This window comes from Magallana gigas, chromosome 7 (assembly GCF_963853765.1).
Source record: "Magallana gigas chromosome 7, xbMagGiga1.1, whole genome shotgun sequence".
In the NCBI taxonomy this organism is placed as follows: Eukaryota; Metazoa; Mollusca; class Bivalvia; order Ostreida; family Ostreidae; genus Magallana; species Magallana gigas.
In genome coordinates, this window is record NC_088859.1 from 52,277,753 (window position 1) to 52,566,110 (window position 288,358).

General features: G+C 34.0%; 13 protein-coding genes, 5 long non-coding RNA genes and 1 other non-coding gene across 30 annotated transcripts; 10 read left to right on the forward strand and 9 right to left on the reverse strand.

The window, feature by feature from the left end:
* Positions 1–5,580: 5,580 nt before the first annotated feature.
* On the reverse strand, positions 5,581–8,193 carry LOC105342852 (noggin-2). Of its 2 annotated transcripts, none has more exons than XM_011449906.4 (2): positions 7,931–8,193; positions 5,581–7,003 (listed from the first exon to the last, which is right to left on the reverse strand). In XM_011449906.4, exon 2 carries the CDS (start codon positions 6,993–6,995, stop codon positions 6,255–6,257), a length of 741 nt encoding a protein of 246 aa, XP_011448208.1. In that variant the 5' UTR covers positions 6,996–7,003; positions 7,931–8,193; the 3' UTR covers positions 5,581–6,254. The 2 variants fall into 2 exon arrangements, with proteins under 2 accessions (XP_011448208.1, XP_065922796.1); XM_066066724.1 differs by lacking the exon at positions 7,931–8,193 and adding an exon at positions 7,271–7,316.
* A 9,106-nt stretch (positions 8,194–17,299) lies between these two features.
* On the reverse strand, positions 17,300–24,268 carry LOC105342851 (temptin). Its single transcript, XM_034459134.2, has 3 exons — positions 23,862–24,268; positions 18,161–18,302; positions 17,300–17,774 (listed from the first exon to the last, which is right to left on the reverse strand). Exons 1-3 carry the CDS (start codon positions 24,135–24,137, stop codon positions 17,635–17,637), a joined length of 558 nt encoding a protein of 185 aa, XP_034315025.2. The 5' UTR covers positions 24,138–24,268; the 3' UTR covers positions 17,300–17,634.
* Positions 24,269–31,997: 7,729 nt separating this feature from the next.
* Positions 31,998–48,530, forward strand: LOC117684961 (uncharacterized). Of its 4 annotated transcripts, XR_010707407.1 has the most exons (8): positions 31,998–32,268; positions 32,418–32,453; positions 37,990–38,102; positions 38,414–38,491; positions 38,861–38,971; positions 44,483–44,548; positions 44,884–44,963; positions 48,316–48,530. It is a non-coding gene; the product is annotated as an uncharacterized lncRNA (long non-coding RNA). The 4 variants fall into 4 exon arrangements; XR_010707406.1 differs by lacking the exon at positions 32,418–32,453 and having other exon boundaries at positions 32,114–32,268; positions 44,884–44,979; XR_010707404.1 differs by lacking the exon at positions 32,418–32,453 and having other exon boundaries at positions 32,114–32,268.
* Positions 44,637–129,583, reverse strand: LOC117682402 (tripartite motif-containing protein 3-like). 3 transcript variants are annotated; one of them, XM_066065201.1, is made up of 3 exons: positions 129,513–129,583; positions 127,387–129,048; positions 126,399–126,601 (listed from the first exon to the last, which is right to left on the reverse strand). In XM_066065201.1, exons 2-3 carry the CDS (start codon positions 129,041–129,043, stop codon positions 126,489–126,491), a joined length of 1,770 nt encoding a protein of 589 aa, XP_065921273.1. In that variant the 5' UTR covers positions 129,044–129,048; positions 129,513–129,583; the 3' UTR covers positions 126,399–126,488. The 3 variants fall into 3 exon arrangements, with proteins under 3 accessions (XP_065921275.1, XP_065921274.1, XP_065921273.1); XM_066065203.1 differs by lacking the exons at positions 126,399–126,601; positions 127,387–129,048 and adding an exon at positions 44,637–47,765 and having other exon boundaries at positions 129,513–129,538; XM_066065202.1 differs by lacking the exons at positions 126,399–126,601; positions 127,387–129,048; positions 129,513–129,583 and adding exons at positions 44,637–47,765; positions 48,085–48,265.
* LOC105328759 (uncharacterized) lies at positions 60,527–66,647 on the reverse strand. Of its 2 annotated transcripts, XM_066066288.1 has the most exons (7): positions 66,500–66,647; positions 66,198–66,341; positions 65,471–65,574; positions 62,110–62,184; positions 61,797–61,910; positions 61,478–61,609; positions 60,527–61,354 (listed from the first exon to the last, which is right to left on the reverse strand). In XM_066066288.1, exons 2-7 carry the CDS (start codon positions 66,244–66,246, stop codon positions 61,184–61,186), a joined length of 645 nt encoding a protein of 214 aa, XP_065922360.1. In that variant the 5' UTR covers positions 66,247–66,341; positions 66,500–66,647; the 3' UTR covers positions 60,527–61,183. The 2 variants fall into 2 exon arrangements, with proteins under 2 accessions (XP_065922360.1, XP_065922361.1); XM_066066289.1 differs by lacking the exon at positions 66,500–66,647 and having other exon boundaries at positions 66,198–66,480.
* Positions 66,644–69,524, forward strand: LOC117684964 (uncharacterized). Its single transcript, XM_066066290.1, has 4 exons — positions 66,644–66,922; positions 67,195–67,323; positions 67,474–67,602; positions 69,405–69,524. The coding sequence occupies exons 1-4, from the start codon at positions 66,644–66,646 to the stop codon at positions 69,504–69,506; spliced, it is 639 nt and encodes a 212-aa protein (XP_065922362.1). The 3' UTR covers positions 69,507–69,524.
* On the reverse strand, positions 76,782–78,849 carry LOC105325525 (uncharacterized). Its single transcript, XM_066067679.1, has 3 exons — positions 78,174–78,849; positions 77,865–78,074; positions 76,782–77,701 (listed from the first exon to the last, which is right to left on the reverse strand). Exons 1-3 carry the CDS (start codon positions 78,687–78,689, stop codon positions 77,180–77,182), a joined length of 1,248 nt encoding a protein of 415 aa, XP_065923751.1. The 5' UTR covers positions 78,690–78,849; the 3' UTR covers positions 76,782–77,179.
* On the forward strand, positions 87,350–88,065 carry LOC136270122 (uncharacterized). The gene is made up of 3 exons (XR_010707830.1): positions 87,350–87,451; positions 87,569–87,718; positions 87,880–88,065. It is a non-coding gene; the product is annotated as an uncharacterized lncRNA (long non-coding RNA).
* On the forward strand, positions 88,183–102,303 carry LOC117684966 (indoleamine 2,3-dioxygenase 1-like). The gene is made up of 4 exons (XM_066065204.1): positions 88,183–88,232; positions 89,083–89,110; positions 90,114–90,232; positions 102,175–102,303. The coding sequence occupies exons 2-4, from the start codon at positions 89,099–89,101 to the stop codon at positions 102,281–102,283; spliced, it is 240 nt and encodes a 79-aa protein (XP_065921276.1). The 5' UTR covers positions 88,183–88,232; positions 89,083–89,098; the 3' UTR covers positions 102,284–102,303.
* On the forward strand, positions 97,065–98,594 carry LOC136270137 (paraneoplastic antigen Ma3-like). Its single transcript, XM_066066763.1, has one exon. The coding sequence runs from the start codon at positions 97,085–97,087 to the stop codon at positions 98,318–98,320; it is 1,236 nt and encodes a 411-aa protein (XP_065922835.1). The 5' UTR covers positions 97,065–97,084; the 3' UTR covers positions 98,321–98,594.
* Trnat-ggu (transfer RNA threonine (anticodon GGU)) lies at positions 98,812–98,884 on the reverse strand. The gene has a single exon. It is a non-coding gene; the product is annotated as a tRNA-Thr (tRNA).
* LOC136269834 (uncharacterized) lies at positions 105,486–121,916 on the forward strand. The gene is made up of 3 exons (XR_010707408.1): positions 105,486–105,826; positions 106,075–106,167; positions 121,237–121,916. It is a non-coding gene; the product is annotated as an uncharacterized lncRNA (long non-coding RNA).
* Positions 107,792–109,428, forward strand: LOC136270322 (uncharacterized). Its single transcript, XM_066067676.1, has 3 exons — positions 107,792–108,155; positions 108,551–108,773; positions 109,247–109,428. Exons 1-3 carry the CDS (start codon positions 107,904–107,906, stop codon positions 109,426–109,428), a joined length of 657 nt encoding a protein of 218 aa, XP_065923748.1. The 5' UTR covers positions 107,792–107,903.
* LOC117684965 (uncharacterized) lies at positions 109,832–110,577 on the forward strand. Its single transcript, XR_004598698.2, has 3 exons — positions 109,832–110,021; positions 110,105–110,318; positions 110,402–110,577. It is a non-coding gene; the product is annotated as an uncharacterized lncRNA (long non-coding RNA).
* On the reverse strand, positions 111,501–121,112 carry LOC109617622 (tripartite motif-containing protein 3). Of its 2 annotated transcripts, XM_066065199.1 has the most exons (5): positions 120,997–121,112; positions 117,163–118,830; positions 114,424–114,512; positions 112,709–112,768; positions 111,501–111,641 (listed from the first exon to the last, which is right to left on the reverse strand). In XM_066065199.1, exons 2-5 carry the CDS (start codon positions 118,802–118,804, stop codon positions 111,636–111,638), a joined length of 1,797 nt encoding a protein of 598 aa, XP_065921271.1. In that variant the 5' UTR covers positions 118,805–118,830; positions 120,997–121,112; the 3' UTR covers positions 111,501–111,635. The 2 variants fall into 2 exon arrangements, with proteins under 2 accessions (XP_065921271.1, XP_065921272.1); XM_066065200.1 differs by lacking the exons at positions 111,501–111,641; positions 112,709–112,768; positions 114,424–114,512 and adding an exon at positions 114,999–115,584.
* An 8,921-nt stretch (positions 129,584–138,504) lies between the features above and the next one.
* LOC136270191 (uncharacterized) lies at positions 138,505–142,307 on the forward strand. Its single transcript, XR_010707932.1, has 3 exons — positions 138,505–139,070; positions 139,747–139,785; positions 140,563–142,307. It is a non-coding gene; the product is annotated as an uncharacterized lncRNA (long non-coding RNA).
* Positions 142,308–146,505: 4,198 nt separating this feature from the next.
* On the forward strand, positions 146,506–198,575 carry LOC117684968 (low-density lipoprotein receptor-related protein 4). Of its 4 annotated transcripts, XM_066066523.1 has the most exons (22): positions 146,506–146,624; positions 147,692–148,136; positions 148,239–148,491; positions 149,977–150,124; positions 151,994–152,104; positions 156,603–156,857; positions 157,033–157,183; positions 157,743–157,880; positions 166,497–166,602; positions 166,695–166,833; positions 167,274–167,390; positions 174,344–174,571; positions 175,138–175,318; positions 176,101–176,228; positions 185,895–186,051; positions 186,192–186,304; positions 186,402–186,527; positions 186,628–186,798; positions 191,706–191,891; positions 193,054–193,239; positions 193,382–193,526; positions 195,775–198,575. In XM_066066523.1, the coding sequence occupies exons 1-22, from the start codon at positions 146,543–146,545 to the stop codon at positions 195,926–195,928; spliced, it is 3,720 nt and encodes a 1,239-aa protein (XP_065922595.1). In that variant the 5' UTR covers positions 146,506–146,542; the 3' UTR covers positions 195,929–198,575. The 4 variants fall into 4 exon arrangements, with proteins under 4 accessions (XP_065922595.1, XP_065922597.1, XP_065922598.1 ...); XM_066066525.1 differs by lacking the exon at positions 193,054–193,239; XM_066066526.1 differs by lacking the exon at positions 191,706–191,891.
* A 21,869-nt stretch (positions 198,576–220,444) lies between these two features.
* On the reverse strand, positions 220,445–222,227 carry LOC105341017 (temptin). The gene is made up of 3 exons (XM_066066471.1): positions 221,989–222,227; positions 220,956–221,127; positions 220,445–220,622 (listed from the first exon to the last, which is right to left on the reverse strand). The coding sequence occupies exons 1-3, from the start codon at positions 222,187–222,189 to the stop codon at positions 220,531–220,533; spliced, it is 465 nt and encodes a 154-aa protein (XP_065922543.1). The 5' UTR covers positions 222,190–222,227; the 3' UTR covers positions 220,445–220,530.
* A 51,374-nt stretch (positions 222,228–273,601) lies between these two features.
* LOC105341016 (homeobox protein unc-4 homolog) lies at positions 273,602–280,765 on the reverse strand. The gene is made up of 3 exons (XM_011447294.4): positions 280,409–280,765; positions 279,815–279,990; positions 273,602–274,640 (listed from the first exon to the last, which is right to left on the reverse strand). The coding sequence occupies exons 1-3, from the start codon at positions 280,716–280,718 to the stop codon at positions 273,906–273,908; spliced, it is 1,221 nt and encodes a 406-aa protein (XP_011445596.2). The 5' UTR covers positions 280,719–280,765; the 3' UTR covers positions 273,602–273,905.
* Between the last annotated feature and the right edge of the window lie 7,593 nt (positions 280,766–288,358).

Sequence of the window (288,358 nt, forward strand, 5' to 3'; positions counted from 1 at the left end):
GTTAGATGTGTGTATTTCAGAATTAGAGGTTGAGAAAGCTATTTTGAAACTGAAAAGTAACAAGAGTAATGCTGAAGATGGTGTAATTAATGAATTGTTTTCGAAATGTAAAGAGGTTATGATACCTATTTTGTGTAGACTTTTTAATAATATATTCGACTCTGGTTTTTACCCAGACAATTGGTCAAAAGGTTGTATTGTACCAGTTTTTAAAAAAGGTGAAATGCAAGATTTAAACAATTATAGAGGTATCACATTAGTTAGTTGCTTGGGAAAACTATTTACAAGTACTATAAATACTAGATTGTTAGAATGGGACCAGAGATATAATATCATTACTGATGCTCAGTTTGGTTTTAAACCAGGGGTAGGTACAATTGATGCCATATTTGTACTACAGAATCTCATAAGAAGAACTTTAAAAAACAAAAAAAGATTGTACTGTTGTTTTGTGGATTATACAAAGGCCTTTGACTTAATTGATAGATCAAAACTATGGTATAAATTGCAAATGGAGGGTTTTGGAGGAAAATTGTTACGTATTATTAAGTCTCTATATAAGAATGTAAGAGCATGTGTTAAACATAAAGGTACATTTACAGAAACATTTAGAATCTCAGCTGGAGTTCTACAAGGTGAAATATTGTCTCCATTATTATTTTCAATGTACCTTAATGATTTTGAAAGATATTTTATAAATAGTAATTGTACATCAATTGAATTACAAATGATTAATATGTTTTTAATTATGTATGCTGATGATACTGTCCTTTTGGCAGAATCGCCCGAGGGTTTACAGGATATGCTGAACACATTGCACAGATATACTGATGAATGGAACTTATCTGTTAATGTACAAAAAACCAAAATTGTAATTTTTAGAAACGGAAAATGTGTTAAAGACAATGAAAAATGGGAATACAATAGCAAATACGTAGAAGTAGTGAATCAATTTAACTATCTTGGTATGTTGTTTAACTACAGTGGTAAATTTTTATCTACACAAAAGCACTGTGCAGCACAGGGAAATAAAGCAATGTTCAGCATATCTAGTAAAATGAAAGATTTGAATTTTAATGTTGAAACTCAATTGAATGTTTTTGATACTTATGTAAAAAGTGTACTTAGTTATGGTGCTGAAATTTGGGGATTCCATAAAGGTCAAGATGTAGAAAAAGTCCATATAAATTTTTGTAAGAAGGTTTTGGGTGTCAGAAAAAATACTTGCAACAGTGCAGTTTATTATGAAGTAGGCAGATTTCCATTAGAGATTTTCAGGAAACAAAAAATTTTAAAATACTGGTTTAAATTAAGAAACAGTAAAAACTGTATTTTAAAAGCATGCAAAGAAGACATGGTGAAAAATAATGACATATGGATTTCAAATATTAGGAAAGAATTGTCCATCTTAGGCTTAGCCGATTTATATCAAAGTACTATGAAAGAGTCTGTTATTTTAGATATTATATTTAATAGAATGTGTGATGTCTTTAAACAAAAAGTAGTTAACGATATAAGCAATGCATCAAAATGTATATTATATAAACATGTTGTTGATCATTTTTGTTTACAAGTTTACCTAAAGAAACCAATTCATGTAAAATATCGTAAATTAATTACACGCTTACGGTTGTCCTCACATGACTTAAAGATTGAAACAGGGAGGTATGATAATTTAACACGTGATTGTCGAAAATGTGAATCTTGCAACTTAAATGTAATTGAAGATGAGTTCCATTTTTTACTTATTTGTCCATCACTTTGTAGTTTAAGAGATAAGTATATTAAAAAATACTACTCCCGAAAACCAAGTGTCTATAAAGTTATACAGTTATTATCTACCTCTAATACTAAAGAACTGTGTAATTTAGGTAAATATTTATATTATGCAAACAAGCAACGAACTCTCCATGTGAATTATCCAAATTGATTATGTACACTTTGTTTTTCTTACTGTTTATTTAATATGTATATGTTCATATGTATAACCTATGAGACATTTGTCTCTTGGAATAAAGAACTTGAACTTCCCAAGTTATTAAATTATAAACTAGTGTACATTGTAAAACGATTTTTTAAAAGGACGCAGTCATCAAAGGACATTACTTTGAATCAATCAGAGACATACAAGACACGTTGAACAATTCCGTCTATTGATCAACGGGAGATAACTCTTATTGTTCATCTATTTTAAAAGATATATATTTGAAATTACAGGTGAATCTCGATAACTCGAACTTCAAGGGACCATGATTAAATTTCGAGAGATGTATTTACAAAAGCTGCTTTTTATTTTAATGAATATTTTTTTATCAAAATGAAAAAGACGTCTTATTGACATTATTGGACATGTTTCATTAATTTGTTCACAGCAAATTTTAAACTTTACAGTTTGTTATTTGCAACCAAAACAAATTTACCACCCCCCTCTCCCCCAAAATACAAAAAAAAAAAATCGTATAAAACAATCAGGAGCATACGTCTTTCTATGAACGTAATCATGCTTCAGAAATGATACTCTAATATATTTGGTGTAGCATTCACCTTAAAGCACAATCAAATATACGAAGAAGATTGGATGTGTATATAAATTTACGATTATTTGCAAAAAAGTGTAAACTTGGCATTCGCAGATAATTACTGGACTTTTAAATATGAGAACCTGAGTGAAAGGCAGTGATGTTCAGAGACAATTCGGCGGTATGCACATATATAAAAAAGCCAATGGAAGCTATTGTATGATGAGACTTAAAAACTGTGTAATCTTCTACAGAGGAATTCGTACGATGCAAGCCTCGTCAGTCAAACAATGCTGGAATTTTAAGTAAACAAAAACATTACAAAATCACAAAAAACCGAACACATTGTAAATAACTCCAACACAGCGTCAAGCCCTCCTCTTCTAATACATATCAATCCAATACCTCTTCCCCTTCACCTCCCCCGTGAGCACTTACATGCGCGGATCTAGGGGGGGGGGAGGGGGTTGTCAGGGGAGTCCGGCCCCCCTGCAAATTTTTTTTGATCAGTGCATAACTTATTAAACGACGGTTCCATTATTATTACAGTATATCTACAATCTGTTATGTATGTTTTTTGTTTCGTTTATGAGCTGTTAATATTGTTGTTATATATGTTGTCCGATTTTTTTTTTCAAAATTATTCTTTTACATGTAGATGTGTAGCTTTTTGTATATAATTGTTCTTAAAGTTTAAAGAAACATCGCAGATTATTATCCTTGTTTGGATTATTTCTTTTATGAATGAAAAAGAAGATTGATAAAAAAAAATAGATGTTAAATCTAGGCAGAATTTTTGTTGTTGCAAAAATAATCTTGCAATTGAGTCGTAAAAATTTTCCAGAATTAAAAAAAAGTATGCTGACACGGAGTTTGAATTTCTTTAACATCTCGCGATTTTTAAAAACTGCAATAGTGGTATAGTGAAAAATGCACCAGTCTTTATAAGAAATGAATTGCCACAGCTAACATGCTAAGAATTTCGTATTTGTTATCGAGAAAAAATCACGATAAAGCTTTGCTGGGAAATATCTATAGTTACATGTTTTAAAATATAGTCTAAATATAAAATGCTATCAATAGATGGCACTTGTAGATTAAATATCTTTTTCTGTGACAATGTAGTTTGCATTTTGTTTTAGAATTAATTAATACATATAATTATAGAATTTGATAATTGCGTGGACCCTGAGGTCCACGCAGAAAATATATAAGCGAGGTTAAACCGGATGCTATGGGGAAAATTCAGCCTGCGCATGAGCTAGCCTGGTTCCTGTGCGTAATGGAATGAGAGTACCAATGCACCGGATGTTGACATCAGAGAAGTGTTAATACAAGATTGAGCCGAGCAGAAAAAGGTAGGGCTTAGGTGATTGGCTGAATGAGTTGTTGAAATAATGATCATTTTAAGGTAAAATTATCAGTGTTTAAATTAAATGATGAAATGAGGAAGTACTGCAGAGAGTAAAGAAATTAGAGGGGTTAAAGTGGGAGGTGGGTGTCATTTTAGAGACTTGGGTTAATTTGCTGCGGATCACTGTAAGTTGTAAACAAGTTCAATTTTGACCTATAAACGCCATGGGACCATATATATTTCTTGTGATTTTGTGTCAGTGCTTGGAATGAACTTTCAGAATTTACCAAGGATATATCTGTAAGTAATATAGCAAAGTAGCTAGGGGTGTTTAGGTTAACATTGAGTTCTGTCTTTTTCCGGGTAGCTCAGGGAACCAGGCTAGCACACGTTTATCTGAATCGGGGTCGGGATTCCGTGCCATATGCACACATAAGTTCAAAGGCGCTGTAATTGTTAAGTTGTCGGTAAACAGTACAGAAACAAAGTATTCCTTTTAAAGAAATGATTGGCATGTGATATGAACTATCGGTATTATGAAATAAGTTAATGTTATGCCGACAATATGCATCAAATAGCATAATTTGCAATGTTTTGTTGTTTTACGAATACACATGTAACTTACTCTACTTTTATAGTAGGCGAGGCTAGAGAGCTTCCCGATTAAATTTTTTAAGCATTTAAGTATGATTGAATAATTATGTCATTGTATAAAAGTTTAAATCTCAAGAAAAATGCTTCAAAATATGAAATTTTTAATTTACGCAAAGCTGTCACTGCATAGTTAACAAAGTAGTGCGAATCGTAATGTGTGTGCAAATAGTAGAACTCACCAAATGCCTGATATTATACATGCAAGCTTCATTCATAGATAAATCATAATTATTTTAGAAGTATGAATCCTTTAAATTCTGAGATAAAAAGTCAGGGATATACATACATGTATACGTAATGCAACGTACAAATTAAGTGGTTAAAAGCAGAGGGCTAGAGTCGGTGGAATCTCTGATAATCGTAAGGCTTTCACGTTTTCGTGGAAACACATGCAAATGGTCCACGTATTGTAGTCCTTTTTTAAAGGACAGCAACTTGTATTTACCATTCTTGATGATTTCGTTTTTACATGTATTTTGCTTTGTTGTGTACACTTTATCCAGCGGTCTTACTAATTACCTTATAACCAGCGGTCATACTATTTACCTTAATATATCTTCGCGTTTGTATTTTATCTCATTCTTCTATGATACTTTTAAAAACCAGATCTGTCCAAATCCGTAGTCTTCCAACGCTCGGCTTTCTCTCGCTAGAGGTTATGTTGAATTGTTTACGATCTATGCGCATGCGTTGGGGAACTTGAGGCGGAGACAGCAATACATGTATATGTATGCATCTTCAATTGCCACACATAGGATCTAAATTAAGTTGTGATTGCAGTAATTTTTGTCAAACCGACAAAAGTATGAAGTATAGAGGTGATTATATATTTGTAGATATTACAATGCATAATTTTTGCTAAATTATATGCATTGCATTAAATTTTTAATGAAGTTCTGGAAAAATAGTCATTAAATGGTATTTGTGCAAAGCGCAAAAATGGACTGTATATATCTAAATTGAAGGACAACCTACATGTGAATAAACTTTAAAACAACACATGACCAAGCTTTATTTACCTTGGATCTTTTGTACTGAAGTGAAATTTCAAAATCACATTTTATTGAATTTTAATAAATTATTACGAGACAAATAACGACGAAAACATAACAAAAAAAATTAACATATTTCTAGAAGCATCATATAATGTTGAGGACAGTTTAAGGGTTTTCACATCAAAAAAGTAATTCGTAAAAAATATGACTTGTATTACTGTGCATTTAATTTATCTCACAAAAGGAGAATTTGATTTGTTTAATTGTAATTACGCTGAAACTATTTACCAACAATTATCAATATAAGATGTCCTTTTCATGGTACAAGTAACACTGTTTATCTAAGCGCAGAGGAACTCTACTGAAATACTCTCAAAAATCCCAATTATTTGTCTTTCATCCAAATGCACCAAACTTTGGTATGTGGATATCCATGTTTTACAGAAAGTTCAGAAGCTTGAGTCTCTGCAGTATATTACACATACTTTCAGTATAGATACACTGTCATTTAAGTCTGTTTTCTTCTGACACGCCAATCCTGACTTATCTTCCGAGTTCGCCATGTGCTTTGTAGAACACAATTCAATGTATATTTTATTTTCATATTTCTTGCAGCATTCCCGAGGCCTGACAATTGTTAAGAATCGATTAACGCATACCAGACCTCATGCGGCATCCCGCTGGTCGTCAGCACAGGAAGCACTGTTACACAAAACACTGACAGCATCGCCGTCAGCACGTGCAAAGGCACTCAGCTGTGACAGGGAACGGTACCTTCTTCCATCTGCATTTAACGCCAGGAAAACGGTTCTTCTTCTGTCGATCTTCAGGCTTGTTTTTCTTTTTCTGCCGTTTGGATCCTTTCCGTTTCCTCTTGCAGGTCCATTTCAGCAGCTTGATGACTTTACTCTTGGCCGCGGAACAGTACATTCCCGAGGGGAAAGAGCAAGACACCTCAGTATTACAGGAACCTTGCTTCACCCACCGGGGCCAAAACAGAATGCTCAAATCCTCCCACTTATAATTAACCTTGCAAGATCCATAGCTCATCATTTTCCTGAAAAATGAGACAGTTTCGTCCACGATATCAGTCGTGTTTTCAATCTGAAATTTGTAGGACTTGGTAAAGTTCTCGATATCTTGTAATATCTGCAATCTGACATAGTTCGGGCCGATAACACTGATGTCCTCGCTTTCCTCCGCTGGTTCATCAACAGACATCCAGAACTTGTCAAAGTCATTTCCTAGTCTTCTTCTCAACCTCTTTTCCTTTAACTGTTTTCCTTGCGGAACATACTGCATCAATACTGGAAGTCTTCCGAACGGCGGGATCCTAATCACGGGTTTCCCCGTTTTGTTCAGCAGAGACTGTTGAAACTGGAACTTGGAAATTCTAGAAATGAGGTCGGAGTCCCCATTAGATTTCACCGGTATGGAAATCAGCACCAACACCGCAAGGTATATTCCCGCCATTGTCAGTCCTGAAAAAAATCCAGATATTAGACGTGAGTGTTCCGACCCGTCCGTTTATATACAAACACTCGTGTACTAGTGTCTGTCACTATCATTAACTTTCTTATTATCACAGAAAATGACGGCTCATGTATTGCTTTACACGGGCAACACCCGTTATAATTACGATACTAATATTGAAATTCCATCTTCGTTTCCATTATTCAAAAGGAAATATCGGCCCAAAGTTAATCGTTAATAATTGGCTCGCCTTAGAGAAAACAGCCATTCCATACCATTCTGCGCGTGGAAATAAATCGCCTTCATTGTAGAACTCCGGGTCGCTATTTTATATACCCACATCAATTAACATTAATACGCAGATTTTTGCAACGCGCGTGCATGCGATATAATTAGTGCGGCAGATCAAGCAAAGACAGAAACGAACAGCAAAAGAGAATCTATTTTCAGCCTCCTCTGTCGTGTTTTTAACATACTTCCTTCCCTTGTTGAATGTGTTTTTATATATAACTAATAAGCTGGGTATGGAATTCTATTATTCAAACTGCAACGAATGTAAAAAAAAATACATCTGCAAATATCGAAATTGATTTTTTTATCGATCTAAAACATCAAATTTCTAATTTCAGATTTTTCAATTGAACCAAGTTTTTTAAAAGTACACACTAATCCCTTACCTGTTATTTACCTGAGACATATATTTACACTTGAAATTCTATCTAAACGCCTTTAATTTTTTTTCGAATTATAGAAGTCAAATTAAAAGGATACATATCATCAATAGCGAATAATGACGCCCAAAACTCATAAGTCGTGGAAATACTATGGAAAGTTTGATAAATTACGCGTGAGCGGAACAATGCGGCCCCATTGTTTGAACAAATTAGAAAGTCACCCTGGCGTAAGACACAAAGGAATCAAAAGAATATACTCACTTGTTATCCCGACAACTCCGAGACGAGGCTGATGTTTAATGCATACCGCGCTAGGAGTACTGTGACAAAAATGCCCGATTATCCCGTTTCGACAGAGTTTGGCATACTTTGTGATGACTTGCAGGACATCACGTACATTCCTAACAAACGATCAATTACAGCGCGCTCTGATTAAATGTGCAAAGTTTTTCAGCACATAGAGGAACAAAAACATGTATTATGCGTTATCTCCGGCGATTGAAATCAGATTTGCCTAACAGTTACATTGAGCAATCAGTTTGAATTAATATCTGTGGATAAAGTCAGACAATGTCACTGCATCATGGGATGATGAACGCTGTCTGATGACGTCAAAGATAGACGTCAGCCCATTTCACTTAATCCTTTAATTTTACCCATTTCTCTGTTTTGTGAGGTCTTTATTTTGTAGTAAACCCCTGGCAGTTCTGCATTCATTGCTGAATTCCCAAACACCATGTTAATAACATACAGCGTCCTATATGCTGATAACGAGCGAGGTCTTTGACAGCCCTGCCTTCCGTACCTATGTTTTGAGACAACCAAAGTATTTACTATCAAGGCTTATCAATTAAAACTAAACAGATAACGCCACATAGAGTCGTTCTATGAATACAATCATAAACAAAATCTAACTTTGTGTAGAATGACCTTCACCCAGAACGTCAAGATAAGATCAAAATAAAACACACAGAGAGACAACGAGGTTACACTGACTTATCTAATAGGTCAATATTTGATTGGGAATGAACTTGTCATCATGATTGAAACAGACCGGAATTCGAAACTGTGGACAGGTTAGATCGTACTCAGAATTGGTCTACTCATTAAATGACAATGACGTCAAATGACGTTAAATGACGTTTATTGAAGACAACGTTGTGTACATCAGCCTAATATTTTTTTAAATGAAAAAGATGCATAGAAAAACAATACTTATACATTGCTACCGCTCTCGACCGCTAACAACTACAATAGTCTATATTTCTGGAATACGCATGCTCCACTTCACGGCCGGGCATTCTGGAAAAACTACTGTAGATGGACTGTACGATGACAATTTCGTTTTGTCATAAAAAAAAGATATATTTTTCTAATCTACACCTAAGAAGACAATAAAAAACTTAGTCCATATCCGGTATGATGCCAAGTAAATCTAGCTTTCCTAATACCGCCTTCCTATACACACTTCAGAAAAAAAATCTCAGCAACAAAAATAAACAGGATACATTTTCAGAGTATGTCCAAAAGGCAAGAGGCAACACTTACCTCATACACTGCAGTACCACACTGACATTTTTTTTTGACGAAAAAAGTCCAATGTTATAAAATCTTGTTCGCTATTATATAATTTAGGTCTGATTGTAACGCTTCATTTGATTGGCTAAACAATTTCATATATTTACATTCCAAATATTTTTTGAATGTAAAGTGTATGAAAAGCTACTGCAGTTATAAGACTGTAACACACAGGGTACTCGAAGGTTAGAATGACTAGTTTTATTATGGCGTCACAAACGTTGAACGCTGTAAAATGCAACGTCACAAGCGAGAATCAAAGTTCACGCTTGTGGCTGTTACAGTGGCTCTTCCATTAATTTGAACTTACCCTTAGGATAAAACAGAAAGTTTGACGTTTAAATTACATTTGCAGACAAAGCAAAAAGTTTTTAAAAAAATGTAAATATAAGCATTAAATCATTATTTTTTGAAAGATATAGTCTCATAACTGCAGCGGTGTGTGCATACCAATGTTCATAACGCGCTAGCGCGCGTTATTCAATTTGTATACAAACACCGCTGCAGTTATGAGACTATATCTTTCAAAAAATAATGATTCAATGCTTAAGGTCAAGATCTAGTAAATGAAAGGTGCCTACAGGTTTATGATATTCAAGACATAAATTCTTTTAATGATGCTTCATAACAATATCTTTGTTTCAAAGGGTGTACTGGGGCTTAAATTTTTAGTAAACACAATGAAAAATCATGTTTTAAACAACCATTTTCTATGAAATATGAAGGATAAAGTAACAAATCTCGGAGTTTTGTCCTTTTTTTACAAATAGAATATATCTAGATTGCCTACAGTCTCTTCAAAAACGGCATTAAACAAGCTCTTGGCCTACTCTTTAAAATGATGTCAAATTGAATATAGGTACCGGGATTACTTTTCCCGTGATTAAATGTAGAATGTAGAAATATTGTTTTATTTGCTACATAATTCATTTAAAGCCGTAAAATACGGGAAAAGATTCATCTAATCAATTATGACGTCATAATAGTTCTAGCACCAAAAAGACACCACTCTGGAATCATTTACTAGATCTTGACCTTAAATATATATCGTATAACATAACTTTCCTACGTCATACGACGTGCGTGCGATATGTAATATTTACATTCAACTGTGTTTTTCCATTTAATTCTATGGTCTTCAAATGCCTCTAAATGCAACAAGTAGTCAAAGGTCAAATTGACGAATTTTATTATGACGTCACAAACGTTGAACGCTGTAAACTGCAACGTCACAAGCGAAAATCAAAGTTCACGCTTGTGGCTGTTACTGTGGCTCTTCCATTAATATTAACTTACCCTTAGGATAAGATAGGAATTTTAAGGTATGAATCACATTTGCAGACAAGGCAAGAAGTTAAAAAATGTAAATATAAGCATTAAATCATGATTTTTTGAAGTATACACTCTCATAACTGCAGCGGTGTGTGCATACAAATTTTCATAACGCGCTAACGCGCGTTACTCAATTTGTATGCACACACCGCTGCAGTTATGAGAGTGTATACTTCAAACAATCATGATTCAATGCTATAATATTTACATTCTACTGTGTTTTTTCATTAAATGCCGTGATGTTTAAATGCCTCTAAATGCAACAAGTAGTCAAAGGTCAAATTGACGAGTTTTGTTATGACGTCACAAACGTTGAACGCTGTAAACTGCAACGTCACAAGCGAAAATCAAAGTTCACGCTCGTGGCTCTTCCGCGTTACTCAATTTGTATGCACACACCGCTGCAGTTATGAGAGTGTATACTTCAAAAAATCACTATTCAATGCTATATTAATCCGCATGACGTTACGTTTAAATTTTGAACAAATTAACATCTTTTAACTAACTAATGGGCCCTATTTTCTGATTTTAGTAGTAAATAATTAAACTATTAGGAATAAAGTTATGTTATCGTATAACATAGGTAGAAATTAAAGTCATTCCATAAGTAAGCGTGATAAACATTATTTTCTTTTGTTCCTTGTTGTTACTATTATTAATTTTTTCACCTGTTTTATAAATTTTATGTATTATGTGATTTTTTTAAATTTGTTCATTTATGCATGCTATATATAAACGGTTATTTCCCATTTTCTCACTTAACGCTTTCATCATATGCAATTTCTACATATATTTTTTTAATGTTTAATTTTTCTCTCGTTTCCTTTTTTATAAATTTTACAAAATGATGAAATTTTGATAGCAATTATAATTGTTTAACTCAACCTATTCTAACCGAATGCAAAATTAGCTTGGAGCGAAATGATAGGAAGACATAGAACTTGCGTGTACCAGTATTGTATTGTTTATTGGCTAAATTCAAATGAATTATAAGCTGTTGAAACATATGTACATAATTATAAATATATAATGCTACACTCTATCCAATCAAAATCAAACAGTTCGCTATTGACGTTAAACAATATTCAAAAAAAATATTATTCATACATGTACATTCATAGGAGGAGAGACCCTATAAATCAATAAATCAAATGATTATAATAATGATAATAATGATAATAATAGTAATATTAATAATAATAGTGATAATAATAATATACCAGTATATCATCCATTTATCTACTAGGCCAAAATAAGAATTTTTAACAGTAATCAGCTGATATATCACTGTTTACACTGAAATAGCGAGTACTTAATACACGTAACACACAGTAAAGTGATTGGTCCACCTCTAAAATCGCGGGAAATAGCACGCGAGATCACTGTCATCGTGCATTAACTTTCTTTTGCTTTGTTTACGTTTCTCGACACAAAACGAAGAAAGGGAGGCTTGTAGTATATCTTTTGGTTCTCACCAAAGCTTGCACCATATTCGGAATGTTTCTTTAATCTTACGGAGCCGTAAATAACGATTGAAAGATCAGCCATTTTGGCCATTTTTGGCAAAGCCCAACGGGGACCAGTGGAATGCTGGGATACTGCCAAAAATATTTATTGATAAATCTGGTATGCTATATATGTCCCAAAATATTTACGCAGAACATTTTTTGAATTATTCTATATTTATATATACTTCAATTTTCAAATGGTGTCATTCAAAAGTATGAAAAAATCACAGGAGTTATCACAGTGGGTCTGTGATGATGACAGGGTTTCGAACCAATCATTACAAAAATGTAATTTCATATACATATTTTTTTTTTAAAAATAGATGGTGGCTTTTCTTCTGAAGCTATAACTAACAAATAATTATATACAATACTCTCCTGTTTTTCAACCTGCTGTCCGGTCAATTTCTCATCAAAATTAAAGCGATATCGTTTATTTTGTATTTATTTTGTTAGTACTATCTCATTTGTAGACATCCTACATGTACGTAAATATGTATGGGGCAAGATATAACACGTATTCCAAACGAAACAAACGTAGACGTGATATGTATAATTATATCGTATAGTACAATTCAATTTAAGTGAATCAAACTTGGATAATAACTACTACCTACAGGCTATCAGAAATATGATCTGTAAACTTGGTACGTTGACACTATTTCATTCATATCATATCAAGAAAATCTATCTTTAGTACAGTGAGGTCTATAATTTTTTTTATAATTAGTATTGTAGGGTCAATAAGAGAATTTATAGAACGGTCATGTGACAGCAATCAGCCAATCATATGCTTGGAAAAAATACGATATTATAATAACAGGTTTATCCCTATTGCACAATTTGTTAAATAATTTTGGTATGTCAAAAATGTCCCATAGATTTAGTTTGTGGCCCCACAATCTGCAAACATGAAATGCTAATGTTAGCCTTTCAATTTTACGAAACGATATATCAAGTTGATTTGTATACAATAATCAATAATATTTATTCCAACAGTACTTAAGAAATGAAGATAATAATTTTTCTATTGATCGACGTATCAAAGAAAAAATTGACCGGAAAACTTCATCAATGCGCGTAGCGCATTGATGAAAAAGTTTTCCGGTCAATTTTTTCTTTGATACGTCGATCAATAGAAAAATTATTATCTTCATTTCTTATCATTTAATAAAACATTTTCAAAACAAAAAATGTGAAGTGTCATTGATAAAAAATGTAAATAATGTAAATGAAGCGGCGCGTATGAATACAAAATAACAACAGCAACAATATTCAAAATGGATGCGCCTTCAGCTGATGCAGAGCTATTGAACTGAATTTAATGGATTAAACACAAATAGTGAGTTAAAATCTGAACCGGCTGAATTGAAATCGAAAGGAAAATACATGCGATAGCTTGTGATATTATTCACTGTGCAGAAAAATTCGTAATAACACTAGTTTTCATGTGAGATCGATGGAAAATGCAACTGGACGTAACCATCCAACGAGAGGCGATCGTGGACGAAAATAGTTGATATGTCGACAAAGAATAGTATGTATAAGCGACTTTTGTAAACATTGTGGTAACTATATAGCCAGTGATGTACTTAAATGGTATACTATAGTATCTGCCGCTTGGAATTCGCCGAAGGAGTTGATGCATTGTACTCAAAACGATGCTTATTCTGAATTTCTGATGACCGATCATGTAGGGTACTGTGTAAGTTTAAAAATCATCGTTACCAAGTTTGAACAGCAGTGTTACCGTGAAAGTGCATGGGCCTATATGTTCGTTATGATTATTCTGGAAAAGGAACAGCCAGCCTCGCAGTAATGTTGATTGATCTGAAGCAGACGAAATCGTGAGAAGACGCTTAATTTTCTATTTCGTGAATAAGATATTGTGTTTTGTTTATTTTTGAAGGTTAGACTTTCAAGTTTTTATGTTTATAAAGTTGTATTTTGTTTGCTGACAATAAAACAGACACAACTTTACACTTTGTTGACAGTGTTTATTTTGGAAATTCCCGTTCTATAAATAGTGTTAGATCAGAACAGTTGAGAAAAGTAGATCCGGCGAAAATTTTATTGATGCAGGTATCAAAGAAATTTTTCGACCAATCAGAAGCGCCGATATCTCATCAAACGAATAAATATTAAATGATATGTTAATCATCCATATCGTGGCAAAACGACGTGCTATGTTGACAATATCATAATTGTTATATTATGTAGCATTACAGCGGTTCAATTCATTAACAGCTATATTAATGCAATTACAAACATACCATGTGATTGGTATCTCTGTTTTGGCTTTTTTGTAGACACACTAAGCTGATAAGTCTAATTTCGCTCCCATGTTATTGGCAGGTAAACATTAATGTCGATATCTATATCATTTTCTATTTGGTAGATTTGAAGGCAACCCACAGGCATGTTGTCGAGGTATCTTTTTTTTCCATATAATTCGCAGCCGTACATGCGTGTTTATATCTATATGTTTCCTCACATTGTAATTGAATTCATTTTTTTCAAAATATACTATGCTATTAGTACGTATATTTTTGCTGCAAACCATTTGCATGCTATGTTGTTGATATCTTTATCATTTGATATTGTTTATAGACATGCTTTAGTATGCCATAATACACCATTGATATAATAATTTTACATACCAGTAAAATTATAACATTATTTCAAAAAGTTACAATCTTAGTATATTAATCTGATGTTTAAATTAATATAGTTAACGTAAAACCAATGATTATTTTACCAAACTTTCTAGCGCCAATACATGTATATGTTTCCCGGTCTCTTGTCTAATTTACTTGTTTTTAACTAGAATCACAGGGGGGCACCTGCTTGTGAAACATGCTATGTTATTCACTGCGCGAAAGCTTTAAGGTTAATTGTGTATGAATAATTATTGTTAAATAAGTTTATATGCCCATTCTTCTTAGAATTTGAATAATTCATAATTTTACCATGTCTGTAAAAAGAAAGCCTTAAACCCCCTTTCGTTTTTTATCTGTCAACAACGATTTTCTTTAATATTAATTAAATCAAATTGTTTGTCATATGCATACAAAATAGGTAATCATTGAACATTATCTTTTGTAATTTTACAAAAAAAAGTTCTCTTTCTTGTTTTTAACTTTTTTGTTTTTGTTACTTGGCGTCATAAATTTGAAAAATTAATTACATGTTTATGTCACCAGGTAACCTTATTACTCATCGACAAAAAAGATGAAAGAAAGGTAGAAAGGTTCAAGAACAGATTGACAAGTTTGAGGGACAAGTTTATAACAATCTTTGACAATGCTATCAATGATGAAAAAAAGGCGATGTCATTTTTTAAAGAAAATTAAAAAGGCCGTGGACCACATAACTCACCTGAATATCAAAATGTCAACGTTTGACCTCAATAGCCGATTATGCTTACCCCTACCAGACACAAAACAACAAAAACAACTTACAACAAAGACAACATACAACAAAATCAACATACAACAAGAACAACTTATGTCTCGCAAACGTTTTCAGGAGTAACGAATACAAATATTCATGATATTTCCGGTTTCTTCACAATTAATTACGAGTTTACATTTTAACTCGTTTTTTGTAGAAGATTAGTTATGACATACGCGAATCCTTCTGTCCTCCATAGCTCAAGTAAATGTACAATCATTAAACATCTTTTAGAAAAAAACCTTTTTAGGTATTTTTATATTTATAATGAACCCTTTTCCTGCCACCCATGACTTTGAATGTACGCTACCATACCTCTATATGCTTTGTTTCAAGGTCCTGATTTTACCTAAGAATAATAATTATTGTAAATCGCGTGTCTTATTAGTCCCCTACCGGTTTTCACCGGAGGGGACTATAGCTTTCCTCTTCAGTTTTCCACACTTTTTTTCTTTATGCATTTGAGGAATAATATGAAATATGCTGAAAAGCTTCAAAATGTCAAACTACAGATCAAGTTTACACTTTTGTAGCGTCTGGTTGACATATTTTTGAGAAAATTAATTTTTTATATTCCAATTTTTTAATGTTCGGGTTCGATATTCTGCATAACAGTGCATTGTTTTCACAATTTCCACAAACCGGTAGGAGACGTGTATTGCTTATGCAATACTCTCAGAATGCTTGTTTTAATCCATTTTAATCAACCCTATTGATGAAAGGCATGGTCTTTCAGCTTATCTACTCGAGAACCCGTCACACAAGCGCCCCTGCAAATGTGTTCGGATTGCTTTCTTTATCGTTGCTAAGTTTGTAATAAATCCAGAGGACCTAGAATGAAAATTCACGACACTTCTCCGAGATTTTCTCAGTTCCTGTGAAATTCGAGCGGAAGTACATGTATAAGTGTTCGGATAATATTCTCAAAATACGTAAGTACTGGTCTTTTTTTTATATCATATCCTACTTTGATTTATGTTAAAACACGAAAATCTATTAAGATATATCTCTTATTTCATCATCTGGCGGTTATATAAACTAGACGATGATATTCAGAACAGAGTTACCGTTCTTGTTCAACCACTCTACATGTGGTTGAAAATATAAACATTGGGTTGCTTAATAAAATCATAGCCATGTATGATGTGTTTGATGTGCAATGCCATGCTTAACAAAAAGGAATTAGTGTATGTTGTGTTATAAAACTTAGTATATCGAGCGTTAACTTACAATGAAGGAAAATTCAAGGAAAATTCTCCATAAAATAGTATTTTGGTCTGTTTCACTATTGATGATATTAATAGGTCAGGCGCAAAAACTATATTTTCTACAGTCAAATTTATTTCTAGAACTCATTTATCTACAAATTAATTAAGATAAAGTTTAAAATCAATGAACGTCTAGGTTTTATGTTTGAATATAAGTACCTAGATTCTAGAAAATAGACTGTAAACACGAGGCACGGTTTTTTCTGCAAAACTGAAAGGGTAAAAAAAAAACACGTGCACTGTGGTCTAAATTTAAATGACAATAACATTTGCAGGGGTGACAAGGATAACTTTCAAAGTGTTGTTGAAATTGGTTCAGAGTTTCAAGAGATGGAAAGTTGACAGACAGACAGACGTGATATGGTCGTGGTTTTTATACGAATTTGATTAGTGAAAATCTAGAAGAATAATGAATATGAAACATGGAGGCATTGTGAAATTGTGTCATCTGTCAAAAATACCACTGGCCGATAAAATTTAGACACGACACCTTTTAGAATTATCAATAGTTTATGATTAACAATTAAGGTTACTATAAAGCTTAAACGAATACAAAAGAAGCATAAATACAAATCACTTCACAGTAAATATCACAATTACACCCCAGTGTCCGGGCGAGCTTATATTCCACTCAAAGAACACCACAGGTTTTTCTTCAAAGTGACAAATCCGATCCGTCAATTAAATGCATAAATCAAAAATGACGTGACGACGGTTATTAAAATCCTAATCCAACTGTTGAATTCACATCAACGTCACAGTCCTATGCTGTAAAGACTTAGGGGGCCCACCCGTCGGGTCACGTGCTCCTGACCACGGTCACGTGCTATCGTTTGTGGATTAGTCCCTGTCCTATGACGTACCGGGAACACGTGACTCTGTCCGGCGTCTGGCACGCCTCCTCTTGGTCCACTATGACGTAAGTGGAATTACCATTTTCGTCTATTACCACTTCTTCAGCATATCCTAAAATATATGAAACTGCCTGTAATGCGGTTACATTAGATCAACAAAGTACACTTTACATCTCGGGTAATACTATAGCTTAACGTATTTTATTTTTTTTTGTTGAATAAAGAACTAAAACCTTGACATAATTCAAATTAACTTTATTTCCTTAATACATGTATATCCTATCATCTTAATTTGTTGTGTTTAGGGTTCAAAGTAAATAAATATCAAGACCTTAATGAAATTCCATTACCGTATTGCTGTTCATTGTAAGTAGAGATACGATAAGGAATTTTATTGTGTGCCCATTTACTGTCACCAACGATCAGCGGGTCACCCGGATAAGGTCAGTAAGTTATCTCGGGTCAAGGTCATCGTTTGACCTTGAGAGGTGGCGTTACCTGGGTGGCTGACCGCTATCCTGTCGTCCTTGTTTATCCAGTCACAATCCGGGTCCCCCAGCTCCTCCCCATTAGTCCGGTTATCGTTGTCGGAGTCCATTCTACACAACGTGGGCCAGTCGTCCATGTAGATCTTGAAATCCTGGCGGAGAAAACAGAGCTCATGACAGAGTTCAAAGTTCATTATCTCTAGGTACTCTATAGAATGTGTTCTAGTCATCACAATTATAGTTGTTTGATACATACTTAAATGTTTGCATACCTATTGCACCCCGACTGTTTGTGTTTTTAATATACCGGTTGTGTTTATAACTCAATGATAATCATAAACACAATAGCTCCCCAAAAAATAAATAAGTTTGATAATTGACCTTAATATTAACGTGAAACATGTCTGTGATGGTATTATCAACGTACCATTGTTCCCATTCCATTGGAATGACTGATATGAAATGGAACTAAGCGACGCCGCTTTAAGTTATTCAATCTGATACGACATGCATTTGGTGTAAACGTTCTCTAGATATTGATTTATTATCAAAACATTAATTCTCAACAACAGGCCCTCGGGCCTTAAGGGTCACCTAAGTATTCACTCTCATATAAGCCAGCGCAGTCACAATCAATGGAATGACAATTGGAATTTTTTTTTCAAAAAAGCAAAATAAACTTGGGTTAGCTGAAGTTCTTCTCTCATATTTGCAAACAATATAGCAATATAATGAATTACCCTCGCTCTAGTACAACAGCCCTCGCCTTCTGTGTGGCTGTATTGACAATGCTTTTGGTCGAGGCTCTTTTAATGTAATAAAGATGAAATTATCACAGGCGCCCGGCGTTATATATTTTTCTCATAATAAAACGTATACTTTCTACTTAGTGTATTATATTAGACAGAAGGTATATGTTTTCATGGTAATGTGAGTGAAAGGTGACTGAAGGGCTAAAAGCTACCCACTGTATGTCAAACTGAGCACCGCCTGTAACCCAAAGATTATACTAATTTTACATTTTTAAAGTGCAATGATCAGACAAAGAGTTGAGGTAACAATTTGCTAGTGGTTTTTTGTAGTAAATACAAAAAAAAGAATTGCATATTTTTTATATAAAATTGGTGGCTGCATGTCTCCTCCATTTGCCCCTGTTGATAATTGTCTGCAAGATAAAGACACACGCACGGATCCAACTTCTTTTTCAGGGGGAGGGGGTTCGAAGGATAATTTCGTTTTCCAGAGGGGGATCGAGGCCTATTTTCGGGAATATTACAATACGAATTTAAAAAATTTGATATTTCCAGTGCGGATGGGGGGTGTGGGTGGGGTCCAACACCCCAACACCCCCCCCCCCTTTCTAGATCTGCGCACGAGACACCCTTGCTTATCATAGATAATTGCCTTGTTTGTTTGAGTCACACGTAACCATGTTTCCACTTCAAGAGTTTCAGTCGCGAAATATGATCGCTGCGGATCAAAGTTTGTTTATGTAACAGTTCACTGATATACAATACATGTCATCTATTGTAGCAAAGTGTCCGTTCAATTAATGTGTGTAACTCACGCGACCAGGGGCAGTGGCGAAGATAGGTAAAAATAATTGTAAGCAAGGGTCTTGGGCGGTAGCCCACTCCTCCCCCCCTCCGGAAACAAATCACTGTTTTAGAAGTAGTTTTGATCTAGAACATGCAATAGTTTTGTTACCTCTGTCATGATATTTTAATTGTACTTACAGAAAATGCTCCATTAAAAATACACTTTTTTGTTTTTATTTCTTTTGTCTATATCAAATATTGGGGCAAAAAATATGAAATTAAAACACAAAACACGCCTCGACAGATAACAAAGAATCAAGAAAATACCACGACTGACAATGCAACAGAGTGTGACTTCTGACTAGATTTTCTTTTTATAAAATATTATACAACTAGTTGCAGTCTTTCTCAATCAATTTTATACCTGGTATATACGTCTAATAATGGAATGAAAGAAGTAAATTTTTCTGTTTCTATACGATGCAAACATATTTATAGTCTGTTTTTAAATTTCATAGTACTATGGCAATTTACCTTAATCTGAAAAAAATCCGGTATTGCTTCTTTTTCTTTTTTATACGAATTGAAGTGCTGATCACTTTGCAATGAAAAAATGTTTTTAAACATTTTGAGATTCAGAAAAAATTGTAAGCACGTGCTAACGGTGCCTCAATGAAGCTCCGCCACTGAGGGGTACACTGTTGCTCGTTATAACTCGTCAACCATAGCCCTCCACTGACCTATGTCGTGTGAATTAGCACTGTCTTTTTGACGTTTTTATTTCTCAGGGAAATGCGACACCATTTTAATTTCGAATCCCACAGGTGAAAGACAACAAAAGCAGGTCGTGGTTTTTTACCTGTTTTGTTCGAGAATAATGTCAAGATGACATCAGGTACTTATACATCATAAACAAATCATAAACAAAAGATAGATAAATATTTTTCAATGACGAATGTCGCGACCTAATTTCAGTGTACATGTCTTGAGGTCTCTATAGATAAACCACAGCATATTGTTTTTTTTTTCTGATAAGCAAGGCAAACTGATTATTCTACTGCCCAAAGTGTCGCACGTCTGAATGAAAACAGGAGCTAAACGGGTGCCAAGAAATAAATCTTAGTACTTCACGCATACGTTGACCCCTTTAACGCTGTGCGTTTTTATTGATAATTCTTATTATGAGCGACTTTAAAATCAATTTAGACGGAGAGAAATGTCAGAAAATTGAAATGAGAACAATCAAGTATTACAGATATTAAATTAGCTTTTTAAGAATATGAATTAAATTCTCAATTTCCTGACCTGTTTTGTCGTTACATAGAGTGCTCCGGGCTTTTTTTTTTTATATTAACAATTGCACAACTGAATTAATGAATGATTCACTTAGCTCAAGAAAGCATATGATGAGTTGTTCTTTTTTATGATAAACTAGAATATCTTTATTTTTGGTGGCATTATTTCGGTTTTTGGGATGAAAGTTAAATTAAGAAGAAGCATTTTCTTTAAAAACCACGAAGTCGTGCGTGACTACATATCCTGAACCAAAAAGTTTCTCGCGGTTTATAGAAGCATTATTCATATTTTCTGACGAGAGTTGTTAATCTTTAAGTCCATTTGTTAAAGTGTGTGTATATCTACATAAACATCTACATACAGAGGTCTGTATTGTAAACATTCCAACTTACCAGAAAAGGAACTCTCTACCATTCGAACCATATTTTATTAAGGTCTTCCGTTTCCAACGGAAGACCTTATTGTTTTCGTTCTGTTTCTTTTTCTTCGCTATTTTTCTTTTTTTTCCAACAAATTTTGTGCACGCGATTTCTCAAAAATGACTCAACCGATTTTCATCAAACTTTCAGATATGATAGATACGGATCTAAACTTTATACGTAATTTTTTATTTTGATGACGTCATTTCCGTTTTTGATATATTGACGTTTTAGCGATTTTCAGAGGGTCGGCTTGTCCTGGGATCTTCTCCTTAACGATTGAAGATATTGAGTTCAAACTTTCAGGGATTGTAGTCGAAAGATTGTAGATGTGTCTCTAGGTATTCATTTTTGTCTGACTCAAAAGGCGCTGAAGCTCGCCTGGACCCGAAAATTGAGATTAAAAAAACGTCGTTATTTTTTCTGGTTTTCTTTGTTTATCTCTTTTCTGAAAAATATTTTGTTAAGACATGTAATGTAAAAAACGTTTGTATTTACATGACCTTTTCTTTGAAATCAAGAAAAAGGGGCTGGCTCCTCAAATAAGGGGTCAAAAGGGCTCTAAAGTCTTTAATCTGTAGCTCTTTGCTGAGAGATATTTTGTTAAATGTTATAGAAGCAGATATGTTTATCTCACAGTTATGTATCCATGCAATGTAATGATTTTGTCATGTATTACATAACTAGGGGTTTTTAGGGGCCAAAAGTATAAAATTTTGATCACCCATATCTCAGAAAGGAAAAATATTTTGTAATGCAATACAGAAGAAAAGTTGTTCAAAATGATGTTCTTAACGATATGCAACCTTCAAAATTTCGTCGAACGGCCCCTATAAGGGAATAAGGGATCGGCCCCTAAAACCTTCTTTCTCATATATCTCCAGAATGCTAACGAATTTCTAAACACTTGTTGAACAAAATATGTATAGAATTAGATGACCTTTCATATGATATCAAGAAAAAGGGGCTGGCCCCTTAAAAAAGGGAACCAAAGGGCTCTAAAGTCTTTTACATATATCCTTTTACTCAGGGATATTTTGTGAAATGTTATAGAAGCAAATATGTTTATCTTACATTTATGTATCTAAGTAATGTAAGGATTTTATCATGTGTTATGTAATTAGGGGTTTTTAGGGGCCAAAAGTCCGAATATTTGATCACCCATATCTCAGAAAGGAAAAATATTTTGAAATGCAGTATAGAAGAAAAGTTGTTCAAAATAATGTTCTTAACGAAATGCAACCTTCAAAATTTCGTCAAACGGCCCCTATAAGGGGATAAGGGATCGGCCCCTAAAACCTTCTTTCTCATATATCTCCAGAACATTAACGAATTTCTAAACACTTGTTGAATAAAATTGTTTAGAATAAAATGACCTTTCAAATGATATCAAGAAAAAGGGGCTGGCCCCTTAAATAAGGAGACCAAAGGGCTCTAAAGTCTTTTATCTGTAGCCATTTACTGAGAGATATTTTGTGAAATGTTTTAGAAGCAAATATGATTACCTTACAGTTATGTATCCAAGAAATGTAAGGATTTTATCATGTGTTATGAAATTAGGGGTTTTTAGGGGCCAAAGGTCCCAAAATTTGATCAACCAGACCTCAGAAAGGAATTTTTTTTTTAAATGCAGTATAGAAGAAAAGTTGTTCAAAATAATGTTCTTAACGAAATGCAACCTTCAAAATTTCGTCAAACGGCCCCTATAAGGGGATAAGGGATCGGCCCCTAAAACCTTCTTTCTCATATATCTCTAGAACGATACCGAATTTCTAAACACTTGTTGAACAAAATGTGTTTAGAATTAGATGACCTTTCAAATGATATCAAGAAAAAGGGGCTGGCCTCTTAAATTAGGGAACCAAAGGGCTCTAAAGTATTTTACCTATATCCTTTTACTCAGAGCCATTTTGTTAAAGGTTATTAAAGCTAGATTAGGTATAATACGTTAATATATCCTAACAACGTAATGATTTTCTCATCTTTTCTATCTTAATTGGAAGAGTGCAAGTATTTAAAAAAGCAATGTCAGAGAACTTATAAAAAGAGATACCAAAAAAAAAAAACATTAGTACTCCACTCCTTTTTTCATATCATGTTTTCTTGTCGAAAATCAAAGTCAATGACGTCACATATCCTTATAATAATCGTACGGAAGACCTCCTCGTTGCTCGCAACGAGATCGTGTCTAGTTGTTTTGTATGATTTATTCGTACACTTATCTTTAGTATGTTAGAATTATTATAATCATGGGCGTATCCACGGCATGAAGGTGAAAAAAAATGAAGAATAGAGTTAAAATGACATCACAATGAACTACTAGTGTATGTAACTTGTATGAAATACAATTTGTAGCGCGTTTATAGATATAACAACGGATATTTGGGCTAATATTTCAGTAGAATGTCGTTGTTCAAATCGGTAAAAAAAAACCTGGTGGAGAACAAAATAAACTCACTTTTCCGAACTGTGTCATGTTGTCCTTTTTGGTGATGAAGTAATCCTCCCCACACAACCTATGACCCAGCCCGGTCACCATGAACACTGTCTGATTCCGTCCACAGTTCACGGGGACGTTAGATGAGGGAAGTTTATGGGTGGCGTAGAACGGGAAAGCCGCCACCCAACACACACAAGTCACCACGTAACAGAACAGCAGCGCGAGCTTCCCAGGGCAGGGCATGGTCAATGAGTTGTAGCTGGTTCCCGTGATCCAGTTTACGACATGCTCCATATGTCTTATATTTTCGGCACCCTTGTATAATTCTGCCGTGATTGTGACGTAGCGCCGCGGCGTGGTGAGAGTTTGAGATGACAGCCGGTGACAGTTAATGCTGAATTTTAACAAGGAAATTACAAGTCAGGAATCCAAAAAGATCACCACCTTTCTATTCTTGTTAATTATAATCTCTGACTAACCAGCTATCTATCTACGTCATCACTTCTCTTCCTTTTATAGAGAGGAAAGGTCTTGGCATTAAAAGAATATTAATCAAATTAAATCCTCATTTACACTGCATTTATTCCCTCATACAGAACAGGTGTGAAGTAACTGATTTTCTGAAGAATTGCTCCGTGTATTAGGAATACCTGAGATGATCTAGAGCGACGGTGTGGAAAACGAGCTGACCACATAAAGAGGCAGATATAAAAGGTCCCCCAGGGTAAAGGTCGCTGTAATCCCAATGTAGAGGTAGCTGTAATCCCAATGTAGAGGTAGCTGTAATCCCAATGTAGAGGTAGCTGTAATCCCAATGTAGAGGTCGCTGTAACCCCAGGGTAGAGGTCGCTATGATCCCAGGGTAGAGGTCACCGTAATCCCAGGGTAGATGTCGCTGTAATCCCAGAGTAGAGGTCAGTGTGATCCCAGGGTAGAGCTCGAGGTCGCTGTAATCCCGATGTAGAGGTCGCTGTAATTAAGGGGTAGAGGTCGCTGTTATCCAAGGTAATCCTGGGGTTGAGGTCGTTGTACACGGGCTAGAGGTCGCTGTAAGGGTAGAGGTAGCTGAAATTCCGGGGTTGAAGTAATTGTAATCTTAGGTCGCTGTCATTCTAAGGTAGAGGTCGCTGCAATCTAAGGGTAGAGGTTGCGGTAATCTCAGAGTAGAGGTCGCTCTAATCATGGCGTAGAAGTCGCTGTCATCCCGCGTTCCCTGTAATCCCAGGTCAGAGGTCATATATATCTGAAACCAGTTACAAGGGGGTTGAGGCAATGTACGATGTAGTTTTAATTCCAGTAATTTTATGACGGTGAAACGAACACTGACTGAATCGTTAACGGAAGAACCAAATCAAGCTATGTTCTTACGACTTTTAACACAATCATATGTATGATTGAATACCAATTAAGAATGGTATCCACAGTCGTCAATAGGATGTTCTTTCTATGAGACAAGTCTAATCGCAGAGCAGACCGAGGCAATATATATATATATATATATATATATATATATATATATATATATATATATATATATATATATATATATATATATATATATATATATATATATATATATATATATATATATATATATATATATATATATACTTAAATAAATAAAACAGAATGCGACAGTCCAAATTAAATAAATTGTTTGTTGTTTGTGTGTGTATATATATATATATATATATATATATATATATATATATATATATATATATATATATATATATATATATATATATATATATATATATATATATATATATATATCGCATAGCCTCCTAACTCCGTCGTGTGATATACGTCGTATTCAGAGGGCTTATTTGAATAATAATAAAAATATTTTTGTTTATAATTTTATAAATTATAACGTTTTAGGTTATATTTAATGATTCCAAATGATAAAAACCGCAAAAATAATTTACAGAGAAACGCGGAATGTTTTCTGCTTATGGTGACGGATTTGGGTACTCGGGGATATATATCAGTCAATAATCAGTCAATAGGATATTTTCTGGAATTCATATATTTAAAACTAGAACTATTAATAAAACTAAATTAGAATAAGTCTTAATTATTTGTAGCTGTTATGTTAAATGACAATGACAATGAACTTTATTCTCATAACTGAATTTACAGTGTAGAGAAAAATCATATGTACAGTATGTACAAACTACAATATATATAATAAATGAAAATCAATGGTACATGCATGATGAAGGGATAACAGATATAATTTAACCAAGAGAGCTAACTCTCTCAAATATAGTATCTAATAGTTTACAAATATTGGTAAGTTGGTTTATGTTTGTGACATTAAACAGTTTTTCAAATTTTACAACATTTGGATTTGTTATGAAATATTTTGGTAAACATCTAACCCTTGAATTGGATATATACATCAGTACATTTGAAAAGGTAGTGAAATTCATCCCCAATTTCATTGCAGGTACATAGTTTACAAATTCTGTTTTCTCTAGGAATATTAAACCATCTACCTATCTCAATAGGTATAATTTAGCATTACCAGTTCTAAAGTTACAATATTTCTTACATAATTGTGTTGGCAAAATCAATAAATACTTTTCAAAATCCAGTGAGTTTTTAAAAATCCTATAATTTAAACCTTTTGGAGAACTATGTACCTCACTATACCATGATTGCTTAAATTGGTCTAATAAAATATTGTATACTTTAGATTTTAACCAGGGTATGTTTATTGTGTTTTGATACCATATATATGTCAATCCACATTGATTTAAAGTTTTCTTAATGGCTTCGCACCATGGGTTATTAAAATTCTTCAATACATTAAAAAGTTTTGCTGACAATTTTGAGTTCTGGAAATTGACTAATTTACCCCAGAAGGAAATCATTCTAACTTTAACATTAATTGTTAAGGGGTATCTTCCAAGTTCCCCATATACCATAAAGTTTGGAGTTGAGGTTCTCAAGTTCAATATATGTTTACAAAATTTTAAATGTAATTTTTCAAGGAGATTAGTGTTATGAAAACCCCAAACTTCGCATCCATATAATAATATTGGTTTGATAATTTTATCGAACATGTCTACTTTACAATCAATTGTTAGATTATGGGTTCTGCACTTCCCAATAACACCATACATTGCTTTAGTAGCTTTATCAAACAGTTCTTTAACATTAAGATTAAAAGAGTTGCTTTTACAAAAAGTAACACCCAGGTATTTAAAGTTGTTAACAATTTCTAATTGGGAACCTTCAAAAGTAAAACAGTTGGTTTGTTTACCTCTACCAAACATTACAACTTTAGTTTTTTTACTGTTAACCTTAAGACGCCATTCTTTACAATATCTAGAAAAAACATTAAGTAAGTGTTGAAAATCTTCTGGATTTTCTGACAGTAAGATGGTATCATCTGCATACAATAAGACAAAAAGGTTTAAATAAATATTAAGATCTTTCTTAATGTTATCAGACAAGCGTGACAAACCTCTGACATTGTTTGTATAAAGATACTCCTCAAGATCATTTAAATATAGTGAAAATAAAAAAGGCGATAAATTTTCCCCTTGTCGTACTCCAACTGTACATTCAAAAAATTCCGAACTTAATCCATTAACCAGAACTTTTGACTTAATACCTTTGTACATATTAGTAATAATTTTAAAACATTTTCCATCAATATTGTTTGATAATACCTTGTTCCATAAACCAATGTGCCAAACAGAGTCAAATGCTTTCTCAAAATCTATATGTTAAAGAAAGGATACGGAGTATGCGTTAATGAGACAGCATGATAAAACACAACACGAAATCTTGGCAATCGTAACTACTTGGCCATTTCCGCTGGCGAAAACTACCTACACGCTGGCGAAAAATACCTACACGCATGTACTTATCGCCAGCGGAAATGGCGGAGTATCTGTGTGGCCTTCAATTCCAAACAATAGAAACATAGTAAAAAAAATCTTCGAAAATACATAAACTGTCATTACGTTTAAGTAGTGAATATGTAATAGCAATCAGCACATTTCAAATATTCAGGTACAATGTATAAATTAGCAGGGTTTATAGGATCTAGTTTTTATATTTATGGCTTAATTAAGCAATGGTAAATGTGAAAAAAATGAGACTTTTAAACAGAAATGTTGATATTTTTATTTTGATCTTTTATTTATTTATTTTTAGTAAAATTAAGTATGAGGCATTTGTCTTTATGTAGTTAGGACACGGTATCAGATATTTAAAAAGCAAAGAGATACAATTTCATTCGCTGCAGAACTGTAGCACTACGAAAGTCTGGAGTTGACGGACCCTAAATTAGTTTAGTAAGTCCAACACCATGCGCAAATTTTTGTGCACAATAAATATACAGGGTTTTTTTAATGGATGGAACTGTGGCCCCACAGTCGGTCAATCGGCCAACTTTCCCTGAGAAACTACAGTCGCTACATTTTCATAAAATTAAATTTTCTGAGTTGATTAAAAAAAATAATATTTTTTCTTCTGTATTGTAAAAATAAAGATAAGATTGGATAGTTTTAAAGGACCGACCATCATGTGGATAGATATAAGGAATCATTCTTTGAGTATTATGAGGTGATAATTTTGGTCGGGCGTGATCAAATCCAATAAAGCCCGAGGGCTTTATGATAGATTTGATCACGCCCCGACCGAAATTATCACCTCATAATATTCAAAGAATGTTTCCTTATTACTTATATTTATATAATTTTAGGCCACCGTACGATTAAATCTTTAAATATAAATAAGCAAACCCCGCCGGAGCCTCAATTTGGCGTCATTTGTATTATGGGTTATATAGTACAAAATCGATACGTAGTGTTATCACAGACAAAGACACTGGATAATGTAAATATAATGATAACTAGTAAACTTAAGACCATCAGTAACAGTATGTATGAGAAATGCAAACTATATGTACGGTCCCTCTCCCCCTCTTTCATAATGTCGTATAAAGTGGGTATGTTTGTTTGTGTTTTATATTCAAACAATTATTTGCAATTGCATTATCATTAAAGTATACGTACGTGCAGTAAAGAGCACAGTGGAAATTCAAGTTATTAAAAAGTCCGATCGATCCAATATCTTGGATATTCAGGACTTGTGTTTTTAAATGAGTTCATTAAATCAGATATTCCAAACAAATAAGATTTGGAAAGCAATTAATCTATAAAATAATTTGAAAATAAATAACTAAGATCGATATTTTTTCTGGTCAATATACATGCATGTGTTTTTCTGTCAATTTTAAGCTGTCGAAAAGCTCTTCGTAATATGGAAAATATTTTTTTCTTACTTATGTAGCAATATACCTTCATCACCTGCATATGGAGTTTTGTCTCTCAGTTGATTCGATACGCAAGGGCATGGTCTTCGTATGAACAGTTTCCAAAACGAGGCAAGCTACTAACAAACAAGTTGATAAAACAGGACTATCAACAGTCTCGTTTGAAGTCATCTTTTCGTAAGTTCTAAGGTCGATACAACGACCTTGTCAGCAAATACAATTTTTTTTCATACTTATAGTCAGATCATTATTCATCACCGAATTGTCTACGGACTTTTCCGTTTTCCCGATTACGACAAAGAGCACACGGGGGGTGTGACCGGTCAGCAGAGGATGCTCACTCCTCCATGCCACCTGATCCTACCTCTGATTTTTGTACAGGTCCGTGTTTGCTCTGCTCCCGTTTGTATTTTACCTTTGAACTTTTGATTTTGAACACTGTTCGTTATCACCACATTTCATTACTATGAGATGAAATAGAATTATCTTGATATACGTAAAATGAAGGCAAGGTCCGGTATTAGAACCAATTTAACAAGACATTGTACTTTCAGTAGGGCGTAGCTATCTATTCCTTACGTCAAAACAAGTTAAAAATGACGTGGTTTCAATGAAAAATGACAACAACAAACTGTCAACCATCTCAAAAATCCAAAAATAAAGCGAAATATGCCTTAGCTCAAAAGCCAGACAAATCTTGTTGAGTTCAAAGAGCCATGGCTGAGTGGCTTGCAATGAAATAGACAGGCCTACGTCACATTGCTGTTTGACACAACTACCAAAAGTCCAAGCTCTTGATAAAATGGTTTTATTAATTTCTATTTGTGATTTTGTAATAGAGTGAAAAATAACTGTTTTTTGATACATCGCGAATTTCAATTATTGATAACGGATTACTTAGTTAATTCATTTATTGGTTTTCATCAGTTTTATTGATTTCAGAAGAAAAATATTATTTAGTTGGATTTTATATAAAATTTCAATTTATATTGTGCGTTTGTTTTATCTTACTTCATTGGTTACTCCTCTTTGCAATTTACCTGTAGTCACTGTTCTATTTATAGTTGGTCTGGTCATGTGATTTATTTAGGGTTGTTCTCTTGTCAGGGAAGGCTCTTCCATGCTTTTTGGAACTGGCTGTCAGAGTGTATAAAGATGTTATAATTGTCAGTGGTTATTTTTCAGTTTAAGATTTTGAAGTTTTATTCATTTTTGAAGTATTCAACTTGTTTAACAGCAGGTAAGTTTTATCGTTGTGTTATTTTAGGATTCACTATTTATTTAAATGATTGTTGTAAATATTTTTTTTTACATAAATGAAGATGAAACTTGTGCCACAAGGATTCAAGTAAGTTGCATTAAAATGTTTTGCTATCAAATATTGTATGAGATTAAATAAGCATACTCGTTTATAAAGTCGACATGCGGCGCAATGTCAAAAATGAAAAGTTAAAATGAAAACAGAAAAAAAGAAATGAAAATTGCGAGAATGAGAATGAGTACTTTTCGAATAAAAAAAATATCAAATAATGAATGCAATTAGATTTTTTTTTATTAGTTTATTATTTACCCAATAAATAATTTGGTGATAACGAAATCTTTAAAGATTTAATGGCGCGTTTTGTAACAAGTTGAAATCAGTGTTTAGGCGACGCACAGATAATAAATAAAATTTTGTGAAGACCTGTTAAGAAATCTGACGCCGATTTTGAGTAAATAAAATTATCAAAATCGTCTAGAAATTAATTCTGTGAAAAGGTTGTTTAGCAACATAAAAAATGTTCGGACGTCGACGAGTATGATGACATCAAGTGAAAAAGAAACCCTGACCGATAGAAATGGACGACAAAATGCCGAACGACACATTTCGGAAAGACAGACCTTAGACAACAAGTAAAACAGAGCATGATTGGAGTCGGCAGATCGTTGATTCTTAGGGAGAATTTTAAAAACAAAACTAGTCATGCAGCATGCATATGCAGTCAGGCTACATGTTCAAAGAAAATATTATTTTCTAAGACATTTCGGAAAATAAAACATGACTGTTATCGTAAACGAAGTGAAAGGTTCAACAACGACTTTAAGGCTGGCTATTTTGGACGTCGCACTTTGCGCCGCGCAAAACCCGTTGATATAAATATTTAATTATTGTGTTTCTCAAAAAATATATAAAGCAAGCATTTGAGTTTTGGGGTACTGTTTGACAAAGGGTCAATGATCAGAATACAGTTGTCTTGCGTAATTACAGTGAACAGAATTCAAGCATTGCCCCCAGTTTACGCAATTTTGGGACTACCCTGAAAATATTAAAGTATAGTGTCCATATAAAATTCCAGAAAAGAGAGTGTGTGTACACAGAATGCAACTATAAAGTCAAATGAAATAAGGGTAAATATTAAATTATTTGAGGAATGTATTATTATTTGAATTAAGCATTTAGAAATATCACACTACATCACACCAAAACTCTGCATGTTAAATTTAAAAGAAGTTTGACCTTCGCCTCTCATTGGAGGTTTGGTGCATATTGACTTAAAGTTGAAAAATGCATTTTTGAATTTTTAATCTATTCTTGATTCACCTATCTAAGTTGATTAGCGGTTATGTCATAAATGCAGCTAATTATTAATTCTATCCATGTAGTTCTACTGATTTAAATGGTTTAAAAGAATATTGTTCATTTAAATTTGTATTTACATGTACTTTGGGATCTCAAATCTCAAAAAAGACTAACGAATAGTCATCAATGACTATTCGTTATGTTATTTATGTCTCTGATTACATGGTTATGGAAATTTGTTTCAGTTTGATGCCGTGGACATAAACCCACGACCGCACCGGAGACTGTTTTGAGAACCTCGAAAACCGTATTTAATTTACTATATACTTTGTGTGAAATAATCTATGAACTCTTATCCACCAATGATGGAACCACTGCAGACCCCCCCCTTTTTTTATTATCATGGTCGGGTTCGTTCTACAAAAGAAAAGTGTCGTCTGAACTGAGCTCGAGTGACGCCCTGCATTGGCTGCAAGACTTGCGCTGAGATGTCGTCGTCCTGTCGAAATTGTGAAGTTACTTGTATCGTAAGCCAAGGCTCTCCTGAATTACAGAAAGATGTCATGGTAGAGGTTAACTTTGTTTTCACAGCTAAACATTGAATGCTAATTAACTGACTTGGTAATTTGATAAAAATTTGTTTGACAGATGAGTCCAAGGCATATAAATGTAATACGTGTAACTACGTAAGTTTTATGAAGTTTGAATTTTCTAGGTGCGGTCCGGAGCCCATGCCCCCATCTTTATCAGTGTATGTATCCCTACCCCTTAACCATATATATTTTTGTTTCTTGTGTTGATCAATGTACATCAAAGATCGTGACTTATTTAGGACATCCCTATACCCTAATGATGGATTGACTGTTCTCGCATTATAAGTATATGTACATGTAGATGTTTTTCTTGATAAATTAAAATTTACCATATTTTCATTTAAGAAAAAACCAGTTGTATATTCTCATTTTGACTAGTACTATTTGAAGCATGCGGAGGCCGCGGATTAACTGAGAGTAATGTTTCGAATGTCATAACAGAAAGTTGTCAGACATTGTTTTTTAAGGTAAAAATAATGTGAGAAAAATATATTTGTGTGGGATGGTGAAATTCCACCTCGGGGCCAAGATTCACAGTCTAGGACTCGGCAGAGCATCGTCCTAGACCTAGACACTCGTCATAATGAATGATTCTATAATAAAATAGTCTGCTTTGCTAGGGAAACTTAATTGATATTCACTCCAAAAGTAAATATTTATTTTTGTATGGTATTACAGTAATTAAACACATTATATGTGTAAAAAAGTTTTACTAGACTAAGTACTCATTTCATTGTGATATAAAGTGATCATAACATCTTCATGTTGACACCCTACCATTGTTAAACATGTAATTCATAGTGGTTGATTCAAGCAGGTCTACTAACTGCATGTCTATGCAACTACCTTATAGCCTTTAAGGTATACATTTAATTTTGGAGGATATTATTCTGGTGAATCCATTTCCCTTCATTTAAATTCTACTATTAGTTTCTATCTAATAGGTGAGAAGTTAATATATACTTAACGAGGCCGAGTACAGAACGAGTACAAACGCTTTCGCGCAGCGTTTCATTTGTATTGTGACGTCATGTTTTTGCTTTGTTGACGCCATGGCGTGATAGTTTCAACTGCAGATATTCAGCAAAATTTGTTGAAAATAGCTTGTTTGATGTGCAAAATTGATATTATATTGTGGAATAAACATAATTGTCTCGAAGTATAAGCTATATTTGGGCTCGGGTCGAAAACGTGAAGAGGGTTCAGCAAGCTTAACCCTCTGTCACGTTTTCTTAACCCGCCTAAATATCGCTTGATTCATTTATTTCAAGACATTAACCATGTATTTTATATTAATTACCCTTAATATGTGATGTTATATATTTATTTATTACTTAAATATGTCTTAATGTTTTAATAATACAATAAAGATCACCATTTCCGTCTTTGTCAAATAAAAAATAGCCATTATCTGACAAACTGGGAAATTGGGCGTACAAAAAACTACTTTGATAAGACCCCTGGAACAAACCAGGAAGTAAAAGGTTTTTTTTATTTGACCATTTGATGCCTTTTAGCAATAACTTTAATATGTAGAACAGAAAAAGAAATCGCTAGGGCAGAAGTTTAAAAAATGTGCAAATTTGGTACATTTCAGACAAAATCTAATAGGGTCCTATGTTAAAAATTAAGAAACTTTAAGATGACCCCTTAAACAAACGGTGTGGTAAATGTCTTATTTTTTTTTATCTTAAAATAATAATTATATCAGTAGAAATTCTTGAAAAAAATTTCATTAAAAAATCTAGGGCAGAAAAAATTAGACCCGGCCTGTCTGATCCTGGTCTCACACACTTGAATATTTTCAACAGAAATAACTAAATGGTACTTGATATATGCATGAAAAAAAATATACCTCATTAACAATCAAATTTAATTTCATTGTTAACCATAAACCATTTATCAGACAGTTATCTGCACCTGAGTTGATAATGAATCACATGTCTTCTAAAATAACACAAGCCAACACCCCTGTCGATATGGTGTTTAAACAATTAACTTATAATTAGGGCCTGGCTCTGCGGGTGCCCTATTGTGATCAGTCTGTCCATCCGCATGTCTGAGATCACCTGGTGGGGATATCTTCTCTCTCCTTGGCCGAATCTGGCTCATACTTCACCTACAGAGTGCTTTTGGGTAAAGGGTGTTCAGTGACCTTAAACCAGTTTTATAGGTCTAAGCGTAAGGTCATTGCATAAATATCTGAAAAAGCCTTGTCTGGATCATATGTTATCTCCCCTTGTTCTAATCTGGCTCATACTTCACCCACAGAGTGCATTGGTCAGAGGGTGTGCAGTGACCTTGAATAATGTTTCTAGGTCAATGGTCAAGATCATATTGGACCACGCCCAAAAAAAATTTCAGATCATATTTATTTTCTCCTTAGCCTTATCTTGCTCATGCTCCACATAAACAGAGCTTTTTGGTAAAGGATGTCAGTGACTGAAATGCTTTGATTCTTTTTCCATTATATAAGCAAGGGCCTTTGAGATGGTCATCATCTCAATGATATTAGTGTATAGTAATGTTTACTTTTTATTCATTTACATTAGTTTAGTTTTGTATTGATTATGAGTAAATGTACATGTACATTTGTATCTGTGTGTGTGTGTGTATAAAAAGCACTGTGTGCATGTAACTATTGTCCTTTTTTAGCTCACCTGAGCTGAAAGCTCAAGTGAGCTATTCTGATCACATTTTGTCCGTCTGTCTGTCTGTTCGCCTGTCCGTCTGTAAACTTTTTACATTTTGAACTTCTTCTCTAAAACCGCTTATCCAATTTCAACTAAATTTGGCACAAAGCATCCTTATGGGAGGGCGAATATAAATTGCAGAAATAAAAGTCTGATCTGTATTCAAAGCGGAGAAAACCTTGAAACTGTAGAAAAAGGGGGGTGCATTTTTAAAAATCTTCTTCTCAAGAACTACTGAGCCCAATTCAACTTAGTTTTATAGCATAAATTATCCTTATGGGAAGGAAAATATAAATTGCAAAAATTAAGGGATAATTCTGTTTCAAATCTGAGTTATTACGAAAATAAGAATAAAGGAAAGGCATGTTTCAATCAGTTTAATAGTTTCGGGTTCGGCATCCGGTAAAATGGGTAGGCAAGACTTGGCCTGGGCAAAACAAAAGATTGGCAGTTATTAATCTGCCAATCTTATTAAAACTTCAGGATATTTGATGGACCAGTATATTTGTATTCGCTGTAAATATTGCTGCAAAATAACGCGTATTTGGAATTGACGATTGCCAATCTGCCCCGGCTTTTATTTTGCCACGGCCCGGGTTTGCATACCCATTTTACCAAGACTCATATTCCATACTAGGTTCTTTGTTTAAAGCAGCCATGACATTATACGAAAAAGGGTCAATCTGCGTTTGAAGGGAAATTTTTGAAACATGCAAAATATATTGGTGCCGATTTTGTGAAGTAAATTGAGGCTAAATATTTCAATGCGTTGACAGTTTTCACACATGACGTTGGTGTTAGCTTGTTCTGATTTTCATTTCGTTTTCATTATTTATGCTTTGTAACCTGGGAACTATCGTCTGTATTTCGTGATTTTTACGTATCAAATCAAACAGAGACTTCGGTAAATCAAACAGTTAACTGTTTACCTGTGCAAATTAAGCAAAATCTGATGTATCAAAAAAGTACTGAAATACAATTCATTCTATCGGTAATTCGGCATTATCTTTTGCGTAATGCAATAGGTTTTGTTAAGATGCTCGGCATTTTCTCGAGTTTATTCAGTTTAAATAGAGTTTGATACCGCCGACGGAAATATGTAGGTATATATACATGTATATATATGATTCATTTCGAAAAAATAAATTGTGTTCTTTATTTGTTATAGTGCATGTTTCTTGTGTTTAATTGTTTACAATTTCTATTTACTAACCATATTTGAGTGTTAAGCTACGAATTATAAACAAGATACAGAGATTTGCTCACAATTCTACGTTTGTACACAGATCTTAAAAACTAAAGATTAAAAAAGTAAAAAATTTGTCAATATTTTTAAAGAAAATTTTCAAAGTCTGTTCTTCCAGAAACCAACTTTAACAACTTATTGTATTGTAAACTTAACCTTTTTTCGTCATTATTACTCCTACTGTATATGTGATCCTTGACTGTGTTTGTTGTATAAACTGATTTTGAACCTCAAATACCAGTGAACTGGTCTTGAGTGAATAAAAGAATTGAATATCTTAGGCCATTCTTTTTTTCCATTTTAAATGCTGAATAGGAAATACCAAGTTAAAAATCTTAAGCTGAATGTAATAAACTCATGTGAACAAAATATGACTCAAACCTAGGCGAACTGTGAGCTCTGTATCTTGCTTATAATTCTACGATTGACGCTGAAATTTTGGTTGAACATTAGAAATTCTATATGAATTAGAGTATGTTAAATACTTGTACAAACAAAATAAAAGAATGATATTCTGTATATACCTACTCTCTGGGGCCCCCTCTTTATACAATAAATAATGTGAAATCTACATCAATTTTGATAGTTTTTCAGACACGAGTAAATCTGTATCATATCTGTATCTAAATTCTGACACATTTCTGTTGCGGGGATAAAGTAATTATTGCTATTCTTAAGAAAATAAAACAGCGGAAAATTATCCTGGTTTGTACGCGAGGTAAATAACAGTCATTTAATTATAATTGAGAAGACAAATTAAATTTTTGAATGTTTTTAATTTGAGGAATTGAGCACATTGAGGTACAATTTTCTTTTTCACATCTATACATGTAGGATTTTTTAAATAGTCAAAACAATAACTATTATATATATTTTTAAAATACAATAACTAATAAGAAGTTGATGAAAAAATGTACATGCTCTCATATATTTTGATCGTTTACAAAGTGTATGTGTGAAGGGGGGGGGGGGGGGGGTGGGGGGGGGCAGAACGAAAATAGAGGGAATTGGAAGTTAACAACTTAATTAACAGTGTACCCCTACCAAATGTTTAGTTTTATATCTTGGGTAGGATTTTCTTATTCTGGTAAGAAATAGTATTTCATGAAAGTACAATGTCAAAGATTATGTGTATGCAAAAATAAGTGTAAAATTTGAATACTTTACAATATTTATATTTTATTCTACGGAGGGACCTTATGGCACAATATCTTTTGAACGCCCATTGTTGCTCGGGTGAGCGATGTGGCCCCATGGGCTTCTTTTTTATCATGCTCACAGACTTTAAAAAATTGAAAGATATTAAGCTCAAACAATTATATGTTTGTCAACAAAATCTACATAGAAGTACTTAAATTTTGTGAATTTTCAAATATTGCTAAAATGGGTCAAAAATGTATCCCCACAAACCCCCCCCTGAGCTATACATGTACATGTATGTTAAAAGCTTACAGATCACCAATTCGATTTTATATACCTTGATGCAACTAAACATGTTTGATGTCCGACTGACATAATATTTTGCTCAGTGAAATATTAAATCGACCAGTTAAGTATTAACAGTAAACAGTAGTTGATTTTATAAACATTGAAGGGATTAGAACATGTTTGATGTCACTGATAGAATATTAATTATGCACATTGAAGAGATTAAAACATGTTTGATGTCACTGACAGAATATTTCGCTCATATAAGCAGTTATGACATTACCATGCAGTGCTAATTATAAAAAGTTTATTTGCAATTCTCTACAGGTTTGTGCCCATTGAACAGTGGAAGGTCTTTTCTGTACCACCAGTGTCCATCATTTACTGTGACAGGTGTGATCCCAATCTAAAGACCCGTGAACAAGAAGAGAATTAAGCTGGTTTGATTTTAATCAAAAAGTAAAAGCTACTAGAAGAATGAAATTAATCATTATAAATTTTGTACTATAATGTGCAATTGAAAATAGTGGAATGTAGATTTAATTTATTTCCTTTGTATAGATACTTTAAATGTAAGACTTTAAACTAAAGTGGATTTTGTATAGACAAGTATAAGGACCAGAAAGTAGAAATGGATCTAACTGTTTATGGTTTAAATCACATTCATTATCTAACTGTTTTATTTGTCAAGTATAAATTTAAGCAAGTTCTATGGGTTTTCTTATTTTTATATAAAACCCATTTTTTACAGGAAGGAACATTAAATTTTGGTGATGCTGATCTCTTTTGATGGAGTCCATTAATTGATATGAACTGGATTTTAATTCAGGTGAGTCACATTTTCAAGTTTAAATCCTGAATGAGATTATATATACTTAATGCAAATATTGGTTGTAAGTTGGTTATCGCTGATTGAATTTTGTTTCTTAATTAACTTACATCAATATCATTATGATTAACATTTTAAAACTGTTTAGAAGGATCCACTGTTAAGAGAATAAATACAATATTATAGGGTTTATTGCTTCATTTCTGCTGGTAAATGAAAACATTCCTAATACGTTACATTTTTTAACAAGAATTAGGTATAAAGCCTCTTTATGTAATGTTGATATATGTGGGTTTTTTTAACTGTTCACAGGACCAAAAGTGGGGTTCGGAATTCTTCAGTAGAATTTACATGGAAGAATCTTTTTAGGTGATTGAGTAATGAAGACTATGGGCATTTTGTGTTGTTGCTCCCTGAAACCAATCTGCTTTTTCTGACCATCGGGCTCCAAGCTATACCATTAACGGAGAATAGATTTAGGTAAAAAAATGTATTTTGGATTTTTAGCTCACCGAGACGAAGTCAGGGGAGCTTATGCTATACCCTCGGCGTCGGTGTCCGGACCTGGTTAAAGTTTTTGTTGCAGGTCCTGTATCTAAGCTATTACTTGTCCTATCTTCACCAAACTTGCATGGATGATGCATCTTGACCTACATATGGACTTGAAAGACTTGGATGCTGAATCTGAGTCCTAAATTTCAGATGCTGGAGGAGGTTAAGGTTGTTGGACCAGGTTAAAGTTTTTGTTGCAGGTGCCCTTTGATAGCAATATCCAAGTTACTGCAGGTCCGTACTTCACCAAACTTGCATGGATGGTGTGTCTTATGATACTGATGCACCAGACAGGCTTGAGTGCTGAATCTGAGCTATAGGTTTCGGATGCTGGAGGAGGTTAAGGTTTTTGGAGCAGGTTAAAGTTTTTGTTGCAGGTGCCCTTTGATAGCAATATCCAAGTTACTGCAGGTCCGTACTTCACCAAACTTGCATGGATGGTGTGTCTTATGATACTGATACACCCGACAGGCTTGAGTGCTGAATCTGAGCTATAGGTTTCAGATGCTGGAGGAGGTTAAGGTTTTTAGAGCTGGTTAAAGTTTTTGTTGCAGGTGCCCTCTGATGATTATATCTTAGTTACTACTTGTCCTAACTTCACCAGACTTCCATTGGATGGTGCGTCTTATGATACTGATGCACCAGACAGGCTTGAATGCTGAATCTGAGCCATAGGTTTCGGATGCTGGAGGAGGTTAAGGTTTTTAGAGCTGGTTAAAGTTTTTGAAACAGGTGCCCTCTGATGATTATCTTAGTTATTACTTGTCCTAACTTCACCAGACTTCCATGGATGGTGCGTCTTATGACACTGATGCACCTGACAGGCTTGAATGCTGAGTCTGAGCCATAGGTTTCAGATGCTGGATATGGTTAAGTTTTTTGGAACAGGTCACATGTTTAATAGATAATAGTACTATTTCAAACTTGCATAGTTGATTAAACTGTAAAATGAATGAATTACAGAGGAAGCTTCAGATGCAGAGCTTGATCTCCATTATCAAGGATGCTAAAAAATATATCTTAGTTATTACAGGTCCTAACTTCACCAAACTTGAATGGATGGTGTGTCTTATGATACAGATGCACCTGACAGGCATGGATGTTGAATCTGAGCCAAAGGATGCGGATGCTGGAGCAGGTTAAGGTTTTAATTGCTAGTGCCCTCTGATGATGATATCTTAGTTATTACTGGTCTGAACATCACTAAACTTGCATGGAGATGCATCTTATGTATACTGATGCACCTGACAGGCTTGAATGCTGAATCTGAGCCATATGTTTCGGATGCTGGATGAGGTTTATTTTTTTTGGAACAGGTCACATGTTTTATAGATGATCGCTTGCATAGTTGATTTAACTATATTATAAATGAAACGCAGAAGTTGCTTCAGATGCAGAGCCTGATCTCCATTATCAAGGATGCTAAAGAAATCTACTACCTCACTCAAACCTGCTCGATAGAAAGATGTGTTTGTTGATAAATGATATGTCATGATTCCTTTGATATAGTATTGTATGGTATGAAACAATATTGTTTAATATGATACAATATAATATCATATGATAAAGTTATATGATACAATATGATATTGTATCATTTTTTAAAATTTTTTATGTTATGATATTGTATCATGATATCGTTATGTATAGTATTGTATTTTATGATACAATATTGTATAATATTATATTGTATTATTAATTTATTATTTTATCACATGATACTATTACATAAGATATAGCAAAATATAATATTGTATCCTATGATACAATTTTATTGTATATTCTATAATAATGTATCATACGATATTGTATAATATAATATTAGTTTCTGTTATATAGAATTATATCACATGAAATTGTATAATATGATACTGTAATATTATATAATATTGTATCATACGATATTGTATAATATGATATTGGTTTATAATATGATATATTATCACATCACATGAAATTGTATTGTATGGTATTGTAAAATATATAATTGTATCATACGATACAATATGTATATTATAATATTGTATTATATAATATTTTACTTCATCACATAATATTGTATCATTTCATATGATACATTGTTGTATCAAATTTTATTACATACTTACTAATAAATACAGTGTTTTTGCATATGCGATACAGCTAACTTTATAACACCAGTATCAGCCTTCGGGGCTGATACGGATTCTGCAGGGCTGATATCAATCTACAGGGCTGATACGGATCCGTATCGCACCCCTTGCGGAACCACTCTGGTTTTTACTCTTTCAGAAATGGGCCGTATTATAGTTACTCTTTTCGGAACACCTCTGCTTTTTACCGCTTCGACGTTTGTGTACATTTGCAGACGGTTCTCAATGAAAGAACATTCGAATTGTTTGGAAATAGACTTAGTGAATTGGAATACATGCACTGGCGTCGGAAGCAAATTGAAAGTGGAGGGGGGGGGGGGGGGGGCTAGACTTATCCTGCGAGAAAAAGTGGGGGGCTGAACCCTCTATCATGCTATGTTTCTAATGGTTAGGTATAACTTTGCAAAAAAAGTGGGGGGCTAAGCCCCCCCCCCCCCCCCCCCCCCCTAGCCTCCCCGGTTCCGACGCCTATGAGTCATGTGTGGACTCAACGACACTGTAAGTGAAAAAACTGATTATGTTACGCTGGATTTGTTAGATTCAATAACTAAATTGTTAATCTAAATTGTTTTTTTTTTGTTTTCTGTATGTTATTAGTAAGTATGTAATAAATATAATAATACATACCCTTTTCCATATCACACCATGTATCAGCCCTCGACCAATATCAGCCCTCGGGCTGATATTGGAATCTCGGGCTGATACAGGGTGTGATATGGAAAAGGGTATGTAATATTCTCTATATATTGTATCGTATGATACAATATCATATTATGTATCAAAAATGATACAGTATCATACAATATTATACTATATTATACAATATAATATCATATGTTTCAATGTTATGATGTATTATGTAATATGATATTGTAATATAATACTATATTGTTTTATATATTATGATATTGTATTATGTGATCAAATACAATAACGTATAACACAATACAATGTCATATCATACGTTATATCATATCTCATCATTGTTTATTATGGTATTTTTATATTGTATTATACGATATATGTTGTAAATATGATAGGATGCAATATTTAATTTTATATTATTGTATTGATTAACATGAACATATGATTATCATACAATTTTTTAACAGATGATATACAATATTGTGATAAAACAGAATCCATGAATATCCAAGATCATAAAGTATGATTTTCATTTAATATGATAAAGGTGGTCTCATAAAGGTGAAGTCTCATAAGGGTGATGTCTCGTCTCGGTGAGCTTTGTAATCTGTGATTACCTATGTTTTGCTTTACATAATTGATCGATTCATGAATTGTAAACAGTTTCCCATCTGTATATATTTTAAATATACAAACTGAGAGCAAAACTTGCATAAAATTATTTACATTAATTCTTCAAAAGATATCAAAAGTTATAGTTCAAACTTATGTCTATTCTCATTTTATGACCTTGAAGCCTGTTGTCCATTGACTCTGTGACAGTGTCTTGTCTCCTCCAGACCACTGCAGTCCATTTTAACCCAATCTAATTTAAACTGGACTTGATCCCTCCACTATAATAATTAAACAATGCATGATCTACCTGTGCATGAATAAAAATTTTAAAAAATTGGCCCGTCAGATTTAAGCTTCCAAATTCAAGTCAAAAGATAATTCAACAGCTTTCTCTTCCTTGAAGCCTAATGTTCAATGGTCAAATTACCTCAATTCTAAGGGCTTAAATATTTACATTTGCAAAAAAGCTTAAATTCTGTGTGAAATTTTTAATGACATTGCAATGGTTACCGCATGCGCGTTTGACGGTTGCATTATTATAAACATATAAACATATGGTTATGTAAAAAATTCTGAAGGATTTGCCTTTCTCAAAAGTAAATATAAGTAATAAACAGCAATATTAAAATGTTCATTGGGATATGAACTTCGATCGTCACATGATCAAACTTCGTTATTTTTCCTGAAATTTCAGCCTTTTTGATCTTAGAATTTTGGCCCCATGTTGAATAGAGTAATGAACAGTTTGTAAGCAAAATTAACTCCTATAAACCGCTGCATGGAAGTTAATAAATGTTAATAGGAATTTAGGACACAATGTGTAGATGTGCATATTACCAGAAAATTCTGCTTCCATTATTCTTCAGGAAATTTCATCCCTTTTGATCTAACAATTTTGAACCCATGTTGAATAGAGTAATGAAGTTTTTAAGCGCAACCTCTCTTAAACGGCTTCATAAAATTAAGTGAAACTTTGTAGGCATTTAGGACACAATATGCATATTACCGATTACTGATTCCTTTATTTTTCTTGAGATTTAGGCCCTTTTGAACTTAGAATTTTTGTAGTTGTTAAAGACAAAGGAATAGATGTGCATATTTACAGGAAGTTTTTTGCAAGTTATGCCCTATTATATAAATAGTGTCAGTTTGGGAGGGTAACAGTTGAAATTGACACCCCGAGAAAACCATTGTCAACCGACGCGAAGCGGAGGTTGACAATGGTTTTCTCAGGGTGTCAATTTCAATTGTTATCCTCCCAAACAGGCACTATTTGTTTTGTTATACTGAATGTCCTAATTTTTAAGAAAATTTTACTGCTTTTATATAGGAATAACGTGAATTCTACAGCGAACCGTATGCGCATAATTTTCGTGCATGTAACAATTTGTAATGTTACCCGTTGCTAAGTGCGTTGCTAACACTGAGGGTAATAGAACGGATCATGAACTGCGTCTTAACCAATCAGATTTCAGTATTTTACATAAAAGTATAACAAATCAAATTATTTTGTGTATTTAATGCATACCTTGCCATTTATTATGTGTCATTGTCAAGTAATAGAACAGCGTCGGGTAAGTGAGCTTCCTCACTTTTTGTTTCAATCTTTGAATATTATAAGGTGATAAAATATGGTCAAGCGTGATCAAATATATCATGAAGTCCGATAGGATATATTGGATTTGATCACCCTTACCATATTTATCAACTGATCACCTCATAATACCCAAAGAATGATTCCTTAAATCTAATCTTAAAAGCGTAAAGCCAAAAAAAAAACCAAACCTCTTTGCCATGATTTTGTTTACTACATGAGAAGCCTAGGATGTTTAGGATTGCTTATTAAAAAGAAACACTTCTAAACTCCATGTACCAGTAAGGAGTTTGGGAATGGGGATTTCATTTTTTAAATTGTTGTTAAAAATTATGTTTTTAAAACTATTTGACTCTATTGGCTAAGTTTTACAGTGTTGCTCGGGTTAGCGATGAGGCCCAAGGACCTCTTGTGTAATTACTCTCTCTTTTTCATATCTTGCACTATTTTCAGACACTTCAGGAGACAAATAAAATTAAAATATCCTGTGAAACTGATGGAATTAAGAAATTCTACAAGGTAAGATAATCATTAATCTTCCAGGTAAGATAATCATTAATCTTCCAGGGAAGATAATCTAATAACATGTAAAACTCTGTAACATGGATTACCATTAATTGTCTTGTTTTATTTATTTGACAGCAAAGTGATATTCAATGTAAAATACAATATTTTTTTAATATTCATTCATCATGAAATACAATTATTAATAAGAATAGAAGTACAATTTGTATATAAGTAATGTTTGTTTACATGGTACATGTAAATGCAATCAGTCTCTTAATATTAAAATAAAGACAGTTTGTTTATATAAAGAACATTGCTATTTCTCTTGTCATCTGAATCTATTGAAGGATAAAGTGAAGAATTCAGTAGAACTTTCTGAAGGGTCAAGAGGTCAACTGACGGCTTGTCACATGGAGCATATAACCTGGTATGTATGACAGACAGTAAGTCAGGATTTGGAATGATCTCTCATCTCAATGTAAATATGATAATATATTTTAATGTTAAAATGTTCTCTTGGATAAAGTTGGTTGGGACATGATGTAATCTTGTGAGAATTCCTTCAGACTTCACAGGATTTAATCATGTGACCAACAAGTTTATATCCCATAGAACTATTTAACATTTTTATTCTTTCTTAAATAATGAGAGATAAACAATATTATATACATGCAATATAATTATACACAATATACATAACAGTATGTTTATATACACACACAATACATGTACATATAAAATATACCTGTAATTTGTGCACAATCCACAGAAATGTTCCTCTATAGTATTTATACAGAGCCTGTTTAAGTGTTGTATTCACACATACATGTAGTTTGTATTTCATCTATCAATATGTAAACATTTCATATCAATGTAACACCCACAGTTTGTTTATATATGTAGGTATACACACAGTTTGTTTATATATGTAGATATACACACAGTTTGTTTATATATGTAGATATACACACAGTCTGTTTATATATGTAGGTATACACACAGTTTGTTTATATATGTAGATATACACACAGTTTGTTTATATATGTAGATATACACACAGTTTGTTTATATATGTAGGTATACACACAGTCTGTTTATATATGTAGATATACACACAGACTGTTTATATATGTAGATATACACACAGACTGTTTATATATGTAGATATACACACAGACTGTTTATATATGTAGATATACACACAGTTTGTTTATATATGTAGATATACACACAGTTTGTTTATATATGTAGATATACACACAGTTTGTTTATATATGTAGATATACACACAGTTTGTTTATATATGTAGATATACACACAGTTTGTTTATATATGTAGATATACACACAGTTTGTTTATATATGTAGATATACACACAGTTTGTTTATATATGTAGATATACACACAGTTTGTTTATATATGTAGATATACACACAGTTTGTTTATATATGTAGGTATACACACAGTTTGTTTATATATGTAGATATACACACAGTTTGTTTATATATGTAGATATACACACAGTTTGTTTACATGTAATACTGGATTTTCTTCACTTCACCTGTGATCCACTCACCCACAAAGAGGTTGTCTCTGGTGTCCACACATAGACAACATGGTTCCTGTAAATGACAGTTGTCAATGTAGCGGAGGAACTGTCCGTCCTGATCCAGGATGTGGATACGGTCGTTGTCACGGTCTGCTGACAGGATCCGACCCTGGCTGTCTGTTGTGATTCCGTATGGACTAAATGATCCCTTGGTAGTAGAGGGAGGACCAGTGTAGGTAAACCGGAGTTTCCCGGCCTGATTGACCACCACTACTGCACGGGCTATATTGTCTGACACACAGATATCTAGGTTCCTGTTCTCACTGATGTATCCACCAGTTGAATAGAGAGGTTGTCCTTTGTCGTCGTACTGAATACTTTGTTTCTCTGTGGAGCCAGAGTAACACACAACTTTTGTTTGTTTATTGTCATCACTGACCATGACAACCAGGAGGTCACCAGAGGAGGTACTACAGACACCGCGAGGTCTCCACCCCCGTAGTCTGATCACTGCCTGTATCTGTATATTCTTCACTATGTTCACAGTTCTATCTCTGCTATCAGTATAAACTAGATCCCCACGCCTTGTCACTGCTATGTCGCATGGAACGTTCCCTGACTTGGTTTGGACTGACTTCACTAGTTTTCCCTTTAGGTTGTACAGTCTCATCTTGTTGTCCCAACCACACGTCCATAGTTCTTCATCACTCAGACAGGACACACCAAGTAATCTATTAGAGACTCCATACTCGGTGTCTATCTGTGTGATGATCCGTGGTACGTATACATCAATGAGCGGTCTGTCCGGGGGAGAGGACTCAGCACCGGGGGAATCCATGGTGTAGACTTGTTCTTCTGTTTTGATAGATGACGCTGACAGAGAACCAAACTGTTGATAAAGCTGTTCTTTGTTGATCTTCTGAGGGGTAAAACTTGGTAAGGACACGGTGAGTTTAGGAGGCAATCTTCTGAATTCAGCATTTCTTGATTTGTAGGCAGAGACACGGCTGACATCATTGGAGTCCACTAACTTCTTCAGTTCAGTAATGGTCTGTGTGATTTCAGATATGGTGCGTGTGATTTCACCTTCCTGTTTGTCGAGGACGGCCAGGTGTTTGGTGTCCATTTCATTCAGATCAGATTTCAGTTTGTGGATCCTGATGTCTATTTCTCTGTGCAAGGCTTCTCCATGTTTGTCTATTGCTGATGTCAATTTCTGGCTGTTTTTATTCAGAGCAGCTTTCTGAACTGGGATATTAGAGGCAATCTGTTGATATTTAGGATAAATGGATTTCTGTAATTCTTGCATTTCTCTCTGTAAAAGTTCTTTTTTGCTTTCAATATGTTTAACAATGTCGACTGGTTTATGTCCTAAATGTTCTCCAGAAATACAGAGTGTGCAAATAGGAATGTCACATTGTTCACAGTGAAGTTCACATTGTTTTGTGGAATGTTTAGGACACTTAGGGTAATTTGGAGTAGATCCCCGCTGTTCAAATGGCACCACTTTATGTTCTGTGGATTGATCGGAGAGATGTTCCCCCACACAGGCTTTACACAGATGTATGTGACAAATGTCACAGTACATTGGGGGGCCCGGGGTCTCACAGAGACGACACCGTAACACATCCTGGGCCCAAGTCCTAGGGTACATGGTCAGCCAATGAACTTGCGTGAATTCTGAAAAAATACATTTTAATGATTATATCTTAATTTACATATGTTACTGCATGTGCATATTTTAAATCATGAACATGCTCTCTTAATCAGCTGATAATATTCAGTTTGTTTTTGTAGTTTTGAAAATACAATAAAATCATTTCCATGCACATAACATATAACACGGATCTAAAAAAAAATCTGATGATCCATATTTAGATCTACAACCCATAACATTTAATAAATTTTATAATTAAGGAACATAAAATGTGTTGTTGAATACTAGTAACGTTAGAAAATACAGACAGAAGGAACATTTACGATCTCAAACTGTACAAACCTTAAACTTCTATCATGGCGACTCCGGGTAGGCGTTTATTTATACTCTTCCTGGTCTGGTGACCTTTTTTTATCACGTGATTGATTGAATGAATCAAGATAAATTATCTAATTTTGTAATAACCGAATTCTAAGTTTCTGTCGAATAGTTTATTAAAGTCATATTTTATTTTTAAATTATGGACAGTTATTTGGGCAATGTCAAGTTCAATAACTCTGTTTGTTTTTGTAGATCATTAGTTGTCCCACGTTGGATTACCAGGCGTACAGTGTGATATATTGACATCCGTGTCTCTGGCATCTAGAGTCTTCATACTCAGGACCAGGCTGAAGGGGATTGTTCTTAGCTGACCTTTATCAACGGACATATTTGTACACCAAAACAAAGTGAATTTAAAAAGAAATTTAAAAATTTGATTCTCCATAAATGAAAGGAAACCATCATCATCGGACCAAATTTTTTTTTTTCAGAGGAATCTTTATTAAAACAACGTGTTCCCATGACATTTTGCGTGTTAACGAAATACATGTATTACAGGTGACTGTGTAAATATATTATACCTGTCAAATGAGTCACGGATTGATTAAATGTGAAGAGTTTTTAATTTGTATTAACAAATGAATAAAAATTATTTGCTTTTAAAATTGTGTTTATGTAAAATGTATCTCCTTTCTTCGTAGTTGAAGGTGGCGTTAAATGTATAGAATTTACTTTCGGACATCCAAATGAGATGTGTACACTTTTTAATTATTATTAAATGTCAATTCTTTTGATCTACCTCTACAAAGCTTAAGTTTATCACAAGGTCATAAGTGCGTAGTTACGACGTTCACATAGCAAACAAATTAAAAAGAAATAGTTTTTAAAAATAATCTTTTCTTTAAAATTTCTATATATGCTTATTGTCATCGTCTCAAGCCACGGGTTTTGTGTCCATTCTATTGGAAATAGAAATAGAATGGACACAAAACCCGTGGCTTGAGACGATATGGCTTATTGTACTTTCATTACTTTGTTTGATTTCATAAACAGCAATTTTTAAAAAAAGTATATATGCATTGTATTTTACAAGAATGTGCAAAAGTATGCGTCATGAAAACCAAAGCCGACATTCTTAAAAACAAACTCGGAAAGGCTTACTAAGAAGAACTACATTTAGAAATAACAAAACAACCAATATTATGATAGACCGGACGATGATGTTCTGTAAACATGAAGTCATTCCATGACGGGCAGCCTACTGATTAACACACGGACAACGTGGCGTCATCTCTGAGAACTCGGATAAAAATATATTGATGTGTTAACTTGTCACCTTGTTCAAGAAAGTCTAAGCAGAGGATTTTGAAGAAATAAACCATAACCATCTCACTCCCACCTGTCTTTATGTACACACAACACTTGGTGTATATTGAAAATTTTAAGGAGACTAAGAAAAGAAATTAACCAACAATAAAACATACTGAGATGAGGTTAAAGAGAAAAAAAACAGACTTCTAAAATATTGAATTTTAGGCGATATTACAAAATTGTTGAAATATGAAAAAAGTTCGATGCTTGACGTACGAAGAGGGATAACTCTTAAAGTAATTTGATTAAAATTTCATGGGAAACTCGGGTTGACCGCAGTAGTAAAAACAATTAAAAATTGCGACAAAATGAATTTAAAAAAGAAGGGATATTTTTTTATAGTAGGAATGACGAATGTTTAAACTGCAACTCATAGTCATTACATTATTTAAGAGGTTGTATTTGCGACGTTCGAAGTCGATTTCATAGGTAGAGTTGATTACATTTTCTTGAATTTCCATAGAATAAGGCCTATAAAAAATTTGTGTGTTTGGGGTAACACTGATGAAAAAATTAGGTAGGTAGGGATTTTTTTTTATATTTTATCATATTTTTTTTCTGCATGAATCCTAAGAGTGTTTGTTTGTGTCATATTTAAAAACGGATTTTTTAATAGAAATAATATAAAATTCACAATTGCATAAAAACAGACATCTAAAATAGTAGGATCGGGGCATTTTTGTAGGTTAGGTCGGGTTACCTTAAACGCACAACTTTTTTTTAGGCCTAATGAAGATGGCTACTTTTTTTACATACTTAATACATAATCAGTGCATGTCTGTCTATTGTTCTCCATTTAATTGTACATGTAGTTATATATTTATAAAAAGAGTGGCATATTTATTTTAAAAAAATTAAAGTGCATTATGATTTCAAAGTCAGTGATCCCAATACGAAACCCATGAAGCGTTTAAAGCTTTGACCTTATTTTCAAAGTCTGATGCCAATCTCTCCATCTGATAAATGTCTTATTAGCGTTTTATTATATCTCTCTCTCTCTCTCTCTCTCTCTCTCTCTCTCTCTCTCTCTCTCTCTCTCTCTCTCTCTCTCTCTCTCTCTCTCTCTCTCTCCCCCATATAAGAATATAATTTTTTTTTTTTATTTAAACAATATTTTATTATGTAAAAAATATAACATAATAGGATTGGGCAGCAGGCAATCTGCCTATTTGAGTCCTCTCCTTTAACAGTCAATTGCCGGATGCCTCATATGGACACAACAGTGATCGACCGAAGCCGATCACAAAAAATTTGGTAACGGCGGGGCCAGGCCCCGCCGTGATGGACATATTAAATTACTCAACTTAGCCCTAAACTTAAATTCTTTATTGAAAGTTCATAGACTCAGCCTTGCGATTGATTATTGACTGGAGGAAGTTGGTGACGGCAGGGAAAGTTAGAATCCTTGCTGCGGATGATTGAAGTTTTTCACGTTTCGGGCGATTGCTCTGTTGTGTTCCCATTTCGCCTTAACAGTGAAATACAGGTAAACAAGATTTTAAAAAAAAAGTAGCAAGGCGAAATTAATTGGAATAAATTATGTTTGGAAACCATTAGCGGACTCATGGGATCTTGTTCAACAGAAAGTCACCGCCACCTGATCCTTAACTTTTGCTTTGAGAAATAGTACAGAAATATAACAAATGCAGCACTTTCAAATTTTGAGACAGGTTTAATGTTTATAGTTTTAAACTTTTTCAAAATATTATATTATATAAATAGTGCCTGTTTGGGAGGGTAACAGTTGAAATTGACACCCCGAGAAAACCATTGTCAACCGACGCGAAGCGGAGGTTGACAATGGTTTTCGAGGGGTGTCAATTTCAACTGTTATCCTCCCAAACAGGCACTATTTATTTTGTTATACTGAATGTCTTTTTTAAAAATTTTAAGAAAATTTTACTGCTTTTATATAGGAATAACGTGAATTCTACAGCGAACCGTACGCGCATAATTTTCGCGCATGTAACATTTTTTAATGTTACCCGTTGCCAAGTGCGTTGCTAACGCTGAGGGTAATAGTAAATATTATTAACTGCGTCTTAATCAATCAGATTTCAGTATTTAACATGAAAGTATAACAATACAAAATGTATATAAAGAAATTATATAACAAACACATGTAACAATACTATTTTAGCCGGACTCATAGTGTAAACAATGTATACAAGTAAAATGATTCGAGTACAAAATTGTCCAAAAAATGTTTTTCATAACATACATGTACTTGTAAACGAACTGAAAAAAAAAAATTCCCAGGCGAAGTTGAATGAGAAAAGTGGGTGTATACATGTTCAAAAATTGTATGAAAAAAAAAAAAAATAAATAAATAGTGAATGATTGAATAAATAAAATTTTTAAAAAAAATTCACACCAGGAGCCCTTTTTACAAAGTTTTCCGCAAACAAAATTTAAAATGTGCCAAAATTATAAGTAAGGATGTTCCGAAGACTTGTCATAGCTGCATTACAAAACTTTCCTAGCGTTAAATTTTCTAAAAATACATTGTAAGCCATTCGTATATCAAAATTTTTAGGTAATACAAAACAGAAAAACTAAAAGTTTTAATGGTTTAATTTTTTATGAAATTGTGAAATTTAGTTGTTTGGAATGAACTTTACGAATGTGTATATTTAAAACAAATCTGACCTGACAAAATTTGCTCACATCGCCTCAAACTCATACCATTTAAATTCCTTTTAGAAGAGTGTTAAATGAAATAGTCGTTGTTAGAATTTGCTATGCGAATTCATATTATTTTTTTAAGATAATGGATTAAAATCAACTTTCACAAAGTTTTAAGCCATTATTTTGTGTATTTTAGAAAATATTTCAAATAATTTTTTTCATGGGTGTTTTGCACTACCTCAACTATAAATTTATAACCATCAAGTAAATCCTCATCACTTTAACACAAATCTAAACTTTATAAGTGAATGTGAAAATGCCAGGATATACATGTACTGTCTGTATATATGCACTGAAATCTTGTATATTTTATATTTATATGCATGGACGAGCATAAAAAAAATTCTGTGATAAACCCGTATACTTTTTTGAAATCGGTATTCTTATATTTTGATAGAGAATGCATTGACGATAGAAATTTTGTGTTTTCCATACCTATCTCCTTACTTCGAATATTATTTGGATACGATCTTCTGAATCAATTGAAAGCATTGGAAACTGTGAGTTTTTGTTACTTTCTATAAACGAATAATGAGTGGGTTATTGTCTCGTTGGGCAGTGCTAACAAATATAAACATGTGCTACATTTAGAATGTGGTGTAAGCTGTATGAGGAGTGATCCAAACAAGATTCTACATTACAAATCGAAAACAATAGTAACATACAGTGACAGGTCAGGTTTAGAGAGGGAGAACATTTATCAACGTAAACTTTAATGTAAGCGCGTGTTGTTGTTTTTTTTTTTTGTAATGGTTAACCTAAAAGATGGTGAATTATTTTGTAACAAGAAAAATTAAGCAATTTAAAACACTTTAGCTGATAGAGTCAAAGAAGGGAATAATCATATTTTTAATTGAGTTTCTTCCATTAACCACACCCAGACAACCCTCATCCACTCACAAAATAAACTGTCTCGCTAAATTCACATCCTAGGTTAAAATATTGGCTGATCATTAATAATACTTAATCATTATTATATTAAGTACAATGCTATTTTAAGAGGAGAAGTAAATTTTTAAAGAATAATAGCCATGCCACTTTAAGCAATTTTTTTTACATGAACTATTTAAAAATTATTTTCTTCGTAAAGTGTTTTGACTGGTTACTAAAAGCAGGAAGACTCTATATTGTTATCATCTCCTGTTTTCGCACGGTATTCAAAACATAAGCATATGTATAATCACTATTTTTAAACGAATTTAATTTAAATTTAAATTTAATCAAGTTTCTACACTGTTTGCATTGCACAGGGGTGCCTACCCTTTGTTAAAATAATGTTTGCATTGTTTAGTCCGTAATATCTCCGGGTTTCGCTAACAATTAATCAATGAAACTGGTGTTATACCAGAGTAAAGAAAACTAAAGTTATTAAAAAAAAAATTAAAAAACCCAAACAAATTATTGGTTCACAATTAATTGATAATTGAATGTATGATGTGTTTTTTTCGTTGATATGCTTCGCTCTCCCAACAGTATCATCGTAAAAAATATTTAAGAAATTTCGAAACATATTTTAACAACAAAAGGAATTACAAAGTATACACGATTTAAGTACAACCAAACCTTCAAATGATATTTTGGGTATTCACTTTTGATTTAATGAAAAGGAGAATTGTTTTTAATTTTGTTGAAAATGTTCCAGGTAGAAGTTTCCGTATTAAGTTTATCCGCAAAATTATCTTAGTTGTTTTTGTTTAGGGTAGTATGTGACATCTGTCGATATTAATGTAAAATAATTTCACTGGTTCAGAGATTTTAAATTTAACAATATTTAACCAGAAATTAGGTTTTAAAAAAAATTTTGGAAAGGTAAAAACTTTAAAATGTCCAGCGAGATTTGATTTACAGATCCATAGAACACCCTCTAACCCACTGCGGAAAGCTATTAGATGACAATTTTGTGAAAGAATTAAACCATTTATAAAATTATAATTGATTTTATTGTTTATTTCGATAGATGCATGTAATACGTCACAACATTGAGTAGTCCCACACCACTCTAATATACAGAGAGTTGAGTTAATTTCAAGATAAATAACTCTAGATCTCTAATGGTATTAGTAAATTAATTGTTAGGTTGTCTCTCTTTAAATACAAGAAGTGTAGTACGATATGTTGACACCTGTTCCTCTTCTCCCTTAAAAATTATATGTAAGGATGTTTACCCAAACAATGTTGTTCCCTAAAATGTGTACTAGTTTGCATGAAACAGGTGAATTTGGAATATAAATACTCTTATATGAATTAAGAAATAATTAAATTTGCTGAGTTATAGTTAATGTTTTTTAGAAAACTCATATGTATAATGTTTTTGTCCTTCACATTCATGTCTTCAAGTGCCAGCATTTGTTCGTGTAAACGAGCAAATAGCCATTGTTCACATTGTTCCTAGGCATTAGCAGGCATGTTCACGAAGCTATCTTAGGACAATGGTGTGTCATACGTATTTCTTAGGATACATCTTAGTCTTAAGTTTGTTATCAAAGTTCTCCTAAAATTTAGGAACCACCATAACTTTGTCCTAACTTTAGGACATCACTTACCTTGTCCTAAGACCATCATAAGATTGTAAAATCACGTTTTTGGGGATATTGGGAGTGCTGTGAAGGTTTTTCTTAATACCGGTAGAATAAAGCAATATTTTTTTACAATTCTAGCATTTCCGACAAAATCTGGAGGGGGGGGGGGGCATAGTCATTCGTTCCATCATTTTTTTTTCATTTTAATAAAATTATTTTGAGATGGTCTCTGAACTCTCAACACCTTCTCCGTTAAAATAAGCCTGCCTGGAAGCTGATAAATTCAGCATTTTTTTTCGCAAACACTGTCTCTGTTTGGCGAATGAAAATTATTCATTTATTTTTAATATCTTCATTTTACATCAAGCGAGTAACATTCATTGTTTTGAATATTGTATGAAATTTTTCGAATGTCCTGGGGTAAAAAGTAAAGTTACATCGGTTTATATAAGTCAAGCGTGATCATTCTTAATTTCTATTACTTCATTTCGAAAAAAAATCTTTAAAAAAAATTCTTAATTTTTAATTAACTGTATTCATGTATTTTCGAAATAAATTACAACTTATTTCTTATTTTCAAACATGTTCGTGTATTCTATATATTGCGGATTTAAGGAAAATTAATTGGGAAAGGAGAATTTTTTTTTTTTTTGTCTTTGTTTTTTCTTCTTTTTTGTTTTTTTTGTTTTTTTTAAATTGTTTTTGTACAGTGATATAAATATTCGGTAAATGTAATTTCTTTTTAAAAAATGACTACATTAAAATTACTCGTTTTATGCCTATTGTGTTAACAACCAACACGTACAATTTTCTCTGGCAAAATGTTGAATGATTCATCTAAGTTACCGCCGAGCTACATCTTAAGACGTGTCCTAACTTGAACTTAGGAGGTTCCTAATTTTTTCTTAAATCATATCTTAGAAACACACTTAGGTTATAAATTAGGAAAGTTTCGTGAACATGCCTGCTGATCCAAACTCCAATGTGATTGTGGTCTGCTCAAGATTTGTATTTTGACCATCACAAACAAACCATATCATTAACGTTTCGTTTTTTACTTACTCTGACATTTTCCCGATTTTGACATTTACCTCAATCACGACATGCCCAATTGTGATAAAGAGCGCACGGCGGGTGCGACAGGTCAACAATAGGGGAAGCCTACCCCCCTCCCCCCAGGCACCTAATCACACCTCTTTCCTTATAGAGGTCCATGTTGCTCTGCTTTGAATTTGTACTTCGTTTTATGGATTTTTGAGATAGTTGACAGTTTGTTATTGTTATTTTTCATTAAGCAGTGCAAAGATCAAAAGTTCAGATACTTCAAACCATGCAGATGGGATGCTCCTCGACTTCTGTTTAAAACTCGGTTTACGAATTGACTTTTTGTGTTAGTACCATCGTTACTAATGTAGTCATTGCAATGGACTGCAATAAGTTCCGTTTAGTGAATCACACTATCATAAAATGTTTCATATATCAGGATTTTTTTTAAAATACAAAACCAAAGTACGCAGAGTAGAGTAAAAAAGAGATTAAGCTTTATCTTGACTAGCTTTAATAGTGCACAGTACCAGTTTTTGTATATTTGTTTTACAAATTATCGATGAACGACGTTTTCATTACTTACTAACACCAGTGCACACGCTTTTGCGTTTTTTAAAAACCATAACACATTTTCTTTCCAGATTATAATCCAAATATTGTGTTTCAAATAGGTTTTAAGGAGGAAATCTTAACTACATTAAACACTTGTTTTAAATATTATAGTAGATGTATGAGCAGAACTTGTTTCCAAATAAGTGTAAACCACTTGACGTGGGAAATTGACACTTTTCGTCTTTATGAAAAACTTCCCTGTGTTTGTAAATATGCAACACTAAAAGTTAGTCTCATTGCTAATTAAGGTGTAAAATACTTTTGTATTTTGCGCAAAAGTAATGATATATACATTGCATTTTTCATTCATTTCCGTTTAATTCCTAACCGATCGTTTTAGGATGAAAACGTGCTCTTCTCTGGTATGTTTAGATTACTGTTTTGCACGTAAAATAATATAATGAGTTAGGGCAATGCATAGATTATCTGTGTATGTTTTTGTCACTACAATCAGTGATTCACACTTCAAATTCACTTTGAATGACTACCTATTCAACCATTAGGTTATCTAAAACTAAGACTCTTCCGGCTAAAATGAGTAAGTAAATAAATAAACAGTTTTAAAAAATCAGCTTGAAACAGAATAGATTTATATAGTGACGACTCATTCAATTTATTATGAAAATTCTTAAATAGAAATATGCAACAGGCCTAATGATTCAATGTAAAGCCTAAATAGCTGTAGTTGCAAGTCCGATAGCTTACTGTATTTCAACTTCAACTTTCTTTATTGCGTAAGACATACATCTTATTGCATATGAATTTTTTTTATAAATAATATGTGCAGCACATTGTATGGATTTTCTAACAAATGGTAATAGCAATAAATATGTAATACAGTGATGATAACATTGGAGAATGTCAATTCAACACATCAATTTAATTACAATTGTTTTAAAAATAGTATATTAGTCAACATGTAGTTTGAAGGCATGATGCAAGAATTTTCCTAAGTTACAGAGTTCTCTAACATTGTTTACACATAATAGCTGTATAAATTTATACAGTGATGGTTTTTTCCAATAGTAATTTTTTATATATTTGGCTCTTAATTGCTGGTATCGTGGACATATTAAGACAAAGTGATATTCATCTTCAATGTCGGATCTACAAAATTCACATATTCTGTTATTTCGCACAATATTTCTGTGGCGTCCACTTTCTATGGATAAATTATGTGAAGACATTCTGATTTTACTGAGTTGTTTTTTGTAAATACAAGGAATGGGTTTCACCAAATAATATTGCAGTGAAAAATGGTCAATAATATTTTTATATAACATACATCTAGATGAACTATTCATATCTGCAAAAAGAGTTTGTACAAAAGTATCAATTATTCTTTGCTTAATAATTAAAAAATGGCTTTTATAACATATTTTGTGTTGGTCAGCCCAGATGTAGCCTAAACCAATTTCAAACAATTTGTCTTTGATATTTGACACCCAGTTTGATACATTTTTCAATTTGTGTTCACACTCTTCTAACATTTTATCATAACATGACCTCAAAATGCAATTTTTACTTTGTAATAATTTGAACCAAAACTTAAAAATCCGAAAATAGCGTACAATCTTCAAAGGCAACCTGCCAGTTTCAAAATACACCATAGACGTATTTGTATTTTTTCTAACACACAGAACATTTTTTATGAATTCTAAATGTATTTTCTCAATGTCACCCGCACTGTGGTTTCCCCAGACTTCACATCCGTAATTCAATATACTACTTACATAAGTGTCAAAAAGAGAGAACATAGTTTCCACATTTAAATTCAATTGCCTAACCTTAGATCTTAGACAGAACATTGCTTTTCTACCTTGACTGGCTAATTGTTTTTGTGTTACATTAAAATTCCCATTATAGTTCAATAAAACACCAAGGTACATAAATTTATCTACAACTTCTATATGGTCAGTATGTATATGCCATTTTTCGTTTTCATGGATTTTACCTCCATTTCTAAATACTACAACTTTTGTTTTATCTGTATTAATGGCCAAGTCCCATTTTAAAGTGTAATCATATAACGTGTTCAACATTAGTTGAAGTTCATATACAGATTCTGCAAAACACACCATGTCATCAGCATACATTAACGTAAAAAGATTTAACTCTTGTACTTGCAAAGGGACATTACCATTCTTAATGAACTCCATTTCTAAATCATTAACATAAAATGAGAAAAGAATGGGGGACAATACCTCCCCTTGAAGAAGACCAAGTGAGTTTTCAAAAACATCAGATAACATTCTTGGTGTCTTAATACATGATTTCATATTTTCATACATAGAACGTATAACATTTAATAACTTTCCTCTGATACCATACATATCAAGTTTTTGCCAAAGTTTAAGACGCTCTACAGTATCAAATGCTTTTTTGAAGTCGATAAAACAGCAATATAATCTTTTTTTATTTCGTAGAGACATATTAATGATTGAAGACAAACAAAAAATAGCCTCTGCAGTTCCTATGTTGGGTTGAAACCCGAATTGAGCGTCTGTAATAACATTGTATTCATTAGCCCAATTTATAAGCCTGTTATTTAAAATTGAAGTAAAAAGTTTACAAAAACAGCTTATTAGGCTTATACCCCTATAATTATTTGGATCTGTCGAGTCACCTTTCTTAAAAACTGGAACAATTACTGATTTTGCCCACATTTTAGGAAAAATACCAGATTGTAAAATTCTATTTAATAAATTGTGCACAATAGGGAGGAGGTTGTGTTTAAATTCAATGAAATATTCATTAATTAGCAAGTCTGTTCCATGGCTTTTGTCTCTTTTAAGGTTTGATATTGCCGTCTCTATTTCCTTCTCTGTTATTTCCTGGTCAAGTTCATCAAACACAGCCGAATTATCACTCCTAACGTTTTCCGTTGCCGTCGTCATCACGTTTCGATTTAACGATAACTCTTTAAAATGGTTAAAAAATGTACTTGAGTCGACATCCGATTTATGAGATTTCTTATTTTGGAAATATTTATAAAATAACTTGGGATTTTGTCTACGAATTTGATTAAGCATGTTTCCCTCGGCACGCATGTACTGTCGCTTCAGTTTAGCAGCAAGGGTTTTATATTCTTTCTTTGACTGCATCAGATTGCTGTGATTACCGCTCCCTTTATCCCGGTTGAACAAGTTAAGATAATATCTGTATTTGTTGTATTTTTCTTTTAATTGTGGAGTAACCCATGGTTTATCAATTGGCGTTCTGCTTGAGTAAGTTTTTTTACGGTAAGGTGGTTTCAAAGAGTGTTCGACTTCAAATAAAGGCATCATGGCTTTTGTTATCTGTGTTGTAAATAGGTCGACAGACGAGTCAATAGAATCCTGAGTCTCGTGTGTAGGTGTCTTTGTGGCTGACATTAAAGTTTCGTAACATGTAGCTAGTGCAGTTCGCGCTTCATCCAGACACTCTGGTTTCCATTTACTGAAAAACCTTGAAAAATGCTAAATTGAAAGTAAAACAGAACCAACAAGACATTTTTAATTTGAATCAAAATTTCTGACACAATTAGTTTGCAATGTAAACTTTGTAAATATATGAGGAACAACTTTACTTATGAATTGCAAGTATTTTGAAAATAATTCCAATATCCCTTCATGACGTCTTTTATCACTAATACACACTTTATTCCTACAACGCCCCGCTTCGATTTTTCAGATTCAAAAGGAACCGCTATCCCAATATCTAATGTAAACAAAACAACTTCGCCACATATGATCCACATATGATCCACATATGTGGATCATATGATTTGTTTCATATGAGATCATAAAAAAAGGGCATCATATGTGGATCATATGTGGCGAATCATATGATACACATATGATGCACATATGTGGATCATATTTAAATACCTTCATATGATTCATATATGAAAATTTTAAGCCATTTACATATGAGAATCATATGAAAAGGGCATCATATGATTTTCATATGTAAATATTATGTGTGTTTATAGTTATTTTCATATGAGAATCATATGAAAGGGGCATCATATGATTCTCATATAAAACATTTTCTATCAAAATAAATACCACTGCACTAATTAAAAATCAGCTATTTCTCCTTTGGATGAAATTTTATCATACACATTCAAATAGTTTTGCATGTTAAATTTAAAACAAATGTATATCTTCATGCGTGTTAATAAGAAATAACTAATTTAATGCAGGGTATAAACATTAGCAATAAAAAAAACCCAAACAAGTCTGTAGCATTTGTCGATACATATATTCTACTCAATATAAATACACAATACATGTAAATCAAATACTTCAAGCAAAATATATAGCAGTATATTAAGTTTACAAACGGATGGCATATTAATTACATACTACATGTATATATATCTTTTCTATTTTACATATTTATATAATATAAATTAAGTAAAACAAACCCAACTTTACGTTAAATTACATTAATAAATGATGTATGTACTTTACACACTGGGTTCTTCAACATTTTTAATTTACAAATGAATACAAGATTAAAAAATGTCTTGTTCTTTCTTTTTCACACAAAATAATTAAATAAAGAAATTGACGATTCTATAATCAGAATAATATATGAGTATATATACACAAGTATTAGAGGCCTTTGAATGAATGTCAAATTCTTATTACATTAAGAAAAACTATTTGTTAATTAAACCATTTATATTTGGTATATTGTGTACAAAACATAAAAAATGTTATAGGAGGCTGGGTGGCCCATAAATTATCCATTAAATCTACCTTATATAGCTTTTTCTTCCAAAGTCGATCAATACAATCTAAAAATGGGCACAACACCCAGCCCTGTTAAATGATTTAAACATATGTAAATAAATACCTTTTAATTTCAACCCCTCTCCCCCACTCAAAATATAATTAATCAACATATTTCTTTATCCTTTTCTCTTCCTTTTCCATTAGCTTGTCCCATTTATCATCCCTTTGATCATCCATCACTACATTGAAGAAGTCTCTGAATTCGGTCCAGAAGGCAAACCCCTGTGCACCTCCCTTCCTAAACATTTTGTGCGTCGCACAGAAAGATCTCTACAAAGTTATAAAATAAAATATAGCAGCAGAAAATGAAACTAACTAAACATATGATAAGAATTTTTCATTTATGTCAAAAGTTTAGCACTTATAATGTAAATTGTATAACTGTTCACATACTAGCATCAGTGTTAGGTGTTCCCTATTGGGATTTGCCAGGGAGGTGGAGGCTGGAAGGAAACACTTCCATAAGTAATTATGTAGGGACTTGATGGAAAGTCCCTCCACATCCACTTCTTTATTCCCCATCAGCTGAAAAAAAGGTGAAACAATAAGAATTTAATGTATATCAAGACTGCTTGTATGGCTTAATTAATGGTATGCATAATTTAATTTTGACAAGGTGTTAATATTATAACAGCTGTACTGAAGCAATTTAATGAATTTTGACACTACTTGAATGACAAATGACATAAAACCAGCTAGTGTTTGCACGTACCTTTGATCGAATTTGATTGCGATAATATGTGAACTTGGTCGATCCAAAGCTAGATATAACACCCATTGCCTGTCCAGGCCAGCCAGCTTTCCGGGCAAGTTCACCGAGCTTCTCCTGAATGAACAGCAATGCATATATAACTTTACATTGAACTTCATTAAATAAATTAAATATTGTAGTTAATACCATCATTAAATTAAATTTGACAACTATTTGCATGATTAATATATATGTCTCTTAAGGTAATTAAATGCACAATTCTTGTGTTTTATTCACATATCGGTAATCAATATAAAAATAACTAATTTTATACCTGTACTTCTGGCTCCTGAAAGGAAATCCAGGGGTTGACGCTAAATTTCTCCTTAAGCCAGATAACATATTCTCTCTACAAATGTAACAGGGGGTATATTTGTTGAATGTTGAAGAAATCAAACAACGCCTGTTAGGGTTCTGGGCATCTCCAATATTTATTAAGATAGATGGTAAACAAATGAATAGCCTTACAATGAATAACAACAATATAAATATACGGCATAAAAATATTACAATCGGAGCAAGTTGCACTAAAGGGGAACAACTCTTTACATCAATCCATTACACATCTGTATTAATTCATATATACAATGGATATTCATCTGTAATGTCTATAAACAGATAAAGACATCACTATATTATTCTAAATCATAAAACACAGTTAAACATACCATTCTATGGGAATGCGCTCTTGTACAGTATTATAACTCTATGGTATGTACAGTGTACTATCTGGTATGGCAACTACAAATTATTGTAAAGTTTACATTAATAAACTTGTACTTATGTTCACAATATAAAGGGATAAAAACAGTGAACATATTCATGTTATTCTTATCTATTAAAAAGTTGATATCTCACAAAATCATTCACTCTTACTGTGCATGAGCTATTGTTTTAATTTGGCAAAATTATAGAATTCACTGTTAATGAAATGTATAACTATTAATCAAATTATTAGAATTAGTAATGTTAACTTACCAAGAGGTAGAGTTTGTTACGTTTCAAAAGTCAGCTTTTAGATTATGAAAAACCTCCACTCTCTTTGATGTGACAAAGAAATATGACAAACCAGCTCCAAGAATTTGGAGGGAAATATCAACAACCAATAAAATCAAAGAAGACAAAACTAAAAACCAATTGAATACCTAGATACATTATATATTTGGCCAGAACCTTAATTACAACCCTAAGGCAATTTATACTATGGTCAAGATAGCTGCCTGTTCTATTCAATTGACCATGACCAGAATTTTAAGTTTATTAAAGATTTTATTATATACTTTAGTATTAAGTTTTAAGTTTATTTGTACAATAATTAAAACATAATTATATATTAATTTAATTATCAATAAATTAATTACTTTTATTTATAGATTTATTAATTTCATAATTAATAAATCTGTAACTCCTACAAACTCCCCCTCCTTTTAAAATGACTTCCACGTCATTTAAAGGAGACTTACCAATTCTGAGTCTGCAAAAAAAAATAAAATCACATATATAAATCTGAAAACAATACAATCAAAATTTCTTGATAAACATTTTTAAAGACTCTTTTGACATTTCTTTGTCCATTTCTTTCAATTCAGATGCCATTTCCTTAAAGCATAACACTTTCTCTTTCCATTTGGATGGTTGGTATGCTAACTGACTGCATACAAAGTTTTCCATCCATTTTGGCTTTTGTCTAACTCTTGTTGACCTTCTTGGGATATTCTGATCATCATCATCAGTATCATCATCTTCGTGTATTTCATCCTGAGTATCATCAATAACTCCTGAAATACTACTATTGCTACTGCTACTGCTACTGCTGGTATCAGGATCATCAGATGCCTCTGTGTTCTGATTGGTATCGGGTGCGTTCGCCCTATCTACATGTTCGCCTTAGTCCGTTCGCTCTACGTCCGTTCGCTCTTATTACCGTTCGCCCAAATTCTCGTTCGCCTTAAACCTCGTTCGCTCCTTGTTTATAAATAAAGTATATTATAAGTTATTTTATTAACTTTTAACTTAAAACTTGTTAACTTTTATTAATTATTCGTATATTCTATGTTTTTCTTTCATAAAAAAAAAAGACGTAATTGGTATAATTGTTAGATTTATTGCCGTAAATTGTCGATAACCGTCTTCTTGTTTTTATAATGATTCGCTTGGTGTTTTTTTAAACAATTAAAGAATTTGAGACTTTAATTGGGTCATTCAGAAGCTCAGCAGATGATTATCACCTATTCTATCTTTGAAGAATTTACATAAGACAATCCTTTGATTTCTAAATGAGATATATACGGAGATGGAACATGAAACTGTATCAAACTACTGTCAACCATGGCAGAGGTCAACCCCCCGTGCATCTCATGTTGCAGAGAAGTAAGACCTAAACAACATGCTGTGATTTTGCAAACTTGAATTTACACTATCCGAGGATGCCTCTACACAAGTTTAGGCTTTTCTGGCCAAATAGTCTTTAAAAAGAAGATATTAAAGATTTTCTCTATATATTCCTATGTAAAAATTCAACCCCCATTGTGGCCTCACCATACCCCATGACTATTATTTAAACAAACTTGAATCTTTACGATCTTGGGATGCTTCCACTTAAATTTGGGCTTTCCTGGCCTTATAGTTTTGAGAAGAAGATTTTTAAAGATTTTCTCTATATATAAAAATTTATCCCCCATTGTGGCCCCGCCCTACCCCCAGGGACCAGGATTTGAAAAAACTTGAATCTACATTATCTGAGGATGGTTACAATTTGAGCTTTCTTGGCCATAAAGTTTTGAAAAGAAATTTTTTTTAAAGATTTTCTCTATATATTCCTATATAAAAATTTATCCCCTAATTGTGGCCACACCCTACCCCTGGGGACCATGATTTGAACAAACTTGAATCTACACTATCTGAGGATGCTTCCACTCAAATTTAAGCTTTTCTGGCCTTATAGTTTTTGAGAAGAAGATTTAAAAAAAAAATTTCGATATATTCCTATGTAAAACATGACCCCCCTCTTGTGGCCCCACCCTACCCCCGTGGACCATAATTTGAACAAACTTGAATCTACACTACCTGAGGATGCTTCCATTTTAATTTGAGCTTTTCTGGCCTGATAGTTTTTTAGAAGAAGATTTTTAAAGATTTTGTCTATATATTTCTATGTAAAACTTGATCCCCTAATTGTGGCCCCACCCTACCCCTGGGGACCATGATTTGAACAAACTTGAATCTACACTATCTGAGGATGCTTCCACTCAAATTTAAGCTTTTCTGACCTTATAGTTTTTGAGAAGAAGATTTTTTAAAAAAAATTCTGTATATTCCTATGTAAAACATGACCCCCCTCTTGTGGCCCCACCCTACCCCCGGGGACCATAATTTGAACAAACTTGAATCTACACTACCTGAGGATGCTTCCATTTTAATTTGAGCTTTTCTGGCCTGATAGTTTTATAGAAGAAGATTTTTAAAGATTTTGTCTATATATTTCTATGTAAAACTTGATCCCCTAATTGTGGCCCCACCCTAGCCCCGGAGACCAAAAAGATTCCTATGAAGAACTCTTTCTTTCCCTTGATCATCTTCTTCAAATGTATCATAACAATTGTTAAAGTAACAGACAGTGCATGTTTAAATTATACCTCAATTGGGGATCCTTCAATTGAAATGTTCTTGGACACATTTTTCTGCTGTCCTTGTCCAGTCAATTTCTTCACCTCCTCTTTGAGAGCCTTCTGTTCCTTCACTTGATAAAAAAGCAACAGTTTTAAGAATGCATGACGATTAATTGTTCTCTCTCTCTCTCTCTCTCTCTCTCTCTCTCTCTCTCTTAATTATTGTGTTTAGACTTTGTAAAAAGCATTCATTTTTAGTGTATACCTAGATGTCCTTTTTCCTATATTTCCTACATTATTTGCAAGCTAGCTTCAATTTTGTGTTTAGATCACTGTTTTAAAAACGTATGAAGCATTATTTGGGTATAAGTATTGAAGAGAAGAAACCAACTCTAAAAATAGCAAGCGACTTCGTTTTTCATTGGATAAATATCTCCAAGTTAACCAATCAAATGCTTTGAAAAAACAATGTAAACAAAAAAGGGCTAACACCCATTCGGATCACGCTCGCCCTTTTCCGTAACCGGGGCTAATATCTTATAACAACAAGTGACAGCTCTTTAATAATGATTAAGGACGATTTTCAAAATAAAAATGATTATTTAAAACAAACAATAACACAAAAGCATTATAATCACTGTTGTTTCTGTAAATTATATATTATCACATGCGTATTGATAAAAAAAATTGCAACTACGCGTACTGCATGTACGCTTAACGCATTTGAATTAAATATTGAGTATATTTTGCTTACAAATATCTGCCAGCATCAGCATAATTTTTTCACCCTGCGCTTGAGACATTGCCGGTGTTGGTGCTGTAACAGTCAACGGTGGCAGGGGTCAGCGCTTTCTTGTGAACCGACAGGATCAAACAGTTCTTGTGATTGCTGAGAGTCCTACAATAAATATGTTTATACTAAAATCGTTTTAAAATAAATGCATATGTTATGTGTATGTTATATGTGTTGAGCTTAAAATCTTCGCAAAACAAACAATTCAATTTATATGAATATTAACGTTATATCTTATTTTTGGCCGAGGAAACAGAACTTACTGCTAGGAAATCCATTTTGACAGCTGTCAAATATCGTCTGCAGCCGAATAATCTTTGTTACACCAACGTTTATTCCAAAGGTAAAAAATTAAGAGAAGATCAAAGCGTGTCGAAAACATCGACGCACGTGTGTTTACGTTTCTGATGGCGTTTCCCTGTATCGTCTGCGGTGTTTCTTTTGATAAATCAAATCATTTACAAAGACACATCTTAACAAGAAAACATCAAATTAATAACGAATTCCACAGTATGTTGAGAGGGAAAACGAGTGGCGATCAAAAGTTGCAATTCGTTTTGCCAGCAGAGGATACATGTACCCCTGCCGAGACCGAACAAAGTCAGGATCCACCACCCATCGATCATGGGGATGTGCTGTTCTCTGACGGAAAAAAGAACAACGAACTGGAAAGCGACGATATTGAGGTAAATATATAAACATTTATGTCGATGATCACATGATATTACTACTATCAGGACTATAGTATAATACTGCTTATTAAAATCGCGTAATCGAAGTGGCTTTATTTCACAATGGAGAAAGGGGGAAACCAACTCTAAAAATAGCAAGCGACTTCGTTTTTCATTGGCTAAAAATTTCCAAATTAACCAATCAGATGCTTTGTAAAACTTACGTAAACAAAAAAGGGGCCAACTATACTAACTTAACTAGTTGATATGAATAATATTTTCTTCAGAATCACAAAGAACATGTAAATGAGACATGTTTTCCTCCACCAGACAATGATTCGGAGTGGTTTCCATTTCCAGATATAAAGCTGAGTCTTCTTCTGTATGGATTATTACACAGTCCAACACATCATATTGTAAATATTGCAGTTCTTCTTTATATTATCAAATATATAAATTCAGATACATATTTTAATATATATTTTAATTGGTTTTGATCATCATGAATTATCACATTGCATATTACAGATTTTTTAATTATCAAAATGTGTGTAATATAATTTCAGAGTTTGGAAGTAGCTAAGTATGTCTGGTTCATAATTCTCAAAGAAATGGGTGTACCAGACATTCCACCACTAGCCAAGATCCGCAGCATGAAATTTGGTCAATTGGATGTGGAAAATTTGATTTCAAAGGTACATTTTGTAGCATATGTTAATTATAATTTCAGCCTGATTAAAATACTGTGGATCCAATTTAAAGCAAAGAACAGTACTCAGACTGTAACAGAATTGATCGAACTCTGAAATAACTTCTGGACCCATTACAATTATATATTATCTTCATAAATATATGTATATTTGTTTATAGGATTCATAATCTGCATTGATAGTTAAAAACATAATATAGTAGCTAGGTTGGGCTATATATATGGACTGTGGACGATTAGGATATTATCCCAGTGGGCACGCAACGTTGTTTCAACGTTGAGAAATGGTTGAAATCAAGTTGCAACGTTGATCAACCATTATTCAACGTTGAATCAACGTTGAGGTTTAAACGTTGAAACCCAAACCATAATTCAACGTTGATTCCACGTTGAAGACCCAACTTATTTTCAACGTTGAAGACATTAACCACTTTTCAACGTTGAAACAACGTTTTAATATATGAATAAAACTGAACACATATTTTCAAATTTAAACTTCCTTATCATTTGTTTAATTTAGGTTTTACTTATATTTTGTAAAGTGGAAGCATTAAATGACGTGTTTTTACAAATATTAAATGTTAATTTGAATACAATTTTATCTTATATATATTCCAATAAAATTAATATATTTTTGTCTTATCCAATTAAAATATCAATTTTCGTTTAAATGAAAAGTTAAATTAATATTTAACATTACATTTTTATAAAAAAGATTGTTTTCATACAAGAAATTTGAGATTGAGCTGTGCGTACAGCATGTGGCTAATTGCATTTTAACTGGGTCAGAGAGAAGGGGATGCGCGGACCTATCACTACTGCAAGCACTGCTGATTAAGGGAGTTATGCAATTTACCAGGCTGCTTTATGCCAGCTTGACCGATAAAGACGCTATTGGTGAACAAAGAAAGTCAGATCTTAGATACACCTCGTGCAGTAACTACACAGATTTTATTTACAGTAAAATGCCGGGATTTTAGCTTTTGGACGATTAATTTGTGACTATTTTATATTTTACACTGGAGTATCTTGGGAGTTATTTTTTAAATCAGTCTGCAGAATGCAAATGATGAACTGACTATTGTGGATTCTACGTTTTTGTGTTGACATCCTTTGTTTCATGTCATGGAAAACAAGCATTTGGCGGAATGTACGTGGTTTCTCCTACAGCCTTATTTAAAACATTTTGAAATGCCAAGTTCAACTTTATAACGAGGACTTAATACACAAGTTGTTTAGCAAAGGATATACTCAAATACTACTAGGATTTAAATAAAGGCCGATTTTATACATTTGGATTTTTTTAATAAAGTGTCAAAACACATAAAAGAGCACAACGTAATAAAAGACGATATGTTTATAAACAACACTTTACAAAAATCACTTAATTTTAACTTTTTTTTCATTGTCATATCTAAATATTTTAAGCCAGATTTCAACACAATTTCTACGTTGAATCAACGTTGAATTTTGACGTTGAAACAACGTTACATTTTCAACGTTGCCTCAACTTTCATATGCAACCTTATTTCAACGTTGATTCAACGTTGATGCCTGACGTTGAAACAACGTTGTTTCAACGTTGAAATGCCCGCTGGGATGGAGGTAAGTCCATCAGTGGTACGTACAGCTCCTGACTAGAGTAGCAGGGGTCCCAGGTTTGAGTCCCAGTCCAGCCATATATTTTAGCCCATTCCTCATTTCCTTATACTACAACAATTTAATATTAAAGTTTATATCAATGTTAACAATTAAAATTATAATTTGTATGTTGATTGAATATTTCAGGGAGAAGATGACTCTGGGTTGCCCATTTATATTATCAAGCCAAGTGAAATTGCCAAGCTTAATTTGAGCAATCCAACTATTTCACCAAATATTGCAAGGTAAGCTTCTAAATACATAAACAGAATGATTATACATAAAATGAAAATGATATTAAATTGAAAAACAATATTTGTGGGATTTTTTTTATTATTGAGAGTATGTTTTATAACTAAAGAGAATATTTTGGTGATAACTGTGTGGTGTGCGTTTTTGTAATGGAAGTTTTATATCAAGAATGTACATAGTTTATGCACTCAACTTACATGTTGTGAACATTTATGACGTTAAAACTTACCGTACATGTTTATTCTTTAAGATTCTGTATACAATTACTCTCTATAGATCATTATGTAAATTTCTTATGACCACAGTGGGAACTAGTTTTGAAAACTTATTGTGCTGGCTAACTAAAGAACATTCTTCTTATCATTATTACATATTATCATTTTCATTCTGCTAATTTTTTGTAAATCAAATTATAAAAATGTTTTGCAATTTAAGTAGTGTGGCTTAAATTGAATTGTTTGACAAATCATCCCAAAAGCTTTGTAAATAATTGACATTGACTTCATTATATTATATAGAATGAATCAAATTTTCAACTGTGTTAAACTATATTATTAATTTTGGACAGTTTATGCTTTATAAACTTCAAAACTTGTATTTGCGAAATATCTGATATAGTTTTTCAGTTAAATTTACTTATCCTCTTTGCATATACACTGTATAAGATTTCTTAGATAGCAAATTATTATATAATGTACAAATAAATAAATATCAAGTGAATTAACAAAAGTCGTTAGATTTTTTTCATTTGTCATTAATTATTTTGCAAAATATAATATTGGTTAAGGTTCGTTCCGTCTCTTTAGAATGTATGAACATTGATTGATTTTATCATTATCCAACAATCATCAAATTACGAAATGGATAAATTGCATGATTTTCTTTCATATGATACACATATGAAAGTCAATTCATATGATTTACATATGACCACACTCATAATTCACATGTGAATTGTTTTTCATATGTAGATCATATGCATACTGCGTCATATGATCCACATATGAGTGTTCATATGATTCTCATATGAACCTCCACATATGATTTGATCCACATATGATTGTCATATGATCCACATATGAAAGGCAAATCATATGTGGATCATATGTGGCGAAATTGCCTATGTAGAGTGTGATATATTGACATTCGTGTCTCTGACCAGGCTAAAATGGATTGTTCTTAGCTGACTTTTATCAACGGACATATCTGTACGCCAAAACAAAGTGTTAATTTATAAAGAAAATTAATAATTTAATCCATAAATAAAACCCCATCCCAATATTTTAGGAAGGTTCACAAGCATTCGGGGCATGGACAAATCCTACCTATTCAGCTGTTCTGAATAGGAAAAACCCTGAGCTGAGACACACATTTTTCTACTTTAACTATTCTAATATACCTGTACATAATATTTCATTAATAATCTATCTCATTTGTCTCTACGACCTATTTTTAACTGGAAATTTCATTTTTTTTTTGACTGAAAATCTTTATTGAAGAGATGTAAACCTTTATGAATTGATGCTACCGATAAAGAACTTTTATATTTTAGTCATATTTTTAAATTGCATGCATAATAAGTTTTTTTTGCAATGTCGCTTTTTTAGCTTTAAATTAAACACATGAATAAAAAAAACTAGAATTGAAAGGAAACCATCAACATCGGAACAAAAAAATGACATTTTAGAGGAGCCTTTATCGAAACACGTGTTTCCATGACGATGTTTTGGGTGTTAATTAATTAGAGGGAAGGAGGTGACTGTAGCTGTCAGAAAAGTCAAGGATTGATTTAATGTGCAGACTTTTCCATTTGTATCAACATTTAAGACCATAAAAATTAGAATATGTTTGCTTGAAAATTGTATTTATACAATTTTTTCTCTGTTCCTCGTAAGTTAAGATTAAGGTTAAGATAAACAAATTTAAACGTAAATTAAATTTGGAACAGCCTCAAAGGGGCATATATGGTCACGATTTTGGTAAAAAATTATTCCCAAAATCTTAATGTTTGCAATGCTTCACTAAGGCATTTTTAATAGTCATTTAAAATTTGGGTGCCATTCGTTGAGTTATAAGCAAGTTACAGAGCTTCTGTGTTTTATAAACAAAGCTTTTGTTTACGTTTTGAATGTTGAAGTAAAAAATCCAGTTGTAGACCTAAAATGAATCGGTTAAACATTAAGAACTCTTTATTCATGTTTAAAATGAATAAGCAGACAGACAAATTAAGCCTTGTTGACATGACAAGAAATTGTGAGCCCTGTATCATCCTCATAACTCTACAACTGGCCCTCAAATTTCACTTGATCACTAGACATGCATTCCTAAAGCATTATATACAATAAAAACAGAAAAAAAAGAATTTTACAAAAATCGTGACTATACCCCTTAAAGAGATGTGAACATATCCGTCGTATTGTTGTGTAATTATTATAGGATGCACAAATGACACTTTTAGGATTGTTCACGGAAAATCAATGGCGTACTTTAAATTTTTATTTAATGTCAATTCTTTTGACCTACCCCTGCAAAGCCTAAGTATTTATTATCATAACGTCATTAATACAAAATGACGACTCGCACAACTCAGATCGGTACTTTATTTATTGTGTTCGAGTTCATAAATGGAATTTAACGTAAAGTTACGGTATTTTACAAGGTGCAAAAGCATGAGCAATGAAAACCAATATCGACAATCTTGAAAACAAACTCAGAAAGACTTAACTAGAAATAAAACTACATGTAAAAAAAGCGACCAACATTATCAAAAGTCCTACGATGATGTTCTGTCAGTACAGTACGGCCAGCCTACTGATTAACACACGAACAACGTGGCGTCATCTCTGAAAACTCAGATAATAATATATTGATATGTCACCTTATCCAAGAAGATATTTTAAGGTCAGACGACACGTTCCTCAATTTTAGATAACTTTTTCCAGGAATTTGTTAATGGTTTACTACTACTTTGACAAGCTTTCTTGCAAAAAATTAGGGTACCTTACCAGGCATTTCTGCAAAATACTAGAGTATGCAATTTCCTTTATAATCTTCTTGAAAATACACTTGAATTGCTGATGTAAAATAAATACATCTACAGCACAGCAAAATTCACTACAGTAGAACTATATCTCCGCCGGGGCGGGGCTTTGAACTCACGACCTCTAGAATCTTAACGCTTTTTGCAGAGAGCGGCCACGGTTCTAACCACTCGACCATGTACACATATAACCAAAATCAAGTAAATTTTGATCATTTTTAAAGTAATTATGAAATTAATATTTTTATTAGAATTCTTTATTACGAGGAGATACAAAAAAGTTTCTCGAGGAACGTGTCGTCTGACCTTAACAGAGAGCGACGAGATTCTATAACTGTCCCACCCTAACCATCTACAATTGAAATAGGATAGATATAAGTATATTTTTATAGAGAGAAAAAAATTATCCAACATTAAACTATTCGAGATGAGATAAAGAAATAAAACAAACTTGAAAATATGTTATTTTAGGCGAAATAACAAACGAAACTTGAAATGTAATTGTTATGATATGAGTTACGAAAGTTAAAAAAGACGCTTGGCGTAAAAAGAGGAATAACTCTGAAATAAATTTGATCACACACCTCTTTATATTTTTAGTAAGTTGGTCTATTCAGACAGTTTCTTGCTATGCTACAATTTTATTTTTAAGTAAAACGTATAGAAAATTTATTTTCTTTTTAAAATCTAATGAGTCGCCCTTGGCTACAGGAACTTAAACAGCGCAAATGAAACTATGGTAGATTTTCTCAAGTTTTACCGCCTATAGCCAAACGACAGGGGCGTACAAGGCGTTACATATCCCTCACTTGGAGCGATGAAAAAGAACTTATTCGAATGTTGATAAAATATATATTATTGGCTTGTATACATTGTTTATGCTATACATGTCACGATACATGTCAAAAACGTGTTTTCATTATATAAACCCAAGAGGTATAGATTTCCATATTAAGGCACACGACGTTTTGTACCTAAATCTTGACCATTTACTGTGATGAATTGCAAACAGTTTCTTTCTTTCTTATTTTTTTTTGTTAAATAATTTTTTTTGGTACGAATTTATCTAGCCTCCATCTTAAAAGTACTTTCATTAAAAGGATAAGTTTTCATTCTTTTTTATCATTGATTTATTAAAGTAGAGTCTAGACCCATAATGGGTCAAAAATTCGTGGATTTTTCACAAAAACTTAAAAAGTTATTTACAATTGTCAAAAAATAAAAGTAGCTCAGTGTATACGAATTTATCTAGCCTCCATCTTAAAAGTACTTTCATTAAAAGGATAAGTTTTCATTCTTTTTTATCATTGATTTATTAAAGTAGAGTCTAGACCCATAATGGGTCAAAAATTCGTGGATTTTTCACAAAAAATTAAAAAGTTATTTACAATTGTCAAAAAATAAAAGTTGTTCACGCCCACATTGATCTGTGTCAGCGTAGCTCAGTGTGATAGGTGGAGGACTGTAGACAATATCTCTCGGAAGAGAGGGTGTTCGAATCTTAGTGAACTTTTTCTTTTTAGATTTGGCGAATTTGCTTCCAGTTAGGCAAACATTATTTTCGAAATTGTTATACCATAGATCTAGATTAAAAAAAAAACTTAAAAACTCTTCAGATAACGACGGAAATACATGATGATCTTGCCCATTGTAAATAACGTTTAATAAACAATAGCGCTAGCTCAGTCAAAGATTGTTTGATATCACAATGTAATGTTAAGAAAACAATCAGAGAAATGAAAATAATAAGAAAAGTAATAAATATAAATGTATGTTTGTCAATGATCAGGTAATGTAGATACATGCACTGATGCTCACATTCAAGATTTCTTTATATGAGATGCACAAAAGTCCTTTAAATGTCCTGGATGGGGGGATTTGACTGATAATGTACGCTCTTCTTCTTTAATTTAATCAGAACTGTTTATATACACGTACTTTTGTACAATAAATGATTGTACATGTACTTACATTTTTAATAGCAATACACAACCAGTTGTATTTTTTTATTGTAAGATCTTAATAAGTTATTACATTTGGCATTCAAACCATTTTTATATCATGATAGAACTAAAATAGGCTTTATTGAGAGAGAGAGAGAGAGCGAGAGAGAGAGAGAGAGAGAGAGAGAGAGAGAGAGAGAGAGAGAGAGAGAGAGAGAGAGAGTTTGAGAGAGAGTTTTGTTAGATATTCACACCAGAGCACATGCGTTTGCGGTTTTTTTTTTTAAAAACAATAACAAATTTACGCTTCAGAATATAATCCAAAACATTGTGTTCCAATTAGGTTTTAAGAAAGAAATGTTGACTATATTAAACATCTGTTTTATCTATTTTAGTATCTGTCTGACTAGAACTTGTTTCCAAACAAGTGTAAATCACTTGATGAGGGAAATGAACACTTTTTGTCTTTCTGAAAAACTTCCCTGTGTTTGTATATAAACAACCTAGTTAGTACCATTGCTGAGTGAGGTTGAGAATACTTAAACTGCGTTGTGACCTTTGGGGCAAGCTCAGCAGTAATGGCATGTACATTGTATTATTTCATTCAGCTCCCATCCAAAACAAATTAAATAAACCTTAACTCCTAACTAATCCTTTTCCCAGCATGGTATAAGCAACTGATTAAACTTTTTTTTAAACTGATTTTCCTTTTTGCATCATGCGTGATTTTTTTTTGAAGAAGGTACGAGGTATTATCATTTTTACTATGGGTTCTGGCGGTCTATTTAATTTTGGTAATTTGTTAATGTAAATTAATTAAATTTAAATATTCCATTGCCACCTTCTAAATCTATGCATGAGAATATCTAAAAAAAAATATATTTGTTTTATATACAATAACTTCAGTTTTATTTTTCAACAAACGTCTATCTGTACGATGAACACGCTGATGATATTGCCTTTCTGAGAATGTTGTGGATAACGCCAAGTTTTTTTTCCGATTCTAATGTTCTGACTCGGTGTTTAACTAACTAGCAGTTTAACCCTAAACTGATTGGTACTGATGCAAGTGATGTACCACAGTATAATGAAATAATATTTAAAACAACGTTAGAGTGGACAGACTCACTTTTGTGACTGTGTTTAGAGTATTGCTTTGTAATTAAAAAGTTGTTTTCTTCAACCTGACGATGAAGATGAAATGGGGGGGGGGGGGGGGTGTGGCTAGGCCTAAACATCAATTTAAATTAACAATTTATTTTTGTTTCAAAACTTATTTCCCGTGAAATGTATCAAAGAATTTGGGGATGGACCTACCGTTTCCTCTTGTTGACACATTAGATTTTTGTAAATATCACTGTCCGGGTGGGTTCTTATTTCATCTAAATTAACTGTCCGGAATTACTTCTTTCCTTCGTAGTTTCTTTTGTTATGTTCATTTCATTTCTCAGTTTATATTAGTTAGTATATTGTATATTGACATTTTTAGCGAGCGCAGCTCGCCGGCGCGCAGCGCCGGCGCGAAGCGAGATCTACCGGCAAGGCGTGTGTGAATAGAAAATCGGACTAGTTGCACATTCATTCAACGGATTTTTTTGGCGTCAGTAAATCGGACCAGTAATGCATTGTTTTAATCGTCCCAGTAGTTCCCTGTAATCATGGCAATTTTTATCACTTCACACTCTCACGAGAATCAGCAAGACAAAGGACTAAAGCCAGAAACTATGAAAATCGGCCCTGTTCCCATGCAAACTTAGTCATATTTTGTGAGATTAATGGTCACAATATTTGCTTCCTAAAATAATTTACTTTTTGTCGATATCTCTATTCGTTTCATATTTACAAGCCTCTAAACATACCATGGAATTCTGCGCTCTGACGTCGTGACGTCATGGCGACTGTCATAAATATGAACTTGGTTTGGAAGTAGATAAAAACATAAAAGGTTGATTAAATTAGAAAAATCTTTCAAAATAATTTTGTTGAAATTAGATTTGATTTTATTCATAAATACAACAATAACTTTGAAAAATAAAATATTCATGTACATATCAATAATTTTATCTTGTGTGTCATTGGATGTATTATAAATGACGATTATTTACAGATTCTTGTACAGCATATATACCCATTATTATTATCATTATATAAGTTAATTACAATTTAAAAAAAAATGAAATACACAAGAAAACAAATCTAAATCCAATTATCATAAGATAAATATTTTCGATTCAATTAATAAATATATCAAGAATAATTTTTCTAAAGAAAAGACATATGAGTAGTAAATAAGTTATGTATTTTAAAAGTTATGTACTAGATAAAAATTTAAAACTCTTAAATCTAATGAAAAAGAGAGCAGGAACAATTTCAATTAATAATAAATATATACATCTAGACACAAAATACAGTACTTTATATTTATCATTGGATACATTTCATTGCCCCCCTCTCTCTCTCTCTCTCTATCTCTCTCTCTCTCTCTCAAATTCATCACACTACTACATGTACCGCATTTCAATACAATGAAATTCTAAACATTATATAATTAATATCCTCAAAACAACAACAAAAACTCAAGTAAATAAAAAAACTGTCGGTAACTTAACAGTTTCATCTTATATATACAGAGCAATAGTAATATGGCTAAGACAATTATGATATTCATTACCACAAACAGTAACTTTTCATTCCTCGGGTACACTGTCACAACTGCTTGCATCACTGTCAGACTCATCAACGGGAGGTGGAATGTCTGCTGCATCAAGAACATGCTCACCCCAATCACGCACACCGTACTTCCCTCCCTCATGTCTTCCTTTTGACAGGTACCAAATGATGGCCGCTATATGGGAGCACATACCCACTACTCTGGCACCTCCCCTGCATGTACAGTACCATGCATCTACCGAACAGTCAGAGAACTCAATCCAGACCAAGTACTGTTTTGATGATGTGTGGCGACTCTGAATCTTTACCCGCAGTAGCCTGTCATTATCCTTATGGTACCAAATGTCACAGTCCCCATCAATATGCTCTTGGATATAGCTGCGAGAAAGCTTCAGTTGATAGGTCCCGCAAGTCAAGTTTCGTAACTGCTCCTCGTCCAGGGTGGGGAAGTTCTCTATTCCACACTCGGGGACTGGCTGCCACTGAGTTGGCCTTCTGTTTAGACCATTATCTTCAACCAATCGTTGGAGATAATTTACCTGTTAAAAACACAATTAAGCAATCCATTAAATTTTACATTTCATATTAAATTCACATATCTTATTTTATTTACTTATGTGGGATAAGCTCGGTAAAATGTTAAACGATTTATAAAATATGTCTCCTTTTTCAGTGTTGATTAAGTACCCGGATTAGTCGTACCTGTTTAGACAGATAAAGCATTTTTGCTGCGTCTGCCTCGTCTTCCTCTATACTGGGACTTTTGCTCAGAGGTGGGAAGAACTTATTTGACAGGGCGCATACAATTCTGACATAATCTCCAACGAAAGGGATCTGATTTGTAGGGAGGGTACGGTCCAAATATCGCCACCTTTTGATTCTGGCATTGGATGACTCAACTACCCATCTTATCTGTTCAAGGATAAAATCAGAGATACAATTTTTGTCAGTAGTTGTATATACCGGTAAAACATGGTGCATTGATAATACTTCTTTTTTCAGATTTCTTACCTTTGTAACAAGTCTGCTCTTATTGGCATCACTAGTGCTCATCTGTTTTTGTCCCTTCTCTAAAAATCGAGGCATTTCTGCTTGAATGCCTAAATCTACAAGCAGGGGCAAAGCATCCCTAAATCCTCTGTCAACGATGAAAATGTCGTCTTCACCCAGCCAATTCTTGATGTCCTCTGCATTTGTTTTCATGATATTTTCAAGGATTGACGCATCGTTGTTTTTATGGTCTGCTAGGTATGGTCCTTGAATCGAGACAAAATAGCCTGTGGTTGTCACGATTACCATGGGCTTGATGAGCGACCTTCCTTTGTGGATGCTGTAAGAGCGGCGTTGATATCTGAAGTTGTTGCTCTTGGCGGTGTATATATAGGTTCCATCTAAAACCAGTATGGCCTGACTCTTGTCTTTGTCGCCGAACAATGTTTGGGCTAGATGGCGTGTGTGGTCGTTGATTACATCTTCTCTTGTGATGTTTTCAAATCCAAGATTATATGGGACAAAACAAGTCATCATCGCATGTCTAACAGCACTGATTGCTCTTCTTAAACTGGATTTTGAAGTACGAAATAAAGTTGACAGTATTTGATTTGATAATCCAGATTTCAACTTGCATAGAAATATAGCTGTAGATTTTCGTAAACTTCTAGATGGTGTCTGTTTAACATGATCTTTCAAACAATCACATAGAGTTTGGAAATTGTCCATACTAAGTCCAAGCAGAGATAGACAATCAGAATCTGTAAGAGTTTGTAGGTCATCAAAGTCAAGATGGGTTTGTTCATTTCTTCGGCATAGAACGCGCATGTGCTGCAGTAAACTAAGGATGGCGGTTCTGTTGACAAATGCACGATCTGTTGTTGGAAGTTGTTCTATGGCTGCACTTGTTAAAAGTCCATCTTTCACATGTGCGGGACAGCATCTATTTCCAGATGGAATCAAAACATTGTGTCGAATAAACACGGCTGTGCGACACTCTGCGGATAGAACAACAAGTTTTGGTCCAGGCTTTTTACAAACGATGCAATATGCATGAGTCTTTGCTGTGGAAAGAAGTTGCAAGGATACTGAAGGTGGACTAGATAACTGTCTTCTGTCACTTGTTTGAGAAGATGAACTCACAGATTGTTGAGTTTCAGTGGGTTTATGGCATGACTTTTCTCTGTAATATATGTTCCTACACTTACTGCAGATGACTGAATTTTCTTTTCCTTCCAACAGAAATTTTTTCTTCAGATATTTTCTTATGCTTTTGTCGATGCGGCGTCTTTCCTTAGGTTTTGTTCGTTTTGAACACAAAACACAATTGAAGTACTCTGTTTTGTGTCCTGGCATTATCTGTAAAATAATAACAAAATGGGTACCAGGTAACTCAATTATAAGTTATATTTGATAATATTTTCTACAGTGATGTTGCGTTTATAAATTGGCTTTAGATCATGTGCATTTAATATTAGAATTATTCTGGAGCTAAATAGTTATAATTGTTCTACAGTATGTCGTATAGACAATTTAAATCACATCAAGCTGAACTTAAAAAAAAACCCCAAAACATTTATCTTTTATAATTTCAGTTACAGTAAGTGCAATGCGATATGCACATATTCATTGGGGAAATCTTAATTTAATAATTAATTTATATTCAATCTTTAACATTTATTTGTGATGATCTCACAAAGCATTATTTACTATCAGTTTATGAATTACATTTTCTCTTAAATATCTAATCTGTTATTGGTCTCTAGTGTAATAGTTTAATGTAATATACATATATACACTGTGTGCTTAAAATGCATTAGTTTTAAACCAGGATCTTCTTCTGAATGAACTTTGAATTGCTTACAAGCAGGACATTTCGATTTTGATATCACTGCTTAATTTTGCTTTATAACACCCCTTTAGATCCACCTCTGGGTATTTATCATTTGTTTGATCAGAAAAATACTAACTTGGAAATATTATAATATGCAATTTAGATATAAACCGTATTCAGATTTCCCCATACTTAATTATATTATAATGTGTATGAATAACAAATTATTTTGTTAATTTGTTTTATTGATTATCAATTTTTTGAAGGTGATAAGAAATGCTGAAAATAGATATAAAAAATCATCGCAAAAAAGTTTATTTCCAAGAAAGGTAACTCTCAAAATTAGGGGCTGTCAACATTCCACAACAATATTATTATGTAATTTCCCATATTTATATAACAATTAATTTGTTAGCCTTAAAGGCAGTTATTATGCAGATTCATATCATCTGAACTTTTAAAATATGTTACATGCCATCCATAATATGTCCTTGTGAGAAAGGCTTCATACAATAGCAAATCCGGGTGCTGATGTTTGAGTTGGGGCTCAGTAAAAATCAAAAGCAACAACTTTGATTAAATAAGTCAATATTAACTAGGTACTAGTTTGATTCGATCTTCTAAATTGTGTATTGCATTTGACGCTTCGTGATATAGCAGACACACATGCAGAAGAAACCGCGCCGCAGACGACAGCAGCAGTATTTAAATTTCACTTAAAATATTGCTATAGCAATAGTTTTCCTCTATTTTTAATAAAAAGAAACAAATTCTTACCACGCTTATATCTCATAATTTCACATCTTGTTTTCAGGGGGTAATAGGTTGTTGGTTTGACAGATCCATCGTTGTGTTGACAGTGAATATTGTAGTGTAAACGCATTGTATTATTGTATGTTCATTGTTATGCATGACCTCTGAACCTGGTCCACCCCAACCTTACCTGGTCCAACCTACTGGAGCTCCAGTTCTGATCCTGCCGTATACCGCACCACACCTGTTACCCTGTTTTTCCTTATATATTTTTACCATTGTCTGTTGTCTGCCGCATATTGTCAGGTAAGACACCAGATATTTGAACTATATGTTTTGTAGTTTCTCGGCTACACAACATTGGCGTCGCCGGTAGGATATGTTTTGTAGTTTCTCGGCTACACAACATTGGCGTCGCCGGTAAACTTTTATCGTATTTTTTGTGTATTTTTGGATATTTTTGTCCACACGGCGATACACATATCGCCGGTTGGATTTTCTCGGTCAAATTCGTTTTTGAGCAATATATTTTTTTTGTATTTTGCATTGGACGTTTATTATAAGCGTCAGGTGCGTTATTCCTGCAATTTGACCGGTAATTTGATGTTTTCATAGTGTTTTTTGTCACGGCGTGCTGACAGTTAGCACGTGCGGCGTCGTGATATTTTCATATCGGAACTCAATATTGTCATTATTTTTTTCTGTTGTGTATTGTCGTTTACTTGCATTTTCATAAGCGTACTTAGAGCGAAATTTAGTATAATTCGTCTTGTATTTTTATCACTCGTGTTTCTGTAAACACGTGGGTGACCGTTTCTCATGCATGATAAGCGTGAATTGTAAATATAAAATTTTCGTAGTTTTTCAATTATTTTTCGTATTTATGTAGTATATTGTCACACTCAAGTGTTTATCTGACTTTGAGAGTCATGCTTGTGGTTATTATTGCCTAGAAAAGGTTTTTCTTATTTTTGACGTTTTGTTTACTGTTTCGGTCGTCTTGTCTGTCGCCATTTTTACATTTTTAGCGCCAAATCGACTGTGACGTTTTAAAGTGAAAGTAACTTTCACTTTCGATTTCGCTTTTCTGAAAACGTGTTTGTTAACATTAGACTAGTTAGTAGTTTATAGAATATATTTTCAAGCTTTAGTTAATAGTTTTAAGTAAGGTTATTGTATTGTTTACATAAACATTTACTTTATTCATTAGGAGAAGTAATATTTTGAAATATTTTCTTTAACTGTTGTGGGCAGCATTATTTGATAAGTTCACGTTAAGGTCTTTTCACATCTGTTGACAATTAAATTGTATTAAATTAGTTGAACATATCATAAGTTCAAGTAGTTTGGGCTGTTATATTTGTAAATTTTTCAGATTTTTTAAAATTACACTTAAGGGGAAAAATTGTTTAAGAAAAAAAAAAGGAGAATATTTGGGGTTTTTTTCTAAATTTTTCAAATTGTTTTTTCACTGAACTAGGTTATTACTGTTCAGTCTCTGTTTTAAAACAAGTTTTTGAATTAGAGATATTTCATTTATTTGTCAAAATTAGTTCAGGCTTTGAAATTACTAAAGTTAGAACTGATTACCGGTACTTGTGATCACCAGCATGCAGTCAACCATGCAGTCAATAATGGACAAATCATTGACTTACCATCAATATGATCAACAAGATGTATTCTAATCCAATCAACGTTGGATATATTAGTGAGGGGGTGAGTGCACAGAGTGCATTTCAGCAACCATTAGTAGGCCCAGTGTCTACAGGCCAACTTTCCGTGCAGACAGGTACAGTGCTACATGGTCATAATGCCCCTCCAGGATTCAACCAACATTACAGTGGAATCCGTGCACCATATGGAACACAATATTCAGCTCAATACCTGCCACAGAGTGCTATTCCAAATCCATGGGGGGTAATGCCTGGTGTTTCAATCGGACCAGAAAATAACAACACAAATATGTCAGTTGGATGTTCTTCCATGACATTAGGAGGTTATTTACCGTCAAATGCCTATGGAGTGATGCCAACTGCATATACCGTTTCAAGGGCCACTGGAACAAGTTACACTGGTACATTTTCCCAGGCACAGGGTGGTTCGACTGGTTCCATACCGCCAAGTGTTCAGGGGTTAATGATGCCATACCAAACAACATCAAGTCTAAGTGGATTTCCTTCCCAGGCACCAAGCAATTTCCAGTCATCGGTTTCTCAGGCATCAGTACTACCGACCACCAGTGTACCCATACCACAAAGCGGCAATATACCATTCAATGGTCAGGGTACTATTGTCAACATAGTACCATCTACCACCAATATACCTATACAACAGGGTAGTTATGTACCATTTAATGGTCTGGAAACCAATGTCAATATAGTACCATCTACTACCAATGTACGCATACAACAGGGTAGTTATGTACCATTTAATGGTCTGGAAACCAATGTCAATAATGTACCACCTACAAACAATGCATCCATACCACAGGGTGGTTACGTACCAATAAGTGGTCAAGATACAAGTGTCAATAATGTACCATTTACCAACGGCGTACCAATACCACAGGGCATCTATATACCGATGAGTAGTCATAGTACGAATCTCAACATGGTACCAGGTACATTTACCAACAGTACTCCAATACCACAGGGCGGTTACTTACCGATTAGTGGTCAGGGTACAAACGTCAATAATGTACCACCTACAAACAATGCATCCATACCACAGGGTGGTTACGTACCAATTAGTGATCATGGTACAAATGTCAACATCGCACCACTTACCAACATTGCACCTGTACCACATGGCGGTGTCATACCATTCAGTGGTCAAGGTACAAACTCAAACCTGGTAACAGCCACTACACCACAAGCGGGTTACATTCCATGTGCTGGTCAAGGTGTTGATCTCAAGGTTATGTCACAAACATTGTACCCACCAGTTCAATCAACACAGAACTCAAATACTTCCAACCAGTATGTGCCATGTACACCAAACCAGGCTATGCTAAACAGCACTAAACAACAGGTACTGACACACAATCATATTCAACCACCACCAGGATTCCAACAACTACAGTCACAACAGGTTTCACAACAGAGATATGCTCCGACATTGACAACACAAAATCAGATGACACAACAGGTTTACACTCAAGCATTACCAACACCAGTCAGCATTCAGCAGCAACAACAACACAACTTACAGACACTACTCAATCAGAAGACCACTCCAACAAAGCAGTACACCATTCAACAATTGCAAAATGCAAATCAGCTTGTTCAAGTACATCAACAAACTCAATTGCGAGATGTACCATGTCAAAATACATGTATGGCACCAGCTCTGATGCAGCATCTGACCCCAGGCCTAACGGATCAAGTCAGTCCGACTCTGTTAAATGGCAGTGACATACCTCCCCCTGGAGCAGGTTTGACAGTTACGGGTAGCATTCAGTACCAAGTCAATCCGGCAAAGTTGCAAGGTGGTTATGAACCACTAATGGCTTCAGCCAGTACTGAATCTATTCCTGGAAATATGGAGAAGAGTTCCAATATGCAGATGTTTTGCTACAATTCTGAGTCGGTCCAGACAGTGGGCGCTTTAAAACCGCTAACTGTTGAGGTATCTGACCAGGGTTCTTCTTCATTGTCTGGCAATATCCTTTTAACAGCTAAAGCAAGTGTTTGTTCTGACCATGCACGGAACACACAACCCCATGGATCTAAGCAAACACTCATGTTATTGCAGCAGTGCCAACAACCACATTTGCAAGGTGTACTTGCGCCTTTCCTAGCACTTCAGTTGCCTCCTGAACAATACATGGCACAACCTCAACATCAGCCAATCATGTCGCTCTCACCACACCAACAGTTTGTAGAATGTTCACAAGAGCAGCAGATGACACTGACCACTATCGAGCAGCAATCTGCAACAATGCTTCCAAAGCAACACTTGTCAACCCTGCCATCATCCCCAGATCACGCTAACACAAAAAGTGGTAACATACACAGTGATTGTGGTGAAGATGATAGGCAAGATGTTTGCAATGAACATGAAATGTCAGACCTTGCTCAGGCACTGACTGATGGAAGAGAGCAGCCAGAGGTGTTTGATACACATGAACAAGACACTTTGCTGCGGACAGTCAACAGACACTATGTTGAGGTCTATCAACGGCTGTCCACCCTGAAGAATCATGTCGACTCTTTGGTCACAGACATGCAGACCATCACAAAGGGAATGGAAGCAATTGATCTTGAGCAGAATCATCTGAAATATGACTGCTAGTGAGAAATAACTGTAAACTTGTTAATAACTTATTATGATTCATTAAGCAGAATGTTACATGTATCAAGACATTTGCAGCTGCTGATAAATTTATGTTATTGACAAACCAGTATGAACAACAATTAAATCCTATACAGTTGTAAGAGTAACTTAAATATATAGATCTGACAATCATTATTTTTTAGTAAACATTGTTTTCAAGTCAATTTTCCGATTAGAAATTTGTAATAATTAGTTATGTAGTATTTGCTAGTAGTTTTCGTACATTAATATAAACAAAATACTGGTACAATGTGCATTTGTTTCAATATATGCATTATGTTCTGAACAAGTCAGTAGAATGTTATATGCTTGTCATTTGCTCTACTGAAGTTCAATATACTTAGATTATCATAGTACAATGTACCTGTATGTTATTCATGTACCTTGTATTTCAGTCGATGAAGAAGTTGAGTTCCAAAACCAGGGTCACGTCAAATTTATAGTTTATTATTACCAATAACAGTATACTTAGTCAATATGTGTCATGTAACTTTTTATAGTTAATATATTCCCCGTCCATGTTTTCATATTTTTGGTTGTTCATATTTTGATACAGTGTGTAGTTGAAAGAAGCATTCCTTTTCATGTAAAACTAGTTTGTTTTGTTATTTATTATACAAGAAATAATTTGTTAGTCAAGAAAGGATGATTGGATTTGTCATAATTAGATTTACTTAGTAATCCATTTTGTGCTTTCAATTGAACAATTGGTATTTGATAGCTCTCCGTTGCTGTTAAGTTGGTTAATCTACCGATATATATAGGAAACATGCATCAGCTACTGCTTCAACATCCTCAAAGGCTTCTATAGACATACATACAAACAATTATGGATTCTGACATAATGCAACAGAAGACCATTTCCAAGTTACAGAATGGTCAGCTAGATCAACAGGACTTTTCCGAAGTTCATGACGGAGCAGAATGTTCTACGGATCATGAGACGGCGGACTAAGAATGTTGCATCTTAAACTCAGCTGTAGATTTTACCATATGGATCAGAGCCTTTTTCCACATAGGCCCACATTAGTTATTGTTTATCTTGGTATATACCTACCTTCACTTCACCAGAATAAAGCTGCATTTAGACAATAATTTGTCGGTATATAATTGTACATACCGTACAAGTGTTTGTTAGTGACCGTACAAGTGTTTGTTAGTGGACTCTGATCACTCCATTACATAGAGGCCTTACCTTGCTCAGCATTGTCTGTACCCTAACTGTGAAAGGAGGGGAGGATCACCTTCAGCACCAGCACATCCTCAAGATATTTAGAAATATACGTACCGTTTACTTAATTGACGAGACTGCATGCGATGAGCCAACTCCAGTACTCAAAATACATATCTTTGATAATAGGTGCCTTAGGACGCTGATGTCCACAGTGCCATCACATTGTAATGTTCCTGCTAAATTTAGGGCTAGATATTGTTCTGCCCAATTCAAGTAGGATTTGTACTTATTCTCGTTGTATTTTCATAAGGTAGTTTTAATAACTCCTCCAAAACTCGTTTAGAGAAATGTTAGCATATTTTTCAGTATCTTGTATTGTCAACCTTTTTAAAAAAGGGATTACCTACTGTAGTATGTATACATTCATCTTTTTATTATAAAACGGGGAGGAGTGTAGTGTAAACGCATTGCATTATTGTATGTTCATTGTTATGCATGACCTCTGAACCTGGTCCACCCCAACCTTACCTAGTCCAACCTACTGGAGCTCCAGTTCTGATCCTGCCGTATACCGCACCACACCTGTTACCCTGTTTTTCCTTATATATTTTTACCATTGTCTGTTGTCTGCCGCATATTGTCAGGTAAGACACCAGATATTTGAACTATATGTTTTGTAGTTTCTCGGCTACACAACAATATCTATTTTTAGCTTACTGGAAAATCCCTATTTAATGTGGTAACTCGTTCGTCGAAATTAATGCGAATAAGAGATTCGAATTTTTATTTTTACGTAAAAACACAAGAATTCTCCGATATCCAAGAGTTTAACTATTTGAAATTGGGGATAAATTCAATTAATATTGTCTAAACAATTATAAAACGCAAATCCGGATTGCGTCAAGGTATTCAAAAATAGTTTAATAAAGTATGGCGCCACACTTAAACCAACACAAAACCGATTATTTATTATTCGATTTTCATTAATGTATCTCTATGTAAAATTTTATTTTGGTTTAAGGTTGGCGCCCATATGAAATCAATAAAAATAACTGAGCGTATCTGTAAAAAATGACTGAATTTACCATACCGTGTCCGGTTTTAGCTCGTATAAAAGCGTCCGTGGTGTTTCCCGAAAAATTTTCGAGGCGGAAATGTAAAGACAAATGTGTCATGAGTAACTGACAACAAATTGGCTTCAAAGTAATGAAGTTTGATTTTTACAGATATACAGGGCCAAAATCATACATATTTGGCTTTAGTTCTTTTGTATACTATTGTAATATTTTTGTTCTCTCTGTGTATGTTCTATATTTTTAGGTTTATGAAAACCTATTACTGTCACCTGGAAAGAATACACAACTGTTTCTTGCATGTGCTGCAAACAAACGTGCATATAACAAGAACATCAAATCCAGCATTGCATACAAGAAACGCCGCTATGAACTCAAGTCTTTAACGACAAAACAGGTGAACACTTTGACTGATTTGCAGGTACTTGTATAAAGTTTGCATCAGTGATATTGATATATAATAAAACACAATTTTAAAAAATATACATAATGTCTTTACCTAAAGACATGTGCATACATTAAATTATCCATGTTTACCAATTATTTCTATCATAACAGGAGTCAACAGCTGAAATAAAGGAAGGGACAACGTATCAATCTGGTGTTGACTTAAATCCTTATGCTACATCTTCATACATCTTCAGCATCCACAGAGGAAATACCAGATACAGTTGTACGACCAACACCAACAGTGATGGACAAAGGAAATCATACATTCATCTATTTTGACTTGGAGACCACTGGCTTGGGTAGATAACATTAATGTTTTTATGTAATCAAATATGAATATTCATTGCAATTTTTATCACAACATTGAAAGTAAATATAATGTAATAAGATATTTGATTTTATTTGACTTCCTGTGATATAATTCAGTTGGCATGTGTGGCTGGAGAAGACAGTTTTAATAGGTATGTTTTTCCTAAGTCACCAATCACAGCCGGTGCAACAGCTGTAACTGGATTATATGTTGCAAATGGGGAGATGTATTTTCACAAGAATAATGTTGATAGTGTTTCTGTTGAAAGGTGTTTAGAAGATTTTACTCAGTAGTTAAAACAGTATAGCAAACCATTACTAGTTTGTCATAATGGTCGAGCATTTGATTCTATTATTTTATTGAAAACTTGTCAAAATAATTCTTTTTCATTACCAATTGAAGGTTTTGGTGATAGTTCATATGTATTTAGAGAAGCTTTACCAGACAGGAAATGCTACAAACTTGAAGCCTTGATTAAAGACTGTATGTTCATGTCCTTTAAAGCCCATTCAGCCCTTGAAGATGTAAAGGCATTGCATTCATTGGTTTTGCATTGTAAAATAAGTTGTGATGTGTTATTGAAACATAGTTTTAGCGTAGAGTATGTAACATCTTCCATAGACTATAAATCAAAGACAGATGAATGCTTAAGGTCTCTACAACCACTGTCAAATTGTCTTTCAAAATATATGTTAAAAAATATAGCACAATCTGGTTTGTCATACCAACACCTAAAGATGGCGTATGAAAGAGGAGGACCAGAGGGTTTAGAGAATATCCTAAGTGAGACAAACTCTGACGGTATTGTAAGGGTTACCAAAACACGGTCCATTTTTTCCAAGATCATAAATCATTTTCAAATTAAAATAATATTTATCACAACCAGGAATTTTAATCTGCTGGGGTTTTTCCTCTTTGCAAATGTGTAATGTATTATTTCTTTTTTTGCGTTGTTGTTGTTAAATGCAGTTGTAATTTATTTATAATATATATTGAAACAGGGGTATCATAAAAGGTATGGCAGGCAATGTAAGTATGATTCCATTTCTCTTGGAGATGTTTGTAGAGATTGAAAGGTAACTATATATATAAACTCATTTCTTATAAAATATAACTGCTTTCTTTAAAGAATGTTCATGTGCCGTGTGATTTAAATGTTTGTGTTGTGTGCGTCTTTGTGTACATGTCTTAACTGTGCTTTGTTATGTCTCCTTTATGTGTATGCCCTAAATGTGCCTCATTCCTGCTTTATGTACATGCATGTGTCCTAAAATTGCCTTAATTGTTTTTATCTATGCAAATTATATTTTAATTAATTTTTGCACACACATGCACAAATATATGTATGTCATTTTGGTTTTCTGATTTTTCTGTGTATCTTGCTTACATTATTATTCATGGTATTCTTTACTATAAATTTCCTTATACCTACATATTTGCCATTAACTTATTTTTTAATAATCTTTTTTGTGATTATTATAAGTTTTATAAGAAATTGACACCAAGTTATTTGAGACCAGGTAAATTAAGGAAAGATAACTCTTAAATAGGATCTTTCATACCATGATTTTTGTAATAATTAAGTATTTCTTTGGATTTTTCAATTTCATTCAATTTCTTTTTTTTTCATCTTATTAACCTATAAATATTCTTTATATTTGTAGATTTTTGTGGCATTTCATCCAGCAGTTTTCTTAAAATCTTTTTTATATGTTTAAATATCATTTTTTCGTAGATTTAGATCAAAATTATACTGTGTTTTCTGGAAATTGAATTATATAGTTAATTTAAAAAAAAGTGTTATACTTTGGGGTCTTATATTGTTGGATACTGGGTCTACTGTTAGCAACAAATGCATGCAGCAAAAATCTCTTGCACTTATTTGGTGTAGAGATCCACCTTAAATGCAGTGCCTAAAGTTTTCGAATGTATATTCCTGATATATTCTATACATTGTGTCAGATGTTAAACCAAGCATTTTAATTGCCTTTTCCATTGCACATTCATGATATATTCTGTTTTATTGTATCAGGCATTACCCCGGGCCCTGGCAGTGCCTTGGTGTGCGGTGTCTAAACGTCTTGGTCTCCAACCAGTTATTTGCCATCCCGAACTTTGTCTCGCTAACGTCAAAATCAAAGACCCAAACAGGTTAACTCACCACAGTCTGTCATATGTTCCTGTGCATTGTATACGAAAAGTCACACCAACAAAATGCATAAAAGCTTATTAAACTCTCATTTTACAGGCCTGTTGATTTATCATAAGTTCCTTGCTTCATTTCAAAGTCTCTGAGGTGATATTTTTTTAACACGAACCACAGTTCATTTGTTATGTTGTTTGTGATTGGAGCACGTCTGTCTGTCCGTGTAACAGGAACCTCAGCTGTCTGTATCATGTCGTTCCGGGGGGTAGGCAGGCCGAATGGTTCATCAAAGTCACAGCCATCATAGAATACAAATTCGCTCTCGCCATTATGGGTTATTTGTTTGTATTTCTTATGTTAAACAGGTCTAGGCAACCTCCGTTTTTGGAGGATAGATTTTATCCTCCAAAATTGGAGGATAGATGTTTGCGCCCCCCTGGTGGATCTTTTCAGGTGAAGGGCAATTAACTCTGTTTTTACAAAGGGAGTTAACTATGAATGAAATATAATTATTAGACAATAAAAATATCACCTTATTTAGCTATTAGTAATTATATTTATTGATAATATTTAATAAATATTTAAGTTTAAATAATTGCAGGGCTGATTTTAAAGAAAAATTATTTATGTGAAGACTTCAATATTCAGGATAATTGATATCTATACATGGTATCATTTTGATTAATAAAATTTAACAATTAATAACCGCTCGATGGTGAAATAAGACACATCTTAAAAGGTTTTCATGTTTTAACATAAATTCAAGTAGGATATGATATAAAAACGACCAGTACTTACGTATTTTGAGAATATTATACGAACACTTATACTTCCGCTCGAAATTTCACAGGAACTGAACTTATCTCGCTGAAGTCTCGTGAACTTTCATTCGAGCACCTCTGGATTTATTACATACTTAGCAACGATAAAAAAACCTTCCGAACAAATTCGAAGGGGTGTACTGACGCCAAAAAAATCTGTTGAATGAATGTGCAACTAGTCCGAATTTTTTATTCACACACGCCTTGCCGGTAGAGCTCGCTTCGCGCCGGCGCTCGCTATAATAATGTGATTCGTTGTGCGAATTTTTTTATTGTTTGTGCGAATAAACACTACTTAGCCTCCATGAATTGTAATTTGAACAACCGTGAAAAGGAGACAGATTTTATTAAATGGTCGTGTTCGTTCTGCAAAATAAATGCAAGACTGTCGTCTGAACTGAGTTCGAGTAAGTGAGGAAGCCTTACAAAGCTGAAATGTCGTCCTGTTAGAATTGTGAAGAAACTTGTGAATTACGAAAACATTTCATGGTAGAGGCAAATGGTGTCTTGACAACCAAACATTGAATGCTGATCACTATGTCAGTCTGTGAGTTTGCTGGGACTAGGGACGTATGTTAGTATATATGTCCCTGCTGGGACTATTTTTAGTGATTTCACCTAGACAAAAACGCATGAACTGTATAACGTTAGGGTGGAATTTTTTTAGAGCCATTTTAACAAGACCTTGGACTTTTGGTTGGACGTAGCTATCTATTCCTTGCGTCAAAACAAGTTTGAAATGACGCAGTTTCAAGCGAAATATGTACCGATTGCGTAGTCTTAGCTCAAAAGCCAGACATATCTTGCTGATTTCAAAGAGCCATGGCTGAGTAGCCAGCAATGAAATAGACAGGACTACGTCACATTTCTGTTTGACACAACTAACCAAAGCCCAAGCTCTTGTTAAAATGGTTCTATATGTAACGTGTTATAAGGACGTTTTTTGATGAAGGACTAGCAAAACTGACCCCTATAAAAATAAATTGCAAAAATATGTTACATAAATATCTATATATCAATAGAAAGTTAAAATTGTGAATGTCGTAAATATTTAAGAATAATGCTTATGTAACTTAATGCTAGAATTTATTTGGCACTCAAAACATGAGGAAAATAGACAAAAGGATGCCTCTAAATGCAGTACACCCATGCATTTTAGGCTCCCCCTGAAAACATGAGAATGGAAATAAATCAGCCATTTTTATTTCTGTGCATTTTCAAGAGCATTTAGTCCTTATAGGCATTGTTTTATAGTATTTTCAGGGCACATTCGTCAGCTCTTCAAAGAGCTATATTACCCGCTAAAAAATTGATGAGATTCTGCAGACGTAAAATCTGGATGTTTTTGGAGTTACCTCCCTTTATTTTAGAGTCTCACAAAATTAATTTTTGTAAAGAAAGTGAGCGCACAAGATTGTAAAGATTGTAAGTTTGCAGGAATCCTCGACACGAATCAATTAGGATTTAAATGTCTATAACCTCAAATGGCTATGTACAGGTTTCAACAAAATATATTATGTTGAGAGTCGAAGTCTATGGCTATTCCTGTTATTTAAAATCTCACAAAGCTTTCAAAAAATGGCAATGAGAGGTAAACCGATAACTAGATGGAAATGTTAATGCAAACATGTTTTAATGAAGTTATATTGTGTATATCCTAAAAAACTAGTAATATTTAAGAAAGGCATTTTTTTATAATGCAGATCTAGAAATCAATAACAACAAATAAAAATATACCGGTATATTATAATTCAACATCATGTTATAATAACAAACATTTAAAACCAAAAAGTTTAATTTTTTTAAAAAGACCACCACTTGGATTTGAACCCAAAACACTGAATGTATGTATTCACTAATCCAGGACGAAACCACTGAGCCATGCGAGACTTGTCAATATATGCTCCATAAAGTACTGTTTGAAAGAACACTGTCATATCAATGGACTTTTTTATCCTTAAAAAAATAATTTGAAAAAGTACATAATTAGTCATCTCTGGGTCATCTCTCCATCTTTTTTTAAAAAGCGACATTTTCAATGTTGAAATATGTTATCTTTACACGTTTCAAATTTGTGGAGAGAAGACCCAGAGACAACAAAATCATTTAAAAACAGTTGTAAATAAGTAGGATTTTGCATGAATTGCATCGTGTTGCTATATTTATGTAACCCAGGCAGTAGTCAGAACACCAGTGAGGGTCATACAATGTATTTATTCAATATATACGAAAAACCTGAAACATACAACATTGACTCATTTGACAATTATCTCAGAATACGGTACAATAACTTGGATAAAGATTATTTAATATATAGCATGGAATTGTTAAATTATAAACATAGAATATATTTATAAGTAATAAATTACACAAGAATTACCAGACACCGGCAGCTAATCGCAGACAAAGCTTGCGCTTAATCTTCATACAGGTCTGTCCCCTCTCAAGGCAAGACGAAGTGTGCGCGGGCCTGGTTAGTTAGGCGGGAATATTGGTTAGTAGAAGTTAAATTTAGAATGTTGTCAGACAGGTCAAACGGGTAGTCGAATGGTCAAATAAAAATAAACAATTACACGTGGACATTCTCACCTGGATATGTAAATAAAACACACACACATGCACACAGACACAATTACGTTTACAAATAGACAAACATTATATATTAATTACTTACACTCGTTACATATTCCCCCCTTTTGTTTAAATGGCTCCTGACATGGTCTGAAATAAATAATTTATTGATTAATAAAATTCTATTGATCACCAAGCAATCATAACCACCATAGCACAAACACTAAATATCAGGGAACTTCACTCAAGATAACCACCAGCTTGATATATAAAACCCATCATCAGAACAAATAATCACTATTTACAAACATATACATAAACCTTAATCCAAACCAATTCCTCTAACTGAGACTTTCCCCAGATGACCAACATCCATGATCAACAACAAATGGATCAAGAAATGCACAATGCACCCATGACAACTTTACATTTGAAACCGATCAATTCTCACATCAACAGCAATTTTCAAATAGCATTACTGCCTAAGGTTGCTTAATTTGCATATTATATATTGGGGATTCAGTTAAACAACATTCAGTATGGATTAGGTACAAATTCCGTTTATTACCCTCAATTATAAACACAACTATATGACAACAATTATGACAATTAATATAAAAGATGGTTAAAATAACAAATCATTCACTTTCACTTTGTCTTTTCCACATAAAAACATTCTATTCACTACTTGTCTGTCCAATTCCCATACCAATCTGGTCTCCTCTTTTCTCTGCCTGATCGTCTAAGAGGCGGATTCTTTTCCCTTGTAGTTTTCGTCTCTTCATTCTCTTCGTTTTCTTCCTTAGCCATGTCCTTCAATTCTGTCAAATCCATATGGGTTGGAAGGCTAAAATTCTGTTCTGCTATCTTATTTGCTTCCATAGGATCGATGGAGGCTGGATGACTAAAATTCTGTTCAGCAAACTCATCCACTTCTGTAAGATCACTCGGATGTGACTGGTTAACATTCTGTAAAGGAAAAGATATATTTTTGGTTAAAGAACTTTCTTCCTCAGAAAAAATTGAACCCACATCCTCTGAATCATTGTTCCTATCAGTCGTACAAGTAACATATCTCATAATAGCCACATCAGAATCAGAATCTGATGAATTAGAAGACATCCGCTCTTCAATCACTGAACCACCAGATGTGCCTTTAGATCTCACTCTGTCATGCTTTTCTTTAGGCTGGGGCTTCTTCCCCTCTGAAAGATTGGGACAGGGTAACAACATGTTCCTATGCAATGTCCGCATTCTACTGCCCTCTGTTTTTACTTTATAAACTGGCAAATCAGGAATTTTCTCTTTCACAATATAAATTGGTTCATCCCACTTATCAGCCAATTTATTTTTTCCTTTTAACCCCACATTTCTGGTCAACACTTTGTCTCCCACTTCTAACCTTGCTTCACGTATCTTAGCATCATACCTCTCCTTGTTCTTCTCTGCAGACTTCTTTGCTTCAGATGCTGCTATGTTGAAAGCTGTTTCCATTCTCATCTGTAACTTACCAACATAGTCGCTGTGATTCTTATGTTCCTCCTCATCAGGATTGATACCTAAAAAAGAATCAATAGGAAGCCGTGGGTGCCACCCAAACATTAAAAAGTGTGGAGAATAACCTGTCGCGTCACTCTTTGTTGCATTGTTCGCTTGGACTAAAGGAGCTACATGTGATTTCCAATCTGCTTTCTGTTCATGTTCCAATGTACCTAACATTTTTAGGAGGGTCTGGTTGAATCTTTCAGCTGATCCGTTACCCATTGGATGATACGGAGTGGTGCGAGTCTTTTTGATGCCTAACATTTTACACAGTTCCTTGATAACCTTAGACTCAAAGTTCCTGCCTTGATCACTATGCAGTTTTTCTGGAAAACCATAGTGCAGGAAAAAATTTTCATATAATGCCTTTGCTGTGACCGTGGCTCCTAGGTTGCGGCAAGGTATGGCCTGCGCAAAGCGTGTAAAATGATCAGTTATGATCAATATATCCTCTGTTCCCCCTTTGCTTTTCTCAAGACTTAAAAAGTCAATGCACACTAATTCCATAGGGTGTGTACTTTCAATTGGGACCAACAGAGCAAAAGGCTTTGCTGGGGTTTTGCGCCTTATACATCTAGGGCAATCGTCTACCTTCTGACTAGTTTCCCTTTCCAAACCTGGCCAAAAATACCTATGCTTAGCTAACCAAAGAGTCTTGTCCTTACCTGGATGACCGGTATCTCTATGGATTCCCTGAAAAACTACTTCTCTGTACACCTCTGGGATAACTAACTGATTCACCTCTCTGTCCTCAATTTTCGCGTTCCTGTATAAAATCCCATCTTTAAGATGAAGTTTCCTCCATTCCCTACAAAATCTCTGGACGGGAAAAATCTCTCTCTTCACATTATTGGTAAATCTGTTGGGATAAAATCCTTGTTCAATAAGTCCTATCACTCTTGCTATCACCTTGTCCTTCCTCTGTTCTATTCTCCAATCTATATCACTTATGTGTTGAACATCTCCAGACTCCTCATAATTAGCTACAGAGTCAGCTCCTATACTATGACAGTATGGTACAGCACATAACACAGACTGGCAAATGGCCTTGACAGCATCGGAGAACAGCTCTGGCTGTCTGGACAATCCATCCGCATCAGCATTCTGCCGACCGGGCCTGTAGGTTAAAGTAAAGTTATAACTTGCCAATGCAGCTACCCACCTGTGTGAATTTAATTTAGCTAATACTGTGTTTCATGTAGTTAGTTTGAGTAGTTAAGGTAGTTCAAGTTAGCTAAGGTATTTTTTTTTGGTGCACCAGGTTCAATTTTTTTTAAACTGTTTATAAAGGGGTCTTAATTGTCAGCTGTTCTGTATTATACAGTCATGTTTATACAGTGATTGTTTCATCACATAGACAACAGCTGATTAGCAAATGTAATTCATGAGACTTGTTTATGTTTAATTAGTTTTATTACAGAGTAGTTATTATAGTTGAAAAGTTAGAGGCAGCAGTTGTAAAAATCCCAACCAGCATGCAGCTCACTAATTACTAACAATTTTCTTACAGTATCAAGAAGACAAGTGGACGTAGACGCTGACTTACTGTACTCTGTACACGAATGAATGAGGTTTGAGTGCATTTTCTCTTAATTTTACTTAGTTTATTGTAAATAGGATTTAGAGGGAAGTTTTATACATACAGGTACTAAAAAAAAAAACAAAAAAAAACAATTAACTGTCAACTTAAGCTCAGGTAAAAATGGTCTTAGACAATTAGAGATCCAGGTTTTATTGATATAAGGTCAGTCTAAACGAGGAGTTGAGATTGAATATTAGAACTGGGTTTGTGTTTTTTTGGGGGGTATTAATTCCTAGTGATTCAAATTTTGATTTGAGGTGTTATTTTTCCTAAAGGTCATTGATTTTGTTACTGGGTATGCTGTTTTGAAAGTATAGGTGTTTCCTTGGTTCGGTTTGGGGATGTCTAATACATCAATAGCAGATAAGATTAAGTTGTCATTTGAAAATAAGGAGAAAGAAATGGATGAGGAATTGAAACTTAACTTTGCAGGTGTTTCAGATGAGGATGGGTTTGATTTTGCTGGTCTACCAAATGTTAGTACACCTAAGGGTCAGTTGAATGAGGGTGAAAATAAAGAGCAAAAACCTTATGTTCCTAAAGAAATTCAACATGAATTTAACTTGCCTTTAAAACCAGAAGTTATGAAACAAAAAGGTGCTATCCCGAAAATGCCCAATAAAACAGGTATTAAAGATAGTAATCCAGGTTTCAATCTTGGGAACAATACTTCCACTCAGGTTTATGAAGTCACTAATAATGTCACTAGAATTCCACAGTTCTCAGGTGATGAACCTCCTCAGAAGGGGGATGTGTCTTACAAAGAATGGCGTTTTGAGGTGCAATGTTTAGTAAGTGACCCTGACATAAAACCAAACTTGTTGATACAAAGTATAAGAAGGTCATTGAGAGGTACTGCTAAAACTATGCTCATACCGTTGGGGGAAAGAGCAACTGTTAAACAAATTCTGTCAAAACTTGATGTTTTGTTTGGTGAGATTTCAACCAACGGTATGATTATGCAAGAATTTTTTAATGCTTTCCAATTACCTGGTGAGTGTGTCACAACATTTGGTTGCAGACTTGAAACCATGCTTCAGACTGCAATTGATAATGGTTATTTAGAAAGAACTGCAAAGAATGATTTGCTTAGACACAAGTTCTGGACATCGCTCAGTTCAGAGAATTTAAAAGGTCAAACAAGGCACAAATATGATTCCATAAAAAATTATGACAAGCTTTTATTAGAAATAAGAAGGGTAGAGAGAGAGATTTTTATTTCAAACTCTAAGGACAGAAAACCAGTTCATCAATATGGGATGTCAGTAGATGAGGATGACTTGGAAGAGAAGTTGAACAAGAAAATAGGTGAATTAGAACAAAGATTAGAAGGTAAGATGGATGACAAATTCAACAAAATCTTAGAGAAGCTAGATGGAAGACCAGGAACCCAGTATAACAGGTATGAACAGGGAGAGAGGACAAATTACCACAGAGGTTCCAGAGGGAGAGGGTACCAAAGAGGTAATTTCAGAGGAAATTTCAGAGGAAATTATTCTGATAAGAGAAATTATCAAGTTCAGGATCAGGGGCAAAGAGGATACCAAGCTACAAAGTCGAGTAACCCAAACGCTTGAAGGTCTCTGATAAGGGCCGACCAGGGACCGAAGACAATTTTCATGGCCAATCATACAAGTGTGAGTTAATAGGTGAGTCTAATGAAATAGAGATAGTTGTTGAAGGTGAAAATGTAAATGCACTTATTGACAGCGGGTCAATGATTACTACTTTGTCAAAAACAGGTTATAATTCATTGAAAAACCAACCTGAAATGAGAAATTTAACAAGCTTGGGTTTAGAAGTCTCTATTGCAGATGGTTCATTGTTGAAGTACATGGGCTATATAGAGTGCTGTATAACAATTCCATGCTATATATTAAATAATCTTTATCCAAGTTATTGTACCGTATTCTGAGATAATTGTCAAATGAGTCAATGTTGTATGTTTCAGGTTTTTCGTATATATTGAATAAATACATTGTATGACCCTCACTGGTATTCTGACTACTGCCTGGGTTACAAATGGCGCCCACGTTGGGACCCAAATGTCACAGGTGGTGAAAAGTCAAGTCTCAACCGGGACTCGAACCCAGGGCCTCTGGCGTACCGTGCCAGCGCTCTAACCACTGAGCTATTGAGACCCGATATATTGACTGACAGTCACACACCTGTGAACCCGGTGACATATTCCTGAGGAGAATCGAACCCAGATCCCTCCGAATAACCGTCGAAGTTCTTTATATTCCTGGAGACCATTCTCACGTCGCGCCTGGACGCATACTCACATTCCCCGGGGGGCAGCGCCGCCTCTTGTGGAAAGGAGAACACTTGACGTTCCTGAGGAGAATCGAACCCAAGACCCTCAGATTATTTAATATATATTGCATGGAATTGTTAAATTATAAACATAGAATATATTTATAAGTAATAAATTACACAAGAATTACCAGACACCGGCAGCTAATCGCAGACAAAGCTTGCGCTTAATCTTCATACAGGTCTGTCCCCTCTCAAGGCAAGACAAAGTGTGCGCGGGCCTGGTTAGTTAGGCGGGAATATTGGTTAGTAGAAGTTAAATTTAGAATGTTGTCAGACAGGTCAAACGGGTAGTCGAATGGTCAAATAAAAATAAACAATTACACGTGGACATTCTCACCTGGAGATGTAAATAAAACACACACACATGCACACAGAAACAATTACGTTTACAAATAGACAAACATTATATATTAATTACTTACACTCGTTACATTTAGACTCATATTATAATAAAAACTTTTGCATTTCAAATATTTTTTCACTCATTCCACATCCAACAGAAACCAAATAACGGATATAATTCGAAAAATATTCAAAATTAATTGATGAAATTTTCACTCTCCTTGTGCGCCCAGATTCCTGCCGAATCTACATCTTAAGCGCCCACATTCTTTTTCTACATACGTTTTGCATGTATTTTGAAAAGTAAACCTCTCTATTATGCAAATGGGAATTTAAGAATCTATTTTTCCTGAATACTGCATAAAAATAGCAGGAAAAGCCCTACCCATCATAAGCTCTTTCCCAGAGAAAATTTTAGTAAACTCCTGGATTTTGTACGAAACAGTGTTTAATAGCTACCATATATAATGTGATTATATACTCTCCTAGACATAAATACAATCAAGTGCCAAAAGTATGTCGGTTTATTCTTTTTTCTCTGTGTACCATGTACAGATATTTCATGACAATATGATTGAAATCAGTCCCCAGATGCATCCGTTTATATGATGTGTCGCTATGAGCAACAAACTGATAAACAGGACCATAGAGGGCCGGCTGATTTTAATCAGATTGGTTAATTGTTTAATAGCTAATATCTGTTGCATTTCAAAGCACATCAAAATATTGTTTTTGAGCTGTATCGATATGTGTAAAATGTAAGCCAGGAAATCTTACATTGGATTGTTAACACTGGGCCAGATATCCCTTACATGCGCATGGGTCATGTAAAAGGACTCATTCCTAATTGAAAACTGACCGTTTTCTCCCAAAATCTAATTGAAAAATTTCCAAAATAATTGTGTCAAGTTTTGTTGTTAAAGATAGGATGATGAATTTGTAACTATACTGAGTGAGATATCCTTATATATGTCAATTAAAATCTCTGAGTGTTCTGTTAAGTGTGGTTTAACTATGATTAAAACATTAATTTAATGATTATATGTGAAATATGCAAATGAAAAACAAGAAAACTATATAGAATTTTTGTTTTTCGCTAGCTTGCATTGAGCCATATATTTTTAATACTGTACAAGCATGTATTTCCCCCCAAAACAATTTTTACGAAAAATTCCAAATTGAAAGGGCACAGGACCCTGCACCAAAAATGGTCAATGAAGCACTTGATTAACTTATCAAATCTCAGGAATGGACAGCTAGCTGTTGGAAAAATAATTTATCATTATGCCAAAAAAAGCTAGAGAAATTCTGAATTCATCAATACAAATCTTTTCTAGATTAATTTATGGCTTACTTTTTAACAATTCTTTTAAAAATGTCGGCTTTTCAATGAAATATAGAGTGAAATAAAAAATTGACATACCGTTAGCGCCTGTGTGTTGTTTGGAAACTTTTAATCACTTTTCATCCTTTCTCACCCATGGACTTGTATGGAGGATACAGTACATGTACTGTGTCTCAATGTAATTATGGAAAGCTGTATTCCATACACCATACCCCACATTAATTTTGTACAGTTATGGGTTTAAAATGTTTACTGCCGGTATTTATTGTGGGTCAAAGGGGTAAGATATCAAAATTTGAAACTAAATGTTCTTTTAGCCTGAAAATATTAGAATATAAAATCATACATACAACCAACAGTCATTTTACATCTTAAACTTTTTTGAAGAGTTATCTTTCCTTGATTAAAAGAACAAACTTTTAATTTTGTCAAAATACCTGTGGTAAATGATTCAATTTATTCATATTTAAAAGAGAAAGTTTATGCATATATTTACCTAGAGATGTATGAATTAAATTACTTTTTAAAATATTTGAATAAAACATGCGTTGCCCAGAGAGTTTATTCAAATTGTTATATTCAACTGGTGCAATATTCTTTTTGGTGGAGACTGAGTATTTTTATTTGATAACATGAAATGGCATCATGATTAAAATTAATAGGTAGAAAATGTGGTCGATATACATCGAAAACCTTCAATGTAAAAAATAGTTTAACTAGTGATCATTTCTAGCACTTTTCATGCTGAAATTTTTTTTACGGAAACGTTATTTTCTAATGAAATGACAAAAAAATACAATGGATTTTTAATTTGTGTTAGCCTTATTTTTGTGGGAAAAGCCAATTTTGCTTCAATTAAGCCTTAATTGAAGCAAAATTGAATTTTTGTCGTCCTGTACAAAAAAAAAGAACTGCTATATATTCTTTAGAAGCTAAATTTTTCTTCTGACAAAAATTGATGTTTTTTTTTCAAATCTTATCTATCATTATAGTTTAAGTTACATGCAGATTTATCATACTAGCAGGTTTTTGCAGCAAAATAAAATTCTAGAAAATACAGCTCATATTGCTTTAATTGATTTAAATTATGTATAATCATTACAGCTTCATGTTGACATCCTGCCATTGTTTTTAAACATTTTAATCATCGGGGTTGATTCAAGCTGGTCTACTAAACTGTGTGAGCACCTTTTATACACATTGGAGGGATTAAAATATGTTTCATGTCTGACTGACAGACTATTTTGCTCAGTGAAATATTAAATGAATCAGTTCAGTGTGTACGGTAAACAATAGTTGATTTTATAAACATTGAAGGGATTAAAATATGTTTGATGTTACTGACAGAATATCTAGCTCATATTAGTAGTTATGACATTACCATGCAGTGCTAATTATAAAAAGTTTATTCGAATGTTTGAACAGGTTTGTGCCCATTGAACAGTGGAAGGTCTTTTCTGTACCACCAGTGTCCATCATTTACTGTGACAGGTGTGATCCCAATCTGAAGACCCGCGAACAAGAAGAGAATTAAGCTGGTTTAAATTTAATCAAAAAGAATAAAAAAAGGTATAGAAAAATGAAATTAATCATTATGATTTTTGTAATAAAAAAAGTTGCATGTATTATTTTCTCTGTAAAAAACTTATCCAAGCTAAAGTGGATTTTGCATAGACAAGTAAGGATCAGAAAGTAGAGATGGATTTAACTGTTAATGGCTTAACACATTCATGATTTGTTTTATTTGCCAAATATAAAAGTCAGTGCTCTGTTATTTTTTATTTAAAAAACCTCTATTGTTACAGGAAGTAACACTTGGTGATGCTCTCTTTTGACGGAGTCGATTGATATGATTTGGAATTGAATTCAGGTGAGTCCGTGACATTTATAATTACCTGAACGAAGATACATAATGCAAATACTGTTTGTAATATAAATTCCATTTCATTTTTTTTCATTTATAGTTGATTGATGTTTCAATGACAATGATAATGAACTTTATTCTCAATAAACTGTTTTTACAGTGTAGAGAAAATATATACAAATTACATTGTGAAGAAGGATTAGTACATTAACCAAGAGAGCTAACTATCTTACAATTTAATTAAAATTAGACTTGTAATTCCGCTCCTCTACGATACGCTATACAAGTATACAGCGTACTTGTATAGCGTATCGTAGAGGAGCGGAATTACAAGTCTAGTTTTAATTAGATTGACTATCTCAATAATTGTATTTATATAAGGAATCATTCTTTGAGTATTATGAGGTGATAATTTCGGTCGGGGCGTGATCAAATCCAATTAAGCCCGAAGGGCTTTATGATAGATTTGATCACGCCCCGCCCGAAATTATCACCTCATAATATTCAAAGAATGATGCCTTATTACATTTATTTATATTTATATGATTTTAAGCCATTGTACGATTAAATATCTAAATATAAATAAGGAAACCCCGCTGGCGCCCCAATTTGATGTTATGGGTTATATAGTACAAAATCGATACATAGTGTTATCACAGGCAAAGACACTGGAAAATGTAAATATAAATTTACAAATCTTGATAAGTTGCTTTTTGTTTGATACATCAAGGCTAATAATATGAAGTTGACAATTAGTTTTATTTAATAAAACAAAGATCCTATACCTATATCAAGTTCATTAAATCTTAGAATTGTATAGAAAAATCCACACTTTAGAGAATTATTTTTTAATTTATTGCTTCACCTTTGCTGGTACAATGAAATGTTATTCAACAAGAAGGTATAGAGCTTCTTTATACATGTATAATATGTTGATTTACGTATTTTGTAAACTAATCATGGGACCAAATGTGGACTTCCAAGTTCTTTTTTGAAATTTACAGGGAAGAATATTTTCAGGTGACGGAGCAATGAATACTGTGAGCGTTTTTTTAAGCTTTCTGAACCAAAGAAGTTTTCTGATCACTGGGCTCCAAGAACATTAACTGAAAATAGACTTACATGTAGGTCATCAATTTTTTTTTTTGGGGGGGGGGGGATTTTTTGCTTTCAAATACATGATCAAGCAATGAATTGCAAACATTTTCCCATCAGTATGTATATATTTTTGATAAACAGACTGAAATCAAAACTTACATAATTTTTTTTTACATACATATAATTATCTTCAAAAGATATCTCAGATTACAATTTAAACTTATGCCTATTCTCAGTTTATGACCTTGAAGCCTGTTCTCCATCGACTATTTTCTGTCTTATTTCCTCAAGACCACTGCAGTCCATTTTAACCCAATCTAATTTTAAATTGAACTGGACTTGTTAAATCACTCAACTTTGATAAGCTCATGCTTGCCAACCTCCAACATGTCAAAATCTGGTCATGACCAAATTTGGAAAGAAAAAAATCTGGTCATAGCGCGTAACGACATTCACGACATATTTACCATGCATTTCATAAGTATATACAATACAAATATGTGTTAAAAACTTATGTGTAATACTTTACTGCAAAGAAGCATTGTAACTAACAGTTGCTGATTTTAAATTTTGTAAAGTGATCTGACACAGAAAATGGTAGGTTGTGTTCAGCTAAAAAAAATACAAAAAGAGCCTCTGCTACATTAACCTTGCTTTTGAACTCTGTAAATGATGGCATGAAAGTTATAAGTGACTTGGAAGAGTTTTGTGTATTAAAAAGCATTTTATACATTACATGAAAAAAGTTATTTGAATAATTCTGAAAGATCGCCGTTTTTAACCCTGTTTTAACCTGTAAAAAGAACTCTTTTAAGTGTACAGTCCTTCGTCGCTGCGCGCATTTACAGAGTTCGACAAAACTCGGCCAACCGAGGGATGAACTGTATTGGAAGAAGAAGAAGAAGATTTGCCTGTCTGCTCTTTCTGAAACGTAAATCAAAGTAATAAACATATAATTACATGTATGTTAAAAAGTTCACCGGGATATAGAAACTTGGTTGGTCACGTCCACTTCATCAAGCTTCAGGCTTCACAGAATTAGATCACATGACCTACCAAATTCTTCTTTAAACATTTTTTAACAATGCTGTTTATTTCTTAAATAAAATGTTTTCTATCAGTCATTCTTACCTTATGAGCATAAAGCCAGTAAAAAATACTCTTTGTAATGATTTTGTTTTATACATGAGACCCAAAGGGTGTTTAAGATTGGCTATTTAAAAGAATCTTGTCTGCACCTGCAGGATTTTTGCATTTGAGATTTCATTGACCAATCAAAGGTCTCTTAAAGGTGATTCCTTTAGATTTTGTAGACCTGCTATAGTGTATCACAGAGAAACAGTTAAAAAATATACAATCTGATTTTGATTAGACTCATTTCAACCAAATTTAAAAAAAAACTTTCATTAAAGGTTCTGTTTTTATATGAAATGGTGAAGAAATTCTTCTGAATAAATTGGAGGTTATATTTGGTGAAAGTACTTAAATTTTACAGTGTTGCTCAGGTAAGCAATTAGGCCTATGGGTCTCTCTGTAATTACTCTTCCTTTTTTATATCTTGCACTATTTTCAGACACTTCAGGACACAAATAGCTTTAAAACATTTTGTGACACTGATGGAATTTTGAAAATCTACAAGGTAAGAATTGTACATTTATTGGTGAGGGAAATATGAATATATATTCCTCTAAGAAAATCATATTTTCCGGGGGCTTTGAATATTTCATGCAATAAAAGTACAGTATTATTATACCGAACAACATGATTATACAAAATACGTCAAATTCTAATAAGTTTTCGACTTGTCAAATGCAATAATGTCGTGATTGTGTGGAGTTTTATTCTTATTGTCTCTCTTTTCTTTCATAGATTTGAATCAAATGTAGTAAAATTGGGTTTTTTGTGGCATAAAGAGAATTTTAATAATTTTGATTTAATCATATTTGTCAACATCATATTGGCTTTTTATACCTTTGGAATGAAAAATCCAAAGATTTCTGAAGAGGTAAGACATGAAATTGATTTATTTCCAGGGAGATACCACATTTTGTTCGCCCTATCACGTGACTCTCTAGACCAATCAGATGACGCGTTATATAGAATAATCATTTTGAGGTATAATAAAACCATTTATGTTACATGTAAAGCTCTGTAACACGTCCCACTGTTAATTATGCTTTAAATTTGACAAAAACTCAGGTTTAATCTCTTTTTATTAATTATTTAACATGAAATAAACAATTAATGAGAAAACATACATTTTGAAGATAAGTATTGGTAGTTAACATGTTATGTGTAAATGCAGTCAGTTTGTTTACACTAGGTAAGACAATATATTAACACAAAATACACTGATATTTTAGTTATTGAAGAGCGACTTCAGTGATAAATTCAGTGGAACTTTCTGAAGGGTCAAGGGGTCAACTGACGGCTTGTCGCATGGAACTTTTAACCTGGTATGTATGACAGACAGTAAGTCATGATTTCAAATGATTTCTCTTTCTTTATGTAAATATGATAATTATTATATTTTAATGTTAAAATGTTCTCTGGGATAATGTTGGTTGGAACATGATGTAAACTTCTGAGAATTCCCTCAGGCTTCACAGGATTAATCACGTGACCAACAAGTTAATTTCCCATAGAACTATTTCACATTTTTAGGTCACCAGAGTCGCTTAGGTGACCTATTGCAATTGGTTTTCATCTGTCGTTGTGGTGTGTTAACAATCCAATATTTTTAACTTCTTCATGAAAACTACATGTCCAGTTGTTTTTTGTTTTTTTTTCAAATTTGGTATGATGCATACTTGAGGCAAGGAAAACACCCATTTTACCAAAAATATAAATTTCATGACTCTTGCTTTACATGGGCCCTAAGGACAGGGCCAAAATCGTCAAAATTTATCCATTTATCAAAGATCTGTCTAAATTCACTTTTGCACTTTTGAAAGAATATCTTAATTCATAGTTACGTAGCCCAGGAAGCCCTCTACTAAACTTGTATATTTCATGTCCCCAGTGGTGGGGATTTTAATTCTAGGGTGGGGCCAAAATGGTCATATAGTGATAATGAATAGATAATGTTTAAAAATCTTCTTATTTACTTCTGCTGATACTAAATAGAATCTGACTGCATATTTGGAAAGACTAGAAAGCCTTCTACCAAAATTATAAAATTTATGTTCCCCAGGATATGGGTTTTTAATTCTGCAGGGTATGTGTGGCCAAAATTGTCATATAGTGTTAATGTATATATAATATTTAAAAATCTTTACTTCTATTGACTCTAAAAAGAAACTGATTGCATATATAGATAATCTTAAAGCTGTTTTCATAAATTTAAATATCTTCACACCTAAATCAGGGATTCTACCTCATTGGGGGGGGAGGTGGTGTTAGTATATTACATTTCAAAATCATAGGTTTTTTCTGCTGTTCAATGGAAGAGATTGATTAGATATATTAAACTCTCTTGGTAAATATTTACAAAAGGCGTTGCCTTAATTTGTATTTCCTAGTCAAATATTGGTTTTTAACTTTTCAATCATATGATAAACTATTTCAGATTTGTATGTACATTTGTATTTTGACATATTTATGTATGATGTTTAACATATAGAAGACACTGTATTGTATACATGTATATAGAAACACACACACACACACACACACCCACCCACCCACCCACCCACCCACACATACATACACACATATATATATATATATATATAGATAAATCCAAGAAAAACCTCAGTGGTCGGTGAAATATATATAAAACTTAAAAAAATGAAAACACAAAGATCGAGTAAAACATAAGCGCTTTCATTTTCTTCAGATGTTTTACAATACTAACATGGTAACGTTTGTTATGACGTCATAATAGTTTAACGGCGTCTTCAAGTCTCTGAATGACGTCATATTTTCCCGTATTTTTAGATATCACAATATTAATAATAACAGATTATATAACACGGTTAAAACCGTTTTTAACCGTGTTATATAATCTGTTATTATTATTTAACCGTGTTATATAATCTGTTATTATTAATATTGTGATATCTAAAAATACGGGAAAATATGACGTCATTCAGAGACTTGGGGCGCTTTCCATTAACGTTGCCTCGCCGGCGACGTCATCGGGAAACGGTGACGTTAATGGAACGGTTGGCAACGTCACAATAATTCCAAAATGGACGATTGTAGCTTGAAACGTAATTCGCGCATATGCAAAACGTTTTTATTGAACGTATTTGAGGACGATGAGGCCAATGATTATGACGATGACGTTGTGATGGAAGTTGTCCATCATTTGCTGAGAGGAAAAAAGAGACGGCAGCGTATTGCGGATTATTTTGGTGCAACAGTGCCTGCATACGCTCCTGAGGAGTTCTCATCCCATTTCAGAATGCGAAGAGAGACTTTTGAAGAAGTCTGTAGACAGGTATTGTTTCAAAAATGATCATTTCATATGTATCCCTACTGCATCGCTAGCGGTTTGTGGGTGGATTATGTACATATTCGATGGATCGACATTATGACACATTTTACGGTACCCATAAATCAATGAAATCGTTAATGAACTTTAACGATTATAATATATAAAACACAGTATTGAATATATTTTATTAAAAACCTGTTAATTTACTTTCAATAAATTTAATGAATATACAGTATATGATAAAAAAAAAAACATGCGCATGATAACGGATGGCTGCGCTTTAAAAATAATTCTAAAAAATCTTCTACTACTAATATAAGGTAACAACTTATATGCACTGACATCAACTCATTAGATCGTTGTAAAACTGTACATTCTGAATATTATTTGACCAACAGATAGTGTCAACAGGCCACATTCCACAAGAGCAGATGCGTGGCAGGGAAATTATTGAACCCTCGAAACAGATAATGATCTCCATATGGATGTTGGCCAACATGGAAGGATACAGACAAATATCTGACAGATTTAACGTTGCGTATTCATCCGTGTATCGTTGCTTCATGCGCACATGCAGAGCTCTTCAATGCCTGTCTGCTGAAAAAATCAAGTGGCCCACTGGTAATTTTGTTAAGATAAAAGCTTTGATTGTTACTAGTATTACCTATACGACCTATATCTGTAATTTTAAGGGGAAAAGATATTAATATTTCATTTTTTAAGGGCATCTAGAATGGTTGTTGTTTTTTAAAATTGGGATATTTACACACACAATTAAAAGAGAAAAAAGAAAAAGAAAAATATGTTCATAAAGGTCAAAATCCCTCAAGATAATGTTTTAAATATACAACTTTTTCTACTTTTGATATTTGCATGCCTTTCAAAATTCCATGAAATAAAAAAAAAGGAAGAAACAGTTTACTTAAAAATGCTTTTTTTGCGTAAATTTTAGTTTAATAAAGGTATGTTTAGTTTGATGAAGGTGTGTGTTTGCAAAAACGAGCACCCTACCTTCGCTGTTACGTCGCGCTTGCATCTCAATTAAGTCAATTATTTATTAAATCAATTTTACAACTGAATTTTTAATGTTTCAGGAGCATGGGCAAACGAGGTCATGCAAGGCTTCGAGAAGATCAAAGGGTTCCCTAGAGTTTTAGGAGCCGTCGATGGATGCCATATTGAAATTAAAGCACCCCAGGAAAAATACCATCCATTGTCCTACCTCAACAGGGAAAGGGACTACATGTACTCTGTTATATTACAGGTGAATATATAATTCAATCCATTAGCAAAAACACTTCCATCAATCGAATTCATTCAAATATACATTTAAATCATTTTAAATAAAGAATAAAGAATCATTCTTTAAGCATTATGAGGTGATAATTTCGGTCGGGGCGTGATCAAATCCAATAAAGCCCGAAGGGCTTTATGATAGATTTGATCACGCCCCGACCGAAATTATCACCTCATAATAATCAAAGAATGATTCCTTATTACTTATATTTATATAATTTTAAACCATCTTATAATGAAATATTTAAAATATAAATAAGCAAACCCCGCTGGCGCCTCAATTTGGCTTCATTTGAAGTTACGGCTTTTATAGTACAAAATCGATACGTAGTGTTATCACAGGCAAAGGCACTTGAAAATGTAAATGTCAATACATATATATATATAAAAGTAATTATTACTTTTTCAGGCTGTATGTGACCATACATTGCGTTTTACGGACATTGTATCAGGATGGCCAGGTTCCGTACATGACGCCAGGGTATTTAGAAACTCTCCCCTTTACGAGGCCAGTGAAATCCTCTTCGATGTGGATTCTCACATTCTCGGAGATGCAGCATACCCCCTGCATAGGTATTTATTGAGACAGTTTATACCATCTGAAAACCATGTGCGTTTTGCAAATGTATGTACACTTAGTATATTTTCAATTTTAGGTGGATTTTAACTCCATACAAGGATAATGGAAACCTGACCGAGAGACATAAAAAGTAAAACTTCGTACATTCCAACACTCGTCAGACCATTGAGCGTGCCTTTGGTCTGCTTAAAGGAAAGTGGAGGAGGCTTAGGTTTCTGGATAACACGAAGCTAGAGGATATACCAACAGTTATAACGGCGGCCTGTACACTTCATAACATGTGCATAGAGGTGAGTTTTGTACTGCTGTCAACTTTCAAATATGTAAACTGGGTTTATTCTTTTTAAACATTTTCAAAATTTTTTTTTTACAGAACAATGAAGCTGACATGGACATCTGTGATGATGTTTATCCTGATGCTCCGGCTTCCAATGAGCCTGTAAACCAGAGTGCATCCATTAAAAGAAATGCACTAGCTCAGTATTTCTGGGTTAACAGCCAGTGAATTAAATTTTACAAGAGAAATAAAACATGTTTTTTTAAGTTTAAAACAGTCTTACTTTTTATTACAATGTTATTAAATTGAATGTGTAACACTAAACAAGTACAAATTAATTAACACGATTTCCATATTTCCTTTACTAAAGAACACAAACTGATACCTTGATAATAATCTTAAATTTTGAAATATCAAAATAAGACATTCTGGTTAAGGTGGTATGGGACACCATACTGTGACGAAATGTTTGTCGAAATAAACAATAAAATCAAGTGTAATTTTATAAACAGTGTACTCTTTCTCGAAATAGAACATTAAGCGTAACGCAGTTGGTTAGAGGATATGCTTTAAAACTGTAAGTCATGAGTTCGAATCCAGCTGGGGTCTTTAAACCTTTTACCTTTCCAAAAATTATCAAGACATATTTTTTGGCAAAATATTGTAAAATTCTAAACTGTTGAAAGCATTTTAATTTTAATGTACTTTAATCTACATTGATATCGACTAATGTCCCATACCACCTTAAGGAAATGCAAAATAACATCTATCTATCTATCAAACAGAGAAACCAACCTCTCCATTATTTCAAGCTTTCTTTCATTCATTCTTACCTGCTCCTCTTGAAACCTTCTCCTATCATCCCTCACCTCCGTCAACAACTCAAACAACTCATCTTCTCTCTTCCGCTTGCTCGCTTTCTTCTCTCTCTCACCCCTTGCTTTGACAATCTCACACCCCTTCTCACTATCATCTTTCTCACCACAAACAACATTCACACCCTTTCCCACACCTACAGACACTGTCTTTAGAGGGGTTATTTTTGGGTCATCCCCCATAACTTCCATCATTTCAGAATGGAATTCCATAGACCTCCGCTTTTCACCCGATTTTCTGTTGGCATCTTTAACAGCTTTATACTTTGCAGTTAGCTTTTTAAATTTGGATTGGCACTGGAACCAATCACCAGTAAAGTTGTGGATCTCCTTTAGTTTAACTGATATTTCTTTCCATAGTGCCTTGTGAGTCTTCTTCTTTGAAGCAAATTCTGAATCCATCTCACCTCTCAGACTTATCAAGCCTTTTGTTAGACAATTCGTCCAAGTCTGCTTTATGTCTAAAATTAGATTTTTAAAGAATCTATAAATATTAGGTAGGAATAACAAGATATCTGTGAGCCAATGCTCACTAGTGATACCCCCGCTCTGATGTGAATATGTAAATTATCAGTCGACATTTAACAGAAAGCTGGCATCCGATTGGTACAGAAATATATCCCACAATATGGCATGCCTAAACAAATAGTGTTTTAAAATTTAAAGCATCTGCGATAAATAGCTGCTGAGAAATCTTTGAGGAAAATTTGTTTGAAAATTTTGGCTAAAAATAAACAAAGAACTCATTAAACAGGAAGTTGACGTCTGATTGGTACTGGTACAAAAATACATCCCACGATATGGCATGCCTTAACAAACACTGTGTAAAAATTTCAAGCATCTGCGATAAATAGTTGCTGAGATAAATGCGACAGAAATTTTTGTTACGGACCGACGGACAGACAGACAGATGGACGGACAGACAGACCCACAAGAGTAAAACAGTATACCCCTCTCTTTCGGAGCGGGGGTATAATTAAATAACATTTGTAGTAAAGATATAGAGAGGATATTCTGTAACTCTATAAGGCCCTTATTATGTGATAAAGTCCTGTATAAAATTTTCTCCAGATATTCTTATGTTAAACATTGAGTCCCTTTTGTAAGAAGATTATTTTAAAGTCATATTACACATTGCTTAAATAACTGTATATTATATATAAACTTATAAAACATTGAAGCCCATGCTGAACCCAAGAATTGTCTAGGGACCCCAGTCTAAACAACTGAGAATCAACAATATGTCAAAGTACTTGCATACAAGTACTACTTATAATTCCATAATTATAACATTTGAGATTTTGAGAATATTTAAAAAAAAATCCTATGTAAAATTCAAAATACCACCTTAAATTTAAAAAATAACTTAAATTCCCTTTAGCTAATGATGTTTTGTACCACATTTGGTTGAAAGTGGCCACACGGTTCTGTATACAAAGTCCAAATATTACAGACAGACACATGCCAGACAAAATGTGATCATAAAAGTTCACTTAAGCTTTTACCTCGGGTGACCTCAAAAACGTACCTGGCAAAGGTGTGGGAGTTGAATATTCTGTGAAGCCATCTTGAAATTCATTTTGTTCATCTATAAATACAAACATTTTAAGCTTTAAAAGTTTGTTGTTTTACAAACATGTTTTGCATTTCAAACATTTATTTGCACCTCTCATATTTTTGTTACTTAGAGATTAATTTATTGTTATATCAATATATGTATTTATTACCTAATCAAAGGGATTTTGCTGTTTTATTACCAATTAAATATTTGCATCTATTTTGAACTGCCGGCCAATAGACTGCGATCTATTAGACCGCTGGTCAATAGACTGCAATCTATTGGACCGGCAACGTATTTCAGAACGCAGGTATGTTAATGTTACATCTATTCGATAGTTCTCAGGGAATGTATATTCCTTTACATAGACGTTGTTTTTAGTACTTGGTGAAACCAAATTCAGTGTTATCAAAATGGAGTATCAAATAATCAACAGCTTTAAAGCCTCAAATAAGGTAAAAGACTTTTTAAAATCTAATGGGTTTAAGCCCCCTTTCTTTTGTTTAAACTACTATTAAATTGAGATGTTGTAATGCATGCAACAGGTTCTGTGCATGTAAAAGATGAAAAAAAATATCTTGGTAATTTGCATAATGGCACGAAAACCATCTGCAATATGCAAATTGTAAACCCCGAAAACTAAAAAAAGGAATTAGGTAATAAAACAATTATTTAATGCTTGAACAGTCAATAGACCAGAATTTTTTCCCCTTGGTGCAGGGAACAGCTCAGTATGATCTATTGCCCTCGGCCGTTGGCCTCGGGCAATAGATTATACTGAGCTGTTCCCTGCACCTCGGGAAAAATATTCTGGTCTATTGACTGCTCAAGCATTAAATAATTGTATAATAATACATATTTTTTCTTATAGTGTGTGTTGTGTGTGTGACCAGTTCTCACCAACTACCATTGCTTGCCAGTGAATTATATTTTTGTATCTAATGAATAGTCCGAAATATCTTACGTTTTTCTGGCTTTTTTAACGATTTTGATATTTTCTTGCCAAGAAAACGTCAGAACTGGAGGCGGCGTTCTCGGCCCGATTTTAAATACTTGCGAATTGTATCAAATATTTAACTCACAACTTAGCAATAAAAATACTCATATCGCTCAAAATTAAATATGACTCCGTATTTTGATAATAGAAGCACACAATTACAGTCAACCGTATTTTCGCTGTCTTTTGAGATAACGAGTCACGTGACTCAAATCTCGCCGGACAGTTCGATAAAAATGTGTTGAACAGACGGTTTGTAGAGTAAACAAACCCATTAAAGCGACATGAGTGAGTAGTAAAGTCATTTTTTTTATTGTTAAGTTGTGAGTTAAATATTTGATACAATTCGCAAGTATTTAAAATCGGGCCGAGAACGCCGCCTCCAGTTGGAGGCGGCAAAATTTCCAGTTTTCGTAATGGCGCCGGTTCTGACGTTTTCCTGGCAAGTAAATATCAAAATCGTTAAAAAAGCCAGAAAAACGTCAGATATTTCGGACTATCTAATGAAATGTGTTGAAAAAAGACGTAACAATGCACTGGCCAGAAATGGTACTCAGTAAGAACTGGTCGCATGCCAGTATAGTCTAATGCAGTCTACAATAGGATTCAAAATCTATTTCCCTTGTAAAAACAACCCAGTCTGGGCCAATATCCGTAATCATTTTACAAAAAAAATACATAGACTTACTTTCTTCCATTGATGCAGTGGTACATGTATATGTTGAGTTACTGGTCGACTGACAAGCAGCTCCCTAGCCATGTTGTGGTTCTTCTTCCCTGAAAATATCATGATAGGTTTGAACATTCTACATTCTTGGAATAAGTTGGTATCTTTAGACTTATTTATCACCTGGTCTAGACATTCCCTGGATAATTCAAAGTATCTTAAACTACTGTACATGAACTGTAACTAGTTGATGAAGAAAATATATATCAAACATATGCATCAGACCACCTCCCATCCCCCATGCAAATTTTATCTCAGATAGGCCTACAATATTTGGAGAAAAACATTCTGGATCCACATACACATGTACATGAATGGTTTATTTTTCAACTTATGTTAGAATTTTTTAAAAATCAGTAGTAAAATTTGTGATTTAGGACATATTTTGTTTGAATAGGCTGATCAGTTATATCAGAGACATAAATCTCTGGTTATACGATAGAAAAATAATGTCACTTTACCTGTACACTGTGGTCATATTATCCTTTAGGATAAGAGGCTGTACGGGAGAGTTAGTATTGCATTTATGCTGGTTGAAATGGTTCATAGAAAAAAATAATGAGTTACATGACGGACAGTGATAAAGTTCCACGGAAGCCATCGTTAGATAAGAAACGACAGGTGATATGACGCAATGAACTGTCAAAATGACGTAAAACAGCGGGAATACTTACCAAGCGTTTCGATTTTTGAAACAAACATTCTGACCATGTGTAGACAAAATTCGGGTTATATACTACACAACAAGAAATTCAAAATTCTTCAAAAAAAAGCAATACAACTGATACTTATCTTGAATTTTGGTTGTAAGTGGTCTCCATGCGACCAGTTTATTGCAATTATCCAGGATTTCAAGGTTATTAAACAAATTTGAGCAGTAAATCCCCGTTTTTTGGATTGTGAAAACATCTTCTTCCCAAATAGACGCCATATTGTTTCCTAGTCGGCAACAGAAAATTGCGTGGCCGCAATCGCTCGCCGGCCACGCGCGTTCCAGCAATCGGCGACGAAGGCAACACCGGCAAATCCGGCGATGCCGGTTAAATGGAAAGCACCCTTGAAGACGCCGTTAAACTATTATGACGTCATAACAAACGTTACCATGTTAGTATTGTAAAACATCTGAAGAAAATGAAAGCGCTTATGTTTTACTCGATCTTTGTGTTTTCATTTATTTAAGTTTTATATATATATATATTTATATATATATATATATATATATATATATATATATATATATATATATATATATATATATATATATATATATATATATATATATATATTAATTAAATGTTCATGTCTGTCCTAGCTTTTTCAATCATCAAACTCTTTCCCTCTTGTATATGTTTATTGAATGTTTTCCATACATTGGATGTTGGATGTACAGTCTTCATGTTGCCCCTTGGGGGCCTTTAATTGGTTAATAAAGAAATTGAAATTGTTATTTGGGGAGTGGGGGGTTTCTTTAAATATGCCGAACAAGGGCTAAATTCTGTTTTGTATATATATGCTGACATAAGAATGAATGGAATTTAAGTGAAAAATTAGGCAGTCTACCAATTTTTCCCCTTAAATACCCTAGGGAAGAATATCTGTCTGGCCCCAGGGAATGGGGTGTTTAGCTTAAACATGTATACTAGCCATATTTATTTTTTTTAATTAATGAAAACATAACTGTATATGTAAAAGGTATCTTGACAGTGAACAAATTATGAGAAAAACATTTCCTATTGTGAGAGTCTTGCACCTTTTTGATATCCGGTCATGCACTCTTATTATCATGATTTTTTTAAACCAAAAATCAAAATTTTATAGTCCTTGTTGTAAGATTTTAGGTAGAAGAGGGGGTAGGATGTTAACTATTGCAATATTTATATTTTGTTTACTCCAGAATAAAGCTACTTATATATTTTAAAGGGGCATGATCACGATTTTGGTCAAAAATTATTTTTTTCGATTTAAAGGTTTACAATGCTTTAGTATGACATTTTTATAAGGCAAACAAAACTTGAGTGTCATTCGTTGATTTCTAAACGAGTTACAGAACTTAAATTCTTTGCTATGTAAACAAAGCTTTCATTTACTATATTACTATGGCTCCAATTTTCAATATCACTATTAATATTTCAATCTTTTTAATGTCAATTTTAAAACAATTTTATTTGCTATGAGAAAAAGTGGGGGGGGGGCTCCCTGATGCTATGTTCCTAATGGTTAATTAGGTCTAACTTTGCAAAAAAGTGGGGGGGGGGGGGTGCGCTAATCTCCCCCTCGTCCCCCCCCCCCCCCCCTTACCGGTTCCAACGCCTATGTACTAAGTAGTATACATAGTTTACATTTAGTTTCTTTATATTTCATCAAAACTATCAACATAGTTGTTTTTACACATATGTCTATATGAAGTAACACACAGTTTTTTGTTTGTTTTTTACATTTTTTATGTATATTCAGTTTGTATACATTACACACATATATAAACAATTCATATCAATGTAACACCCCAGTTTGTTTGTATATGTTTATATATATTCACTTTGTATACACATGATACATGTTATAACACATATATAATTAGTACATATGTCAATGTAACACCCACATTTTATATGTAGGTATACACACAGTTTGTTTATACATGTAGTATACACACAGTTGTTGTTTTTTTTTACACGTAATACTGGATTCTCTTCACTTTACCTGTTCTGGGATCATCCACAATAAAGAGGTTGTCTCTTGTGTCCACACATAAACCCCATGGATACTGTAAATGACAGTTGTCAATGTAGCGGAGGAACTGTCCGTCCTGATCCAGGATGTGGATACGGTTGTTGTACCAGTCTGCTGTCAGGATCCGACCCTGGCTGTCTGTTGTGACGCCGACTGGATTAAATGATCCCTTGGAAGAAGAGGGAGGACCAGTGTAGGTAAATCGGAGTTTCCCGGCCTGATTGACCACCACTACTGCACGAGCTACATAGTCTGACACACAGATATCTAGGTTCCTGTTCTCACTGATGTATTTAATGCCACCAGATGAATAGAGAGGTTGTCCTTTGTTGTCGTACTGAATACTTTGTTTCTCTGTGGAGCCAGAGTAACACACAACTATTGTTTGTTTATTATCATCACTGACCACGACAACCAGGAGGTCACCAGAGGAGGTACTACAGACACCGAGAGGTCTCCACCCCTGTAGTCTGATCACTGTCTTTATCTTTTTATTCTTCACTATGTTCACAGTTCTATCTTTGTAATCAGTATAAACTAGATCCCCACTCCTTGTAACTGCTATGTCCCATGGAAGGTTCCCTGACTTGGTTTGGACTGACTTCACTAGTTCTCCCTTTAGGTTGTACAGTCTCATCTTGTTGTCCTGACCACGCGTCCATAGTTCTTCATCCTTTAGACAGGACACACTGACTAATCCATTAGAGTATCCATACATGGTGTTTATCTGTGTGATGATCCGTGGTACATCAATGAGCGGTCTGTCCGGGGGAGAGGACTCAGCACCTGGGGAATCCATGGTGTAGATTTGCTCTTCTGTTTTTATAGATGACGCTGACAGAGAACCAAACTGTTGATAAAGCTGTTCTTTGTTGATCTTCTGAGGGGTAAAACTTGGTAAGGACACTGTGAACTTAGGAGGCAGTCTTCTGAATTCAGCATTCCTGGATTTGTAGGCGGAGACAAGGCTGACATCATTGGAGTCCGCTAACTTCTTCATATCAGCAATGCTCTGTGTGATTTTAGATATGGTGCGTGTGATTTCATCTTCTTGTTTGTTGAGGATGGCCAGGTGTTTGGTGTCCATTTCATTGAGATCAGATTTCAGATTGTGGATCATGGTGTCTATTTCTCTGTGCAAGGCTTCTCCATGTTTGTCTATTGCTGTTGTCAACTTCTGGCTGTTTTCATTCAGAGCAGCTTTCTGAACTGGGATATTAGCGGCAATCTGTTGATATTTAGGATAAATGGATTTCACTAACTCTTGCATTTCTCTCTGTAAAAGTCGTTTTTTGCTTTCACTATGTTTAACAATGTCGACTGGTTTATGTCCTAAATGTTCTCCAGAAATACAGAGTGCACAAATAGGAATGTCACATTGTTCACAGTGAAGTTCACATTGTTTTGTGGAATGTTTAGGACACTTAGGGTAATTTGGAGTAGATCCCCTCTTTTTAAGTGGCACTACTTTGTGTTCTGTTGATTCATCAGAGAGATGTTCCCCCACACAGGCTTTACACAGATGTATGTGACAAATGTCACAGTACATAGGGGGGCCCGGGGTCTCACAGATACGACACCGTAACATATCCTGGGCCCAACGCTCGTCCATGGTCAGGCAATGAACTTGCGTGGAATCTGAAAAAAAAATATTTAAATGATTATATCTTAATTTATATATTAGTTCATATTTTAAATCACTGACAATTATTTGTGTTCACACATGAAATTGCTCTCTCAAGGTGTAATATCCCTCTGCTATTAATTTTACCATATCTTTTTTATAAAAATTGATATTGATTTTCATGAAAGTCAATATCAATAGATTCAGATGAAACAAAGTTGAAGTGATGAAGCGCTGCTAGATTTTTTTAAAAAATTGATAATGTGTCTAATCATTTTATGAAGAAAACTAGACATAGTGAATAGAAAAAGCAAAATTATATATGGAAGTAGAGAAGAAGATTTTCTAAGATTTAATACATTTTTACTATATGGCCATATTGGCCCCACCCTAAAGCATGAACCCCTGACCCAGGGGCCGTGAATTTTACAATTTTGGTAGAGGGCCTCATGGACATCATTATCATGCATTTAAGTTTTAACAAATATATATAGGAGAAGAGAGGAAGATTTTGTAAGATTTAATACATTTTAAGTATATGGCCATATTGGCCCCACCCTAGAGCCTGAACCCATGACCCAGAGGTCATAAATTTCACAGTTTTGGTAGAGGGCCTCATGGACAGCATAACCTTGCATTCAGTTTTTTCCTCACATGTGTGGAAGTAGAGAAGAAGATTTTTGAAAATTGGCTTTTTTGCATATTTGGCCCCGCCCGTGGCACCCCAGGGGTGGTAGAGCCATGAATTTAACAAATTAGATTCTTCTTACATAGAGATACCTTGCATCAAAAATGTTAACGATTGGCCTGGTAGTTTTCAAGTTAAGAATGTAAAATTGTTAACGGACGAAGACCAATTGCAATAGGTCACTCAGGTGACCTAAAAATATTAAATGTATATGAAAATAATATAGAGTTATATACATTGCCAATTCATATTAGAAAACATAATGAAGCGGTGCTTTTAGTGCAGAATAGGTTTCATAGGTTTGTAACAAAAATTGCTTCAATTAGCAAGAGTTATCTTTCTTTATCATAGACTATTGAAGGTTTTACATACATATTTCACATACAGTACTTGATAAATTGCCATAGTTTCTAATTAATCGGAAATATTTTCTGTTTTTAAATTTGGATAAGATAATAGTTCAGGTGAATGGATCCATATGTTTTAGAAATGCTAAAAATGTAAACAAGTCGTGAGAGCATTTTGTTATAACACTAAAAGGGGATCAAATGAATGATCTTCCAGTAATTGGTATGATCTCAATATAGGGATATATTGTCTTGAATAAAATGTTATATTATTGTATTTGTTAAATTTTGTTGTCCCATATCTGCTTTCTCAGATAAGAAATCCCATATTCAATTTTAAACATGTTTCAAACGATGATAATTAAGTCTAGAGTTTGCAATTGTCTTGGTCACGTTTTTCTCAATTATAATTCATTCACCTTTGTGAACGAGCTATAAATAGGGGAGAGAGAGAGAGAGAGAGAGAGAGAGAGAGAGAGAGAGAGAGAGAGAGAGAGAGAGAGCAAAATTTCATCCAAAATTCTCTGGCCTAAAACATCAAACACGTACTGTTCATGTACTGAACTAGTACATAAAATTTAGTAATATTTCAACAAAAAAAAATCCATTCGGGGAGGGGAAGGGGTATACATGTAGACACTGCCTCATTAAAATTTTGATAAATATAATTCGCTTCGTACATTTTTTTGTGAAAGTTTTCTTTACTTTTTTTCACTTGCCAAAAGTTTGGGTTTAGTTCGTTTGGTTCAATTTTTTCATTGAATAATAATTGAATATTAAAAAAATATCGCCTTCCAACATAAATTGGGGCCCAGCACTGCTTCCCTTATTGCTACATGCCTTAGTAATTGTGAGTTAACAGAAACAAAGTGAGATTATTTTATCTCTCTTATCAGAGGGATATTCCACCTTAATCATCTATTAATATTCAGTTCGTTTTTTGTAGTTTTGAAAATACAATAAAATCATTTCCATGCTCATAATATATAACACGTATCTAAAAATATCTGATGATCCATATTTAGATGTTCAACCCTTAACATTTAATAAATTTTATAATTAAGGAACGTAAATGTGTTGTTGAATACTAGTAACGTTGGAAAATACAGACAGAAGGAACATTTACGATCTCAAACTGTACAAACCTTAAACTTCTATCATGGCGACTCCGGGTAGGCGTTTATTTATACTCTTCCTGGTCTGGTGACCTTTTTATCACGTGATTGATTGAATGACTCGAGAAAATTTATCTTATTTTAACATTGTAGTAACCGAATTCTAAGTTTCTGTTAAATAGATTATCAAAATCATTAAATTTTATTTTTAGATTATTGACAGTTATTTGGGTAATGCCAAGTTCAATAACTCTTTATGTTTTCTTTTAGCTCAGCTCATCGGTTGTCCCTCGTTGGAATACAAGGCGTAGAGTGTGATATATTGACATTCGTGTCTCTGACCAGGCTAAAATGGATTGTTCTTAGCTGACTTTTATCAACGGACATATCTATACGCCAAAACAAAGTGTTAATTTATAAAGAAAATTAATAACTTAATCCATAAATAAAACCCCATCCCAATATTTTAGGAAGGTTCACAAGCATTCGGGGCATGGACAAATCCTACCTATTCAGCTGTTCTGAATAGGAAAAACCCTGAGCTGAGACACACATTTTTCTACTTTAACTATTCTAATATACCTGTACATAATATTTCATTTATAATGTAGCTCATTTGTCTCTACGACCTTTTTTTAACTGGAAATTTCATTTTTTTTTACTGAAAATCTTTATTGAAGAGGGAGAATGGTGTCTATGCCCCGAGTTCCTGTGGGACGTTTTGGTGAAATATGCGACTTATAGCAATTTAAAAAAAAGAATAATCAGATGTAAACCTTTATGAATTGATGCTACCGATAAGGAACTTTCATATTTTAGTCATATTTTTAAATTGCATGCATAGTAAGTTTTTTTGCAATGTCGCTTTTATAGCTTTAAATTAAACACATGTATAAAAAAACTAGAATTGAAAGAAAACCATCAACATCAGAGCAGAAAAATGACATTTTAGAGGAGCCTTTATCGAAACACGTGTTTCCATGACGATGTTTGGGTGTTAATTAATTAGAGGGAAGCAGGTGACTCTAGCTGTCAGAAAAGTCAAGGATTGATTTAATGTGCAGACTTTTCCATTTGTATCAACATTTAGGACCATAAAAATTAGAATATGTTTGCTTGAAAATTGTATTTATACAATTGTTTTCTCTATTCCTCGTAGGTTAAGATTAAGGTTAAGATAAAATGTGGCGTTGAACGTAAATTAAATTTCGAACAGCCTCAAAAGGGCATATATGGTCACGATTTTGGTAAAAAATTATTCCCAAAATCTTAATGTTTACAATGCTTCACTAAGGCATTTTTAATAGTCATTTAAAATTTGGGTGCCATTCGTTGAGTTATAAGCGAGTTACAGATCTTACAATTCTGTGTTTTGTAAACAAAGCTTTTGTTTACGTTTTGAATGTTGAAGTAAAAAATCCAGTTGTAGACCTAAAATGAATCGGTTAAACATTAAGAACTCTTTATTCATGTTTAAAATGAATAAGCAGACAGACAAATTAAGCCTTGTTGACATGACAAGAAATTGTGAGCCCTGTATCATCCTCATAACTCTACAACTGGCCCTCAAATTTCACTTGATCACTAGACATGCATTCCTAAAGCATTATATCTAATAAAAACAGAAAAAAAAGAATTTTACAAAAATCGTGACTATGCCCCTTAAAGAGATGTGACCATATCTGTCGTATTGCGGTGTAATTATTATAGGATGCACTAATGTCACTTTTAGGATTGTTCACGGAAAATCAATGGCGTACTTTAAATTTTTCTTTAATGTCAATTCTTTTGACCTACCCCTGCAAAGCCTAAGTATTTATTATCATAACGTCATTTATACAAAATGACGACTCGCACAACTCATATCGGTACTTTATTTATAGTGTTCGGGTTCATAAATGGAATTTAACGTAAAGTTACGGTATCTAACAAGGTGCAAAAGCATGGGCAATGAAAACCAATATCGACAATCTTGAAAACAAACTCAGAGAGACTTAACTAGAAATAAAACTACATGTAAAAAAAAGCGACCAACATTATCAAAAGTCCTACGATGATGTTCTGTCAGTACATTGCGGCCAGCCTACTGATTAACACACGAACAACGTGGCGTCATCTCTGAAAACTCAGATAATAATATATTGATATGTCACCTTATCCAAGAAGATATTTTAACAGAGAGCGATGAGATTCTATAACTGTCCCACCCTAACCATCTACAATTGAAATAGGATAGATATAAGTATATTTCTATAGAGAGAAAAAAATTATCCAACATTAAACTATTCGAGATGAGATAAAGAAATAAAACAAACTTGAAAATATGTTATTTTAGGCGAAATAACAAACGAAACTTGAAATGTAATTGTTATGATATGAGTTACGAAAGTTAAAAAAGACGCTTGGCGTAAAAAGAGGAATAACTCTGAAATAAATTTGATCACACACCTCTTTATATTTTTAGTAAGTTGGTCTATTCAGACAGTTTCTTGCTATGCTACAATTTTATTTTTAAGTAAAACGTATAGAAAATTTATTTTCTTTTTAAAATCTAATGAGTCGCCCTTGGCTACAGGAACTTAAACAGCGCAAATGAAACTATGGTAGATTTTCTCAAGTTTTACCGCCTATAGCCAAACGACAGGGGCGTACAAGGCGTTTCCCTCACCTCGAGCGATGAAAAAGAACTTATTCGAATGTTGATAAAATATATATTATTGGCTTGTATACATTGTTTATGCTATAAATGTCACGATACATGTCAAAAACGTGTTTTCATTATATAAACCCAAGAGGTATAAATTTCCATATTAAGGCACACGACGTTTTGTACCTAAATCTTGACCATTTACTGTGATGAATTGCAAACAGTTTCTTTCTTTCTTCTTTTTTTTTTTGTTAAATAATTTTTTTTGGTACGAATTTATCTAGCCTCCATCTTAAAAGTACTTTCATTAAAAGGATAAGTTTTCATTCTTTTTTATCATTGATTTATTAAATTAGAGTCTAGACCCATAATGGGTCAAAAATTCGTGGATTTTTCACAAAAACTTAAAAAGTTATTTACAGTTGTCAAAGTATAAAAGTTATTCACGCCTACATTGATCTGTGTCAGCGTAGCTCAGTGTGATAGGTGGAGGACTGTAGACAATATCTCTCGGAAGAGAGGGTGTTCGAATCTTAGTGAACTTTTTCTTTTTAGATTTGGCGAATTTGCTTCCAGTTAGGTAAACATTATTTTCGAAATTGTTATACCATAGATCTAGGTTAAAAAAACCCACTTTAAAACTCTTCAGATAACGACGGAAATACATGATGATCTTGCCCATTGTAAATAACGTTTAATAAACAATAGCGCTAGCACAGTCAAAGATTGTTTGATATCATAATGTAATGTTAAGAAAACAATCAGAGAAATGAAAATAATAAGAAAAGTAATAAATATAAATGTATGTTTGTCAATGATCAGGTAATGTATATACATGTACTCATGTTCACATTCAAGATTCCTTTATATGAGAGGCACAAAAGTCGTTTAAATGTCCTGGATGCAGGGATTCGACTGGCATTGTACGCTCTTCTTCTTTAATCAGAACTGTTTATATACACGTACTTTTGTACAATTAATGGTTGTACATGTACTTACATTTTTGATAGCAATACACAACCAGTTGTAGTTTTTTATTGTAAGATCTTAATAAGCTGTTTTATTTGGCATTCAAACCATTTGTATATCAAGAGAGAGAGTTTTGTTAGATATTCACACCAGAGCACATGCGTTTGCGTTTAAAAAAAAACCCATAACAAATACGCTTCAGAATATAATCCAAAAAATTGTGTTCCAATTAGGTTTTAAGGAAGAAATGTTGACTATATTAAACATCTGTTTTATCTATCTTAGTATCTGTCTGAGTAGAGCTTGTTTCCAAACAAATGTAAATCACTTGACGAGGGAAATGGACACTTTTCGTCTTTCTGAAAAACTTCCCTGTATTTGTATATTAACAACCTAGTTAGTCTCATTGCTGAGTGAGGTTGAGAATACTTAAATTGCATTGTGACCTTGTGGTGTGCGCAGCAGTAATGGCATGTACATTGTATTATTTCATTCAGCTCCCATCCAAAACAAATTAAAGTAACTTTAACTCCTAACTAATCATTTTCCCAGCCCGGTATAAGCAACTGATAAAACTTTTTTAAACTGATTTTCCTTTTTGCATCATGCCTGATTTTTTTTTGAAGAAGGTACGAGGTATTATCATTTTTACTATGGGGTGTGGCGGTTTATTTAATTTTGGTAATTTGTTAATGTAAATTAATTAAATTTGAATAATCCGCTGCCCCCTTCTAAATTTATGCATGAGAATATCTAAAAGAATATTTTTGTTTTATATACAATAACTTCAGTTTTATTTTTCAACAAACGTTTATCTGCACGATGAAAACGCTGATGATATTGCCTTTCTGAGAATGCTGTGGATAACGCCAAGTTGTTTTCTGATTCTAATGTTCTGACTCGGTGTTTCACTAGCCAGCAGTTTAACCCTAAAGTGATTGGTACTGATGCAAGTGATGCACCACAGTATAATGAATTAACTTTTAAAATCTACGTTCGAGTGGACAGGTTCACTTTTGTGACTGTGTTTAGAGTATTGCTTTGTAATTAAAACGTTGTTTTCTTCAACCTGATGATGAAGATGAATTGGGCCGGGGGGGGGGGGAGGCGGGGGGTGACCTAAATATCAATTTAAATTAACAATTTATTTTTGTTTCAAAAATTATTTCCCGTGAAATGTAACAAAAACATTGAGGATAGACCTACGGTTTCGTCTTGTTGACACATTAGATTTTTGTAAATATCACTGTCCGGAATTATTTCTTTCTTTCGTAGTTTCTATTTTCATGTTCATTTCTAAGTTAATATTAGTTAGTATCTATTCGGCTTTATATTACTAGAGTCCGCCTAATGTCGAGTATATTTGTTGACTTCGCGGAAAATTAAACTCATGATTTTTTTGTGAATATGAGAAGATTACTGTAATTTATTATCACAACCCTTTTTTACGGTCGATTGTGATCATATCTAACATTAAAACCCATGGTTCTCATCTGTAATTAAACGCCCTTTTTCATATTTTTCACTATTTTCAGACACATCAGGACACAAATAAAATAAAAACATTCCGTGAAACTGATGTTATTCAAAAATTCTACAAGGTAAGATAATTATGTATATTACATGTATGTGAAATTCTGTAACATGGTTTACCATTAATTATCTTGTTTTATTTGACAGCAAAATGATATTCAATTTAACGCTCAATCTCTTTTTTATTAATCATTATCTCTTTTTTATTAATCATTCAACATGAAATAGAATTATTAATGAGAGAACGTGTACCCTTTGTCTAGAAATATTACTTATTTACATGTTACGTGTGAATGCAATGAGTTTCTTAACATTTAAATAAGGACAGTTTGTGAATATAAAATACATTGACAGTATATTGACATTTTTCTTTTTATTTCAATCTTTCGAATGACAAAATAAGAAACTGACTGCTTGTCACATTGAACATATAACCTGGTATGTATGAAAGACAGTAAGGTTTATGGATTCGAGTTATCTCTCTTTCTGAAACGTAAAAATAATATATTTTAATGTTAAAATGTTCTCTAGGGTAAATATGGTTAAACATGAAAACATTTTATATCCAAAAAATTTATTTTATAATTGTTTCCCTCTTTTAAATAACAAGAAACAAACAACTTAATATACAGTATTTTTTCATACACAATATATACCAGTATGGTTTCATGCAAACACAATCTATAACCGTATGATTACATATTCACACGACATATGTACATATAAGCAATACATGTTATTTGTGCACAAAACCACAGAAATGTTCCTATATATACATATAGTATTTAAACATAATGTAAAGCCGGTTTTTTGGCGGGACACAAATATGGTGGATTTCGGCCAAGAATAAAGGTAAACCATTAAATTTGGTGGATATAATTTTGGTTAATCCTTGGCCTTCTTTAAAAACTCAACTGGGAGTTTATTTTAATAGCTGAGAAGTTAATACATTTATTTAAAACCATTTGGCACCATTACAAGGTTGTAAAATTTGATGTAAAATTTGATGTCCAACTCTGACTGGTTGTCCCGAAAATTTGAAAATTTCAATTGTTCATGTGTCGTTAGCCACTTTTAGTGCTTTATATATTCAGTTTACTGGAGTAGTAAAGTTTAAATATTACATATGGAAGACGCATATATAAACAGCTTATACAATGTAACAAACCCATAAATTCATATTGTAAATGTAGGAATACACACGGTTTACATGTTTATATAGGTAGATGTACACACTGTTTACATGTAATATTGGATTTTCTTCACTTTACCTGTGAACCACTCAGCCACAAAGAGGTTGTCTCTGGTGTCCACACATAAACCCCATAGATACCGTAAATGACAGTTGTCAATGTAGCGGAGGAACTGTCCGTCCTGATCCAGGATGTGGATACGGTTGTCACAGTCTGCTGTCAGGATCCGACCCTGGCTGTCTGTTGTGATGCCGACTGGACTAAATGATCCCTTGGTAGTAGAGGGAGCACCAGTGTAGGTAAACCTGGATTTTCCGGCCTGATTGACCACCACTACTGCACGGGCTCCATGGTCTGACACACAGATATCTTGGTTCCTGTTCTCACTGATGTATTTAATGTCACCAGATGAATAGAGAGGTTGTCTTTTGTCGTCGTACTGAATACTTTGTTTCTCTGTGGAGCCAGAGTAACACACAACTTTTGATTGTTTATCATCAGTGTCCATGACAACCAGGAGGTCACCAGAGGAGGTACTACAGACACCGAGAGGTCTCCACCCCCTTAGTCTGATCACTGTCTTTATCTTTTTATTTTTCACAATGTTCATAGTTCTATCATTGTAATCAGTATAAACTAGATCCCCACTCCTCGTCACTGCAATGTCGCTTGGTTGGTACCCTGACTTGGTATTGACTGACTTCACTAGTTCTCCCTGCAGGTTGTAAAGACTCATCTTGTTGTCCTGACCACGCGTCCAGAGTTCTTCATCCCTCAGACAGGAAACACTGAATAATCCATTAGACTCTCCATACTCGGTGTTTATCTCTGTGATGATCCGTGGTACATCAATGAGCGGTCTGTCCGGGGGAGAGAACGCAGCATCGGAGGAATCCATGGAGTAGACTTGTTCTTCTGTTTTAATATATGATGCTGATAGAGAAGCAAACAGTTGATCAAGCTGTTCTTTGTTGATCTTCTGAGGGGAGAAACTTGGTAAGGAAACTGTGAGTTTAGGAGGCAATCTTCTGAATTCAGCAATCACTGATTTGTAGGCAGAGACACGGCTGACATCATTGGAGTCCAGTAACTTCTTCATATCAGCAATGCTCTGTGTGATTTTAGAAATGGTGCGTGTAATTTCATTTTCCTGTTTGTTGAGGACGGCCAGGTGTTTGGAGTCTATTTCATTCAGATCAGATTTCAGTTTCTGGAGCATGGTGTCTATATCTCTGTGCAAGGCCTCTCCATGTTTGTCTATTGCTGCTGTCAATTTCTGGCTATTTTCATTCAGAACAGCTTTAAGAACTGGGATATTAGAGACAATCTGTTGATATTTGGGATAAATGGATTTCTCTAATTCTTGCATTTCTCTGTGCAAAAAGTCTTTTTTGCTTTTGCTATGTTTAACAATGTCGACTGGTTTATGTTCTAAGTGTAATTCCTCAGAAATACAGAGTGCGCAAATAGGAATGTCACATTGTTCACAATAAAGTTCACATTGTTTTGTGGAATGTTTAGGACACTTAGGGTAATTTGGAGTAGTTCCCCGCTTTTCAAATGGCAACACTTTGTGTTCTTTGGATTGATCTGCTAGATGTTCCCCCACACAGGCTTTACATAGATGTATGTGACAAATGTCACAGTACATAGGAGGGCCCGGGGTCTTACAGAGACGACACCGTAACACATCCTGGGCCCAACGCTCGTCCATGGTCAGGCAATGACCTTCCATGAATTCTGGGGGGAAAATACAAAGATTGTGTTTATTTGACACATGTTACCATGTTTAAAGATTTAGAAGACATAGAATCATGATAGAAGACATGATATACATTTTGTGTTCATATATAATTGGATTCTGAAAAATTTTTAATGATTATATCTTAATTTGCATATGTTACTGCGTGTACAAATTTTAAATCAGACATTTATTTGTGTTGACACATGAAATTGCTATCTTAATCAGCTGTTAATATTTGGTTCGTTTTTTTATTTGTAGTTTTGAATATACAATAAAATCATGTCCATGCACATAACATTTAACACGGATCTAAAAAAAAATCTGATGATCCATATTTAGATCTACAACTCTTAACATTTAATGAATTTTATAATTATGGAACATAAAATGTGTTGTTGAATACTAGTAACGTTGGAAAATACAGACAGAAGCAACATTTACGATCTTAAACTGTACAAACCTTAAACTTCTATCATGGCGACTCCGAGTAGGCGTTTATTTATACTCTTCCTGGTCTGTTAACCTTTTTTATCACGTGATTGATTGAATGAATCAAGATAAATTATCTAATTTTGTAATAACCGAATTCTAAGTTTCTGTTGAATAGTTTATCAAAGTCATTAATTTATTTTTTTTTTTTTTAGATTATTTACAGTTATTTGGGTAATGTCAAGTTCAATAACTCTGTTTGTTTTTGTAGATCATTAGTTGTCCCTCATTGGAGTACCAGGCGTACAGTGTGATATATTGACATCCGTGTCCTTGGCATCTAGACTCCTCATACTCAGGACCAGGCTGAAGGGGATTGTTCTTAGCTGACTTTTATCAACGGACATATCTATACGCCAAAATAAAGCGTTAATTTATAAAGAAATTTAATAATCTTATCCATAAATAAAACCCCATTCCAATATTTAGGAAGGTTCACAAACATTCGGGGCATGGCAAAAACCTACCTATTCAGCTGTTCTGAATAGGAAAAACCCTGAGCTGAGACACACATTTTTCTACTTTAACTATTCTAATATACTTGTACATAATATTTCATTGATAATGTAGCTCATTCGTATCTACGACCTATTTTCAACTGGAAATTGCATTTTTTTTTTACTGAAAATCTTTATTGAAGAGGGAGAATGGTGTCTATGCCCCGAGTTCCTGTGGGACGTTGGTGAAATATGCGACGTATAGCAATTTAAAAAAAAGAACTAGATGCTGTCATTAGACAGTAATACCCGCACCAAGTGTTTGCCCATAAATAACACTGTTTTGTACCATTTTAATTAAAAAGAAGGCCACATGCAAGCTCCGGTAATACATTTAAATTATAATTTTCATAACTGAAGGATGAGATCCCTTCCCATATGATAATACACATGAGCAGCACTTTATATGCAATTTGGGGTTGAACTGTTTGCAGTGAATTTTCAGTTAATCAATAATCTTAACATTTCATGTCATAGAAAGCATAATGGTCCATATAATTATTACAAACAAAATTAAAAATTAAATTATGCCCCCTCCCCGTGGCGGTTGCCGGTTTCAGATTTGCTTCTGTGTACCTACATGTACATCATCCTGTGCACAGATTTAGAGAAGGGGTGGGAGTGAGGGGTCCAGACCCCCCCCCCCCCCTGAAAATTCATTTATATCAATTGTAAAATTACCAAAAATACACCTTGGACCCCAATGCTCTTACAGACATGTAAACACTCTAAGCCATTGCGCTTCAATGTTAGGTAACATTATTTGGGGGGTAAATATTAAATTGATATTTAATTCCTTTATCTCAATAGGAAGTATACATCACAATATGCAGGTGTCCTGCACAACCTTAAAGCTGTTATTTACCTAATAAAATAGTGCAAGTGGATTTGAAGAATAGGTCATAAAAATACATGCATGTTACAAATAACTGATCTTGTCTGAAGTTACATACACAACACAGGTCTGCAGGTCTCATTACCGGGTACTAGTTTTACCCAGCTCTTCGATTGTATACATACATGTCATTACATACATGTCTGTGTTTTCCATATGCATAAAAGGATTAGTTAAGATCAGCTAAAGGAATTTATTATTGTGTTTTAATTGGATTATCATTATGATGTTGACCAAAATATAGGTAAGCATAATACATGTAGTATTATTACTTATTAGGTTAGTTACTAACTCACTACGGAAATATATTGGGTTGATCAATCTCATAGATTGCGAGGCAAAGCCGAGCCTTCTATGAGATTGATCAACCCAATATATTACCGTAGTGAGTCAGTAACTAACCTAATAAGTGTTTTGTTTTCTCGAGGACTATCAAGCGACATATTTATTCACAAATAGCGATGATCTACGCAAAGCCATGTACAAGATGCCTTACATCTCTTCCAATTTAACTCATTTAAACTCTTCAAAATTTTCATCTCACCTTTCAAATACTCTTTCAAAATCTTTGCTTTACCCATGTTTACTTACTATGTTTTGTTGCTATTCAATTTCAAATGTTTTCTCCCTTTCCTCTGCAGAGATTTGAGCAAATTTCGACGCTGCCATTTTGTTCTGCCCCAGACAAAACAATGTGACGTCAATATTCTAAGGGCAACTACTCTAATTTTAAAGAATTTCAAAGGGCAACAACTCCAAATACTTTAAGAACTTACAGCATGCAGTTTATGTATAAAATACTATGAAATGTCGAAATGAGTAAGCGAAGCGTCGACCAATGACGGCCATATTGCCTAATATTATTTCTCACAGAACAAATATTGAGATATATGAGGCAATCACGTGCTATGTTTAAACCAATGAAAATGTGACATTTCAGTCCAAGGGAAAACAAAATAAGATGCCAGCATACATAAGTTCTACTTTCACTTTCTAAAGGTGATCTCCCTTCGACAGCATACTGTATCAACATTTTTTAATATTTAAATAAGCTTATCATCGTTACCTATCCTATCGCATTTGTAAAGTTTCTGTCATTTTAGTTGCAAAAGTTATTTTTTTTCATTTGTCAGACTTGCACTATTGAGTTGACCCCATATTGACCCTGTATAAACAACTTCTTATTAAATTTGTGTATAACATGTAAGTAAGTGTAGACACTTATCATTTTTATACGAGTTATAATAGGAAGGAAGGAGTATTTCTTTCTTAATGTATTTTAATGCATCAAATACAATGTAGGTCATGACCTTATGGGAATGTTCTGACCCCACGGAAAAATGAATTAAGCAATTTCCAAAATGTTAATGTGCATCAGGAGAGAAAAAGCAATCAACCAATGGTTTAAAATTTGCCACTGTACACATGTAAAAATGTATTAAGAAGACTGAATCTTTAGAACCAGGATAGATGGGGGTGGGGGGGGGGGGGTGGGGGGTTGAATGTGGAGTATAAACATTTATAATTTGAACCATTAATTAATTTATATATAACAGTTTATATTTGAGTTTGTTTGGGGGTGGGGGTTCCAAGTAATATATTTGACAATTTTTTAATGCAATTTAAAATAAGACTAAGCCATACTAAAGTCATGAACATGAATAGTATAGAACAAAACACAAACTAATACATGTATATATATATGGATAGGAAGTATTGCAAAACATAGATGATTGATCTATATCTGGTTTCTTAAATTGAATCATATATCATGTACATATTATATTATTGTTTCTTTGTTTAAGGCATTTCAGATGGTATGTAGGTCATGATCCCAAGTGCTCTTCCTGAAATTATCAAATATCATAAAAACCATTGAGATCCCCACCTTAATCCAAAGATATTATTCCTCCTTAGGTCATGGCGCATCAGATCATTATGGCATGTAAGTCATGACCCTAAGGGGTCATCCTGACCCCCTTAGAATCAGAAATTGTCAATTATCTTTAAATTATTATTATTTATTATATCTCTATTTAATCTTTATTATTAAGTCTCCCGAATGAAATTTGGAGACTTATTGTTTTTGTACAGTTCTTAATACATGTATTATTATTCTTCATCTTCTTCTTTTTCTTCTTTCCCGCTCTGAACTTGTTTCTCAGAGATGGCTGAACAGAATAGTACAAAACTCTAGGATATGATAGGCCTGTATATCTAGTTGTGCACTCTGGTTTGATTTTTTTCATTTTGGGTTAGACAACCACTTTTCGGGGGGGGGGGGGGGGGGGGGTGTCAAAGGGTGTGGGGTCTAACATTGAACCTTGTAGGAAGAATTGTAGACTTTACTGTAAATGGTAGCTTGAAAACGGACAAAGATAATAATATAGGGTTTTCATAATCATATATTGACTGTTACAGGCAATATATAGGGTTTATAAGATCTGACCCCTTGGGTCATCCACACACCCCCCCCCCCCCCCAGGAATTTGAAATTACCATATATCTCAGAAACTGTTATAATAATGACCCCTAAACCATATATATTCATGTCTCTGATGTCAAGGAGCATCAAATTTTATGTACATCATGGGCCCTGTGGGTGGTCCTGACCCCCCTCGAACAGCAAGTCCCTTAATATCTTCAAAACAGTTGAGATCCCCACCCTTAAACCATATATATTCTTGTTCCTTGTGTCAAGGAGCATCAAACGGTATGTAGGTCATGGGCCCCGGGGGTTGGTCATGACCCACCCTCGAACAGGAAGTGCACGAATATCTCAAAAACGGTTGAGATCCCCAGCCCTTAACCATATATATTCTTGATCCTTAAAGGGCATCAAAAGGTATGTAGGTGATGGGCCTGAGGGTTAAATTTATTTTTCAAAATGCACATCTACATTGATCTATGGAACAGTTCCTATCATATCCCAAGATATGATGTGTCTATCCATTAAATCATAAAAGGAGTTCTAGGATCTATGTTTTTTTGAAGTGATAAACGTCAATTTTCTGCTACTTTTTGATTCCCTGGATGAAATTTAAATTTTTTAAACCTTACTGCACATCTATAGAACAATCCCTATCATATCCCAAGATATGATGTGTCTATCCATTAAATCATAAGAGGAGCTCTTGGATGTATGGGTTTTTTTTAAAGTGATAAACGTCAATTTTCTGCTACTTTTTGACTCCCTGGATGAAATTTAAATTTTTAAAACCTTACTGCACATCTATAGAACAGTCCCTATCATGTCCCAAGATATGATGTGTCTATCCATTAAATCATAAGAGGAGCTCTTGGATCTATGTTTTTTTTTTAAGTGATAAATGTCAATTTTCTGCTACTATTTGACTCCCTGGATAAAATTTGAATTTTTAAAACCTTATTGCACATCTATAGGACAGCCCCAATTATATCCCAAGAGATGACGTAGCTACTCCAAAAGTTGTAAGAGAAGTTCTGGGAACCATCCTTTTTTGCGAAAAAAAGTCATTTTTTGTTGCCCACTGATCCCCTTAATAAAACAAATCTGGAACCTGATTACACCTCAATATGACACCCCCAATCATATTCTAGAAGATCATTTGGCTACTGCCAAAAAAATGACGTTTTTGAAACCAGTTTTTTTGTAAAAAAAAAACAAAAAAAACGTCATTTTTCAGCCATTAAATGACCCCCAGGACAAAATGGAAAATTCCGAAACCTTATTGCGCATCTATAGGATACCCTAAAACATATTCCAAAAGATGATTTGTCTACTGTTGAAAATGTAGGAGTTCCAGCAAGAAGGTTTTTTGTGAAAAAACGTCATTTTTTACCAATTATTTGACCCCCAGGACTATCAGAGAATTTTTGAAACCTTTTTACGAAACAAAATGATACCCCAAATCAAACTCCAAGAGTTCAGTTTGCTGGTTTATAAGATGTAAGACCAGTTTGAGAAAGTAAAACGTGACAGACGGACGGACGGAACAGAGTAACAACAATATACCCGAACTTTCTTTAGAAAGTGCGGGTATAATTATCAAATGTAAACCTTTGTGAATTGATGCGACCTGATCAAGACCTTTCATTTTTAGTCATATTTTTAAATTGCATGCATAATAAGTTTTTTATTTGCAATGTCGCTTTTATTGCTGTTAATTAAACACATGTATAAAGAAACAAGGATTGAAAGAAAACCATCACCATCGGAACAGAAAAATGACATTTTAGAGGAGCCTTAATCGAAACAACGTGTTCCCATGACGATATTTTGGGTGTTAATTAATTAGAGGGAAGCAGGTGGCTGTAGCTGTCAGAAAAGTCAAGGATTGATTTAATGTGCAGACTTTTCAATTTATATCAACATTTAAGACAATAAAAATGAATAAAATATATTTGCTTGAGAATTGTATTTATGCAAATTTTATCTCCGTTCCTCGTAGGTTTTTAAGAAAAAATGTGGCGTTGAACGTAAAATTAAATTTTGATGTAAACATATCTGTCGTATTGCGGTGTAATTATTATAGGCAAAATGACACTTTAAGGATTGTTCACGGAAAATCAAAGGCGTACTTTAATTTTTTATTTAATGTCAATTCTTTTGACCTACTCCTACAAAGGCTAAGTATTTATGTATCATTAAGTCATTAATACAAAATGACGACTCTCACACCTCAGGTCGGTACTTTGTTTATTGTGATCGATTTCATCAATGGAATTTAATGTAAATGTACGTATTTTACAAGGTGCAAAAGCATGCGCAATGAAAACCAATATCGGCAATTGTGAAAACAAATTCAGAGAGACTTAACTAGAAAGAAAACTACATGTAACAAAACGACCAACATTATCAAAAGTCCTACGATGATGTTCTGTCAGTGCATGACGGCCAGCATACTGATTAACACACGAACAACGTGGCGTCAGCTCTGAGAAACCAGATAAAAATATATTGATATGTCACAATGTCCAAGAAGATATTTTGACAGAGTGTTGAAATTCTATAACCGTCTCACCCTAACCATTTACAATTGAAATAGGATATATATAATTTTTTATAGAGAGAAAAAAATTATCCAACAATAAACTATTCGAGATGAGATAAAGAAATAAAACAAACTTGAAAATATGTTATTTTAGGCGAAATAACAAAATAAACTTGAAATGTAATTGTTATGGTTTGAGTTACGAAAGTTAAAAAAGACGCTTGGCGTAAAAAGAGGAATAACTCTGAAATAAATTTGATCACACACCTCTTTATATTTTAAGTAAGTTGATCTATTCAAACGGTATCTTGCTATGCTACAATATTATTTTTAAGTAAAAAGTATAGAAAATTTATTTTCTTTTTAAAATTCAATGAGTCGCCCTTGGCTACAGGAACTTGAACAGCGCAAATGAAACTATGGTAGATTTTCTCAAGTTTTACTGCCTAGAGCCAAATGACAGGGGCGTACAAGGCATTACATATCCCTCACTTGGAGCGATGAAAAAGAACTTATTCGAATGTTGATAAAATATATATTATTGGCTTGTATACATTGTTTATGCTATAAATGTCACGATACATGTCAAAAACGTGTTTTCATTATATAAACCCAAGAGGTATAGATTTCCATATTAAGGCACACGACGTTTTGTACCTAAATTTTGACCATTTACTGTGATAAATTGCAAATAGTTTCTTTCTTTCTTTCTTCTTTTTCTTTGTTAAATAATTTTTTTTTTGGTACGAATTTATCTAGCCTCCATCTTAAAAGTACTTTCATTAAAAGGATAAGTTTTCATTCTTGTTTATCATTGATTATTAAAGTAGTCTAGACCCATAATGGGTAAAAAAATTCGTGGATTTTTCACAAAAACTTAAAAAGTTATTTACAGTTGTCAAAAAATAAAAGTTGTTCACGCCCACATTGATCTGTGTCAGCGTAGCTCAGTGTGATAGGTGGAGGACTGTAGACAATATCTCTCGGAAGAGAGGGTGTTCGAATCTTAGTGAACTTTTTCTTTTTAGATTTGGCGTATTTGCTTCCAGGTAGTTAAACATTATTTTCGAAATTGTTATACCATAGATCTAGATTAAAAAAAAAAAAATTAAAAACTCTTCAGATAACGACGGAAATACATGATAATCTTGCCCATTGTAAATAACGTTTAATAAAGAATAGCGCTAACACAGTCAAAGATTGTTTGATATCACAATGTAATGTTAAGAAAACAATCAGAGAAATGAAAATATTAAGAAAAGTAATAAATATAAATGTATGTTTGTCAATGATCAGGTAATGTAGATTTATGTACTGATATTCACCTTCAAGATTCCTTTATATGAGAGGCACAAAAGTCGTTTAAATGTCCTGGATGGGGGGATTCGACTGGCATTGTACGCTCTTCTTCTTTAATCAGAACTGTTTATATACACGTACTTATGTACAATTAATGGTTGTACATGTACTTACATTTTTGATAGCAATACACAACCAGTTGTAATTTTTTTATTGTAAGATCTTAATAAGCTGTTTTATTTGGCATTCAAACCATTTGTATATCATGAGAGAGAGAGTTTTGTTAGATATTCACACCAGAGCACATGCGTTTGCGTTTTTAAAAAAAAAACATAACAAATACGCTTCAGAATATAATCCAAAAAATTGTGTTCCAAGAAGATTTTAGGGAAGAAATGTTGACTATATTAAACATCTGTTTTATCTATCTTAGTATCTGTCTGAGTAGAGCTTGTTTCCAAACAAATGTAAATCACTTGACGTGGGAAATGGACACTTTTCGTCTTTCTGAAAAACTTCCCTGTATTTGTATATAAACAATCTAGTTAGTCTCATTGCTGAGTGAGGTTGAGAATACTTAAATTGCATTGTGACCTTTGGGGGAAGCGCAGCAGTAATGGCATGTACATTGTATTATTTCATTCAGCTCCCATCCAAAACAAATTAAAGTAACTTTAACTCCTAACTAATCCTTTTCCCAGCCCGGTATTTAAAGCAAATGATAAAACTTTTTTTAAACTGATTTTCCTTTTTGCATCATGCGTGATTTTTTTTTTGAAGAAGGTACGAGGTATTATCATTTTTACTATGGGGTGTGGTGGTTTATTTAGTTTTGGAAATTTGTTAATGTAAATTAACTAAATTTGAATAATCCACTGTCCCCTTCTAAATTTATGCATGAGAATATCTAAAAGAATATTTTTTGTTTTATATACAATAACTTCAGTTTTATTTTTCAACAAACGTCTATCTGTACGATGAAAACGCTGATGATATTGCCTTTCTGAGAATGCTGTGGATAACGCCAAGTTGTTTTCTGATTCTAATGTTCTGACTCGGTGCTTCACTAGCCAGCAGTTTAACCCTAAAGTGATTGGTACTGATGCAAGTGATGCACCACAGTATAATGAATTGACGTTTAAAATCTACGTTCGAGTGGACAGGTTCACTTTTGTGACTGTGTTTAGAGTATTGCTTTGTAATTAAAACGTTGTTTTCTTCCACCTGATGATGAAGATGAATTGGGCCGGGGGGGGGGGGGGGGGTTAATATCAATTTAAATTAACAATTTATTTTTGTTTCAAAAATTATTTCCCGTGAAATGTAACAAAAACATTGAGGATAGACCTACGGTTTCGTCTTATTGACACATTAGATTTTTGTAAATATCACTGTCCGGGTGGGTTCTTATTTCATCTAAATTAACTGTCCGGAATTATTTCTTTCCTTCGTAGTTTCTATTTTCATGTTCATTTCTCAGTTAATATTAGTTAGTATCTATTCGGCTGTATATTACTAGAGTCCGCCTAATGTCGAGTATATTTATTAATTGACTTCGCGGAAAATTAAACTCATGATTTTTTTGTTAATATGAGAAGATTACTGTAATTTATTATCACAACCCTTTTTTACGGTCGATTGTGATCATATCTAACATCAAAACCCATGGTTCTCATCTGTAATTAAACGCCCTTTTTCATATTTTTCACTATTTTCAGACACATCAGGACACAAATAAAATAAAAACATCCCATGAAACTGATGTTCATAATTCTATAAGCCTAGGTAGAATAATTATATGTCCTTCATATACAGATAAAATTAAAACATTCCGTGAAACTGATGTAATTCAAAAATTCTACAAGGTAAGATAATTATGTATCTTACATGTATGTGAAATTCTGTAACATGGTTTACCATTAATTATTTTGTTTAATTTGACAGCAAAATGATATTCAATTTAACGCTCAATCTCTTTTTTATTTAAGGAATGAATTCAATATTTATTAGTTTTATACGATATAAAATGGTTTGGGGCAGTTTACGCTTTATAAACCGCGAAGCGGTTTATAAAAAAGCGTAAACTGTTCCAAATCATTTTATATCGTATAAAACTAATAAATATTGAATTCATTCCTTATAATTTAATTTATTTGCTATCAATTGCTGATAAAAACAGTCATTTCATCTATAAAATGACATCAAATTGTACAAAATTCAAACGTAACGTCAGGCGGATTAATACGTTTTTGACGTTAGTCTTACTATGACGTAGGCAACATTCTTTATACGATATAAAATAAATTTTTCGACCAATCGGAAAGCGTGTTACAACCAGAATTAAATTATTAATCATTCAACATGAAATAGAATTATTAATGAGAGAACGTGTACCCTTTGTATAGAAATATTACTTATTTACATGTTACGTGTGAATGCAATGAGTTTCTTAACATTTAAATAAGGACAGTTTGTGAATATAAAATACATTGACAGTATATTGACATTTTTATTTTTATTTCAATCTTTCGAATGACGAAGTAAGAAATTGACGGCTTGTCACATGGAACATATAACCTGGTATGTATGACAGACAGTAAGGTTTATGAATTCGAGTTATCTCTCTTTCTGAAACGTAAAAATGATATATTTTAATGTTAAAATGTTCTCTAGGGTAAAGATAGTTAAACATGAACATATTTCATATCCAAAAAATTTATTTTACAATTGTTTCCCTCTTTTGAATAATAAGAAACAAACAACTTAATATACAGTATTTTTTCCTACACAATATATAACAGTGTGGTTACATATTTACACGACATATGTACATATAAGCAATACATGTTATTTGCGCACAAAACCACAGAAATGTTCCTATATATACACGTAGTATTTAAACAAACTGTAAAGCCGGGTTTTTGGCGGGACACAAATATGGCGGATTTTGGCCAAACAAGGTAAACCATTAATTTTTGCGGATTTAATTTTGGTTAATCCTTGGCATTCTATTAAAAGAATATATTGTGACTTTATTTTAATAGCTGAGAAGTTAATGAAATTAATCGAAAACTATGTGGCACCATTACAAGGCTTAAAATTTGATGTCCGACTCTGGCTTCAAAAGCTTCAAAATTTCAGATAGAAAAACCTATATAGTACTTGATATATGCATGATATGCCTAATTAAAAATCAATTAATTTCGATTTTTAGTGAAGAACTAAATTGTATGACTCGATAAAAATATTTGATTTTTGTAAAAAAAAAATTGTTTTCGGCGAATAATTATCTACATCATTTTAAACTTATGTATAGTTTTTAGATATAAAGTTCAATAACTCTTTTTGTTTTTGTAGATCATTGGTTTTCCATCGGAGTGCAGAATGTGCTGTGTAATATTTTAATATCCGTGCCTCTAGCATCTGGACTCTTCATACTCAGGGCCAGACTAATGGGGTTATTCTTTGCTAACTTTTATCAAAGTACATATGTGAACACTAAAATCAAAAAGGTGGAATTCAATAGAACAAAGTGCACTGTAACTACTCTTAGACAGCAGTCCAAAACAAAATGATGAATTCCGGATGAGTTTTAACGATTTGTAAAATAAATAAATATATAAATATTTACAGTACAGGTCACGAGTATCCCGACAATCACCGTGGAAAAAAACACGGTGGAAAACGGTCTGTGTCACACCGTATACACAGTGTGACACCGTGTTTGTGTATTGGAAAATTCAAGAAAAAGCACCGTGTCGCACCGTGGCCTCCCGTTAACTCCGTAGCCAGTGTGTTACTCTGTGGATATTTTACCTGAGACGTTAAAAATGGCGTATGTTTAGAATGTGATGCCTCTTGACACAAGGAACAAGAATATATATGGTTTAGGGTTGGGGATCTTAACCATTTTTAAGTTATTTGTGCACTTCCTGTTTGAGAGGGGTCATTCATATGACCTTCATACCATTTGATGCCCCTTAACACAAGGAACAAGAATATATATGGTATTGAGGTTGGGATCTCGACCGTTTTCAAGATATTTGGGCACTTCCTGTTTAAGGGGGTTAAGACCACCCCCAGGGCCCATGACCTAGATGCCCTTTGATGCCCATTTACACTTGAAACAAGCATATATAAGGTTTAGGGGTCAGGATTCTAACAGTTTCTGAGATATATGGTCTTTTCAAATTCCTGGGGGTGGGAATGACCCCATGGGTCAGATCTAATAAACCTTATATATTGCCTGTAACAGTTAATATATGATTCTGAAAACTTTATATTATTATCTTTGTCTGTTTTCAAGTTATAATGATTTTCAATAGACTCTACGATTTTTCCCATAAGGTTCAATGTTAGACCCCACGACCTTTTGACCCCCAAAGTGGTTGGCCAACCCCAAATGAGAAAAATCAACCCAGCGTGCGTATCTAGACATGCAGGCCTATCCTATCGTAGAGCTTTGCACAAATCTGTTCAGCCATCTCTGAGAAACGCGACGGACAAGTTCAGAGCGGGAAAGAAGAAGAAGAAGAACCGTACAAAAACAATAAGTCTCCAAACTTCGTTTGGGAGACTTTATTAGTACATTTGTAATTCATTATACATCCTATCAAAATCTGCCAAGAAATGTTTACCTTGCCGGGTAAAATATAATGAATTGTAGTCTATGTCAAGTTTGGCTATGTACAGTTTTATCAGTTTTCATTAAATTCAGCGATTTTAACTCAAACTACTATCTATAAATTGTTAAACATTGGTATCATTTCACTTTACATATCTTAAAATGTGTTAAACACAAGTATTAACCAAGAAATATCGGCAAAACCATGCATCGCATAACCCTGATATTATAACCGATAATGGTAAGATATTCCAGAATGCTCACAATGACGTCATGCGACAATCGAAAGAATTTAATGAAACATTATACTTGCTGACAAGGTCATTGTATCAACCATAGAATTTGCGTAAAGATGATTCTAATCGAGGTTCTTGATATTTTTGTTCCAACAACTTGTTTTTCAGTAGCCTCGCCTCGTTTAAGAGATTGTTTGTATGTAGAGCATTCTCTTGCATAACGAATAAGCTTAGCGACAGAAACCCCATAAGCAGGTGTATTGCTACATAAGTAAAGCAAATTGACAAAATTAAAATTATTACGTTTATCAAATTGATTTGTTGTTAGGTTACCATACGTCTTTTTTCTAATAAATATCCAAATATGAAACAGATATCTCAGAATCGGTGGTGTCTTATTTCAAGCTCACTGGGATATGTTGAGTAAATGTTGTTCATGAAGATCTAAATGTAAAGTTGAAGGCCACATCAGGTGTTTTAATCTTTTTCTTGTACAAGATTTTGAATAAACTTTGCTTCATATGAATATAAAAATAAGTCATACAATAGAGGAGTACAATTTGTGTCAATTAGAATTCCAACTATTTATTGGAAGACCTGTTCTCCAAAATCTACATTGATGTTATCTATCAGAAATTCAAACACCTTTATAATGTCTACTTAAGACTACTTGTGTTGCATTCAGAATGGTTTTATAAGAATATTTACGAGTTCCATTTTTATTGAAGAAAGAACTGTCAGTGATATCAAAAAGCCTAGATTTTAATTTGTCACGGGGATTGGTTGCATAAAGCGTTGAGAAATCGTAGGTTTTGCTGTCATTAATTTTGAGAAGATTTTATTACCTCAGAGTTTCTAATGATTCTTTAGAGGTTTAAGTATCCACATCTGATTCACACCGCTTCTGGAGTATATTGTTGTACAGTACCAATTTGATTTGAATTGAATTAAAATTGAATTGGGCAGGTAGGTAGGTACCGAAAGCATTCTAATGTTACACAGTATTATGTAATACAAATCAATTCATCAGTAAGCACTTCGAAGGCACAGGACACATGTCAATGGTTTCTTACCGTTGACATATAAGTCTCTTTTCTCTTGTCCTTTGTATGAATTCTGACTAATATCAGAAATAAAATTTGAGCTTTGTCATTGCCAAGAACAGATATTCCGCTTTACATATAGATCTTAGGAAATGGAGCAGATCCACGGCTACGGCTACGGTTAATAAAAAAAAGTTCTTCCCGTCTATCAATATATTAAGACGAGTTGCTGTCCTTTAAAATAGAACTGCATGACACGGTCCATATGCATGTGTTTCTGACTGAAACGTGAAGACTTTAACATTATCACCGACTTTTGCTTCTGCTATTGTACAGAGGAGACACCTCAAATTGCAAAAACTGATTTCATATTCTGATATATTTCTCTTGAAATGTAAACTATTGTACAGTGAAATTCTTATTCAACCATGTATTATACAGAATCAAATTATTATTTAATCATGCTTAAATGCTTAAGAATTTTAATCGGGAAGTACACAAGCCCCGTCTACTAAAATTATTGGTAAAACCCCTTTCACAATTGGCGCACGAGAAGAAGCGACTAAATATTCGTGCGACCCAAAAACATTAGATTAAGCCCCTTTCACAATTGGCGCACGACCACTTTACACCACTTTGCGATCGAATTTTTTTAGCTTCGCACGAGCTCTCGCATACGTTGCAAGAGCCCTCGCTTACTTTGCACGAGCTCTCGCATTCGTTGCATACGTTTTACTGGTCGCATCAAGTCTCCTCTGAATAGTGGACATGCACACTATTCAGACGCGACCCAACGCGATTCAAATTATCGCAGTGCAACGCACGAACATTAGTACGAACGTTTTACAACGTTTTGTTTACTCGCAAGATTTATAAAGATCGTAAGATAAATTGCTGGTGTTTATGCGTCTGTTTTGCGACCGTGAGACTGTTGCTCAACGTATCCCATGTAATCTTGCAACGTTTTACTATCAATGCACGACTAATCAGCCTCAATATGCCGTGCTTTGCTATTAGTATATATACCCTGTATAAGTATCTCTGTTTCAGAACAAAATTAACAATATTCATTTATTGCATGATGGTGAGGGAAATACATGTATGAAGATTTATTCCCTCAAGAAAAATCATATTTCTCGAGGGCTTCGCCCGAGAGAAATTTGTTTTTTTCTGGGGAATAAATCCTCATATTCCCTGAACATTAATGCAATAAACGTTTTATTATACCAAGCAACATATGATTACACAAAATACGTTGATTTCTATTAATGTTTTACTTTTCAACAGTTGCAACATTAACGTCGTGATTGTTTGATTTTCCATGCAACTGTCTCACTTTTCTTTCATAAATCATAGATAGTTAAGTTGGTTCTGAGATATAAAGAGAATCATAATGATTAAATATTTTTGATTTAATCATATTTGTCTACATAATATGCTCATATCTGCTTTTTCATTCCGATGATATCTCCCTGTCACATGACTTTCTAGACCAATCAGATATAATAAAATAATCATGTTGAGGTATAATAATAAATGCTGCTGCATATCTGTACCTTCTTGGGCCTCATCTGTTCTCGCTTCAAACTATGTCAACTGAATATGGGCGGTGTACATGCCCCCGCTGACTCGCACGATCATTCGTACCATGGAAGGCATAATCGCACGTCCAATCACATTGGCGCACGTTCAATCGTCCGATCACCTAGTCTCTCGCGCGTTCCTATCGTATTATCTTTCAACGGTTGCTTTCATTGTACAACAGTCGCATATAGACGCAAGATTTATCGCAATATTCGATGCGTTTACATCGCACAACGCTCGTTTAGATCGTGCGAAATTCGTACGAATACTTTTTTCATATGCGATTATTTCGGCAACAATTGGCGATTCATATCTATTTTTTTCGGTCGCACGTATATTTGGTCGCTTCTGCTAGTGCGCCAATTGTGAAAGGGGCTTAAGAATCGTAAACTGTTGCCAAAATAATCACATGAGAAAAAGTACTCATACGAAACTCGCACGATTCAGAGCGACCGTTGTGCGATGTAAATGCATTGAATCTTGCGATATATCTTGCGTCTATATGCGACTGTTGTACATTGAAAATCGAGTGTTGTAAGATAATTCAAGAGAATCGATCGCACAAAAGACCCAATGATCGGACGATTGAAAGTGCGCCAATGCGATGGGAGCTCGTCCGATCATGCGTTTCATTGTACGTAGTAAGAGGGGGTATACATGTATTATAATATACCGCCCGTTTCCGACGTTCTTCTGTCTCATGGCCGCACAACACACGCATAAACAGGTTCGATTTATCTAACGATCTTTAAAAATCTTTAAAAATGCATCACTCTTGCGAGTACAAAAACGCTGTAAAACGTTCGTACTATCGTACCTGCGTTGCATTGCAATAATTTAGATCGCATTCGGTCGCATCCGAATAGCATGCATGTCCACTATTTTGAGGAGACTTGACGCGACCACAAAGACGCATGCAACGAATTCGAGAGCTCGTGCAATGTATACGATAGCTCGGGCAAAGCTAAAAAATTTCGATCGCAAAGTGTTTTAGAGTGCTCGTGTGCCAATTGTGAAAGGGTCTTAAGCTACGAAAACAACAAAACATCGCGATTTATGCTACATACGCATTAACATCAACGTACTATATGATGTCAGTAGATATCACCTACCGATCATTAAGAGAAAAAAAGGATACTTTGTTTCTCCTGTTTACAGACAATTTTACAGTTAAAGCGCCCCTTTGAACATATGTATAAAATCCCTATCCCGATTCAGATAAACGTGTGCTAGCCTTGTTCCCTTAGCTACCCATCATATCGCACAGGAACACGACTAGCCCATGCGCAAGCTGAAGTTTTCCCATAGCACTCGGTCTAACCTCAATTATATATTTTCTGCGTGGACCTCAGGGCTAAAGCAAATATACAACGTATCAGCACGAATCAGCTTTGGATTAGTGGGCGGTTCTCGCGTGGGTTTAGCAAGCGCCTTAACATAGAGCGACATTAAAAAAAATAGTTAAATAAACATTCATAACATGAAATCAATTTTGACACACCCCATGCCTTTTCAAAAATAGTTTTGTTTTTGTTCTGTTTTTGTTTTTGTTTTTGTTTTTTGTTTTTTGTTTGGTTTTTTGGGGTTTTTTTTTTTTCTTTTTTTTTGGCAGCCGCGTATGGAAGTCACTCTAATAAAAACATTGTGGCGATACTTTAATAATCTCCTTTGACAAATTTTGTTCATCTAACTCAATCAACCTGTACATGCACAGCTTAGGTCTATTATATTAGAATGCTTCTCAAATATGCATTCTGAAGTTTAACCATGCATTGAAGCATATTAAACTTCCTAGTAATTTTGTATATATATAGCCAAAGGGACTTTTGGTCTGGAAATTTTGATTCTTGATGTTTGAAGTAAAAGAATCGCAACATTTAATAATGATAATGATCTTTCACATCATTATCTTAGTGGGCATTTTATGCGTCGGTAAGTTTTGAATTAGGCTGTAATGCTGTTTGTAATGATTGCTTCTTTTTTGGTCTTCAAATTAATAAAGTTTATTACTGTATAATGTATATCAGCTATATGGTACATGTACATAAGGAATTATGTCGGAGCTTTGATAGAATGTGAGCATAAATACTTAAGTTTTAATCTATAAAATATATAATTAATGCCCCTAATGCTTTTATCTTATTGCTTTTTCATATTAAATTTGTTATTTTGTGCATTTCTATCATATATATCTTTTATAAAACTCAGAGCATTTGAAGTCGTACTGTTCGCGGATAATCGAAAACACCAGACCTAAATACCCCGTTGATAATACAGTGAATATTTTTTTTTAAGTGATCAGTTGTTAAATATTTTGTCTAAGAGTGTTGACAATTATCTTAAATACAATAGTTAGGTCAAAGTAGGAATGTTTTGAGGGAGAGGGTTGCTCATTAAAATTCACATTTAAGATAATTGATATATGATCAAGCTTCTCCCCCCCCCCCCCCTTAAAAATTGGTAAGAACAGATATACGCATATTTAGTAAAACCTGAATGGATTTGTTACCGCAAGGAATTTAAATCACCATTAAATAGTTATTCTTCTTTGCGGACCATTACTGTTTATCAACAATCACGACAATATACTTTAAGAAAATTAGTATCCATGTGGTAAAATTTTGGATACGTGTCTCTTAAACTTTGCAATCTCAAGATAAGTTGACCATTCACCAAAAAAATTGCTATCACCTGCTTTTTTGAAAATCTTACAAAATTGTTAAAATGATGAAGAGGATAAATAAACAATAAAAAAAGAAAGTAATTGTTAATTGTTTTGAAAGTGGTGTATATTTTAAGATATCATTGGGTTTTTTCGAACCTGGCTTTCTGGAGGTCTCCTTTAAAGTGTATATTAATTTTTCATCGACACAACAGGTTGAACGCTATAGCATCATATTTTTTCATCTTTGTTTAATGTGTAAACTCGAGATTGTCGTTGACATTCTGTTAATGCAAACAATTGTTTTCATTCAATTCCTCATTTCATTTTATTGCAGGAATTCGAGGGGACACAGGGCTGATTATAGGAGAACGGAACCCTGCCTCATTTACAGCTATGACAAATATTCTAAAAGAGTCCTCAATTTCCTTTAGTAATGTCACCTATAAGATCCCCCCTTCAGACTCGCTCATCTTCAGCATGGCATCTGATCCAAAAGAAGGGGTCATTTTTACGGCGATAGGGAATTCTATATATATGTTTCCTAATTTTTCTGTCTGGCAAAATTCATCTGTTAAATTTACAAATCAATTTAAAGGTAAATCTATTGCATTTGGACAAATAGCCTTTGATTTTGTTTCTAAAAATTTGTACTGGTGCGATTCCTTGCTTAATTGGATAGCCGTTAAACCAGCGTACAACTTTAATAACACGATTTATAAAATAGTACTGTATAAAGGTTTAAATCGACCAGAAGGATTGGCTTTGGACCCGGCGGACAGGTACAATGTGTTTGATAGTAACTTTATATGAATCAATCATTTTTTACCGTTATTTGAAATGTTAATGATTCTTTCTATCAATGTTATAAATTCTTTTAACAGATTGCTGTTCTTTTCCAATAATTATCCCATTTCACGAATTGAAAAAGCCTCTTTAGACGGTCAGAACAGAGAGGTTATTATACACAAGGGTCTGTCACGGGTACTCTCCCTTGCCGTGGACACAGCGAATGATAAACTGTACTGGGCTGATTATGGCAGATACACCCTGGAAGGGAGTGATTACGACGGATCAAACAGGAGAGTGATCTTACATAGGAACTTTGTGTCAGTCACAGGCATAGCTTACCACCAGGTAACAAATAACATTTTATATTCACTCAGGGACGACGTATTCTAAAAAAAAAAATCAATTGATGATAATGAGAAACCACCTATTGTATGTATTAGACCTTTGATTGTAACTTTCAAAAAATAGGTCAATGGCCTACTTTTTAAGTAAATGTCCATTGAATATGTTTTGAAAAATCCCATACGATTTTACACTATGATTGAATGTTTCTTAAATGTGAAAATATTACAAATAATTAAACTCTTTTAAAAAATGACCTGCAGTTTATGAATGGCGGTGGCACTAAAAAGATACAAAGCAGCAAGTTTTAGTGACAATTTCAAAAATATTCCATGCAGTCCGAATTTCTTATGTTGACCTTATTCTACTGACATTTTTATGAGGTCAATGATCAGAATTTTGAGATGCGGTGGCTTTTATCATTTTTAAGCATTTTCAGTATTTTTTGCATTGCATACCATTCGATTATCTTCATAATAAAGTAAGATGAAACCAACAGAAAAATTGAAAAAAAAAAAGATGGAGTAAATTATGAAATCTTAACTTTTAATATTATAGTACTGCCAAAAATGTTTACGCGGAAAACAACCTCTAAAAAATGACAAATTCGAATATCCTCTATTTCGCTATAAGTCCATTTTTATTTGAGCCTAAATCCATAATATAGTTAAAGATATTAAATGGTATATCAATAATAATTCATTCTTAAATACTTTTTTGTGTTTAAAACACAAATTTTACTCATGACAATGAACTTTATAACAATCCGAGTTTGAGAACCTAAACCCTGAATAAACAACATCCTTAAGCTGGTACTATCAGATATGAGTGTTCTTAAAGTTTGAGACTTGTCGTTTTTGAGATATCATATTCCTAGCACACACAGATGTGGATTAGTGCATCTTAAAAGTTTCGGTTTCGATTCATAAGGATGAGTTGCAAACCTGTAATAGAATTTGAAACCAGGACACATTTTTCCTAAACAGACAAAACTGCTCTTGCAACTGATAATATTTTTTTCACCGACTGGCGGGCATACAATGTTTATTTTTAAATCGCATTGTTAAAATTCCACGAAGCATGATACCAGTATTCAGACAAGCATAATAGAACAACAGGTTATTTCAAAAATAAAAATAAAATATTCAAGTTCTTCACTATTGGTTAGCATAAAAAGATTGAGAGGAATTTTAAATACTGATATTTTTTTCATGTGAGTTAATGCATTGAAATGTAGTTTCGTTACATTCTTTTCAGATTACAAACGTCTCCTGAACACTCTTGACCTTGTAAAAGCTGATATAGTTCTACAAAAAACATTTTTTTACTTGTGGTTTGCCATCTGTATAAATGATTGAAATTATTCATGAAAAGCTATAATCCATGATTGGTTTTACTTTTCCAGAATAACGTCATTGCAATAATTATAAAGAAAGGGTCGATGTTCGCTGTTGATATTATTTAATTACATATAATTGTACTTTCCAGAATAACCTTCATGCTATAAGTATGAAGGAAGGGTCGATGTTTGCAGTTGATATTACATCTGGTTCGTACATTTACTTCAAGAAATACGATTCCTTCAAACCGTTTGCAATCACAGTGTATGATTCAGAATCAACAGGAACCTTTAATGGTGATGATTTTCAAAATTTGAACTATATACATGTGCTTAAAATATAAATCAGAAGGGAGTGGGGTTAGAAACATTTGTAATTTATATTAAACAAAATTATTGTAAAGATTCTTATTTAAAGAAAGAAAGAAACATATATTTATTCTTTACTCCCTTACTATATTGGATTTAATTAAAAAATGATTGATGAACAGATATAGACCGCAAGTTATACAATTGTTCTATGCACTTTCACTTTACGGAAATATTTTACTTCCCTTGCTTATAAAATAATTTTCTCTCAAAGTATTTGCATGAGAAAGCATTTATATCTTTTATTATACCCCCCGCAAACGAAGTTGGGGGGGGGGGGGTATATAGGAAACACCTTGTCCGTCCGTCCGTCTGTCCGTCCGTCTGTCCGTCTGTCTGTTCAATTCGTGTCCGGTCCATATCTTTCTTATTGAGTGACATTAGAAGTTCTTACTTCACACAAAGATTGCTTATGACCTAAGGGTGTGTCATGGCCTTTACCCAAGGTCATTTGGGCAAGGTCAAGGTCACTGACAGTTAAAGTGCAAATTTCGTGTCCGTGCATATCTTTCTTATGAAGAAACATTGGAAGTTCTTACTTCACACAAAGATTGCTAATGACCTAAGGTTGTGTCATTGACTCAAGGTCTTTTGGGCAAGGTCAAGGTCACTGGCAGAAAAAGTGCAAAATTTGTGTCCGGTCCATATCTTTCTTATGGAGAAACATTGGAAGTTCTCAGTTCACACAAAGATTGCTTATGATGTAAGGGTGTGTCATGACCTTGACCTAAAGTCATTTTGGCAAGCCCAAGGTCACTGGCAGAAAAGTGCAAAATTCATGTCTAGTCCATATCTTTCTAATTGACAAATATTGGAAGTTCTTAATTCACATCAAGATTGCTTATTACCTGAGGGTGAGTCATGACCTTGACCCAAGGTCAATTGAGGAAGTTCAAGGTCATTGTTTTAAAAAAAATCGGGCTCAGTATACCAATAATTCAAAATGTTTATATTAAATGGCTGCTTGACATGTGGATTTTTTTTTTGATTCGAGTCATGTTTGTTAACATAAGGATGCAAATATCCTAATGCATTAACAGATAAATTGAACTAAAATGGAATTTAAAGAATAAAAATTGGTTTGTGTACTCACATTAGCATTAACAGTTTTAAAAAATAGAGCAGTTGTTATTTATAAAAAAATGGACGGTGAAATAGATTCATCCAATATTTTCTATAATAGAAAAAATAAATGAGTTATGATTTTTCCTTAGCGTGGGGTAACAATTGTGAGCTTGCTCACAGTACCTCTAGTTTTATATCACCTAACTGTCCGCATGCTACATTGTTTTTTATTCTCTTGTGAATACATTGAATTTATAAATGAATTATGAATAATAGGTATGCAGTCCAATAATGATGTAATGTGGTTCAACAGAGAATATATCGATAAATTAGTTATAAATGTATAATTAAAATCTGAAATAAATTTCATCTATAACCCATCACTTGTCCTTCCTTTTGTAACACTTTGTTAATTTGTTTGTGGTGTACTTTTTATACATATTATATTACATGTAACTAACTGCTCGTGCAATGGGCTTTACAAGAAACAAAGAGAATTAAATTTTACGTTAGAAGATCAATATATACCTTGTTTAAATAAGACACAGAAAGCTTATTGCAATATACATGTAATAGGCTGAATCTAATGACATTGTCATCTAATTAAACATTTTGATACTCAGACGGACACACTCGCAATTAATTATACTCTAAAAGCTAGTTTACATGAATATAATAAGGTTTTATTTCTTAATTCCTATGAGATTTCGAAGGTTTTGTTTCCATTCACAGATCCTTGTTCAACACTGAATTGCCAACACATGTGTGTCGACACATTATCAGGACCTAAATGTCTGTGTTCTGAGGGATTCGATCTCGATAGCAATGGCAATACATGTACAGGTAACATTTCCTCAGCTCTGTCTGGTTAGTTGTCTACGTAGGACGAATAAGCATTCCTTTCTGATAACTTGACTGAATCAAAGTACTGAGAGTACTAAAAGACGGGGTCTTGAAAGTTTGAATTTATTATTGTCCCCGATTTCTTCGAATGTGATTCCAAAATTAATGAGTTTGAATTAGTTGTTACAATCTATGTTTATTCGTATTTTTTGCAATTGTCTGATACTTTGTCTAAATTTTACTCAATCCCGGCCTTCATAATTGTAGAAAATTGACACAACGGTATATTATGTAAAATAAGACCCAATGGAAAATTTTTAAAAATTACTACTAACCGGGAAAATCAAACAACTATATCAAAGTAGATAATTTTAATTGTTAGATTTATTCAATTTTGTGATCAAAAGGGAAAATCCACAAGTCGGGCGGTATCCGCAATAAAAGTTTTATGAAAACCCCAAAAACTCTTAAACTACTGAATTAAAAAACAAAGTAAACATTTGTATACCGATAACAAACACAGGAATCTCACGTTAGAAATATTTTTTTTACAATAAGATTCCAAGAACTTTGACAATAAAAAAAATGTCACGGTCGCAATTTTGTTTTTTACGACACGATTTTCTTCATTTGCGATTCATGCAAAATTAATAGGTAAAAATAAATCCGTTCGCCACTTACTATTTTTTTGTGTAAACTCGTGCATCACCTACACGAATTACGACACAACCGTTCCTTTCATTAAAAATCATACTCCGAAAGTAAGAGACATAAATAGCAGAGATTGTCAACTCCGCCATTAGCGTGTACATGTTACGAGATCAACCTTACTTTGAGAACTACAAGTGCAACAGCAATCTTGTATAAGTCATTAAATTTGAACCTGATAGTGAACATGAACATGAACCTGTAAATATTTTAAGCATGTTTTATTTATGAAATATTTACAAAAACTCTTTATTTAGTTTTTAAATTACTTTTTTAAAACTTATTGACTTTTCACAAAGTAATGGTAATGCATTACTTTACCCATGTAATGGTAATGTAATGCATTACTTCAAGAAAATTAAGAAATGGTAATGGTTATTTAATGCCCTAATTCAAGAAGTAATGGTAATGTAATGTATTATTTTACAATGTAATTCACCCCAAGCCTGATTCCAACTAAGCCGGAAAACATGAACATTAACATTTAACTTGGTTCTTCATTGGAGAAGATTGTATATATTATATGATGTATAAGTCTTCCAAAATGTATAATCTATTATAGATTTTGCTTACAATGCATTGGTTAAAATTTAAATTCAGTTTAATCAACGAAAGAGCCAACGAACGAGAAGGCAAATTCAGACTTGTTTTTATTTTCTTTGTACAAAATTCCTTTAGAGACGAACAGCAGTTATACCGCAAGTAGACTGGAAGCCAAGGAAACACCTATCTATACTACTATACTAAAATGATAGACTCGAATTATTGGTCTTTAATACCGATATATCGGAAGAATACTGTCTTTTGTTTTATATATTTTTAACATCATTGGTACTTACAGATTACCAATTTGTTTTTTTTTCTCAGTTAAGCTTTGTTAATTAATAATCAACGAAAATTCCTAAAAAAATCCCGGAAATCATCTGGATTTTTTTTTAATTTTACAATCTTGCGCTTGCGCAATACATTCACGCTAACGGGATCTTTAGTTTCTGTTTTCACAATATCATATTTGCATGATTAAACTCAGAGATGATAAATTAATGCAAATACGGGTAAATTTTCATGGGAAATTTGCTATATTTTCTGTTTATATATATTAATATTTTCTTATGAGAGAAAGTATAAAATAACAAATATACATGTACATTTCAACTAAGTACATGTACTTACTTTTGTTATCGTGATGACAAAAAATATTTGATGACATGCAAACAAGTTTACAGTTTTCTTAGGAGAGGAGAGTGAAGATAGAATATGTTTTATCGTAAAAATGAATTATGTACTACGGACCCTGTTTTACGATGGAATGCGTTCTGTGTATTGTCTCTGTAGCAAAGAAATTACGTGTACGTTGGTGAAAAAATTCTTCCATTATATGGATTAACATTTTTAGATGAAAGGTATTTACAGGTTCATAACAGGTTTGTTATGATGAATTTGAGAGTCTTTTTCAAGGCAACTTCATTAATTTTCTCCAAAATCGTTCCGAAGCGATTTTGCAATTTTCTGCTACATTACGGGTATATCAGTGGGAGGCATTCTAACTGTAGTTAGGGCCTTTCCCGAAACACATTATTAAAACTAAAGAAAGTGTAGTGAAATTAATAGCATTATTGTAGGCTTATAGCTTTATTATGTAAATGTCAAAAATACGGTGTGTCGATGTACCTATTTCGTAAATGTCCAATATGCAATGTCAACCCGTGCACACACGGGTCAAAGTCTAGTTTAATTTGTAAAACATCTGCGTATAACCCGTCCCGACTTTAACTTCGGCTTGCGCATGAAGTTTGGTAGTATTAAGGAGAAAGATTGTCAAAATAAAATTCACAACATTTTCAAAAATGGCACATTGCGTTTGGGAACTTTAAGGTCAGACGACACGTTCCTCAAAAATCTTTTTTGTATTAATTATTAATTTCATAATTTCATACAATATATACATGTATATACAAGTAATATCAATTTTAATATCAATTTTATAATTACTTTAAAAATGATAAAAATTTACTTGGATTTGGTGAAATGTTTAGATGGCCGAGCGGTTAGAACCGTGGCCGCTCACTGCCAAAAGCGTATAGGTTCTAGAGGTCGTGAGTTCAAAGCCCCGCCGCGGCAAAGATATTGTACTCATATATTGAATTTCGCTGTGCTGTAGATGTATTTGTCTTTATATCAGCAATTTCAAGTGTATTTTCAAGAAGATTGTATAGGATATTGCATACTCTAGTATTTTGTAGAAATGCCTGGTAAGGTACCCTAATTTTTTGCAAGAAAGCTTGTCAAAGTAGTAGTAAACCATTAACAAATTCCTGGAAAAAGTTATCTAAAATTGAGGAACGTGTCGTCTGACCTTAATATCGATTCCACCATCAACCTCTTCTATTGATTAATGAGCTCGTACATCAACAGAATCGTCAACGGCTCTGTGCATTCAATTACGTAACTCATTCCACATTTGAACCCGAGCAAGAATATTTTGATCAATAAACCTATTTGTTTATTTTCTAAATAGAATTTTGTTTATACACAGAGGACTTAAAAAGACCCTAATGCGTGTTTTTATAATACATATTTACTAAAATGCATAAAAACTTTCTTCACTATTTCTTACGCGTAGACTAAATTCATGTGTTCTACGCGTGTTTTCCGGTTTGAAACTTCGGCTGACAGTAAACCAAAAGACGGGGTCACGTGACCCCGTCTAAAAATGACTGAAAGATTACTTGAAGTGAGACTGAATGACATAGCTCGGCCATTTTGTCAACTTTTTATATTTTTTGAATGGCATTCAGTGGACTGTGTGTTTTTGACTTCTAAGTCAAGCACTTAATAACCAGTTTAGACTTTTATCGATTTATTTCGGCGTGAGGTTTGTTTAGTGAATCAATATGAAGTGTGAAACTTCGGTATTTGTATTATTGTTCAGGATTTGATTTTTTGAATTGAAAATGAATATGTGTTATTATAATTTAAAAATGTCTGTTTATAATTTGGCTTGTGTACAAATACATTTCATAATACATGTATATCATAACCTACACATTTAAATATTATAATATTTTTAAAAAATATAAAAACATGATATAGTTGTGATTAAAATTTTTAAGAAAATTGCCATAATTTTAAAATGGAACAGAACCTAGAGTTTTAAAATAGTAAACTCAAATAGTCAGCGGTTGAAAAAAAAAATGGAAACGTTAAACTACAAGAAAAGATTTGCAAAAAAAAAAAAAGCCAGTGGACATAAAATGATCGAAGTACAATCAACATATTGATGTACTGATAACCAGACCTTTTTAATATGCAGTTGTGCATACTGTTTAGAATCATTAGGTTTAATACTGATCACGAATATATATCGGGTAGATCAATTATGAAGACGGCAAGACGAATTAAGAATGACAAACATCTCTTAAAGTGCGAGTGCAATACATCAATTGCATTTGTTGGCGATGGCAAAGGTCACAAAGTGACTAATTTTTTCAAAGCCGTTCACACATTCTTCTACGCTTTTTAAAGTAGTTAATATTTTTCATGTGCACGGGTTATTTATCTCAAACTGCGGAATTTTGTCATTAAAATATGTAATTAACAAGAAAACTAAATTTCGTTGCAAATTTATTTCTGAACAAAAATCGGGCTTTATGGGATTTTATCACGTGACCAACCCGCATTTATATCCCGATATACATCCAAAAATTATACCTTTTGTTATTTCTTAAATGTTAGTTGTAATGTTATATTTGTTAACTGTGTTATTGTATTGTTTTACGATTTATTTCAGACAAGTCTTGGTTTTTCAAGAAGGGTTTCATAGTAAGCAATACTTCTGTCTTTGCTATGCACGAAGTACATTCCATAAGTGGTGGACCACCTGTTTATTATAACAGGACTTTATCAAACTCTATTATTGAGACCTTTGCTGTGGATGCAAAATCAGACATTATCTATTTCGTGGACAGTGGCAGTAATTCGTTAAAACGACATGACATCATATTACAAAAAACTAGCACTTTAACAACGTTAACAGCTGCCAAAGGTGACTACAGTGAAGATTTCAAAACTTAAACCTCAAGAAATTACTTGGTGTTTTTGTATATCATGCTAAAACTAATCATTCTACATTAACATCAACGGAATCGTTTTAAATGTTCATTATGCCTCTATTGCATTATCAGAACCGAAAAGAAGCTTCCATGTTTTACCTTTTACAGATTTGATTTTTGACTGGATAGCCAATCTTCTTGGATGGATAGAGCCGACTTTGTCCAGTATAAGAACGTTTTCAGTCAACTCACAATCCAATGTTCTAATTTACTCCAATCTTCAACAACCAATGTCTTTAACTGTGGATCCCCACAATGGGTAAGGATAAACAATATGTTCCCTATCGTATCATGTTTAAACACTTATTTAAATGAGCTTGATGTTAACTTAAAACATATCTGTTTTTCCTCGGAAAACAAGCACACATATACGTTCAATAGTATGCTAAATTAATATACTAAACGATTTGAGAGCTAGGGTAAACCTTTATGATTTTTCTTGAGGGGGGGGGGGCGCTTACCTAGTTTTAATTTTAATGTTTGTCGTGCCAAATTTGGCATACAGTGCACTCTGCGTTGAAGTCATTATATACCTATATCTTACATACAAAATACACTACCGTTCCTTTTCATGCACCTTTTTACAACTGTATAGCGCAAGTAAGAAAATATTAACTAGTTAGTTCTTTTTTAAAATTGCATGGCTTAATGTACATATTCTTGTGTCAAATGCATTCCCCATGCAATAGTAACTACCGTTAATGATTACATAATTCGCCATTTAAGAAAGATAAAAAAAACCCTTAAAACCAGTAGTAGAATTCGGAAGCAATTGATCTGAATAGCAAACTAACTTTGCAAAATGATGTATATTACAGGACCCTTTTCTGGATTTCGGGGACATCGGGGAAGTCAATAGTTCGTGGATCGTGGACCAGAGATGTGCCACAAACATTAATATCGTCGGCAAACTTAAACGAACCTAGTTCTCTTCAATATGACGTCACAAGTAACCGGTAAACCAGTTCCACAATATACCTTTCATCATTATTTGCAATTGTATTAACAGTGTTTCCAAAAGCAAATTAAAATTTTATTGATTTTTCTGCTAACTTGAGTTAGGCAATTGATCCAAGCTCTATCTTTTTGGAGGTCCGTGTTGCTCTGCTTTGAATTTCTGTTTCGTTTTATGGATTTTTGAGATGGTTGACGGTTTGTTATAAACTGTCATTTTTCATTCTACAACCATGGTTTGTTAAAACGTTGACAACTGAATATTTGATATTTGGCCCAAGAAGGGATGCTGGTGTAGTGACCTATAAGTCTGCGAGCTCAGCTACAGGCCAATACAGGGCTCGGGAACCACGAGGGATCGATAACCCAGTATCCGGTTGCAAACTCATTTATTGTTAGATCGTACCAAATTGTTTCGTACCACACTCCTCCCCCTCATAATTTTTAAGAGATGTACAGTGCGTATTATATTTATGAAATAGTCAGCTGGGCCAGAAAAATCAAGCCACTTTGACTATATGCAAGTAAAACAGCACAAGAAGGGAATAAAAGTTCATTTGGACCACATCCTGGAAGAAAAAGCATAATTATACAAATATATAAAAAAAACATATAAATTTTACAGAGGGAGGAGTGGATAAGGAGGAAAAGATATTCAAATACATATAATTCGAATGAAAATTTCCAACGGCATAATGATTAATCGTCCAAAAGACAAAAATCCTTCATCCATTTAGGTGCCTGTTGTTTCCGAGCGGGTCTTTGGCGGATCTCCAGATCATCTGATGGTTCATTCTCAGGTCCTTCATTTGTGAGGCCTACGGCATCATCTTCGTAAGAACTGGACTGCGGTAATTCCTCCTGTACTTGATTTTGCAGTTTGGATTCCTTGTCATTGGGTTCTGGGTGAAGAACTGAATGTCGTAGCCTTTTAAGCCATAAGGGTAGATCTCTGTCTTGACAAAGTTTTAATCTGTCATGGTGGACCACCTTGTTTACCTTTTTCCCTTGGATTCTGTATAGCACATGATTAAACTTATAAACAATGACAAAAGGGCCTATCCATGGCTTCCTCAATTTCTTCGATTGGCCTACTTTGGAAGAGGTATCCACCATATATACCACATCACCCACCTCATAGCTTCTTGTGTTTGATTTTATGTCATAGATCCTCTTCTGACGGAGTTGTGCTTCCTCCAAGTTGTCCCTCGCAGCTTGATGACACACTGAAAGAGCCTCCTCCAAATTTTCCACATATCCTGCTGGTTTTTGTCCTGGTATCTTCCTTCCTAACATTATATCTAAAGGTTGAGAGACTTCTCTCCCCAGCATCATTCTGTTTGGTGTGAATCCCGTTTTTCGATTGACAGTGGCACGGATTGCCCCAGCTATTTGTTGGAGGTGTAGGTCCCAATCTTTCTGCTGTGAGATGTTTTCCATATAACATCGGATGGCTTGGAGAACAAGACGATTGTATCTTTCGACCTGTCCATTCGAGCAGGGCCTGTACGGGGTGGTTCTCGTCTTTGTTATCTGGAGTAGTTTACACACGTCCTGAAATAAGCGGCTCTCGAAATTCCTACCCTGGTCAGAGTGAACCTGGAGAGGGCACCCCAATCGAGATACAAAACCTTCCACAAATGAAGTTGCTACTGTTTCCGCTTCTTGATCAGGCAGTGCATAACACTCTAGCCACTTGGTGAATTGGTCGACTATCATTAAAATGTACTTGTTCCCTTTGCTGGACTCCACAACCCATCAGGTCAATATGCACTCTTTCTAAGGGTGCTCCAGCATGGTATTGGCTTGCTTTGGCATGTATATTGGCTTTCTTGTTGACATTACATACTGGGCACGTTCGGACATAAGACTCGCAATCTGAACTCATTCCAAACCAGATATACTTTGATTTCACCTTCTGTAGGGTTTTCTGCTGTCCCATATGGCCTGCTAATTTGTTGTCATGAGATCCTTCCAGAACACAGTTTTGTAGTGACTTTGGGACCACAAGCAAAAGTCGGGACATAGAGCCATCTAACCACTCATAGAAAAGGATACCATTCAAAATTCGTAGTTGCGATGAGCAGTTCCAAAAGTATTTGACAGCTCTACTGGAAAGGGACAGGTCCAGTTCAGTTGGGACATAGTTTTCTGTCTTCCATTTCATTAGGGTCCTTGTGTTTAAATCTTGCATTTGTGCATCTCTGATTTCTTCATCTGGTAAGGCAGAAGCCCAGTTACATGCATCCTTGTCTATGGTGTTAGGTGTTTTCTTTGGTTTATCAGTTTCTTGAAGGGTCCTAACTGCTAGGGGGATTACATCATCAACATCCTCCTGGAAGCGTTCCCATTGAGCATGCATCTGTCGACAGTAACTGCAGCCCCCACAAGGTAGTCTACCGACATCACAACCAGCATTGTAACAGTCACAGGACAGGCCATTTGTTGACATTCTGGAGAGGCCATCAGCGTTCTGGTGTTTCCTTCCACTTCGGTGCTGGATGGTAACATCATATTGTGATAACTCTTCTAGCCAGCGAGCTAGTTGCCCCTCAATATTTTTGAACCCCATTAACCATGCCAGACTGTTGTGGTCTGTCCGCAAAATGAAAGGTCTGCCCAGTAGATAGTATCGGTAGTGACGAGTAAATGCTACAACAGCTAGCAACTCCCTCCTAGTAACGCAGTACTTCCGTTGAGTAGATGTCAAGGTCTTGCTGTTAAAACTCATTAAGACTTCCGTACCACACTGAATTTGGGACAGTTCTGCTCCAATAGTCATGTCCGAAGCATCCGTGTCCAATATGAACATGCCATCATCAGTGGGATATCCCAGAACTGCAGGGTTAGTCATTGCCTCTTTAAGGGAAATAAATGTTGTGTCCTTCTCTTTATTCCAGATAAACTTTGTCTTTGGCCCTGTGAGAGTGTACAGAGGTGCTGCTATCTCCGCAAAACTCTTTATATGCTCTCTATGGTAGTTAACATACCCAAGAAATGCTTCAAGGTCCTTCTTGCATTTGGGTGTCGGCCATTCTGCCATACATTTTACACTCTCGGTAGTGATGCTGACCCCTTTTTCTGTCACCAAGCGACCAAGGAACTGAAGCTCCTTCCTGAAGAGATGACATTTTTTTGGTTTTAGTTTGAGGTTATGGGTCCGAAATCTTTCAAATACCGCTCTTAGATTTATTAAATGTTCCTCAAAATTCTGACCTAAGACTATGACATCGTCTAGGTAAGCAAGGCATTCTTTCCAGTTAAGACCTTGTACAACTAACTGTATCACCCGTTGAAAGGTTGCAGGGCTATTGCATGTTCCAAATGGCATTCGTACAAATTCAAATAGGCCATATTTTGTGATGAATGCCAACATGTGTCCATCATCAGGGTCTACCTCTATCTGATAATATCCCTGTGCCATGTCAAGCGTTCTCATAAAGTTGTTTTTTCCAAGAGTGTCTAGGCATTCCTCCATGTTCGGGAGTGGGAAAGCATCTTTCTTGGTGACTTTATTAACTCCCCTAAAATCAATACAATACCTAACAGTCCCATCTTTTTTCCGCACCAGGACCGGTGCTGATGACCACTCAGAAACTGATGGAACGATGATACCTTTGTCCAGCATACTTTTCAGATGCTCCTCTTCCTCTGATTGGAATCCTAGTGGTGTGCGCCTCAATTTGGATTTCACCGGGTGGGCTTTTCCAGTGTTTATCTTGTGTTGGATCCCCTTAAACAGTCCCAAGTCAAAGTCTCCTTTAGAAAAAATGTCTTGGAATTCCAGAAGAAGGTATTGAACACTTTGACTTTGCTCAGAGGTTAGATCTCTTGTTGATCTATCTGCTAGGTCTATCAAGTGGTCTGGTAATTCGACAGGAAAACGTTCATTTGTCTTGTCGTGGTCTTGTAGTTTTCCACCATTGGCGACTTGGTCCACTTCAGAAACAGTTCCAATCACTACATCTTTCTGAAGTTTAACTGGTCTTGTTAACAAGTTGCGCAAGAGGACTGGCACTTGATCGCTGTTATCAACTAAAGCATGTGGTGAAAGCAATCCCTTAACATTATGACATGGGTTGAAAACCAAGGTACCAGCTATGTGTTGGTCCAAATGGCCAAGAACCTGCACTGATGAAAATGGTTCAACTCTCACTTTTTGACTTAATTTCACTCTAGCTATTTGAACTTGTTTACCTCCTGCATCTAGTAGAGTTGCATTCATCCGTTTGCCACCAAGGACTATCTGTATTTCATTAAGGTCAATGGTAGCGTTTTGTGCCTTAAGGAAATCCAGACCTAAGATGACAGGATCAGATATGTCAGCTATAAGAGCAGTCCAGGTGATGGGGTCTTCTTGTGTATTCCCAATACAAATCTGAATGGTTTTACAGTAGATAGCTTCAATAAAGTCAGAATTTCCTGCACCCTTCATGGTTACTTTTTCTCCACGAACTAAGGGTGGGGTGAAGGTGTTGGCGAAAGCTTGGCTGATAACTGTTATCTGGGCTGCCGTGTCAACAATAGCTTGAACAGGTTTTCCGTTAATAGAGATCCCTAGCATCAAGTTGTATGGATGTGTTTGACTGTTGTCATACATTCGTATGTCATAACTGGTTGGACTAGTCCTGGTTTCTCTCCTCGGTGATCTAGGGGATGGGGAACGGGACCTGTGTGGCCTTTGGCATTCTCTAGCAAAGTGACCTGGTTGTCCACAGTTGAAACACTGCTGCTTTGAGTGGTGAAGAGTTGGAAACAGAACTAGAAGTACTGTCTGTTTTCCGTGGTGGAGATTGTGACCTTGTGGAAAGTTGTTTATTCATTAGGGTGATGATTTTATCCACTTTAGCATTGGTCGCCTCCAGCCCACTTTTGAGTTCAGCTATTTCTTCTGAAAGTTTGTCTACTCTGCTTTGGGGTCGTATTGGTCTAACTTCAAATTCATTCAACAAGCCCAAGTCACTATCTAAGTCATCCTCTTCAAAACGAACCTTCCTCACCTCCGGCTTCTTAGCGCCTAAGATTAATCTCTGATTGTTGAGTGCAGCCTTAACCAGTTGTAAGGCTGTCTCAAGGTCAGGAGGATCTTTGTCCATTGTTGTAAGTGCTGCTCTTTTATTTTCGAGGCCCTTCAGCAAAGTGTCAGTAGCTATCGTTTCTTTTACACAGTCTGGAGCCTGTGGGTAACCTTCACTTACCATCTCCTGGATTTTTTCTGCAAATTCATCAACAGATTGGTGACCTTGCTTGATATCCTGGAGATTCCTCCTAATTGTGTGAGGGAGATCTCGCTGGCCAAATCTTGTTTTCATCTTTGCACAAAGTGATGAGAAACTGCTCTGTACTTGGGCTGAACATGTACAGTAATACTTTAATGCTTTGTCACGCAAAGATTCAACTAGGCGTTCCAGTCGTTGGTCATTGGTCCAGTTATATCTTGTCGCTATCATGTTGAACTGCACAATGTATGTATTCCATTCCGATTTTCCATCGAAGGTAGCCATCTTTGGTGAGGGGGGGGACCCATAGTTTGAATACTGGTCATGAAATTAGGTTTCTGTCCACTTTTCACTTTTTGTGAATTTCCATCTGTGGTTACCTTAGCAGCAGTGTTCCCACTGGTCGGGCCAGACAAAAGCCAGCCACAATTAGCAGTAGCACTGTCACTAGGTAACGAGGTGTTTTCCCTTTTGACGTCCATTTTAGGTTTCATCCATGGATTACCATCACCATAAACACCATGTGGAGCCAAATTACCGACAGCATTTTCATTTATTTTCAACTTTTCTTCATATGTTTTTCTCAGGTTTTCCTCAAACTGTGTTTGCATAAGTTCGTAGTGTTCTTGTGAAGCCTTCATTTGCTCCTTAAAATCGCTCGACATTTTGTCCATTCGGTCATCCCATTCCTTTTTAAGTGCCTGGAGTAACTGTGGTGGTGTGTCTAGAGAAACTTTTTCTTCATCCAATAGAGTTCTTATGGTACTATAGGTGCCCTGTAGGAATTGGCGTAAGTCATCCTCTGTTATAAAGCCCTTTTCCTCCCGTACTTTAAGGATAGCTGTGGCTCTTTGCTGACCAATTCCTTCGAGTTCAGTTAGGTCCTCATAAGACGCAGTATTCAAGTTTATAGCAGGCATTATCCTATTGATTGTAAATCCTCCTCAGGTACATGTATGTCCAAAATGTCTGCTGGCAAAACTCTGAAACAACTTCAGTTAATGTCCTCAGTCAACCTTCTGCTCCAGATCAAGGCCAATTCTGTGCCTGGATGAATGCCGTCGTAAAAAACAGAAAATTTGTAAGAAATCCTTACACCGTTGTTCTTCTTCTTGCGATTGTCTGTGTCCTTGCGTCTGCGTGTTATGTCCTTATTAAATTGCAAAGTAGATTGTCCAATTTCTGAATTTATTGCACGAATATTTGCATTTAGAGCTTCCACTTGCCTGCAAATTTCAACGTCTTGGTTTTTTAATAAGTCTGGATTGGAATGACCTTTGTGCCGATTATATGCCACAATTGAGTAGCACGGTATTTCAATGAATTTCACTTTGATGTCTTGGAACTTGGATACAATTGTTATGGCTCTTCGGTATTGTGCCGTAATGGTATATACGATGGTATTGTCCCAGCAGCGAACTTGAGTAATTTTCCCCTCTTTTCTGGTAATGTCACAAGTCCCAAGCCAAATATAAATCAGTGCCGAACCAAAATCTCTGGATTCCAATCTATGTTCAAGTTGATCTATGGCCTTTTCAGTTTGCAGGCCACTTTGGCACCAAAACTCGACCAATCTCAGGGGGGTCTTATTTTTAAGAGCAAAACCTTTGCTGTCTGACAGAAGAATTGGTGTGTGACACAGTGACCCTTGAGGTGTTGTTGGTGGCTTGCTGAGAAAAGCTTGTATTTTCGGTCCAGACAATGACATGAACAAAATAATATGCAATATGATTATATGAAGATTGAAGGGTTGAATACAAAAATATGACGTATGAAATTAGATATTCAAACAAAAACTCCAAAATAAAATATCTATCGCAATCGAATGATATCGCAACAATTTGTATGTAATGGAAAATAAAATTTCGAATTGTGACAACTATGGGTTTCCGTACCCAAGTTTACAAATTAAAAATCAACACTGGCGCTAAATGGAGAATGAGATAGAATTATAAAATTTTAAAAATTATTGTCAAATAGTAGCGTAGAAATATTGTCACACTTGATAAAATAATTTCTCCTATACTGCGAGAAACCAAGTTTGACAAATCGCGGGAATGTCCGAGTTTCCTCGACACTATTGCCTTACGCTAATCAAAATACAAGGGAAAAAAAAGGATATGTATAATTTTCAACTGGACGTAGATATATTAGATATATTAGAGCTAAAAATTTGTTATCAATTAATGTACAATACAATTATCTATAAATACATATCAAAACGGCCAGATAAACTTTGAAATATTTTTGTAAAAAAAAATATTTATGAAAATGAAAAAAAAAGATATTTTTTAAATCTATGGATTAAAACTGCAGATAAACTGTTACTCGCATTTAACAATTGCTGTACAATCATATTTCAACAAGAAATTGAAACCAAATAGTGAAATTAAAGAAAAAATGGAAAATTTTAAAATCGAACCGATCCCGATTGTAATTAAACTGATCCCGATCGAAATCACATAAAGTTAGAATGAATCAGAATTTTGCAAAAATTTCAGGTTGTTTAGCTGTAAAATGGTTTCGTCATTTACTAACTTTATAATTTATATCAATTACTTAGAAAAAAAACTGCAGTTTATTTGTAAAATTTCAATTTTAAAATAATTCTGATCGGGATCGGGTTTTTTTCAATCGGGATCGGTTCAAATTTGATAAATAGCAATTTTTCCAAAATTTCGCATTTTCATTTCAATTTCTTTGTAAAATATCATTGTTTAGTAAATAGTTTATGTGACTATATGTTATTTTTAAAATTTTATCCATAGATTAAAAAGATATTTAAGAAGTAAAATTTTGATTTTCAGAAATATTTTTTTAATTAAAAAATTAAACACTTGACCAAACGATCTTTTGCATGAATTTATTTATAATTATATTACACATCAATTGACAACAAGTTTTAAGCTCTAATATATTCTGTTTCTCTGCAAAACAGTTTTTCCTATTTCACTGAAAAAATACAAAAAAATTCGTGTAAAATAACTGAAAGCTGATATTGATCTCTGTTTTGTGGAATCATGTTTCAAAAAAGATTCTCTATCGATCCATAAAATAAAATTTTGGTGTGTCGAGGAACCTTAAATTGATCTAACAAATTGTATTTGTTTTATTATTTAATTAGGTCAATGCACACTGGTCTATATTACTTCTGAGGCATACTATAAATATTACAGATAAAATATAGGAAAAAAAATTTAAACTCTATACAAAAAAAAGTTTTGAAAAGCCTTAAGGGAAAACTTTAAATAAATAAATTGACCCCAGGTCTATTCAATATCATAACCAAAAAGTAAAACCAGAATTGTATATAGAAATATTTAAAAAAAAAACAGGAACAAAATTATCAGATCTGTTACTATAATAATTGATGTTAAACAGAGACATTTTCTATTACAGACTCTATTGGATAGACCGCAATGTCATAAAAAGTTCAACGACAAGTGGTATTGATATTAAAAGTCATCTTGACACAAATGGAGCTACAAAGGCATTCGTATATAAGGTTATTTAATCTTATATTGTTTGATTTCATGACTAAAATCACTATTTTAGATATATTTTAGTACTGAATTGCATTTAATAATTTTGTTACAGGGCTTTCTAGGTTGGATAAACAAAACCTCAATTCATTTCGCAAGAATGACAGCTACAAGTGCAGAAGATGTGTTAAACACTCTTCCAAACTGCAAAGATGTGTCCGTGTTCGATTCCTCCTTGCAAGAAGACAAACGGGGTACTTAAAATATATTTTCAGTAATTCAGTGTGAATTTAACATTTTATTGTTAGCTGGTGTGAACAAAGGGATGAGGTACAAGTCCTTAAAACTTACAGCGCCCTCAATCACAGCTTCTCGGGCCTTTCCGGCAGAGCTCGAAAAATACCTCAAATGTATGAACATTACCGGAGGTTAGAATTTTATTCAAAATAGAGTCGCTTCTTTGTGAAAAAAGTACCGGAAAGGCCTGAGAAATTGCAATTGAACACGTTTTTCCCCAACAATAATTTTGTTTTTTATTTTGACCTCTGATTACTACTGTTAAGCTCCAAACTCAGATATTAAAGTTTTCCAATGAATTATATTGTATTGGGATTTTTTCTATATGATGCAAATCAATTTTATTTGACCATGATTTTGTAAAGTGTTTCTTTTGTGTTTTGTTTCATGAATTCAGGTACCTGTGATATTTTAAATGGAGGTTGTGAAGAAATATGTGTTCCAGAAACCATTGGTCGTAGATGTGGATGCGATATCGGTCTGCAACTTCAATCTGATGAATCTTGTGACAGTGGTAGGGACCCAAGTTTTATAGCCATGTAGGCGCACCCATCTCTTTGATTTGTGGCATATGTTTCTGAAATTTTACAGTTTTTGTTAAACATTGTCCTAAATATTAACATGAGTCAATTTACAAAATTACTTAACCATTGCATTTATAAAATAATTCGTTCGTACTTACTTTGATCGATATATTCAATACGATGATTAAGGCAAATATAAAATTCAAATTATTTGCTCGTTTCATAATAGCCTTTGTCAAACTACTTTTGAAACTATCATATGATGTATAATTATGTATCTGGTTACTAAACAATTTCAAATATATGTCAGCAACAGATTGTAATCATCGTAAATATGTTATTATTACCATTATGCATTTAAAAAAAGTTATGCTCCCCGCATACAAAGTTTGAGGGTGTATAAAGGAATCACCTTGTCCGTCTGAGTGTCTGTCCCTCTTGTCTATGCAATCGTATCTGGTTCAAATGTTTCTTATGGAGAAAAAAAGGAAGTTCTAACTTCACTCAAAGATTGCCTATGAACTGTAGAAGTGGCATGATTTCGACACAAGATCGAACATTTGGGCAAGTCCAAGGTCAATGGAAGAGAAAGTGCAAAATTCGTGTCAGGTCTATATCGTTCTTTTAGAGAAACATTGGATGTTCATACCTAACAGAAAAATTGCTTATGACCTGAAAGTGTGCCATGATTTTAACCCAAGGTCATTTGGGCAAGTTCTAGGTCACTGGAAGGAAAAATGAAAAATTCATGTCCAAAAGGAAAATTGCAAAAATTAGTGCTGGGTCAATTATTTTTCTTTTGGAGATATATTGGAAGTACATACTTCGAACAAAGATTTTTTTTTTATTTAAAGTTTGTGATTCAAACTTATTAATGGGTCAATTGCCTTTGCATATATCACAAATATTCAAGGATACAAAAAATGTTATACAGTGCAATGAAACAATTGCGTCAACATTGCATACATATCAGAACACATCTTTTATTGTGTGTGTGTGTGTGTGTGTGTGTGTGTGTGTGTGTGTGTGTGTGTGTGTGGATCTGACAACTTTGGTATAAAATATACAAATACCCTAGCGGTTTTTTTTTAACTTCATACATTTTTATATCATGACAGAGTGGTAGTAAACCTTAGACATTAATTTGTAAACAATGAGCAGATTTGTTAGGCATAAAACAGGAAACTTGAATGAGGGAGGGGGTGATCCTCTTCTCCCCATTTTTAAAAAAGTATCTTTATCTGAAATTAGAACTAAAGAACACAATTTAAAGATACGACGCACCTAATACATCCTAACTGGATTGAAATGAAATACAAATAATTGTTTTTAATTCTACAACAAAAAGAATGCAGACCACGTGCATGTAAATAACATCAATTTCAGTTTAGATATGTTATTCCTGTCCGCTATTCTAAATATCCACCCATGCAGTTAGTTTTTTATTTTGATTTAAAAAATAGGTTAAGAAAGCAATTATGTAAAAATCAGACACAGTAAGTACAACAATCAACAAAAATCAAGGTTCAATATATTAACATTGTATCACATTAATGTGTAAACTGTTAATTCCCGCGATTGCGCCTGATATCATCTGGTTTTTATTATTTGAAATTTAATTGACAATGTTTCTGCACATAATAAAACATATAAGGCGATATTGGAACACTTTGTTTTCAACCCCGTCCAAGTTTTAAAAAGTTTGATAATATACCTGCCTTGAACACACATGACACAGTATTACATTGAAACGTTTTTATCCAGTTACAGATAAATGGGCTAAAATTAAAATAATTGAATACATTATGCATAAATTCCCATAGCTACAGAATGGAAAGGTTTCTCAAATCTATCATAACTAATACCCCTAGAAAATGATTACTTTCCGTATAATTCATCATGGTGTACAAGTTATTCCTTGTTTCTAAGTAGATGATAGTTCTCCTACCTTATTTCCATTATTAAAAAAAAACCTAAAAACAAAGAAACATATTTTATTCCAGAACATTTTTAAAAAATTAACTGTCAACCCATCACTGCCTGGACTTATATTGTTTGACATACCTTTTAATACTAAAGAAGCTTCCTTGTGTGTTATATATCCTTCAATTGATTTTCTTTCCTTGTCAAATAATAGAGGGACAGAATTTTCTTTTAGAATATCTGTACTTCCTGCTATCATCAAATTATTTGCATATAATTTTTTAGTAAAGTTCTCCTTCTCCAGTTCATTTGGAATATCTTCTTGTTTAACTTTTTTTATCTGTTCATTATTTTCTGATAGTATTATTTCGGAATACTTTTACTAGTATAGTGACGATTTTTTAAATTAAGAAAATTATTGGTTTTTCTCCCTCATTCATCCATTTGGAGCATGAACGCACCAAACTAACAATGACCTTATAATATCTTATATTTTGTAATTCCTTTTTCTTTCCATTTATATCGTCTATACTAGACCTAGACCCGTGCGTGCACGGGTTGACATTGCATATCGGACATTTACGAAATAAATACACCGACACACCTTATCATTGACATTTACATTACAAAGCTATAAGCCTACAATGATGCTATTATTTTCACTACAATTTCCTTAGTTTGAATAAACTAACTGTGTCTCGGGAAAGGCCCTCACCACAGTCACATATAGAATGCCTCCCTTATACCCGTAATGTGGAAGAAAATTGCAGAATCGCTTTCGGAACGATTTTAGAGAAAGTTAATGAAGTTGCCTTGAAAATAACAGTCAAATTCATCACAACAAACCTTTTTGAGACTGCAAATACCTTTCAACTAAAAATTTAATACATAGAATGGAAGATTTCAACACCTCGTACACGTATTGTCTTTGTAAAACTGGGTCCGTAGGACATTATTCATTTTTACGATAAAACATATTTTATCTTCACTCTCCTAACAAATATAATGTAACTTTTTTGCATGTCATCAAATATTTTTTGTCATCACGAAAGCAAAAGTAAGTACTTAGTTGAAATGAATATTTGTTATTTTATACTTTCTCTCATAACAAATCATTTATTTAATATATATGAACAGATTATATAGCAAAAGTCTAATGAAAATTTACCCGTATTTGTATTATTATTTCTAAGTTTATTCATGCAAATGTGATATTGTGGAAACATAAACTAAAGATCGCATTAACGTGAATGTATTGCGCAAGCGCAAGATTGTAAAATTCAAAAAATTCGGGTGATTTCCGGGATTTTTTGAGGAATTTTCGTTGATTATTAATTAGCGAAGCTTAACTGAGAAAAAATAAAAACAAATTGGTAATCTTCAAGTACCAATGATGTTTAAAATATATAAAACAAAAGACAGTGTTCTTCCGATTTCTGGGTATTAAAGACCAAAAATTCGAGTCTATTATTTTAATATAGTAGTATAGATGTTTTTCATACTCTAAAAGCTCTTCTAGTAACTCCTTTTTCTTCATTATCCTTTGCTTTTTTAAATAACTTGCATATGAGATTTAGATCTAATTTCCATCAACAGTGTTTCTAGAAAAAGCTGGTCGTTAATTGTAAATTAGATTTCAAAATCTGAATATTCAGAATACACTGGAACTGCATATTGCATTTTAATTTGATTAATATAACAATTAATACTTTGAACATACTTTAAATCTTTCAAAAGGGATTTGTTAAATTTCCAAAGATTCCAAAGATCGTTTATAACCTGAGGATGTGACATGAACTTGACCCAGGGTCATTTTTGCAAGGTTGCATGATTCCTGTCTATGCCATATCTTGTAATGGAAAATGATTAAAAGCAAACAGTTAATTCAAAGATTGCTTGTGACCTGTCAATATGTCCTGACCTTGAGCCTTGGTAATTTTTGCAAGTTCACTATATGAAAAAAGATGCGTTGATTATTTTCCAAGAGAAGAATACTTGAGTTATTATATTTTCTTTTTAATCAAACCAAAAACTTTTTCATAAGCCTTTTGAACATTTTTGTATTTTCTTTGTCTTAGATAATGTCCATTTATGATACTATTTTATCTTAAAACTATGAAATTGATCGATAAACCTACTTTTATGCTATCAAAATTCAAATGTTTCAATATAATTTTCTTTTCCAACAATTTAAAATCTAATAGATAAAAAACATTTTTCTTTGCAAACAAAATGGTCATCAGTTATATAGTTCGATGTAGGAGTTTTAATTCCTTAGAAGACCTCAATTATGGAATAGGGTTCTAGGTTTGATCATTAATTGAATCCACACAATGTCCGAATGCTTGAAGAGTTATATAAGATAGTATACAATACATATCTATAGGAAAATATTTGAGTTACCTTTCCCTATATTGTTCTATGTTAAACTTAATACCTTTAATTGGACCTTAGAATAGCTCTGGGTAGTATAGTTGAATGGTTTAGAAACCAAAATTTATCATAAAGGCAGTATGTTAATATAAGTTTAATATAAATGTATATTACCATTACTGTTCCTTAGAGGAAAAAAATTAAACGTTTATTAAGAGACTATTAAAAAAACTTTATCATTGACCAATATGATGAATGTCTACGTATTTTACATTTCTTCACTTTGGGCAGGTTATGTACTTGTGTTGTTCGATATGTAATGTGTATTGTACAAAAGTATTCGTCTCAACCGTAAAATGAACATTATTTCCTTCACAGTATTCTCCGGGGTTTTAAATACAAATTTCAATCCTAACCCATTTCTCTAAAATTCCTCACGATATGCTGATTTGATGGCTGAAATAAAGGTGAAAAAGAGAAAAGTCCCATAGGACTATGGTGGGTATTGCAAGACAATACCTTCATTGACTTCAAAAAAGGTTTGTCAAGACTTGTAACGACGTTCTGATACATGGAAGAACATTTAGTCTTAGAAAAAGTGGCATGGAGCTATGGTGGATATGGCAAAACAATAACGTTTACCGACTTCAAAAAACCGCTCCACAAGCTTAGATGTATGTGATGGACCATTATCATGAAGTAGACAAACAGATCTAAATCCTGACACAGGGCGTCGTTTATGATAATATTGATTGATCCTTTTAATATAACATCTATGCAATACCGACCTGTGACGCTTTTGCCATTTGTCATGGGGATTTGATCTGCTAAACAATTACATGACAAGAATATGCAATAAAGACCTTCTTTGTTTTTATGGTTAATTTGGACACTACAGGCATTCTACCGTGTTTTTATTTTCACTGGTTTGAAATAGTTAACCAATGTTTTGTCACCAGTTATAATATTTGTAAATTATTTTGGGTGAATCTGGGAAACATGCTTACCGGTTTGTACTCGTATCCGTTTTTGTCATCTGTCAATATATACGGTATTCATCTGACAAAAATCGTTTGTACTTTCAAAATAGGCTTCCAAATCAAATGTTTTGCGATAACATGAAATGGGGTTTTCAAATATCTCTTCTTTATAAGATAAATACAGTCTAAACGTGGTCACGACCATCGGCCCTTTATATAGAGGATATCTATATTGTGTGATTTTATATTTGCTTTATCCAACGAGTTGAAATGGTGTATATATTAACGAGTTGGATAAAGCAAATATAAAATCACACAATTATAGATGTTCTATTTATCTCATACAATTTGATTTATATTATGAAGCTTTTGAGACAGTAGCCTTATGACCCGAAATGATTTTTTATCAAAGATTAAAACCGATGATGCAACGTTGTGTTATCCGGTTTTTGTGACCTTGCGCAACACAATTTAGTACGTCATTTCTGAGATGAATCTAACTGTTTTAATGTAAAGTATCACTGAAATAAACCTTGAAATGATTTTTTAGCTCTAAATAATTTTTCTTAGAGCTTATTCATTTGATTAAATGGAAATACTGATCAGAAGACTTGAATTATCAAGTTTGTTGACATACACAAAGTTGCGAATGCACGTTAGTTTGAATTGACTCGAACAAGGAACAGTTGTCGATGTTTTATAACACAAACACCAGCCTAATGATTAGGGATTGAAAATAGTGAAAAAGGATGCTTACTGGTGGTGGAATCAAAGTCTTATGAAACATTATTTCGGTAAGGTCCTGAATATAAACACAATTTGCACAACCAGTACGCTCTGTTTCCATCGCGTCGTCAGGATGAACTCGTTGATAGTTAACGTATTTTCCAGTTTTATAAACTACACAAAGCAAATTGAAAGTTTGAATGGGGCTAACCTTATCAAAACTCTTGACAAACAAGAAAAAAAGGTCTTTTGGTTACAGTTATGTATAACTTTGTAAAAAGAGTTGGGTGGGGGCTAACCCCCCCCCCCCCCCCCCAACAGCCCGGGTTCCGACGCCTATGCTACGCAGTTATGTGTTTTCCTTCATATTTGTAAGTAATTGAAGTCTTTGACAAAATCCATTTTATATCACTTTTTGTAGTTGATATAGTTATGTTGAAAGTACTAGCAAATCTTCGAAAATAGGTCACTGAAGCGTTGAAGCTGTGTCAAAAGTAGTTCCGTCCGGAAGTATTTGATATAGCATCACCCGTGTGATATAGCAACGGTTTATCACACGGGTAATATACACCACACGTATGAGATAAAAAACAATATTTTCTTTCAAATATAGACGATATCAAGATATGTATAATAACTCTTACTTAAAGGTCTATCTAAATACCTTGTCGCATATCTAGTCCTTTTTGACAATTTTTCTGACAATTTAATATTACTTAATACTTGTATTTAATTCGAGTATGATTCAATGCAAAAAAAAAACAATTCCACGGGCAATTTCCCAATGCCAAAGTGTGTGGAATTAAATTAAATACGTTTTCCCGACCAATTATACATGTACACATAAAAAGTAATGATTTCCACCTTTTTATGACAATTCCGATTGTTAAATAAAAGAGACCCAGTTTATGGGAACAGTTTTGCTTTGGTTTTATTTGCAGATGCGCTCTTGGCAAATTTCATCGTGATGACAGATTATACTCACGGGAGAATATTGCAGATTGATCTTCAGACAGGAGCCTTAGTCAAATTACCTCTTTCACTAAATAGGGTTTTAGGAGTAGCCTTTGATAAAATAACGAAGACGCTTTTTTATTCTGAAACTTCTACGAACACAATCACGTCAACAACGTTGCATGGAGAAAATAGAACATTATTCTACACCACAGGTACAAATAATGTACAGAATTTTATATTTTAACTTTCTCTAGCATGTAAACACCTCCTAATATACTGAAAGAATTATAATTCTGTAGATAGAACTATTACCGTGTATCTGGTATTTTTTGTTCGGGTATCACGAAATTTGCGAAGAAGAATTAAATTACTCATATTTTTTATTTATGTATTTTTTTAGGGGGAGGGTAGTAAAATATAACACCAATGCAAAAAAATTCTTAACTATCATGTGCCGATACATATCTTGTAATTTAATTTCTATCATTCTTATATCATCTTCGATAAATTGCTTACTTGCATTATTTGATTTTTATCGTGAGTTTTATTCAAACTGTTCTGTTAGAAAATTTATCAGGATTTATTCTAAAAGAACACATTCCCCAGTTTAGCATCTGATTATTTATTCATTTTGAATTCATTCATAGTTTTTTTTTATCGTTTGTTTACTTCATTTTTAGTCATCATATAGGATTAGTTTAAGGTTCGCTTAATATGGGTTTCAAAATGAAATAAATGTTCTGACCTAAAGTGATTTGTAAATTAATTCAATTTACAGGTTTTGCCTACGCTAACAGTTTGGCGATTGACTACTCCACCTTCAATCTCTACTACACCGCTGTAGGGTCGTTAATATCACAGAGTATCGTCGGAGTAGTTCACAGATCCAAATTTCTCCACAAAACTCTGATTAAAAACCTCCATAAGCCAAGAGATGTCGCTCTATATCCTTCAAAAGGGTAAAAAAATTGGATTTATAAGATAGTGTTATTGCAATAAGATTTTGTAGGTATCAAAATTTAAGCATAAGTATTTAGATGTTTGTTTTTGAAACAATATTTACACAAAAATATGAGAAAATTTTCAGTATATTATCAATGGGTTTAACTCACCTAAAATGTAAGTTGGCGTTAGCTTTTCGGACCACTTTTTGTCCGACGCCTGTGTCAGTCCTTATATTCATTTATCCGTCAGTAAACTTTTTATATGTGTGACATTTACCCATGCCCACTGAGCCAATTACAAATAAACCATAAAACATCCCCAATTGAAGTAAATTTTGTTCAAATCTCCGTTTAAAAAGTAGACTCTGAGGTGATATATCTCTAATAAATGGTAAATCAAAGATAGTTTATATCATGACCTCAAAGGTTAGATATAAAGGGGCTCAAGAGATGTTTCAGATTCTCAAATGTTTTTGAAATAATCATTATCAGTGAAATAATAATTCAAGCTATTCAAAATATGTCTCAAACGTCCTAATACATGTATGTACAGAGTGAGGCAACAATGGAATCTGGAAATGTTATGAAGGATATGAATAACTGTGTACTAGTAGAAAAAACCTAAGGAAAATATAAACGTGATTGATTTTAGATGGATGAATCAAGGTTTGCATGAAATCTTTACACGGTTCAATCATATTAATTCTGGTAAAGCCAAATAAGCAATGCTTCCGTCTGATGAATAATTGTTTAAATGAGCAACAATGTAATCCATAGGCTTTTTCTTTTAAAATCAGTCTTTTCTTTTGGACGGAAATTGGAAACATAACTGGCATCGGTAAAGCAAATATGGATGGAACATCTAATATCTACATTGTAACAACATCGCTTGGAAGGCCAACTGGACTAACTGTTGATGCATCAGGTAATATCAATTATGCACTAAATATTACAGTTTAACAATAAAAAACAGTAATCATATAATAATTGCTTAATTATTCCTTAGCATATTTTAACACTAGATGATAGCCCGCGTAAGCGCGGGGATTATCACTTTACACATTATTGTTATAATGCTATGGTTTAATGCTTAATATGTTGAACCATTATTTTTTCATTTTGTATATACTTTGTCCGATTTTTTCCTTATCCTATTCTTTCAAATCGAAATAAAAACAAACTGCATTGTTGGATATCTAGATGGGTGGACAGGGATGAAAAATCTAAACTGAAATGGATAATAAATACATGTACGTGGCCTTAATCCTGTTTGTTGCAGCTGACAGAGAAAATAAAACATTTTATTCCAGTGAATGGGTATTTAGTGTCTCTCTCTCTCTTTCTAAATTTGGTTATTTAGTTCAATTTTCAATATAATTTCTATTACTGTCCATTGTGAAATAAGAACTTCAGATAAAACACTGTTTTGAAAAATAATCTGGAGGGGAAGGGGCATTTCCATTAAACTTTCCCATTTCATGCACAGTCACATCATGTATCCATATAGACGTATATTACAATAATCTGTTCATTAATCATTAATGTTTACAAATTAATGTGTAAGGTTTACAACCAATCTGTCGTGGTATAAAAAAGTATGAAATTAAAGAAATTAAAACATGCTAGATTATGCATTATTATCCATTTGCATGCATATTTCAGGCACGTAGCATCGTTTTTGAAAGTGGGGGGGCCAGACCCATCCAAAAAATCTTGACAAGCAAAAAAAAAAAAAACAAAAGGGAAATTTAAAGTTTCCAAAAATCTTCAAAATCCTAATCCGGGGGGGGGGCGGGGGGGGGGGGGGGGGGAGGAACTCAACTATACTTCCAAAAAAATTCCTTCCCTACCAAAAATTTTTTCCCATTTCCTTATTTTCATATCAATTTTTTACTAACTTCAAAAAAAGTGGGGGGGGGGGGGGCCAACTCCATTATAATTCATTTTTTTATATGTAAATTTTTAAAAAAAATTGTTCCTACGAGAAAAAGTGGGGGGGAGGGGGCCAGGCCCCCCTGGCCCCCCTTGATGCTACGTGCCTGTATTTTAAACCAAATTGTCAAATTCAAAGTATCTGCCCGTTGGTTAACTCACCCTACACTTTCCGCCATGGTGTCAATTAGTCAACCTGTTTCTGGACACCCCGTTCTGGAAAGTTCTTTCCATTAAAACAAACATTGCATTCATTGTTTCATTTTATTTATTAAATTTTTGTATTAATCGAAGTCTTATACAAAGTATCTGCCCTCGATGCATGTTCTACACTTCACGTTAATTAGTCAATCCGCGTTCTTTGTTACCCTGTTCTGGAAAGTTCTATCCCATTCTCTCACCAGAGGTCGTGCTTCAAACACAAATGAGTATCAAAACTAAAATCGCCCACTAAAGAAACGAATTGACTCATTTTATTTATTCAACATTTGTCAAATATTTACTTCTATGTATTCTCTAAATAGGCTCACAGTAAATATATTCACTCTTTACGTAATTATTTTATATAATTACATAGCAAGTATATATTTTGATCGAAACTATCCATGACTTGGATCCGCCAAGGCGTGTCAACCACCTTACTCTCATTTCTGCTATTTCGGGCTTGTTTATCGAAAATGAAAGTAGTTTTTTTTATCAATTTCACAATAATAACTCATTACTTAAAATTTGATTATATAACCTACGGACATCATCACATATGTGTTGAAATACCAAAGGTGTAAGCAAGTACACTGGTGCATACATTTTGTAGTTTATTTGCAAAATGCCTTAATTTATAAGTATAGATATACGAGGGCTAATCATTAAATAATGAAACTACATGTACTCCGTTTTAAGTTAGCCCTGATTGAACAGATTATTTCTCGAAATGTTAATTGGACATCAATACAATACTATTGAATCGAAATAACAAAACTTAAACATAGCGATATCCAAAGTAACCACCTCCTCCGAACCCACCCTTAGGCCACTGAGAGTGTGAGGACGGAACATCGTGTCGAGTACTTAATATCGTTATCTAATGATATTTAAAGGAAAAAAATTAATGAACTCCAGCTTATTTTATTGAAACTCTCTTGTATCTTTTCAAAATAGGTTGAGACTCAATTGAAAATAGCAAACGATCTGAAAGGCCAATATCATTATCAATGAGAAATCAATCACATCAGAGATGGAATAGTAACTGAAAACCAGATTACAAAAATAATAAAAATTTCATCGGGTAGCGTTTTAAAAATGTAAAAGAATGTTAAGATGTCAAGAAAGTTTCTGCGAAGTAAATCCCCACATTTTGAATGATGAACAAAATCAAAAGCGATTGCATGGTTCTCAAAAACTACTGAAGGGCTATGAACAGTGTGAAAAGAAATCTACAATTTTTTTTTACATTAAATGAAATTTAGTTGCATTTTAATAAACATGAAAGAATACTGGGAAATAAGATATGGCTCACTAAACAGAGCAAAAGCCTACAATTGCTAAATGCTGTAACACGACAAGGAATGTTATGCATGCGTCTTTAATTTAATTGTAATGGTTCCCAACAAAAAAAGGCGGAAGTGTTACAAGAGATGTTTTATTCATAAAATATCAACTGATATAGAAATTAACATATTACAAGATCGGAAGACTCAAATCATTTAAGGGATTAAACGTTTACATGACAAAACTTCCGAAAACCTTGCCTCACTAAACAATAATATCCATTAAAAGCAAGTAAATGTATCAATTACTTAAAGGATTTAGTTTAAACAATATTTTTATTTAGTGAATTTCATCATACATATTATAATAACAGTACACAGAAGATTGAGAAACAAGCTAAAAGGCTTATGTTAATCTCGCTCTCGTCATTTTACAAATGAGAGGTGGGTAAAATTTTCAATTACAATAACATTGCACGTAAACATTGATTAGGAAAAATGTAGGAGAAAGAAAAAAGAAAATGAAAGGCGAGAAAAGAATAGCTGGAATTGAGTATTGGGACAATTGTATCAAACCAATAGATAATGTCTATACTAATAGACTAAGGTTATTAAAACATGTATTAATATTGAACCATAATGTTGCTTAGTAGCTCTAAATAAGCATTATATATCTGTGAACATACAGGTACATACAAATATGGTATTTAATGTAATACAGTAGTTGTAGTAAAACAACAGGTGAACTCAGAACCTTTTACTTTCAACAAGATATTTCTGGACAAAAAAATATTGTTGTTTTCACTTTCAGATAAATTAGCGTTACCATATAACAATAATAAATATGGAAGTGTCAGGATTGTATTGATCCTAACTCTGGAATATGTATTACAGTGTAATAAAAAATGGTCAGTACTTTCAACTTCGCCGCAAATACAAAGAGGCGAGTACATTCTAGTCTTAGTTTGGAGTGAAGAGTTTGGCCTATTCTGGTACCTAAATAAAAATAATTTGGGATTTTAATCCTACTGATATGTAAGTATGTCTTAAAGCAATGTAATGAAAGATTTGATTGCACATTTTGGGGTAAAGCATTCCATTGTCTTATTGTAGCTGGGAAGAATGAATTAAAATAAAGCTTAGTTCTTGTACTGATTTCTCGCAGTGGGTGCATTGTTCTTGTGTTGTAGTTATGTCCTTGAGTTTTTTGTGATTGGATGATAGAAGATAAGTAATTAGGAGCCATATTGTGAAATATTTGTAAAGTTGAATAAAACGATGATTTTCCCTACGTTTCGATAATGGTTCCCATCCCGTTTCTTTATATAACAGATGTCTGGATGCCAGTCTATTCCCTCCCGTGACTATTCTGGCTGCTTCCAATTGTATACTTTCAATCTTATTGACCAAGTATTCTGGAATGTTGTCCCATATAATGTCTGCATATTCTAAGACTGGTCTTACAAAAGAAAAATACAGTTTTTGCAAAGATTTCCTATCAAGAATATTCTTTAGTCTTCGCATCATACCAAGGCGCGAATATGCTTTTTTAACTGTTTCATCACATGTAAATTCCAAGACAAAATACTACTAAGAATAACTCCTAAGTGTTTATGGGTTTCTACTTCTTTCAGGTGAACATCATTAAAAATTAGAGAGGGATGGAAGGGTTTCTTGACTTTATTAGATATGGTTAGACATTCCGTTTTGGTTGGGTTAAAAGACACAAGCCACTGTTTTGACCATTTATGTATTTTTTCAAGGTCTGTATTTAATAAACATGCTGAAGTATCAGCATTATCAACAACAATATAAAGAGATGTATCGTCAGCAAATAATTTGACCATACATTTAATATTGGTGACCAAGTCATTTATATATATAAGGAAAAGTAAAGGACCAAGTATGCTACCTTGGGGTACAACAGCCTTAATATGGCCAATGTTTGATTTGCTACCATTGATTACGACATACTGTTTTCTATCATGTAAGTAATTTCTAAACCATTCGAGTAATTCTCCTCGAACACCAAATTTTTCAAGCTTGTACAGTAGACCAATGTGCCATACTTTGTCAAAAGCCTTGCTTATATCGAAAAATACAACTCTAACTTCTTTACCCTGATCGACTGCTTTATAAAAATCACTAGTTATACTTAATAACTGATTGACCGTAGAATCATTGGGTCTAAAGCCAGATTGGTGCGGTGTAAGAATATCGTTGGTGAGAATGAAGTTATATAAATGTTTGAAAATACACTTTTCCATACATTTACCAAGAACACTTAATAATGATATCGGCCTATAATTGCTAACGATATTGCTGGCGCCTTTTTTGAATACAGGGATTACGTTTGCAATTTTCCATTGGGTTGGGACTGTAGACTTACGAAGCGATAACTGGCGAAGCTTGTTTTAGTAATGTTGGGTTGATGCAATCCGGCCCGGTAGCCTTGTTCGTGTCTAGTGTTTCTAAGACATCTTTAACGTCTTGTGTTGAGATCACTATGTTCGAAATGGTAAATGTATCACTAAAACTATCGTAGTTTGGTAAATCAGTATTTCCGTCTTTAACTACTGATTGTGAACAGAAGTAATTGTTAAACAAATCTGCTTTGATTTTATTGTCACTTATTGGCAGGCTGTGTTCCTCGCTTATAATTGGAGGATAAGTACTTGAGTTTTTAGAACCGATGATTTTTCTTATTATCATCCAAAATTGTTTAGAGCTTAAGGAAGGAGTCTTTTCTGGTTTTCGACTTGTCAAACGTAAAATTGATTAATTGTTCATTAAATCAAGATGAAAGGAAATTAAAATAGAATATTTTTCTTTCTTTTTTATTATCGTACAACTTGGCATAGAAAAAGTAATCAAAGTTTACAATCTAACAAGGACTATATTTTTGGCATAATATTGGCGTAGGAAAATATCAAATGTTGCGCAATTCAGAATTGCTGCAGATTAATGAGTTTGATTTAGCATTGTAAAAACAATAACATTAATGTTGGATTTTTTCACTAATGTAAACTAATGATATGATACTTGGGTTTCAGAATATGTTTTTAAAATATGATTTTCCTATCAAACTACATTTTTTTAGGCTTTTTAAAGCGCCCATTCTATACTGATAACACTGATTTTTGTGGAAAAAATCAGTTTTTCTCTCTTATTAAACGGTCAATATATTAGCTTTTCTGTCAATTTATATCTTTTTTTAAAGTCTTCATTTTACATAAAAATCGGAAATATTTTATTATTTGAAGCATAAAAAAATTGTAAAAATTTCTTCAAAATTTAAGAAAATTAGAGGAAATGCGGGCTAAGCAATATCAATTTTAGTATAAATATTTATTCCAAATTATTAGTATAAGCTGATAGACATTCTGATATTCTATCATTTCATTGAAGAATAGAATATTCAAATCTTAAACAAATGTCTCAAGAACTACAAAGAGCTACACTTATCTTTATCATCCTTTACGTTGAGGAAAAAGGTAGTGACCTTGACCTGACCTTTATGCAAAAACGAAAAGGTCAAATTTGATAAAACTGATAGAATTATTTGGTAATATGATCCGTTTGACTGTGTCAAAATTTCATGAATTTCTTATTATAAGAAGTATGTTTGATAATGAGAAGACTCCTTCCTTAAGTTACCCGTATTTAATATGTTCGAAATCTTATCGTAATATGTTTGTTTTGCATTCCTTATTTCATTTACACAGACATTTCTTATTTTTCTATATTTTGCCCAGTCATAGGGAAAATTTGTTGTTTTAGCAATAAAATGAAGACATTTTCTAGCTCTAATAGATTTCCTAATATTATTATGCATCCATGGCGGATCATTGGGGCGTAAGGTAATAATTATTTTATTTAGAATTGTTTTTGTGGCTGAGTTAATAATGCAGTTTGTAATACTGTCACAATTTTGGTCAATATCATTACTGTGCAGACTATCCCAGTCTTGATTCTTTATAAGGAATTGATAATCTTGGAAATCGGTATTTGAAAAGGACCAAATTTTTCTCTTATATGTTCTTGTATGGGATTTCGGTAGTTTTAGTACACAAAAGATTGGACAATGGTATCTTATATTGCTCGAAAGAATATTATCTCCAACACATGAGAATTCAATGACGTCTTTATTATTAACAACCAATAGGTCCAGTAGGGTTGCGGAATTTTCAGTAAAATGCGTGCATTCAGATATAAGTTGAGACATACCCTGATCCCATATGATATCAACTAATTTTAAATCGCGTGTATTGTTTAAATTGCAGTTAAAGTCCCCAGTGATGATTATATTATTGATATTCGTGTCTTTGGCTTTTTCCATCGAGTAAGCTATATACTCCTATTTACTAGACTCTGAGTTGGGTGGTCGGTAAAAAGTTCCTATAAGAAATTTTATTTTGTATATAAAACACTCTAGCCAAATGCATTCTATTTGTTGAACTTCTAAATCTTGTCTGCGTTTGCATGAAATATGATTTTTTGCATAGATAATAACGCCACCGTATCTATTTTCCTCCCTGTCACGCCTGAATGGTTCTTGGAAGCCTTGAAGTAGTATGTCTTGGGATGAAGTGTTTTTATCTAACCATGTTTCGTTTAAAGTTATAATATCGAATCCGCCAAGTTCGGCTTGTATAATATCGAGCTTATTGTTTATGCTTTGAACATTAAGGTGAGCAATTGATATTGAGTTCTCTAATATTAAGTCAAGTGAATTAGGAATGCTATCTACCGAATCATCTGAAGTTATAGTGTGCATAAATAAAATCCATAGCAAATACAAAGAAGTTAATGTACATATAAATACAGTGGGATACGTAGTTATTGAATGATTGAGATACTTAATATCGTTCCTATGTTGGGTAAAATTTGTACAATTAATCTTATTTACGGCACTTCTACTGAGTTTAGTCAAAAAGTTATTAAAAATGATCAATACAATAATGGTTAAGGCATTTGTTCCATATGTTACAAGTAAATTTACCATCAATATTTTGTCAATAGATCCAGAGGACAATGTTTTATGGTTTGTGACTTGTCGTAGTATAGACCTGTCATGATTCTGTGTAGGGTGTTACTTACAGGCATTATGTAATTGGTCTATGAAAACAGATATACGATCGGGCAAATACAACAATGATCAGGTACAGAGGCACACATAATAAAACAAAGTCAACTAAGTAAAACACCCCCTCTCTTAGAAGGGACTCAATTCCAGCAAGAAAACCGAATACAACCAACTTTTTTAAAAAAAAAGTAACGTATATACAAGTCTAGCAATCATTGAAAAAATGTTTGAACTTTGTTCAGTGAAAGGTAATGTGAGGATTAAATACTTAATATTACCTTATATACATCTAAGAACATTTATCATTGTATAAATAATATACCGGTTGATTGTAAGAGGGTCTATAGAGGTGTGATTTGGAGCGAAAAAGTAAAATTGGACATGTAATCATTGTAATAACAATAGTTTTGAAAAATGTATATTTATATGAAGTAGACAAATAAATTTCATGTACATGTATAAATCTTGAACCAACAAGGGTTGGTTTTAAATAGGTCGGGATCGGACATTGACTAAGTCAAATCCTAGTCAGGTGTGAGTTTGACCAATTCATGTTATTGCTAGCGCTCTCGAGCGCTAGCAACTACGTTAGTCTTTTTCACTGGAATACGCATGCTCGACTCCATAGTAGGGGATTCTGGGAATACTGTACTACTGTAGATAAACTGTACCATTTGAATTTCGTTTTATATCATCATCACATGAAGTTTTGTGTTTTATTGAAAATGTCAAAAAAGTAATAATAGCTTAGGTCTTGTAATAAAAAGTTATTTTAAATATTTAATAATAAATGGCTAGCTTTATCTTAAATTCATTCAAGCTCGGAAAACAACCTCGGATATGTATTCCGAGCTTGTCGGAAAGGCCCGAGAAGATACGATTGCTACACAACAGTACCAATGGTTCTTGAAAATTTTCACCTCGAAATTGAAACATAATGATTAAGGCACAGTCAATGAGCTATGCCATTGCCGACGTGAAGCCCACTCTAGATTCACAATTCTAAATTGAGACCCCACTCCAGCACAGTTCCAGTACACCACTGTGCCTTCTTATTGTTAATTAATCGATTCATGAATTCAAACCAATGTTTTAGAAATCTGCTTCTATGTTTTAGAATGGCCAAGGCGCTAGCTCACCAATCTTTTTAAAAGATAAGCTTGTAGACAGTAAATGAATAAATATACCCAAGCGTTGGTTTAACATAGATTGTTTATACACGTGGAGTGTTTATACACGTGGATTGTTTATATACACGTGTTGTAAAGAAAACATTAACCCGATTAAGGATTTATTTATTTTCGCTGCTCCACATAAATTCATAAAAGGAAACAACAGATTCAAGAAGTAATAATTTAAGCACACGTATATTATTAAAAAGTAAATCATTTTAGTTTTTCAGAAAATAATCAAAGTATATTGTAAGCATGAAAGTTGAAAACAAGTAAATTTTTAAATATTATTTGTTATATTTAGATTGCAAATCTGTCATTTCCAAGCAAAGGTTTCACAAAATAGGAATAGTTTATTTCAAGCTCCTGTATATTCTTTTATAGGATTGATCCTATTTTGGATTCGTCCACTATATCAGCGCGTAATAATTATGAATGTAACATTATAGCGCAAAGTCATGCTTTACCTATCACCAAAAAGATGAGATCGTCGATGTTTTGAACGAACTCGTCCAGGAATCATTGGGGAGGGGGTTAAGTCATTTTTTGACGTTTGTTCGTCGCAACGATATATATTATACTTAAGAACGAATGTTTCAGAAAAATTCCATCGAATGAACATACACACAAATTGTTACTTTTTTATTTCCTTAAAAAAACCTGAACATTGTTTTTACTCCCGATCTGCAATAGGTTCAGCGGATTTCAGTGTCTGAGGGGTATGCGTCTCTTGAAATACAGAGGGGCATTTCAAAGTTGGAAAAACAGACTTAATAAGTGTGTTGAAGATAAGGATGATTACTTTGGAGGAACGTGAATAAAATTTAAAAAAAAAGAGTACACAAATTTTCCTTTCACAGCAAGGTACATGTATTACTATTTAATGAATAGCCCTCGTCTGTCAACTGTTGTAGCAAACCGATTGTATTGGGGAGATTGGCTTAAAGATCGCATCGAATCCTCTGACCTCAATGGTGGAAATCGCCAGGTTCTGGCGACTGATAGTAATGCTTATATTAGGGATATAATAAACCTTGGACAGTATCTCTTCTACACTGCCTGGAACCGACAGTGAGTTTTAGACATACGATTAAACGTCTTTTTCTTTTTAAAACAGATATCGTTTATAGGATCAGAAAAGTGTTGTAAAGTGACATTGGGATATCATTAGTGCACTGTAAACAGTAAGGTTTACATTTTCTATGTTTCAGACGCGTCACTAAAATAGACAAAAACACTGGATTGAAAGTTGATTTCATGCCCAATCATCCAGAGCTTGGACGACTAGACACCCTAGACATATACGCGGATGATCTTCGTGACGGTAAATTAGATAGATATCAGAATCAAATAATGTCTTGATGTCAAAAAGGCAAATAAACATATTACTTCGTTATGTTTGTGTTAATTTTCTTACATAGTAAGTTCAAGTTGTTCAACTAAAAATGGATTATGCAGTACCTTTTGTTTCCCAACTTCAACTGGAAGGACATGTGGTTGTCAAGACAACGTTAATCTACAATCAGATCAACTAACTTGTCAAGGGGGTTTGTTGTAATTCTAACACTCATTGTTTGATATTTTTAATGATAACATTGTAAAAAATACTTGTAAACGATTTTTCTTTTTTTTCATGTTTGCTGTTAGTATTTCGATGTCCAACTCAGCTACAGCATTTGAACTTTGTCGATTGCGCCCCCTACCCAGGACTGGCGTGTGATTTCAAATGTAAAGCTGGATATCAACCGGTTGCCAACAACACAGCTTTCTGTGATTCCACAGGAAAATGGTTTCCATCCATTGATACACTGTGTATTGGTAAGTAGGAAAAGCAAAGAACTATATAAGATATAAGTCAAATTTGGCCCCCATAATTCGCAATTATTTAAACTGTTTCAGGTACATTTAATTGTTGCGTTATTTTTCAGAACAGTAGATATAAATTATATTTTTGGCCTATGTATTTGATTTATTTGCATTCACTAGCAGAATATGACGTCAGAAGTGACGCTATTTTTATAATTTAATCAAAATCAGTCAAAATTTGACATTTTTCTAATCTTTTTTCGACTGGGAAATATAGAACGACGCTTTGAACAAGAACGAAGTGTTTGTCACTTATAAGTCCTGGATAGATACAACTTTGGTGAAAATACTTTGGTTTTCAATTCAAGCAATCGCTCAATAGTTTCTGAAAGAAAAACTGCTTCAAAACAAGACGTTTTATGCTAAAAATGCAAAAATGTCGGGAAAAGGTTAACTTCATGATGTCATATTTTTTAACTGTGGATAGTTAAATCAAAATGGAAGTTATGAAAAACTTCAAATGTATACCTGTACCAAGAAAACAAAGAATAACAGTAAAATGACGGCCAAACCATATATAGTCCTTTGAAGAAGAGAAGTATACATGGCATGTATAAACATGTTGTAAATTTATTTTAAGCAAAAGGATATGGTTGTCTTTAAGAATTACGTTTCCTCAGGGGTACAAACATCCCACTTGCTGAACCAAATAAAACCACTAATTGTACATTGTGGACCTACTATTAAAATAGCAGGTCTTTTTTTTTACTTTCAAATAACTAGGTCAATGACTTTTTTTTCATGCTAGTGACCTCTAAATGTGTATTGAAAGATCTGTATCTTGATCACAAAACATAAAACAATTTACATTGTGGGATACTGTGAAATATGGCTATTTGTACTAGCTATATATACTTTAAAAAAAAAAGTACCAAAGTTTGAATTTAATTTATTTTGAATTTCCACCGTCGATTTTCTAAATCCTGCCAATCGTTAATCGAGTATTACCAACTATTTATTTAAAGGGTACCTGCAGTCAAGTGTATGTGAAACTTTTGTCATAGAATTTATTTACCAGAAGTTAATGTTAATATTCGCTTCGAAATCGATGCAAAAATAATGGAGTTACGCCGCTTCAAAGTGACTTTTTTTACCCGCTCTATGAATTCTAATCAAGAGAAAAAAATTAGGCGATAACGAGGCTTCGGCGGAGGTAACGTTATGAAGTCAACAGGAGGGAAAATTCCTTTCAAAGCTTTACAAAAAAAATTCAATTTTACTAACAAAATGGTTGATAAAGGTCTGATGTTTAGAAATTTGTATCCGTGTAATTATTTTTTACAGTCAGATTTCTTTTTAAAGGATTCAAAATTTTCTATTCTCGTCGCCTTTTTGCCAATGATTACGATATCATAAAACACTTACGTGGGCAGATTTATGTTCATTATTTTTAAAAGCATTGAATCATTATTTTTTGAAAGATATAGTCTCATAACTGCAGCGGTGTGTGCATACAAATTGAATAACGCGCGCTAGCACGTTATGAAAATTTGTATGCACGCACCGCTGCAGTTATGAGACTATATCTTTCAAAAAATAATGATTTAATGCTTATATTTACATTTTTTTAAACTTCTTACCTTGTCTGCAAATGTGATTTAAATGTCAACATTTCTGTTTAACCTAAGGGTAAGTTCAAATTAATGGAAGAGCCCCTGTAACGGCCACAAGCGTGAACTTTGATTCTCGCTTGTGACGTTGCATTTTACAGCGTTCAACATTTGTGACGTCATAATAAAACTAGTCATTCTAACCTTTGAGTACCCTGTGTGTGTTACAGTCTTATAACTGCAGTAGCTTTTCATACACTTTACATGCAAAAAATATGTGGAATGTAAATATTTGTCTTTTAATTACATAATATATAAATAGTGCCTGTTTGGGAGGGTAACAGTTGAAATTGACACCCCGAGAAAACCATTGTCAACCGACGCGAAGCGGAGGTTGACAATGGTTTTCGAGGGGTGTCAATTTCAACTGTTATCCTCCCAAACAGGCACTATTTATTTTGTTATACTGAATGTCTTTTTTAAAATTTTTAAGAAAATTTTACTGCTTTTAAATAGGAATAACGTGAATTCTACAGCGAACCGTACGCGCATAATTTTCGCGCATGTAACATTTTTTAATGTTACCCGTTGCCAAGTGCGTTGCTAACGCTGAGGGTAATAGTAAATATTATTAACTGCGTCTTAACCAATCAGATTTCAGTATTTAACATGAAAGTATAACAATATTTCTTAACACACGATTTATCCCAGACAATGACACAGGTAACAGGTAAACTAACAAAGTTACTCTCCAGACACATGTGTATTTGGGGTATGTATACACATGATACACGGGTCTGGTGAACAATGGGGGTTTCACACCTCTAGACTGGTAAATTGATTTGTGTATAATTAGCTATTCAATGATTATAAGATAAAACAGAAAAATAAATCAGACTGTGTAAAATCAGGCGTTCATAAGCTAATACAAGTGTCTAGTCCGTCAATCACTGCTTAAATATTCATGCATTAGACTATCAAAAAGTTACTAATGTTTAAAATGATTGCCTTATTTGTTACTTTTTTATCACTTTAAAATGACAAAATTTCAATTCAGCAATTCAAATTGTTTTTTAATGTAATCAAGTAATTATTTCAGAAGTAGTTAGTACGTTGATCATCTATTTGGTCTTTATTAATTATCTTATAAAGTGCAACTTTTTTCCAAACGCTATTGTCTATTTAAATTGTAAAACTGACGCCTAATCATAATGAAATCTGAATGAACTTGGAAATTTTGACAAAGGATGTAAATAAGTGTAAAATAAAAATTCCATTATCGTTTTTTTAAGAATACGAGACAGACTTCATGATGCAGCCATCTTGGACTTACTAAAGAAATACGAATATATGTTTCTTATAACAATAGTGCTTTGATTGATTGTCATTTTGCTACATAGACTGTGAATTTATAGAATATATATGCAAAGTGTGTTTCATACATGTATTTGACTAAATTCATGAAGCAAGCAATTTTCTGAATTCGGTATTTTTGTTCGATAAATACGGGTTAAAACTCAAACAACAGTACATTTAGTCATCAAGGGTTGATAAGGAAATAAAAATACAGATCTAGAAACAACGGTTCATAAATCGATAAAACATTGAAAGGAAACGAACAGTTTTCGTACGATTTTCTTGTTTCTCATAAAGCAGCGTTGACCCCGTGACGTCACAATTCATCTCGCGCCAAATCGGCTTGATTTAAAAATCGTCCAGGTAAGAAAACGGGTTTTCCCCAAATATCTCGAACAGTACTTATGCCATCGCAGTAAAATTTTCAGAAGGATGTTTTTTATACATAGATCTCTATCATGTCAAAAAATGACCGGCACTACAGGTACCCTTTGAATACTTATATTGTTTGTATTAACTTAATATTAAAATCAAACATCGCCTATGATAAATTTGTATTTAGCTCACCGGGATGAAGTCAGGGGAATCTTATGCTATACCCCGGGCGTCGGCGTTCGGACCTGTTTAAAATTTTTGTTGCAGGTCCTGTATCTAAGTTATAACTTGTCCTATCTTCACCAAACTTGCATGTATGATGCACCTGGACCTACTTATGGACTTGAAAGACTTATATGCTGAATCTGACTCCTGAATTTCAGATGCTGGAGGAGGTTAAATTTTTTGGTGCAGGTGCCCTTTGACACCACAAGCGAGAATCAAAGTTACTACTGGTCCTAACTTCACCAAACTTGCATGGATGGTGTGTCTAATGATACTGACGCACCTGATAGGCTTGAATGCGGAATCTGAGCTATAGGTTTCGGATGCTGGATGCCGTTTAGATTTTTGAACAGGTCACATGTTTTATGGATAATAGTTTGCATAGTTGATTAAACTATACTATAAATTATTCGAAGAGATAGCTTCAGATGAAGAGCCTAATCTCCATTATCAAGGATGCTAAAAAAATATCCTTCCTTACTCAAACCTGCTTTATAGATGTGTTTGTTGTTAAATGATATGACAAGATTCCTATGATAAAGTATTGTATGAAATGACACACTTTTGTTAAATATGATACAATATTATATCATGTTATATTGTAAAATGTTATTTGATACGATATGATATTGTATCAATTTTTTTTATATTTTATGATATGATATTCTTTCATGATATTGTTATGTATAGTATTTTATATTATGATAAAATAATGTTTAACACAATACAATGTCATATCATGTGTTACAATATCATAACTTCTCATTATTTATTATGGTATTTCATTGTATGATATGATATATATTGTAAGTATGATAGGATGCAATATTGTATTTTATATTATTGTATAGATAAACATTGTATCTTATAAAATGAACATATGATTATCGTACAATTTTTCGACTGATGATATACGATATTGTGTCAAAACAGAATCCATGAATATCCAAGATCATAAAGTATGATTTTCATATAATATGATAAAGGTGGTCTCATAAAGGTGATGTCTCATAAAGGTGATGCCTCCTCTTGGTGAGCTTTGTAGTCTGTTATTACCTATGTTTATATATGCTAACTAAAAGAGGTTTTATATATTTTTTAGATTTTTTTCCTATTGCGTGTCAGCCAGTAATTTGAAATTATACAAATTATAATACAGCCATTAGAAATGCAAAACGATGCAATAAGTTTTGCGATATTTAACATAAGCGAAATCTCGAACCATGAGTAAACATATTTCTTAGTAGGAGAAATCGCTAATCAAATGTAATTAAAATGATAACAACCATGATATTTTATAAACAAAGCAAAACTGCCCTGTATTAATAATTTCATGTGAATATAAATTTCCAGTGACAAAATGCCCCTTGGACGTTGATAATGCCACTTTATCGCCTACATGTCGGGGTACAATTGGAGAGAAATGTGACGTAATCTGTAATGGTGGCACTTCAGTGAACACAACTCACGTTGTCTGTCTCTCGTCGGGTGTCTGGGACAGGGATACTGCTGTTATGTGTAGTCCAGCAGATAAACCTGGTAATTATTTTCAAGAATCTTCAAATTCATGTACCGATGAATATTAATGAATATTAACTTGTGAAATGTGAAATAATTGATTAAGCTTCTGTAATTTTCTTTAATTTTCAGCTTTATAAAACAATAAGACAATAAACGAACGCTCTCTCTCTCTCTCTCTCTCTCTCTCTCTCTCTCTCTCTCTCTCTCTCTATATATATATATACTAGACTTTGACCCGTGCGTGCACGAGTTGACATTGCATATGATATCGGACATTTACAAAATAGATACACTGACACACCCTATTGTTAACATCTAAATAACCAAGCCTTAGAAGCCTTAAGCATACAATAATGCTATTAATTTCACTACACTCTGCTTAGTAAGAATAATCTTACTGTGTCTCGGGACAAGCTTTCTTTACAGTTAAAATGCCTCTCATACACCCGTAATGTAGCAAAAAAAATTTGCAGAATCGCTACGAAACGATTTTGGAGAAAATTAATGAAGCTACCTTGAAAATAACAGTCACATTATTTATAACAAACCATTTTTAGGCTGTGAAATTAACTTTCATCCAAAAATTTGATTAATATTAATGAAGAATTCAACACTTTTCACCAACGTTTTTTACTCGCTTCGAATTTACATTCGAAACTCTCGGAATTTTTCATATTAAATGCACTGAGTTAAGGTTAGATCTATATCCCGTATTTCCTTTGATGAACAAAATATATGACAAATTTTTAATGAAGATTAACACATATTTGTAATATAGTTTCTGAGTTTATCCATGCAAATGTGATATTGTGGAAACATAAACTACAGAACCTCCCGCGAGTTAGCGTGAATATAATGCGCATGCGCAAGATAGTAAAATCAATATATATATATATATATATATATATATATATATATATATATATATATATATACATTCGTCATTTTTTAAGGACTTAAACAGAGCTCCTATCAATTATTTATTTTTAAATAGTTCACTCTATCATCTATCTATCTATCTATCTATCTATCTATCTATATATCTATCTATCTATCTATCTATCTATAATTCTATCTATAATTCTATCTATTTACAGCTTCTTCCATATCTATCTACAGCTTCCTCCATGCATCCGTTGGCCATCGCATTGCAAATTTATAAGTGTATGTTTACTTCCAGCGACAAAATGCCCCTTGGACGTAGAAAATGCAACTTTATCGCCTACATGTCTGGGTTCAGTTGGAGAGAAATGTGACATAATCTGTAATGGTGGCACCTCAGTGAACACAACTCACGTTGTCTGTCTCTCGTCGGGTGTCTGGGACAGGGATACTGCTGTTATGTGTAGTCCAGAAGATAAACCTGGTAATTTTTCTCCAGTAATAATTTTATTTTTACAAAAATGATTCATGATGTTATTAGATTAATTTAGTCAAAACTTTAAACATTCCGGTTCTCACATTTTGATATGATAACACTTTTTTCATTCTGCTTAACATATTATCAGAGAGATACACTCCCCCTGAGGCCAGCAAGAAGGACATGACGTATATATACACCGGAATCTCAATAGCAGGAGTCGTTGTTGTTGTCATGGTTGTCATTGGAGTGTTTTTCGTCAAGAAGAGACGAGACAACCCAGCTCAGGATCGGTATACTCTTTTATAAGAACACACGGGCAAATGTTATCTATGTAGGCTGGATGGTCGACAAGTTTAACATCAAATATGCCTTAGAATTTAAATACTGTGAAATCTATTAAATTCATGGGGGTCAAATTTCGTGGATTGTAGGTTTTTTGCGTATAAGTGAAAATGTAATTTCATGGATACGCCTTTTTTTAGCTTACCTTAGCTGAAAGCTCAAGTGAGCTTTTCTGATCACTTTTTGTCCGGCGTCCGTCTGTCTGTCCGCCTGTCCGTCCGTAAACATTTTACCTTTTTGACTTCTTCTCCAGAACTACTGGGCTGATTTCAACCAACTTGGCACAAGTTATCCTTAGGTGAGGGGAATTCAAGTTTGTTGAAATGAAGGACCATACCTTCCTTTAAGGGGAGATAGTTTTTAAAAAATGGAAATTTGTTGATATTTTTCAAAATATTCTCATTTAGTCAGAAAAGCTGTAACTTGTATGGAAGCATCCTCGGTTAGTGTAGATTCAAGTTTGTTCAAATCCAGATCCCCGGGGTAGGGTGGGGGAACAATGGGGGGGGGATCAAATATTTACAAAGGAATATATAGTGTAAATCTTTAAAAACTTCTTCTCTGAAACTTATCAGCCAGAAAAGCTGAAACGTGTGGAAGCATCCTCAGGTAGTGTAGATTCAAGTTTGTTCAAATCGAAATCCTCAGGGGTAGGTTTGGGTCACAATAAAGGGTCAAATTTTTACATAGAAATGTATAAAGATCAATCTTTAAAATTCTTTTTAGAAACCGATCGGCCAGAAAAGCTGAGACTTGTGTGAAAGCATCTTCAAAACATCAAAGAATATGCTTTATAGTGTATATAGTTGCTGGATATTCTAGTATACCAACAAAAGTTCTGCATTTGAAAATGTAGTCTTTTATTCATTTCAATGTCTTAAAGTAAATGACTTAAGATAGCAAAGTTCAAAGTTGTTTAAATATGTTCTCAAAAACAAATTAAAAATCTGCAAAATTTAAAATAAAAGATATTTACATGTAGATCTTTCTTTTAAGGTTGTATCATTCACGTGCAAAAGTCAAAAGCAATAAATCGATAGTGAATTCAAGAAATTCAGATATTCACTGTAAATGTATTATATTTGGCATCTACAAGATTTAGCAGAAATCAGTTATCCACAGAATAACGTAGATTTGATTCAATAAAAAAAATACATGGACAACGTTGCTGTCATATAATTTTCATGATAGTGATAACTCACACATTTATTTATCCACCAACATTTCTTTCTTGATATGTGAATTTTCATACCATTTTATGAAGAAGTTTGTTGTTTAAAAACATCTTTTGTCAGTACAAAGCACGGTAACGTCCAAATCAACATCCCAATTTCTTTCTTCTTGTTGCCCTGTAACGTCCGGCGATATCTTTGTTAGTAAAGTTTATATTAATGAGGATGTCTTTACTTACTGATTTCCGTTCAACAAAGTAATATTTCCTGTCATAGTTTGGTTCATAGAATATCATGACAATACCCAATTTGGTATCAATATCATTTAGTTGTAGATCCAGTTTAAGAAACATTACTTTTGACATTATATGGTTTATTGTTTACATGACACAGCATTTTACCGTAACCACATTTATGCAGTTTTCATATACAGTTATTTTAGATACACAGGAATATTTTAAAATTAGTTTTATCAAATTGATTGAAATTATTGCTAAAATATGTTTACCAAATTTTGTGATCATATGTAAATACACTATGGCAAAAGTCGATATTTTTTTTAATTGGCCCTCTTACATTAAAGTACCATTTAAGTTTTTGACAAAATGTTTTCAATCAATTTATAACAACCCATAAATCAAACACGGAAATGACCTCATGTGAAATAAACTAAAAAAAATAAAAAATTAAACAATTCTGTATAACAATTTAATTTTTTTTTTCAATGAGAAACCTATGTTTTTATTTCAGTGGCTATAAAATATTTTTCAATCCATAAAAAGCGATCAAGTTTATTAATCATTATAAAAAAAATATTCACACGATTTAAGACCGAAGAACCAAAATTGTCATTAAAGTAAATAACTTCTCTATGATTTCAGAGAAATTTACTTTAAATTGTATTTCTCTCACATATCTGAATTAACCGCCGAAATGAATAAATACAGCTATATTGTTGGATATTATTGCTTTCCTGTTGTTTCATGTAGTTCATTTAACTATAATCTTCTTTGTTTTATTACAGAAGTCCTATTCAAAATGCCCTGCCAAATGCAAATATGAATGTGTACACTACTACTGTCAATGCTGGATATGATGGACAGCCTGAATCCGATTACTGTGATATAACAAGTTATCTTGATACAAACGTGTATGAAGAGCCTTTGAAAAAGCCGTAATATGTTTTAATGTCTCTCACTAGAGGGCATTTATCTTGTAATATGCCAATATTGACTTAAGGCTTAGGGTAGAATTATCCTACCCCACCGTCAAAGTTTAATTAACATTTTTTCACTAATGACTTTTGACTATATAACTATTTTGTAAACATTACCGAGTACGTAACTGCATAAAACTTAGTGTCATGAATCCCAGAGATAAATAGTCAAGAACGGAGCTTTTTGCTAGCAACTACGTTAGTTCTTTTTTACTGGAATACGCATGCTCGACTTCACAGCAGGGCATTCTTGGAGTGTACCATTTCAATTTCGTTGTGTCATCTACATATGATCTAAAGTTTTGTTTTTTGTTGTCTAACTTGTACAAAAATGCTAAACAGTAAAGTAACTTAGGTCTTATTTAATGCCAAGACGTTAGAGGTCAGTTGTTTCTAAAATTATAATAAATAGCTAACTTTTGTAAACTACCTTCCTGGATCTTTCCGTAAAGCTCGGAAAACAACCTATAATTTCCGACCTTGCCGAAAAGGCTCGAAAAGATACAATTGCTACAAAACAGTACCATTGGTTTTACTGATTTTTAATTTTTCACCTCATAATTAAAACTACAGTAATTACAGAATAATTAAAGCACAGTTTATGAGTTATGCCATTGCCGATGTGAAGTACACTCCAGAATCACCAATCTGAATTGACCCCCCCCCCCAAACACAATTCCACTGCACCACGGTGCCTTCCTATTAATAATGAATCGATTCAAAAAATTAAACCAATGGTTCAAAAATCAATTTCCCACATATTTTTAAAAAAGATTAACTTGTATTGACTTATAGTATTCGCGCCACATGAGCATCAAAAACATTACTATTTTTATCATTTTAGAACAATATTTTGTAAATTTTAAAGGTAAAAAAATTATATTGCCTTATTCTCAAGTTAATTAAAAGATGGGTATGTAGAGAAAACAAATTCGAACTTTTTAAATGCACTTAAAACGTGTATGTATTTACCTGAAAAAGTTATCTTACATGTATTGAAAAACAGATGCTTTAAATGAAAGGTCACCATTTTTCACAAGAGTTCTTTATCACGTAAATAATACTGGGGTTTTTTGTATGTAACAAAAGGTACATTTTCTATAAAATTATCTCTAAAAGACTAAAATCTAGGATAAGGATTTTTTTCTTCTAAATACTGTTTGAATAGCCTTTTTTACTAAACTGTTCTAGCCCACCTTGGCCGAAGGCTCAAGTGAGCTTTTCTGATCAAGATTTGTCCGTTGTCGGTCGATGTCGTTGTTGTCGTCGTCATTGTAAACTTTTCACATTTTCGTCTTCTTCTCCAAAACCACTGGACCGATTTTAACCAAACTTGGTAAAAAGCATGACTGGGTGAAGGGGATTTGTGTTTGTTCAAACGAGAGACCACGCCCTTTTTGAAAGAGGAACAAAATTAGAACTTTTGAAATTGTTTTGGACAGGTTTTTTCGGAAATCTTCTTCTCAAAGTAATTTGTCTAGAAAAGCTCAAATTCGTGTGGAAGCATCCCCAGGTAGTAAAGATTCAAGTTTGTTCAAATCAAATTCCCAGGGGTTAGGGTGGGCAACTATGGGTGGATCAAGTTTTACATAAGAATATATATAGAAAAAAATCTCCTTCTCACAAACTATTATGCAAGAATTCAAGTTTGTTTAAATAATGATCCCCGGAGGTAGGGTTGGACCACAATGGGCGGAGTACGTTTTATATATCAATATATAGAGAAAATCTTCAAAAATCTTTTTCTCAAAAACTAATATGCCAGACATGCTAAAATTTGTGTAGAAGCATCCTCAGTTAGTGTAGGTTCAAGATTGTTCAAATGATGTTCCCCGGGGGTAGGGAGGGGATACAATGGAGGGGTCAAATTTTACAAAGGAATATAAAAATCATCTTCTCAAAAACTATTTGGCAAGGAAAGCTCAAATTTGTGTAGAAGCATCTTCGAGCATTGCAGATTTAAGTTTGTTTAAACCATGTTCCCCAGGAGTAGGTTGAGGCCACAATGGGAGGTCGAGTTTATAGAGGAATTTATAGGGAAAATCTTTAAAAATCTTTTTTTTTCTAAATGTATTATGCCAGACATGCTCAATTTTGTGTAGAGGCATTCTCAGGTTGATTCATGTTTGTTCAAATCATGGTCCCCGGGGGTAGGGTGGGGGCCACAATGGAGTGGGGTCAAGTTTTACATAGAAATATATATATAGAAAATTTTTGAAAATCTTATTCTCAGAATCTTTTTGGCAAGAAAAGCACAAATTTCTGTATAAGCATCCTCGATTATTGTAGATTCAAGTTTGGTCAAATTATGGTCTCCGGGGGCAGGGGTGAAGTTTAACATTGGAATTTTAAAAAGTTCTTCTCAAAAACCATTAGGCCAGAAAAGCTCAAATTTGTGTAGGAGCATCCTGAGGTAGTGTAGATTCAAGTTTGTTCAAATCACGATCCCCCGGTATGATGGGGCAACAATGGCCGGGGGGGGGGGTTAAGTTTTTACCTGGGAATATATAGAGCAAAAGCTTTACAAATCTTCTAAAAAGCAGACAGATAAAAGCTTAAACTTGTGTAAAAGTACAGATAGAAGTTTGATCATGATTTCTTGAAGAAAAGTGGCGCCAAAAAAAGATGGGGTTTTTAAATAGGAATAAAGAAAACTCTATAAAAAAACAATAGGGGTTTCGTAATATGTTGATAAAAATGAATAAATCGACATATTTTTTAACTTTTTGTGTTAGATATACTGTACATTATTGTCGAGATATTTTGAATTCGATACTATTATGCTCATTATTCAGAGTTATGGCTATTTTTGTTCAGGTGAGCGATGTGGCCCCTGGACCTCTTGTTTTCACGTACGCTAGAATGGATACTAAGAAATCAATCGCAAGGGCTTTTAAATTTTTGGGAACAACAAGACCTCGGCTTTAGATAGATTATAATCTTAAATTAAACATTTGCATTTCATATATCTTTTCATTTTATTCATTTTGTATTTTATATTATTTTTACTATAAGTTCGAAATAATACATGTTTTTATCAAACTTAATAAGATTTGTAATATTTGCATATTTTGCTTTGTTAATAAACTTACCAAATATCAAAGGGTTGTCAAGTGTAATATTTATTTTTATCTGAATGTGTCTAATGTTTCCTATTTCGTTGAATTCTTTGTTTTATTCATTTATAATTTAATCCTGGTTGTAACATCTCTTTCGATTGCCAAATCAAATGATTTATATTGATCCTCATCACAACATAATAAAACATTTAAATTTTGTACAAATTAACGTCCTAGTTTCTGACAAAGCGTCTTATCTTATGAACTTATTAGCGGTTTTAAAAAGCGTAAAGATCAGCTAAACTATCAAATACATGTACATGTGAAAGTTGAATATACACACCGTACAACCGCTTTGAATCATTTCATTCAAGTGCAGTATGATACATTCAAAATTATTTGTATACGTGGACAACAGACGTTCACTGAGAAAGGAAATGTTTTTGAATGTATCGTATGGCACTTAAATTATATGATTCAAAACGTGTGATATAGTCAAAATCATAATTAGTGTTTATTGATTTAAGAAGAAGGTCAATAATATATTAAAATTGGGTTTGTTAAAATAGCCTAACTAAGTCTTTAAAGATATACAGGCTATAATTTGCGTCAAATACTAGTATTCCTATTATTGCATAAAGAAGCAGTTTTAGGAAAGAATAGAAGAAATTTATGTTATGAAGGAATTTATTGTTTAATGTATAATAAAGTTTAATATTTAAATTGGTTAAGTAAGAGCGAATTTTAACGACCCTTAGGTGAAAATGTTTCAATAGTTGGAGTAGATGACAACTGCAAAAGATAAACAAGCTCTTTAAAAGGTAATTGGTGAAACAGAAAAGGTTTGTGAAAGTGCATCGTATTCACAAATTCTGAGATACAATCTTTCACAAATTTACCTAATTCACCCCTTTGAAGGTATTCAATTTCGCGGTTAACATAGAATAAAATATTTAGAAACAATAATTCATGAAAAATTCTAAGTGTTATTGCACTGACATATACCTGCCAATAGTGAAGACATGTGCAAGACCCCTGTATTTACTAAGTATTAATCAGTAATAAATTGACATGTTACTTTATATGAATTCAGTGCGAAATTCATTCCTGTATACCTGTAAAAAGGGTCAAGATATCATATATAACGACTTGTCACTGGAGGCATGACCAGAGGCTTATTTAGCACAGTGATCACCTCACATTGAGAAAGGTAAAGATTTTTAAATTAGGTAACTATTTGATACATATACATACAAAATAAAGACATAATTGTAATGAATAGCTTATTATCAGCGTTCTCATATAAACTCGATGAATCACGTTCCACACAGTTGTCGATGTAGCGGAGGAACTTTTCGACTTTATCCAGTATTTGGATGCAGCTATTGATACTTTCCGCCAGTAGCACAGTATGGACCCCTGTCATACAGTCACTGTCAATGGTAACTGAAATGTCTGGAAAGGTGACTGAATGGCAGATCTCTACCATTTACTTATCTCTAAAACTGTCCTTATTGTCATCCTTCATTTGATGCATGGCAGAGTTTCCTCTTGTGCAAGATCCGACTCGGGCTGTCCAATGTGATTCCGCATGGATAGAATTACAATATCTGTCACAAAGATATCTAGGTTCCTGTTTTCATTGATGTATTTACTGGTGTGTCACATGACAAAAAAAAATGTAATGTTCACCTGTTGACTAGAGGAGTTGTCTTTGTGCTGTCATTAGAGAGGTTAAGCATTTAAACGTGTGCGTCTACGGGTACAGTCTGTTTACACGTACACGTGCCAAAATTTGGTCATATAGCTGTAAATGTACGCGTACGTGTAAAATGATAAGATTCCACGTTTTCAACATGTTCAGTTTACTTTCATTGTTTATGAAAGAATTCTATGACTTTGATGAAATCAAAAGCATAGTTGTCCTTAATTCATCGTCTGCTTTACATTACACAACATTTTATATATTCTTAGTCTATATTCTTATCAACAAGTTTTCATCTACTTGTACTTTTGATTCTACACGTTTTGTACAACTTGTAGAATTACGCGGTATAAGTGAATGAAGCGGGCAGCTTACTAATGTATTTTTGGTTAGAGTTATTCCCCTTTGATTTATTGATTTTTGATGATTTAATTAATATTCCTAATAATGACGAATGAGTTTGCTAATTATTTTTATACAATACTAAATATTTAATGTAACTAAGGTGTTGTGCGTATGTAGTTTTGGATTAGAATGGGTTAGTTTGTTTATTTTTGATTTCGCGTTTTTAGATACCACAAATTATTTTAGGCCGGCACATATATACGGACAGTGTCTTTTGCGTTTTAGGAGAACGACTGTTTGGGGTCAAACTTGAACAGGTACGGCGAGATTGAGTGTGTGGACATCCCTGCTTTATCTAATCTTCGTGTGATCTAACCTACGAAACAGTGTGTGCGGTCATCCCTGCTCTGTGTCGCATCAATACAAGTGTGCGGTCATCCCAGCTTGTATTGGTGGTGGTTGCGGCGGAGCACTAGTGTGTGGTCATCCCTGCTGGTGTTCTGGCCGTTCTAGCGCAAGTGTGCGGCACTCCCTGCTTGCGTTAGGTTGCGTTGTTTAGTCCAGTCATTCTAGCCAAAATATGACCAAACCTTAAACTAATTGCAACAGAATGTTCTTCTAGTTTTCCAAGCTGGTTTAGGTGAACTGTTGAACATAATAAAAATCTAGAATGTTTGGATGAAGGGAAATTGTTAATTTTGGGTGAAAACCTTGATTTTTGGTGAAAAATCTCTGAAAACTGGTAATTTGCCGTGACTCAAAAAAACAAAAATAGCAACTTGCATAATTCTTAATGAAGTCAATAGATATTATTACAGTAATGATTTATTTAAACGTTGATGAACTGTAAAGATCAGGAAATTGAAAATTTTGGGTGAAAACCTTGGATTTTGATGAAAAATCGCCGAAAACTGGAAATTTGCCGTGACTAAAAAACAAAAATAGCAACGGACTAAATTTGTAAGAAAGTCAATAGATCTTATTACAGTTATGATTTATTTCAACGTTGATGATCTGCAAAGTTCAGGAAATTGAAAATTTTGGGTGAAAACTTTGGATTTTGATGAAAAATCGCCCAAAAATGGAAATTTGTTGTAACTAAAAAACAAAAATAGCAACGTACATAATTTTTAATCAAGTCAATAGATCTTATAACAATGATAAAAAAATTAAACTATGATGATTTTTGAAGTATAGAAAGTGATAATTTTGGGTGAAAATGTTAGTATTTTTGATAAAAACTGGGAATTTATGTTTTCTTAATAAAAATTAAATTATATCATGAGTCTTCAAATTAATTTTTTATATATGTTAAGTGTTTAGATGGATCAAATAATGACCAATTCGTAAATTCAATAGATCTTATAACAACAATAAATAAGAGGCCCATGGGCCACATCGCTCACCTGACGAACAATAGGTATGATAAAATCAGCTTAATGGAGTCATAATACAAACTATCTGGACAATGTACAATAATACATGTAGATCCTGTATAAATAAAATCCATTTTCCCCCTGGATATTCTTATGTTTCTAATCATTAGTCCCTTTTCTAACAGGATGATTTTATAGTCATATCATATGTTGAGTATTGCAGTTCTCAAAAAGATCCTTAACAATAGTTTATAAATGGGATATAAACCTACAGCAAACTTTAAACCTTCTTGTGAGGCCAAAGAATTGTCCTGGGGCGAAAGTCTTAACAATTATAAAGAATCATCTGCCTGATTAGTTTCTGAGAAGAAGATTTTTAAAGATTTACCCTATATATTCCTTTGTTAAACTTCGACCCCCCATAGTGGCCCAAACCTACCCCCAGGGGTCATGATTTTCACAACTTTGAATCTACACTACCTGAAGATGCTTCCACACAAGTTTCAGCTTTCCTGGCTGATTAGTTTCTGAGAAGAAGATTTTTAAAGATTTACTCTAGATATTCATATGTTAAACTTCAACCCCCAATTGCGGCCCCACCGTACCCCCGGGGGTCATGATTTTCACAACTTTGAATCTACACTACCTGAGGATGCTTCCACACAAGTGTCAGCTTTGCTGGCTGATTAGTTTCTGAGAAGAAGATTTTTAAAGATTTACCCTTTATATTCCTATGTAAAACTTCGACCCCCCCAATTGTGGCCCCACCCTACCCCCGGGGGTCATGATTTTCACAACTTTGAATCTACACTACCTGAGGATGCTTTCACACAAGTGTCAGCTTTTCTGGCTGATTAGTTTCTGAGAAAAGATTTTTAAAGATTTACTCTATATATTCCTATGTAAAACTTCGACCCCCCATTGTGGCCCCATCCTACCCGCGGGGGTCATGTTTTTCACAACTTTGAATCAACACAACCTGAGGATGCTTCCACACAAGTTTCAGCTTTCCTGGTCTTATGGTTCATGAGAAGAAGATTTTTACAGATTTACTCTATATATTCCTATGTAAAATTTCGACCCCCCCCCCATTGTGGCCCCACCCTATCCGCGGGGGTCATGATTTTCACAACTTTGAATCTACACTACCTGAGGATGCTTCCACACAAGATTCAGCTTTCCTGGCATTATGGTTCTTGAGAAGAAGATTTTTGAAAATTTCTCGAAATTTTTCATCAATTTCTAATTATCTCCCCTTGAAAACGCGTGTGACCCTTAATTTTCACAACTTTGAATCCCCTTTGCCTAAGGATGATTTGTGCCAAGTTTGGTTAAAATTGGCCGAGTAGTTCTTGAGAAGATGTTGAAAATGTGAAAAGTTTACGGACGGACAGACGGACGGACGGACAGACAGACAGACAGACGGACAGACAGACGACAGACAAAATGTGATCAGAATAGCTCACTTGAGCTTTCAGCTCAGGTGAGCTAAAACGATTGACCGGTATGATACTTTTTTTTAAACCAAAATATTTACTTTATATGATAACAAAACCTGGAATTGTTTTACCGAAACCCCTGAATTATGCTTATTATGTTTTTGCGTATTCTACATAAATCTTTAGAAGTTGATTGTCACTTAATCGTCCATGTCAACTGTTTTGCTCGAATTTGTACAACCAGTTCCTTTACATTCGCCACAAGCTACTGAACATTCAAGTCCGTTTTTTCTACAAGTACATCTTTTAGAGTCACAGTTTGTCTTACAATTGCATCGAAAAATGTTCAGCAATTTAGAGGGTGCTGCGTCCATTGTACATTAAGTGGAACAAGGTTTCCATTAGCGACTTTCCAACCCCATTCACACGGATTTAGATTGTCCTTGTTCATCCACATTTTCATTTGAAGATAAGCCCTCTGGCTATGAAATGAAGCCGCATTTGATTCTGGCGGCAAAGTATGAATTTGAACGCATGTTTTGTTTGTCAATACTCTTGCAGCAAACTTCCTGTAGCGAAGAACATTCAGTCCTTCATATGGACCACCATTATATAAAGAGGAAATAATGTTTTCACCAGCAGAAATAACATCATCCTTTGCGTTAGCATTGCATAGTAACTGTGCCTGAGTCTTGAGAAAGTCATGTTCTCCAAATTTCTTTAGGGTCGCTGCCTTACTGACACCGAAAATTCTTGAAGTTGTGTCACAACCACTGATAGCATGAATTAAAGGTAACAATGTACATAGCTCCTCACCAAGCAGCAACTTTTGACACATTGCCGGATTTGAATATCAGCGAATTTGATGTAACGTCCGCATGATGAAGGAGTAGTACCAAAAGATCAGTGTCCTCTCCAAGCAAAACAGTTTTGTTTCCGCCGATTCGATGGCAGTAAGGGATATCAATACATCAGCATTGTATCATTTCTGGTTTGGCTGGTCCTATTAACTGTGTTACATCCTTTTTCTCTTAGTTGTGTTATTTCTTCACCATTTTTTAGAGACACCCGACAACAAACACAAGCATCCATCATTACCTAAAAAAAAGAAGATCAAACTGTTAAGATGAGATTCAATTATTTTGATTTTGCTTCGATATTATTTTTATCATATAAGATTTGTTTTGAATACAATATTAAAAAAGATATATATGTTGACTTATAACCAATAAATTATTCCGATGTATTATCTGTTCTCAGTTGAATTGTATAATGGTATTTTTGTTGAATATTAATTTCCCTCTGTTAGTTGTTTAATAATATTCATTTTTTATCATTTTATTTTTTTTGAAATTGTCTCATCCTGTCCTTCCTATTTTTCATTTATTTAAACCTATCCCCATACTAACATGAAAAAATAAATGGTATCTCCATAACACAATTTGTTTGCATCGATTTTGTATTTGATTATCGGTAGAACTTCATTTTTCCATGAATTAAATTTGGTTAGATTGTAACCTTTTTGGCACTATCGGCGTTCCATAGTTTTTTTTTCGTCAGCAACTCCTGGCAATAAGAATAAAATTCCCTTTTTACGGGACTATTTAATGTATGTAATGTATAGACTGTAGTCCAAATATAAAAAACAGAGCTGTTTTGGAAGTGATTTCTGGTTTAGAAACCTCGGCAAACCGAAATGAGCTCATTTCTGCCGCGTACTACATTTTGACGTTTCCCGTGTATCTACGCCTTTTAAAAACATCCAAAATACCTTGCATGGTAGCGTTAACTCTTAAGAATGTTAAATACGTATAAAATTTTTATATATAAGTTTTATATTAACTTACCAGAATGAAAAGGATGGAACCTAGATGCGTCGTCTGCAGTTGACCATTACGAGTTGTCTCCCATATCGTCATTCTTAATCTACGGGCGCCATATCTTTCCATAATATTTGAAGTAAAATCTAGATTTTTTGGGGGCCAAAATTGACGACTTTCCCCTATTTCGATTTTTCTCGATTTTTGATATGTTTTTTATACGTTATATTTCTCACGAATTCCACAAAAAACATTTCTGTTGCAATTAGTTTGAGGTATAACCATAGAATGACTGGACTAGTTGGCGCAAGTGTGCGGTCATCCCTGCTTGCGTTAACGTTGGTACCTGTTCAGTTGCGTAGGTGTGTGGTCATATCTGCCTGCGTAACGTTGAGTCCCTATATATGTGCAGGAGCGGTGAATAAAGTCTGCACTTGTAAATATTGGCAGCAATCAGGGCTATCCGATTCTATCTCGGGTACGGGCCCGCGGGGATCACAGGCAGTGACCCCCTTGCACGTTACATAAAATTTGGTGGCAGCGGTGGGATACCCTGGAATTGCTGCAGAGAGGGAGAATGGACGACATTGACAAAGAGATAACCTTTCTAAGGGAGAAGATTGCGGAGATGCGGGAGCGCAGTGACATGAAGACCCCAGTGTATGAAAGACGCGCTCTGATCAGAGGTTTTGAAGGGAACACTATGCGCAAGGACGAGGAATACCTGTGCGATCATCACTCTGCTAATGAAACATATGCAAACCCGCGCAGCAACGAGATGTTTCCTGACTATTTTGAGCTGTACAGTGCGCCAAATAGGAAGACGAGTCATTTGCCAGAAGAATACAACACTTGGTCTTTGCACAGAGCTGATGCGTTCTGGAAGTCTCGAGAAAGGTTCATAAGCCCCGAGATAAGCAGTACATTGGAAGATGCCTACGAAGCGCAAAATTCCATCACACCAGCTACTTATGATGGCAGAGGTCAATGGATCGATTACCTTGCGCACTTTGAAGCCTGTTCTGAAATAAATGGTTGGAGTTACGCTACCAAAGGTCTCTACCTGGCAGCTTCCCTCCGAGGCAGTGCACAAGGATGTCTTGGCAATATCCCAAAGGGTGAAAAACCAGACTACGAAACACTTGTGTTAGCTTTGGAAGATAGATTTGCTCCACCAAGCCAAGCAGTGCTCAACAGAGTGCAAATGCGAGAGCGTCGTCAGAGAGCCGGTGAAACTTTTTCAGAGCTGGGACAGGCCATCCAGAGACTTGCAAACATGGCATACCCAACTGCCACTTTTGAATTCAGAGATATGTTAGCCAGAGATCACTTTGTGGACGCGCTGGACAAACCTGAGATGCGCATCCATATAAAACAGTTCCGACCGAGAAGCTTGAACGATGCAGTGATACTAGCTGTTGAATTGGAGGCGCACCAAAGAGCTGAGATGAAATGCTATGCACGCCATATCAATGTTGAGCCCTCATCTGATAAGCTAGTGGAACTGGTCAAATCACTGTCTGCTAAGATCGAGTCTCTCCAGACGGATTTGAGGGATTTACAACTTCAACGCAGCAAGGATAATGCACTGGATACTGTCTTATCGTCTAAACGTAGGTTATGCTATTTCTGCAGAAAACCGGGACACCTGCGGAGAGATTGCGTAGTGAGAGAGCAAAGCAAGTCCAAGCAGATAAGAAGGCGGCGTAGAAGAAGAGCAGAAAACCAGACTTGTAAGAGTGATTCCAGTTACAGTGGAAAGAAGGCTGGTCAACATGATGAACCTAAGGACGGAGACTTGCATCGACTTGCTGAAGACTGTTCCAATGGATGCTACCGCGTAGGTACCGTAGAGTCTGTGCCAAACTCCAACGAAAGAAAAATGGTTCAGGACCCAATTCGTTGTGAGAAGATTATTGCAAACAGCTCCAGTGTTACGGTTAGCAGAACCCTCAAGTCAGCTGAAGACAAAGAAAAGTACCCTGAGTGGAAGTTGGCCAGAAGATGCAAGAATGGTCGCAGGCGCAAAGGCATGAAAAGAGGATATCCTGGTATTCGCTTTGGAAGAGGCAAGAAAAGTTCGTTCGAACAGTTGAGACCCCACGGTGTCGTGGCAGATGGCAGCAGGTTGCAGGCATCGGTTAATATGCCTGGTGAAGCCATAATGCTGGGAATTCCTGACTTGAGAGAGAGTCAGATGTTCCACAAGAGGTGGAAGACGTCTAGTGCTAGACGGAAAGTTGAAGTGTTTAGCTAGCGGTGATACAATGCAATTTGTGTCTGTCAGCTGCAGTTGTGCTGTGTGCACGTGGTCCAGGAGAGAAAGGGCCAGCTTTTTTTTCTTATTGTTATTTTTGGGGGGTAATTTTTTTACCTGGGATATCAATTCACCTTTTTGTGAAGTTGGGAGTTTTGATTTTAGTTTTGTGAGGACGCAAAATTCTGAGGTGGGGGTAGTAAAGCGGGCAGCTTAATAATGTATTTTTGGTTAGAGTTATTCCCCTTTGATTTATTGATTTTTGATGATTTAATTAATATTCCTAATAATGACGAATGAGTTTGCTAATTATTTTTATACAATAATAAATATTTAATGTAACTAAGGTGTTGTACATATGTAGTTTTGGATTAGGTTGGGTTAGTTTGTTTATTTTTGATTTCGCGTTTTTAGATACCACAAATTATTTTAGGCCGGCACATATATACTGACAGTGTCTATTGCGTTTTAGGAGAACGACTTTTTGGTGTCAAACTTGAACAGGTACGGCGAGATTGAGTGTGTGGACATCCCTGCTCTATCTAATCTTCTTGTGATCTTAAATACGACACAGAGTGTGCGGTCATCCCTGCTCTGTGTCGCATCAATACAAGTGTGCGGTCATCCCTGCTTGTATTGGTGGTGGTTGCGGCGGAGCACTAGTGTGTGGTCATCCCTGCTGGTGTTCTGGCCTTTCTAGCGCAAGTGTGTGGCATTCCCTGCTTGCGTTAGGTTGCGTTGTTGGTGCAAGTGTGCGGTCATCCCTGCTTGCGTTAACGTTGGTACCTGTTCAGTTGCGTAGGTGTGCAGTCATCCCTGCCTGCGTAACGTTGAGTCCCTATATATGTGCAGGAGCAGTGATTAAAGTCTGCACTTGTAAATATTGGCAGCAATCAGGGCTATCCGATTCTATCTCGGGTACGGGCCCGCGGGGATCACAGGCAGTGACCCCCTTGCACGTTACATGAATACGGAAAATGTGACGTAATACACATACAATTAGGAGATTTTCATAGTTACTCGTCCACGTATACGTTTAAATGCTTAACCCCTCCATTGTACTGAATAATGTGTTCCTCCTATGAGATGGAGTGTTTGGTTATCATCATTACTGTCAACTACAACCAGGAGGTCACCAGAGGAGGTACTACAGACAAGAATTTCACACCACATTCTTTAATCCCAGTATCTTTGAATCGTTTTTCAGTATAATCTAGATAGATCTCTGTTCATTGTCACCACTGACCATGTCCCTGTGGTGTTCCTTCTCTAGTTCCCCCTGCTGGTTGTAGAGTCTCCTTTTGGAAGTCCTAACCACGCGTTTACAATTCCTTTGGAATAGTTGGTTCAACAATGTAACCACAATCTTCTGTTATAATGCATAAATCTAACAGAGAACGAAGCTGTTGAAATAGTTTTTCTTTGTTGATTATCTGAGGAATAAATGTTGATAGAAAAACTTTCAGTTTAGGAGACAGACTTATTAATTCAGTATCACTGGAATTGCAAGGCTGGCACCATTTTCGTTCAGTAGCTTCTTCAAGTGAGAAATGTTTTGTGTGATATCAGATATTGTACGTTTGATCTCACCTTCTGTCATTTTATCTGTGCAATAAGGATTGCCATGTGTTAGGAATTCATTTAGTCAAGATTATATTGCATATTAGTTTGCTGATCATGGACTATATTTCTCTGTGTAAGTCTTACCCTTGTTTGTTCAATACTTTTGTAAGTATTGGGAAGTTTCAGTCATCTTTCGGAACTCGGATATTAAATGCAACCTTTTTATACTCAAGAAAAATGGATTTCTCTATTTCTTTTTATCTTTATCTTAGAAATCTGTTTCACTATTTAACATATCTACTAATCATATAATCATATTTGTTATTGATGGGAGGAAAGTCTAAATGCAGCATTTTTAATACAGTTAGGCTTACAATGCCGTTTGGATATGTTTAAGCACTTGGGATGATAAGAAAAAGATCTTCACTTTTTGAAAAACCTTTGTGTGGTAATGGTTCATCAAAAAGGCATTCCCGAACACAGATTTTACATAAATACATGCCACAGTACATAGAGAGGCTGGGGTTTTACACAGATACATGCCACAGTACATAGAGAGGCTGGGGTTTTACACAGATACATGCCACAGTACATAGAGGGGCTGGAGATTTACATATATACATGCCACAGTACATAGAGGGGCTGGGGTTTTACACAGATACATGCCACAAAACATAGAGGGACTGGGGTTTTACACTGATACATGCCACAGTACATAGAGGGGCTGGGGTTTTACACAGATACATGCCACAGTACATAGAGGGGCTGGGGTTTTACATAGAGACATGCCACAGTACATAGAGGGGCTGGGGTTTTACACAGAGACATGCCACAGTACATAGAGGGACTGGGGTTTTACACAGAGACATGCCACAATACATAGATGGGCTGGAGATTTACATAGATACATGCCACAGTACATTGAGGGGCTGGGGTTTTACACAGAGACATGCCACAGTACATAGAGGGGCTGGGGTTTTACACAGAGAAATGCCACAGTACATAGAGGGGCTGGGGTTTACACAGATACATGCCACAGTACATAGAGGGGCTGGAGATTTACATAGATACATGCCACAGTACATAGAGGGGCTGGGGTTTTACATAGATACATGCCACAGTACATAGAGGGGCTGGGGTTTTACACAGAGACATGCCACAGTACATAGAGGGGCTGGGGTTTTACACAGAGACATGCCACAGTACATAGAGTGGCTGGGGTTTTACACAGATACATGCCACAGTACATAGAGGGGCCGGGGTTTTACACAGATACATGCCACAGTACATAGAGGGGCTGGAGATTTACAAAGATACATGCCACAGTACATAGAGGGGCTGGGGTTTTACATAGAGACATGCCACAGTACATAGAGGGGCTGGGGTTTTACACAGAGACATGCCACAGTACATAGAGGGGCTGGGGTTTTACATAGAGACATGCCACAGTACATAGAGGGGCTGGGGTTTTAAACAGAGACATGCCACAGTACATAGAGGGGATGGGGTTTTACACAGAGACATGCCACAGTACATAGAGGGGCTGGAGATTTACATAGATACATGCCACAGTACATAGAGGGGCTGGGGTTTTACATAGAGACATGCCACAGTACATAGAGCGGCTGGGGTTTTACACAGATACATGCCACAGTACATAGAGGGGCTGGGGTTTTACATAGATACATGCCACAGTACATAGAGGGGCTGGGGTTTTACACAGAGACATGCCACAGTACATAGAGGGGCTGGGGTTTTACACAGAGACATGCCACAGTACATAGAGGGGCTGGGGTTTTACACAGAGACATGCCACAGTACATAGAGGGGCTGGGGTTTTACACAGAGACATGCCACAGTACATAGAGGGGCTGAGGTTTTACACAGATACATGCCACAGTACATAGAGGGGCTGGGGTTTTACATAGAGACATGCCACAGTACATAGAGGGGCTGGGGTTTTACACATATACATGCCACAGTATATAGAGGGGCTGGGGTTTTACATAGAGACATGCCACAGTACATAGAGGGGCTGGGGTTTTACACAGATACATGCCACAGTACATAGAGGGGCTGGGGTTTTACACAGATACATGCCACAGTACATAGAGCGGCTGGGGTTTTACACAGATACATGCCACAGTACATAGAGGGGCTGGGGTTTTACATAGATACATGCCACAGTACATAGAGGGGCTGGGGTTTTACACAGAGACATGCCACAGTACATAGAGGGGCTGGGGTTTTACACAGAGACATGCCACAGTACATAGAGGGGCTGGGGTTTTACACAGAGACATGCCACAGTACATAGAGGGGCTGGGGTTTTACACAGAGACATGCCACAGTACATAGAGGGGCTGAGGTTTTACACAGATACATGCCACAGTACATAGAGGGGCTGGGGTTTTACATAGAGACATGCCACAGTACATAGAGGGGCTGGGGTTTTACACATATACATGCCACAGTATATAGAGGGGCTGGGGTTTTACATAGAGACATGCCACAGTACATAGAGGGGCTGGGGTTTTACACAGATACATGCCACAGTACATAGAGGGGCTGGGGTTTTACACAGAGACATGCCACAGTACATAGAGGGGCTGGGGTTTTACACAGAGACATGCCACAGTACATAGAGGAGCTGGGGTTTTACACAGAGACATGCCACAGTACATAGAGAGGCTGGGGTTTTACACAGATACATGCCACAGTACATAGAGGGGCTGGGGTTTTACACAGATACATGCCACAGTACATAGAGAGACTGGGGTTTTACACAGAGACATGCCACAGTACATAGAGGGGCTGGGGTTTTACACAGAGACATGCCACAGTACATAGAGGGGCTGGGGTTTTACATAGAGACATGCCACAGTACATAGAGGGGCTAGGGTTTTACACAGAGACATGCCACAGTACATAGAGGGGCTGGGGTTTTACATAGAGACATGCCACAGTACATAGAGGGGCTGGGGTTTTACACAGATACATGCCACAGTATATAGAGGGGCTGGGGTTTTACATAGATACATGCCACAGTACATAGAGGGGCTGGGGTTTTACACAGATACATGCCACAGTACATAGAGGGGCTGGGGTTTTACACAGAGACATGCCACAGTACATAGAGGGGCTGGGGTTTTACACAGATACATGCCACAGTACATAGAGGGACTGGGGTTTTACACAGATACAAGCCACAGTACATAGAGGGGCTGGGGTTTTACATAGAGACATGCCACAGTACATAGAGGGGCTGGGGTTTTACACAGAGACATGCCACAGTACATAGAGGGGCTGGGGTTTTACACAGAGACATGCCACAGTACATAGAGGGGCTGGGGTTTTACACAGAGACATGCCACAGTACATAGAGAGGCTGGGGTTTTACACAGATACATGCCACAGTACATAGAGGGGCTGGGGTTTTACATAGAGACATGCCACAGTACATAGAGGGGCTGGGGTTTTACACACAGACATGCCACAGTACATAGAGGGGCTGGGGTTTTACATAGAGACATGCCACAGTACATAGAGAGACTGGGGTTTTACACAGAGACATGCCACAGTACATAGAGGGGCTGGGGTTTTACACAGATATATGCCACAGTACATAGAGGGGCTGGGGTTTTACACAGAGACATGCCACAGTACATAGAGGGGCTGGGATTTTACATAGAGACATGCCACAGTACATAGAGGGGCTGGGGTTTTACATAGAGACATGCCACAGTACATAGAGGAGCTGGGGTTTTACACAGAGACATGCCACATTACATAGAGGGGCTGGGGTTTTACATAGAGACATGCCACAGTACATAGAGGGGCTGGGGTTTTACACAGAGACATGCCACAGTACATAGAGGGGCTGGGGTTTTACATAGAGACATGCCACAGTACATACAGGGGCTGGGGTTTTACACAGATACATGCCACAGTACATAGAGGAGCTGGGGTTTTACACAGATACATACCACAGTACATAGAGGGGCTGGGGTTTTACACAGAGACATGCCACAGTACATAGAGGGGCTGGGGTTTTACACAGAGACATGCCAAAGTACATAGAGGGGCTGGGGTTTTACATCGAGACATTCCACAGTACATAGAGGGGCTGGAGATTTACATAGATACATGCCACAGTACATAGAGGGGCTGGGGTTTTACACAGAGACATGCCACAGTACATAGAGGGCTGGAGATTTACATAGATACATGCCACAGTACATAGAGGGGCTGGGGTTTTACACAGATACATGCCACAGTACATAGAGGGGCTGGGGTTTTACATAGAGACATGCCACAGTACATAGAGGGGCTGGGGTTTTACATAGATACATGCAACAGTACATAGAGGGGCTGGGGTTTAACACAGATACATGCCACAGTACATAGAGGGGCTGGGGTTTTACATAGATACATGCCACAGTACATAGAGGGGCTGGGGTTTTACACAGATACATGCCACAGTACATAGAGGAGCTGGGGTTTTACATAGAGACATGCCACAGTACATAGAGGGGCTGGGGTTTTACACAGATTCATGCCACAGTACATAGAGAGGCTGGGGTTTTACATAGATAGATGCCACAGTACATAGAGGGGCTGGGGTTTTACATAGATACATGCCACAGTACATAGAGGGGCTGGGGTTTTACATAGAGACATGCCACAGTACATAGAGGGGCTGGGGTTTTACATAGATAGATGCCACAGTACATAAAGGGGCTGGGGTTTTACACAGAGACATTCCACAGTACATAGAGGGGTTGGGGTTTTACATAGAGACATGCCACAGTACATAGAGGGGCTGGGGGTTTACATAGAAACATGCCACAGTACATAGAGGGGCTGGGGTTTTACATAGATACATGCCACAGTACATAGAGGGGCTGGGGTTTTACATAGAGACAAGCCACAGTACATAAAGGGGCTTGGGTTTTACACAGATACATGCCACAGTACATAGAGGGGCTGGGGTTTTACACAGAGACATGCCACAGTACATAGTGGGGCTGGGGTTTTACACAGATACATGCCACAGTACATAGAGGGGCTGGGGTTTTACATAGAGACATGCCACAGTACATAGAGGGGCTGGGGTTTTACATAGAGACATGCCACAGTACATAGAGGGGCTTGTGTTTTACACAGATACATGCCACAGTACATAGAGGGGCTGGGGTTTTACACAGAGACATGCCACAGTACATAGAGGGGCTGGGGTTTTACATAGATACATGCCACAGTACATAGTGGGGCTGGGGTTTTACACAGATACATGCCACAGTACATAGAGGGGCTGGGGTTTTACATAGAGACATGCCACAGTACATAGAGGGGCTGGGGTTTTACACAGATACATGCCACAGTACATAGAGGGGCTGGGGTTTACATAGATACATGCCACACTACATAGAGGGGCTGGGGTTTTACACAGATACATGCCACAGTACATAGAGGAGCTGGGGTTTTACATAGAGACATGCTACAGTACATAGAGGGGCTGGGGTTTTACACAGATTCATGCCACAGTACATAGAGAGGCTGGGGTTTTACATAGATAGATGCCACAGTACATAGAGGGGCTGGGGTTTTACATAGATACATGCCACAGTACATAGAGGGGCTGGGGTTTTACATAGATAGATGCCACAGTACATAAAGGGGCTGGGGTTTTACACAGAGACATTCCACAATACATAGAGGGGTTGGGGTTTTACATAGAGACATGCCACAGTACATAGAGGGGCTGGGGTTTTACATAGAGACATGCCACAGTACATAGAGGGGCTGGGGTTTTACATAGATACATGCCACAGTACATAGAGAGGCTGGGGTTTTACATAGAGACATGCCACAGTACATAGAGGGGCTGGGGTTTTACATAGAGACAAGCCACAGTACATAGAGGGGCTTGGGTTTTACATAGATACATGCCACAGTACATAGAGGGGCTGGGGTTTTACATAGATACATGCCACAGTACATAGAGAGGCTGGGGTTTTACATAGATACATGCCACAGTACATAGAGGGGCTGGGGTTTTACATAGAGACAAGCCACAGTACATAGAGGGGCTGGGGTTTTACATAGATACATGCCACAGTACATAGAGGGGCTGGGGTTTTACATAGAGACATGCCACAGTACATAGAGGGGCTGGGGTTTTACATAGAGACATGCCACAGTACATAGAGGGGCTTGGGTTTTACACAGATACATGCCACAGTACATAGAGGGGCTGGGGTTTTACACAGAGACATGCCACAGTACATAGAGGGGCTGGGGTTTTACATAGATACATGCCACAGTACATAGTGGGGCTGGGGTTTTACACAGATACATGCCACAGTACATAGAGGGGCTGGGGTTTTACATAGATACATGCCACAGTACATAGAGGGGCTGGGGTTTTACATAGAGACAAGCCACAGTACATAGAGGGGCTGGGGTTTTACATAGAGACATGCCACAGTACATAGAGGGGCTGGGGTTTTACACAGATACATGCCACAGTACATAGAGGGACTGGGGTTTTACATAGAGACACATCCTGGTCACTATACAAGGGGTCCGTGGTCAAACGTTGAACATTCGAGGTTCTTAAAACATATTAAAGATAATGAATTTTTATTAACAATCTTTAATTCTGTTTATTATTCCCTTATATACATTGCTTGTATATTTCTGAGATCGATTTCTTTCTAAGCTCATTTTCCTGTTGTTGTTTTAAAAACATCCAGGTATAAAAGCTATAAACTTACAGCCTAGCACGTATACTAGCAATTTAATCAACATGTTTGTGCTTTGATGAATATAACTAGAAATGAACAGGCTTTGGCATGTTTGGCGACTAAACGATAGCCATTGAACTTTGGCAGCTTCACGAAAAGCATTGGACGTTGGTGTATCATCCAATCGGACTATGGCGACTGCGCGGAGAACATCGGTCGTTAACGACTTCACGCAAAGCATCGGGCTTAGGCGTGTTCCGCCGTTGGGGTTTGGCATATGCAATTCATCGGGAAATGAAAGTAGCAAAATTGGCGAAAGAAAAACCATGGCGACTGCAGGTATTATCTCCTCCTGGTCAGATTATCTTTGTGAGAACACGATGTTAAATGTATAAAACAAAGTTTATTTATTTTTTGCTGCTAACGTACATTTTGCAGTTTTCCATTGTTTCTTTATACTCCTTGAATATTTGTAGACGTTATGTACTAGTTAACAATTAGGGCCAGGCAAAAGTTGTTTATTATATATACTGACTATAACCAACGTATTTTTATACCCCCTCCCAAAAAAAAAAAATGCTAAAAAGAATATCATCCTGAAGAAAATTTCACTACAGACCTATTTTCTTTGAAGAATTCAAAAGGAATCTCATTATTTAAAAAAACTTTTAAATTTCAAACTAAATCTCTTATTTTTCTTTATTTCCGTAGACAAATGCGTCGTTGGTCATTACAACAACCTTAGCGGCATTGCACACAACTGAATACATATACATCAACGTACGAATTATTAAATCAATCATATATATATATATATAAAGGACTGTATATGTAAACGACTGTAGTGTCACTTGTTTCTCCATCATTCTCCCTGTTCAAATGCACATGTATAGAAGAAGAAAAATTAGAAGGGAGATGTAAATATATACAATTAATTTTTTAATGCCGATACATACTTGTTTTTGGTAAAAGAAATCATTGAAAGAAAAAACTACATAGCACGCTGATACGGATTTTGATTTTCTCTGTAACTCCAACTACATTCATATCCGGTTTTAACAATAAAAAAACAACATATTATTGTTGAACTTATTGACAAACACAATATTGCCACAACAATAATGAATTGTGACGTCACAGGACCGAAATTTGCACTAGAGCGTGTGGTTGTGTTCCTTTGCACTTATTTCCATTTCATAGCTTCAAAAACACGAACCTCTCTACCTGTAACGTAATCAAGACTATTTTTATTCTGTAACTTTAGGCCATTTGATGACAGGCAAGTTAATGCACGTATAATGAGTGACAAAAGAAAGCCATCTAACTTCTAGAGTTTAACAAAGAACAGGATCATGCCATTAAGTAATTGCCCTCGAAAGACAAATCAAGCATTCATTTCTGATAGGTGCTTTTTTAAAATTTTAATTACTTTTTCATTTTATAAGTTTTTCACAGAAAATTTATTCCTAATTATCCTGTTTTACAGGCAGGATATTTGAGTTTCAAATCAAGATTTTTTCATATTTTTCTTGTGTAAACTTCTTTTCTCTTTAATTCTAAGGGAACAGTTCTACCATAAGGTCGCACAAGATGTCGCTAGGAATGATGAAGTACATCATTTCGAAATCGTTAGACCCAGCCTGAGGGGTGAATAATGCTGCTCCGTCATAATCACTTACTCTCTCCATCTATCTTACAGGCAAATGTGTTCTACAAATTAGATTTTTTCATTAACTAAGCCTTTAGCCAATAAAATTGCAAGTACGCCCGCATCAGACGTACTGTTGGGCCTACTTTACACTGAACTTTCTTGTAAATTCATAAAACACCATTCCTATTTTTTTTAATATTTACAAGACTGTTCATAGCGAGCGCAGCTCGCCGGCGCGCAGCTCCGGCGCGAAGCGAGCTTTACCGGCAAGGCGTGTGTGAATAGAAAATTCGGACGAGTTGCACATTCATTCAACGGATTTTTTTGGCGTCAGTAAATCGGACCAGTAATGCCTTGTTTTAATCCTCCCAGTAAGTCCCTGTAAATATGGTTTCCCATTTCACACTCTCACGAGAACAAAATAAAAGACTATGTACATTATGCATTGTAAATAAAATAATTCCATTACATAAGACTAACAGAGTTGTCGTTCCTTCAAGTGACGTCACAATGGATTTCTTGCACATTGATCCCACAGGATTTTTCGGCGTCAGTAAATTTCGACCCACAATGCAATTTATAAATGTCGGACGATCTCACTAGACTTGATTCCTTCTCGCGAGAATCAAAGTAAAACTTTTGAGAAACAGATAAATTGTGTAATTTCAAGAATATCATGCTTTTTAAGTAAACAAAACAGTATATTTCACTTAGTTTTTTTTCAGGGTTTTTTTCAAAGACGACACTTGACCGACGTGAACTTTGACGTCACAATAAGGGGAAATTACTCTAAGTAGTTATTGTAAATCTGCTGAAATATAAATACCAAAATCTTCTCAAAATCTCCCAAAGCTAACGAATGGGGACATCTTTTTTTTTAAATAGGAAACAGTTGTAAGTTGCTCTCATTTGGATGATTGCTCACATTTATTTTATTCACTATATATTTACAGTAATTAATTTCCAGGAACGTTTTTTAAAAGGGGGCGCGGCAGCATCATTCAAAAAATATTTACAAGCAAAATGAAAAAGAAATTCTCAAAATCAGGGAAATTCTAATCCGGGTTAGGAATGGTGAGTGCGTAGTATGCATTTAGCATTTAGCTCTTTAACTGCTCAATGGTATCTTTATTTTCACATTTATTACATCCTCCGGTGGGGGGGGGGGGGGATCCAAAACCGTTTTTCTTATATGATCAGAAAACTTTTTTTTAAACGGGGGGGGGGGGACTCTATGATAAGTCAATTTTTTATATGTAAGTTTATTATAAATTATGAATAATGAATTTACTAGAAAAAATAGGCATGTTTATTTTTTATTTTGCATTCAAATTCATTTACGTTACGTTGATACTTTTATCTTTATTGATTTATCATAATTCATTATTTGATCACATGCTGCGCTCGCCCCAACGGTCGCACCGTAAAACATATTAGTTTATAATCAATATTGTGGTCAAAAAACTTGACTGTTTACTAATTATCGGCAGGACGACAGTTATCAGGTTTGATAAGGCCTACTTTACACTAAACTATCTTTTAAATTCATAAAACACCATACCTATTCTTTTAATATTTACAAGACTGTTCATAGTGTAGAAACTTGACTCTTTACTATATAATTATCGGCAGGACCATAGTTATCAGGTTTGATAGCACCAGTCTTGGCAGTGCCATTGAGACAACAGAACTATATTGTAAGATACTTCAAGTCAGAGAGTGTGTTAAATTATATCTTAAATATGTACAACGAAAATCTATATAAATAATTATAATCAGCGGGTACAGTTCACGAAATAGTTTAAAATTAATTTTTAAGCGAGCAATAAGGGAGAACAAGTAGATATGCCAGACGAAATTTGTTCTCTGCAGTTCATCATCCTAAAGATGTTTTTGTATATTTGGTTGTCATACGTCGTACAATGTATATAATTTGGAAATATAAAATAAATTATGGCATCCAGTTGTTTTACTATGGAAAATTATGTTTATATTATATGAAAAACTTAGGGAGGGAAACACATTTGTAGGCGACCCGGAGTTCACTTTCTTTACACTCAACGCAAAGGTTTACTCCTTTTTAATCGGAATTACTGATGTTTACAGCAGTGAAAAATAAATACTGTATAGAAATTAAACCTTATGATATAAAGAAAACACTATCCCCTATCTTAAACTTCTTGATTCAGCGCTGCTAAAATGAATTTTAGTGTCAATGATATCAACGTGATTTTGTCGCCAAAAGCGCCCAAGTTACTCGCTTCAACCAATGTGTATCTAACTAATTGTACGTCGCTTCTCGTCGCATTTCATCGATTTTTATGGCGACATATTACTAAAAAATTGAAATTTATTTTTTTCATTAAATGTTTAAGTTTCGAGAAAGTCAATCTTTTTTTTTACCACTAAGAATAAGCATGTACAAAAAGGAGAATATATAGAATAGAATTCTTAAAGTGTGTATTTACTTACTGCGTTCGTAAACAAATTAACAGTAAAATGCAGAAATTAATATATTGGTGAATTTAGTTTATTAAAAACAAGAAAAAAATATAACAACAAATTAAATGGCTTTCTTGACGTAACAATGTTTGCACTCGTTATAATGGGTATCCCTGACACATGAACGACTGCAGACACACGCCGACGTACTCAGCGGAGGTGCCGACAGTTTCTGAATATTCTGGAATTCCTGAAAGTCAAGAGAGAAATCGTCAAGAAACGTATGTCCTCATACAACATATCACGTGTTGTAAATACATCAGATTAGAAATTTAAAAAAGGGAACATCAAAATACTAAGCAAATCGTTTGTCTTCATATTGAGTTGTTTGATACGAGTAATTTTTTAGTTACAATGTCCGACAGCAAGCATGTAAAATATTATTTTAAAGTAGAATGCTTTAAGAAAATGCAGTAGCTGAAAAAGAGCGTAAATGTAAATTGGAATTCGCCCAATGTACGACTTGCCAGCTGACAAGAGGTCGAAAATAAAACGGAGGCGAATATTTCCTTGTAAAGTATACCTGGATGACTGACGGCGGTCAGCTTGTCACAGTTAGTGTTCGTTTCGTCACAGGGGACCCAGCTACAAGAAGGGTCGCCCAGCTCCTCTCCGTTAGAGCGGCCGTCGTTGTCCGCATCATCCACACATAACGTCGACCACGTCTGGTTGTTCTCAAGCATTGCCTTGAATGCCTAAGGAAAAAAATATAAGTGAAACGCATAGCAAACTGAGTTTTATGACTTAAAGTGATAAAAAGTCAGTTAAATCAAAACATTATTTAGGTTATTTGTTTAGGGTTTTCTTTTTTTTCTTTTGGGGGGGGGGGGGGGGGGGTGGGGGTGTTGCTGGTCTTTTTGTTTTTTCTTTTTTGGGTTTTTTTTTTAGGGGGGAGGTTGTGTGTGTGTGTGTGTGGGGGGGGGGGGTGGCTTATAACAATTCATGCGGCTAATGGCTTATAATGAACTTAAAAAGAAATCCAAAATGAATTGGTTTTGGTGTGCGGGAAGTGCAATAATACTAGTAAGTATAAAAATGGGCTGATTATAGATTAAACAAAAATAGGGCGGAGTGGTTGGTTTAGTCAATTATAAAAAATGAAGCAAAAGTTATCAAATTTTCTCATAGTTTGCAAGTTGTAGAGGAGTGGGGGAATAGGGGAGGGGGTCTTTGAGTATATCATCTGTGAATACGAAAATATTCTTTTGTATAGTTAAAGTAAAGTGAGGCTGGCATAGAACGTCCAAAAGTGATCTTAAATGCATAGATGATCTTATTTATCTACCTTTTTCTAAGTAGAAGGCTGACGTTGATATTTAGACTAATGAGTCACAAGTCAGGACGTTAGATGTTTCCAGTTACCATTTCTCCCGACAACGATTAAAGAAAGTATCCTTTTGAAATTATTCTTCTCACTCTTTCGTTTAAAATTTTTATAAAAAAAAAATATGGAGTGAATTAAGACACCTACAAATGCTATTATTTACCTAAGTACAAACCTCTAACAAAACAGTATTTTTTTTAGTTTAATATGTACTCTAATAAGTGTTACTTACCAGACCAAAGCTGTTTCTTTCACCATAGGGTTTACCACAGAATTCATGTCCAACAGAAGTTATGTTGTAATAATTGATCTGGCCAGTTTCGTCCTTGCACACATGAGGTACATAATCTACGGGTATACTGGAGGCATAGAACGGCCAGCTCCGTACCGAGGGCGTGATCACCACAGATAGAAAAAACAGCACAGCTCTCATTGCGTCGACTTCAGCAGAATTTCCTTAACTAGTGCACAATGCGCTCTCTTAAGTAAAAGTTTGGACGTCAATTCATCTCACGTCGCCGCCCTTTTTTATGTTAATTAGATCACCACAGTCTGTTTAAGTTATTCAAAACAATTTGTTAACACGAGAGCACTGTTTTTGTTGTTTTTGGTTTGGGTTTGTTACTTTCGTCATTACAAATTAATTGTAATAAATTGACGTGGTTAGGTCACATGAGAAAAATAAATACAAATATCAGATTCTGTATTTACAAACATTTGCTTGCATGCCAGTATAATCAACATATGTTTATTGTATTCAAAAACCTCTTAAAGATCTCAGGTTGAAACAAAAACATGGTAATGAATAATTAAGCAAATATCATTTGCGCAAAGGTTTTGACTCATATTTTCAGTTCTATTCCAATGATCATTATCGTGCTTGCACGTAGCATCGTTTTTGAAAGTGGGGGGCCAGACCCATCCAAAAAACTTGACAAGCAAAAAAAAAAACAAAAAGGAAATTTAAAGTTTCCAAAAATCTTCAAAATCCTAATCCGTGGGGGGGGGGGGGGGGGGGGGGGGACTAAACTCTAAACTATACTTCCAAAAAAAAATTCTTCCCTACCAAAAATTTCCTCCCTCCAAATCATGAAATTCCTAATCCGTGGGGGGGGGGGGGGAGTAACTTCAATTTGACTCCTCATTTCCTTATTTTCATATCAATTTTTTACTTACTTCCAAAAAAGTGGGGGGGGGGCCAACTACGTTCTAATTCATTTTTTTATGTGTAAATTTTAAAAAATTGGTTGCTGCGAGAAAAAGTGGGGGGGCCAGGCCCCCCCTGGCTCCCCCTGATGCTACGTGCCTGTCGTGGACGCACTTTTTTTTTTAAGTTTTCTAAATATTAATAGCACTTATGATTACATTTACATATATAAAAAGTAAAGATTATTCTAAAAACTATTTTGATCATTCTTCATTAATTAATAACTTTTTGGTTATGACATAAACTGTCGACCACTGTGTGACCGTCTGTATACAAATCTACTTATGTGTGGTTAATGCCTGCGTTCAATCGTCACTTAAGTGCTCGACTTTCTGCATGTGAACAATTTTATGTCCGCCATACTCAATTTGGATGCAAACATCACTGCGGTTATGCAGTTATCGTGTAGGACAGTCTATGTATGTAACTGTCAATGTATATGATTGTATTGTGTGGGACACTGTATGTAACTGTCTATGTGTATGATTGTATTGTGTGGGACAGTCTATGTATGTAACTGTCTATGTGTATGATTGTATTGTGTGGGACAGTCTACGTATGTAACTGTCTATGTGTATGATTGTATTCTGTGGGACAGTCTACGTATGTAACTGTCTATGTGTATGATTGTATTGTGTGGGACAGTCTATGTATGTAACTGTCTCTGTGTATGATTGTATTGTGTGGGACAGTCTACGTATATAACTGTCTGTGTGTATGATTGTATTGTGTGGGACAGTCTATGTATGTAACTGTCTATGTTTATGATTGTATTGTGTAGGACAGTCTACGTATGTAACTGTCTATGTTTATGATTGTATTGTATGGGACAGTCTATGTATGTAACAGTCTATGTGTATGATTGTATTGTATGGGACACACTACGTATGTAACAGTCTATGTGTATGATTGTATTGTGTGGGACAGTCTACGTATGTAACTGTCTATGTGTATGATTGTATTGTGTGGGACAGTCTACGTATGTAACAGTCTATGTGTATGATTGTATTGTATGGGACAGTCTATGTATGTAACTGTCTATGTGTATGATTGTATTGTATGGGACACACTACGTATGTAACAGTCTATGTGTATGATTGTATTGTGTGGGACAGTCTATGTATGTAACTGTCTATGTGTATGATTGTATTGTGTGGGACAGTCTATGTATGTTACTGTCTATGTGTATGATTGTATTGTATGGGACAGTCTACGTATATAACTGTCTATGTGTATGATTGTATTGTGTGGGACAGTCTATGTATGTAACTGTCTATGTGTATGATTGTATTGTGTGGGACAGTCTACGTATGTAACTGTCTATGTGTATGATTGTATTGTGTGGGACAGTCTACGTATGTAACTGTCTATGTGTATGATTGTATTGTATGGGACAGTCTATGTATGTAACTGTCTATGTGTATGATTGTATTGTATGGGACACACTACGTATGTAACAGTCTATGTGTATGATTGTATTGTGTGGGACAGTCTATGTATGTAACTGTCTATGTGTATGATTGTATTGTATGGGACACACTACGTATGTAACAGTCTATGTGTATGATTGTATTGTGTGGGACAGTCTATGTATGTAACTGTCTATGTGTATGATTGTATTGTGTGGGACAGTCTATGTATGTTACTGTCTATGTGTATGATTGTATTGTATGGGACAGTCTACGTATAAAACTGTCTATGTGTATGATTGTATTGTGTGGGACAGTCTATGTATGTAACTGTCTATGTGTATGATTGTATTGTGTGGGACAGTCTACGTATGTAACTGTCTATGTGTATGATTGTATTGTGTGGGACAGTCTATGTATGTAACTGTCTATGTGTATGATTGTATTGTGTGGGACAGTCTACGTATGTAACTGTCTATGTGTATGATTGTATTGTGTGGGACAGTCTACGTATGTAACTGTCTATGTGTATGATTGTATTGTGTGGGACAGTCTATGTATGTAACTGTCTATGTGTATGATTGTATTGTATGGGACAGTCTATGTATGTAACTGTCTATGTGTATGATTGTATTGTGTGGGACAATCTATGTATGTAACTGTCTATGTGTATGATTGTTTTGTGTGGGACAGTCTATGTATGTAACTGTCTATGTGTATGATTGTATTGTTTGGGACACTCTACCTATGTAACTGTCTGTGTGTATGATTGTATTGTATAGCACACTGTTTGTAACTGTCTGTGTGTATGATTGTATTGTGTGGGACAGTCTACCTATGTAACTGTCTATGTGTATGATTGTATTGTGTAGGACAGTCTACGTATGTAACTGTCTGTGTGTATGATTGTATTGTGTGGGACAGTCTACCTATGTAACTGTCTATGTGTATGATTGTATTGTATGGGACAGTCTATGTATGTAACTGTCTATGTATATGATTGTATTGTGTGGGACAGTCTACGTATGTAACTGTCTATGTGTATGATTGTATTGTGTAGGACAGTCTACGTATGTAACTGTCTATGTGTATGATTGTATTGTGTGGGACAGTCTACGTATGTAACTGTCTATGTGTATGATTGTATTGTGTAGGACAGTCTACGTATGTAACTGTCTGTGTGTATGATTGTATTGTGTGGGACAGTCTACCTATGTAACTGTCTATGTTTATGATTGTATTGTGTGGGACAGTCTATGTATGTAACTGTCTATGTATATGATTGTATTGTGTGGGACAGTCTATGTATGTAACTGTCTATGTGTATGATTGTATTGTGTAGGACAGTCTACGTATGTAACTGTCTATGTGTATGATTGTATTGTATGGGACGGTCTATGTATGTAACTGTCTATGTGTATGATTGTATTGTGTGGGACAGTCTATGTATGTAACTGTCTATGTATATGATTGTATTGTGTGGGACACTCTACCTATGTAACTGTTTGTGTGTATGATTGTATTGTTTGGGACACTCTACCTATGTAACTGTCTGTGTGTATGATTGTATTGTATAGCACACTGTTTGTAACTGTCTGTGTGTATGATTGTATTGTGTGGGACAGTCTACCTATGTAACTGTCTATGTGTATGATTGTATTGTGTAGGACAGTCTACGTATGTAACTGTCTATGTGTATGATTGTATTGTGTGGGACAGTCTATGTATGTAACTGTCTATGTGTATGATTGTATTGTGTAGGACAGTCTACGTATGTAACTGTCTATGTGTATGATTGTATTGTATGGGACAGTCTATGTATGTAACTGTCTATGTGTATGATTGTATTGTGTGGGACAGTTTATGTATGTAACTGTCTATGTTTATGATTGTATTGTGTGGGACAGTCTACGTATGTAACTGTCTATGTGTATGATTGTATTGTATGGGACAGTCTATGTATGTAACTGTCTATGTGTATGATTGTATTGTATGGGACAGTCTATGTATGTAACTGTCTATGTGTATGATTGTATTGTGTGGGACAGTCTATGTATGTTACTGTCTATGTGTATGATTGTATTGTATGGGACAGTCTATGTATGTAACAGTCTATGTGTATGATTGTATTGTGTGGGACAGTCTATGTATGTAACTGTCTATGTGTATGATTGTATTGTGTGGGACAGTCTACGTATGTAACAGTCTATGTGTATGATTGTATTGTGTGGGACAGTCTATGTATGTAACTGTCTATGTGTATGATTGTATTGTGTGGGACAGTCTATGTATGTAACTGTCTATGTTTATGATTGTATTGTGTGGGACAGTCTACGTATGTAACTGTCTATGTGTATGATTGTATTGTGTGGGACAGTCTACGTATGTAACTGTCAATGTGTATGATTGTATTGTATGGGACAGTCTATGTATGTAACTGTCTATGTGTATGATTGTATTGTATGGGACACACTACGTATGTAACAGTCTATGTGTATGATTGTATTGTGTGGGACAGTCTATGTATGTAACTGTCTATGTGTATGATTGTATTGTGTGGGACAGTCTATGTATGTAACTGTCTATGTTTATGATTGTATTGTGTGGGACAGTCTACGTATGTAACTGTCTATGTGTATGATTGTATTGTGTGGGACAGTCTACATATGTAACTGTCTATGTGTATGATTGTATTGTATGGGACAGTCTATGTATGTAACTGTCTATGTATATGATTGTATTGTGTGGGACAGTTTATGTATGTAACTGTCTATGTGTATGATTGTATTGTGTGGGACAGTCTATGTATGTAACTGTCTATGTGTATGATTGTATTGTGTGGGACACACTATGTATGTAACTGTCTATGTGTATGATTGTATTGTCTGGGACAGTCTACGTATGTAACTGTCTACATTCATGATTGTATTTTGTGGGACTATTTACGTGTTACTGTCTACATTTATGATTGTATTGTGTTGGACTTTATGTGTAAATAACTGTCAGTATGATTGTAAAGTGCACGACTTTCTTTACGTGTAATTGTCTAAGTTTAAGATTACATTTTATGTGACTGCCTACGTGTGTATGTATGTTTGTGACTGATGGTCTAAGTGACTGTGTAAGTGACTACTGTTTACATATAAAACCGTGTTAATATAAATGATCGTCTACAAACAACATGCATATCTATTTTGATAGCCGATGTGACTGTTTACATCTGAAATGTTTTCATTAATTTGACTTTATACACTTGTTTAGAAGGTAAAATGAGAGGATCTTTTAAGACGACAATCTTGGATCTTCATTTTTAAACATAAAAAAATGTGTCTTTACTCAATTAAAATGTTGTTTCTTTCCTGCTTTTAGTTTTGATAAACACAATTTATGCAAAAACATGTAAGGAGTAGAAATAAATTATAACCAACAAAAAAATACAAACTTGCTTTTTCAAAATCCGCACACTGTCCGGTTTAAAATCAAGTAAACTTTGATGATTCATACTGTAATGAACCTTTCAAATGAGAACCCCTGAAGCTGTCGTACAACAAAATTAAAATTATACTTATAGCATTGACTCGAAACCGCAAGCATCAAAATGCACAAGGAAATTAAATTGATTTTCACTAGCCGCCCTACATATGTCATATACATATGTCTAGTAAACCGTGATTTAACAAATTAATTCCGATTTATCTGAAAAATCAATGGTAAACGTTTGTACCAAAAATACTTAGTAAACCGTTTGTTCAACCGGTAGTATTGATTTAGGCACAAGCAATTTTGCCGTACAAAAGAGAGATGCAACAAGATTAGATAGCAAAAAATTGAAGACGTTTAAACCTTTGTACATCTGTAGGTGCCACAAAAAATAAACGAGATCGAAGAAACAAAAGCGGATATTCTGAAAGCTATGACTTGCAAGAAATTCATTACAATCTCTAAACAAATGTGGAAATTGGTCCTGTACAGCACAAGAGCCTAACTAAGAATCTTTATCTGTATTGATGTAATATTCAAAGCCGTGGAGGACCACAGAAATAAATGAAGGAAGACAAACACAATCTATCGTAAATCCCTTCGACAATCCTGAAAATATACTAGCCAGACAAGATCCCTAGCTTCAACTACATATTTATAATAGAACCAAGACCCCCCAGCTACTTTCAACAAAAATTTGATTTGGGAGAGATTTTGGAAAGCCACCATTTCAAAAACAAATCACTGGCATTTGAAATTTGGACTTTATTTGAAAAATTAGTTCAAACACATGACTTGAACATCAAATGCTGACGCTTGAGCCAAATTCTATAGTAGTTTGTAAAACAACAAAATAGTAACACATCAATATTTATTATTAATAGCATGCCGGTTTTTTTTTTTTTTTTATTTCGATAGAAAGTACGTCATTATTTTGAGCCTTTCCATGCCCCTTAAATAAAGAATTAATTATTAAGAATGTAAGTTGCGGCTGTTGGGGGTCGCAGGTTGCTGTCAGCGATCTTGATAGCGATCTCAATTATAGTTAAGTCTTAAATATTCCAAATGAATCGCAAAAGAAAGATGCATAGACATACTTATATTTGTAAAAATGAAAGGTAAGTTTAAATTGTTAACTGACATTTTACAACATTAACTTAAAATTCACTAAATTTCTTTGTTGAACAATCTAGATGAGGAGAACATCAAGTACATGTCCTTGAATTTTAATAAAATAAAATCAAATTAATTTTTTTTTTAAATATCATTTATTGCAAATGATGATCAGGGTATTAGTCCCTAGTTTGTTTTACAAATGACCACAGAATTTTTTTTATCAAAATTTAAATATGCAAACTCTAAATTAAGTTTAAAATCTAAGCAACAGTTTGAAATTAATTAGTTTTTAAAAATGCGAAAACAAAAGCGTAATTCGATAGATAATGGTAAAAATATGTATACATAACCAATTTTTAAAGAATTTTTAAAATTTCTTAGAAGGTACCATCAAAAAGATATGTCACAACTTAACGAAAAACTTTCTTTATATTTCATTATTTGTTTTAAAATGATTCGTTTTGCTATTATTATTCAACAAAAGCAAGATACAGAGCTAACAAATCTTTGTTATTAATACAATTTATAATGGTTTTGCTAAATTTTAACTGCTTGAAAAAATAATGTGTGAAGAATAAGAAAATGTGACAAACACTAGAAACTATCTGAATTGTATCCCTAAAATAACTCACCGTAAAGAAATTTTGTTGAATTAGAAGTACATTAAAAATAAGTTAACCTAATCTAAGAGAGTTAACTCAAACATTAATCTAAAAATATTGACTGCTTAATTGCTTGCAAGTATCTTATATAACAATTTGGCAGGATTATTTTTGAAAAAGAACAAAACATGAAGATCAATTATTTATTTAACTAAATATTGTTTTCTTTGGTATATTGTTATTTGTGGGGTTAAATAATCAAGCAAATAGAGATAAGTTTACCTGCATTTACTGTTTAAAGTTATATATTCATGAATTGAAACTGTGCCATTAAAAAATCTAATTGGTAACTTAAAAGGTCAGACCTTTGCCATTCCGTCAACATTTTGTTATCTCTAAGTGATCTCTCAGTTAACTAGACGTCAGACCTTTGCCATTTTGTCAAAATTTAGTTATCTTTAAGTGAGCATTCAGTTAACTGGATGTTAGACCATTGCAATTCCGTCAAGATTTAGTTATCTCTTAGTCACCATTCTCAGTGAACTAGATGTCAAACCTGTGCCATTCCGTCAACATTTAGTTATCTCCTATTTACCATTTAGTTAATTAGACGTCAAACCTTTGCCATTCCGTCAACATTTAGTTATCTCTTATTCATAATTCAGTTAACTAAACATCATACCCTTACTTTTCTGTCAACATTGAGTTATATCTTAGCCACCATTAAATTAATTAAACGTCAGACAACTGCCATTCCTTCAACATAAGGTTATTTCTTAGTCACCATTCAGTGAACTAGACCTCAGAACTTTGCCATTCCGTCGATATTGAGTTATCTCTTAGTCACTATTCAGTAAAATAGACGTCAGACTTTGAGTTATCTCTTAGTCACCGTTCTTTAACTGGATGTAAGACCTTTGCCATTTCGTCAAAATTTAGATATCTCTCAGTCACCAATCTGTTAACTAGACATCAGACCTTGCCATTCCGTCGACATTGAATTATCTCTTAGTCACTATTCAGTAAAATAGACGTCAGACTTTGACTTATATCTTAGTCACCGTTCATTTAATTGGATGTCAGACCTTTGCCATTCCGTCAAAATTAAGTTTTTTCTCACTCACCAGTCAGTTAAGTAGACATCAGACCTTGCCATTCCGTCGACATTGAGTTATCTCTTAGACACCATTCCGTAGAAGAGACACCAGACTTTGAAGTATCTCAGTCACCATTCAGTTAACTGGATGTCAGACATTTGCCATTCTGTCAAAATATAGTTATCTCTTATTCATTATTAAGTAAACTAAACGTCAGACCCTTAGAATTTTGTCAACATTAAGTTATCTCATAGTCACGAATCAGTTAACTAGAAGTCAGAACTTTGCCATTCCGTCGACATTGAGTTACCTCTTACTCACCATTCAGTAAAATAGAATTCAGACTTTGAGGTCTCTCTTAGTCACCATTCAGATAACTGGATATCACATCTTTGCCATTCCGTCAAAATGTAGTTATCATTTCTTATTCACTATTCAGTTAAATAAACGTCAGACCTTTGCCATTCCGTCAACATGCAGGCATCTCTAGGTCACCATTCAGTTAAATAGATGACAGACCTTTCTCTTTTCGTCAACATTTAGATTAAGTTATCTTTTAGTCACAATTTAGATAAATGTATGTCAGACCTTTGCCATTTTGTCGACATTAAGTTATCTCTTAGTCACCATTAAGTAAACTAGACGTTAGACATTTGCCATTCTGTCAAAATTTAGTTATCTCTTAGCCATCATTCAGTTAACTAGACGTCAGATTGTTGCCATTCATTTAAAAAAAAAAATTATTTTCACTCAAATTCTGCTGTAGAAATGAATAACACCACTACATTCTTCGGACAATTTATTAATGATGTTGTTGCTTTACATGCATCAGGCCTCTTAAACACACATGCCGACCTCGTAAAATAAAGTATGTTAAAATTTACGCACAGATTCACACACAGATCGAGAGTTGCCTAATTTATATGTAACAAATTACACTGCTTCACTTTACTGGGCTTGTGATGGTGTTTAAAAGAATATCAAAGCTAAGCAAGTGAAGTTACATTTCTGTCAAAATATAGTTAACTCTTGGTCACCAATCAGTTAACTAGACGTCAGACCTTTGCCATTCCGTCGACATTAAGTTATCGTTTAGTCACCAATCAGTTACCTAAAAGTCAGACCTTTGCCATTCCGTCGAAATTGAGTTATCTCTTAGTCACCATTTAGTGAACTGAAGGTAAGACCTTTGCAATTTCGCCAACATTTAGTTTTCTCTAAATCATTATTAAGTTTACTGTCCGTCAGACCTTTGTCTTTCCGTCAACATTTAGTTATCACTTTGTCACCATTCAGTTAACTAGATGTCAGACCTTTGCCATTCCGTCAACATTTAACTATCGCTTAATCACCATTCAGTTAACTGGATGTCAGACCTTTCTCATTCTGTCAACATTTAGATTTAGTTATCTCTTAGTCACCATTAAGTTAACTAGACATCAGACCATTTGCCATTCCGTCAACATTAAGGCATCTTTAGGTCAACATTCAGTAAACTAGATGTCAGACGTTTAGTTATCTCTTAGTAGCCATTCGGTAAAATGGGCGTCAGACTTTGAGGTATCTCTTAGTAACCATTTAGTTAACTTGATGTCAGACTATTGCCATTCTGTCAAAATTTAGTTATCTCTTAGTCACCAATCAGTTAATTAGACGCTAGACCTTTCCCATTCTGTCAACGTTGAGTTATCTCATATCCATCATTTAGTTAACAAGACGTCAGACTGTCTTTTCATTTAAAATAATTATATTTTCACACAAATTCTGTAGAGAAATGAATTATAAAAATAAAGTATGTTAAATTTAAGCACAGATTTATACACAGATAGAGAGTTGCCTAATTTATATGTAACAAATTACACTGCTTCACTTTACTGGGCTGGTGATGGTGTTCAAAAGAATATCAAAGCTAAGCAAGTGAAGTTACATTTCTGTCAAAATATAGTTACCTCTTGGTCACCAATCAGTTAACTAGACGTCAGACCTTTGCCATTCCGTCGACATTAAGTTATCTTTTAGTCACCAATCAGTTAACTAGAAGTCAGACCTTTGCCATTCCGTCGAAATTGAGTTATCTCTTTGTCACCATTTAGTGAACTGAAGGTAAGACCTTTGCAATTCCGCCAACATTTAGTTTTCTCTTAATCATTTTTAAGTTTACTGTCCGTCAGACCTTTGTCTTTCCGTCAACATTTAGTTATCACTTTGTCACCAATCAGTTAACTAGACGTCAGACCTTTGCCATTCCGTCGACATTAAGTTATCTTTTAGTCACCAATCAGTTAACTAGAAGTCAGACCTTTGCCATTCCGTCGAAATTGAGTTATCTCTTTGTCACCATTTAGTGAACTGAAGGTAAGACCTTTGCAATTCCGCCAACATTTAGTTTTCTCTTAATCATTTTTAAGTTTACTGTCCGTCAGACCTTTGTCTTTCCGTCAACATTTAGTTATCACTTTGTCACCATTCAGTTAACTAGACGTCAGACCTTTGCCATTCCGTCAACATTTAACTATCGCTTAATCACCATTCAGTTAACTGGATGTCAGACCTTTCTCATTCTGTCAACATTTAGATTTAGTTATTTCTAGGTCACCATTCAGTAAACTAGACGTCAAACTTTGAGGTATCTCTTAGTAACCATTTAGTTAACTGGATGTCAGACTATTGCCATTCTGTCAAAATTTAGTTATCTCAGTCACCGATCAGTTAACTAGACGTTAGACCTTTGCCATTCTGTCAACGTTGAGTTATCTCATAGCCATCATTTAGTTAACTAGACGTCAGACTGTTGCTTTTCATTTAAATTTATTCTATTTTCACACAAATTCTGTAGAAATGAATAACACCACTACATTCTTCGGACAATTTATTAATGATGATGTTGCTTTACATGCATCAGGCCTCTTAAACACGCATGCCGACGTCGGAAAATAAAGTATGTTAAATTTACGCACAGATTCACACACAGATCGAGAGTTGCCTAATCTATATGTAACAAATTACACTGCTTTTCTATACTGGGCTTGTGATGGTGTTTAAAAGAATATCAAAGCTAGGCAAGTGAAGTTACAATATCTGTAGTAAAATATCGAAGAGTTTTTTTTAACCAAGTATTTGTACTGAATGTGTTTGGAAATAAGATTATTCAGTCTAACAAAAGTGCAAGTTTTTATGCGCTGTAAATTAGAACTTTTTAACATATAAGGAACTGTAGCTCCCAGGTAGTCTAATTCATTTTTACTCAGTACGGTAGCAGCAAATATTTTATACACTCTGTTATATTTGATTTTAATTTTTAAACCTTTGTCATATCTATATATTGCATTGATCCTCAAAAGCGTTGTTTCACATAATCTTTTCAAAAGTTCGCATGGTATAGACAATCTGTTCTTGTTTATTGTTAAAAATAATTTGTTTTTATGGTGTAGGTAGAAATTTGTAGTTCTAAATGATATGTTTTCTATATTAAAGGAGCATGTGAGTCTATTTAGTTATAGATACATGTAAAGTAAAATGCTATCTATTGCATTGTATAGTTAAACTGTTGTGCTTCTAATGAAAAGCTTTGTTTTGAATATTAAACTAAATTGTTTTTCTTCGATTGTCAGGCTTAGTTTATTTAGTATTCAGTGCACAAATCCCCTTAACTATTTGGTTTTTTAAGAAGTATTTTGCTGCCTACGTACATGATAGAACTACGTTAAATTTGATATTCAAAACACTCCCCGAAAATAAATTTCACAGGATGATGTAATATGGGTGTACGATTGAGAGTTAAAATCTACGAAGACAGTTTCATAATTTGTCAGATAAAAGTGACTAGCGAGATAAAGATAGTATCAGACTCAAGCATTTTGCATTATAAATGACACCAACAATTTATGAGTGGTCGTTTGTTACAAGATTTCAAAATATTTTCCTAATTGAGTTACTTCGCTTAGCTCAACTCTGTAGTGGAAGGCACAGGTTGTACCTAACAAGACAATAAATATAATTTACCTTACGGGGGCATGGTCATGATTTGGGGAAAAAAACATTTTCCGATTTTAATGTTCACTATTCTTTTGTAAATCATTTTTAGGAGGCAATTAAAATTTGAGAATGAAAATACCAAACTTATTAGATTTTTTTCTTTTATTCTGTATTTGTTAATTACAATGCTCTATACGAGTGCTTTTCTAATAATAAAATGAAATTTAATAATAAGTCGTAGAGTAATAAGTATTATACAGAGCTCATAGTTCTTTGACATGTAAACAAGGTTCGTGCCCTGTTTTTGTTTTTATAGGTTTCATATACCTGAAAAAATCTTTTTTCAAGCTTGTCTATCTTCTTATTCATTTTAAGCTTTGGGTCAAAAACTAGAATTTTTACTTTGATATTCAAAAGCTTTGAATACATAGGAAATAATTGTAAGCTCTGTAACTTTCTTATAACTCAACGTCAAAATCACGACAATGTCCCTTTAAGATGCAGTTTGATTACTATCCATATATATCAAATGAAAGATTTTTGTCTAGAGAGTATATTTATAATCACTTTTGTTTTTGTGTGTCTCGCCTAAAAAGTAAGATAATTACCTTTTAAAATCAATATTCCGTAGGAAAATAATAATTCCCATAGGAAAATTATTTTTCCCACGGGAAATATTAAAAATCCTATAAGATTTTCTAAAAATAAATCCTATGATAATTATATTTCCGACAGGAATTTGAATCAGACAGGTAGTTTTCCAGTATGAAATTTAAGATTTTTTATTGGATTTTAAAATACTGAGTGAGATTTGTTACAATCCCATCGGAATTTAAACTTCTATGATAAGTTATTCCGACAGGAGATTCCAAATATCCTATGGGAATTTTTTTTTTCTATGGGAAAAATAGTTTCCTGTAAGAATTTTTTTTTCAAAAGTGAGATACATTAATAACAAAGATGCTTATAAACTCTCTAAGCAATGGTGAATCATATGGCATATTTGCATGTTTCGATACATGCAGCTTAGACAGGAACGCGTGACGCAGATCCCATGATAAATAGAGAGTGACAAAATGATGTGAGTATAAGAAGTAAGTAGTACAATTGTACTTTGAATTTAAGTATAAATCAATTGGTTATCAAGTCTTCTAAGCAATTAAATAAAATTGGTTCTTTTTTTTAATTTCGATGTAAGTATAATTGAAATGGATGTGAAGTGTTAGAGAGATTCGGGAGTTAGCGTGCGCAGTTCTTGTCAGTCGTCTTACATGTCTATTCAGGAAAATCGAGTTATGCATTTAAATATATAGCATATAGATAAAAGGAAAAGGTCTACAACACGCAAAAAAGTGTAAAACTAAGAAATTTCTCATGTCATAGTATGCATATATTACATATGAATTATTCTTTTTCTTCAGAAACTCAATTTCAGTACTAAACAAAAAAGATTTGTTTGTGCCAAGCCATCTGTATGAGGTGTGACAAAAAAGCAATCTACTGTGTTGAGGTTTTAAAACAAATACGTTTAAGTATTCTCTTTTGAGGGCCATTGGACCCTGCTAATTTAATTGAACCTATTTTTATCGTCTCAAAGTCCAATATAGCAAATGTTAAATTTTACATTCATTCTATTATATTGTATGACATATGGTTTTGTCTGAAAATACAAACAATAAGATCTAAAAATTTCAGGCAATTTTTTTTTTTGATTACAAAAACTTATAATTTTGTGTTTGAGGCTTCTTCAGAAAAAATATGATGATGTAGTCATATTCATCCGGCATCATAATGTTAAGGGAGAATTTATCCTTATCTGAACTAACACATGCAAGTTTAAAATCTTTACAGTGATATTGGAGATTGAAAGTGTTTGACAACGAGAAATCATGTTCCTTGAACTTAGATTTCTTTAATTTTTTTAACAAATTGTCTATTAAGCTTAAAGGGACAAATATCTATGTCTGTAGTAAAATAAGAAGCGTTTGGAATATATACAGTGACAATCGAATTGGATCCAAATAGTTCGCCTCGTATTAATGGTGGTGCGCCAATCCTATTGATAGTGAATGAGATAAAATGTTCATCGCACTATCCTCTATCTTCTTTTAAAAATGAAAAGCCTCCAAGTGTGTACAAAATCAACCGAACTACATAAAAAACGAAAGATATTATTAAAGGATATCCATTAAACTCGACAGCGCACTTTAAATTATGTCTATGGTTACAATTCAATCTTATAATCGTCTGTGTGCTAACTGCATTTTTTGTTTTGGGTATCTGAAGACATTTCTTAAATAATGCGCATGCGTGACTGACAAGCTATTTATCCTAAGGCCATCTCTAGCTCTGAAACAACTCATTGTGCTAATTGGCATCAAGATTGTTTAATTTCCGATGCCTTAACTAGTCGTGAAATTCTATCAATAGGCTAACAGAGCTAATGTTTTTAATTTCACCAACAAGAATTCCCGTCAAATCTTGAGATCATTATGATCATTTCCTGAATCAAAGAATTCCATGTCAAGATATTGAATGGCTATAAATGATAATTATTAATAGTGGACGGGTCTTAATAGGATCTTGTCGACAAACCTACAGACATTTGCTGCTGTTGTTTTTCAATGAGACACGCCCTTTGCGTCTCGTGGCGCGCGCCTTCAGAAATTGGACTCGAAGAGTTCCTTAGATCACGTGACATGTTAAAGGGGCCAGTCTGGCGGACCTGGTCTTTGTTACAACTCACGCTGGTTTGATTACCGTCCGCTAAGGGGTTTTCACACTTATGGGCGTCATCAAATGCAGGGGAAGGTTTTTTTGTGTCGTTGTACCTCTGTTGACGTCAAGATAGGAGATGACCGACTCTGCAGGTCCAGTTCCTTCTGTAGGACACGAATACCAATCTATTGCCCAGAGAAACTTTAAAATTCCTGTGACGACAGTATGATACAATTTGATTTTCAAACATATTATCTGTGGAATGTTTTCTTTTCAATAGATATGCAAATTCTAGCAACCTTGGAGCTCAAGTGGCCCCAAGGAATTTTTTAGGAAGCTAGTCGGTGTCTTTGGCGAGTCAGACAACGTGCTGCTTTGTTTCCAGTCATTTTTTAATTTCTTTCAACATCTTATGTAGCTCAGACAACTTGTTCTTATACATATTTCTGTTTATAGATAGATATTTCTGATTGTAAGTGAGAGAAATTTTATACCTATAAAAAGAAATATTCACATCTAAAACGAAATGTTCTTAACGTAAACGACTACCGAACATCGATATTTATATACTTCTACAGATGCAGAGCATAAAGTGGTACAATTTTAAATAATCTCATAAAAACAAGCCTCAGCGTGTCATGCGTGGATCTAAAATGGAAAGGGGGGGCCAGGAGGGTCCGGACAACCCCATTCCCGATTTGAATATTCTATCCAATTAAATTCACATAAAAAAGGAGAAAATATACCAAAAAATACCGTAAAAGTATTACATTTGCCTTTGTATTCAATTTAACTTTTTTGGCGGAAAACGGCGTCCGCTTATCAAGTACATCGCAAAATGTAAAATATATAAGTAGATAAATAGGTACGTACATTCAGACATGCGCTAAATCAAATCTGCGCTAACTTGTTGCAAAAAGGTATTCCGCTAAATATCGTTCACACTAAATATAATACTTTACAGTAGATCTCCGACTCCTTGGACGAAAAAATATCCCTCAGACCCTCACCTACCACCATCCCCAGAGAATTTTCTGGATCCTCGCATATATGCAGTTTTACTTCTTGGTTTTAATTTTTTGAAGTCTGTTTTTCTGCTTTGGCTTATATGATGGGTAGTGCAAGGTCAAAAGTCATCATTTGCTGTATGTTTGTTGCGTAAGTTTTCTTACCTTCTTATTGGAAATCTACAAAAATTATTTTGTTCAAAACCATTCTAGTTGCATACACAAGTACTCTGAAGTTGACATTAAAACGATGCCTGAATTTCTAATATACAACATCTATGTAGTTTTTGGAGACCAGGTGTTCCAACAATCAGTTAGAATTCCCATGGGCACAGATTGTGCTCTTCTATTGCTGACTTATTCTTATATTCAGATGCAGCAGAATTCAAAAGCTTAACACTTGCCGTGTCCCTCAACTCGACATTTAGATTTATTGATGATATTTCATTCATTAACAACAGTTATTTTTACTCTTATGTTAACTCAATATAACCCAGTGAGCTTGAAACAAAAGACACCACAGATTCTGAGACATCTGTTTTATATTTGAATATTTACTAGAAAAAGACGTTAATGGTTACCTAACAACAAAATTATTTGATAAACGTGATGATTTTAATTTTTCCATTGTCAGCTTTCTTTAATTATTTAGTATTATGCAATCATCTCCTACGTGTGAGGTTGACGTTTCTTAGCTTATTTGTTATGCGAGAGCGTGCTTTACATATGTACAATATCTTTAAAAAGGCAACTACTATAAAACAACTTGTTGGATCAAGAATATCAAGAACCTTTTAGATCAATGAAGACGTTAAGTCGATGAGTAAAATTCTTCACAGCAGCCACTCTACGGATCCCATTTCTTCAAATCTTCTCACAATTTATAAAATCTGTAGCTTGCTGAGTTGCTTTTCCCCAGAGTATTCTGTTTTTATAACTTGAACATCTATAGCTGGAGTCTGTGTTTGATAATACAGTTCAAAAACGGAAGATGCTTACTCTTTTGTCCGATTTATCTTGATTAAAATACAATTCAAGCAATGATAAATGATGGAACTTTGTGACATCATAATAAAAATAAAAGCACGTTTTTATCCCAAACTCTTTTTGTGGTAAAAATTAAAAGATCTTACTCTTTCTTTCAGTCACAATTTACATGTTTTAACCAAATATTATTTTATTTAGACGAATTTCAAATGATATCAGGTATTCTGGGACACCCTTGACAATGTTTGAACTTCGTTAAGACACATGCTGACTGACGTTTTTCATACTTGTTCGCACATTATTAATACACCAAACTGACAACAGTTTCTTTCGTTTTCCATGACCTTGACAATTACCACACTGTCAGCAGAGGATGCTCACTCCTCCGAGGTACCTGATCCCATCCCATCCTTTTAGAGGTCCGTGTTGCTCTGCTTTGTATTTGGATTTTTCTTTATGGATTTTTGAGATGATTGGCGGTTTGTTGTTGTCATTTTACATTCTACATTTAATAAGTCATTAAACCAACTGTCTACGGTAAAAGTTTTTTTTATCACAGTGGGCAATGCAGATAAAATTTTACCATTTATTTTGAAAGCCAAATTAGACGCAAACATTGGTCAGCCGGCTACAGAGTTGTCGATGTAGAAAAGAAACAGATGATACGTTCCCCCTCATATGCCGGTTTTAAATAATTGCAATTAAATCTGTAATTATTTATTACAATTTTTTATTACAAATTACTAAACAATTTTATCAAATACGAATGTAAATTGCATATATTTGTATTTAAAGTGTCTAACTATGTAATTAAACTGAGAAAAAAAAGTTATCAAGTTCATATAAAGTGGTGAAGGAATGTGGGTTTATCTCATGGTTATTAAAAGGAGATCATATCATTTATTAAGAGTTTGATTTAAAAATGGTTTACGATTGTCATCAGTTAATTCAAGCAGAATCTTAAAAGTTTTCCTTATTATTTACTTGTAGTATTCAATTTTTTTTAAGACTAAATCAATATATATCAATTTCTTTTAATAAAATTAATTGCGTGGCATCAAATGTTTAGAACCAAACAACACTGCAGTGTAACGGGTGAATTGTGAGTCTTTCCATGAAATCGGTGGGGGTTCTTAACAAAGATATGAATAGATTTTTGGAAGTTGATTTTAATCAACTCTCCTATGCAGTCACTCTGGCAAACCGAAAGTGAAACAGTGTTTGGACCTAAGCACAAATCATCACCGCTGACAAGTCCTAGTTCTTGAATATAATTGAAAAATTCGATGTAATGTATGCTGAAGCATTGTTTTTCAAGAAAACTTATCTATTAACACTTTGAAATAGTAAGATTTTATATAATACGAACAATTTAGATATTTATGTAGTCTCATGTATTCCTACGCCAGAGTTTAATATAGTCTCGTTCCACCAAAGCTCGGCTGTCTCCGTAAATCTCCGACAAACAGAGAGGCTCTCTTGCTTGTCGAAGATTAACGGAGACAGCTGAGCGTCTCGTTGAACGAGACTGGAGTTCAATATCAAAAGTGCTTGGATCCATACAATTTTAGAATTGTTTCGATTACTAATACATAGTTTGAAATCTATCTTAAAATATTACACAACATGATTCATATGGGGTTTCTCTAAATTCTTGTCTGAAAAGTCTAATTAAAATTCATATTATGAAAAAATGCGTAATTTAAATACAGACTAGAAACTTATTGCTAGGCAAGATAAGTTGATTTTAAAATAAATGATAATCGATAAAATCAACTCCCGTCAGTACTTCAGTACTTTGATTTCTTTTGAAATAGTAACTGTTTTTATGTCTTTAAAATGTATTTACGTGTACTGTATCACCATAAAATATCAATTAGTCTCAACAGACATTCAAATCCCCGCGAAGGAGTTAAAGTACATGTTAAGTGTTATGTTAAAAATGCCATTAAAACATCCATTTATAGCGTTGTTTATTAATTAGATTTCATTTTTGGGCGAATCTACAAGCAGTTTTACAAACAAATTATGGCAACATAAGATATAAATCACGCACATGCTGTCTTTATTGATGTAAGGCTTAAGATCATTTTTAATCTTTCTATAAAAAGATAATGCCATTAGTTGAAGCCAGTAATTAAATATTATAATTGTAGAAACATTTATTGTATAAGAGTTATATTTAAAGCAAAAATATGATTTAAATAGAAAAAAAGATATTAAAATAATTTTCAAATTATTCTTACCATTAACAACCTTGAAGTATGAATGACATATTTTACTGTGTGTGCGACCCCCATTTATATTTATGATAACAAAATATACCGATTTATTAACTACTTATGTAGAATGGTGCATTTCTGGCCATTTAGATACGTTATTTTTCGATGAGATTTCAGATTATGACTTTAGTGTAATTTTATGGGCTTATTTCAGGTTTCCATTTTAATATTGTGAAGAAAAATGAAACGGGTCAAGAAAGCCTCTTAATTAGATCTCCATGATAATAATCAGAATATGTCAATCTACTTAGACAACCCTCTCCAAAGACAAAGATATAATACAATTGAAATTGATGTCTAAACTGTAGGTGTAGTTACAACCATTAACTTACAGACAAAATTGTAAGCTACTATATCTTAAATAAATCAATCAAGAAAGGGTTAATGAGCTATTGTAAATTATGTATGTTTACCCCACAAATTAGTTTAACCAACACTATCATATTTATATTTACAAATGATTCCTATTCATAGACGTCGGAACTGGAGGTGGGCAATTTTTTGCAAAGTTATACATAACCATAACCAAAGACCTTTTTTTTTTGCTTGTCAAGATTTTTTTAATAAATCTAGCCCCCCCCCCCCCTTTCAATTTGCTTCCGACGCCACTGTCCATAAGAACACTTTTTTTTAAGAAAACGCAATGCCGTCTTCTTAAAGATTGGTAAATGTATACATAATAAACATGAATATTTTGTTGTTGAAGAATGTAATAGAATATAATCACTTTTCCCTTATTAATCCATCTGTTGTTGCACAGCAAGCAAATTAATAAAAATGGACTGCATCAAACGTAAAAAGTAAAAATGCCACCAAAAAGATTGGAATTATTCAATTCTTTTACATTTTCTGGGACTTTTCGGGAAAAGAACGCTAAAACTAGGTTCAATCAATGAGTACAAACAATTATTTCCGTCATAATGTTTTCAGATGTGAGAACTATTATTCGTGTGTTCTAAAAAATCATTAACGGGTAATATATATATATATATATATATATATATATATATATATATATATATATATATATATAATTTATACAACACATATGTATTTATACCTGTATTTTTTATGTTTAGAATATGTCGTTTTGCAAATTTAAACTATTTCTGCTATTTTGCTGGAATACTTGCAAACCTGCATATTTCGATTAAAAAGTGTACTTTTTACCGAAGAAGTCTGAAATTTTTGAAAGATTTTCTAAGAAATAAAACTAATCTGATGTTTATATTTCTTAAAGGTTGTACGGTTCATCATAAGAAACTCTGGTAAAAAGATAGCACACACTAAGACTTATAACATCTAGGTATATAGAGCAGATGGCCAGGGACAACGGTTAATGACACCTAATGTCGTCCATCATCGCTCAGGTCAAATTGATCACCATTTTAGAATTAGTTTTTTTTCGATTCTTGGGGGCTTTTTCTTTTGCGAGTAAATCAAATATTTATATGATACAACTTGTTGTACTAAATGATATACATGAATAATAATTCAAACATTTAGCCAATAACGGCCTATTAGCAGTGAATTTACACAACAACAGTGCGAGCTTAAGGTTGTTTTTTTTTTTTTTTTTTTTTGTTTTGTTTTGTTTTGTTTTGTTTTGTTTTGTTTTGTTTTGTTTTGTTTTGTTTTGTTTTGTTTTGTTTTGTTTTGTTTTGTTTTGTTTTGTTTTGTTTTGTTTTTGGGTTTTTTTTTTTGGGGGGGGGGGGGTTGTAATCTTGGCAAAAAAAAGGACGCAATGTTGTGTACCTTGTTTGTCAAAGAAATTTGGGGCCAGTGACCCAGAATTTGCTTAAAAAGCATGAAACCAGAAGGCTAAACAAGTCCAACCCATAACCTTCCAACATCCCCCTCCCCCACGTTCCTAAGCCTGATGCCTTAAAGACCACAAAGTTTATTCAACTTAAATCACCATGGACGTGTGTATATTATAATTCATGGAGAAAATTCAAAACAATTTGAAAAACGTCTCTTCATTTTGGATTCCCCAAAATCTGGTATGAATTTCGATAATCGTAATAAATCAATAATAAATCTACTATGTCCAGGAATGACTATTCACAACACAACTTAGTTAAATTCGGAGTGAGCTAGGTTTGTTGGTTTTGCAAAAAAAAAAATAAAAAAATAAGAATGCCACTGAACAATATAATTCCACAAACATTTCAAAATACTTATCACTTACAGATAAGTTCAAATACGATGAGCAGACTTTTGGGTCGATCACATGCCCGCGTTACTTGAAGGAGTCAAACAACATGTAATTAGACACCAAAGTACATTTGAGGTCAGGTGTACACGTCAAGCTGACATATTTTTCTGTTGTCTTTTTTAGATACGTTTATTTATAGAAGGACTTTATATAACTATAAAATAGGCCGTAAATCAACCCCGTTATTTTTCAAGATTGCAGTCATCAAATTTCGTTTTAATTGTTTTGTCCGAACTGTTATTACATTTATAGTATTGGAGTGAATAGTTCCTTTAAGCCCAATCTTGCCTAGATATACCAGTAGCACTTTTTGGAATTGTTTAAAACTTTTGATTAGTTTTGTTTGTTTGTTTATTAGGTTGGTTTGTTGTTGTTGGTTTTTTTTGGCTCTTTGTTTTTTTGGGTTTTTTTTGGGGGGGGGGGGGGCAGGGGGGGGGGGGGGGCAGGGGGGGGGGGCAGGGATGGAAGCGGGGGGATTATTGAATGCAGAATTAACAAAATCAATATATTTATTATGGACGCTGTGCATTGATAAAATGTTTGTGAACTTAACACCAGACTTATGCAGCCATTGTATCTTTGCCAATGGCCTCAGCAGCTACTGGAGCCGCCGTTATAACTCCAGAGAGCGACAGTCTGCAGGGCCATATCTTATTCCACTTCAGTGACCAATGGCCGCGCACAAATTGAAACGAATTAACAGGCATCTTACGGACTTCCCCGTACGATCACACAGCTCCAAATAATTAGCGTGTTTGTTAAAAATAATGACAAAACGAGATTAGTCTGCCCAAAAACAGGAAACTTTGCATGGAGCGGTTTCCGATTTGATTTATATTAGTTAATTTAGGGGATTCAATCCGCTGAAGTTAATAGTAATCTATATCACTCGGTCGGCAATTTGCCTTTTACCAGCTTCCTTTGATGGACTTTGCGTGTAATTCACTTTATGGTATCTTTTATATGTTACCATAAAAAAGGGATTCTATTCAAAAGTTTGTATTTTTATCATTTTAAGCTAAGTTAATTGTTTGCATTAACAAGTATACTATTTTTATGCTAAAAATAGTGTGGGGTCTTTGAATACTAGATCATGAAGTATTGATAAAAAAAATCTTAGCTAATTCTCTGTTTCTAAATATTTTATACCGATTTTCTTTATCATTTTCAATAACTTATGACAGATACATGTTGTTGATTGGTTTAGTTTAGACACATTCATTTTCAGGATCATGTTGTTGATAGAATTAAGCAGCTCTTAAAACTCAGAGTGCCCTCTCTGTGAATTATCAATCTCCATACCTCTATTATAATAATTATGTTTAAAAATAAAACTTATTTAAGAGAAAAATGTTTGTGGTTAAAAATTGTATCCTTTTTCTTGAGTAAGAAATTCAAATATATAAATGGAAGCGTCTGGGTCTGGTGATAGAACAGGGGTTTCTTTATTGGGTGGCAGGGGATACCAGGGAAATGAAGTTACATGTATTTTTGTCTGATTTGACAGAGTCGTAATATCCGATTCTGTCAACACAGAAGCAATTATGTAAAATGTCAACATTGATTGTTTTCGGATGCTTGGTATCTTCCAGTAATTTTTGCCATTTATAAAAACCAGAGTCAGCTCTAATAAAAATATACCAATTTCTACCTGCAGACATAGATTTTATTGCACGCCATGGCGGGTGTACCAGGAAACGATAGAAATGTTCCGTTTAAAGTATTTCTTACTGTCGGTAGATCACATACTTTGACAGTTGCCGGGTTTAATTCATCAGGTAATCTTCAACTATAGTCTGATTGCGCAACACGAGGAGCATGCGCAGAGAGGCACGGGACAATATGAGACCAAAAGTCTTTCTACAAGATTGTGAATTTTGCTTTGGTTTTTTTTTTTTTTTTTTTTATTAAATTCTTTTTTTACAAAAGTAAATAAGTATATTTCTATGTTTTGATTTATAATGGACTTTGTATTTTGCTTCTGACTCTGAGGCTATACGGCAAATTATTATTTTTTTTTATCTTTTTTTTTTTGCCAGTTTCATTGATTAAAGTGGTTCATTTTAATTGCTAGAGTTTTATTGGTACAAATGCTTATTTCTAAATTGCAATGTCCTCTTCTATGATATAACGGTCAATTAATTACCAAGAAACCCAATCCAGGAGGCAATACTTTTATTTTTAGAAAAACTAAATTTATAGTGTAAAATACTGTGATTGATGTAAAACTTTCAACTGATGTCGTGTAAGAGGCTACACTTTTTGTTAAGAACTGAAAAAGCGCTAAGAATCCCAATCATCAATATTCAGAATAGGGTTATTCAGTATGTCCTGTTTACCAGACCACACTGCTACTGTAATCGACTTTCTGTCATCTTCCATTCTTATTCATTGCTAATTTCCCAAATTTAATCTTTTCTTATGCACGAGATTCCACTTAATCTTTATGAATATTTCAGAGACTTTACAAATCTCGTGTCGGCCTAATTAGCGATAATTGATAGACAAGTTTCCCTTGGTTTCACGCGATGTCGCTGAGCGAGATTTTGTCACATGATAGTCACATGACAGACAGAATGCGAAAAGGCGCATCTGGGAGGATCAGTTTGTAATTAAAATCTGATATCTTTCTTTCACATGATTGGGTCGCGATGTTAGTGAGGTCCTTGGTTAATTATCTCCACTTTTTATCAATCCATTCTTGTCACTTTTCCCTTCACGGGATTTATGTGTAATTCTGGTGAAAATCTCACTGCTGGAGTACTATGTGACAATTCGGAGATTAGACAAATTGGATGTTGATATCTCAATAAATAATTATTCAGTTGTATATCTATTAGCTTTATTTTCGTTTAGTTTTTGATTTATTTTCTTTATTAAACTGTAATAATTTTCAAAAAAGCCAGGAAATAAATAAGAAAAGAAAAAAATATTTTGAAAAAGGGAACCACGTACTCTGTACATTTGGTCGAAGTTTCTCTTAAAGAGAAGTATGATAATTAAATTTCAAGAAAAGATTATGAAATTATCGAGAATAAACCTTTAAATACGAAAATGCGAAAAGATTCTTTCTAAGCTAGTTCGCCAACCGACGGAAAGACCGTGGCGTTTAATTGAATGTGATTACGTTTAGATAAAGAGAACTTGGGTTTATGAACATATCTTTCAGATCGCGTGTGGCCCGAATTTCCTTTTAGTTCAAGTCTGATTCTATCTTTCTGGCGCAACATAATTCATTTTTGGAAAAACGTCCATATAGTTCATTTAACAAAAAAGTGACCTGTTAAAGAAACTCCGACATTATTAGATTCATTTAGTGCTTAAACAGCACATGGGTCAGTAGGCAAGCAAAAAGACCCAAAAAAGAAAGCAGTGACACCAGTGTGTCTTTTTCGTTAATTAGCCCAACTGTCTGACTTTTGTTAAAAATATTTCAAAACGGGTATGTCAGCACAGAAACCCGATGCCTGCATTCTGAACACTTTAAATCATTACTTGCGTGCGAACGAGTACACAAATCTACACAAAAACAATGACTTGCCGGCCATTGAATGGGGTTCGGCTCGCCGGATTCTATTGAAGTGTACTCGGTAATGTTAGAACGTCAGTGATCTTTGGTATTGTGGAATGGAATATGAATGTGTGAAAAACGGTATTTTACGACCCGTCGTAAATATTGCAGAATCAGGGACGGTCGGGTAATTATTGGCTATTTGTAGAGTTCCCGTGAATGTTATGTTAATTTTGTTTACAAATAAAAAATATTTCTCAGGTAAACAGAAAAAAATGTATAAATATCGAGAGATAAATGAACTAAAAACTTATTTTAATGAAGGTTTTTAAAGATTATAAACACAGTTCAAATTTTTTTCATGAATTGCGTAACTAAGTTTCCATTTTATAAACAATTTGTTTATCTATAGTGCTGAATTAGATCTTATATATTGTCATTGTTAAACGTCATATCGAGTTTCTAAATCTACTTTGCAAAGGCGACAAAACATTAATGTATACACATATAACAACATTAAAGTGGGTTGTGAGGAGTTGACAATTACAGTGCTGGTCCCGAGTCTTTAACATCCGGGACCCAATAATTAGTTGCAGATTCATGACCACAGATCAAGTCACCGGGACTTCAGAGTTGTCAGTTTGTAAAACGTTTTTAAGATAAGTTAATCTGTATTATGTCGTTCGCTTTGACTTCAAGAAAGATGGGGACAACAATTTTCATCTAGGCATGACAGTCGGGATTTTGTTATTTACAATATTCTCATATCTCTTTCATTTACATGCAAGATTCTTGGAAACAAATACTTTCGACCTAATTCAAATAATTCATTTCAAAGTTATTTACTTCAATGGATTTCAAACGTCACTATCTTTGACCCATTTATCAAAACAATGCATAAAAATTCAGATAACAAAATAATATGCATTTTTATTGGGACGGTTGCAGTCATATTTACATGGGTATTACGTATGTCATTCCCGTTAGGAATTCTTCCATCATCCCAAGAATACCATTAAGTCTTGTGGGGGTAACATACCACAGAGAGCTGTTGATTAATTCAAATTTAATTAGTATGGACAACGACGTCCCGTCCTTTTCTTAGTGAATATCAGTTCAATTACATGGTTAAACAAACCATGTGCAGAATTCGATTGTACTGGGTATTACTGTATGCAAATCAGCCCATTAATGTTTCTGCCTAAGATGGCAGAGATAGCAAATCTTTGCCTTCTGCTCATTTCTTGGGATTACGGAGATCCCGAGCCCGATTATAAATGTTACCTTCTTTCTGTTTTGGGATCGTTTGCTGTAATCTTTAGGATAGATCGTGCAGTTGGCTCGCCTTCTATTTGTGGAACGGAATACTATGACATTTCTATGTGCTTTAATAGAAAAGAATGGCTATGAATTCTTTATTCCATCAAAATATAACTAGTCAAATGAAACATTTCCACAAATGGTGAAAATGGTGAAATCGATTTTTATTGCCGACTAATTCTTTTGGTGATTTTTCTGCACTTATGCCAAAAAAGTAGAATAATGTTAAACAGTTGACTAGAGACACGCGGGAGTACGGCACATTTCTGTCTCAATTGATGTCACTACATGTTATACCATTTAAAACATTATTTTCAATCGAAAGTCTGAAAAATTATTACAAAAGTTGTTGTTGCCTGTGGTAGAAAAACCTGGCTTTAAAAGCCGGCAAATGAAACGTTGCATTAAAGCCTGTAATGGTCTGTAAAATTGTCTTCCTGAAACTAATTAAATTGCTAGATACGATACGTTTGAAACACTTGATTACTGCACTTTTTAAATTTAATTACGTGGTGTTGTCGCCGGTAGCAATAAGTGACCTCTTTATGAATATTATTTCAACCCAGGAACACAGTACTCCAGGTTTTTTATCACTTACATGGCATTTATTTTTTTTGATGGGTGGTGGGAGGGGGTGGCAGAAGACACTGTTTCACATAAGATTCGTGAATTCGGTAATTGGATTCGTTTTGAAAATAAAACAAAGACAAGATAATGTGTTTTCCCTATCATTAAATCGGTGCTAATGAGCTAATTGAAAGAAGAGATAAACCATCTGAAATATACATTTTACATACTGTGGTCCTATCACAAAGGGCTCACTATCAGTCAAAGGCCCCGGTCAGAAAGCGCAGGTATTCTGTGACATCTGATAGCGCCTAATGGCGGATACTTTTGTCTAACTCGGGTTACAGGACTGATAGAAAAGCTCCGTTTCTCTTTGTCTTGAGTCGTTTGTCGTTTCAACGCCACGTAAAAATTATGTACCGAAACCTATTAGTGGAGCTAATTTGCAGCTAACTGGTAGCGTATTAGGTTTAGATGACTATTTAATACTTAGTGCAAACTTGTAATTTGTGGCTAATTAAATCCTCACGTTTGAAACTAAATAACTTAAAAAACAAAGCCTCAAGAAGATAGATTTCGACCGATAGTGCCTAATTATTTTCCGTAATCTGTCACTTTATGCAAGATAGGTTTCGTGCTTAGTTTGAGAGTGTAATTGACAAATCTACAAAATTAATTGGTTTAGTTTAAAGTTTATGATATGTTGGTATTTTCAATCTATGTTTTAAAAAATAGATTTAAAGAAAAATTTTCATTAAGGAATTGACAAACAATTGCTTGTTTCTGTTTATACAAAAATATCATATGTATATTAGTATCAATAAATTATCATTTTTGTAGTTGAATTTTTTTATTAAAAACTATGAAGCCAATATTGTGTAAAATGTTGAGTTTCAAACGTGTGTGCTTATTGCTTGTGTGAGACCACCAAGGCTGATTTTAATTATAGAATCTTCAGAATGATCATTACTGGTTCGTCCAACAACTTTGATGTAAAGTAGAAGGACACTGCATATAAACGATTCTTCAGTTCTAAATCAAAGGGAACAAGAAGTCTTTCTCCAGCAGCCATTGGTGCTTAAGGACATGGGGTACAGCAGGACAGAGGTTTTGACTGAGAAGAAGCCATTTTGGTAACGAGATACCGATCAAGCAGCCATTATCTCGTCTTGCTGACCTTTTAGTCACAGTCTTACCACAGTCCTCGACACCCTTGTTTTCAGATAACATTCTTCATCATTAATTAACATTGTTAAGTAGTTGGAATTGAATGCCATGTAAACACCGGAACTTTAAATGGTAAAATTCCTGGGGCCTATGCACTGGTTTACCCTGGTGGTGAAGCCAAATAAACGGAGGTTTTCTCACGACAGGCCGTGTGTGTTCTCTCTTGTTGATGTTAAGAATGGCCGAAAGAGGCTCATACTAGTGCTGCAAATTACCTATAGTTAAGTATGGCCAAACAGAGGCTCATACTAGTGCTGCAAATTTCCTGTAGTTAAGTATGGCCAAACAGAGGCTCATACCAGTGCTGCAAATTACCTATAGTCGTCGGTCAAAAAACGTATTTTTTTTCGAAAAGGAAGAACCATAATATAGGGGGTTTTTCTCTGACAATATAATGAAATAATTTAAATCTGGTTCTAATGCGGCATTTGATTGGATAGAAAAATTTAATTAAATTTGTATAATTTAATTCTGATTGAAACGCGGCATCTGATTGGATAGAAAATTTAGTTAAATTTGTATAATTTTATTCTGGTTGTAATGCGGCATTTGATTGGATAGAAAAATTTTGTTTTTGTATAACCTGGTTTGCATGTCATAAGACACGTCACAATGAATAAAGTCAAAAACGTGCTAATCTGCTTGACGTTACATTTGAATTTTTGAACACGTTAATATCATTTTTTTCAAGCAAAACGCACTAAATTTGTACAGTAAATTACAGAAAATTAAATTATAAGAAATGAATTCAATATCCACCCAAGTTATATTCGTATAACCTGGGTTTTCTTGTATTTCAATGTTGCTGACGCAAAAGGAATACCCTATTTGTTTGGAACTTGTCCCTTTTATCAATTAGTTTGTCCTGCTAGATCTTTTTGTCTTGTTTATCTTTTAACATCAATCTGTTTATATAATTCTATATTTATTTGGTTTACTTTGTTAGAAAATTATGTGACTCATGAAACATCATTTTTTTTTAAAACGAAATAGAATGACCCTTTTATTGTGAAAAGCGTTCGGTGAAATAAAAGAGAATTCATTTGGCTCGTTGGCTTGTATGTTCAATTGATCAAAGCTTTTCTTGTTATTTCTGCAAACCGAAACTCGATATACAGTTTCAATTTTAGTGTTAGAAAATTAAAATTGATGTCAGCGAATCAAATGAGATCAATTTCGGGGATAAGTTAATTTCACCGAGAGGAAATACTGTACCATTAATACCGCCGCCTTTGCACGCATGATTGCCGTGTATCCAGCGAGCCCAGCGTTAGACATTTTTGGAGAAGATGGAGGTCCCGCTTCCAGATAGATAACTGATATGAAGAGATTGATCCGCTGTAATTACGATATAGCGAACCGACAACAAAGAACGGAATCAAGTCATGCCTGGAAAATAAACTGTCCTCGTCGATTTATTTATGTCGCCCTTCTGTCGGGACGACACACGCCCGCCGTCATCCGACGTCACAGATATTGATATCAAGATGCGGTATCTTGATGTCTTAATCAATTTGTTGTACGGAGGGCTGCACTTATGAAGTGATAGATCCTTAATGAACACTAATGATATTTGATATCATCTAACAATCTGATGTTGCCACACTGCTGTTCAGTGCAATGGCTGTATTAGTACTTTGCGTTTTGGAGAAAAATTCTGCAAATTGCGGTCTGATCTTTGCATCGGTAGACCAGATGGACTAATGATGGCTTGTAGTTTGATAAGCAAAGACAATCTATAGGTTTACTTTTGTGTTAAAAATGTGACAGAAAATATGTTTATATCCCTCGTTTATCTCTTCAGAAACAGCATTGCAGAAAAAAGCTAATTACCCAAAACATGCGGTTCTTTATTTCTGTAGGACTTTAATAATGATCTCTTCATATTTTTACAGTAATTCACAAAATTACATTAATTAAATACATGACTGGTCGATTCTAATAACATAAAACTTTATTAATTGTAATTATACGAAATTCTCAAAATGATAGAGAGTTTAATGGTTCGAGAAGGAGGGTTTAATGAAACGTGATCCTGATATTTAAGACGAGTGCAGAAGGAGAAGATCACAGGGGCTACTCTAGCAGAGAACAGCGGACCTCACAAGTACAACAGCAGTTGTGTCGGATAATAGGTAATTATAGCCAGGATAGAAAACCAAATGAAGGCTACGGGATTACCAAGCGTAGAACACTTGTCAGTTCTCTGTGACAAAACGGTTAACAAGAGTAAGGGTCCTCTCTTGTCAATGTGGCCGCTTGCAAACTTGGGATGAAGCCGTCATTGGCCATACAACCCTTCATTAGCTCCTCGACGCGACCAGCATTGCATCAAAAGCACCCAGGGATATTTAATCACCAATGTCAGACTCCAAAGACTTGTCTTTCTTCGAAGAAAAGTAACAAGTTTCATATCACATTTCTTAATTTATTTTGGCTGACTCTTTACTTTACATGGACCAATCATTACCTTGAATGGACGTGACGGAGGGTCAATCATCGTAAACTGGTCCCCATTGTCCCCGCAATAATCAACCGATCCGTCGCCTTTCTTCCCGCCCGTTTCTGCAAATTCTCGAACATTTGCAAGTATTAATTCAATTTGTTTCTACCCGGTTAATTTGTAACCTGTAGTTATAAATCAGCTTTTATCACGAACTCCAGCGAGGCAGATTAATGTAATGGTACGTTAGGTGGACGTGATTTATCACGGAGCAACATGGGAGTCCGGGGCCTGACTCGCGCTAAACGGGCCGACCTGACAGTGCGGGACCGGGGCAGGCGGAACCTCACGCCGGGATATGGACTCTAACCACTAGTCCGAACGGATATTGATGGTTAGGGCCCATGTCTATAGAATTGTGGATGTCGGCAGAACGCTAGCCCAGTTAACCTTCAATGATCAATTTCACAGGTTTAATCGTTTGTTGCTTGTTTCTCCATCAGATTTTGTTAATTGCTTTAATATACAATCAAATTGGGTCCAAAAACATTTGGAGCATAAACACATTAATGTTTAACGAAGGTAAAAACTTCATAATAGCTTAATATTTTTAATATGTTTGCCATCTTTTATTCATTAAAAAGACAGATAAAAATCTTCCAAAATTTTCATCCATTAAAATGTGGACAGAAAAAAAATCAGCAAAAAGCCAAATCTTCATCATTCTTTTGTCACAAACATTAGCAGAATTAAGAGAGGAGGAAAAAATCAAGTATGGCAGGAGCAAACCCATGCAGTAAAGCGTTAATTGGACATGGACGTGTGATCCGGGCTTCATTAACATTAATATTAGAGTTAACATTCCGATACGCACATGTCCAAGTCGATCTTATCACAGTAATGGATTCTAATCTTCTTAAGTTATTTTTAAATTCCTTTTTAGTTTCTCTGTTTATTCTTTGAACACATATTTTATATGACCGTTCATTCGTGGGTACATGAGGATAATGCAGGACTTGACTTTTTACGCTTTTAATTCAATGAGAAATCAATATTTTAATTGAACACTTGGTGTTTCCTTTTCATTAAGTCCTTCCGAATGATCTCTGGCATTTGACAGCTGCACTCATTCACCCGTTTCAACGCTGCTTCACGCTCCGGTGAACAACTACTAATAAACCCTAATATATGGTTTGGGAAAGGTGTTGATAAATTTGTCATTTTGACATAATTATTAAGCGCTCTCTCTCGTCGATTGATTTCACCGCTTGGCCCGTTTGATGCCGTATTTTAAAGCTCCAATTTAGATTTAATATTTGAAAACTCGATTTCAAAAAAATGAGAAATCGATTTAGATTGCAGATTATTTGATGATGCTAAAAGTGGTAATGTTTTTATGATAATTCCAACACTATTAAGGTATATTTGCTTCATTTAATAGTTTTGACGATAAGAGATTTAATTAGACTTTTTGTGTCGTTCAAATCCCTTGCTAGCCAGCTGCAATTCAGTCAAGGCTCGAACACACAATACTGTCTTCCACGTGATGTTGCTGTGTTAGTTTCTCAATTTCTTTCCACTCGACCATGTCTGAATGTTAAGGAAAGTCAATATGGAAAATATACCTGAAACTGAATTTAAGGGAAAACAATAAGAGTCCTTAAGACAGATTGCCCTTTCTGGTCAATTCGATCTAACTTATCTTCCATTGGCGAATGTCCTTACTTTTTAATATGAAGATCTGCCAAGGTATTTTATAATATTTTAACCAAATACCTCAAACATTAGTATCTCTTCAGAAAGCCCATACACACAACATGACTACCTTGAAAGCTAGAATTCAATTAGCCAAATGTCTTTTTTGGGGTAAATTAATTATTTCCTGTGCTCTTCCAAGATAAGCTAAGAGGCCCTTATTGAATTCGTGTGGAGGGTCTAAAGGAATAACAGAAATAGGACCTGTAAATCAAAAGGGTATCTGTTTGCACTAATTAATACCTTACACGGAGAAGAATTTCATTAGCTGACCGTGTATCTGTTCTACGCTTTTCTTTCTAATCTTTGTAGATTTGTATGATAATGATTGTAAAGATAAACACATGTTTAATTGATTTTGAATTTCTTTCTAAACGACTTTCTTTCAACAATTTCTCGTTCTTGGAGGAAAAAAACTGTAAAATGTAAGATATCATGTATTGCGGTGCCTTTTAAACTTTAGTATTTAGTGTATTTTAGTGAAAGACAGCACTTCTCTTGCGAAAATGTTGATATAATTGAACGTTTACATTCACTCTCCTTTTTGAAAATTCATTTGAAATCTTAAATCTAAAGCTTCACATGTTATGGTATCTGGAGAAACTGTACGTTATCCTCCACTGTTACAAGAATGACATTATTTGGGGAAGACTGGTGCTCAGAGATGTAGCATATTACGTAGAATTGTTTATATGCATCTGTAAAATAGATATACCAATACGGACCAGACCACCAACCGATGGATATCAGATATCCATATGTTAAACACAAAAGGAATAAGTAATATTTGGATGTTTTTACAGTGTTAAAAGGATAAGTGCTTCAATAAATCAAAACTTAAAGATCGGTTTTTACAAAAATGGGACCGTGATATCAACAACCCAGTAAAGTAATTGCTTATAGAATTTTAAAACAAATTTTGTTTGTGAAGAATACTTAAATGCATTACTTTGAAAATTTAGAAATAATGTTGTGAATTTCAGAACAAGCAATCACCGTCTCCCTATAGAGGATGGTCGCTGGAGCAGTTTACAGCGTCATGAAAGAGTTTGTAATTTATACTAAGAATAATTAAATCTGGGACAAGTTCACTACCTGTTACTGGTATCCGATTTGAACAAATTTTTAGCAAGAATACATTTCCAACCAAATACTTTAAGTTCTGTTAAATTATTGTCGAATATCAACCCTGTCTTTAAGGAAAAACAAAAACAAAACAAACAGTCTGTATTTTCTTGACTTAAATTTGAGATTGTCTGTTCTCCACAATCAAAATGACCCAGCTGTGCTGACCCAGACTGTGTGTGTGTATGTAAATAAACTGTGTGTATGTATGTAAATAAACTGTGTGTATGTATGTAAACTGTGTGTATGTATGTAAATAAACAGTGTGTATGTATGTAAATAAACTGAGTGTATGTATGTAAATAAACTGTGTGTATGTATGTAAATAAACAGTGTGTATGTATGTATGTAAATAAACTGTGTGTATGTATGTAAATAAACTGTATGTATGTAAATAAACTGTGTGTATGTATGTAAATAAACTGTGTGTATGTATGTTAATAAACTGTGTGTATGTATGTAAATAAACAGTGTGTATGTATGTAAATAAACTGAGTGTATGTATGTAAATAAACTGTGTGTATGTATGTAAATAAACAGTGTGTATGTATGTATGTAAATAAACTGTGTGTATGTATGTAAATAAACTGTATGTATGTAAATAAACTGTGTGTATGTATGTATGTAAATAAACTGTGTGTATGTATGTATGTATGTATATAAACTGTGTGTATGTATGTAAATAAACAGTGTGTATGTATGTAAATAAACTGTGTATGTATGTAAATAAACAGTGTGTATGTATGTAAACTGTGTGTATGTATGTAAATAAACAGTGTGTATGTATGTAAATAAACAGTGTGTATGTATGTAAATAAACTGTGTGTATGTATGTAAATAAACTGTGTGTATGTATGTATGTACGTATGTAAACTGTGTGTATGTATGTAAATAAACAGTGTGTATGTATGTAAATAAACTGAGTGTATGTATGTAAATAAACAGTGTGTATGTATGTATGTAAACAGTGTGTATGTATGTAAATAAACTGTGTATGTATGTAAATAAACAGTGTGTATGTATGTATGTAAACTGTGTGTATGTATGTAAATAAACTGTGTGTATGTATGTATGTAAACTGTGTGTATGTATGTAAATAAACAGTGTATATATATATATATATATATATATATATATATATATATATATATATATATATATATATATATATATATATATATATATATATATATATATATATATATATATATGTAAACATGTTTATATGACTTGTATCTCTAGATCCATTTATATGGTTCAAGAAAATAAATGAATTGAACTGAGCTGAATTGAATTGAATCTTAGAGAACTGCTTAATTATTATGATTGATAAAAAAAAAACCTAAAACAAACTTTTAAATTAGCTCTAAGGAGGCTGGGTGGCCACCAGATTGCCCATCAGATCTACCTTAGATTTGTAGATATACATTTTTACGTATAATCTATTAAATATGTTCTCAATTGGGGAGAAATTCATTTGTTTTAACTTTTAAAATTTGAATATTTCTGTATATCTTAACACCAAGTTCTACTTCTTAGGTCTGATAATAAATAGCAAAGACTAGCCCTCTTAAAGTCCATTAAATATATTTTTGAATTATCCAATTTCAAAATTAAGTAATAAAATAATTGCCTATTTTAAAAGAAGAATACGATTCAAGTTAAGCAAAATCCTAGTATAGTTAGAATTTCCCGAGAGCGATGTTTGCTGTTGGGTAATGGAATACAATCGGACGACATAAGAAGTAGTTCCTAAATTCAATTGCGATCTAGGTGTCACAATCTGGAAGTGTTTAATCAGGACACCCGATCCGGTGTCAATATACACGGCAATTACACGACTCTGATTGAATTAAACCCCAGCTCTCTGTGTGACATAAGTCTTTACTATATACGTGTCAGATGATTATCATAAGCTCCTTTTTTCATCCGAAAAAAAAGTTTCATTTGTTTGACTTTTAATTTTGTAGATCCGGAGTGACACCAAGTGTTGAGTTAATTTGATAATAGTTATCACCTTGTACAAATAGGAGCCAGTTCCAGGGATTCGAAGAGGAGGATTTAAATAGACCTGGGTTGTGCAGTCTAGGTGGCTGTATCTACGATTTCAATTCCGCGGAATGATCGTCGCAGGTGACAACTTTAAGAATAGGTGACTGATTAAACAAGAAAACAAACAGCGGGCAAGTGGCGAGTAAACACAGCGAACAGTCGATCATATTCGATGTGTATTCTGAGTGAAATCTCAAGAATGGACGACGGACTGCCAAACAGCGGAAGAACACGTACGCCTAGATTAAAATCAATTAGGGGCCTGCCAGTGTGTTTGCGTATCTCCTTCAAATAACTAATATCCACAAATATCTAAATTGTCAAGTGCACATTTCATAACCGTGACAAGACGCTGAATTGTGCAGACGTATTAGCACCAATAAATGAATTCTTAACGGAAGGTTAATTACCTGAATGGGCTGACAGAAGGCGTGTATGTCATCAACATAATCATCTGTGGGGCCCAAACACAGAGCGCAATACCTGCAGGGGACTCTCTCTCTCTCTCTCTCTCTCTCTCTCTCTCTCTCTCTCTCTCGACTATTCTGACTTAAAACAAATCAGACTATTTTGTACGTGGTGTTGTTTAATCAAGTTTTAATTATACAGGTCTTTATTTCAATATTAATTTTATTGTTCCTTCTTGCATTATTTTTTTTTGTAATAGTAGGGATTGTTCATCAAAAGACAACGCGCCAGATGACGTTTGAGTTCTCTGAAATTGATTCCTGAAGATTTAGCGAACGTTGTCATTTGTCAGATCGTAAAAAGATCCCCTTAACCTTGGGAGATCCGAGCTTTAAGGCTCTCCCTCTGGACTTTGCCAAATCTGATTTCCGAATGCAGATGTCAAGAAAATCACCGAATTAACTTTTCCTGCAAGACCGTTTTCTGTAAAGAAAAATACCTTAATTTACGAACATGAGACTTTTTTATATCCCATGGATTACAAAAGACATAAAATAAAGTTCTTCAGCAAAAAATCTATTATAGCAGTAATTAAATGTCGTGTCTCGGTCTTTTCTTGGATTCTAAACTTATCCTGGAAGAACAACGAGAAGGTCTTTTTTTCTTCAGCAAACATTATGGAATTAAATTTTGTCCTGGAAGCAACCAATTACACTATAAAGGCTAAGCAGCTTTCTCACGAACCGCTACATTAGGTGGAAATTGGAGGATTTAGTTTCAATAATAGAAATAGATTATTTTAGTCATGTGCTTAAAAGATCATGAAAGATCGAAGGAGGAAAAGATATCTATCTCATAGAAAAGGCGAATTTGACGCGGGTCAGAGCTTTTTGAACGTTGTTAGTTAGTTGTGTCCAAAAACAAATGAATGTTTTTGAATTGTTAAAAAAATTAAATACTTATAAAACATTTTTCAAGATATTTTTTAAATGACTTGCTAAAGTTTCTGCAGAGTTTTACAAAGAATCTTTAGTTTGAGACGATGTACTCTACATACCAATGCCTAATTATTTTGTCACTGTAGGAAAATTGCAATGGATACATGTACTTTATACATTTGATGATATGCTCATTCTGGGTTTCGAACATCCAAGTCGCACATATATTGCTTTGTCTTTGAGTTTGTGCTCTTTTTGTTGTCGAGATCAGTTTATTGTGTTTACCTAAAAGACAAACAACAAACTTTTCGTATTGTTTTCTTTTGTTCTTGTGGGTTTTTATGTACTGTATTCCTGAATATTTGTTTTTATCGTTTTGCAGTCAAATATCTCAAAACTTGCTATAATGCAGTAGAGGGCGTTTTTGTGTTTAGTATAAACAAACGTCTATGCAAAATAAAAGCGGTAAAAAGCAAAAAATACACGTCATAAACATCTAAAGAATATCCATCCTATTTTCTTTGAATTGTAACATTTTACATAAAGTTGTGATTGGTAAAAAAAAAAATTCTATGCGTAGTCCGTTTGGTTCAGGCGATGAAATCTAAATAGTAAACGGTTCTAAGACGGCTGTTTGTCACGATGAGATTTTCCCCTTCATTGACAAATTCCCCTTAAAGACGTTGAAATTACATACATGCATGTGTCACAGTTCTTGCAAAGTCTCGCTGCACGTACGCTGCAAGTCGTGGGCCAAAGCTGTACTCTGTTTAAATGAAGTACAAGGATATTCCCCCCGTGGCAAACTACAGACATGTTTCCTACACTGGGGCGAGAATATTACGCTGAACGGTAACGTCCACAGTTTCCGGGAGAAAGTATCCCAACCATAGAGATTCTCTACAGAATCAAAGACAAAGCCGTTACAGTTTATTTATTAGAGATTTGATTTTCTCAAGGCATTTGTGGGGCGGCATCCAGCAGTTCCTGTTTGGTGTATCTTGTGGGCGAGAATAGGCACGAAACTGTTTCTTTTATTTGCTTTATGTTGAAATAATCACATTACTGTGATTTAAATTGTTTTATGTAAAGATCAACTTTAGATCATCACAATAGACTTCCGCTGTTTTGTTGATCACAATTCACGACTGGATAGTTTTTCAAGGTTATTGCAAGAATTTCCAGAAATAGTAACTAACTTTTTGCATTCTCGACAATTTGTTTATCTATTAATTCTTTATTTGTTGGATTCGATAACTTAAAACTCTGCCAATTTAATATCAGCCGTCGCAAAACTGAAGCTGCATGCAAAATTACCATGTAAACATGTTAACAAGGCCGTAAAAACATACAAACATACAGATAAGAAATTATGAAATATTGGTATGTATCTAATTTTCTCAAAATAGTTTGTTTTTAGGGTTTTTTTTTTTTATTTAGACTCATTTTATTATGAATTTAAGAAAACAAAATTCTTGCATTGCAAATATTACACGATTTTCAAAAAATTCTTTGCATGGTTCCCGTAAATTGGTAAATAAATTTGTTTGTTTTCTTGTATTTTTCTTTTCCTGAATTATGTCATTAAATCTGTGTTGTTCTTCGTCGACAATATTAGAGGAGTGTTAATAATATATTTAAAGAGAAAATTGAATTATTACACCGTAGTTTTCAAGAGCAAAATAGACAATCCTCAATTGTTAAAGCATTAGCTATCTACATATTATAAAATACAACAAAGCACTTTTCGATGGGTTCAACTTTTTACGAAAGGTCGAACAAGATGTGCGCGTATCGATGAAGAAATTGATACGAAACTCATACAAAACAACTACAGCATCAGATTAATTCATTTACGCTTTCCTCCAAGTTCATTTCCTTTTTGGCTCGCAAAAACTTACTAGTCCCCCTTTATTGTCCATGGTGAGTAGACAAGACAATGATTTTTGCCTTTTTGAGGGCCCTTGATTGGCAAACGATAAATTTGTCTATTAATTTTGGTCGCCTTTTTATACCCACACTCTGTGTCTTTCATTACACATTTTGTTGACTAAGGAGAATAATGTTCTGCTGTATGGCGGATCCGATTTGTTCTGTTCCGTGGCTATTTCCATTACCGGGACTCATTACTGTATTAATGCGCCCTGTTGCCATCGAGGTGATCTATTGTCTTGGGTGTCTGTAAATCTGATTTATTTCTTAGCGCAGAATGATCCAATAGAACATACCTCATCACTGTCACAAACTGCATCATTATCCGAATTGGTGCAATTGCAGCGGATTTATATTAATTAACGAAACTTATGTCAAAAGTCAGATCTGCTATCAGGAAATAACTACAGTTTTAAGGGGCAAATGGAATTATTTGACACATTTAAGTTTCATTGTCATACATCGCTCGCAAGATAGATTAGAAATTAAATTTCCCTTTTTTAGATTATTGCTGTTGCAATCTTGATTACTTTTCTTACTTTTTTTTAACAGAATATGCATATTGTAATTAAAAGTCGACTTAATGTGTGTGGTCAGCTAGTGAACTAAAATAATCATCATTTACCTGTTATTTATAAACATTTCTAATCATCCCGATGACCCGTTTTTTTTTAATTATTATAAAAAGTTTGTTTTTGTTCATTTTATCAAGTATATAACAAGTAGTTTGGAAGCATTTTGACATTTTTCTTTTTAGATCGTTTAGTCCTTAGATTTTTTTCAAACCAATTTGGATGTGTAACCACCTTAATTGCTTGAAGAACATTTATCATCTTTAATAAATTCATGCATGTTTTTACAAAATTTGGAATTTTAACAATTTGTTTTGTCCATCGCTATATTCTATAAACTCTGCTTCAATAGAATGAGCAACATTTTTTGGTATCGGTTTGGAATTTCGCTATTTCCTAAATTTCTTTTTAAAATATATATAATGCATACCAAAAAGAATGAAGGAAAATATTGAAATTTGAATTTTAGAGATCACGAACAAAAGAGGGTCATCTGTTTTATTTTCCTACAGCAATAGTTGAAGGCTCAACGTCACAGTGTACCTATATATATATATATATATATATATATATATATATATATATATATATATATATATATATATATATATATATATATATATATATATATATAACAGTGAAGTTTAAAAACAGTGTACACAATGAAAAACAATAGTTATTTAACATCATGATTGAAATAAACTTGAAAACACCGATTGATTAATCACTGTATGTAAGTAAGTAATCTCAAAGTGAGGCTTTCTTTTCAAATTGGGTCGCTGATAGCAAAAAATTGTTATTTTTTTTAATATCTGTAGTTACTGAATCACATTTTTGTTGATTGATTAAAGACACAAAATATCATCATTAACATAGAAACAGTTAGCATAACAATGATTACAATTCTGAAAAAGAAAAAAAAATAGAATAATGAATTTATGTTATTTTATAATACATAAAAACAAAAACTGAAATATATTTTTAAATAGCAATTATTTTTTCCTTTTGGCTACAAAATCAGAGATAATTATGATGTTATATAAAACTTGAGATAATCAGTAAAAGCATAGGTGAAACATTTGAAGGCCATATAAAACAGGGTAATAGGTAAACAAGATGGGAAAATCGCCAGCTTTTATAGAACTGTAATAATGTATGCTGTAATAAAAAGCGATTTATCATTTAAACTGCATACTTTGTTGAATTAATTCCATGCGGCTGAAGTGACACTATAGAAGAACAAGGATCAATTCTATAACAGCTTTAATTACTGTCGAAAAATTACAGTTCATTATCATCCATGCGCGTCAAAAATAATTTTCATTTAGACGAAATACATTAAATATTTACTGCTAAATTTCATGCCGGACATAATGATTTAAAATAATGAGATTCTGTGGGTAAATATAAGGTAACCCATAATGAACGCTAGGCAATTTGTAGATCCAAAATTATGGGGCATAAATAAAATTATATTTTTTTCTGTCTGAGTTTTCAATTAAGAGATGTATTTTACAACCTTCTATTCTCTAGATATTTTCTTACCTAGAATTAAGCACTTAGTCGAATGCATCTGGAATTTATAATGAAAAGTACATAAAGATTTTTGTCCATGAAACATTGGGTCATCATTGTGAATCCGATTGTAAAAACTTCAACATTGTCACTTATAGGCAGTTTAGTTTCATTTTTATTTCGTTTACTGGGTATACTACAATGTTTATTACGCACAGTGTAACTACAATAAACGATTCCTTAATACATGTACTTACTTTTATTTATTTTTTTCTTCAAATTTAGATTTACAACTTTGAAGACAAAATAAGCAGAATATGGAAACTACGGAGAACATCATTAGTTATTTAGCTTACTGGTTTTACTAGTTTTCACTTTTAAATGTTTTCTTTCATAATGTTTAATTACAAATCGGTATAATTCAACATGATTAAAGATTTAAATTTTCTGTTATCTCATTTCACCATAATGGATGTACATGTACATAGAAACTGATAAAAAATTTATCCAAACCTGAAAACCATGCTTCAAAAAATGATGTAAACAAGTACTTCTATCTTTATTCGTTGCGACCAAAAGAAAGGCACATACTACAACATAAATTATTCCCGTGTACCTAGGAATAATTACATTTTCTATTTACTGGCTTCATAAACCATTCATTATTCATTTTCTTTTACTGTAAACAAACAGATTTTTTTTCTTTCATTTTATTTTCGAAAAGAATTGCAAATGCAATAAAAAAATTCACAAAAGGGTATTTCATCTATACATAAATTGTTTTACAAATAGTTTATTTGGTATTCTTAATAAGGAAATAAAATGTGTTTACAACACGCTACTGCTATTTAAAATCCCTCTAAATTAAATTGCCTTGTAAACCAAGTCAGGGCAAATGAAACTGATTGGAACTGCGTATTCAAGTATTCAAGGTTTGAAGAATAATTCATAAATGTTAAACAATCGTCATTAAATCAAGAACTGAGAGACGTATAACGTGTCTGAGACTTAGAATTTAGGATTACAAGTGTGAGGAGGATTCAATCAAATCAAATTATCAAAAAATTGTATGGAAAATGTTTATATTTTTCTCTCCTTTAGACATACAGTACATTTTAGCAAAGAACAGTTTATTAGGTTAAAATCTTTTGGAACTATATTTTGTGTAAAAATTGTGCCGTAAGAAATCGTCACGTTTTTCGCAAATCAAAATTATTTTACAGTTATGATTTGAGTTGACATATTTTGAACAATTAAAATATTAAAGAATTTTTTTTCACTAAACAATTATAATAAGGAAATTGGCTTTCAATTTTTTTTATAAAATATTTCTTTTTAGATTGCATTTAATTTATTAACGCGATACTGTATATAAAAATAAACAGCAATATCTGGGGGGGGGGGGGGGGGTCACGGCAGATATTTTTTTGATTTTCTATCATTTTATGCCACTATTATGATATCTTCCTAATATGTATAAAAATACGGGAAACGTTCAGGAAAAAATAGAGCTACATTTGTGGTTTTTCATTTTTATCCGGGGAGATAAATTTTAACCATGGAATTTATTTTTTCCATTACATAGAGAAAAACAATAATGACCACGATCTGACCTTGCTAGGGATATTAAAGTAAAATATCAAATATATTTGATACCAACATAAAACGTCTTTTTAATTGTGTGCAAAGTTCATTAAACTTTGAATACAATAATATCATTAGATGTTTTAAATAACCCGGCATTAATTAATTTGCAGTTCGTTTTCAAGTTGTATCGGACATAATGAGACATTAATGTGGTTAAGAATGGCTGTACCATGTTTGATATACAATGATCGGTTTAAAATTTTTAAATTGTACCCAAAAAAAATCATTTAGAATTTAAAAAAAAAAGACCTAGCGATTTTTGAACGAAGTTTCAAGACTTAAAAATCAGTAGCTCACGTTTGAGTGCTACACTCGTAATAGTGAAGATTATACAAAGTTTGTCATTTTTATTATTTATATCGAAAGAGAGTACGTCACATTATGTATGCGCTCCATGTCCTGCACCATAAAAAGCAAGAATTACAGTGTACTAGCAAATTGCTACACGTTACATTAGCAATTTTTATAGAATATTTGATTTTTGCATGTCTTTAAAAAAAGAGTCAAGCTTTATTTGCTTGTTTGCTAATGTACAGAAGTTTAACAAATTCATCCCTACGTCATAGTTAATAATTTTGCGTCCAAGTCATTTTACATAAAAAAGGAAGACCATGTTAGGAATAAATCGTTTTCAGAATGTTATCTTGACTTTTTGCGGATCATGATGAAAAAAAGAGATGTTTGCTCTTACCCCCCAGGTCGTCGCCAGTAAACAGTCCCTCAAAGTTAATGAGGCTACGAAGATTAGGCGTAGAAAGATTAATTAAAACAATTGCACAAATTGTTTACAACTGACAAGTTCACCGTGATCGGATCTGTCTTTATTAGCCAGATAAACCCCCCTGCATCCTTAGGTAGATGGTTTACCTGCCCCTAAACTATTGGTACGTATCTGTTATTGGGGGAAGATAACAGCAACCAATTGCGGAATTTTGATCAAACTTGAAGCCATAGATTCACCGGATTTTAATTATGCAGAGTGGAATAAATAAACGATTCTTTCCGTCACAGATGGACATTGCCTGGAACTATAGGAACAATCAAATGAATACCGCCGTTTTATTTTAGGGGGATTTTTGAATAATATTATCTTTAATCAATAACACTTGTTCTTTGAAAATAAAATCATTTAAATCCATATAGAATTAATTACAAACATTGTACGTCTTTGTACTTTTTTTACTGAACTACTGCAACTGGAGGAGGCTCTTAATCTTAAAATTTTGCGGTGCTTTAGAAATCATAATTATTCGAGATATAAATTTGACTGAATACATTCTCCACTTATCAACAGCAGTAACTAAATCATAAAGACTGTCAACAAATCAACACATGTTGCACACCAAACTATTTCACTCCTAGTCATATTGCAATATAAAACAGGTGATAGCTACGGCTGATTTGTGATTTATGACGTCATTTTCATCCATCATTGTAAAATTAAGGAGCTTATGACAATGCCCGTTAATATTTCATATATAACTTATTATATGCGCAATTTATAATTTAGTACTAGTACCTGTTGATCCTTTAAGAGCTGCACATTTAAATTCAATAAAACACAACGCCAGCTTCCAGCAGCGGGACAAGCTTCCGGCATCACGTATTTGATGACGTTGCACACGGTTCACCAGAGGGCACTGCCCTGTTATGCCGACATGTGTTTTTATATTTACTATCAACTGCGCCCCACTGTATAAACCTATAGTTGACTAATTGACAATTGAATTATTTATACCAGCTAGAGCAATTTTATGCATTTTTATCTCATAGTTGAGCAAAAAAATAATAAAAAAAAAAATAGTTACCTACCTTAATCTTTAAAGTTAAGCAGAAAAATATTAAATAAGTACTTAAAGTATTTGATATTAAATAAAAAAAATCACTGCATGATGTCAGTATTTCTAGTTTCAAAACATGAGCATATAATTTATGAATATGGGGGAATAAAATGGCGCAAATGCCCATTGCATGGTTCTATCAAAGAATAAATTTTAATCTAATTTTGTTCATCTTTAAACATATACAGTATATTTGTTCATAATATAAAACAATCATGAAAAATCCCAATATAAAACAAATAAGTTTCATTAAAGAAAAAACAAGAAAAACAAACAATTTGTCTCAATTGTTGGCGATATCTAAAAAGTCCATATTCTTAACGTTTTCCAATGTCTGGTCCTCTATAGCCTATGAGCCATTTCAGTCATAACAAATAGAAGTATAAATTCAAATGCTTTAAGCGACCTTGGCTACGGGTTATGACGGACTTTATCATTTTTTCCAAAAACGTTTAGTTATTGTGATAGAAAATTATATATCTAATGTATTGTGGGTCATCACTCCGAATTTTTATTGATTGAAATTGCTTTGTTTTCCATTCTACCCTAGTTATACTATGAAAAAAATATGGAGCACAGACCCACTATTTGAAATAAAAACATTGAAGTTCTAAAAAATGACACTATTTGAAGATTTGGTACGCATAAAACGTACAGTTCAAATCAAACATATTCTTAATTAGTATTAATCCTATGTAAGGGTTACAAATCGATGTTATATTAAATATATAACGTTTGAAACAATTTTTGGGAAAATAAATGATATGTTAATAATTTTATTTTTCACCATCTTAAGCATCCGAATAAAGGCATTAAACACGCCTTATTCCCACATCAACTTCAAAATTTTATTTTCAATATCTTTTGGATTACAAGGTATTTTTCTGCTTTATTTCACTAAGTGTTTTGGGGCTTTCTTAAAATTCTATTCAATCCGTTTATTCACTCAAACCATTTATATACAATGGTACATGTATATGAAGTACAAAATGGTATACATAAACAGTTATGCAAGGGTCTAATTATACACAAGATAATGATACAAGTGTCCGTAAACATTAGAAGTAAAAAAAGGAAAAGAAAAAATGGATGATTGGGTTAATGAATACAGAGTTGGTATTTAATACATGCCTGTTACTGCAAAATTTGTTCATACTGATTATGTATTTACATGTATTAATACAATGCCTATATCAACCATGTGGTTTTATGCTAATAAAAAATACTATAACTATACTAATATATTAATATTTAATACATGAAGAATACTAATTAGTACTAAAATAAGTTCAGGCTTGCTTGCACTACGATTTTAAGAATAAAAATGCTTAGTTTTTTCAAGGTTTTAAAGTTTGATATCGTCGACAGTTCTCTAAATGTTATTGCATTTGGTATGTGACACTACCTGGTGGGTAGGAATTGTTTTCGTAAATTTAAATTGCACTCAAGACGATAGAATGGAATTCCTCCTATGATTTACCAGTATTACAAAATGTACAATTCCTGTCATTTACAGGAATGATATACCATCTACCAGTTTCAATTTGTAAACGGTAATTTGATGTTTAGTTTAGTTAATTTTCTAATAGTTATCCTCGGTTCCGTGAACAGTGTTTCCATAAGAACTGATTTTAGGACGTACCATCCGAATTATACCATTTTATATCTGAAATAAATACGTTTCTTTATTTTTTCTTCAGTTTTATTTTGTTTATTTTGTTTCATTGATGATTTTTGAACTTCTTTTTTTTCATTTCTATATCTTTATTTTTTTTCAATTTTGAAGCGCATAGAATTTTTGTTATTGGGATTCAAATATCATGGGATTGCACTGTTGCGACGATTTTTTTTAATTATCACAGATTACGTTAGGTTTTAAATTACCACAAATTCCAAAAGATAATAAATGACAATATCGGTTAGTTCTTTGCTTTCATCGCGATCACGTACGTGTGGCAGGAAATCTCGTTTCAATGAATTTTAATCAAGTTCAATAGTTGTTGCAATTTTAAATTTTTTTTTTTAAATTTGTGATGTTGCAAGACATTGGTGTTGTTATTAATCAGTAAACCAGTTCGTGATGACTTGGTACACGGTGTGTACATGTATATATGTACACTACATGTGATAATATAATTAATAGGATTAGTACTTTTCGGTAGCTGTTGCTTAAGAGTTTGAATAGCTACATTTTTTGAAGTTCTATCCGTAGTGTTTTTTTTATCGATATAGGTACCTTAGCCCGTATGTCGTTGATTTTTTTAAGCTGTGATCTCAATACTAGAGCCATAAAATGATGTGGTGTATGGGTCATTCTCAAAAAAGGTGGATTTTTTCAAGTACCACTTGTTTAAAAACAAAGTACTTACAACCAGATTGAATTTATCATAGTTTGTATCGGGCATATCATGATGTTTGTTTGCTAAAATATGCCAACAGTACATCAAATGAAAATCTGTAAAAATATGATATTTACAACCACATGAAAAGGAAACAGTCTTTGGTGTAACGCATAAGAAACATTCATAAATTTCATTAAATCTTATTGTTCATGCATTTGGTTTGGTGTTAAAGTTAAATTTTTTGAAGTTTTTCTTGAACTTAATCATAAAACAAGAATTTGATAATGTATTTTCCTTAATTTTTCATATTTGGTTTGTGAATGAGAAATATGCATCTATCTCATGACATTGTATTGCACACTGAAAACTTCTTCTCCATTTAATGTCTGATTTTTTTTTGGGAGACACTTGTAAGTGACATGAAAAATAATCTTAAGTGAAAAAACCTCAATATTTCTTGAAAAATCTTTGAAAATAAAAACAAAATAAGGGATGTTACACTAAGGACAATTATTGTTAGTCCAAATGTTATACCAAGGACAACCTTTATTTAAACACAAAAATATCAGATTTCAAAATAGAGACAACTGAATGTTTTCATAGCTATAACTTATGAATGCATATATTTAACAGTAATCATTATCAATGTGCATAATAGTGCCCCTAAAGTCAAATTATTTACACAATTTAGTTCCAGTATGTTTCACCAAGGACACTTATGCTACACCATGGACTTTGTCTGTTATAAGAATCAAAGTTTTAATATTTCAATTTGTTTTGAAAGCTTGAATGTATTTTAAATGAATTCAAAATTACCAAATGCACTTTTCAGCGGATATATTATACATGTTACTGTTATTCTCTACAAGTTCAGGCGTAAAATTTAAGTTTGTTATACAAAAGACACAACATGTTACACCATGGACACCATTTTATCTAGTTGATGAATAATTTTAGTATTTTATTATACTACATTGCATAATCTGTCATAAAATGTATTTATACAATACTTGTTTTATTAATTTTTCTATCAGAAATACATGCATGGGAATTGAAATACTCTTTTGTGTAACATTAAAAGTCCTTGGTAACACATTTTGTTTAAAGTCAAATAATATTTTTTAGGGAAAATTTGGCTTAAGCTGTAAGTCCAATATCAAATTCAATATTAATTATACTTGAATTGATAAATTTGATTTGATTTGACAATGCTGAATTTTTTTAAAATGAATATTTTAGGTCATATGTCCTTGGTGTTAATTGTATGTGTCTTTGGAGTAACAAAATATTACATGATTGAGAAATAATCTAGATCTACAGCAAACAGATGCTTCAACATTATATATAAGCATAAACTAACAAATGTGATACATTGTGATATATTTATTGAATAATTTCATCATATCTTTCCCAAAAAAATAAATTATGTAAATTATAGTCTCTGGGATAACAGTGATAGTCTATGGTGTAACTTTTGTTCTTGTTACACCAAGGACTGTTACACAAAGGACATATTTATGAATTAACTTGTCTCTGCTAAATAATTACTGCTCCCTCAGAGTAAAAGAGCATATTATCTGCTACAACAACACATAGCAATAGTTTGTCTGTTTTCCAGAGTGTCTAAATATTTCTTTTTCCTAAGTATTTCCTGTTAGCCCAAAGACAATATAAAAAGTTACACATTTATTTCTACTTACTTATCATTAAAAAAATTGAGTAAATTTCATCTTCAGCTATTTTGTCTTCTATCATTGTTTATAGCTATATGATGGGAATAAGGAGGCATCAATTATCTTTCAAATTACTAAGAATAGCAACTCTTACACACCAATATTTTGTTTCGTTACACCATGGACATAAAAACATGTACAGACAAACTTGATCTCGCTGAAAATTATTGTTCATATATTTTCTTCGTCTTTTTGTTTGAGAGAGGTATTTTACTTACCTTTTATCTCTTGACCCTATTATTTTAATAAAAAATGGTCTTACTACCTTACAAAACCTATTTAAAGTCGCAAACTCTGAGTGGGAACAGTCAAATAACGTGAAAAAATCAACTTATAAACTTTCTAAATTTTTAAGATTTTGTTAGAATTAACTGTTTATGTGCCAATATGTATGCTAATATATATCCAAAGGTAGCACAAAAGTGAAACTTGGCAAAAATCAAGGATTATACTTTCTAGTGCCCTTGAACAACCCAATACCACCTTTTTTGAGAATGACCCGTATAACAATTGATAGAAGAGTTTCTCTAAAACTTCCCATCATAAGCCAACAATGTGTACGTGCTGAGTGACGGTCGTTGGTTTTATGAACAAAGACCATCTTTAGAGAAACAAGTTGTGATTTTACGGCAAAGATATAAAACGCTCGCATAGAAATCTTCATTGATATGTGATATCTCTATTAACCTCGTTTTAAATGTATAACGTATGTTGACTTTTATTCCATTTAATATCTTATTAACTTATGTGTTAAATTTAATACCTTCTTCGAAATTAAAGTGTCGATTTATATGTTTTAACAGGTGTATCTTTTCAAGCAAGAAATAAATAAACGTAAAATATAATGAAAAGTCGATATAATCTTTTCAACTACATTGAATTATTAGTTAGAAGTTTCATATTTCTTTTCATTATAAACTCTTTTTGATTTATAAGCAGTACTAAGCTCTGTTTCCAAGCGAGCACAATTGTCTCCGAATGAACGAAATATTCTCGCGGGGAAGTAAAATTCGAATCAATCATTCAAATAAAAATAGTCGATGCCGTGAAGCGCTCGAATTGAGTTCGTGACCGTCGATATATACGGTAAAAAAAATCAAGTCTGTGCCGGCACGATAACGAACCCAGACTGTTACATGACATCCCAAACTTATTGCAAGTCGTGACGTTTTCCTCATCCTATCAATCAATCAATCAATCATTATTGATCATATGATCTTACATATCGTGAGTTTAAAAACTACAAAAAATCAGGCCGTGGTGCTCCATATTATCTTGCCGACAGCTAGACTTCTCAAACGCATTAAAAACTAGTACTCATTGGTGAATATTTCAATGCATACAAGTACTAGATATTTGAATTATTAAAAAAAAAATGCTTTTAAATTTGATAACAAAGAATAATTGAATATAACGTAAAATCACCCGAATAATATAATCAGTATCGGTATCCTTCATTGTACATTTTATAACTTAATTAGTCAATACATTTTTTCTACACTAATTAAAGTAAAATTGTTAAGCCTGGTATTTTTTCGATTTTGCTTAACTTTGAGAGTCCGACATGACTGTAGATTGGTCTACAGTGTACGCGCAGTAAATTCTGTGTGATGCAGTGGTCTTGAACAATTCCAAAAATCACTGTATATTGTCAATGATTAGCATTAATGGGCAGAATGGTCGTAGCCATTTCTAAACAATATTTATCTTCTTGGAGAAGAAGAGTTCTTCATATAGGTATAGGAAAATCAAATTTACAAATTTTAATCTATAATAATAGGAACCTTCTTCACTTAATAATAGTTTACGGCTTCAAATATCGTATCATAAATTTCCAGGTAAATATGATAAATATCTAGGTAAATATGATGGGTATTTGTTGACTATCCGGCTCTCTCCATTTCTTAAAATTTTGTATACATTATTAATATTTACCTGTATATTTATAAAAACTTTGCAATATCAATATTCTATTTTTGATTTTAAAGAATTGGCTCCTTAAAATGTTCAGTGGAAGGGTATGCTTACCTTCCTTGTTAGAATCATGTTTATAAAATCGCCATTGTGTGAGTGTTTGTTTAACTAAAAAGGCGATAGCTTAAACAGGTCTATCTGTCTAGAATTGATGACTAATAAAGGGTATAGGAAAATGACGAATATCTTAATGATATTTTTTTGTTTTATCACTTCATAAAAAAACACCTTGAAGATGCATCCATTAGGTCTACAAATATCCTTTATTCTTTATCAAATGTTCTTAATCCATCAAAAATTTTATGCAATGTGAAGAATTCGGATTTATGATAACTTTTCCTTTGATTTCAATTTTGTAATCCATCAAATGATACAACATGAGCAATTGTGTTTTATCCCTGTGAACCGGTCGGCTGATTAACACTAAGTTAAAGGCCATGATCAGTTAGCAGGACCAACCAATTATCAAATGTCATCATTGTAGACTCAGACAGAGGTTTTTGCCACCTTACTAAGCAGACACTGGGATGGTTTTCACCAGGTCTGACCTTGCAATATCTTTATGTAACTCCCCAACACCATTCAACATTCTACCAACTTTGATTGAAAGCCACTAGACTTTGTTCTGATTAATTTTTGTCTCCCTTTATCTGTCTTGTAGCTTCATATAATAATCTGTCGCCTGTGATCGATCTTGTACATATTATGTTGCAGTTTTATCTCATTATGCATGTATTTCCTGAATTTCAAAGGAAATTGCACCAGGATATGAAGTGGAAAAATATGCAAATTAGCAACAAATAAATTGATAAAAAAAAAAGTTTTTTTTTTCAATCTGTGTTTTAATTTTAACATAAAACCATATAAACATAAATTATGTTCCTCAGCTATTTCACAAAAAATAATAGAGAACTGAGTATATATATTAATTCTAGTACAGCAACGCATTGTTTCTATACGAAAAGCCACTGTTTAAAGCATTGCACTAGCCCTTCGGAAGCAAGAGGCTGGAGATGTAGTCAAATGGTATGATAATGGATACAATTGATATTTTATCAATGGAATGAATCAGAAGATTGCTCTCTGTATTGTAGTCTGATAAATGGACAGAAATTACAAGTTAATACACTTTGTCTGTGGGGGTCGGTGCTATGAGCAGGGGTCGGGGGATTTCGGACAGGGGGCCGGCGATTTCTGAGCCTCGTCCTCGACGTCACTGAACTGTTCCACGTTAATGTGACTGTCCTCGTTTGACGAGTTATTTTCATGTAGCGATTCGTCGTCAGAATTAATCGACATTTCATCATCAGATAAAGAAGCATGAGATCTTTGTTCCACGATAAATCCAACGGGCTGTGTAATTGGGAACAAAGGCATCATGCCCAGACCCAGGGCATTAACGGACTTGCTTGCCTGCACGCGGGGGTACTTGGAGTTGGGTCTCCTGCCACGAGGAACTTTGGATGCTTCTAAAAGACTGTCTATGCTAAACGAACACTTCCTGTTTTCCTGGTCAGACACGGCGTCCTCCTCATCCTCTGGTTGGTCTGGTAGGTCACCATGGTTAGAATTGTCATTACAACTAGATACCGACATGTTACAGCTGTCGGCCTTGGAGGGGCTCGTGTCGGAGTCCGACAGTCGGCTGTACGGGCCTTGCTTCTGGTCTTGCATTTGTTTCCTTCTCTCTTCAAGCTTTCGGAGTCTCTCTTCTTGTTTCCTTTTCTTCTTTTCCATTTTCTCTTGCTCTCTACGTTTGATTTCCTCCGGGTCCATAGGTTCCCCGCTACACGTCTGTGGGTGCGCGTTGTGGGCGGGGCGCCCCGGTCCTTTCTTTGTGTTTTCCTTCTTTCGCCATTTGGCTCTTCTGTTTTGAAACCAGACCTGAAGAGATAAAAGCGAGTTTTCGTTAAAATCAAATTTCATTGGTCAATTTCACAGAATCATACTCATATCTTCGGTACATATCATAAAAATATTCTTTTTATTAAATTCTTAAGAGGCCCAGAATTCCATTGGAATATTTCACAAAATGTTCAATATAATCGTCGGGTAAGTATTTTGTCAAAATTTATGGTTGACAGACGTTAATTTCAAGTAGATCATATCTTTACAGCTAAATATGAATTGGTGGTGGTTAAGGTATTTTATCAGTGCAAGAAAAATTCTTTCGCTCGCAAACGAACCACAGAGAACGCGCTGTAACACTTAATTCCCCTAACTGCATTAGGACGGCACTTTGTGTACAAAGTAATTAGCTGTAATTTCAGTTGAATATTCTTTCAATTTGCCTCAATTTTTTTCAGTGTAAATGTCCCTCGGAGGAAATAAAATTTAAATGAGGCATAATGATAGGGGGAATGATATTGTAGATCAGATATTGATAGACGGTTGGTTGCCAACACTTACTGAGTGGGGATATCCCACCTCCGCCGACACCGAGGCAGTTCGTGTTAGCGGGAGTGAGAGAATCCTGACAAATCGACAGGGCTCTATTGTAACCGGTTCTCGCTTTATTGTCGGTTAGAATATTCTCATCTATTAACCTGTGCCATGATACAGTTTTAATTTTCATGATTTTTTAAAGAGTTTTGAACGAAATTATTTATTAAAAATGATGAAACTTTGATAAGAATATATCCCTCCAAATAGAAATAAACTCATTACGTTTGGGTTTTTGTTTAGTTTTTGGGACCATTTTAGAATTGGTATATCCATGGATAAATGTAACATGTAACCTGCTATCAGGACTTTTGTTAAAATATGGGATGTTTTAGGGAGGAACTTTGAATTAATTTTCTATTTTTGTTTGGAAAATTGGTTGAGTGTTTTTGGTTTAGACAGTGCACCCATGTATCACCCGATGGTTTGAGTGAAATTTGAGACGAAGTCATTTGATGTGTAACGTGAAATCGTTTAAAGGTATATTCATTTCCTCCATGCTGAAATAAGTACACTACATTTTAATTGAATTAAGGCCGCATCTTGGCAGATGGTGCGCCATGAAATTATAGGTTTAAACTGAAAACTAAAACAGCGTGTATTCTCCGCGCTGTCAGGTCTATCCGGGAAACTAGAGGCTATGCTGTCCGACACCACATGGTCCGCGGAGATGGGCAATTACCCGGTGATTTATGGGACGGTCTAGGTGTATTATTTACTTTATCAAGTAATTTGTATGTTGTTAACGAGGCAGAGGCATTTATTTGTCAGATTATATGGTAATTCACAAAGTTTAAGACCCTTTTTATTACATATTTTGTTATCTTATTAAGACGTTGAGAATATTTTCGGGTTGAAATTCAAGCATACAAGATTTCACAATTATTCGCCATGCGATGTAGGCGGAGCTGTCAGTGTGTTTTTTCTTTATTTTGATTTAGTCATCAAGTTACTACAATAACGTGAATTTTAAAGTTTTGACATGTCACACAGTCTATTCTTTCATTAAGAAGAGACGTTTTGCATATCAATAGACGAAAAGGCCTTCACTCGGGGGAAAAATGTCGGAAGTTTCAAATCTAGCTATTTATTAACATATGACCTGTCACCTACTTGCTGTTGCATTTCAATTAACGATTGCTGGTAATTAATACTCTACAAAAAAATCTTCTCGTTCGTTCATTGTCACTAATTTTTATTAAGGTGATTCAGTGACATTTGAAATAAAAACCGGATACACAAGTTTTTGTTAGATATTCCCCTAAATAGTTCAATGTAAAAAAGTTGGATAATTTTAACGAAAGAAGCGTCGAGGGAATGCACGTTTTTGGTTTTTTTTTTATAAATAAAATGTACTCTAATGTATCCAATCATATTTTGTCAAATTTTTTAAAAAATTTCTTTGCAATATTTTTTTTGGTCCATTGAAAACTTGGATTTATTAGTTTTATTTTTAGGAAAATTAAGAAGAATAAATATCCGCTCAAAAATTTACTTTATTTCTTTTAGATTCAAAATGAATCCAAGCTAAAATAAAATGAACAAAAGTACAAGTATTGATAAAGAGAAACACCCAGTTAGATGTTTAGATTTTTTGTGTAAATATTTAGACATTTTTTCCATTAATTAAAGGATTTTTGTTACATTAATACAGCTTAATTTTAGTCGCGTGTTGTCTAATTGTTCGGAAAGAGAAAAACCAACATCGGCAGACGGCCGACGGAGGGACATAAGAATAAATTCAAACATAATTTACCATCCTTCATTATTACACGGGGCCGTTTAACGCTTTGACCATTTTTGAAACGCAGAACAAATAGGGGGTGAGGCGACAAACCTTTACCGGTACACGCTCTGTTCAAAGACCGGCCGCGACTTGTGGCGTGAAGGCGAACAAACAGATTGACTCTTGCATTGCTCCTTAAAATCAGATGTGTAAACACTATACAGAGGCATTGGAAATAATAAGTGTTTATTTGATAGGAGATTTGTCCACTAGAGTGCACTTCGCGTCGTGGAAAAGGGCGCTAAAATTTACTAGTCCGATTGCATCGCAAAATGGACATGACAATTTTAAAATTAAGGAGACATAACAATTTAAGGTCTAAATGTTTTGGTGTAATATTAGATATACAAATAAATCAAATTAAAGATATCATAATAAATGAATATTAATTCGAATAAATAATTCCTATTTAATTTTTGAACTTTTGGGGCGATGACCGAATCTAACTGGTAAAGCCGAAACAAAGAAAAACTGAATGACAGAAGAAATCTAGATGATCAACCATAACGAACCCTAATTATCTGACTCCTTTCACACTTCTATTTTAGCGCGGCGATTAGTCACCCATATCACTTTGCAGAGCTCCGGGACAAAAAAGGAGGACCAGTAAAGGCGACCCGAGGATAGTCACATCTCGCTACCGTCCCGACAGACTCTTCTGGGGTTCCATTGTTTTACAAAAATTTGATTCCGATCCCTGACAAAGATTTGTTTTGAACTCTTTTCCTGAGGAGAATTGTTTCAATCAACCTCCCAAAAATTGTTTCCGGAGCGGAGAAAGAAGCGGAGAAATTCGAGGGGGATTTTTTCGGAATATTGCATTTCTACAGACGTAACAATTTCCTTTTCCACAAAAAGACGATAAAATAAAGGAAACGATACTAAAACAAATAGATTGTTATCGTAAGAATAAGACACATCGAGAGAAATCGGAAGGGGCGACATTAGATAAATGATTGTTTGTAGCATTCCCAAAAATAAAAAGAAGACTCGGTTGATCTTGATATGTGTCCTTTATTGTGGTTTTTATCCTGTCTTATCTTGTCAATAAGGCTTAATTAAGCGTATCAATTAAATAATTTGCATAAATTTGAATAAATTTATTCACTACAAAGCATGTTCATAGTAAAAAAAACTATGTACGCTATTTATGAAAGGGAGGAGAGTTAATCATTTCCTATATATACTTCCTAGTTAGACACTGTTGTTGGGTTTTTTTTTCCTTGTTTTTTCTGTTGTCATAAAATCGATCGTAAAGAGAGATAGAATTAAAATTAATCATTACCGAAATGTCTTAATCTCCCCATCTCTCAATCATAATATATTGTATCAATTAATGCAGTCACTTTGTACAATACTTTCTAAGATGTGCATTACATAACGTTATTAGAAATATTTATCATCGATGACTGGGGGTGCTTGTTTTTTGGGACTCGTATCGATACCGTCTGATTTTCACACCGCCCGCCGCCCATAAATCGCGCTCAGTGTGAATTTTTACATGTATTGTGTCGCGATCGCCGCGCACCGAACACTACTTCAATTAGAACCGCTAACATGGACACGAGTTCTGATCATTGGGCCCATTATCTATGAGTGTCCCCTGGTCACAATATGATCAATAAAAAATATGTATCAATTATTGCCCCGGACATTGATGAAATGGATAGATCAATTGAAATCCGTGCTTTATTGCTGCAATATGTCATCGGGGCGATAAAAGAGGTATATTTTTGCATTCCTCGCGCACTTCGTCTACAAGGTCCATGCATTGGATATTGTTCCTTGATCGATCCTCAGGTATCCTAATTAATTTTCTTGTGACTGATTAAATACTTTCTACCTTTTATTGACCATTCTTTTACGATTGGAGAAGGTCCCGTGTCAAACGTGAACAGCACAGGATGACATTCATGTTGAAACGAATTATGGCTTTCTGCGACACTTTGGATAATACATGCTGATTCTATGACTCAGGAACCGAGCTTTATGTAAACCCCATTCACTCTCTCTCTCTCTCTCAAGAGTCGACTGTCCTTTCTGACATATTTTATTTTATTAATAAAATATCCAATCTGACTACTTGTTCAGCTCTGTTTTCAGAAACTAAATTATTCTTAATAGAAATCAGTATCACATCTTTCCATATTTTACTATCAATTTATTTTTTATTTTTATATAATTGTAATGAAAATCCTAGCTATAATATTTTATTTGATGGAAAAGCTTATTTTCTTATAAATATATTTTTTATATAAAATTCCGTGAAAATCGCGAGTGATGGTATTTTGGCGTGTAAATTTTAAAGATTATTTAAGAGGTTTTTCGAAGCATTTTACGAAGTAAATTTGTTATTTGAGACTGATCTTTGATCATCGAGGTAGACCTATTAACCGGGGCAACAAACGCCTCTAATGATGTGTGGCCATCGGGGTGTAAATATTTAAAACCTCCCCGAAAATCTCAAAAAGCAAATTACTAACATCTGTTGTACACGACTAATTTTCTTAAATAACTTATATATCCGAAATAGAAAAGAAAATTATTAATTTAAAAATTTTGTTATAGTGAATTTATCAAAATTTTCCCCTGTTTAAATTTTAAAATTTTATCTATATTTATATATAAATATATTAAAATCCACTAAATATTTTAAAATATTGGTATCTTGGCACAAACGTTTGCATATTTTGTAGACATACTCAAGTATTCTGCAGGTTTACGGGTTTGCGATTACAAATTTTATCTAGTACCCGTTTCGAAAAATAAATATATAAATACAGGAATATCTAAACACAGGAATATTTTCCTGTGGGATACGGTCACCCACCTGTACTCTGGACTCCACGAGGTCGAGTCTGAGGGCCAGGGCTTCCCTCATGAACACGTCAGGGTAGTGACTGTCCTGGAAGGCCCGTTCCAGCTCCTCCAGCTGCCACCCCGTGAAATTGGTCCGGGTCCGACGTCTCTTGGCGGCCGCGCTCTCCCGGTCCTCGTCGCTAGAATCTATAAGAAACACAAAATAAATAATAATTTACTTAAACGTTAATCCCCTGCTAATTATTTTACTCATCAGAAATTGTGGGAAATGTTTACGCACTAATTTGCTGAATTTTTATTATGCAACATAATGAATTTTGCATGAAAATTATTTCGTATTATTTGAAAATTATTACAATTTAGAAAAGGTTAGAAATTACTGCTGTGATTTACAACTGACAAGCTTAAGACGAGAAGTTGAGGAACACAAATGTCAGTTGATGATTCTGCAATATCTGATTACAAATTAATTCCAGGGTTTAGGAGGAGCTTCGGAAAATGCCAGGTTTTCCCCTGTTCTGGAACTTACATAATATTGCGGTGACTGACATAACAAAAATTTCCAGAAATATTTCAATAAATTAAATTATTTCAAGGCAGTTACCTGGGGATTTCACGGAACTTTTTGCAGAGGGACTCCCCAGAGGGTGGGTGTTGGAATTTCTGGAGGTGGGGGAGGAGGCAGACATGAGCCCCTCCATGTAGGCTCCATGACCAACTTGATGAGATCCAAAGTCAATTCCGTACGGATTTCCGAATCCAAGGGATGCAAACGGGCCCCCAAAATGTGCGGCGTATCCGGACAATGATGACAAGAGGCCATATCCATGCGCATACCGGGCATCCAACAATCCAAGAGGTCCGGCACTCATTTTGTTTTGTCCTTTTCTCCCTCGATCACAATAATATAACATATCCTAACACCTCACAACTATATTGAGAGTTAGCTGGTGTTCTCGCCATTATACAGTCGACTCGTGATGAATAATGAGATTTGTCAACAGCCAATCAGATCGCGGTTTGTCGATTTCTAAGTGAAGTGGGAGGGAAAGTGGAGCGCTGAATTACATATGCAGGTAGTCTCTGCATGTCCTCCGGCCGCCTTTTGATAGTGTTGTAAAATCGAAGTCAATCGAGGAGATTGATTGATTGACAGCGGGTTAAAGGAACAACTGTGACTACAGACACGCGATATAAATGGTAGAGTAAATGATCTCTAAAAGAATTAGAGGAGATTACGGCCCAAAAACGATCAAACTTATGTTTATGGGAATTGATCAGGCGTAAGACTATGTTCAAATGTGTTCAAGGTTTTTTATAAAGTTATCTTAATCGAATAATTTCTTTAGCATGATTTTTTTTTCTATTTTACCCTATGCCCTAATAAAATATTTTATCTCTGAAAAATAATCTACAGGCTTCCAAAATATTTAGTAAATTCGATTAGTGTGTTTGCCAGCTGAAAGCGAAATATGTCTATCTAAATAGAAATCAGTTCTAATATTCTGAAGGCGATATAATTAAATATTTGTGGAAAGCGAGGGAAACATACGTTGGTTTTAAGGGAAATTTTCACAGATAAGGCAAAAAGGCCAACGCTTGTTAAACACGAGGCCCTGCCTACAAGGGATAACCCCTTGTAGGCAGAATGTGATAGAAAACACAAATCTAAGATAGGATTAATTCTGTATCAGATAGCGGTTCAGAGGGTCTGGAATTCACTCTCTCATATAACGGGTTATACTAAATACACCGCTGGCAGATAAAACTCTGCGCCCGCGGTTAACATGGTCCACCTTGCAAATTAGACAAAAATTTAGAAACAAGAGAAAGGTTTGTTTTGCAGATAGTCTTCAATGAGGTATTGTCGATGGGGAGGTACCGGTTCAATAAGAGGGCACTGAAGTAAGGTTATTTAGAAAGCTCTTTTGATCACTCAAAATTAAGCAAACATGGTCACTCGCTGACACGGGCTGTTGGGGGACCGTCTTCCGGTTCAACTGCTGGTTATAAGGAACCACAGCATCGAGTGTACCTCTTCAGAAAGTGTCATCAAATTGTCCAAATTTACCGTGCATTAAGCACTATTTGATAACGGAAGAAAATTGAATGACAAAGTAACATCGAGTTCTGTTCTTGTAAATGAATTGTATTTACTTGGATCATGCTATTCTTCACGAGGAGGATATATCTAATTGTTGCTTAATGCTTCACGGATTACTAATCAAATAAAAATCCATTACAATTTCATCTTCAGTAGTAAACATTCATTTAAAAATGATTTCATATAGATATCGTTTAAATATTTAATCAAATTACTTTTGTTTTTAAGTGGACCGATTTATATCCGCCTTTCACTAGCATTGAAATCCTTGATAATAAAATTGATCTTGAAAGTCCTTTACAACTAAATTTGATACAAAATGTTGATTGCTAGGAGACTTATTAAAAAAATAAATCTTTATCGTCAGTGTAGAACACCTTTGAAAAATCCAGACCGAAATTTTTAGGCCAATTTGTGTGAAAACACGCATTATATCGGGTGGTTTGCGTAATATTTCATCGATAATGTAGTTTTTAAGATAAATGAAGAAAATGGACAATCAAATCAAATGATGTGTGAAACAATATGACACTTTAACAGGTCCCTGCTAGCTTAAGGGAACAAGCTTGCTAATCGCAAACAGGGCCGTGAAATTACAAGCTACATTTACCAACTCGACATACACTAATATTCTTTAGCCCCTTTTGATCTGGCACCAAATAAATTAGTAGCGATGTCAGAATGATCCCTGATCAGCCTTTTCTTTTGATATACAATTTACGCTTTCCATTTCACAGCGTATAATATCTGAAATTAATTGCGTTATCAATAATCATATTATCAGGAATCGGACGATAATGTCTCAATCCTACTCGAATTTAAAACAAAATAATTAACTCTTCCAATCAAAGCCAAATTTGTAATCGTCAAAAGAAATATGGATTTGCTACGTATATTTGGAGACATATCTCTGTGAAATAATGATGATTTGTCGGATATCAAGCTCTATTACACATCAATATACCGGCCATGAATAAAACTCCATTCTAGTCGCACAGCCTCTATTTCCTGTGGAAACCAGACAAAAATTATTGATATCTATTATGAATAAAAAAAATTGTCTATTTTCACATTTCTCAAAAACAAAGTGATTATGAACAGAATTGATAGTGTATTGCTGTGAAATGAATTGCCTGTAATGATAAATACAATGACTTAATCGACGGTTTTAATACTAATTACATTCAACCACAAAAACTGGTTTTGCGAAAATCAACTTGTCAGGCGATGCAATCTCTGAAGATACTTGGAATTCTTGAAAAGCAATTTTTTTCAGTTGAGAGAGAGAGAAGAGAGAGAGAGAGAGAGAGAGAGAGAGAGAGAGAGAGAGAGAGAGAGAGAGAGAGAGAGAGAGAGGGGGGGGGAGATAGAGGGGAGAGAGAGTGTGTGTGTGTGTCCTTACATGATTGTAGGACTAAAGTAATATATATATATATATATATATATATATATATATATATATATATATATATATATATATATATATATATATATATATATATAAATATAAACCCTCGCACAATTTTTTTAATACAAAGCTAAGTGGTCGCGGTTAAAACAAATTATGACATATCATTTTAGACATGGATAATAACGATGATAAAGCGTCACTTTGTAAACGTGTCTATGGAATTCATCCAAAATATCTTTTTATAGAAACTAATTCATTTGCTATATTTAAAACCAATAATTATATGATTAATTTAGAAATTAACATAAGTAGATCCTGGCGTCATTTATTATTGATCACGTGGTCAGGACACTGTCGTTAGCTAAAGATTCTTTCGTGTTCGTTGCCTCTTTATCTGTCTATCACGTAACAATTAGCCCTAAAAATGTGGTAAACATTTTTTACACTTATCACTTTTATTATAATTCATAAGGTAACAATTTTAACCTCTTTGTAAAGCAATGCTTAGACATGTTCAACGTTTAGATAGAAGGTTATTTGCAAATTTAAATTAAATTTTAATTTTTAAAACTCTGCGATGGTAATATTTGTACATCGTATGCTTTTTATTATTTTGGTGATTATGTTTTTGATCAGGTGGGAGATTTGAAAAAGTTACTACCGTAAAATCAATTAGTTTGTAACCCGCAAAAATAAAGGATTCTGAACTTGCTCGACAATCTCTTAAATTTCTCCGTACTGGACATTTGACATATTTTTTACTTTAATAAGGATGTTTTTTCCTACTTAACTTCAAATCTCATAAGAGTCAGTTATTCATAAAAGGGCCTGTTTTTGTTTTTTAGAATACTAGTCTTTGTTTTAAAAATGCTGATAAGTAAAAACAATATACCGATGAAAGTTGTCCTTAGAGTGAGCGTTTGATATTCTTTTAGGAAATGGTGAATAGAAATGAGAATTCAATAGTGTTGCCCATATAACTGTCAATCGACCTATCAGTGACAGACAGGGCTGAGAACAGACGACCATCGGTTATTAATTGTGCACAATATGCACGGCAAGGTGTTGGCATGGAGACGGGACAGGTCATCGTTGACCCAGTTCTATCATTTTATGTGCCGGTTTAGACATAAGACATATTATATCAACAACGTTTTGCCATATTCTCTATCATTCAATGTAAGTGAAGGCATTATGACTCCGATACATTCAATTATTAAGTTATGGCATAATTATTGTCCAATGTCAGACACGGTCAATGAAGCCGTGTCTCGGCCGACAGAGAGAGAGAGAGAGAGAGAGAGAGAGAGAGAGAGAGAGAGAGATCGCTTAAGATATTCCATCATTAGGTATTTCTGTAGTGTGACATTGACATTATATTACAAATATATGTCGACGGTAAATTGGCCAAAATACAACGTAAAAGTGCTGGGGGTTTTTGAGGCGTGAAACTATTATGAAAGACACTTTATCTCTCATTTAGCATGATTGATTTCTATATCTAAAAACCCAAAGTATTTGACAATATCCTTTTATTTTACACATTCACCGCAATCCCATAAATGTTTCCTTTTTTATTGCTTTCAATAGTATCAAAATTGTCAATTGATTTTATTTTTGGTTTGCTTTATTTATAGAGCGATAAATGATGTAAGAAGGTGTGAAACATTGACAACAAATCATTGGTACTTTTTTGTACATTTGTACAAATCCATGGTCATTTGATAATATTCAACGAAATACTGAAAATATGGCAAAGAAAGAGGTGAAGCTTCAATCAAAGACTTTTAAGTATTGCATAAAACACATCGTAAGGTCAACATCTGAACAGTTATCTAAGTAAAAAGTCGCGGAATACAACGTTTAAGACTTTGTCAACTTTTGTAAATTTTGAACAAGTACATGTATACATGTATTGGAAAAATAAATTAATGCATATCACGCAAATTGGGCGCTACGCTCGCTGAAACATTTCTTACCTGAAGAATATGTCCTAACTTATAGAGAACGTTTCATTTTATTTAGTAGCAAATCTATGGTCTGTATATTTATTATTGTTTTGGGACGCAAGAAAAATTATAACTAGTACAGAAATATGAATAAAATTCCTTATGGGACAGCAGGTTATCATGACATCGCTAGTTATTTGAGATCATTTACATTATCACGGCATACACTCCCGCCATTAACCTAGTGGTGGTCTCACCTCTCCGCACTCGTCAAAGGATCACAGTCTTAATGAACTGTTCTCAATTCATAATCTTATCAATTTGTTTGTTTTGGTTTTGGGGTGTGTGTTTTTTATACCCGCACTTTCTAAAGAAAGTTCGGGTATATTGTTGTTACCCTGTTCCGTCCGTCCGTCCGTCCGTCCGTCCGTCTGTCACGTTTTACTTTCTCAAACTGCTCTTACATCTTATAAACCAGCAAACTGAACTCTTGGAGTTTGATTTGGGGTATCATGTTGTTTTGTAAAAAGGTTTCAAAAATTCTCTGTTAGTCCTGGGGGTCAAATAATTGGTAAAAAATGACGTTTTTTCACAAAAAACCTTCTTCCTCGAACTCCTCCTACATTTTCAAAAGTAGACAAATCATCTTTTGGAATATGTTTTAGGGTATCCTATAGATGCGCAATAAGGTTTCGGAATTTTCAATTTTGTCCTGGGGGTCATTTAATGGCTAAAAAATGACGTTTTTTTACAAAAAAACTGGTTTAAAAAACGTCATTTTTTTTAAGCAGTAGCCAAATGATCTTCTAGAATATGATTGGGGGTGTCATATTGAGGCATGATCAGGTTCCAGAATTTTTTTTTTAATTAAGGGGATCAGTGGGCAACAAAAAATGACGTTTTTTGGCAAAAAAAATATGGTTCCCAGAACTCCTCTTACAACTTTTGGAGTAGCTACGTCATCTCTTGGGATATAATTGGGGCTGTCCTATAGATGTGCAATAAGGTTTTAAAAATTTAAATTTCATCCTTGGAGTCAAATAGTAGCAGAAAATTGACGTTTATCACTAAAAAAACAAACATTGATCCAAGAGCTCCTCTAATGATTTAATGGATAGACAATCATATCTTGGGATATGATAAGGACTGTTCTATAGATTTGCAGTAAGGTTTTCAAAATTTAAATTTCATCCAGGGAGTCAAAATGTAGCAGAAAATTGACGTTTATCACTTAAAAAAAAACATAGATCCTAGAACTCCTTTTATGATTTAATGGATAGACACATCATATCTTGGGATATGAAAGGAACTGTTCCATAGATGTGCATTATGGTTTTGAAAAATTAAATTTAACCCTGAGGCCCATTACCTACCGGTAAATACCTTTTGATGCCCTTTAAGGATCAAGAATATATATAGTTAAGGGGTGGGGATCTCAACCGTTTTCGAGATATTCGTGCACTTCCTGTTCAAGAGGGGTCATGACCAACCCCGGGGCCCATGACCTACATACCGTTTGATGCCCCTTGACACAAGGAACAAGAATATATATGGTTTAAGGGTGAGGATCTCAACTGTTTTGAAGATATTAAGGGACTTGCTGTTTGAGGGCGTCAGGACCACCCACAGGCCCCATGACCTACATAACATTTGATGCCCCTTGACATCAGAAACATGAATATATATGGTTTAGGGGTCATGATTATAACAGTTTCTGAGATATATGGTAATTTCAAATTCCTGTGGGGGGGGGGGGGGGGGTGGGGATGACCCCAGGGGTCAGATCTAATAAACCCTATATATTGCCGGTAACAGCCAATATATGATTATGAAAACCCTATATTATTATCTTTGTCCGTTTTCAAATTACCATTTACAATAGAGTCTATGATTCTTCCTACAAGGTTCAATGTTAGACCCCACACCCTTTTGACACCCCCCTCCCCCCCTCCCCCAAAAAGTGGTTGTCTAACCCAAGATGAGAAAAATCAAACCAGGGTGCACAACTAGATTTGCAGGCCTATCATATCCTAGAGTTTTGTACAATTGTGTTCAGCCATCTCTGAGAAACAAGTTCAGAGCGGGAAAGAAGAAAAAGAAGATGAAAAATATATACATGTATTAAGAACCGTACAAAAACAATAAGTCTCCAAACTTCATTCAGGAGACTTAATAATTAATAAAGATTAAATAGAGATAGGATCATCAAACATCAATAATTTAAAGATAATTGACAATTTCTGATTCTAAGGGGGTCAGGATGACCCCTTAGGGTCATGACTTACATGCCATAATGATCTGATGCGCCTGCATGACCTAATGAGGAATAATATCTTTGAATTAAGGTGGGGATCTCAATGGTTTTTATGATATTTGATAATTTCAGGAAGAGCACTTGGGATCATGACCTACATACCATCTTAAATGCCTTGAACAAAGAAACAATAATATAATATGTACATGATATATGATTCAATTTAAGAACCCAGATATTTAAGAAATGAACTCAATGTCTACCCAAGTTATACTCGTATAACCTGGGTTGGGGTAATTTACGCTTTATAATCCGCGAAGCGGATTATAAAAAAGCGTAAATTGCTCCAACCCAGGTTATACGAGTATAACTTGGGTAGATATTGAGTTCATTCCTTATAATTTAATTTTCTGGAGTTTGCTGTACAAATTGAGTCCGTTTTACTTTTAAAAATGATATAAATCTGTTCAAAATTCAAACGTAACGTCAAGTGAATTAGTACGTTGGTGCATTGTGACGTGTCTTGTGACGTGCAAACCAGGTTATACAAATTTAACTAAATTTTTCTATCCAATCAAATGCCGCATTACAACCAGAATTAAATTATAGATCAATCATCTGTTTTGTAATACTTCCTATGTATATATACATGTACATGTATTAGTTTGTGTTTTGTTCTATACTATTCATGTTCATGACTGTAGTATGGCTTAGTCTTATTTTAAATTACATTAAAAAATTGTCAAATATATGACTTGGAACCCCCACTCCCAAACAAACTCAAATATAAACTGTTCTCTCCCCCCCCCCCCCTTCCTTGTCCAATAATCTATTAA

What these genes read in the sequence shown, in the direction of transcription:
- LOC117684968 (XM_066066523.1), top strand. Translation starts at nt 146,543, where the DNA reads ATGTTTGAAGTAAAAGAATCGCAACATTTAATAATGATAATGATCTTT. An exon ending in GCTCTATATCCTTCAAAAGG is followed by an intron (nt 175,319 to 176,100) that starts GTAAAAAAATTG and finishes TTTTAAAATCAG; the next exon opens with TCTTTTCTTTTGGACGGAAA. An exon ending in CATTGATACACTGTGTATTG is followed by an intron (nt 186,799 to 191,705) that starts GTAAGTAGGAAA and finishes ATAAATTTCCAG; the next exon opens with TGACAAAATGCCCCTTGGAC.
- LOC136270137 (XM_066066763.1), top strand. Translation starts at nt 97,085, where the DNA reads ATGTCTAATACATCAATAGCAGATAAGATTAAGTTGTCATTTGAAAAT.
- LOC105328759 (XM_066066288.1), bottom strand. Translation starts at nt 66,246, where the DNA reads ATGTCTCAAGCGCAGGGTGAAAAAATTATGCTGATGCTGGCAGATATT. An exon ending in GCTGATGCTGGCAGATATTT is followed by an intron (nt 65,575 to 66,197) that starts GTAAGCAAAATA and finishes TTTTTTATCAAG; the next exon opens with TGAAGGAACAGAAGGCTCTC. An exon ending in TTCAGGAGCCAGAAGTACAG is followed by an intron (nt 61,911 to 62,109) that starts GTATAAAATTAG and finishes CTGTTCATTCAG; the next exon opens with GAGAAGCTCGGTGAACTTGC.
- LOC105341016 (XM_011447294.4), bottom strand. Translation starts at nt 280,718, where the DNA reads ATGTTATATTATTGTGATCGAGGGAGAAAAGGACAAAACAAAATGAGT. An exon ending in AAGTTCCGTGAAATCCCCAG is followed by an intron (nt 279,991 to 280,408) that starts GTAACTGCCTTG and finishes TGTTTCTTATAG; the next exon opens with ATTCTAGCGACGAGGACCGG. An exon ending in TCGTGGAGTCCAGAGTACAG is followed by an intron (nt 274,641 to 279,814) that starts GTGGGTGACCGT and finishes TTATCTCTTCAG; the next exon opens with GTCTGGTTTCAAAACAGAAG.
- LOC105342852 (XM_066066724.1), bottom strand. Translation starts at nt 7,301, where the DNA reads ATGAAGGCGATTTATTTCCACGCGCAGAATG. An exon ending in TTATTTCCACGCGCAGAATG is followed by an intron (nt 7,004 to 7,270) that starts GTATGGAATGGC and finishes GATTTTTTTCAG; the next exon opens with GACTGACAATGGCGGGAATA.
- LOC109617622 (XM_066065199.1), bottom strand. Translation starts at nt 118,804, where the DNA reads ATGGACGAGCGTTGGGCCCAGGATATGTTACGGTGTCGTATCTGTGAG. An exon ending in TGTGGATGATCCCAGAACAG is followed by an intron (nt 114,513 to 117,162) that starts GTAAAGTGAAGA and finishes TGATATTTTCAG; the next exon opens with GGAAGAAGAACCACAACATG. An exon ending in CACTGCATCAATGGAAGAAA is followed by an intron (nt 112,769 to 114,423) that starts GTAAGTCTATGT and finishes TTGTATTTATAG; the next exon opens with ATGAACAAAATGAATTTCAA.
- LOC105341017 (XM_066066471.1), bottom strand. Translation starts at nt 222,189, where the DNA reads ATGAGAGCTGTGCTGTTTTTTCTATCTGTGGTGATCACGCCCTCGGTA. An exon ending in AAAGAAACAGCTTTGGTCTG is followed by an intron (nt 221,128 to 221,988) that starts GTAAGTAACACT and finishes TTTTTTCCTTAG; the next exon opens with GCATTCAAGGCAATGCTTGA. An exon ending in GACCGCCGTCAGTCATCCAG is followed by an intron (nt 220,623 to 220,955) that starts GTATACTTTACA and finishes CTTGACTTTCAG; the next exon opens with GAATTCCAGAATATTCAGAA.
- LOC117684964 (XM_066066290.1), top strand. Translation starts at nt 66,644, where the DNA reads ATGGCGTTTCCCTGTATCGTCTGCGGTGTTTCTTTTGATAAATCAAAT. An exon ending in TGGAAAGCGACGATATTGAG is followed by an intron (nt 66,923 to 67,194) that starts GTAAATATATAA and finishes TATTTTCTTCAG; the next exon opens with AATCACAAAGAACATGTAAA. An exon ending in TGGAAAATTTGATTTCAAAG is followed by an intron (nt 67,603 to 69,404) that starts GTACATTTTGTA and finishes TGAATATTTCAG; the next exon opens with GGAGAAGATGACTCTGGGTT.
- LOC117684966 (XM_066065204.1), top strand. An exon ending in AAAATCAAAGACCCAAACAG is followed by an intron (nt 90,233 to 102,174) that starts GTTAACTCACCA and finishes ATGTTTGAACAG; the next exon opens with GTTTGTGCCCATTGAACAGT.
- LOC105325525 (XM_066067679.1), bottom strand. Translation starts at nt 78,689, where the DNA reads ATGATGACTTGTTTTGTCCCATATAATCTTGGATTTGAAAACATCACA. An exon ending in AGAGCAGACTTGTTACAAAG is followed by an intron (nt 78,075 to 78,173) that starts GTAAGAAATCTG and finishes ATCCTTGAACAG; the next exon opens with ATAAGATGGGTAGTTGAGTC. An exon ending in TGCTTTATCTGTCTAAACAG is followed by an intron (nt 77,702 to 77,864) that starts GTACGACTAATC and finishes TGTTTTTAACAG; the next exon opens with GTAAATTATCTCCAACGATT.
- LOC117682402 (XM_066065201.1), bottom strand. Translation starts at nt 129,043, where the DNA reads ATGGAAGGTCATTGCCTGACCATGGACGAGCGTTGGGCCCAGGATGTG. An exon ending in TGTGGCTGAGTGGTTCACAG is followed by an intron (nt 126,602 to 127,386) that starts GTAAAGTGAAGA and finishes TTTACGTTTCAG; the next exon opens with AAAGAGAGATAACTCGAATC.
- LOC105342851 (XM_034459134.2), bottom strand. Translation starts at nt 24,137, where the DNA reads ATGGAGCATGTCGTAAACTGGATCACGGGAACCAGCTACAACTCATTG. An exon ending in ACATGACACAGTTCGGAAAA is followed by an intron (nt 18,303 to 23,861) that starts GTGAGTTTATTT and finishes TTTCTCCGCCAG; the next exon opens with GATTTCAAGATCTACATGGA. An exon ending in GATAGCGGTCAGCCACCCAG is followed by an intron (nt 17,775 to 18,160) that starts GTAACGCCACCT and finishes CATATATTTTAG; the next exon opens with GATATGCTGAAGAAGTGGTA.
- LOC136270322 (XM_066067676.1), top strand. Translation starts at nt 107,904, where the DNA reads ATGGACGATTGTAGCTTGAAACGTAATTCGCGCATATGCAAAACGTTT. An exon ending in TTGAAGAAGTCTGTAGACAG is followed by an intron (nt 108,156 to 108,550) that starts GTATTGTTTCAA and finishes TTTGACCAACAG; the next exon opens with ATAGTGTCAACAGGCCACAT. An exon ending in AAAAATCAAGTGGCCCACTG is followed by an intron (nt 108,774 to 109,246) that starts GTAATTTTGTTA and finishes TTAATGTTTCAG; the next exon opens with GAGCATGGGCAAACGAGGTC.